The 288,358-nt window shown below is 37.9% G+C and overlaps 7 protein-coding genes and 1 pseudogene across 8 annotated transcripts; 5 read left to right on the plus strand and 3 right to left on the minus strand.

The window, feature by feature from the left end:
* Nucleotides 1-12,374: 12,374 nt before the first annotated feature.
* LOC129765415 (spaetzle-processing enzyme-like) lies at nucleotides 12,375-14,384 on the minus strand. Its single transcript, XM_055765725.1, has 4 exons — nucleotides 14,223-14,384; nucleotides 13,980-14,147; nucleotides 13,060-13,921; nucleotides 12,375-13,006 (listed from the first exon to the last, which is right to left on the minus strand). The coding sequence occupies exons 1-4, from the start codon at nucleotides 14,311-14,313 to the stop codon at nucleotides 12,397-12,399; spliced, it is 1,731 nt and encodes a 576-aa protein (XP_055621700.1). The 5' UTR covers nucleotides 14,314-14,384; the 3' UTR covers nucleotides 12,375-12,396.
* Nucleotides 14,385-26,022: 11,638 nt separating this feature from the next.
* Nucleotides 26,023-47,097, minus strand: LOC129766797 (uncharacterized). The gene is made up of 9 exons (XM_055767392.1): nucleotides 46,916-47,097; nucleotides 45,826-46,852; nucleotides 45,186-45,768; nucleotides 44,721-44,757; nucleotides 39,762-40,465; nucleotides 35,135-35,833; nucleotides 27,845-28,049; nucleotides 26,753-27,779; nucleotides 26,023-26,692 (listed from the first exon to the last, which is right to left on the minus strand). Exons 1-9 carry the CDS (start codon nucleotides 46,983-46,985, stop codon nucleotides 26,086-26,088), a joined length of 4,959 nt encoding a protein of 1,652 aa, XP_055623367.1. The 5' UTR covers nucleotides 46,986-47,097; the 3' UTR covers nucleotides 26,023-26,085.
* A 21,849-nt stretch (nucleotides 47,098-68,946) lies between these two features.
* Nucleotides 68,947-71,109, plus strand: LOC129767840 (serine protease 30-like). The gene is made up of 4 exons (XM_055769077.1): nucleotides 68,947-69,121; nucleotides 69,191-70,202; nucleotides 70,261-70,436; nucleotides 70,505-71,109. The coding sequence occupies exons 1-4, from the start codon at nucleotides 69,049-69,051 to the stop codon at nucleotides 70,975-70,977; spliced, it is 1,734 nt and encodes a 577-aa protein (XP_055625052.1). The 5' UTR covers nucleotides 68,947-69,048; the 3' UTR covers nucleotides 70,978-71,109.
* LOC129767841 (BTB/POZ domain-containing protein Tiwaz) lies at nucleotides 70,995-231,756 on the minus strand. Of its 2 annotated transcripts, none has more exons than XM_055769080.1 (4): nucleotides 80,649-80,941; nucleotides 80,181-80,564; nucleotides 71,912-72,117; nucleotides 70,995-71,828 (listed from the first exon to the last, which is right to left on the minus strand). In XM_055769080.1, the coding sequence occupies exons 2-4, from the start codon at nucleotides 80,543-80,545 to the stop codon at nucleotides 71,398-71,400; spliced, it is 1,002 nt and encodes a 333-aa protein (XP_055625055.1). In that variant the 5' UTR covers nucleotides 80,546-80,564; nucleotides 80,649-80,941; the 3' UTR covers nucleotides 70,995-71,397. The 2 variants fall into 2 exon arrangements, with proteins under 2 accessions (XP_055625055.1, XP_055625053.1); XM_055769078.1 differs by lacking the exon at nucleotides 80,649-80,941 and adding an exon at nucleotides 230,910-231,756 and having other exon boundaries at nucleotides 70,996-71,828.
* Nucleotides 90,394-92,424, plus strand: LOC129767839 (leucine-rich repeat-containing G-protein coupled receptor 4-like). Its single transcript, XM_055769076.1, has 2 exons — nucleotides 90,394-90,543; nucleotides 90,617-92,424. The coding sequence occupies exons 1-2, from the start codon at nucleotides 90,500-90,502 to the stop codon at nucleotides 92,328-92,330; spliced, it is 1,758 nt and encodes a 585-aa protein (XP_055625051.1). The 5' UTR covers nucleotides 90,394-90,499; the 3' UTR covers nucleotides 92,331-92,424.
* On the plus strand, nucleotides 169,612-170,163 carry LOC129766798 (piggyBac transposable element-derived protein 2-like). Its single transcript, XM_055767393.1, has one exon. The coding sequence runs from the start codon at nucleotides 169,612-169,614 to the stop codon at nucleotides 170,161-170,163; it is 552 nt and encodes a 183-aa protein (XP_055623368.1).
* Nucleotides 170,231-198,688, plus strand: LOC129766799 (piggyBac transposable element-derived protein 3-like). The gene is made up of 2 exons (XM_055767394.1): nucleotides 170,231-170,916; nucleotides 198,556-198,688. Exons 1-2 carry the CDS (start codon nucleotides 170,231-170,233, stop codon nucleotides 198,686-198,688), a joined length of 819 nt encoding a protein of 272 aa, XP_055623369.1.
* Nucleotides 231,757-271,213: 39,457 nt separating the features above from the next.
* Nucleotides 271,214-271,400, plus strand: LOC129772372 (U4 spliceosomal RNA; annotated as a pseudogene).
* Nucleotides 271,401-288,358: the final 16,958 nt, after the last annotated feature.

Consider the following 288,358-nt stretch of genomic DNA (forward strand, 5'->3'; position numbering starts at 1 on the left):
CAGCTGCTATTTTGTCCTTCGTTGGCCTTATCTCCGCTTCTTCAATTTCGTATCCCAGATATTCGATCTTCCGTTTCAGGAACTGGCACTTCTGCCATTTGATTCTTAGGCCGTGACATTCCGCTACTACAAGCACCATTTTTAGTTTCTCCAACGCTTCCTTCTCGTTCTTCGCTGGAATCAGTAAATCGTCGATGTAAAATATCACGACCTTCTTCTCGATCAACTCTCGAAAGATGTTGTTTATATACCGTTGGATCACGGTCGGTGATGTACTCAATCCAAACGGCGTTGCCAAAAACTCGTATTGGCCAGAGGGTGTGACGAAAGCTGTATACTTCAGGCTATATTCATCTACTGGCACGTGGAAAAATCCATTCTCTAAATCCAGGGTTGTGAAAACCCTTGCTCCTTGCAGTTCATCTATAACGTCCTCAATCAACGGAAGTGGAAAATGGTCGCGAATGATGACCTTGTTAAGACGCCGATAATCAACGCATAATCTTCTGGTGTCGTCCTTTTTATGTTTTTTGTCGAAACCCCGAGATAGTTTTCCAGCAAACCACACTTGACCGCCCACGATTTCGGATCGCGAATAACTATTCAACCGCCACGTTTAATTCAATAAACTTTATTGAAAGATATGATTAAACGGGACGAAGGACCGGTCCCTCGCACATCCAAATGAGTACTAGTCCAATAATATTTCAGAGGTATTATTGGAATGTGCAAGAGTTGTTCTTCAGCAATTAGGGATGCTCAATTTAAATCTGACATGACATATGATCATATAATATGTTTTATCGGTTTTTGAAATGTATTTCATCACGTTTCATACGTATTACATTAGCTAATTGTATTATATAATATTATTGAATTGTATAATCGTATACTTCATTTAATGAAAGCATAAATTTCCATGCGAATAAGTAAAGTTTACTTTACAGGTCGAACCCGATTATAGACAGACCTCAATTATACGCAGTAAAAAATATTATTTTTTTATACTCCAAATAAGAAAAAAAAATATTCCAACGTTAAAATGAAAGTCAATTGACTACTGAGTAAAAACCTAGTTTTTCGAGGACTCATCACTGTTTAAAATGAAATGAGCTTTCACATGGTAGGTAAAACCATTTAAATTTATCATGCATTTTTGGGGGAAGATATTTAAATACGTTCAAGAAAGCACAATTCTTCACATTGGTAATGAAATTTTAATTATTTCAATGATTTACAACTGTATCCTTTACCAAATTTACTCACCTTCTAATGAAAACAAAAGAATCGTACTAAGCAGTACGACAAACAGAGCCCAGAACAATAAAACTTCAATAACCCTGTCATTGATGATATTCGACCATATGCCTAGAATGATTGTTTTTATCGAGTAGAATAAACAAGTTTTCTAGAAGGGAGCAAAAGTTGGGTTTGTCTTCAAGTCTGATATTTTTGATCAATTTTCAAAGTGCGTCCACATTCCTGGACCGTTGATATAAATTATACGGTTTTTTTGAAACATGATCCATGAATAAATGCGAAACTAAAACGAAGAGAAATGCTAGACTTAGTGATTTCATTATGAGAGACAAACAAAAATTAATAAATCTTAGTAAATCTAGTGATTGTGCCACACATGAAAGCACTAAACGAAGAATGTATTCAAGAACCATGCTGATTGAGTAAACGAAAAAGACGAAGTTCTACGATTTTATCATCAGAAACAGTCGCTGAAAAAATCTGAAGTACTACCGAAAACTTTTGAACATGATGGATATGACACGAATTAAGTTGACGGAATTGGGTTGTTTTTGAAAAAAACCAAGCCTGAAAAAACTGCTTTGAACTGTTCTAAAATCGTTCGAAAACTGCAAAAGATAGAGCAGTATTCTTTTCATGGTAATACACCCAGAGCGCGAATGTTAGAACACCTTATGATAAATGGATCACAGGTAAACATGTTGCTGAGCATCCAATCCATTTCATGGTTACTAAAAAGTATGGTTCACATCAATTTGAACAGCTTGGTTCAATGATCGCTCTAATTCAAAAGTTAAACAATATATGACTGATATGTGGGCTGGCCAAACGTTTCCTTTTGAACTGAACAGTATCGGTATTTTCCAATCATCTTTGTCCCGTCTTTCATTCATTCGTCTCTATTTCGTATAGCTTAGAACGAAAAGTTAACGAATCACCGATAGTTCTTGGGAACTTTTTGCTATTTTGTTTTGAAAAGGTCAGGGTTTGTCTACGACAATATTATTACTGTATGTAAAATACACGACTTTAGGCAGTTTTATACTATCCATGTTTTACACAACTATGTTCAACATGCAATCGATTGTTTGGCATCCGGCATTGGAAGCTTCGCTGTGAAGATTAATAAATATTTTCATATTCACATGGTTCATGTAGAGTAATTGAAGTGTAATTTTCGTAATTTCCTTCGATAAAAAAAATGTCCTGTTGTACTATGCGATTTAGTTGAAAATCTACGTCCTCAACAAAGGTCGCTCCTCACCTGAGATCTTTCAAGCATTTTGTGGCCATGTTGGAAGAAACGATGTGTCTGCCACTGAAGTAGCTGTTGATTTCGAAGATTTTATTAGAGTTCTTCACCATGAAATATTGGAGGCTGTGTGTCTTAGAACTGTGGAAAATTGTACGAGACTGTGTTGGAGTACATGAAAGGCTAGTCTAGAAGAAACACAACAGTATAAATGGATTGTATAAAAGTTCATTCCTGAATGCTCATAGCCTCGATTTTTTGTCACCAGAGAAAACCTATGCAAGACTTCAACTTTTCCATAAATCAGAATGTCATTTTTTTGCAATTGCTGCCGGTTTCAAAAGGATTTTAAAACTCAAAAAGCAACTAAAGTTTTACTATATTTACTACGTTCGGCTACACTACATAGTAACTGATTTTTTTTTGTTTCGAGATAACACCAGATCTCGACGTTTTATGCATTTTCAAGTCATTTGACATCGAAAACATTTTTTCGATTTTCCAAATTTTCTTTACCTTGGAAATTTCACGGAAGATTTCCAAGGATCGAAAAATCAAAACTTTGAGCGCTTTGAGGCACTCCTAAATCATGTCCGATTGAGCAGAAATTTTACACAGGTCATTTTTAGGGGCAATAAACAAAATGTACATGGTTGGTTTTTGAAATTTGACATGACCATTTTCGCTGTCACTCTAGCAGCCATCTGGGATTTACATTTGTCATGATCTACTATGTTCCACCAGCCGTTTGCCATTTTGGATTAGCGTTTTCATAAACAACTGTGTCATTTGATACCCATATTGATAGGGTTTTGAAAAAAATTGTAATCCGCCATCTTGTAGCGGTCGCCATATTGGATTTTCTAGATCATGGAATACGTAGTTTTATAATGAGTGTAGATATAAAAGTGTGTTCCAAACTTCAGATCAATCGGTCAACAGGAAAGGGGTCAAAATCCGAATTAATGTAGGGCAGCCGTTTAATAAAACTGAAAGATTTCGAATCCATATAACTCGGATGCCTTATGGATCGCAAACTTGCTTGTATCAAATATCACAACGAACAAAATTTTATTTTTCTTAAGATAACCATTGAATAATTGTGAAATGTCGAAATTTGTCTGAACACGCTAAATCCCACTTTTGGCACAGCTGACAATCTTCGAACCATCGTTTAGCAAACTCGTCATGAGATTATTTTGAGTTACTTGCTGCTTCCAATTATACGTCCAATGTGTTCCTTCGTGATTTGTTGTTTTTCTGAATGTTTACATGTTTTTTTAGATGTTATATATTCGTATGTGTTTGACAATTGTGTGTTCATGGTTTGTTAATCTATTGTTATTTCGTCTGCAGTATCTTCAGTCACGGGATCCTGTAACGCTAGATAACCCACTGCTAATTTGTGTTCGGTGCTGTTCGGAACATCCACGTTTTGATTGGCCTGATTCGTACTCCTCGAGTTTTACCAACCAAACATAGCAATCAGAGTAACAGCGGAATACGGTTTCCTCAACACTTACAGTGACTCAAACTCGAGTTCGTACCCCACCATGCAGATCTTTTTTCACTCCTTTTGAAAGTTCAAAACAAACTTTCGAAACATTATATTTAGTTTGTGACATACTAGCTGACCCGGCAATCTTCGTCCCGCGTAAAATTATTTTTTTGTTATCAATACCCTCAAATATGCACGTTTTATTACTAAGTGCAAGTTTATGGGTCCAATCGCTGAATTGTTCATTGATCCCCTTTAAAATTGCCTTTTACTATAAAATTCCTACCACTTCTACCAAAACTCGTCATTATAAAATCAGATTATTTCCAGACACAATTCACGTTCAAGATTTCATCCACTTGCAAATAACATGTTTCTCCGTTACATGGAATAAATGTTTGATACAGAAAATATGATAGAATAAAGATAGCCCTAAATCGGACAATTCCTTTCTCGAGTTTTGCTCTTATCAACACATTCGGCGATCCATTTTTATTTATATAAATAGTGTGAGTTTTGTCACATTAAAATCCGTTTCCACTTTCGAACAAAGATCAATTTCGTTAGCGCAAACATCAAATGGACTAACAATGCTTGTCACTATAATATTGTAGATCATATGGGAAATGAATTTTCGCAAATTTTCCCATTTTCCTCAGAGTTTTCCGAAAATTTTCAATTGTCATGCTTGGTTGGAATATGTTTGATTGAAATATGTGTATTATTTTTTATGGGACCCCCTCCATTCCAGAGGAGGAAGGGGTGTCATAGCATCATAGAAACATTTCTCGTACCAAAAACCCTCATATCTCAAATTTGGTTCCATTTACTTGATTTGTTCTCGAGTTATGCAGAAGTTTGTGTTTCATTTGTGTGGCAGTAGAAATGCCATATCACATGCCAAATTTGCTTCCGTTTGCGCGATTGATTCTCGAGTAATGCAGCCACCCCTTAGGGAGGGGGGAGGAGTGTAAAATCACCATAGAAACATTTATTGCCACCTACAACCTCCATATACTGTAATTGGTTTCAATTGCTTGATTAGTTCTTGAGTTATGCAGAAACTTATGCTTCATCAGAGAAAGGGGAGAAGTGTTGATTCACCATAGAACAGTGTTGCCACACGTTCAAAATTCATCTGTGATGGTACAAATTTTTTCGTTATTTTTGGTACGGATTCTGTACGGTACAGAGTACAAATTTTCGTCAAAAAGTACAGATTGATCCAGATTTTCTCTATTTGTGGAATTTCTTACATTTGAACAAAGCAACATTAAGGTACATGACGACTTTTATGCCGCAGTACTTGGTGCTACTGATCATAAAAACATTTACAATGTAATGATTGATCAGTTTCATAAGGACAAAATTCCTTACAAGGATCGTCTGAAAGGATTCACGGCGCGACGTATGTTTTTCCCCAGATCAACAGATTGAATCGTTTTGTTCCAGGCTGAAAAACCTGAATTCACGATGCTACATGAAGAGCTGAAGGATTTTTATCTAACCATTCTCACCAATATCTGCGATAAATCTTACGTTGTTTAGATGACCAATGCTTTTCAATATGAAGATCATTTGAAAAGCGACAAGAATTTTTGGTTGGATATTTGTCGCAGTTTTTTTCGTGGAGCTGATCAAACAAATGAGAAAAAGATTCGATTTTGATGATTCGACGCTCAAGTCTACGGTAATGTTGAATCCCAGAAAGTTTTCCAATTTGATTAGCATTAACATTGTATTAGAAGCGTTTCCAGGACTCTACAATGGGAATGTACAAGATGTGGAAAATTATTTTGTAGCCTAAAGATAAAATTACTTCGTAAGGAAATCACAATCCCAGAAAACGAGCATGGGCAGGGTTGGTGGACAAAATTTGGATGCCTAAAAAAATTGACGGTTCGCTCGCCTTTTTGGCGCTTCGATACCTTGTTTGTAACGTTCTCACTATGCATCACTCCTTGGCAATCGTGGCAATCGAGCGATTTTTTCTGAATATAATCAGAACAAAAATAAGCTTTGAAATCGGCTCAGCAACGGTACGATAAACGCTATTTTGAGATCAAAGGATTTAGTCAAACATCGTGGTGGCAGCTCGAAAATTTAAAAAAATTATAATGTTCAATCTGGATTTAAAAAACTATGAATAAGCATCTTCAAACAAACGAATGACTTGCAACTGTAGTTTTTGTAGTGAATAAATTAGTATTTTTTAATGCTAATAAATTATTTTTTTCTCTAAAACGAACAGATACACAGGTACAGATTTTTGGAAAAAAATAATTGTATTGCAGAGCACCCTTGGAGGGAGGGAGGAGTGTCTAACCACCATAGAAACATTTACTGCACCCCAAAACCTCCACATGCCAAATTTGGCTTAATTTGCTTGATTAGTTTTAGAGTTATTCAGAGATTTGTGTTTCATTTGTATGTTACGGAGTTGGCTTCCTGTACAGGGTGGATAAGAACATGGATCAGTACCTCTACGCCAAAATCTTAAGGGATGTTATGTTGCCACATGTCAAGTGATAGATGCCCCTGAAATGGCAGTTCATGCAGATTAACGATCCGAAGCACACCGCCAAGACCGTCAAAAATTGGTTCCAAGATAACAAAGTAGACGTCATGGAGTGGCCAGCGCAGTTATCGGATCTGAACCCTATTGAGAACATATGGGATTATCGTGAAAAGGTCGGTGTACACGGTGAAGTCGAAGAATAAGCAGCAACTGTGAGATAGGATCCAAGCTTGTTGGTACGCCATCCCGGTCACCACGTGCCAGAAGCTGGTGGAATCCATGAAGACCGGATGCGTGAAGTGAACAGAATATGAAGAAAAAGAATTTAAACGCAATTCTGCATAAAAAAAATGTAACGTTTTTTCCTAAGAACAACCTTCTCGAGATAAAACCAATTTTGTATGATGAAAATCGTATTTGCAATACACTCGACAAAAATATAGAGATTTTCTGAGAAAGGCCCTTTTCGAAAATCAATCGCGGGTAAAATTAATCATATTATAGTGAAAATTGTAATTGTAATTGTGAACTGATTCCTAATATAGTAGGTGAAAAATCGGATTCAGAAAATGTAGAGTTCATAGTTTTAGATTTTTTACTCGTAATTACCCCAACATCATTTTAAAATTATCAATCACGTGTAGAAAAGTGATTAACGAAAAATAATCTATTCAACAGCTCCATCGAAAAGAATTTTTTTTCCTAGTTGTGTATAAAAGAGTAAATTTTCCAAATCATCTGATACTGTTCAATAATTATCACTATCTGGAATGGAAAATAGAACCGTATCTCAAAGAAAAATAATACGCTAAACTACATGATTCGGCGATGACTACATTCAGTGCCATCTAGCGCCATCTCAATCTTCGTTGAGAGGGCGACAATAACGGTAAATACAAACCTAACGAACAGCGCGAAGCAACATGACGAAAGCATTTTCGGAGAGTGAGCTTTGGATGAACATGAACTTTTTCGTGTATCGTATCGCACCCTCACGGATAGAGGGCTTCATAGCACCGTTTCCAGCATAAACTTTTCACCCATCAAAAATACAGTAGAGCATCGATTGTTGGTGAGCAGATGATCCGCGGTGTGGATTATTCTCGGATACGAATTCCATCGTAATTCTACAAGTCTTCCCGAAATCAGTGAGTCAGTGAGTGGCAGACTCTTGCTTTTTTATTTGGGTCATGGTTTTTACCTTATCTGACTATTGCTCTACACGATTTCATAGATGGAAAGTTTGATGATTTCTGTATCAATGAATCAAAGTTGTAATGCGGAAATATACTTTTGTCTGTTTCATTTTCGTTACCCGTGGTCATTTTGCCACACAATTCCGCAGATAAACGTGGTTCCACCAAAATTTACTATTCCTTTCTCCTTATTTTTTTCCGTGGAAAATGAGCAATCTCACTCCATGGATCGGTCAACTTCAAATTGTCCGGATGAAAATGAAACTTTGCACTCACATTTGGCCAAGGAAACCGAGAATTTTTCAAGAGATAAGAGATTTATTTGGTCTAAGAATAATTTTAACGTATGCATTTAAGCATGATCATTATTTAAAAAATGTTCCTGGGAAATCTTTGGCTGACGGAAAAAAAATGTCACAATGTGAACTAATAAGGCTTTTGGAGAAAACTGGACAGCTATTTTTCGGAAATATGTGACTAAATTTAGAATAAATCAAAATCGTTCTTTTCTTCCCTTCATATTTGGTACTAGCTGACCCGGCAAACTTCGTCCCGCCAACAATTTGTTTTTTGTTATCAATACCTTCAAACATTCACGTTTTCTTACTATGAGCAAGTTCATGGGTCCAATCGCAGAACTGTTCGTCGATTGATCTTCTATTCGTCTCCGTTGAATTTACTTTTAACTATAAAATTCCTAGTATTTCTAACAAAACTTATCATTATAATATCAGGTTATTTTCAGACACAATTCTCATTAAAAAAATTTCATCCACTTGTAAATAACATGTTTCTCCGTTACATGGAATCAATCTTTTATACAGAAAATATGATAGAATAAAGACAGCCCTAAATCGGACAATTTCTTCCTCGAGTTCTGCTCTTATCAACACATTCGGGGATACTTTTGACGTAGAACTCTTTCATTAAGGGTGCGAAATCAGAAAACAGGTCACGTTTTCATGAAATAAAGTTCACGTTCACGTTTTCTCAAGGCAATGGGGGTGGAGAAGTAATATGAGGAAAGAGTAGAGCTATCCAAGCTATCCAAGCCTTTTTGAAGGCTAGAGACGAATGAACTGAAGAAGTGACGAAAGAAAGGAAGGAAAGGCAAACTTTTAGTATCGTTATAGATACGAAACAATGAATATCGCTTGTTCTTCCTTGTTTTGCGTCATCACATGTCTTCCCTGTGCCCCCCCCCTTTAGAAATGGGAGTGGAGAGTCTAACCATCATAGAAACATTTATTGCACCCCAAAACCTCAATGTACCTGATTTGCTTCCATCTGCTTGAATAATTCTCGAGTAATGCAGAAATTTGTGATTCATTTGTATGGCAGCCCCCCTTAGAGAGGGGGGTGGAGAGTCTAACCATAGAAATATTTATTACACCCTAAAATCTTAATATGCCTAATTTGGTTTCGTTTGCTTGATTAATTCCCGAGTAATGTAGAAATTTGTGTTTCATTTGTATGGCAGCCCTTCCTTAGAGAGGGGGGAGGGGACTCAAACTATCAGGAAAGCCTTCCCCGGGCCCAAAAACTCCTACATACCAATTTTCATGTTGATCGGTTCAGTAGTTTCCGAGTCCATAAGAATCAGACAGACAGACAGAAATCCATTTTTATATATATATTAGGCTGTCAAAAAAGTCCTGCGGTTTTTTTTTGAATTTTCATTTGTTCATAAAATTAGTTACAATTATCTGTTTTAAGTCAAATATGCTCCGTTTTGTTCGATGACTTGTTCCCAACGAGATGCCAACTTCATAATACCCCTTATATAGAAGCTCGCTTCCTTATTGGCATAAAACTCGGATAGCCAATTTTCACAGGCCTCTTTTGTGGCTAACTTCTGACTACCTAGCTCGTTCGCCATGGACAAAAACAGGTGGTAGTCACTTGGTGCAAGGTCCGGACTATACGGCGGATGCAAAAGAACCTCCCATCCGAGCTCCCGGAGCTTCTGGCGCGTCACCAAAGAAGTGTGTGGCCTGGCCTTATCCTGATGGAAGACAATGCGGCCTCTGTTTATCAAAGATGGCCTCTTCTTCATGAGTGCTACCTTCAAGCGGTCCAGTTGTTGGCAGTACAGGTCCGAATTGAGCGTTTGGCCATAGGGAAGCAGCTCATAATAGATTATTCCTTGACAATCCCACCAAGCAGAACTTTCCTGGCCGTAAATGAGGGCTTGGCCACCGTCTGAGCCGCTTCAGCGGGCTTCGACCATGACCGTTTGCGCTTCACGTTGTCGTAAGCGACCCACTTTTCATCGCCAGTCACCATCCGCTTCAGAAACGGGTCGATTTTGTTGCGATTCAGCAGTGATTCACATGCGTCGATACGGTCAAAGATGTTTTTTTGCGTCAACGTGTGTGGCACCCATACATCGAGCTTCTTTGTGAACCCAAGCTTCTTCAAATGGTTAATAACGGTTTGATGACTTATCCCCAGCTCTTGGCCGATGCTACGGCTGCTACTATGCCGGTCTTTCTCGGCTAATTCAGCGATTTTGTCGCAATTTTCGGCGACAGGCCTTCCGGAGCGTGGCGCATCTTCGACGACCTCTACACCAGAACGAAAACGTTGAAACCATCGTTGTGCGGTGGAAATGGAAACTGTATCGAGTCCATAAACTGCACAAATTTTATTGGTAGCTTGAGATGCATTTTTGCCTTTGTCATAGTAGTACTGTAAAATATGTCGGATTTTCTCTTTATTTTGCTCCATATTTGCGACACTATAACTCACGAACGACTTAACCAAACAAAACACTGTCAAGGACTATATTATAGCGAAATACCTTTCCAACAAGCTATAGTATGACTCGATATAATGAATACAACTAGAACTACGCGCTTACAACGACACCTCGCGGAAATACCGCAGGACTTTTTTGACAGCCTAATATTTTGCGATAAGGAATAAAAGTACCAATTTTAACGAAATCTGAGAACCACTATATCGGTTTGGCATGGAATGGCTGTATGTGCAGTCGAAGTTTATGCTTCGCCTTGGTTCACCCAGGATCTTGAACGCGTAAGATTCCTGAAATACTGGGTTTCTGAGATTCGACAAGAAATCGGTCCGATTCAGCAACAGATTTCTTCAAATGGTGACAAACCATTGAGACTGATAGCCAATTGTATTTTTCAACCAACAGTTCATCTCCCTTCAGAACTATATTGCTTTGTAAAGCTTATTTTGTAGTGAGAAGGAAACACTAGTTCCTTATGTCAAGATAAATTAAAAGGGCAGATGAGGACGTTTGACAGGGACTACATTGATAGTATTGCAATCTAGAAATAAAGAATCTACATTTGATTGATATTAGAAAAAATTGAACACTTGATATTTAGAAAAAATTGAACACTTTTCCTTTGACATATCTGTTGAAAACGCTCAAAAGATTTCAAAACATGAAGAAGACCTAATTTATGAACTTCGACGAAGACTACATTGACAGTTAGAGTGATATTTTGACAATTTCCGGCCTCATATTAAAAATTCTGGTAGTATTGGAAAATGCATATAGCTTGAATAATTCTTGGAAACTAGTAAAAGGTACAATACCTGTTTAGGAAGACCTTTTACCTGTTTAGTGTTCTATAGATACCTGTTTAGGAAGACCTCACTATCTGATAGAATATCCTCGATCGAGGGAATGATAGGTGTCGCATCTTTAGCGGCGAACCTCCAACCCTAGTTACGTTTCTCATGGCTAGGAGATAATTCCTATTGCCCCTCGTCATTCCAGTGGAAAGTGTAACACAGAACACAATTGATAGAAAGTGAATAAAGTAGAATAAAGTACGAATGGTAGATAGCTAAATATAAAACGAAAAAATAAATGGTGAATTGAATAGAATTTATGGAGACAGAAACAATTGAATGTTTTAAAATTAAAGAAAAAAATGAGAAACACTGAACGTGATATTTAGAAAAAATTGAACACTTTTCCTTTGACATATCTGTTGAAAACGCTCAAAAGATTTCAAAACATGAAGAAGACCTAATTTATGAACTTCGACGAAGACTACATTGACAGTTAGAGTGATATTTTGACAATTTCCGGCCTCATATTAAAAATTCTGGTAGTATTGGAAAATGCATATAGCTTGAATAATTCTTGGAAACTAGTAAAAGGTACAATACCTGTTTAGGAAGACCTTTTACCTGTTTAGTGTTCTATAGATACCTGTTTAGGAAGACCTCACTATCTGATAGAATATCCTCGATCGAGGGAATGATAGGTGTCGCATCTTTAGCGGCGAACCTCCAACCCTAGTTACGTTTCTCATGGCTAGGAGATAATTCCTATTGCCCCTCGTCATTCTAGTGGAAAGTGTAACACAGAACACAATTGATAGAAAGTGAATAAAGTAGAATAAAGTACGAATGGTAGATAGCTAAATATAAAACGAAAAAATAAATGGTGAATTGAATAGAATTTATGGAGACAGAAACAATTGAATGTTTTAAAATTAAAGAAAAAAATGAGAAACACTGAACGTGAGTCAGGTTTGTATATCAGTATGTTTAATTTGTTGATTAAAAGCTGTATTCACAGGAATTTTTTAAAGTCGTACTGCGAAAAATGAAGACCGGTTGAAAAATTGGAAAAGTTTCTTGTTATTGAATAACAATAGGTAAAATGATATTTTTAACTTTACTACACATTCTCTGCATCAACAACACTAGCGATCCATTTAGTATAACTATTGACATTGGTAAACACATCCGTATAGTTTAGTTGGCAATTGGGAAAACCCAACGAAAACAATCCCTTCAAGAAATACTGATTCTTCCGATCGGCATTTTTGACATACTGCAGGGGTGCACCACTCATGAAATGGAAACAATCGAGTTCCTGCTTGTGATAATATGTTCCACAGATTTGATTCGCATCATTGACCAAATTGACCTTCATTTTTCCGTAAATCGTCCGACACGTATCTTTGTCTTCCAGCAGGGCAGTGTTCCGCTCGAGTACATGGGACAGTTGGCCAACCCTTTTCCAGCCGCTGATCGTGTAAACTTCGTTAAAGTCTTCCAGTGTGGGCAGACAAATTGGTTTTACGTTGGGCCTTGCAACATCCGCCGGATATTTAAGCTTTAGCAAAGCAATGTTATTGTCGTATCTGGGATTATTGAAGTGAGGATGTTTAAAGACTTTTTCGATGTCTATCGACTGAATAGTGGTGGAAATTTCCTTGCCATCGGTGGTTTTCTGTTTATCCGGATTAGTTTTCAGATTGTATTCTCCCAAGCGAACAGATTTTCTGCAAATATAAAAAATAAGAACAAAATTCTCTTTAAGGTGGATTAAACCTACAATCTCAGCTTCCTAAACGCACTATCGACGCAGTGTCCAACTGTTATCACAAATCTCGGATGAATAAGGGCACCATTGCAGATCGTTTGCACTGATGGCGTTCCTTCCACTCGGAACTCAAGCATGGCAGTCCACGGATATTGGAGAAATACAGGTTTGCTCGGCTCTGGTGTCGTAATGTTGTGTGTGTCCAATCCACAGTCACCCAAATTTAGCAAATTTCGTTTCTTAACCACTTCCTGGTGCTGTACAATCCATTTGAGATAGTACGGAATATCAGTGAAGGTGACAAACTGCTGAGGATCACAATGCCTGCCTTTCTCGGAGCGTGCTCCGGCACTGACGATACCTCGGATGTACCAAGCATTGTCAACTTTAAAGTACATTCCCCCGCCACTATCTCCATCGCAAACGTTAGTCATGTTCTGATTACCCGCACAATAGTTACTCTTATCGTCCGACAGAAGCTTGCTGAAGTGCTCCGGCTTACTTTTCAGACAAGTCGCATAGTCAACAACCGAGAGCGTGGCTTGCTGCAGAATATCTACCAGTTTATAGCCATCTCCAACACCCCATCCAGCAACAGTACCGGATGAGCCTATAACCGAATTCAAATCGGATTTTTCCACAGGCCACAAGCAAATTGGTTGAATGTAATCTGAATAGCTGATATCCTTTTCCGTTCGCAGCAACGCGATGTCATTCTGCAGATTGTTTATATTGAACGCATCGTGACGGATGATCTCAACCACTTCGAAGCTTCTTGTGTGTTCCGACGGGTAGCTCTTGTTATGTAGTCCGAGCTTAACCGTGAAATCCTCAGCCGACAGTGTCATGCGGAATGAAATGGTACAATGAGCAGCTGGAATGAAACAAACTCTTTCTGAACTTCCACTTTACCAAGGGGTTCATTGACTTACCCGTCAGCACGAAGTTCTCACTGATGACCGTTCCGCCGCAAATATAATCCTGCTCACCGGATCGTTGTTTCTGAAAAATTGCCGCATGCCAAGGCCACTCTGCTTCTAACGCCGCCTGTCCCTTGTAAACATAGGCCAAAAATGTCAGCTGTTTTTGCCCACAGGGAACTGAAATAATAAGAGTTATGGGGTCAAACACATGTTTATTGCGATAACAATCAAAACATCATCTCCCAAAATCACCTCCTCTGGAAGCGCAGTGACTTGCTATAATCAACATTAAAAACAACGCCACGGGGAATACCCATCCGATAGCTTTTGAACCCATCGTCATCGCATGAATGATCACTTATGTTCTTTTGCGACTGCTTGATCCCGTTACTCGATGGCAACTGCACAGGATTAACTTCTCGTGATCTCGCGAGTTGTGATTTGGACTTCGAAAAGTAACATATTCCGCGATTCTCTTCATCTGAGCATCAATGAGAGATGCTCTCGGTCGGTCATAGGTGTTCGAGCATAATCGAATTCCCACACTGAAGCTGCTCTGTCGAGGATCAGTCTTTCAGTGGAAGCTGCCGACGTGAGATCGAAGGAATGCTGCGTTTTTGGGGAATCAATGCGCTCGGTGTTGTGGTGGTGTCCTTGCAACTTATCAGTGCTAAAGGTAAAGCAAAATTGTTCCAAATGTTTTTCTTTATTCTACAACATTTATTAGAATGAATATTATACTAGACGAAGATGAAATTTGGAGACCAATGATCCACCATTCAGAGTTTCTGTTTTTTTTTCATAGATATTGATAAGAGTCGTTGAATTACGTACCAGCAGTATTGGTCATAATACCTGATATTACCAATGCTCGTTTGGAGGTATGATTTGTTACTACTGAAAAATTCTTCACCAGGTGAAAGCCATGATTTATTGTCCCCTTACGAATTTTCAAATAACGTTATTACAAAGCAAACGATGTGCTTCGACCGCTTTTATCTTTAAATGAAAAAACATGTTGTAAAAACAACCGTGTTAGAAAAATCTAACACATCAACCTGACAGTTCTAACTCACATACTTTGCAAAAAGCTCAAATCTAGAGGATGTGAATGGTTTATCCTCAACGGATCAATTTTGTCTAAACCCCTCCAGTCACATTTCCTGATGATCTGTTTTTTATTTGTTCAATATGTTCAATTTTAACTTTTTTGAAATAGTTTTAACGTTAATATTTAGTATGTTGCGGATTGATCGGATTTGATCGTACAGCAAATCGAATGGTTTTTTTTTTCATTTTCTATAGTTTCAATTCCGTCATCTTCAGACTGATCGTAAAACGTTGTCAAAGGCTTGCATATACGACCACTGAGGGCGTCGCTATCGCCCAAATGAAGTGCCTATTTCTAAATGATCTGAGCTTTAGGTAGCCATAAAGAGCAAAAAGAGTATGTACCAAAAGAGAACTTGTTATATTTGAAGTACAATCAAGTTCGGTTGCCCAAATTTTTTAGAACAAATTTTCTCGATGTTCACTTTTCATACTTTTTATCAAATATGTGCCGGGAGTTTGTGTTTTTAAAGAAAATACTTTATTAATCATTTGTATTTTTATTATTACCTTCAATATAGACCCCCTCTGAAGCAATATATTTTTTTCCAACGAAAAATCCAGTCAGCGAAACATTTTTCATACCTGTATTCAGGAATTGCCCTCAGGCCACGCAGCGAATTCGTTTTTATGTTTTCGATGCTGTCAAAACGTGCGCCACGAAGCGGTAATTTGAGTTTCGAAAATAGGAAAGAGTCGCACCTATGTTTCGTCGCCTGTAATTATGCTTTGGATGAATGTGGGAATGTGGGAATTTGATCGTTCAAACATGTCTACAGCCACTTGATTGCGATGAAAGTTTTGAATAAAATTGAGCTCTTTTGGTACTAGTCATGCGTCGGGCGTTTAGTCGCTATCTCCCTCTACGACTCGACTATCTCATTTCATTCTTCCCCGTCAAATGGACTTGCATTGCATTTTGGAATGACTCCCCCCAAAATGAATTCGTTTCTCTCTCATGTATCACGTATGTCTCTCATTTATCATGTATGCGAAATGCACGCTATTTACTAACACTAATTTAGAATACATTATAGAATTATAGAATTATTATATAATACCTGATAACTGTCTAAGTTCATTGGTCTGAGTTAACGGTGGGTAGACAATAAACCGTCCGTTAATGGTGTAACTACTTTTTTGCACCAGAAATCAAATTTTCGTTTCATGTTTCATATGGACGTAATAATAAGATTGTGTACGCGGGTTAAGAGATTCGTGTCAGGGGGAAGTAGAAGTGTGGATTGAAGTCAGTTGAATGAAGAGGCAGATTTGTATTCATTAGTCACGTCAATTAGATTAATCATTGACTAGAATAGTTCGTCAGTCATCCTCGCTCTCAACGCTTGTTAATTCATTTTCTAGTTAATTCAAATTATGTTGACGGCGAATGCCGAAGTAGTCCTAGTCGAAGCGAAGCTACTTCATTTTTCATCTTCGAAGATTTCGGAACCTGGTTGAATCATGAAATGTATTCTGTAACATTTTTAACGTTTCGGCTCAAGAAATTTTGTTTGCAACACAAAATTTCACACAATATCTTTAACCAATAGAATTATCCATATAAAAATCGCCGAGAAAACAAGGTAACTTGTTCTTCATGACGCTATAAACAAACTAAAAGATGGATCGGGCTCAATATCATAACATTAATCACTGCACAATGGTCCAGGAGGCATTTAAGTAAAAATTAGAAGTTAGAGCTCGATAGTTATTCTCTAGACAAAAACTGTCTTCGACAAAATTGTTACATATAATAGAGCGCTCATTTTTATGTTATTAAAAATAGGTTGACCAAAATTGTCGATGAATTAAAAAATATAACTTTCTTTTTAGAGGTAAACATAGTTTGACAATATTGTAGCCCCAGTTATTTGAGACATCTTTGTGCAATAAAGTTTTTTTTTCTATCTCTTGAAAAAGCGTATATAGCGCCTTTTTCCTAGGTTGCGTTGGGGTCACCATGAGAAAAACTGTTTTCTTGCTCTGCAAAATATGAAAAAATTCAAACTGTCTTAGAATGAATTTTAAAGCTTCCTAATATAAACATTTTGCGATGCAGAACTTATATATCTCAACTCCACTCAAAGTTATTGATATTTCTTCCCAAAAAATACACTCTCTTCGTTTAATGGTCATTCTTTCTGGGGCAAACATAAACAAAGCTAATTGGCAGCATCTGAAAGAACATATTTCACTCTACATAATGTATGATTTTCAAAACTATGCTATTATTTTGTGTTTGAGTAAATTAAAATTGAGATCATGAGTTTTTTGGTGAAAAACCACCAATAACTTTGAGTAGGATTAGAATATTGACAAGTTCCGCATCGCAAAATGTTGGTCTTGATAAGCTCTAAAAATCGTAGGAAGATAGTTTAGATGTAGAATTTGAACAATGAAAGTTGAAGCAGAAACCACGTTTTTTTTCGTGGTCACCCTAACGCAACTTAGAAAAAAGTGCTAAATCGATTATATTGAAATGTAGAAAAAGTTTTGTTCTACAAAGTTGGTTAAAAAAAACTAGTGCTATAACATTGTCGAACTATGTTTATCTCTATCTACAGAGATAAGAAAGTTATATTTTTTATTTCATCGACAATTTTGGTTACCCTATTTTTGATAACATAAAAATAAGCGTTATTTGGCACCGCTTGGAAACAACAAGAATGGCAACACTTTCAAATATCAAATGTCTTGCTATGTGTTATTTAGTATTCGAGATGGAAAATGAAAGGTGGGAAGATTTTGAAATCTGTGACGTCACATATTTTATTTATGTGTGTTACTTTTCTTATAATAGTCCACTACATAGGAAAAGTGTTGTTATTAAAAGTAAAAATAAGCAGATGAAGTGAACGAACTAGTTTTTTTTCTTAAATCAATGCTAGCGTTCAAAATCATAAGAGCCCAACTTGCATTTTAGCAGAAACTGAAATTTCAGTATTTTTGAGTACCCCTTCTCCTTGAACGGACTTTAACCCCTTCCCGTATTATTTAATACGTCACACATCAAATGATTTCGCTAGCCTACTGAGCGTTCTAGCGCCCTATGTTATTCAAGTACCCACGAGTGAGACTCGATGTTGTACGGGAAAGGGTTAATTTCAATTCAATTTTACTTCTCGTTACGTCGACCAAAAACGTAAATGAATAAAATCAGAGTCACAGAATATTTTGTTCCTTTGACGTATAAACATTTAACAGTGCATGGAAAGAAGGGTTGCATGTTTTATTCATGTAAAATGCACTTGAAAATTAAATTTAATTGACTCCGTTTGACCTAGATTGAGACGAAAAGTTTTCCGCTTGCATCTTAGTTTTAGACGAAGTTTTCAACACCCTAATTGTGAAAAAAGTAATTACAATTGCTGACAAGAGATAAACTTCCATGAAGTTGCTCTAAAATCCGAACATAGTAGATATTAGAATATTACTTCTGATATAAGAAGAAATCAAAGAAAAAATTAAACATTTTAGTTCGGGATATGTTTCTGCATAATGCGAAAAATGTGTTTTGGAAACATGTAATTAGTTTCTGTATATCGTCTTTCAACGTTATTCGTTGACACATTCAATTTTGAACCATTTTAATAACTGACTGGTATGCCTGGTTTGTGAACTTCCTATCTTCCTGGCTACTAATACAATCAAAGTTTGACACAACCAAAACCCGTGAAACTTTCCACTTTCTATTCTTCATCTCGTTTAGTATTGTCTCAGTGGAATCGCACATCTAGACATCCTTCGTACAACGTAAACCAACCAGCGTCACACAAGCGTTCAGCATAGCATTCATACAGAGCCATACATTGATGGCTTGAAGCAACTGAGCGCACAAACACTTCTCATCATTTTGCGCTATTCTCAAAAGATTATGATTCATTATGATCATGTTTAGCGCAGATGTCATCCTTGTTGAAGGCAGTTTTGCGATTGGCAGACGAACCCAAATAACTCACAATATTCCAGCACAATATTCACTATGGTTTAGATTGATATTTCTCAAATAATTATTTGGCCAACAACCTTAACGCCTGCTTCGCCATAGCGTCAGTTCAATGCATTGATGCAATGTCAAAGGCAACAATGAAGTCCTTATGATGACGGAAAACCGATGTTAGCTGCTTCGAAAAAGGAAAAAGTCTGGATATTTCCGCTACCTCCCTCTTTGTTTATATTTATCGTCGCTGCTGCATAGTTTGCACCACCAAACAATCGTTCATCATCAAAATAGATGATTGTTGCTTCGCGATAGGGCCAATGCACACGGGAGCAGATACAAATGAGATTTCAGCGTGCGAAGATGTGCTATTTGTACATACGGGTCACGAAGCACGCAAGTACGCACGTAAACAATTGAAAAATTGTGAAATGTCAAGCATTGTCCAAACACACTATATGCCTCGTTTTGATTGGTGCAATTTGTGTTCCTCAAATGTTTCCAATCAAAAGGAGTCCTACGTCTATTCGGTTATGTCCGGATATTACCCGCCCGTCTTTTTCAATTATAGAAAGAGTTACCTTCTCCATCAAGGCCAATTTTACAAAATGAAATCGTTACATCAACGCCTCTCCTGGCTTCTAACATGCACTAACAACCCTTGTACGTTGTTACGATAGACGACTGGTTAAAAAACCATGACTTCACCATCGTTCTAAGAAAATAGTAACTAAGTGACTTCGTAGAAGTGCTGAAGGGATTGGTTAAGGGCTGTTATCTTGGAAGCCACGTTTGGAGCAATTTCGATATCTAAGCCACTTAGGCGGCTCGCACACCGGAGCAATAAGCAACTAGCAACTATCAACATGCAATAAGCAATATTATCGCCAATGGATTATTCCATTTAATTCTCGCATTGATCTCGCACACCGATGCAATACGATATCGCTATCGCCTTTGTAGAGCAACACATATCGCTTGCAACATGACGTGTAGGTTAAAAAGCAACTTATCGCCCATAATTTGGCAAGTTTCGTTCATTAAGCAGATTGTTTGCATAATGTCAGGCGTTTTTATTGCTCTTGTATGCGAAGCACAACAAAATATATTGCGTATTGCAGCTTGATAGTTGCTTATTGCTTTGGTGTGCGAGCCGCCTTAAGCAGCTGCTTAATTGCAATGTACGCCTGGTACTCAGATGTGTCACACCTATTGTTACATGTATATCTTGAAAAGCGAACCCAAACAATATCCATGAAACATAATTCAAACCAACGAAACTAAGAAACAAAATTGATCTAGACTCGACTATAGAACATATCAAGTTTGATATCATATTATCAAGAGGCACCTTAAGCTTTCGAATGACAGGGATTAGAACGAATTTTGACGTAGGATTACGTCTTTCGGGAACATATTGGGGTACAAATTGAAAAATGAAAATCGATCGCATCGTGAAAAATGTCCAATTTCAAACGCTTGTTACTCATTCATTTCATGATGGATTGATGAGATTTTTGCATCAAACGATTACGGCACTCCATAACAATTTTTCACATTGAATAAAATAGTATATATCATATAACTAACTATCGAACAATTGAAAAAATTCAACCCCTATCCAAACAAAGATACCCAGTCCTGATTGGTCGAAATTCACGTCATTTCTTTTTCGCGCCCGATTCGTTCTCTCACCGACAAGCTGCATGGCAATCGAGTAGGAGGTGCCTACTTCACACATACCAAATGATATAAAAGGAAGGAGCATTCGTGGATCTCATTCATTCTTACAACGGACGTGGAACGGACAACAACAAGTGGAGAGCAGCAGCAGTGAAAGCGGCTAATATATAGGCGAGCATAGAAGTTGAGCGGTCAAAATGCGAGCTGTGTCTCACATCGAGCTTCTATGGCAACATAAGCAGCGGCAAACAGTAGCAACGGTTGTTGAAACCGGTCTACTACTAGTGGCAGCAGCAAGCATCACGAGCGGATCGTTTCAGGCACGCTCTCTCCGTCAGAAGTGCGAGAACGTTTCTTGGCATCGTGAAAGTGCAGCATCGAATCTGAGCGGCCAACAATTTAGCTGTGTCTCACATAAGTGGCAGTAGCAGCAGCAGCGGCGGTAAACATCGAGGCTGAACCTCAACAATCGAGCTGTGTCTCGCATCGGTCCACTACTGTTGGCAACAACAAACATCATGAGTAGAGAGTTTCAGGCATGCTCTCTTTCTCTACTGCTGCTGCTGCTGCTGCTGCTGCTACTCAGTCAGATTTCTCATTCTTGTTGGACGTTCAGATCGATAAATATATGTGTTTGTAGTGTGCATTGCTGGTACTCCTGTTCACATCAACCAATATAATTGGATGCAGTTATGGAGGTAAAGGAGACAAAGGATCCGGTTAAAGAAGAGTGTATCGCAAGGTTCCACATGACAACATCCAGTGTATCAAACCCGCTATCCGTTGTTTACCTCACCGTGATGGTGTCAACGAAACCCTTGCAAACCGACGCACAGAAGCCGAAGATGCCAAAGCCAAGGAAAGCAGCAGCGACTCCGAAAAAACTTCCGCTGCCAAAAAGTTAACAACCCCTACATCCGACTGAAACCTCACATTAACACGGAGCAGATTCCGTACAACCCATTTAACCATTCCAGTCCTTTTCAGGACTTTCGATATAGCTTTGAAACGAAAGAGTTTAATTTATTGTTTTCCACTTATCATAAAAATGATATAAAATTACGAACAAAAAATGCTGTTTACTTTTACATTTTGTTTGATCATGTGCAACTAAAAGAGGAAACTTATCACGTCAGAAACATACTTTCCATCAACCAACCTGACTGGATGCGGAAAGGGAGGCGAATGACATATGTATGCACAACCCAATATATATATATATATATATATATATATATATATATATATATATATATATATATATATATATATATATATATATATATATATATATATATATATATATATATATATATATATATATATATATATATATATATATATATATATATAGAGAGAGAGAGAGAGAGAGAGAGAGAGAGAGAGAAACGGCTCCGGTCATGCCTCAAGGAATTTTCTAAAATAATATTTTGCCGATGCCTTTGCGCGAACTACACGGGCGAGTACGCTATTCGGTTCGGCGTGGCAGTGTGCTCCGCCGAAGTGCTACCCCTGTACGGAGCACTGCGCCGAAAAGTATGCACATCGCGCTGGTGTGATCGAAGAGCAGTATGAATTTCATGTCGTCAACACTCGACACTCGTACACACATCTCGTCGCGCGGATGTCGTCTATAGATGACGTTCGTAACGGAAGGGTTAACCATCAATAACTACGCTTGGCAACATTGACATCTGGCAATTTTCATATAAGATTTTTCCCCCGCATGTTAAAAGTGGTTTTTCATGTACATAAAAGCGCAGCGTAGTATGTCAACTGCTTCCCGGTTAGAAAATAAATGATCGTTAGAAAATAACTGAGCGACCCGTCCAATTTCAAACGCTTATTGCTCATTCATTTCATGATGGATTGATGAGATGTTTGCATCATACGTTGTCGGCACTCCATAATAATTTTTCACATTGAATAAAATAATATATATCATGTAACTAACAATCGAACAATTAAAAAATCTCAACCACTATCCAAACAGAAGATACCTAGGCCTGATTGATCGAAATTGACGTCATTACTTTTTCGCGCCCGATTCGTTCGTTCACCGGCAAGCTGCATGACAATCGAGTAGGAGGCGCCTACTTCACACATACCAAATGATATAAAAGGATGGAGCGTTCGTGGATTTTATTCATTTTTACAACGGACGTGGAACGGACAACAGTGGAGAGCAGCAGCAGTGGAGAGCAGCAACAGTGGACGCGGCTAATATATAGACGAGCATCGAAGCTGTGTGGTCAATAGGCTAGCTGTGCCTCACATCAAGCTTCTATGGCAGTATAAGCAGCGGCAAACTACTACTACTCTACTAGTGGCAGCAGCAAGCATCGAGAGCGGAGCATTTCGGGCACGCTCTCTCCATCAGAAGTGCGAGCACACGCTTCTTGGAATCGTGAAAGTGCAGCAGTGAACTTCAAGACGAGCATCGAATTTGAGCGGCCAACAATTGAGCTGTGTCTCATATCGAACTTAAGTGGCAGTAGCAGCAGCAGCGGCGGTAAACATCGAGGCCTAACATCAACAATTGAGCTGTGTCCCGCATCGGTCCAGTACTGATGGCAACAGCAAACATCATGAGCAGAAAGTTTCAGGCATGATCTCTCTTTCTGCTGATGCTGCTGCTCAGTCAGATTTCTCATTTTGTTCGACGCTCAGATCGGTAAACATATATGTTTTTGGTGTTTTAAGTGTGGTCATATCAGATCAACATTAACCAACATGACTTCATGCGGCAAGGAAGGCAAAGGAGGATCGAAGCGTATTGCAAGGTTCTACATGACAATATCCAGTGTATCAAACTCGCTATTCGCCGTTTAGCTCGACGTGATGGTGTCAACGAAAACCACCAAAATAAAACAGAAATAAGCAGCAGCGGCTTCGAAAAAGCTACCGCTGCCAAAAAAACAACAGAAGTGAATTGTTGTTTTTGTTGCTCCATAAAGTTTTACGCGAGTAAATATGTCGGAATATATGTTCACGCAATATGAGCGCCAATCTCGTAAACGTGCCTCGGAGCTGAAACAACTTTCTATCACTGATACCGGAAGCTCGATTGTAACACTGGTGAAATGAACAAAAAATACCCAACAACCAAACCAAACGGCCCTTTTCAGGGCCATCAGATCATTATCAAAGAGTTTAACAATATATTTTTTCAAACATCCAAAATCAGCATGCGACAGATAGCCTAACGTAATCCTACGTCAACTATGCGGTCGTGTCTCGGACACAACCTTCTGTGACTTATTTTTTTCAAACAATGTTATTCCACCAGAGACACCGTGACTGCTTTGTGTATGTAAAAACCAGAATACAGCATTTCGAAAAATATGACGAGACGACCGGCCGATATATTTTCGGGGAAAAACAACTGAGGATTCCCAGTCTCGCACATTTTACTTATATAGTTTGTAATGGTGGTAGTGCGGGGTTTTTGCTTGTCGCGTTTCGATTATTATAGGTATAACTAGCTGACCCGGCAAACGTTGTTCTGCCATATAAATTACTTCTAGTGAATATTTTGACTGTTGAATGAAAAATTGCAATACATGTGTGTTCAAATGTTTCAACGACCTATTAAATTAATTGATTATGATCGATGAAGGATAGACTCCACGTGGATATCGAGCAGATACGTGAAGATTTGACCGTGTATTGCATTGGACCGTGGGAACTTCCCAAACCTGAGTGTGATGTGGAGATGGAGATGAGATCTATGATGTACAGAGAAATGGACCGGATCGATCGAATCTCAGGATTCGTCTTTTGCATTCAGAAATCTGATCATTCGTGCTATGAAATGTAGCAACCTTGCCTCGGCGCAAAATAAACTTCAAAATAACTAATCCGTATTCGTGGAGCAATTTAATCTGTATCAGATTAGCAGACACGAAAATAATTTTAAATTGCTTAAATTTGGATGAAAATCATTACTCGATATTGTTCAAATACTTACAAAACAGTCCGAACTTAACGATTCTTCTACGAATCTTGTATACATCCAGCAACATGTTGGACGAAATACGTGTACTTTTGTAATAGAGCCCATTAAAGACTGCATTTCTTTTATTTGAACACACGTGCTGTCGTTTGAACAAAGGCTGTGTAGGTGTTACATATGATAGCGTCTCGCTATCATTCGTCGAACCGCTTCTGTTGATTGTCTTATAGGAATCGCAGTCGTTCGCTCTCTACCTTTGCGAATATGTTGACCATGGATTATTGACACAGCTCAAGACATCCTAGAATGACGTTGTCCTGACTGCGCCAATTCATCAAACGACACACATAAGAATCCATCGGGGGCACTCTTTTGTTTGTTTCGTCTCCTCCAACCACATAATATTAAAATATTAATTCAAAATGAGTAATGATGTTCCTAATAATTAAAGTAACTGTGGCGCATTGGATCTACACACGTGCTCTTCAATCGGTTTTTTTTATCAGGATTGACGACAATAGCGTGACTGTTATTTTGCATTCCGAGCATGGGTGTGATTTGAATAATTTCAATAATTCATTGTGCTCATCCAAAAAGGCTTCCAGATCGCCGGCGATATTCCTAGTTTTAGTCGAATTGAGGTTACTTGCGTATGTGTAGGGTGGAATTCGATGAAGAGGACGAAGTGCCATCTGGCATTAAACAACGTAAATAAAAAACGAACGACGAATCAATTATTTGGTATCGTTTATAAAAAAAATACATATATCGTGATAAAAAAGGAGATGTGGGTGAAAATTGGTTATATATGGCTATAATTTTTTTTTCAAGCCAAATTTATGCAAAAAAAAATACGAAAACAAAGTTATTCAGATTTTATTTGCATGGGATCACCCTAATCGGTATCAAATATAAAGTAATAGGTATCCTAGCGGTATCATATATAGTTTACGACCTATTCTCATGCCTACCAAGTTTTTTGAGTATAATATCATTAAAATCGGTCGAGCCGTTTCGGAGGAGTTTCACCACGAACATCGTGACACGAGAATTTAAAAAAAAATAAAATAAAAATTGCCACAAATAAAAATAAATAATAATTATTTGTCGGAATTGTGTGACCGATGTGCAAATGTGTATATCCGATATTGGGCGAAGGTTTTGAATTTGAAGTTTGAGTTGAGTATCATCGCTTGGCTAGAATGATTTGTACTCATTCGGCAGGGAAATCTCAGCTAATTTAAATTTACCCAGGTGATACTACGAAGTACTCCTGAAAACGAGTTAGAATTCGATGAAACTAGGGAATATTTGGGATAGATAATTGAACTTGTTCATTTTCAAAATAAATAACATGTGAATTGTTGTAAAATTGTATATACTAACGGTTTTGAGAAACTAACATTCAAAAATTCAAATGGCCACTATTGGCCCGATTCTGATTTTATCACCCTTTCAATCCAATGGGAGTAGAAATTAACATCCACATACACGTCCGTCAAGGTGTCCCCACAACGGGATGAACCAAACGCGTAGATTCCTTTCAAGAAGTATCTGTTCATTCCGTCGGCATTCTTCACATATTGCAGTGGAGTTCCAGCCAAGAAATTGTAGCAATCGCCGACTGATTTCTCGCCTTCAACACATAGCAAACTATTCGCGGGAGTCAGCTCAACCCCGATTCCACGATATGGTTTGCGACACATGTCAACATCCAGCACTCGGGCACTTTCTCGTTGTAGCGTGGTGAGGGCAGCGTTGGCTCTTTTCCACCCAGAAATGACAAGCTCACTACTGTAGTCTTGTACTAATGGCAAACATATTGGCTTCACGTTGATGGTGTCCAAATCAGCCGGATGAGATAATTTTAGGATCGCGATGTCATTACTATACTTCGGATTGTTGAATTTGGGATGCCGAATAATTTTCTCGACATCAATCGTCTGCGTGAAGGTCTTTGTTGGTTCACCTAGTAATTCTTCCGTGTCAGGATCGACAGCCAAATCGTACTCTCCGAGTCGTACGGATTTCCTACCGAATGAAAAATCAAAATATAATGTTCTTAATACGATTAGATTGAAGATTACTTACAGTGTCGTGTTATTACATGAAGTGCATATGCAATGTCCCGCTGTAAGAATGAATTGAGAGTGGATCAACACACCGCTGCATACTGTCCGAACATCACTGGCGTTTGGAATTATGTATTCCTGGATTGTTACCCACGGATACTGTGTGAACAATGGTTTGTCACGTTCTGGAACGCTCATATCATTATAATCCGTTCCACAGTCGGCAAGATCCAGAAGGTTATTTTTCTTTGCGTTCTGAACGGTGCTGATCCACTCGGAGAAAAACGAAACGTTACTGAACGTGACATACTCGGTGGTATCGCATCTCTTTTTTTCCATAGAGTTTGCTCGAACGCCGGTACTGGCTACTCCCCGTAAGAACCATGATTTCTGTACATTAACGTACATTCCGCCGCCACTATCGCCCTCACAAACATTAGTCTTATTTCGATTACCACCACAGTAATTGCTGCCGTCTTCAGCGAGTAATCGGGAAAAATGTTCAGCATTGCTCCGTAAGCACGTGTAATCATCCACAACGCCGAGCGTTGCCCGTTGAAGTAGCGGTTTCAGAATGTTCCCATCGCCGTAACCCCATCCCACAACCACACCTGACCCGAACTCATGCCTATCATCACCAGCGGGTAAACAAATTGGTTGAACATAGTCCGAAAACATCACATCCACGGACGTTTTCAAAAGGGCTATGTCGTATTTGAAATTTTCCGGATTATACCGGCCATGGCGTATTATTTCTTTCAAGTTGTAGCTACGGGCTAAAGGACCGGGTGAGTTCAGATTGGCCAACCCAAGTTTAACCATAAGTGCTGTCGCAGGCAGCGCTACACGGCGTGAGAACGTGCAATGCGCTGCCGTTACTACGATATTCGAGCCGATCAGAGTGCCTCCACACCAGTAACTGGTGGCACCGGAGGTACCATTGCGGAAGAACACGCCTGCATGCCAGGGCCATTCACCTTCTTCCGAATCGATGCCTCCGTAAATCAACGGCAAATGCGTTACCGGACGTTGGCCACATTTGGGTCCTAAAAATGGATGGTTAAACAACGGTCAGTTTAAACAAACGACATTCAAATATGGGTTATGGAACCGCGAGGAGGTAGCGCGAATGTCAATTGTAGGAACGTGAGCACTATTATTCTGATATACACTGTTTCCATATTTAATCCATCGTAGAACTCGAGTAGTTTGAACGTGTACAACCTGAACTGCTGTTGACTAATCACTGCGTTCAGGAAACGCAACGCTGGCACTCTTAAGTTGCGCGAGTCAGAGATTGCGCGTTGAGAATATATCTGGTGGATTCCAGAAGCTGATTTGATTGAGAGAAGAGTTCTTTCACATAGAGTGAGAGATGATGCTCATAACAAGTCTCAATGATCAATATTATCATGATCCCTGGAGAGTTTTACGTTAAGAGAATGAAGTGAGCGAATTTGGTTTGAGCCGATTTTATTCTTCGATTATACGGAATGAGAAAACAATACAACGGAAGCGTACTCTTAACCCTTTCAATACGGCAGTGTGCTCCGCCGGAGTGCTACCGCTGTACGCAGCACTGCGCCGAAAGTATGTCTATAGACGACGCTCGTACACACAGCTCATCGCGCGGATGTCGTCTACAACGTTCGTAGCGAAAGGGTTAAATAGATGTAGCTATGCAGCGAGACATAGATGTTTTTGAAGGGGGCGATGGGGTTAGACGGACACCCTAAGCCTAGACCAATTAAACACAATGTATACGAAATTGGAGCATTTCAATATGCCATCATCGGTTTTGGTTCCAAATATTGCTCGTAAAGTTATTTGTATCGCTGTTTAGTTAGGAACATCACTTGTTAATCAAACTTCGGATTCCAATGTGTCGGTGTTTCATTATTTTTATAGAACCAGATGTTACTCCTCATTTGCCATTATTACTCCTTTATAAAATTAACAAAAATAGTTACTGTTACTGTTTTTGACGTAGGGTTACGTCTTTCGGGAACATATTGAGGTACAAATTGAAAATCGAACACATCGTGAAAATTGTCCAATTTCAAACGCTTATTGCTCAGTCATTTCACGACGGATTGATGTAATTTTGGGTCAATCGATTTCGGCACTCCATAACAATTTTTTTATATTGAATAAAATAATATATGTCATGAAACTAACCATCGAACAATTGAAAAATCTCAACCCCTATCCTAACGGAAATATCCACTTCCAATTGGTCGAAATTGACGACACATGCGACGGTTCCCTAACAGAGACATCAAAACCAAGCTGCCTGGGGGAATTCGACATTGCAAGTATATGAAAGTAGGGGGAGCTTTTGTTCCCACCGAAATGTGTTCCCAAACAGAGACATCAAAACCAAGGTGCCCGAGGGAAATCGGCATTGCAATTATATGCAAGTCGGGGGCATTTTTATATTGCAAGTAGGGTGAGTGATATGATTAATTCTAGCAAATAAAATTTAAATTTGGAACTTTAATGTTGGTTGCTTCATGAAATTTTATATCAATGACCGATCGTGTTTTGTGAAAAATTTAGCACAAGTGTAATTGTAAAATTATATATGGTAGCAGTTGTGTTAAAAAAGATTTGATTTATGAAACGATTTGTTTCAATTTCCATGAATAAAAACCAAGGCATGTCCCCGCTCGAGAACGGGTCATTCGGTTTAAGCTGTCTGTTTTGATGTGTTCATTTTCACCCAAGGAAAGTTTATGCGGCGATAACAAATTGAAAATGTGAAGAAAAATTCGCAAAAGTGATTTCTCATATGCTCTACATATAGTATTAGGTAGAGCAAGTCCAATTAAAATTCGCATTGGGTTGAATAAACACTCAGAAAGTAAAAATTATAAAACAAAACTACTTTTTTCTTTTCAAATATGTTTTCTCTATATTAAAGTAATATGTTTTCACTGATGAGAGAAATTGATAAATGTGTTCGGTATTGGTAATTATCTTATATTACATTGATGAGTTTTTTTTCCTTATTTCATCCATACATCTAGGATTACAGAGGGCGGTTTTCATCATATCTCATTCCACTTCGGCATCTTCTGATACGCACCACCCAACGACTTGACTGGCCACCATATCATTATCAAAGAGTTTAACGGTGTAATTCTTCAAACATACCCAAAATCAACAGAAAGCCTAACGGAATCCTACGTCAACTATGCGGTTGTGGCTCGGACACAACCCTCCTGTGACTTTTTTTTCAAAAACTTGACTTCTTGAAACGTACCGTGCACCGTGTACATCTTCACAGTTCCACAGAACTGCTATTATTTCGTCAGGAAACTTTGCGATATGCTTTTTATGTCATCCCTTAAGTCAAAATTTTTGCTGTTAATTTTTCTTCCACTGGCCTAAACAAAATCTGAAGATGCAATATCTGATGAGTACGGCCCAAATAAGTACCCCACCGAATAACGCATCCCAACCAAATTTCAAGATTTTTTGCCGGGTTAAGATGGTTTTGGGGATAGTCATGCACGAACGTAAAAAATAATGTGAAAAGTTTAATTTTTCGTTTAATTACTGAACAAAACATGAGAATTTCACCAAAAAAAATATTTTGGAGGATTCATGCCGATTGTGCTGATTAGTCGTAATCACGGTGATTACGGAAAAATTTCTTACTGCGTAATTTGTAGTGTACATCACTTATTTCTTTTGAAAGCTCCTCGTTTTACTTCTATAAGTTCAGAATCAACAAATATGAGTTATTCTGAGCGACTTTCTCTTTAATTCTGTGAAATCAGATGAACGACCTGTGCCATTTTCCAAGTTGGGAAACAGTCAGAATAAAATTTATAATTTGTTAGCTCTACAAAAAAAAGCAAAACATTTTAAAAAAATTGAAACACAATGACTTATCTAAAGCAAAAATCGCTAAACAATACTGATTATATCGAACGACAATCATAAAAATGCCGAAGGAGAAGAACAAAATTATGAACCAGTCTACTGTGAATTCAAGTGTAAGAAAAATCAAAAAATATGCTGCTGAAGGTAGAATTGTTCTTGTATTTGAAAAAATTGATAATAAAGAAATCAATATTTTATGTTGAAGGAAAATACAGTCAGCTAGAATCAGCCGTATACACGTGCTTACACAAATAACGAGAACGTTAAATAATATTATTTCTTCTGAGGATATCCACTTATAGGCTAAAGAGTTTGCACTCAATTGCACTCAATGGATACAGGTATCAACTCTGAAGTAAGCATCTGAAACATCAACATAATGTAATCCACACAGAACGGCAATTAAAAATTTGAGTGATGCGATAGAATCCGTAGATCATAACTACCTAGATTGAGGTTATAAATCATTTAAATCACTGTCTTTGAGAAAAATAAGGGAAATTGCTATGAGAAAAACGCTGCAATCGATATGGGTATTGAATGAAAGGGCTTGACTGGTAGTTATTTATTAAAAATGCTAATCCAAAATGGTCGCCACAACAAAATGGCGCCATATATTTTGTTTCAAAACCTCATCAATATGGGTATCAAATGATAGGGCTTGACTAGTAGAACACAATCATATATGAAAAATCCAAATCCAAAAATGCCACAGTCCCCAAATAACTAAATGTTTTTTAAATAGTTTCATTCAGCTTGACCTGTTGTGTGTATGGTTGAATGTTTGTAGGGTTGTCCCACATTAGTAGAAAATTGACCCCGTTCCTGTTGACTGATTGATCTGAAACTTGGAAGACACCTTTAATTCTACTATAATTATAAAACTGCGTATTCCAGATCTTGAAAAAAATATTTGGCCGCCGCTAAAAAATGACTGAACATATCGTGTCTCCGGATAATGGAGTCCGACCGATTTTTTTTCCTATAAATTTTGCATGTTACACGAAAATTAATGTTGAAATCTAACATATTGGAGAGAAAAATAGATTTTCCACTTAAATAAAATATCTGTTTCGAATAAATCACGTTTCCATTATATCACGCGAATTTTGTTTAGCGTGATTTAATCAAGACGTTACTGTATATGAATCTGCTCATTCATATGTTGTGTACTTAGGATAATTCTTAACCCATTTTAGGCCAAGCGTTCGAAAAATCGAACAGCAACTTTGATAATTTTTCATGTCTTTGGACAGGAACCTTATGGTAATGTTTTTGCACCAAAAGATAGCTTAATTTATTAGCTATCACTTATATCGATTTCATACAATTTTGAGTAACTTTTTTGGATAATAAATTCGATTTAAAGCAAGTATGTTTGGAAGGTGTTTTCAATTTCCATTAAAAACCCCAATAAAATACAAAAATATGTGAAGTTTTCTACAGTACTGCTCTGATAAAAGAACATACATTGTGATATAGAGCGAAAATCATTTGATTGAGCCGCATACAGGAAAATAACAGCCGGGGAAATTTAGTGTTCGAAAAATCGAACGTTGGCCATAACGAACATTTTTTTTTCTGCTGAATCAACACCAACACATCTAACATCCGCTGCGCATTTTGATTTGTTTACTTTAGAAGACGGAAGGTTTTTCATTTCTTTTTGCATTTTCAGTTGTGAATGTTTGCAAATATCGATTAATTTAGCAAATATTATCGAAAATCTGTATGATTTTTTGTCCGTAACAACATTAGGTGATGGCGGCCCGTAGAATTTCTTTTGTGGAGGAGCTGGAGTAAATGATCAATACGTGCAACGAGGATCCTTATGAGATTGTTTGGGTGAATATTCTTCCGCCGGACCGAATAATAACCTCCCAACCCTCTATGCCATTGTTTTTTAGCAGTACTCTGGTACTTTGCAGGTTTTGGAAAATGTTCGATTTTTTCGGGAAATGGATAATTGGAGAGACTAGTTTTTAAGCATTGACATTTCTCCACAGTTAACAATAAAAATAACACAGCATATGCTTTCGTTTGAAAGAAAAAGCCTGTCAGTAATAAGTTAAAATTACATGAAATAAGAAATGCCACATCTCACCTTAGGTGGATTAATTTGGATTTATACTTAGAGACCTCCATTCTCCTGTTCTTGTTCTTCCGGGAATCCAAAATTGATGCATTTATGAATAACGTATATTTGCTAATTGAAGTGACTTTTAGTTTGCAGTATGTTTGTACTTGCAAAAAAAAATGCGGGTTTCGGCCAATGTTCGATTTTTCGAACAGTCATTTCCCGGAAAATGGAAGAAGGGAAAAACATAATTCTTGAACATTGGAGTTCCTTTAGCGTTAATAATCGAAAATACAACAATGGCTTTCGTCAAAAAAATAATTTTTACAGCTTGGTCGTTAATGGGTTAATTGACGTCGTGGTTTGATTATTATCAGTGGCGGCACAAACATTCCGGACAGTCCAGTAGGAGTGTATTCCAAAAAATATATTATTTCAACGAAGAAGAACATCACTGCTAGGAATACTTCTCCAGATATAAGACCCTTGCACCCATGAAAGAATTTGTTGTTTGTGTTCCATTTTATCAAAATTTTGGGAGTTCTCGAAATAGAGAAGCGAAGCGGTTTTTACATCAAGAACGGAAAATGAATCAAAACCAGCATCTAAGAGAACAGTGTCGTGTCTTTTAAATATAAAAACATTTTAACATGCTTTGGTGGCAACTCCATTCTGCTGGAATCATTCATTAAAAATAATAAAAATAATGAAAATGTAAAATTAAATTAGAAAATTAGAATTTAAAAAAAATTAGAAAATTAGAAAATTAAAAAAAAATTAGAAAATTAGAAAATTAGAAAATTAGAAAATAAGAAAATTACAAAATTACAAAATTAGAAAATTACAAAATTAGAAAAGTAGAAAAGTAGAAAATTAGAAAACTAGAAAATTAGAAAATTAGAAAATTAGAAAATTAGAAAATTAGAAAATTAGAAAATTAGAAAATTAGAAAATTAGAAAATTAGAAAATTAGAAAACTAGAAAATCAGAAAATTAAAAAATTAGAAAATTAGAAAATTAGAAAATTAAAAAATTAGAAAATTAGAAAATTAGAAAATTAGAAAATTAGAAAATTAGAAAATTAGAAAATTAGAAAATTAGAAAATTAGAAAATTAGAAAATTAGAAAATTAGAAAATTAGAAAATTAGAAAATTAGAAAATTAGAAAATTAGAAAATTAGAAAATTAGAAAATTAGAAAATTAGAAAATTAGAAAATTAGAAAATTAGAAAATTAGAAAATTAGAAAATTAGAAAATTAGAAAATTAGAAAATTAGAAAATTAGAAAATTAGAAAATTAGAAAATTAGAAAATTAGAAAATTAGAAAATTAGAAAATTTGAAAATTTGAAAATTAGAAAATTAGAAAATTTGAAAATTTGAAAATTTGAAAATTTGAAAATTTGAAAATTTGAAAATTTGAAAATTTGAAAATTTGAAAATTTGAAAATTTGAAAATTTGAAAATTTGAAAATTTGAAAATTTGAAAATTTGAAAATTTGAAAATTTGAAAATTTGGAAATTTGAAAATTTAAAAATTTGAAAATTTGAAAATTTGAAAATTTGAAAATTTGAAAATTTGAAAATTTGAAAATTTGAAAATTTGAAAATTTGAAAATTTGAAAATTTGAAAATTTGAAAATTTGAAAATTTGAAAATTTGAAAATTTGAAAATTTGAAAATTTGAAAATTTGAAAATTTGAAAATTTGAAAATTTGAAAATTTGAAAATTTGAAAATTTGAAAAATTGAAAATTTGAAAATTTGAAAATTTGAAAATTTGAAAATTTGAAAATTTGAAAATTTGAAAATTTGAAAATTTGAAAATTTGAAAAGTTATGTTTGTTCTTTGAACAAACGAGTTTTTAAAAAACACTTTATTATTCACTTTTCTTAAAGTCAAATACTTAAACCTCACTGCACCGATCTACACGCGAAAAAGAGATTGAGCCACATGGCGCTAACTCTTTTATAGCCTAAAAATGCTGATTATTAGTTTTAGCTATCAACTCGTTCATTGGCGCGAAACGTGGCGTGATGCGCCTGTTGCTTTTCCTGACGGCTTCCCCCTGGGATGAAAGTCGTCCTCGGCTTTCTGTTTTCTGGATTTATGCTTGCGGTACCATAGTGATCTTCGGGCGAGTTTGTCTGTTAGGTTCCGATGGTTCTTCCGGGTTCTGATGACTTTGAAGTTCCTCTAGATGCGACATTGATGATCTCGATGGGAGTCTATTCCAGATCCAAAATGATAGAGCTACGATGAAAATAATTGTTATTGTTGAACCGAATCCAAACGATGTCCACCCAAAGAGTTCGAGTTTCCATTGGATGTTATCTGTCCTTAGATTGATGTGTTTGATATGACCACGTTGTTCCAGATGTAACTTCTGTAAGTATTCTATAGGGAATTTGTTTGTAATCGTAGTAAAATTTACCGTCAATCCCGTTGTTGGAACGAATGATGCCAGTTGAACTTCTTTATTAATGTTGGAGTACATTTCGTCGTTGATAAAAAGTGTGCAGTTTGAAAACTGTACGAGGAAAGATCCCTTAAGTTTTCTATGATTCGATGAGCAGTTCGATGTTATTGATATTTCCGCGTCATTGATAATCACGTTTGAGTCATCGACTCGTTTGATAATACCATTGGTGTAGGTTCTTTCCATTGGGCATGTAGCTGATTCACCTCTCATCAATTGTTGAATGCATTTGGTTATTGGTTCAAGCTGCGTACTTGAGCATACATAGACGTTTCTACTCATTTCGCAGAGGGATTTTAGCGCAAAAGATGACGGACCTTGTAGATAATAGTTGGTTGAGATGGATATACGGGAGTTATTGAAGATAACTGGTTCGATGAAGTTGAGATCATATTCAGCATCCTTGATTCGTGGTACCTTCAGTATGTAGGCAATGGATTCCTTGGATGAAACCACGTATGCACTAGCGAAGTCCAAGGCTCCTGCTATAAAATTGTTTCCTTCCAGAAGATGATGAATTCTCGTGATTTCCTCTGCATTGATAATTCTGCTGCTTGGGATGTTGTGTTGAGCCAAAACTATTGCCTCCTCTAAATCTTCTAATTGTTGTGTGAGTTCATCTAAGCAAAAGAGCAAACCTACTGATCTGAAATCCTTATCGTTTTTCAATGCTGTATTATTCAGTATTATTGTTACGTTATTCACTTTTTCTGTTAATTTATTAATTCTGTCTTCGAATATGTGATTAATTTTGATTTGCTTTTCATTCGCATTTATCAGACTATTTGAAGTTGAGTTTATAATCCTTAAATCTTCTGCATCGGGGCTACCTGAAATGTACTTCCAAAGTGAACCTAGTTTTTCCCATCTTCTAACTCTAGTAGAGGGTTTTAATTTCAAAAATGTCTGTTCTAGTTTCGTTACTTTAGTTTGAATTAATACGCTTAGGAAATCAGCTGAATCTATATTTGTTTTTGCATGATATAAAAGTGTTTCAACAGAGTTTTGTAATTTAATGAGATCTACTCGGTGCAGTATCCTAAAATAATTGTTGCTTACATAAGCTTTTCCTAAATGTATGATTGCTACCGGGCTCTTGTCTAAATCGTGTACTAAAATTTTGCCATTCGTCGTTGTCCAAAGCCAGAGCCATAGTCTGTAATAGAAAAGTCTGTGTCTTAGTTATCTGTAAAGTTTTTCTTAATGTGTTTTTTATGTGTTTTAATTCCGGCCTGGTCGGTTACTGTTTTTTCTGTCTCATTTGTAATGTCTATTAGTCTGTATCTATGTCCTCTAGGTGTGGGCTTAGCTTTGCCTTTCACCAATAATCTTTGTTTGTTTAGTTGTTTGAATTCTTCTTTAGTTACTAAAGGTATTTTCGAATTTTGTTTGTGTGCCTGATTCGTTAATGAGTCCTTTGCGTTTTGTAATGTTTTTTGTTTTGATAGGTTGATTTCTATTGGATTGAGAGAACTACAAGTGCCGAAAATAACTTCTCTCGGTTTTAAATTTATTGACGAATGTTTGGTTTCGTTATAAATCGCTGTGATCATGGCAAGACCTTCGTATAAATTTAGATTCTCTACTTTTTTCTGATTGGCCATGTACATTTCTAGCAAAGTACTGTGGAATCGTTCCACGATACCATTACTGTCACTGCAGCTGGCAAAATGCAAGGAGATGCCATAATTTTCCAAAAATTCTTTGAATTTTGAATTTCGAAAGCTTGTGGCTTGATCACAAGTAATTAATTTGGGAATGCCAAACGTTTTGAAGTATTTTATTAGTGTTTCTTGAATTTCATCTGTTGTCTCATGCATGATCTTGTAAATCTGTGCAAATTTTGAGAATGAATCTACAACAGTAAGAAATTTTTCAGTCTCCTTTATAAAGACATCTATGAAAACATTTTCGAATGGTCCATTGTAGATTCGTCTAGAATGAGGTATAACGAATGGTCTTCGTTCATACTTAGCAAATTTACAAGATTCGCAGTTTTTGACGAACTCTTTCACTTTAGCCAACATGCGGGGAAAGAAGACTGACTTCTGTACTTCCTCGTATGTTAGTTTGTATCCACGATGATTGAAGCTGTGACATTTTCTTATAAATTCGTTCTGATCGGTACCTGAAATTAAATCTGGAAGTTTGATATTAGTTAAATGAACTTTAATATTTTTAAAATTTGTATCGATAATGTGTTGGCACATTCGGGCAATATTCAGGTCGGCAAAAATACCATTTAGTTTCGTCGGATCTAAGTGTCTTGTCAGAATGTCTTTTATGTCGTCTTCCGTATAGTCAGGTTTGTGAAATACATGACGAAAATGGTTTGGAAAAACCATACACGCAAGGTATGGACTCTTTGCAGCATCATCTGCTCTGTAAATAAGTAGTTGGTTCGCATATTTATTAATGATCTCTGGTCCATAGATCGGGTCATTATCGAAAAATTGATTAGATAGTTCTTCGTTTAGGTTCAATTCTGTGCGTGGAATCCTTGAAAGGCCATCGGCAACAACGTTTTGCTTGTCCTTCTTATAAATTATTTTAAAATCAAATTGTTCCAAGTAGAGCCTTTGTCTTGTAACTCTTCCCGTGGAATCTGTTAACTTTAATTCCTTTGTAAGAGGTTCGTGATCCGTATAAATCGTGAACTCTCTACCATAAAGGTACGGTCTAAAGGTTTTGGCAGCAAAATAAATGGCCAAAAGCTCTTTCGCCGTGGCTGAATACTTTTCTTCAGCTCTGCTCAATGTCCTGGATAGGTATGCAATAGGCCGTTCCTTTCCGTCATGTAATTGAGCTAGAACTGCCCCAATGGCAACATTTGATGCGTCCGTTGTAAGAATAAACGGATTATCGAAGTTAGGGTAAGCCAAAAGTGTTTCTGTTGTCATGATTGTTTTTAGCTCTTCAAATGCTCTCTCGTAATCATGATCAATATCGATGATTTTATTTTTACCTCTGAGTTTTGAAGTCATGGGTTTTGCAATATGGGCGAATTTAGGAATGAATCGTCTATAATAACTTATAGTTCCGAGGAACGATTTTAATTCTTTGGAGGTTTTTGGTAGAGGCCAAGACTTTATAGCCTCTATCTTATTAGGATTGGGTTTTACCCCGTCTATTGTGACGACATGTCCTAGGAAAGCTACTTCCTTTCGAAGGAAGTCGGATTTGTCACATTGAATTTTCAAGTTCGCATCCCTAAGGGTTTGGAGAACTTTTTTGATGTCCTCTAAATGACTTTGAAGATTAGTACTGTAAATGATGATGTCGTCCATATAGACGAAACATCGGATCCCTAAATGTTTTCTCAACACTGTATCCATAAGACGCTGAAAAGTCGCAGGCGCGTTTTTCAGTCCAAATGGCATACGAAGAAACTCGTACTTGCCATTATCAATATTGAAAGCGGTTTTCGGGATGTCTTTAGGGTCGACTTCAATCTGGTGGAAACCACTAGCTAAGTCGAGCACTGTAAAATACTGAGCTTTTCCTAGTCGGTCTAAGATTTCGCTCACCTCAGGAATCGGATATCGATCCGCCGGGGTTTTTTCATTCAATTTTCTATAATCGACAACAATGCGATATTTTCGTTTCCCAGAGTTGTCGAGTTTTTTCGGTACGACCCAGATGGGGGAGGTCCATTGTGAAGAGGATTCTCTAATTATACCGTTTTCCAACATTTTTGTAATTTGGGTTGAAACTTCCTTACGGAGGTGGTAAGGATATTTATATGTTTTTTGATGGATGGGTTTTTCATCCGTTGTATTAATAGAATGCTTTACCTCGTGTGTAAAGGTTAGCTTTTCATCATCCGCAAAGAATACGTCTTTGAATGATCTGAGTGTTTTGATCAAAGCATTTTTCTCTTCGTTATTCAGGTGTTCTGATGGGAAATTCAAACGAGGATTTACCTTCTGATGATTGATTTCTAGTTCGAAAGCGTCACTAGGGAATGGCTGAAGTGCCGTGTGGCCTTGTTCACCTTTCTTGGTTAGATGCACGAAAGCTTTATAATTATTTGCTTCATAAACGCCTGGTTTTAAAATTACGTTAGGATTCAAACTGATTTCCTTATCAATTAAAAATGAGCCGTTCGTTGTGGTGCAGATTTCGAATAGGTTTTCATCGGTGCCGTGGAAATTGATAGAAGTGGGGAAATATTTTGACACCGTGTATCTACGATTACTAAATGTAACAAATGCTCTGGAGGTGTCGATTACCGCACCCATGGCAGCTAAATTTTCATAGCCTATAAGGCCGTCAAAGAAATCATGAAATCTGAAGACATAGTACGGAAGTTTTTCATCGGATACTTCCGGGAGCAAATTTGTGTTTACCACGCGATCTATAAGAAACTTTCCGTTCTTGTTATTTATAACGGCTGGTCGTTTAATTTTTGTCGATATATTAACGTGCTCAGGGTTGATGTATGATTTATTAGCGCCAGTATCCACTAGGAAATTTAAATATCCCTTCGTGGTGGACAGGCGCAGGTATGGAATAAAGTTCATGTTGGCATGTTTGCTACACGAACGGTTTGAAAATTTATTTCGTCTCCTGTTTCGCTTGCAGTGTCATCGTCATCGTCATTGTCTTTGTCGTTGTCGGTGTCGTCGTTCACTTCGTTATTGTGAACTTCGGCTTTGTTCTTATGAAATGGTTTTGCCGCGGGTTTGAAGCGAGGGGGATTGGATTTCGCTTCGCCGTTGCTGTTCGGTTTGTCTTTGTAGTTGTCTTTTTGTCGTGGGAATTTACTGTATGATGGGCGATTTCGCACCTCAGCGTTTTGGTTGATGCATACCGATTGGTATGCATCTTCTAATGTGGTAGGTTTGGATTGTCTTATTATGGATGCGAGTGGCTCGCCTATGTTGTCTAAATATTTGGTAACTATTAGTATTTCAATCAGATCATTTGTTTGCAGTGGATTAAGCGATAGGTTCATCTTGATTTTTGTGGATAATTCTTTTACATCCGTATAAAATTTATGGTTATTTCTATCACCTCGTTTCATGTGAAATAGGTGAGACAAGTTTGTGGCTAGATCTTTCTGATCGCCATAAATTTCCGACAGAACCCGTTTTATGCCAGGTATGGTATTAGGATTTCCGTTTGCGCATAGAACGGTGCGCGCATCACCTTTTATTTTATTTTTAATAGCCCTCATATAGTGGCTGGGTATCGTGTCGGGAGCGTTGTTGTCTCCCTTCACTAAGTACATTTGGTATATTTCTTCTAGCTCTTCAAGCCAGGCAGGTAATTCCTTTTTGATGCCTGTGAATTCAGACATGTTTCGAATCGGGTCAGGCAGTCTATAATTGTCAAACTGTCTTCCACTGCTAAGCAGCATTTCTTGGAGCTCAGCCACAGTAGCTTGGAGCTGCTCAATTTCACTTGATCGGTTGCTAGGCATTTTCTTGCTTTTGCAATTTTTCCACAGTAAAAGGATAAAAATGACTTACGTTATTATTTTCCACATGTGTTCACAAGATCGAAGCGGGCCTTAGCTGTCGTTCCTCGATGAAGCGTCGTTCCTGGTGATTAATCCCCTGTTGGATGACGTGGCTTTTCTCGGTTCCTGTCGCTGGGTCTCTTTTAGTTCACTTCGATACTTATCCGCACCGCGCTGCGCCAGTTATGTTTGTTCTTTGAACAAACGAGTTTTTAAAAAACACTTTATTATTCACTTTTCTTAAAGTCAAATACTTAAACCTCACTGCACCGATCTACACGCGAAAAAGAGATTGAGCCACATGGCGCTAACTCTTTTATAGCCTAAAAATGCTGATTATTAGTTTTAGCTATCAACTCGTTCATTGGCGCGAAACGTGGCGTGATGCGCCTGTTGCTTTTCCTGACGAAAATTTGAAAATTTGAAAATTTGAAAATTTGAAAATTTGAAAATTTGAAAATTTGAAAATTTGAAAATTTGAAAATTTGAAAATTTGAAAATTTGAAAATTTGAAAATTTGAAAATTTGAAAATTTGAAAATTTGAAAATTTGAAAATTTGGAAATTTGAAAATTTAAAAATTTGAAAATTTGAAAATTTGAAAATTTGAAAATTTGAAAATTTGAAAATTTGAAAATTTGAAAATTTGAAAATTTGAAAATTTGAAAATTTGAAAATTTGAAAATTTGAAAATTTGAAAATTAGAAAATTTGAAAATTAGAAAATTAGAAAATTGGAAAATTAGAAAATTAGAAGATTAGTAAATTGGAAAATTAGAAAATAAGCAAATTAGAAAATTAGCAAATTAGAAAATTAGAAAATTGGAAAATTAGAAAATTAGAAGATTAGTTAATTGGAAAATTAGAAAATTAGCAAATTAGAAAATTAGCAAATTAGAAAATTAAAAAATTAGAAAATTGGAAAAATAAAAAATTAGAAAATTAGAAAATTAGAGAATTAGAAAATTAGAAAATTAGAAAATTAGAAAATTAGAAAATTTGAAAATTAGAAAATTAGAAAATTGGAAAATTAGAAAATTAGAAGATTAGTAAATTGGAAAATTAGAAAATAAGCAAATTAGAAAATTAGCAAATTAGAAAATTAGAAAATTGGAAAATTAGAAAATTAGAAGATTAGTTAATTGGAAAATTAGAAAATTAGCAAATTAGAAAATTAGCAAATTAGAAAATAAGAAAATTAGGAAATTAGAAAATTAGAAAATTAGAAAATTAGAAAATTAGAAAATTTTAAAATTAGAAAATTTGAAAATTTGAAAATTTGAAAATTTGAAAATTTGAAAATTTGAAAATTTGAAAATTTGAAAATTTGAAAATTGGAAAAATAAAAAATTAGAAAATTAGAAAATTAGAGAATTAGAAAATTAGAAAATTAGAAAATTAGAAAATTAGAAAATTTGAAAATTAGAAAATTAGAAAATTGGAAAATTAGAAAATTAGAAGATTAGTAAATTGGAAAATTAGAAAATAAGCAAATTAGAAAATTAGCAAATTAGAAAATTAGAAAATTGGAAAATTAGAAAATTAGAAGATTAGTTAATTGGAAAATTAGAAAATTAGAAAATTAGAAAATAAAAAAATTAGAAAATTAGAGAATTAGAAAATTAGAAAATTAAAAAATTAGAAAATTGGAAAAATAAAAAATTAGAAAATTAGAAAATTAGAGAATTAGAAAATTAGAAAATTAGAAAATTAGAAAATTAGAAAATTTGAAAATTAGAAAATTAGAAAATTGGAAAATTAGAAAATTAGAAGATTAGTAAATTGGAAAATTAGAAAATAAGCAAATTAGAAAATTAGCAAATTAGAAAATTAGAAAATTGGAAAATTAGAAAATTAGAAGATTAGTTAATTGGAAAATTAGAAAATTAGCAAATTAGAAAATTAGCAAATTAGAAAATAAGAAAATTAGGAAATTAGAAAATTAGAAAATTAGAAAATTAGAAAATAAGAAAATTTTAAAATTAGAAAATTTGAAAATTTGAAAATTTGAAAATTTGAAAATTTGAAAATTTGAAAATTTGAAAATTTGAAAATTTGAAAATTTGAAAATTTGAAAATTTGAAAATTTGAAAATTTGAAAATTTGAAAATTTGAAAACTTGAAAATTTGAAAATTTGAAAATTTGAAAATTTGAAAATTTGAAAATTTGAAAATTTGAAAATTTGAAAATTTGAAATTTTGAAAATTTGAAAATTATAAAATTAGAAAATTAGAAAATTAGAAAATTAGAAAATTAGAAAATTAGAAAATTAGAAAATTAGAAAATTAGAAAATTAGAAAATTAGAAAATTAGAAAATTAGAAAATTAGAAAATTAGAAAATTAGAAAATTAGAAAATTAGAAAATTAGAAAATTAGAAAATTAGAAAATTAGAAAATTAGAAAATTAGAAAATTAGAAAATTAGAAAATTAGAAAATTAGAAAATTAGAAAATTAGAAAATTAGAAAATTAGAAAATTAGAAAATTAGAAAATTAGAAAATTAGAAAATTAGAAAATTAGAAAATTAGAAAATTAGAAAATTAGAAAATTAGAAAATTAGAAAATTAGAAAATTAGAAAATTAGAAAATTAGAAAATTAGAAAATTAGAAAATTAGAAAATTAGAAAATTAGAAAATTAGAAAATTAGAAAATTAGAAAATTAGAAAATTAGAAAATTAGAAAATTAGAAAATTAGAAAATTACAAAATTAGAAAATTAGAAAATTAGAAAATTAGAAAATTAGAAAATTAGAAAATTAGAAAATTAGAAAATTAGAAAATTAGAGAATTTGAAAATTAGAAAATTAAAAAATTAGAAAATTGGAAAAATAAAAAATTAGAAAATTAGAAAATTAGAGAATTAGAAAATTAGAAAATTAGAAAATTAGAAAATTAGAAAATTAGAAAATTAGAAAATTAGAAAATTAGAAAATTAGAAAATTAGAAAATTAGAAAATTAGAAAATTAGAAAATTGGAAAATTAGAAAATTAGAAGATTAGTAAATTGGAAAATTAGAAAATTAGAAAATTAGAGAATTTGAAAATTAGAAAATTAAAAAATTAAAAAATTAGAAAATTGGAAAAATAAAAAATTAGAAAATTAGAAAATTAGAGAATTAGAAAATAAGCAAATTAGAAAATTAGCAAATTAGAAAATTAGAAAATTGGAAAATTAGAAAATTAGAAGATTAGTTAATTGGAAAATTAGAAAATTAGCAAATTAGAAAATTAGCAAATTAGAAAATAAGAAAATTAGAAAATTAGAAAATTAGAAAATTAGAAAATTAGAAAATTAGAAAATTGGAAAATTGGAAAATCAGAAAATAAGAAAATTGGAAAATTGGAAAATTAGGAAAATAGCAAATTAAAAAATTAAAAAATTAGAAAATTAAAAAAAAGAGAATTAGAAAATTAGAAAACAAGAAAATATGAAAGTTCTAAAATTATTCAATTAAAAAACGAGAAAATTAGAAAGTTAGAAAATTAGAAAATCAGAAACAGGGAAATCAAAAAACAAGAACATCAGAGAATTTTCAAATTTCCAATTTTTTAAATTCTGCTATTTTTCAATTTTTAATTTTTTTTTAAATTTTTAAATTTTTTGATTTTTCATTTTTATGATTTTCGGATTTTCAGATATTTTTAATTTTAAAATAGTTGTTTCTCAGTTAGAAGCTAATTTGGAAAAAAACTGATGTTGCGTTTTTAAAATTATTGTTGTAATCTGCTTAGCGAAATTTGAACGAAGAGTTTTGCAAGTTCAATTGGTTTACACTCTGGTGGTGAATTGGAGCATAGTCTGTGATGATTCTTTCAGACACGGGAGAAATTCACCGTTTTCTTAATATTGACTGAAGTTTCTGGTTGGTTCTGCTTGGTCGTTGAATTTTGACTAGAGTATCGTGGCCTGACCGGAACGTTTCATACGGAGGTAGTAATACTTGAACTCGCCTCCAAAAGGGAGTCTCAATCGAACAAATTAATTCTGGAGGGCAATCTTCTAAGCTCCAGTCGAACCTAAGCTGCCCATTCTCGGCAGTGACAAATAGTATTTTATACAACTTTTTCTATACATACATCTGGTTGGGGTTTTACTGAAACTGTTAGTGATATCCTAAAAATACGAGAAGGAGTAGAATATTGTGTGTTTTATAGTATTAACCCTTTGCGACCGTTTGTCTGCTCTCAGTTCGCACAGGATGTAATCATACTAAATACTTTATTTTTTATGTCTAGTGACCCTTTTCAAGAATCTATACGGAGTTTCTATGAAAAATTATTGGCGTGAAAAGATAAGAAGATCTCTTTCAAAGGAAATTAATTCCGACCGCAAAGAGTTCAAAGCCATTTTTTTCAAAAATATGTCGAGTTGAAGTTTGACACAAGTAGGGAACATCGAATGAAAAAGTCTTAATTTTTTATTTGTAATTGTTTGTTTTTGAAGTAAATAATTTTACATTTTTTGACAAATTATGTATAATTGATCACCGTCCAATAATGCAACCAACTCTACAACTATTATCAGCTCAATTCAGATTCCACCACGTCTTCAATCCAACGTGAGTAGAAATCAACATCCACATAAACGTCTGCCAAAGTGGGACCACAACGGGATGAACCAAACGCGTAGATTCCTTTCAAGAAGTACCTGTTCGTTCCGTCGACATTCTTCAGGTACTTCAGTGGGGTTCCAGCCAAGAAATTGTAGCAATCGTCGACTGATCTCTCGCTCTCAACACATAGCAAACTATTCGCGAGAGTCAGATTAACCCCGATTCCCCGATACCGTTCGCGACACTTGCCAACATCCAGCACTCGGGCACTTTCTCGTTGTAGCGTGGTGAGGGCAGTGTTGACTCGTTTCCACCCAGAAATGACATGTTCATTGCTGTAATCTCGCAGTAATGGCAAACATATTGTCTTCACGTTGATGGTGTCCAAATCAGCCGGATGAGATAATTTTAGGATCGCGATGTCGTTGCTATACCTTGGGTTGTTGAAGTTGGGATGATGAATGATTTCCTCGACGTCAATCGTCTGCGTAAAGGTCGTTGTTGGTTCACCCAACAATTCCTCAGTGTCTGGATTGACAGCCAAATCGTACTCTCCGAGTCGTACAGATTTGCTATCGAATAAAAAAATCAAAATATAGTGTTGATTAAATTAGATTGAAATTACTTACAGCGTCGTGTTATTGCATGACCTGCATATGCAATGTCCCGCTGTAAGAACGAATTGAGGGTGGATCAACACACCGCTGCATACTGTCCGAACATCACTGGCGTTTGGAACTTTGTATTCCTGGATTGTTACCCACGGATACTGTGCAAACAATGGTTTGTCACTTTCGGGAACGCTGATATCATTATAATCCGTTCCACAGTCGGCAAGATCCAGAAGGTTATTTTTCTTCGCGTTCTGAACGGTGCTGATCCACTCAGAGAAAAACGCAACTTTACTGAACGTCACATACTCGGTTGTATCACATCTCTCACTTTGCATAGAGTTTGCCGGAACGCCGCTACTAGTTACTCCACGCAAGAACCAAGATTTCTCCACATTAACGTACATTCCGCCGCCACTATCCCCCTCACAAACATTAGTTTTATTTCGATTACCACCACAGTAATTGCTGCCGTCTTCAGCGAGTATTCGGGAAATTCGTTCAGCATTGCTCCGCAAGCACACGCGCTCATCCACAACTCCCAGCGTTGCCCGTTGAAGTAGCGGTTTCAGAATGTTCCCATCGCCGTAACCCCATCCCACAACCACACCTGACACGAACTCCTGCCTATCATCACCAGTAGGTAAACAGATTGGTTGAATGTAGTCCGAGAACATCACATCCACGGACGTTTTTAAAAGAGCGATGTCGTATTGATAGTTTTCCGGATTATACCGGCCATGTCGTATTATTTCGATCAAGCTGTAGTTACGGGCTAACGGACCAGGGGAGTTCAGATTGACCAATCCAAGTTTCACTATTAGTGCCGTTGCAGGCAGCGCTATCTGGAGTGAGAATGTGCAGTGCGCTGCCGTTAGCACGTAGTTCGTGGCGATTAGAGTGCCTCCACACCAATAAGTAGTGGCACCGGTGGTACCATTGCGGAAGAACACGCCCGCATGCCAGGGCCACTCGCCTTCTGCCGAATCAGTGCCTCCGTAAACCAACGGCACATGTGTTACCGAACGTTGGCCACATTCGGGTTCTAAAATAATAATCAAACAGTGGCTATGTTAAACAATCGGGCTTCAAATGTAAGTTGAGGTACCCTCTGCAGATAACGCGAACGTCAATTGTAGGGTGGTGAGCACTATGATTTTGATGAACACTGATTCCATATTTTATTTATCGTAAAATTTTAGTAGTAAAACGCGTACAACATGAGCTACTGTCGACTAATCACTGCGTCCAGTGAATGCAACGCTGGATTTCACAAATTGCGTGCCAGAGAGATTGCGCGTTGAGAATAAATCTGGGGGATTCCCCAAGCAGACTTAATTGCGAGCAGAATTCTGTTTCATACAGCGAGAGATGATGCTCATACCATGTTTCAATGGTGAATATTACCATGATCCCTGAAGAGTACATTTTATGTTCATGGATTCATCTCGTGTCAACTTTAACACTCTTCTACGTGAGCGAGTTTTGTTTGAGCCGGTTTTATGCGTTGATTATAAGGAATGTTGAGACAACACAACGATAGCGTACTCTTAACCCATTACTACCCAGGTGTACAAGAACTTGATCCAAATGGCATGAAACTTTCTAGTCCATCTAGGTTTGTCCCCAAAGGGGGGGGGGATGTTAAACGCAATATTTTGGTTTGGAGTCCTTTGGAAGTTTATCTGGCGTATGAAATTTCATATGCAGAGCCGATACAGTATCAAAAATGGATATCATTTGAATATCGAACAAAACGGATTTATTTCATAAAATTCAACTTCAACAATCATTTTCATGGTTTATTAGCACTTTCGTGTACTGCCGTTCTACGCATAATTGTCCCACGGTTCATAGAGATTGCATAGAACATTGTACAGCTATGCGTAGAACGGTAGTGTATCGGATTTAGTATCATTGAGTCTGGTACCGGAAAAATCATTACGAAGGGTGAAAACCCACATCACACATCAAGCAAATATACGTCGTACATCGATTGCAATACGCACACCTTCGTTGGGTACCAGTTGGATTCGTATTAATGAACTGATTTATTCCGTCAAACCTAACTTCCGATGACCTCGAGTGTTTAGGTTTGATCTGCGTGAACTCGATCTTTGCTGGATTTATGTCACTTAGAAGTTCTTCACAGTCCTTCTCTGACGAAATTAATCGAAGGTTCATTTCCATGATTCTTTCTGTAGATATGCCAAAAATGGACAATGAAATCTGCGTCAAATAGGTGATGGAACATTCGAACGGCAGACCATTTATGTTTCGAGAGATCACTAAGATCAGGTAAATGTCCTTCAAGAACAACGGCTGCATCTGCATCCGAATTTAAGGTTATTTTTTCCCAGTGTCTGGCTCTCCGCTTCTTGTTGCAAGTTTCAATACACAACAAAACAACAAAAATGACAGATAAAATGACACTGACACAAAAAACTGAAAAAATATGTTTATAGTGTACTAGCTGTCCCGGCAAACTTCGTCCCGCCCAAAATTTGTTTTTTGTTATCAATAGCAATAAAAAAAATCAATACCTTCAAACATTCACGTTTTCTTACTAAGCGCAAGTTCATTAGTCCAATCGCAGAACTGTTCATTGATTGATTTTCTAATCGACCCCGTTGAATTTTGCTACTGGCAAGCGAAACCTAATCACATGCAAAATTCAAGAACGACATTTACTTTTTTGGTGACTAAACAAGCGAAATAAACTCTTTTTGTTAATAACAACCTCGAAAACAGTAGCAATGCTTCATTATGATCAATATTAGCGCAAATGCAATCCTAGTTGATCCTAATTTTGCGACTGGCACGCGAACCCAAATAACTTATAACATTCCAGTAAAACATTCAAGATGCTTGGTATTCCCCAAATAATTTTTTGGCGCACAACCTCAACGCCTGATTCGCCATAACGTTAGTTTAATGCATTGATGCATTCTCAAAGGCACCAACGGAGACCTTATGATGACGGAAAACAAACAATGTTAACTGGTTGGAAAAAGACTGAATTATGCCACACAGTTTGTTCTGTGCTGTAACACCCATCGAGCCTGTGGAGCACCAGGGCTCCCTCCACAGTATCGTCTGCCCTTGCTGCATTAAGCCGGTCACTGATGCAGTGGACCTTCTTTACCGAGAGACTCGTGGGACTTCTATGAATAATCCACATCCAAATGAACAAAACGAGCGGTCGAAAAAAACGCAGAACACTAAGGTTCTGCAAATAAATCTCCATCACGCTAAAGCAGCATCTAGCGTGCTGTCAAGGAGGTTTATTGAAGACGCTATGGATTTAGCTTTAATTCAAGAGCCTTGGGTCCACAAAGAAAGAATACTTGGTATTCATACTGGTTCATGCAAGTTATTCTACGACGACAAGCATGACTCCCCAAGAACTGCTGTTCTAGTAAAAGCAAATATTAAATGCTTTCCTATAACAGAGTTCATTCAAAGGGACATCGTCGCGATCAGAGTTGAGATACCAACCGCCAAGGGAAGATCCGACATAATAATTGCGTCGGCTTATTTCCCTGGTGACGTACCTGAGGCACCTCCCCAAGAGGTTGCGGCGTTCGTAAATTATTGCAGAGAAATCAAAAAAGACTTCATCATCGGCTGTGATGCCAATGCTCATCACACTTTGTGGGGTAGTACTGACATAAACAGTCGAGGTGACCGTCTTTTAGAATTTCTCTCTTCAAACAACATTGACATTGCCAATATAGGCAATGAACCAACGTTTATAAACGCTATCAGACAAGAAGTCCTGGACCTAACACTGTGCAGTCCGGTAATTTCTTCGAAAATACACAACTGGCACGTTTCGGAAGAGGCGTCTTTGTCTGATCACAGACACATTATCTTCGAATGGGATGGTGGCTTGACAGTACAGAGAGAATATCGTGATCCAAGTAAAACCAACTGGGAACGATATTCACTTGAACTCGAGTCAGAAACTCTTAACACAAGAATAAGGTCGATTCAACAGCTCGAATCAACTTCAAAAGAATTAAATGATACGATAGTTTCTGTCTACAACAGTAATTGTCCACTTAAGAGAGTTTCTTCGACAAGAAACGTTCCATGGTGGAACAAAAGACTCGAGCGGCTACGTAAAACAGCGCGGAAGCTGTTCAACAGAGCTAAAATTAATTCGGATTGGTCTCAATATAGGAGCGCCCTAACCGAATATAATAGAGAACTAAGACGATCTAAACGAAAATCCTGGGTAAATAACTGCGAAAGCATTGAAAGTACCCCAATCGTTGCAAGACTAAGTAAGACTCTTGCAAAAGACCACTCGAACGGGCTAGGTTCCCTCAAAAAGGACGACGGTTCGTTCACAAAATCTCCCTCAGAAGTATTAGACTTACTGATGAAAACTCACTTCCCGGGATCTACATCGGTTCATTCTGATACCAGTCCTAACTACAACCGCGACATGAAATGCTCTCGAAGGAATTCTCAAAGTGCAAAGGATGTCGCAAAGATAGTTGCTGGAATGGTTTTCACGAGGGCCAGAGTAGAAAGCGCGGTGAGATCCTTTCAACCGTACAAATCCGCAGGTGCAGATGGAATTTTTCCAGCCCTGATTCAAAAAGGAGAATCTAAGCTGATTCCATCTCTAATCGAGATTTTTAAGGCAAGTCTGATACTAGAGCACATTCCTTCCACATGGAGACTCGTTAAAGTGGTCTTCATTCCAAAAGCTGGGAAACGTGATAAATCACTCCCAAAATCATTCAGACCAGTTAGTTTAGCATCAATACTGCTGAAAACTATGGAAAAAGTATTATATGAATACATAAAGTCTGTATTCATGTCCAAATGCCCTTTATCTAAATACCAGTTTGCCTATCAATCAGGCAAATCCACAGTCACAGCGTTACACACGCTTGTGACTAAAATTGAAAAATCTCTTTCGTCAAAAGAAACTGCATTATGTGCGTTTCTTGATATCGAAGGGGCTTTCGACAATGCTTCCTATGTATCAATGGCACAGGCTATGAGAAGAAGACATTTCGATGACTGCATAGTCGAATGGATCAAAGGCATGCTCACAAATAGACAAATCACCTCGGAGCTGGGTGGGTCATCGACATCTGTGATTGCAACGAAAGGTTGCCCACAAGGAGGGGTTCTATCACCTCTACTTTGGTCACTGGTGGTTGACGACCTTCTGATTAGTTTGGAGGCGAATGGTTTCGAAACCGTGGGTTTTGCTGATGATTTAGTCATAATGGTACGTGGTAAATTCGACGATGTGATATCGAGTAGGATGCAGATGGCCTTAAACCTTACACAATCATGGTGTATCAAAGAATGTCTGAGCATAAATCCCTCAAAAACAACAATTGTTCCTTTCACCAAAAAGAAGAAACTGCATCTGCAGACTCTAAATCTTGGAGGAGAGGAAATAAAATTCAGCGTTTCAGTGAAATATCTAGGCGTAATCCTAGATGCTAAACTAAACTGGAACGCACACTTAGATGCAATTATCAGTAAGGCCAACATTGCCCTATGGGCATGTTCTAAAATGATAGGTAGAACATGGGGCCTGAAACCAAAAATGGTTATGTGGGTGCGGCCATTGTGCGGCCTAGGATAACCTATGCCTCATTAGTATGGTGGCCAAAGACTAAGGAGACTGTAGCTACAAAAAAGCTAAACAAACTCCAACGACTGGCATGCGTTGCTGTAACAGGAGCAATGCGAAGCACACCCTCAAAGGCATTGGAGGCTATCCTTCACTTGTTACCTTTGGGTCAACATGTTCAGCTGGAGGCTAATAGAAGCGCTCTAAAGCTAAAAAGATATAAAAAAATATTAGACGGGGACAAAACTGGTCATTTGAGCATCCTGAATCTCTTACCCGTTGGACCAACCTCAGAGATGAACAGCGATTGGATGGAGCCAAGGACCAATTATGACATTCCATACACAGTGATCGAACTTTCTCGTTCAGTATGGGATGAGGGTGGTCCCGATGTTCGTAATGGTTCAATCCTGTTCTATACCGATGGGTCGAAAATGGGTAACAGAACAGGTGCTGGAGTGTATGGTCCCAGAATAAAAATTTCTGTAGCTATGGGGAACTGGCCAACAGTTTTCCAGGCAGAAGTAGCTGCAATAATAGAATGTATAAATGTCTGCCTTAAAAGAAATTATAGACATGCTAACATTTGTATCTTCTCAGACAGTCAAGCAGCACTTAAAGCCCTCAATGCTTTCAAGTGCTATTCAAAAATTGTCTGGGAATGCATTTGCCTTTTACGACAACTGTGTCAGAGAAGTTCGGTACAACTGTACTGGATTCCTGGCCATTGCGGTATAGAGGGAAATGAACAAGCAGATGAACTCGCAAGACGCGGCTCAAGCTCACCCTTCACTGGTCCAGAACCATTCTGTGGAATTTCTGAATGTGTGTTGAAGAGTGAGCTGAAGAAATGGAAGACCGGGAAGTAATGGCCAACTGGATGGCTGTACAACTCAACCAGTCAACAAAATTTATCACGCCGAGTATTAAAATTACTCAACAATTGCTGAGTCTTAATAAGAAAGACTTCAGCACATTCACTGGTCTTATAACAGGACACTGTCCGAGTAAATACCATCTCAAAAACATAGGTTTAGTGCAAGATGATATTTGTCGCTTTTGTAATGCCGAAAGCGAAACCTCGGAACATTTGCTCTGCACATGCGGATCACTAACAAGACGCAGACTTCAACACCTTGATAAGGCTATTCTGGAGCCCAAGGAAGTTTGGTCTGTGTGTCGCCGATCAGGACTATAAATTTTATCAAACAGATTATTCCTGATTGGCACCTATTTCGCTATAGCTTTCAGTCTACTTCTTCATCAATAAGCAGTAGATAAGCTTGAAGCGTAGTACAAAAAATGGGGCATACCACAATAGTTGAAACTAATGGACGCAGTCGTTCACACCCAACAAGGGAGAACACCCATCGATGCGAATTCGCTGATGAGTTTGTCAAGAGCGACCGCCTTCACCACCAGCAGGGGGAGCTTGATTTTGATTTTGTTAACGGCGTTTGCATTTTCGACCGACGCGCCGAAATCGTCTACTTCGCTGTTGTTCGATGCGGTTTCACACTCGCGAAGGCTCGGTTCAGTGCGAGCGCTTTTCACTGCACCAACATCGCGTGCATCATTAGATGACGCTTGCCTCGAAATTTTATTGCCCCCGGCAATGCGTTGGTTTTTTGCAGGGCTCGAGCCTGCCTTCCTCTTCTTCTTGCTCATCACACACTACGCGAAGCGTCCAATTTATGACGCGGAAAGAAAAACACACGATACGAATAACGCGAAAAACGAACAGAACAACCAAACAACGATATCCAAGTTGGATTACCACTGGTGGGGTCCACTCTTGGATCGAAGCGCATCGAAAGCAAAGTGAACTGAATTGCTCAACAGTCCGATGCCGAATGAAAGTTTGCCTCAGCGAGATCCACTGTTTATACTCTAGTCAAGTATTCCCCTTCATTCTTCTTCTTTTCCTTTGTTCACGGAGACTTTAAATCCTACGATTTCTCCACCGTTGGTCGTCGATAAGTTGCTCGTTATTGACAGCTCTGTTCGGGTATGCACACAAATGGACAGAGCAAATGTATGGGAAAATGGAAACGCTTAAAGTTTTCATGAATCATGGGGATTCTAATGTATAGCACATTAAACAAATCTTACGAAATTTCCGATTCGTTTAGTATGTAAATCACCAAAATCCGTTCGCGGCAAAAATAGTTATTAACGTTAACTTTATTTCATAAAAACGTGACCTGTTTTCTGATTTGGCACCCTTAATGAAAGACGTAGTTCTACGTCAAAAAAAATGAATAGCCCTTACAATTACCAACAAGTCACCCATGCATCGGAATAAGGAAACTGCTACAGGGAAAGAGTTATCCTATTAACAATTTTTCCATGTTTTCTTCGAAAAATCTAATTCGAAACACTTTAGTGTATAATATTTTTTTTCTTCTTAGAAACACGTCTAGAACAGGTCAAACGAGAGAATTTAAACACAAAAATGTTACGAGTAAAACATAATTTCTTCAGGAATCTCCATACAAAATTGCCATATATTCCAAAAAGTATGAAAGATAGGAAGACGTCTTTGACAAAAGTTCTAAATGTAAAGTCCAAAACTACCTATGTCGAATACACTACATCGCTATCTTAACTTTCAACAAAATTCGTTGTAATTTTTTCAAAGAAGACATGAAAACGTTGTTGTTAGAAAAACTTTTTCCCTGTAAAAGTACCCATTTTCAGATAGATGGGTGACTTACTCGAAAGTGTGAGTGTTTTTTTTAGAATTTGGAAAAAAGGTTTTGAGAAAAATGAATTTCAGTGTTCACAATCTCGGAATCCTTAATTTTTTCCTACATGTTCAGTGTTTACATTTTTATTTTACCCTCCATATATTCAGGTTAGACGTAGTTCTACGTCATCATTTTTTGTTTTGTTTCCCTGAGCTAATCAGTATATCACTCCAAAATAGACAGTAATTTGATTTTTCAAATAAAATTCATACCTTTTCAGTGTTTTCCGACTGGGGTAAATCATCGGCAACGTCAGCATTCATCATTGGCGGTGATTTTGTTACCAAGCCTGATTTGTACCCGTGGCATGTTGCGATATTCATCGATGGAAGATACGAAGCTGGAGGATCCCTTATATCCGAATCGTTCGTACTCACCGGTATATTTCACGTTCAATTCAATATAATTTAAAATTAAAAATTAAAAACAATTTCTCACCAGTGACACACGCAACGATCGACCCGAGGGATTCGCTCGAAATACTACCGCAACGATTCACGATCAAAGCCGGTATAGTCAAGCTGGATGCTGCGAATGCAAAGGAATACAAAGTGGCAGAGATTGTGCGATATCCTGGGTACAATCAAACGACTTTGGTCAACGACATATGCTTGCTCAAGCTGAGCAGCAAAGTTCAATTTGGAGCGGCAGTGCGACCAATTTTCCTGTGGGACAATTTGGAGGTTGATGTCGCAACCATTGTGGCTAAAAGACTAAAGGGGACAGTCGTTGGATGGGGATTAACCGAAGAAGGCCGCACGAATAGCTTGAAGTCGGCAACATTGCAATTCGTGGAGGAAGATGTTTGCGTGGAGAATGTACCGAACTATAAGGGAATTTTGGAGAAGGATCGAAGCTTTTGCGCGATCAATGCGGAGCAAACTGTTTGCAGAGGTGATAGTGGTAGTGGATTGTTTTTGTTCGATGAGGTAAAGCAGGTGTATTATTTGAGAGGTTTCGTGAGCCAGGGAGTACCGTCCGGTCACAGCTGTAGGCAGGCGAAGGAGGCGCTGTTCACTGATGTTGTGTATTACCACAAATGGATTGAGAAGATTGCTCTTCCTAAAAAGTATAACTTGTTGGGTTTCACAAGCTGTCCTGAAATTGTTACGGAGGAAACACCCCGAGTCGCGACTCATGGTATAGCAACTTTGATTTATTTATTCAAACGACAACTACTAGTTGTGGATTGTCACGGAGTATTGATCACCAGGAAACATGTTTTATCACATGTGAATTGCGTCGAATCGAAAGATTATCTGAGGCTGTGAGAGTTTCAGTCTGATTGTATTCCCGAACTGACTGAAACTTACTTCTAGACATTCCGTTTCCGTTGGGAGCTCTGTCATAAACGGTTATTCATCATCAGTCGGGCAGTATTCGATAGGGTCTGTCAACGTGTTACAATCGCTTGCGATCATAACATTGAGTGATGAAGGTAACTCTCAATCTCAGCAAAGCCCTTCAATACAATAAGTTCCATTATTAGTTTCAGAGACGATTCAACCGGTTTGTCTCCCGACTAGGCCGGAAAAGGGAGATTTGGAGGTCTCATTTTGGCAACAATTAGTGCGACATCCGAAACACTTGCAGCGCGTAAACGTTACCGGGCTGGTGAAAGAAAACGTTGGCACCATCCATGAGACTATGCACGTGCGAATGGGTGGCGAAGAGAGCAGCTGTCGATTAGGTGGAGCGCCTCTAACGTATTCTATAGTTGAAGACACCGACGCGCATGTTTTTTTGAGAGCCGTTGAAAAATCCAACAGACATAAATGCTTGAATGATGAAACGGTGGATTTTGTGGATATTTTACCCTACAGAGAATGGATCTGCGAGATCATTTCTCTGTGTAACGATGATGAAGATCTTCTTCCGCCCGGGTTCGAATGAATATGTTCAGTGTTATTAAGAGCAGTGTAGATGTACTACTTTTGAGTTAAATTCTTGGAATAACGATTATTACCACTTCATTTTCTAAACCATTGACTCAGTTGGTGTTATAATAAATACCTATTTATTTCGTATTCATTTAGTTTATTTTAGGAAGGATTTAAAGTGGAAAATTCATTCACTTCTATCAGAATGAAACTAATCTTGATTCTATGGCACTTACATCTCATCTGGTCTCCTTACTACCAGAATGAAGGGTGTCCCCGTAGCCACATTGGATGCGCGTTCGCTTAGTAAGCGATCGATCGTGAGTTCAAAACTCAGGGCCCTCATTGACCATCTTTGTGTTTTTACGGAATAACTACGTTCACGCAACAATCATCAGCGATGTAGATCGATCCACGGTCGAAATAAGTTCGATTGATCCATACAAGTTCTCTGCTCTGCAAGACACATCGGGCTGCTGTTCTATAAATAACTCAACAATGATCGTTGATTGATTTTGCTGTCCGCTCTAACTAGATAATGGAAGATCAGAAGGAAAACTCTTACGCTTAAATGGCTACTGTGTAATGTGCTAACTATATGATATGATATGATAAACATGTGACATGTACACGATTAAAATTTGGCTCTGTTACGGCTAAAATGCTAATAAGCCTGAAATAAATAAAATATGGCCCGAAAATATGCATAAGAAGATTCCAAAACGAGAAATTTGTGGTTCTCTAATTAAATGTTATGGTTACATATGGTTACATTAAATATTTGGTTACATTTGTCACGAAGCTAACACATTTCAAAAATCACTAGAGTTACAAATTTGTTCCTTTTTATATTATTTCTTCTAGTTGAATGTCGAACGAATTTAAGACCATTCATCTGTAGGGGAAGGTGGCTCTGATCCGACTCCCTAAATTGCAACGACAATTCATCACATAAAATTTTCGTTTTCTAGCAACTACGGCATTGAATTGAATACTGAAACTCTTAAACTATGTTTTACACTGGTCGGTGTGGTTTATGAGCACTAAAAAAGTGTAAAACAGAGGCCAAATCGGAAGTCCCATTTTTCGACACCTTCAAAAATGGTGGTCCAAAATCGACCACCCCATAGTCCAGAACCGGCCATATACTATTTGCAGCGAATATACTCCCAATTGGATGGAAATGACATACATTCCCAATTATATAGGTAATGGATGAAAATACTTGACGAGCGGAAAACGAATATAATCTTGTTCTGACTTCTGGTTCGCTGATAATGGCTCTAAATGACCAACAATGATGGATACCCCCTACGATATGGGTATTGAGTGAAAGGGCTATAACAGCGGAAGTCGAATATCGTGATCCGATGGCATTTTGGAAACGAAGATGGTGGCTTTCGGTTCATTGAAAACGACACTAATAGACCGGAAATGAAGTTGGGGGATTGACCGAAGGGTCGGTTTAGGTCCACCCTGACTTTTTTCAATTAACGGCATGCCATGTATTACAGGTAACAGATAAGTTCAATTTATTTAGCTTGTTTCAAAGAGCATCCCATAATCAATCTAAATTGTCTAGTTTTGTAATTTTTAGAAATCTACAAGAATATTTAACTCATTTTCCGTACAGTTCAAAAATCCATCTTTTCACGCTTTTAAGCATTGAAAACAAAAAATGCCACCAAAACGCTAGAATGAAGAGAGGAGGAAAAAAGTCACCATACAACCAAATTGTCAGCGTAGTGACACCTTTCATTTGACACTATCAAAAATTCGTTATGTGTTACCATTTCCGAAATCCAAGGGGTGGCCGGTTCAGGGTCACCGGTCGGATTAGGGCAACCTTCCCCTATGGTTTTTGTTGATACAAAGGAGCACAAAAATAATTCAAGCTCAAGCGCAAATGAACAACAAGATATTTGAGTCGCTGTATGTTGGATGAAAGATAAATAAGGTATAATTTCAAATGTTTCCTTAAATAATTATTAAAATCGTTTTTTTTTACCTTCAAATAATCCTGGAGAACATATATCTATATTAGGGAGGCAATGGATGTATGGATAGAATTTCATTATCGTATTTCAAAAATCCGAACATGCACATTTTGATTGTTGACCAAAAAAAACTTGTACAAAATTTCAACTCAATCAGACGTGATTTAGGGGTACCTCAAAACACTGAAAATTTTTATTTTTGAGCGCCAGATCTCGACGTTTTATGTATTTTTAAGTCATTTGGAATCGAATTTTTTTTTCGATTTTCCAAATTTCCTTATGAGGAAAAACTCAGCTTACAAGAAAAAATATAAAAAAAAATATGGTACTCTTGGTAAACTATGAAAAACCATTACAACCAACAGTAACGGAAACGAAATTCTATTTTTTCCCAAGCGTATTTTTTTAAACAAGAATAGCTCATTGACTTCAATTTGATATGTCGTTCATCTAAAACGGTTCAGTGGTTCAGAAGTTATGAATTTTTGAAAAGCCATTTTTGGGAAAAAGTTTTAAAAAATATAGAGGGTTGTGTTCAAGACACGACCGAACTACGGTGTAGTTTAATTCAAGTCGCTTGTTATGCGGATATTATATTATAATGCTACGAAAATTTTTAAATAACCATTCTACCAGTTTGGTCGCCCTGAAATGTTTTTTTTTTTATTGTAGAACGCACGCGAACCCAAAGAAATTAATAACTTATTGAATAACTTGATATTCCACAAAACAAACTTTTTGGTACACAACCTTAACACCTGCTTCAACATAGCGTCAGTTCAATGCATTGATGCAATGTCAAAGGCACCAACGAAGCTTTATGATGACAAAAAACAAATACTGTCAACTGCTTGGAAAAAGGCTGAATATTTGCCTCAGCAGAGATTCATTACTAATACCCTAGCGCAAATATTTCCCTCCCGCTATCTCCTTTCCTTGTTTATATTTATTTTTACGGCTGCATAATTTGCAACACCAAAATCATATCATAATCATAGCATAACAAAATTAGGCGATTGTTGCATCGTTACAGGATCAATGCACACGGGAGCAGATACAAATGGGGTTTCAGCGTAGCGAAGATGCACTATTTTTACGTACGGGTTATGAAGCACGCACGTACGCACACAAATATCCATATATCGATGGCTTGAAGCAACTAAATATATACACATTTATTTCCGTTTTGCACTCTCCTCAACAGAAGCCTTTCTGTTGATATTGCCAGTCTAGATTAGCTTAGCTGTCATCCTTTGTGGAGAGAATTTGATGATTCCCCACAATTGTGTAGCTCAGAACCTTAATATAATGGCGTCGGTTTGATGCAATGATTGCAATTCCAGAGACATTAGCAAGTGAGTAATTTGATCGCTTCCACAGCTCAATCCGAAACGGAGACATGTGATGACGCAAAACAAGGAAGAACAAGCGATATTCATTGCTTTGAACACAGATACTGATACTGATGCATATGAACGATACTGAAAGTTTGTCTTCTTTTCTTGCTTGTTGAATTAGAGAGACTTTCAACTTATTCAGTTCATTCGTCTCTAAACTTCAAAAAGGCCCTTAGAAAACTTCACTTTATCCATAATATTACTCCTCCACCCCCATTGCCTTGAGAAAGGCATTCGATCCCTCGCCGTCCAGCTCACCCTGCAACTATGTTGTTTAGTCGATTTCCTCAAGAAGCATGAAAGTTTGCCTCAGCGAGATCAACTGTTTAAACTCTAGGCAAATATTCCCCTTATTTCTTCTTCTTTTCCTTTGTTCACGGAGACTTTACATTTAACGATTTCCCCTTCGTTGCTCGTCGATAAGTTGCTCGTTATTGACACCTCTATTCGGGAAAGCACACAAATGGACAGAACAAATGTATGAGGAAATGGGAATACTTCCAATTTTAATCAATTTAAACCATATACATACTATGGGATTGTAATGTATAGCATATCAAACAAATCTTAGAGAATATCCGATTCGTTTGATATGTAAATAGCCAAAATCCGTTCGCGGCAAAAATAGTTATAACGTTAACTTTATTTCATAAAAACGTGACCTGTTTTTTGATTTGGTACCCTTAATGAAAGACGTTCTACGTCAAAAAAGAATTTTTCGGACCACCCTAAAATGGAAATGGTCACCCTAATGAAAAAATTAAAACCAAAATACGGGTCTAATATGTTGCAATAAAAAACAAAACTATCACTTTTCATTTCATCCCTAATGGAGTAAAGGTTATCCTCTATGCGGATGACATACTTCTAATATTATCAGGCTTATGGCAGAAATCCAGGAATCGATTGCAAAGCGCAGTCAAAAGTGTATCGATGTTGACAGACGAAGTTGAGTTCACGATTTCTAGTGAGAAATCTAGTATTTCAGCAATAAGACGACGGGCCAGGGGTGCACAAGGAGTTCCCATTCTTATGAATGGCGAAGCTATCCCCACTCAGGACCCTCATTGACCATCTTTGTGTTGTTCTTACAGAATAGCAATCCACGCAACAATCATCAGCGATGGAGATCGATCCACGGTCGAAATAAGATCGATTCATCCATACAACTGCTCTGCTCTGCAAGACACATCGGGCTGCTGTTCTATTAATAACTCAACAATGATCAATCAACTGTCTCCGCTGTCCGGTGGTCCAACTGGATAATGGAAGAACAGAAAGAATACTCTTACGCCTAAATGGCTACTGTGTGAATGTACCATATGTAATGGTATAGAAGGAATACTGGCGAATGGCAACTGTGTAATGTGCTAATTATAAATATATGATAACCATGTGACATGTACACGATTAAAATTCGGCTCTGTTACAGCTAAAATGCTAATGAGCCTTAAATAAATAAATGGGATAAAAAAAAGCTATCCCCGAGGGATACAGCTCTACACTCCTCGGAGTTATGGGGCCTGATTCTCGAATACACTTCACGGTGGAAACGAAATAAACGGCACGCCATTGAACTACGTTTTGTGAGTTAGTGAAGTATCGAAGATAATAATGAGTTTTCGGGCAGAATGAGCACTTTCCAAATAAAAAATCATTAATGAAAATTAACTTCTTCGTATCAAACTGTTATTCAATGTGAGTTGAAAACTTTGTTTTCTTCATGTGATATAATAATCTCAAACAAAAATTTCATCTGAAGATAATTTGATATTATAATGATAACTTTAGTGGGAAACTAATCTCGTATCCAGATGTTTCCGTTTCCACCGTGAAGTGTATTCGAAGTGTATTCCAGAATCAGGCCCTTCGTTTCCACCGTGAAGTGTATTCGAGAATCAGGCCCGAACTGTTTGCGAACGGACGAGTGCAGCTGAACTGATTTTTGCTGGACGGAATGGGTTAATATAACGAGAACGCTTGTAAGAAAGATAAAATAATATTGTCATTTATGAGCAAAATGCATGTAACGCAGAGTTTATTTTGTTAATGTATACTCAATTTTGGGTTAAAAATTAAATTAGATTTTCGTAGCTTTAAAGGCAAAACTATATATTTTCAATTTCATTTATTCTTTCAATTCCGCATGATATTCATATACTTCCTAATTTTTAGAAAACAATCTGGGGGAAGCTGGGGCGATTCATGAATAAGGTAAACATTAAATCTCATAGTGAGGGCAAGTTGAGAAAAAAGTTTTTTCGTTGCTTTCAATTCATTGTTTGGCCTATTGCGTGCACGTGTTGTGGTGATTGTTTGTATGGTTGATTGTTAGTGGAAATCTCTGCTAATTTTTTTCTCTGAATGAAATATGATCTTACATGGAACCTGCGTGTTGTCCAAACAGAAAATGTGAAGAATTGCACATATTTTGTTCGCATCAAATTATTACATATACTATATATTACATATACCGATAAACATATTTTCACATACAGTTTGCGACTTTTAAAAAAGAAGCACCTTATCTTTCCACACTAAATTTCAAAAATACAAATCCCATACGTACACTATTCAATCCAACGATATCAATGAATAGCTGTCTATTGATGTTGAGTTCCAGCTAACATTCTATGTTGTTCTTAATACCACTGAACGAAAGAGCGAAAAAACTGTTCAAAAGAACTGATTCACTTAGATGAACGGTTAGTGACTGAACCATTCATCAAAGTGAACTGTTTTGCCCATCTCTAATACTGATGCGTCCGTCACCGATGACGCCTCAGCCATTGGGATACTCAACGCTAAGACTAGCATGGGGGGTCTCCGTAGCCACATTGGTTGCGCGTTCGCTAATTAAGTGATCGATCGTGAGTTCAAAACTCAGGATCCTCATTGACCATATTTGTGTTGTTACAGAATAACTACGTCCATGCAACAATCATCAGCGATGGAGATCGATCCCCGGTCGAAATAAGATCGATCATCCATACAACTGCTCTGCTCTGCAAGACACATCGGGCTGCTGTTCTATAAATAACTCAACAATGAACAATTAACTGTCTCCGCTGTCCGGTCTAACTGGACAATGGAAGAACAGAAGGAAAACTCTTACGCCTAAATGGCTACTGTGTAGAAGGCAACACTCTATCGCCGAAAAATGCCAACTGTGTAATGTGATAACTATAAATATGATAAACATGTGACATGTACACGATTAAAATTTGGCTCTGTTACAGATAAAATGCTAATGAGCCTGAAATAAACAAAAGGGATAAAAAGTCACAGGAAGGTTGTGTCCGAGACACGACCGCATAGTTGATGTAGGATTCCGTTAGGCTATCTGTTGATTTTGGATATGATACATCGTTAAACCCCTTGAAGATGATTTGATTTTAACCCTCTACAGCCCAAGCCCGCTTTTAAAGGGTGTGTCACATCAAATTGCATCACGGAAAAAACGCTGTAGAAATTTAATTTTTAGGAATTATATCTTCAGCTTTCGCTTATAATCAGATAAGAGTGTATATATCACGTTGGCCATGCTTCACTGTCAATTTTTCGTAAATTTGGAAAAATGTCGTCGAACGAAAAAGAACGTCGTGAATTAATCCTGTGCACTCATTTCGAGAATCCGGAGTTGTCACATCGGGACATCGGTAAGATGCTGGGAATCGTCCAATCCACGGTCAGCAAAGTACTAAAACGATACTTCGAGAACCTAACCATCGACCGGAAGGTGAAGAACAGCAAAAATGGATGCTCCGTCAGTGAAAAAGATCACAAGCGCGTAGTTAAGCAGTTTAGACGTGATCCGAGAAGTTCGGTCCGGGATGTCGCCAATAAGCTGAATTTGTCAAGTTCATTCGTCCAGCGGACCAAGCAGCGCGAGGGCCTGCGTACATACAAGGTTCAGAAGGCTCCTAACCGTGACGAAAGGCAAAACATGGTGGGGAAGACGCGAGCCCGGAAGCTGTACACCGAAATGCTGACGAAGCCGCATTGCCTGGTAATGGACGACGAAACCTACTTCAAAGCGGACTTTCGTCAGCTGCCGGGCCTGTTGTTATTCTCCGCAGAGGACAAATTCAGCGTTCCGGAGGAGATTCGCAAGCAGAAACTATCCAAGTTTGCCAAAAAGTACATGGTGTGGCAAGCGATCTGCTCTTGCGGAAAGCGGAGCGCCCCCTTCGTGATGACCGGCACGGTAAACGGGCAGGTTTACCTTAAGGAGTGCCTACAGAAGCGCTTACTACCACTATTGAAGCAGCACGAGGGCCTGACCATCTTCTGGCCGAATCTCGCTTCGTGCCACTATTCAAAGGACGTGTTGGAGTGGTACGAAGCCAACGGGGTCACCTTCGTGCCAAAAGAAAATGAACCCGCCCAACGCGCCGGAGCTTCGCCCAATAGAGAAATATTGGGCGATTATGAAGCAGGCCCTCCGGAAGAACCCAAAAGTTGTCAAATCGGAGGCGGACTTCAAGAGAAAATGGATTTACTACAACCTGACGTTGTACAGAACCCTATGGACGGGCTAAAGAGGAAGGTACGAGCATACGGGCTTGTGCTCGAAGTATGAATAAAAAGAAAATGCCAAAAGTTGTTTAATAGTTTTTATTTTACTGTCTAAAATTTTCAAAAGAATCGATCTACTGGGCGAATTTCTACAGCGTTTTTTCCGTGATGCAATTTGATGTGACACACCCTTTAGACGGGCTTCGCGGATTCTCTTTTCAGATTATTCGGACATTATTTTCAATGTTCACCCCCACTAGAACGTCTTTAGAATATTTTCATCTATCACACATACACATTGTTTTTATGCTGGCAGCTTTCTGCTAGGAGTATTTTATGTTGAAAGTCGGAAATTCGAGATAAAGTGGAGTAGTTTTTTTAGATAAATAAAAAACTTGGGCGGTAGAGGGTTAATGCCTCTGTTAACCCCTTTACGAATAACGTCGAACCACACTCGTGGCGATTAGACTGTGCCAGAACGTAGAACATCGAACCTCACTCGTCGTCTATCGATGTGAAATAGATACATGCTTCATGCGTGTAATGATGCGGGACTGCTACGATCGTGAGTAAAATACACACACTCAGCAGAGTATCGAAACGACTCACTGTGCTCGTGTTTGGGCCCTGTTGTTGGAAATTTAATCGTACGGCAAGGGGTTGGAAACACATTTCGGTGGGAACAAAAGCTCTCCCTACTTTCTTGTATTTGCAATGCCGATTTCCCCCAAGCAGCTTGATTTTGATGTCTCTGTTAGGGACCCGTCGCCGCATGTGTCGTCAATTTCGACCAATCAGAAGCGGGTATTCCCGTTAGGATAGGGGTTTAGATTTTTCAATTGTTCAATAGTTAGTTTCAAGACATATATTGTTTTCTTCAATATGAAAAATTGTTGTGGAGTGCCGAAATCGATTGATGAAAAAATTTCATGAATTCATCATGGAATGACTGAGCAATAAGCGTTTGAAATTGAACAATTTTTCACGATGTGCTCGATTTTCGATTTTCAATTTGTACCCCAATATGTTTCCGAAAGATGTAATCCTACGTCAAAATATGGCACTTACTCACACCTAAAAATATGCATAATAAGATTCCAAAACAAGAAATTTGTGGTTCTCTAATTTTGTATATTTTGCTTTTTATATTATTTCTTCCAGTTGAATGTCGAACGAATTTAAAATTTATAATAATTGCGCAATTCATCTCTTCGCAGATGATGCACGAATATATTATAGTTGTTTAGGAAAATCTTAAATTGAAATCTCTCAGGAAATTAATCAAGACATAGCAAGAATTTATGATGAGCACTGAATACAAATGAAACAAATGCATTTATTATTGGTGGTTCTTTTCACGACTTTTCACAAAAACTGGTTGAATGTCGAACGAATTTAAAATTTATAATAATTGCGCAATTCATCTCTTCGCAGATGATGCACGAATATATTATAGTTGTTTAGGAAAATCTTAAATTGAAATCTCTCAGGAAATTAATCAAGACATAGCAAGAATTTATGATGAGCACTGAATACAAATGAAACAAATGCATTTATTATTGGTGGTTCTTTTCACGACTTTTCACAAAAACTGGTTTTTAAATTGAACAATGTAATTGTTCAATTCGTTGAGACCGCAACCAGTTTAGGCATTCGTATCGAATCTAAATTCGAATGGGATGAATATGTAATGTCACAATGTGGAAAAAGTCACAAGAGTGTTGTGTCCGAGACACGACCGCATAGTTGACGTATGATTCCGTTAGGCTATCTGTTGATTTTGGATATGTTTGAAGAATTACATCGTTAAACTCTTTGATAATTATTTTGTGGCTCTGAAAAGGGCCGTTTGGTTTGGTTCTTGGGTATTGTTTGTTCACTCCACCAGTGTTTACCGAGTGATGATGACAGAAGGATGGTAAACAGTCGTTGGATGGTGCGTATCAAATAAAAGATACCGAAGTGGAACGAGATATGATGAAAACCAACCTCTGTGATCCTAGACGAGATTCCTCTTGTATTATGTATGGATGAACTAAAGAAAAAAAATCACCAATGTAATATAAGATAATTACCAATACCGAGCACAATTATCGATTTTTCTCACTAGTAAAAACATGTTACTTTGATATAGAGAAAACATATTTGGAATGGAAAAGGTAATTTTCTTTTATATTTTTTACATTCTGAATGTTTATTCAACCCAATGCGAATTTTATTTGGATTAACAACAACTAATACTATATATAGAGCATATGGGAAATCACTTTTTCTAATATTTCTTCACTTTTCCAATTTCTCTCGCCGTATGAACTTTCCTTGGATGAAAATGAACACAACAAAATAGACAGCTTAAACCTCGAGTACACCTTTGTTTTTATTCATGAAAATTTAAATAAATCGTTTCGTATATCAAGTCATTTTTAACACAACTGCTACCATATACAATTTTACACTTATACTTGTGCTAACTTTTTCACAATACACGATCGGTCATTGATATGAAATTTCACAAGGCAACCAACATTTGAATTCCAAATTTAAATTTTGTTTGCTAGAATTAAAATGCATATATTTGCAACGCCGATTTCCCCCGGGCACCTTGGTTTTGATATCTACAATACATTTCGGTAGGAACAAAAGCTCCCCCTACTTTCATGTATTTGCAATGTCGATTTCCCATGGTTTTGATATCTCTGTTAATGAACACATTTCGGTGGGAGCTACTTTCATGTATATGTAAGTGGAAGTGGGTATTTCCGTTAGGAAAGGGGTTGAGATTTTTTAATTGTTCGATAGTTAGTTTCAAGACATATATTATTTTCTTCAATATAAAAAATTGTTATGGAGTACCGATATCGATTGACGAAAAAATTTCATCAATCCATCATGAAATGACTGAGCAATAAGTGTTTGAAAAATGTCAACATATCCTTATATCCCATCCTTTTCCTGAAAAAAAATGTCACCCTTCTAAACTCGAGCAAATCGCGAGTAATCGGTTCTCTACTTCATTAACATTAGAATTAATATAAAATATTTATATATACTTGTAACTATACAGATAGAAGTTTGGCTCCTTTAAACTAATGTAACTGAGCCTGTAAAATTTGTACTCCAATATGTTCCCGAAAGACGTAATCCTACGTCAAAATTTGTGCCTTTTTGCGAATTCTTTCCAGAACTTCATCATTTTTATCCACAGCAAAAAAAACTGATGTTATTTCAAAGTTTTCATACTTCAATATTTCTTAGCATGAGATTTTTCACTTGATTCTACTTATGTTAAAGCCTTCAATAAATTGAAAGGTGCCTTAAATTCAAGTATATGCTACGTTTTTAACATAAGTAGGTATTCTAGTGTTTCACATCTTCAGTATCTATTTATAGGATGTCGATTATAGAATTTCAGCACACTTCGTTGTGGCTTACTTTTACATAACATTGCGACTACAAAACAAGCCAATTACTTACACAGCAAACTTCAAATTGCGAGGAGCAGTCGTCACAAAAAAAAAATATACTACTGCGGTATCATACAACGAAGTATGGGAACTCTTTTTTTGTTCGAGGTGTCGTACATTGGAATTCATTACCTGCTTTTCTTTCTAACCAAAAATCATTTTTAGCATTCAAGATATACATATATATATATATATATATATATATATATATATATATATATATATATATATATATATATATATATATATATATATATATATATATATATATATATATATATATATATATATATATATATAAATAAATGTTCTGTTCGGTTGTTTACGCGATTGAGCTTAAAGTTGTACACAATATACAATCCATTTCAAGGAGTGTTGTTACGGCATAAAAAATGGAAAATTGGAAGAAAGATGATTTTATATATGACCAGAGTGCGTTTCTGAAATTGAGCTTCTAATGAAAATCTACTATTCAGTAATGAATATGTGTTCTATGTGAAGGAAACATTTTCTTCCACGTGTTTGACAAAATCATGAGCTGGAATTGTGTTTCGAAGTGATTTAAAATTTTCCGATTTCCCTCATCTATCTCATCTATATATAAAAGTTTTCTGTTCGTTTGTGTGCGCGTTAAAAACTCGAAAAGTACGGAACCGACTGAGTCCAAACTATGATACAATATACAAAACAACCAAATACATCTAGGATTGTTGTTACAACATAAAAAAAAAGAAAAATTCAACTCAACCATGCAACCACAATGTGCCACAGCAAAGCGTGGCAGGGTACAGCTAGTGTAACATAAAAAGGCTTGGTCTTACGTCGCAAAATGTGAATAAATATAATAATAATAATAATCTTAGGTTGGAATTTTGGTAAACTGTGTTTGGGAATCCATTGATCGTGTCAAATTACATTGTTACATTGCTATAGTAATATTGAGTTGAAATTGAGTGAAATTTCTGAAGTTTTTTTTCTTACTACAGAAAAAGTAAATGCCCAACAGAAACAAGAAAAAAAAAGTTGCGAAGTCTAAGGCACGGATGCTGTGAATCATTCCGGAAAATTTTATATCAGAGATCGAACTCGATTCGGTCGGTCACTTTGAGGCGTAATTTTGATAGTTCAGGGAGAATTTTATCAAAAGAGGACTGGTTCAGAGAGCTTTCAAATCAACACGAATAAATATCTCAATCAATTCATGGGAAATTGCAAATATTCATAAATAATCAAATCATATAGGACTCTGTTTTACCCGACTATTTAGACGTGTTTTTACAGCACGATTTTTGAAGCATTTTTTCTTGAAATTACGTGTTTTGCACAAGCACTTCGATTTGGCGTCTCGTTGGAAACAGAAATCCTGAGTGTGGCTGTAACGGGCGCGCGATTTTTTTTTCACGCGATTCTCTACGATTTTCTTTGTGCTTTCGCATCAATTGCGTAAAAAAGAATCCAGTGTAAATTGAAATATTTCTGGAAAGTGAAACAGCTTCAATGTAGTCCATAATCACACAGTAAAGTGCTTATCGCAGATTGTGTACTCTACTAGAATGTAAATATATCAATATTGTGCATACTTCAATTCATCCCAGCGACCACACTCGCTATCAACACAATTTGGAAGATGGCTGCGGTCCATTTTGCTTTGTTTTTCGTTTTTATTACGCTTCTTCGTGACTCAATGTCCCACGTCGATGGTAAGTATTGGCGCATTGAATACTACTCAGCACCCAGTGAATAATGCCCGGAACAATACCCATCCGTAGCATTCCAGTGCGGCAAAGTCGATCGTCTAGCCGGTTACGTAATCAACGCCGAAGAGACGGAAAACGTTTGGCCGTGGCATGTGGCGGTGTATAATGCCACCAACAATTACATCGCCGGCGGTACGATCATTAGCGAATCGTTCGTGCTAACCGCGGCCCATGTCACCTTCCGGAAGCAACACATCGCCCTCATACCGGCGGATTTGTACGTCGTGATGGGGATCAAGGATCTGTCGAACCCGCAGAATTACACCCGCTACGGAAATGTTTCGAAGATCATCCGATATCCGAACTATGATACCGAGCGGATGGTGAACGATTTGGCTCTGCTAAGGCTGACGGAGAAAATTCAATTCAGCATGCACATTTCGCCGATTTGTCTGTGGCCAGTGGGTGGACCGGATTTGGAGAAGCTTGCGTTGGAACAGCGAGGTACGGTGGTCGGCTGGGGCTTTACGGAGAACAGTACCATATCGCAGGTCCTGCGGGAGGCCAGTATGTCAATTATAGATTTCCAGAGCTGTGCTGAGAATACGAAATCGTTTCAACCGCTGCTGGCGAAGGGAAGAAACTATTGCGCGGGAAATCGAGGGGAAACAACCGTCTGCAGAGGCGATAGTGGTGGTGGAATGTACTTCTTGATCGACTACACGTGGTACATAAGGGGTATTGTTAACCAGGGAACCCCTACCCAGGACACCCGCTATCCGTGTGATCCCAAAAAGGAGGTCATCTTTATGGACGTGACCTTCTACCAGAAATGGGTTGAGAGATATGCTCTCCCGAAGAAGCATAATCGGATGGGATTGCACGAGTGTGGCCTAGGCGATTATATGGAATCATCGCAAAGACTCGACAAGGTGCTGGCCCCGGTGAGTAATCCTTGGATAGTACACCTGCACTATCTTTTCTGGGATCGATTCTATGTGAGCGATTGCCACGGGCTGTTGATACATGTGGAATTTGTGCTCACGCTGGCGAGGTGTCTGGTGGATCGACCAAATCGGAAATTGTATGTTGATTTGAATAAGAAGATAAAATTGAGATTAATTGATGTTCATTATTTCTAGAATTAACGTTATCTTAGGTGAGGATTTGATTGGATCAGATCCTTACGATGAGAGTCAATCATATCTTCAAGTGCTGGGAATATCAGATGTTTTTATACATGAAAAATTCCAAAACGAAGGATATGGCTATGACGTCGGCTTGGTGCGATTAATAAGTAAGGCTGATTTTAGTAGAGGTATTTTTAAAAAAATTTTGTCAATTTTGAAAAAAAAACTTGTAAACACCGTCAAATGTTACCTTCAGATAACATAAAACCCATATGTCTTCCATCATCGTTGGAGCCGGTTCCGTACTACATCCTCACAGCGTGGTATCGCCGCGATGATCACCCGAAACAGCTGAAGAATTCGCTCATGCGGGAGATTCGATTCAGTGCCTGCAGTGCGATGTATCGCCGCACAGGAGTTGAGACCAAACAGGAAGATTGTCTGATTTGTTTCCAGCACTGCAAGCTTTCCGATAAGATATTGGCCAACGGAACACATAGCTGTGAATTGATTAGTGAGGAGGGATGCAGCGTTCCCATTTCCGGCGGACCAGTCTACTACACAGCACACGATGGGTTCAATACCTATACCTATCTGGTCGGTCTCAGGTCCTTCGGGTCAGCGAAATGTGAGGATAAATTTAACGATATGTACAGTGATATGGTTACGCTTGGACCTTGGATCAAGAGGATTGTGGAGGAGAACGCACTGTTTATTGACAATGTCTGAGCAGTTTTTTTGAAGATTTGAAGATTTTTATTAATTCGTTCCAATGTCACTTACTTAAAGGAGGTAACATAAATTGTGATTAGAGTTAATTTTTCATGTTTTGAATTTTCTAATTACACTAATTTTCAATTAGATTTTTTGTTATCTTGTTTTATTCACGTATAGTTGTAGGTGTACCTTATGCAAACATTCGTTTCACTGTTATGCTCGTTAGCGTTTTGTTTTCTCTTCTATGTGATGCTACATTAAAATGGACATAGTTCATTTCCGTCACATTCTCCGCGCTCCGACTGTTACGAGTAGAATAAATAAAAATAAGCGCTGTTCGCTCTAAAGTTAGCTAAAACATTATTCAAACATATAGTCTTTCCCGATAGGTCTGTTGAGCGCAAAACCCCTCTCTCGGTTGCGTACAGATTATCACATTGAACTTTTACGGATTAGTAGATACTCGGAGAATTGCTGTGTCTCGACTCCGCCGCCGGTGCTGGCTTCCACGCTGAATCCGGCGTTCAGCAGTCGCGTCAGCACCTGGATGGAGTTTAGCTTGCAGTAGCCGTTGAGCGGGAACCGGATTACCTGCCTTCCGTCGAACTGATTCCATGCGGCACCGGTTCGAGCGTCTAGGATGGCTTGATTCGTCTCGGGGAAAACTTCGTCCAGGATCGCACGCTCGGCAGAGATCAGAATCCGCTCGCCAAGATCGGGCGAGATGTGCAGCGCTACCACATCGTGGTTGCTATCCTGCGGGACTGCGGATCTGCTTCGCTGGCGACTGCTACCGAACGGGGGCAGTCCGTTCCCGCTACGGGTTCGATCTTTTTTCATCTGCTCGATCTGTTTGATCATAGCTGAAACGGAGAAATACGATCGTTAGCTATCAGTATCATAATTTTTGGACTTACAGGGGGAAACGAGCGATGATAGTACTCACGAACAATATCGAAATATTTGGCTTCCTCCAGCAGGAGATCGAGATCGGGAAAGTCTTCGGCCACAAGTAGCTTCGAGTTGCGCATGAAGTTGAGGATGTGTCGGAACATGCCACCGTCGCGGTCGATAAAGTAGTGTTGTTTGAGTGAGTCCAGTACGATAGGAATGTAGCCGTTGAAAAGTTTAGCCAGTCTCGACTCTGGGTATCTGCAATGAATGAGAATTCGGTTAGAAAAGTTATGAAATTATAATCTACTAGCTGACCCGGCAAACTAAGTCCTGCCCAAAAATTGTGTTTCGTTATTAATACCTTCAAACATTCACGTTTTCTCACTATGAGCAAGTTCATGGGTCCAATCGCAGAACTGTTCATTGATTGATCTTCTATTCGACCCCGTTGAATTTAGCTTTTACTATAAAATTCCTAGTATTTCTAACAAAACTCATCATTAGAATATCAGATTATTTTCAGACACAATTCTCGTTTAAGATTTTTCAACCACTTGCAAATAACATGTTTCTCCGTTACATGGAATTAATGTTTTATACAGAAAAATATGATAGAATAAAGACAGCTCTAATTCGGACAATTCCTTCCTCGAGTTCTGCTCTTATCAACACATCCGGCGATCCTTTTTTTGATATAGATAGAAAAAGATATAGGAGTGCGTTTCATCACATTAAAATCCACTTCCAGTTTCGAACAAAGATCAATTTCGATAGCGCAAACATCAAAGGGACTAACAGCACTTGTCACTATGAAATTGTAGAAAATATGGGAATTTAATTTTTCGAATTTTCCCTTTTTACTTCAGAGTTTTCCGAAAATTTTCATTTGTCATGTTTGATTGGAATATTTTTGGTTGAAATATGTGTAATATTTTTATGGGACCCCCTCCCCATTCCAGAGGAGGGAGGGGTGTCATACCATTATAGAAACATTTTTCATACACAAAAACCCTCACATCCCAAATTGTGCTTGATTAGTTCTAGAGTTATACAGAAGTTTGTGTCTCGTTTGTATGGCAGCCCCCCTTAGAGAGGGGGGAGGAGTGTAATCACGTTTCGAAACGTTTCGTGCCCCGCAAAACCTTCACATGCCAAATTTTGCAATTTTATGTTTCATTTGTATGACAGCCCACCCTAAAAGAGCGAGGGAGTGCCTAACCACCATAGAAACATTTATTGCACACTAAAACCTCAATATGCCCAATTTGGTCTCATTTGCTTGATTAGTTCTCAAGTTATGCAGGAATTTGTGTTTCATTTCTATTGCAGAACTCCCCCCTCCCCTCAGAAAGGTGGGAGGAGTGTTGAACCACCTCAGAAACGTTTCTTGCCCACTGAAACCTCCACATGCCAAATTTGGTTCAGTTCGCTTGATTAGTTCTTGAATTATGCAGAAATGTACGCTTCATTTGCATGGCAGTCAACCAGCCCCCCTCCCCCCCTCAGAGAGAGAGAGAGAGAGGAGTGTCTATTCACCATTGAAACGTTTCGTGTCCCCTAAAACATTCGCATGACAAATTTGGCTCCATTTGCTAGTTTTCGAATTATGCAGAAATTGGAGAGTCTAACCACCATAGAAACTTTTATTTCACCCTAAAACCTCAATATGCCTAATTTTATTCCATTTTCTTGCTTAATTTCCGAGTAATGTAGAAATTTGTGATAAATTTGTATGGTAGCTCCCACTTAGAGAGGGGAAAGGAGTTTCAAACTATCACGAAAACCTTCTCCGGCCCCAAAAACCCCTACATACCAATTTTCATGTTGATCGGTTCAGTAGTTTCCGAGTCCATAAGAATCAGACAGACAGACAGACAGACAGAAATCCATTTATATATATATATATATATATATATATATATATATATATATATATATATATATATATATATATATATAGATATTTATTTTATAAAATGTAAATGTAAATGAAAAAAGTCACAGGAGGGTTGTGTTCGAGACACGACCGCATAGTTGACGTAGGATTCCGTTAGGATATCTGTTGATGTTGGATATGTTTGAAGAATTACATCGTTAAACTCTTTGATAGTGATCCGGTGGCCCTGAAAAGAGCCGTTTTGTTTGGTTGTTGGGTATTGTTGGTTCACTCCACCAGTGTTTACCGAGTGATGATGACAGAAGGATGGTAAACAGTCGTTGGATAGTGCGTATCAGATAAAAGATACTATCAGATGTGATACTAGACGAGATGCCTCCTGTGTTATGTATGGATGAAATAAAGAGAAAAAAAACTCACCAATGTAATATAAAATAATTACCAATACCGAACACAATTATCAATTTTTCTCATCAGTAAAAACATGTTACTTTAATATAGAGAAAACATATTTGAAATGGAAAGGTAATTTTCTTTTATAATTTTTACTTTCTGAGTGTTTATTCAGCCCAATGCGAATTTTAACTGGACTAACAACACCTAATTCTATGTGTAGAGCATATGGGAAATCACTTTTTCTAATATTCCATCACTTTTCCAATCTTTCTCGATGTATAAACTGTCCTTGGGTGAAAACGAACACAACAAAACAGACAGCTTCAACCAAACGATCCGTTCTCGAGCGGGAGCACACCTTGGTTTGTTTTTATGAAAATTGAAATAAATCGTTTTTAATATCAAGTCATTTCACAACTGCTACCATAAAGAATTTTACACTTATACTTGTGCTAATTTTTTCACAATACACGATCGGTCATTAATATGAAATTCCACGAAGCAACCAACTTTAAAGCTTCAAATTTAAATTTTATTTGCTAGAATTAATCGTATCACTCACCTTACTTGCAATATAAAAATGCCCCCGACTTGCATATATTTGCAATGCCAATTTCCCTCGGGCACCTTGGTTGGTCTCTGTTAGGCGGCTCGCACACCGGAGCAATAAGCAACTAACAACTATCAACATGCAATAAGCAATTTTATCGCCAATGGGTTTTTCCATTTATTTTTTGTTGATCTCGCACACCAACGCAATACGATATCGCTATCGCCTTTGTAGAGCTAGCAACACAACGTGTCGGTTGAAAAGCAACTTATCGCCCATAATTTGGCAAATTTCGTTCATTAGGTAGGTTGTTTGCATAATGTCAGGCGTTTTTATTGCTTTGGTAAACGAAGCAAAACAAAATATGTTGCCTGTTGCATATTGCGTATTGCAGCTTGCTAGTTGCCTAAGGCGGCTCGCACACCGGAGCAATAAGCAATTAGCAACTATCAACATGCAATAAGCAATATTATCGCCAATGGATTTTTCCATTTGATTTTTGGTGATCTCGCGCACCGACACAATACGATATCGCTATCGCCTTTACAAAGCAACACACATCGCTAGCAATACGACGTGTCGGTTGAAGAGCAACTTATCGCTCATAATTTGACAAGTTTCATACATTAAGTAGATTGTTTGCATAATGTCAGGCGTTATTATTGCTCTGGTATGCGAAGAACAACAAAATATGTTGCCTGTAGCATATTGCGTATTGCAGCTTGCTAGTTGCTTGTTGCTCCGTTGTGCGGTGTGCGGTGTGCCGCCTTAAGGAACACTTTTCGGTGAGAACAAAAGCACCCCTACTTTCATGTATTTGCAATGTCGATTTCCAGGCAACTTGGTTTTAATGTCTCTGTTAGGGAACACATTTCGGTAGGAACAAAAGTTCCCTCTACTTTTATGTATTTTCAATGTCGATTTCCCCCAGGCAGCTTGGTTTTGATGTCTCTGTTAGGGACCCGCGCATGTCGTCAATTTCGACCAATCAGAAGTAGGTATTTCCGTCAGGAAAGGGGTTGAGATTTTTCAATTATTCTATAGTTAGTTACATGATATATATTATTTTATTCAAGGTGAAAAATTGTTATAGAGTACCGAAATCGTTTGATGCAAAAATCTCCTCAATCCATCATGAAATGACTGAGCAATAAGCGTTTGAAATTGGACATTTTTTCACGATGCGGTTGATTTTCGTTTTTCAATTTGTACCCCCATATGTTCTCGAAAGACGTAATCCTACGTCAAAAGAAAGTATAAGATTCCACCTTCTAGATTGGGAGGTGTACAATTGGAGCTTTCAAAACGAACCAAATATTTAGGTGTCATGCTTGACCAAAAACTAAATTGGAACGACCAACTGGAGTATGCAATATCTAAAGCCCAGACTGCTCTCTGGAGTTGTAGTAGTATATTCGGGAAAAAGTGGGGACTAAAACCGAGAATGATTCACTGGATTTACTCGGCAATTGTGAGACCCATATATCATATGCTTTGCTAGTGTGGTGGCCTATAACTACACAAATATCAGCTCAGAAAAAGCTCGATAAACTACAACGTCTGGTATGCTTATCAATAACTGGAGCAATGCCTAGCGCACCTTCCAAAGCCCTAGATGCTCTTTTATACCTTCTACCCTTGAACCAATATGTGCAACTTGAGCGGAGCGAGAGCAGGTATTACTGGAATCGACATGTCAATTCCAACGGGACAGTGGCCTACAGTTTTTGAAGCAGAAATACAGGGTGGGCCATTTAAAGTGGAAGGATTTGTTTTTGCAATAGCAAAGTAAAGAAGTGGAATTTAAAAAAATTTTTTTTTTTGAAATTCATTTATTTTGGTCCAAGGAGATTTGTTCTAACTACTTTTTGATTATGATATCTCGTAAATGACCGCCTCTGGCCTTGACCGCAAAATGTGCCCTTTTTTCGGCATTTTCCATCACTTTGCCCAATGTTTCGGCCGATATGGCAGCAATTTCTTGTCGGATATTGTCTTTCAGCGCAGCCAGGGTCCTTGGTTTACCAGTGTATACCTTGGATTTTAAATATCCCCATAAAAAAAAAGTCAGGAGGCGTCAAATCAGGTGATCTCGGTGGCCAGTCATAATCGCCGTTTTTCGATATTAATCTTCCGGGGAACATTTCGCGCAATAATTTGGTCGTGACAGCCGCTGTATGGCATGTAGCGCCGTCCTGTTGGAACCAGTAATTGTCCAATTCATTATGCGTCGGAGAGTGGTTCGAGCGATGCCTAACTCTTGCGAACGATGGCGACCTGATGTCGATGGAGTCTCTGCAACACTGGCTCGAACGGCATCAATATTCTCGTCGAAACGTCTTGGTCGTTGTCTGGACAGATGACTGACATTACCAACACTACCAGACGATATAAATTTGGCATATAATCGACGTAAGCGATGTTTTAACTTTATTTTTATTTTTCCACGCACGTTTAGTTAACACAATTGAGAAGTTATTTTGAATGTACAGGTGAATAATTTCAGCGCGTTGTTTAGGTGTGTATTGTTCCTTGGTTAAAATTGTACTGAAATGACGCTTCCAACACGGTATGACATTTGTTAATCTGACATCTCTGTCAATAGTTATGGGGTTGCCAGATGCTTCCACTTTAAATGGCCCACCCTGTACAAGCTATTCTAACATGTACAAATATAAGGCTGTCAAAAAAAGTCCTGCGGTATTTTATTTGAATTTTCATTTGTTCATAAAATTAGTTACAATCATCTGTTTTGAGCCAAATATGCGCCGTTTTGTACGATGACTTGTTCCCAACGAGATGCCAACTTCATAATACCCCTGTTATAGAAGCTCGCTTCCTTATTGGCAAAAAACTCGGATAGCCAATTTTCACAGGCCTCTTTTGTGGCTAACTTCTGACTACCTAGCTCGTTCGCTATGGACAAAAACAGGTGGTAGTCACTTGGTGCAAGGTCCGGACTATACGGCGGATGCAAAAGAACCTCCCATCCGAGCTCCCGGAGCTTCTGGCGCGTCACCAAAGAAGTGTGTGGCCTGTTGTTGTCCTGATGGAAAACAACGCGGCCTCTGTTTATCAAAGATGGCCTCTTCTTCATGAGTGCTACCTTCAAGCGGTCCAGTTGTTGGCAGTACAGGTCCGAATTGAGCGTTTGGCCATAGGGAAGCAGCTCATAATAGAATATTCCTTGACAATCCCACCAAACACACAGCAGAACCTTCCTGGCTTCCTGGCTTCCGTTAATGAGGGCTTGGCCACCGTCTGAGCCGCTTCAGCGGGCTTCGATCACGACCGTTTGCGCTTCACGTTGTCGTAAGTGACCCACTTTTCATCGCCAGTCACCATCCGCTTCAGAAACGGGTCGATTTTGTTGCGATTCAGCAGCGATTCACATGCGTCGATACGATCAAAGATGTTTTTTTGCGTCAACGTGTGGCACCCATTCATCGAGCTTCTTTGTGAATCCAAGCTTCTTCAAATGGTTAATAACGGTTTGATGACTTATCCCCAGCTCTTGGCCGATGCTACGGCTGCTACTATGCCGGTCTTTCTCGGCTAATTCAGCGATTTTGTCGCAATTTTCGACGACAGGCCTCCCGGAGCGTGGCGCATCTTCGACGACCTCTACACCAGAACGAAAACGTTGAAACCATCGTTGTGCGGTAGAAATGGAAACTGTATCGGGTCTGCACAAATTTTATTATTAAAAAAAACTGCACAAATTTTATTGGCAGCTTGAGATGCATTTTCGCCTTTGTCATAGTAGTACTGTAAAATATGTCGGATTTTCTTTTTATTTTGCTCCATATTTGCGACACTATAACTCACGAACGACTTAACCAAAAAAAACACTTATAGCGCGCAAAAATACCTTTCGAACAAGCTATAGTATGACTCGATACAATGAATACAACTAGTACTACGCGCTTACATCGACACCTCGCGGAAATGCCGCAGGCCTTTTTTGACAGCCTAATATTTGTTTGACTAGAAAATACAGGTATGCCAATATCTGTATCTTCTCAGATAGCCAAGCAGCTCTTAATGCAGTAAAAGCATACACATGTCAGTCAAAGCTAGTTTGGGAATGTATTCTGTCCTTAAAACAACTAGCTGCTACTAACGAAGTTAACCTATACTGGTCACTGCGGTATAGAAGGTCATGAAAAAGCCGATCTCTTAGCAAGATTAGGATCTTCATCCAAACTCGTCGGGCCTGAGCCATTTTGTGGATTATCTACATCATGCATGAAATCGGAGCTCAAAACCTGGGAAATATCAATGATTGAAGCCAACTGGAGGGCTCTATCATCACCAAGACAATCCAAATTCAAATTCATTACACCTTGTAACAGAATAACACGCAACCTACTCAGCTTGAATAAGACAGATTTGAGTACATTAACCGGTCTATTGACCGGACACTGTCCGAGCAGGTAAAAAATCTTTAAAAAATCGGAAAACTGGCAGATGATAACTGTCGTTTCTGCAATTTCGAAGCTGAGACTTCGGAACATTTAAAGGGCATTCCTATGCCTGCTGAACCAAAACAGGTAAAGAACTTCATAAAGGAAGTCATACCTTCGTGGGGGGATATGTTAAGTCCTGGTGCGACTATCACTTATTCCCTGAGTGATGGAACGAACTGACACTGCATACATAGTAAACTGGAGTGCACTACAATAGATCAAACTAATGGTCGCAGTGGTACAATGCTCCTACAGAAGAAGAACTTAACATGAAAACGGTAAAAACATTCACGATGCTTGTTTTTTACGGAATTTGCATTTGCATGCATTTGCAAAGCATGTCAGGGTTTTCATTATTTAATTATTCATAACATTAAAGTTTAGTAAATTTTCATTTAAAAATGATGTGTTCTGTCAAAATACATTCCTTTGCTCCTTTCTGTAAGCTCTTATATTTACAAATTAAACCAAATAAAGCTAAACATGATACTAGTAATTGCATGACGCAATACTTGTGTATAGAAATTAAATTCATATCGAGGATCGAAAAAACTAATTCGCCGATAACTTAGTGAAATGTTTTTCTTTTTTATATACAGCATAAAAAAATCCCAAAATTTTGACATGTTATGGCGTATTGAAGTTGATGCAATAAAACTATCGGGACTTGCATTCAACCTACAATAATACTTAGTTTTTTGCATTTTTGTATTTTTTGTATTTGTATGTTTATCACATGTACTTCGAAGAATAGTATTCAGATGTCATTTTTCTTTGACAAAATTATAATTTGATAAAAGTTGTGAGTATTTACCATAAGTAAATTCTAGGAAGCAAATATTCCATAGTCTTAGCATATTACAGCGTCATTTAATGAAACATAAAAAAAACAAAATATAAATAATTTCAATGAAGCACCATCGCACGGTACTATAATCCTTCTTTGAAAACTGCACTAATCCCATATGAGAAAACCAAATAACTTGAAACTAATCATCGCAACACTTACTTTGTCAACGTTTCCAGCGAGCTGGTGTAGATCGTCCCGCCAACGTCGATATGCACCGGGGCGGTATATTTGGAGGCGGCGGCCACGCATGGGATACCAGTGATCTGCTTGTGGTTCGAGTGGTGATACCCACTGCCAACGCCCGAGACAACGGGCGAGACGGCGGGGATGGGAGGCGTCGGCGTCGGCGACGAGGAGTTCGAGATGGTCGGTGACGTGGTGGGTGAAGTGCTTATTTTGATCTGCGTCGCGGAAAACAGCCTCGTTGCGGACAAATCCCGCGGCTCGAGCGAAGGTTTTACATCTTGGTCGCCCCGGATTCCACTGCCCCGTTCGGCCCGCTCGCGGTCACGATCTCGCTCCATGTCACTGTTACATTTTCGCCTACGTAAAGTCAAGAGAGAATGATGGAAGATCACATTAGTTAACAAGTATAGGGTTTTTGTTTTGGTCGTATGTTGCATTTACTTTTCGAATCGTGGTCACTTGCTAATGGGTTGCTTATTACAAATGTGGTATTCAGACCGAAACAATTCCTGGAAAAGATCACCATCAGCTCGCCAATGGAATATCGAACACCGTAATTGTGCCTCCAGCTTTGAAAGCGTTGTTGTCAGGTTATCAAAATCCAAAATTAACTCATTTTTTCTCTCTCAGTCGGTATGCATCACATTTTCCGTTACTTCTGCTTCAACTTCTTCTGACGGTTCCGAAGAAAGATGCCAGCATCATTTTTTGAGCAGCCCAATTTTGAGAAGAAAAAAAAAATCTGTCGCGCATACACAGGAAAGTACTCATTGAGAGCATATTTCTCATCATATTGTGCAGGGCGGCGCGCTGTGAGTTTCCGTGTGGCAACGGCCGACGGCGGCTCAGAAATCCGCACTGAATATTTCGACAACACACACAAATCTTGATTTATAAATTTTGTTGCGTTGAGCTGTTTTCTTCTCTGGGGTAGCGTTTTTTTTCTGCGACTTCGTACTAAGTGACTGTTGGTGCAGAACCCTCGCGATATCCTCGAGCGCTTGCAACCTCCATCTTTATGAGGACGAAGGGGACGAATGGTGCGGAAAGGGACCGAAAGCAGCGGGCAAAACATGACACTGCTGCTGCTGCTGCCGCCTCAAGCTTCGAGCGGTTGCTGCGCTGGGATTCCTACCCGTAAGTGGTGGTGGGTGGGGAACCGGAAGGATGAGGGGAGGAAGGTTGTGTTGGTGTCATGATTTTCCTCTTTTCGGTTTTATTTTTAAGATTAATTGTACCCCCGGAGGGAATCCGTACCAGATAGATAGCCGAGGGGTACTCTGCTCAAAACTCGTGACGCGAAAAATGTGTTTAATGAGAATTTGTTTCGGGAGGGCTGTACGAAGCGAGTGAGACTGACGCCGTCCATATGCATGTAGGTTCGGGGTTGAATGTTACCGGTCCTTTCGCGAAGGAAACCCACTTTCATGGTAAGGTAACGTGACCCCACGCATATGCTCTCGTGTTGTTTCCAAGTGTTAAACGTTGCAGGGAAAACCGACCGACACCGAACATCTAAAGAGAACTACGGCAAATACCCAAAGCTAACAATTCGATTACTGAATTTAAACTGTTTGTCTTCAGAAGTTGGTTTATAGTCCTCCTACACGATCTCGAGACATCATTCGATTGCTGGCAGCAACATACATTGGCGCCACTTTGACACCAATATTTTGCTTTCGCACTTCGTGCAATCAGAACCGTCGGGCCGGGTAGTGGATGGCTGCAAAGCTCTTATCAGTTGCAAGTGTATTATGCAGTGCATAAACTTGAACTTGTCAGCGATGCAGTTGTTGCAATATTTCAATTGTATGTTTTTCTAGCGTCTGCTGCGCTAATAGCGTTCATTAACCGGTCAAAGGTTAACGGTTAGGATCAACCCAAAGGAAGAGGTTTCAAAAACAACCACAGCCGACCATATGCGTAACATTCATGTCGGTTTGCAAAAAAAAAAATAATATTCCATAGATGAAACATTTCCAATATACAAAACCTTTTTGGTGAATGACCTCGAAATTATGAAATCATTATTAAAAATCATTAACATTAAACATTAAACATTAAAAGTTTCACCTGTGGACATAATTATAGCATTTAACAGTCTGAAAATAGGATACTATCATCATTACTATAGAGTTGGTTAATATTTCCTAAAAGATCCGCGATTTGATTTACAACTGTAGAGCCATAAATCAAAATTCTAAAATTAAAGTTCCATTTCCTTTCCTAAATTCAACACGATAAAGAAAGAACACACACACGAAAAATTCGGTAGCAGTGTTACGAAACCTGTCTTAAATGAATTAAGTCATTTGATGAGATATAAGAATAATGGAAAGTTTGTTTCGATTGCGTGTCTCGTTCGACATTGCCTAAACCCGTATTGTTTGAACGCGCGTCAAAGATGAGCGCTTCAATAAATGCCACAAAACGAACAGGCGACTAAAAATGTGAATAGTGTTTGTGGTTATGTGGTTACACAAAAAATGCGCCACGCTTTGGTCAGAAAATTGTCGGAAATGTTTTGCCATTTCGATTGCCAAAGAGATGAACGTTTCACAAAATAACCTTTTGGAACCACTTGAATTATCAAATTACGAGCAGCTCTCCTACGGAAAACCTATTATCCTGATCTGCCAACAACGGAACCGTCTGAAAAAAAACGTGATTGCTTGTAAGCGGTCAAATATGACTAATTAACAGGATATTTTGGAGACAAGGAAGCAGGGAAAGGAAACGCCATTTCATTTGATTTTTGTTCTAAGCAAAGTGTCTACAAGTTAAGTGGACGGCCTATGCGTTTCATCTTAATTGTAGATAAAAAATTGCATTATGAAATGCACGTTTTATATGATATGATGGACATGTTTTAATAATTATTATACTAATCTATCTACTTAACCTAACATTAACCTAAACCTATGAATTTACTGTAAATTCCGGACAAATAAATGCACTGACTAGAAGCACCATTCTCCAACCTGACCTCTCTCCACGCACCTAAAATCAGATAGCTGTCTAGAGTGAGTCCTAAGTATACCACCTTTTATGGAAGGCCTTTGCAATGTCCAAGAGCGCCATTGCTGTCGTCTTCTGCTGTATAATAATACTGGTAACTCTAGTGGATCGATGGATGGTGGACCCTCTTTTATAGAAACCAAACTGTTTCTCCGGAAAGACACCATACTCATCCACAACAGCAAGAATTCGGCATCGAACGCATTTCTCGAACAACTTGGAGATCGCACAAAGGAAGCTGATGGACGGATATCTCTAAGGGAGGGAATGATCTTCCCCCGGTTTTGGAACTGGTATAACTTTAGCTAACTTATATACTGAAGGAACGTAGCAAAGCTCTTAGCATCCATTCAAAATTTGTTCGATTGATCTACCATGGCACCATTTTCAGCGACAGCATGCTTATAAGAGCTAACGACGTTTCGCCCAAGATTGTGAGACAACACAAACTCTTTCGCTTTTTCAGTGGAAGTCAGTAGAAGATGATCTTCACGTGAGCCCCCTGAATAGAACAAGGGAGGAATTGGTTTAGATTTCTTTTGACGTAGGATTACGTCTTTCGGGAACATATTGGGGTACAAATTGCAAAATCGAAAATTGAGAACATCGTGAAAATTGTCCAATTTCAAACGCTTATCGCTCAGTCATTCCATGATGGATTGATGAAATTTTTGCGTCAATCGATTTCGGCACTCTATAACAATTTTTTATATTGAATAAAATAAAATATGTCATGAAACTAACTATCGAACAATTGAAAAATCTCAACTCCTATTCTAACGGAAATTGACGACACATGCGGCGGTTCCCTAACGGAGACATCTAACCAATCTGCCTGGAGGAAATCGACATTGCAAATAAATGAAAGTAGGGGAAATTTTGGGTCCTGCCGAAATGTGTTCCCTAACAGAGACATCAAAACCAAGATGCCCGAAAGAAATCGGCATTGCAAATATATGCAAGTCGGGGGCATTTTTATATCGCAAGTAGACCACCAAATCCCAAATCATTATCAAAGAGTTTAACGATGTAATTCTTCAAACATATCCATAATCAACAGCTAGCCTAACGGAATCCTACGTCAACAATGCGGTCGTGTCTCGGACACAACCCTCCTGTGATTTTTTTTGATATTTTCGTTAAAGACCAAAAGGTCAGTAGTGATTCTCCAGTAGCTTCAAAAGAATTGAGAGATCCGAACTTACAGTGCTTTTCATAATTATACGACCACCCTCGAATATTCGTTTTCCACGCGTTTCAGGTAAAGCCCCCCTAAACGAATAGTGACAATCGATGTATTGTGACAGAAATACCAACAAAAGAGAGAAATTTCAAATGAAATCGACAAATGACAAAACATGAGTAGTTTTGATTCGAATGAAAGTTTGTTTTCCGTTTGGGTTGGAGGAAATATGATTTTTCCACAGCAATTGGGAATTTTTTGACTCAAGTGTAACTTTTAAAATGGGCGTACCGATTTTAGTTAGAAAAATCTTTGATTTAGCCTAAAAAAATGAATCCTGATGTAATTTAAAACGAAAAAGCTCTTGATCAATCTCCTTCTAAATGCAGCTATGGAGATGTGATGGGCTCAGAAATAAGAGTGTGTATGTGCTAGTCTTTTCTCTCTCTCTCTTTCTCTCTCTCTCTCTCTCTCTCTCTCTCTCTCTCTCCTTTTTCTGTTATTTTTTTTTTATTTGTGTATGCTTGCTTAGTTTTGCTCAAAATGCCGTCGAAACAAAAAGCTTTTCGTGAGCGAGTTGTACAGTTCTGCGAATTGTACAGCAATATCGCGAAAAGTATACGGTACAGCATTTTAAAAGCGAAAATGTTGCGACATCGACTGTCTACCATATCCTAAGATCCCCAACAACTACTCGCCTTACAATCGCAACGCACCTGGTCGGGACAACCTTGCGGAGGGTACGAAACTGGTTGAAACTGTTTTTCAGAGTTGCACGCGAAGTGTGAGGACGAGCTGCGTGATTTTTTTCAAAAACAAGCTTTTCCAGGTTGCCAATCACGAAATTTTATTACCCGTTACCCAAGATTCCGGATATGAGAGAATGAGAAAAAAGAAAAAAAAGATATCCCCTTTAAACGAGAGGTCCAAATAATTCAATTCCGCAATTGCACTCTATTTGATATCGAGCTATAAGTCAACCGATATTTCAAAGAAGTTCAAAATGAAATATATTCAAAAAATATTAGTTAGACCATTTCTTATATGGAAACCAGAATAGACACAGCTAAATTGAAAATTCTACTAAAATAACATTATTAGTCATACCATTCTTGAGGATGCTCTCCATTGCACATTGGTCTAGGAGATGTATTTAAGTGGAAATTAGCATTTAACGCTCGACAGTTATTCCCTAGACAAAAACTGTCTCCAACGAAGTTGTTACATACGATAGAGCATTCATTTTTATGTTATCAAAAATAGGGTGCCCAAATTTGTCGATGAAATCAAAAATCTAACTTTCTTATCTGTATAGATAGAGGTAAACATAATTCGACAATGTTGTAGTCTTAGTTATTTGAGACATCTTTGTAGAACAAAGTTTTTTTTCTATCTCTTGAAATAACCGATATAGCGCCTTTTTTCTATGTTACGTTAGGGTCACCATGAAAAAATGTATTTTGCTCTTACTTTTTTGGGAAGAAATATCAATAACTTTGAGTGAAGTTGGGACATTGACAAGTTCTGCATCGAAAAATATTTGTATTAAGTAACTCTAAAAGTCTTCCGAAGAGAATTTGTATGTAGAATTTAAAATATAAAAGTTAGAGCAAAAAACAGTTTTTTTCATGGTGACCATAACGTAACATAGTAAAAAGATAGTGCCTTTTTACTATGTTACGTTATGGTCACCATGAAAAAAACTGTTTTTTGCTCTAACTTTTATATTATTATCGGTTATTTCAAGAGATAGAAAAAAAACTTTGTTCTACAAAGATGTCTCAAATTACTAGGACTACGATATTGTCGAACAATTTTTTTTTTATCTGTATTATAGTGATTTTCAACTCATTTGGCTGGTTCGTCACTTTTTACTTCCATTTTTGGAAGAATGTCGGGAGTGAGAATTGAACTCGTGACCTTTAGCGTGAGAGGCATGGATGTTACCACTACGCCAGATCGCCCCCACGTTTTGTCGAACAATGTTTACCTCTATCTATAACTATATGAAAGTTAGATATTTTATTTCATCGACAATTTTGGTCACCCTATTTTTGATAGCATAAAAATGAACGCTCTATCATATGTAACAACTTTGTCGAAGACAGCTTTTGTCTAGAGAATAACAGTTGAGCTCTAAATGCTAATTTTCCCTTAAATACATCTCATAGACCATTGTGCATTGGCATACTGGTCGGATATGTAGTTTTTGTGACTATCCGAGTTGGCGCGAATCGTTTCAAATCCTTCTTAGGCATCCTTGGAGCGCTTGCTTAGAAAGTTGTCCAGAACAAATACCAAATGAAGAAATAAGATGACTGTAGAAAATATGACGGCTGTTAGAAAAAACAAAACTAGATACTTTAAATGCTCAAGTAGAGAAAAATGATATGGAAGAAATAAATGACGGATTTCGGGCCAACTCGACCAGATATTGGCATGACCCTCTCAGAACTTAATGAAACTTTCTGGGCGTGAAGACTTTACCGAATTAAGCAACATGGCATACTTTGTTTTCCGAAAATTTATCTAGACTAACATATGGAGAGGGCTAAATATTTTTGATCATATTTTAAATAAATTTTTCTACTCGAAAATGGTAAGTCCTACAAAAAGGTGATCTATGGAAGAGTTTTAGGAAAATAATAGAATTTTCAGAAAAAATACTGGAATTTTTTTTTAAATCTCACATTGGAAAAAATCGACTTCAAATACTAAAACTCGATTTTCTAAAAGTGGTCATCTCAAATTTTGATGAAAAGGTAAATAAATATGTGAACAAGGGAGGAATTGGTTTAGATTTCTTTTGACGTAGGATTACGTCTTTCGGGAACATATTGGGGTACAAATTGCAAAATCGAAAATTGAGAACATCGTGAAAATTGTCCAATTTCAAACGCTTATCGCTCAGTCATTCCATGATGGATTGATGAAATTTTTGCGTCAATCGATTTCGGCACTCTATAACAATTTTTTATATTGAATAAAATAAAATATGTCATGAAACTAACTATCGAACAATTGAAAAATCTCAACTCCTATTCTAACGGAAATTGACGACACATGCGGCGGTTCCCTAACAGAGACATCTAACCAATCTGCCTGGAGGAAATCGACATTGCAAATAAATGAAAGTAGGGGAAATTTTGGGTCCTGCCGAAATGTGTTCCCTAACAGAGACATCAAAACCAAGATGCCCGAAAGAAATCGGCATTGCAAATATATGCAAGTCGGGGGCATTTTTATATCGCAAGTAGACCACCAAATCCCAAACCATTATCAAAGAGTTTAACGATGTAATTCTTCAAACATATCCATAATCAACAGCTAGCCTAACGGAATCCTACGTCAACAATGCGGTCGTGTCTCGGACACAACCCTCCTGTGATTTTTTTGATATTTTCGTTAAAGACCAAAAGGTCAGTAGTGATTCTCCAGTAGCTTCAAAAGAATTGAGAGATCCGAACTTACAGTGCTTTTCATAATTTCATAATTCATAATTCAAATACTAAAACTCGATTTTCTAAAAGTGGTCATCTCAAATTTTGATGAAAAGGTAAATAAATATGTGCCGTACAACTCTTCTATGCATCGCAAATTGTGTATATTTAAAGCAAAAAAGTTTTTCAAACAAAAACTTTTTCAAGATTTTTTCTCAGAAATTTTCTGTTTTTTTTGGGTGTACAGTAGGGTGCCAATGAAAATGGTCATCTCGAATTTCAAAAAGTTACCCCAGAAGATATGTTCACCACCTCGAAAAACCACCCTATGCATAATATTAGCTCAATAGGACTTAACACGTTGAGCCCAGTGTCGGTCCCTTGGAGTCGACGTTGAGCTTTTTGGCGCTGACAGTTATAAAATAAGAAAATAAAAATATATATGATTTGTTTGTTGTTGCTTTTGATGCGCGCTGAATGGAAAGCGGAGCAAGAAAAAATCGGGGCTTAACGTGTTAAGGGAGAGTGGTGCAAAGCGGTCAAAGTATGAGTTTTTTGAAAATCGAGAAATCACCCAAGGAGGGAGTAAAGGAAATCGGGGTTTTAGATTTTTTTTTTATGCCAAATGTCTTAAAATTGTATAAAATGTCGAGATTTAGTGTCATCTCGAAAAAAATTTTTTGTCAAAAATCGACACTCTGGGACTTGTTTTTTTTCGGAATACAAGACGAAACATATGGTTTTGGGTACAAATAAAAATAGTTATCTCGATTTTTCATTTGGAACTTGCTGTGAAATGTTGATTTGCACGATAATATACCCTATGCAAAATATTAGCTCATTCGAACTTCATTTATTAATGTCGCAGACGTTAAAATTTGAGTTTTTTTTAAAACGAAAGAACACCGAAAATGGGGGTTTAAAAAAATTTGAAAACCCCGACTTCCGGTGATTTTTTGGTTTTCAATAAACTCAAATTTTAACATCTGCGACACTAATCATTTCAAAGTCCCAAAGTGTCGATTTTTGACAAAAATTTTTTTCGAAATGACACAAAATCTCGACGTGTCATGCAATTTTAAGACATTTTGCAACAAATTTTTTTTTTCGAAAAGTCAGATTTCCTTGGGTGATTTTTCGATTTTCGAAAAACTCAAACATCAACCGCTTTGCGCCACTCGCCCTTAAGTCTGATTGAGCTGATATTTTGCAAAGGGGGTTTTTTCGAGGTGGTGAACATTTTGTATAGGGTCACTTTTTTTCCATACATTCATTGGCACCCTAGTGTACAGTTATAGAAAAAATCAATAACAGGTTAAATTGATTTATGGTTACCCTTGGATGCTAAAGTACAGTTTTCAGCTTGTTTTTGTAGTCGAATACAATATGTTTCAATGGTTCAACGACAGCTCTCAAAAAATAGCCATCTGCCAAGAATTTCTTGATCGGTCGGTTAGGTATCGAATAGTTGTTGTAGATTCAAGTATCTATTAAGAGTCACTGTAGATATGATAATAATAAATGGAATGTATAGATACCTAAAGAATGAATAAAATGGCTCTGCAATTGTTTGAAAATTACCAGTCGTGATCGGCAGCAAATGTAAAGTGGCGGTAAAGAAATAGCATTATTTGTTTCTGCGTAATCATCAGAATTTAACAAAGAAAAGTATAACATTGTTTAGCAACACCACTTTATCAACATGTAAAAATGAATTTTATAAAGCGTTACATAGTCGTATTTCGATATCTCAATTTTTCGATCTTTTGTGAGTTTCTGAACAGCTATTTTTCATGAAAAATGTTCCATTTTTAACAAAAATGCCCACCATTTTGGCAATTTTTCGAATTTTCAAAAACATTACATAGGATGCTTCGGGCATTGTCCTAAATTCTCAAAATATTCATTGGAATTCATTTTACTATACCCCGCTGCTTCAGAACCAGTACCACCAGCAGGGTACCAATTTTCAGACACCATCTACGCATCCATATTCCTAAAAAAAAAAATCAACCTTCCAGACAGGGTTCCCCCCTTAAATCAATACTGAAGATTACATCAGTAGTTTGAAGAACCAGATGCTTCCATGGGATAGGACCAACTACTCTCCTGAGCAACACGTTGTTCTACAGTAGGATGGTGCGGCTGGTCAAATTGGATAACCTGGATATAAATAAATCAAACAGATGAAATCGACTTTTGAAAAAAACAAAACAAAAATTCGCCAAATTTTTTGGGACACCCTGTGTAAGAGAAATAATACGATTGTTATATACTTTCCATCAGAAAAATAATAAACTAAAGCTCACTTGTTTTAGAAATAGAGAAAAACATGGCATTTCACGTTAATTTTCATCCCAAAATCTAATTATCAATTCATCAAAATACAAAAAAATATCAATACATTCCCTGATTGTAATTGTAATACTTGTCAGTAATTGCATAGAACAAACATTAATCAGAACGTTTCCGAGTTACACAATATATTTACATCGGCTGGCGTGCTGAATGTGCGAAAAAAAAGAGTCATATCATTTACAACAAAGGCTGTCACGCTGATAAGCCAAGAAGGAAGAAAGCGAATGATGCAAATCATACTCCTTGTGATTTTGCACTTCCTAGTTTAGTTCCTACTCGACCGTGCAAGTAGAATGTCACTCCCTCAGGACAAATCTGCTGGGATGTTTGGGCTCAGGTGAGGAAAAAAACAATCGCAACAAGTTACAAGTTCACATACGCATCATTCTTGTCTTTGTGGTCCGTTACAGGATTCTGTTGCTACTGTTTCTACTCCCGATTTACCACGCCATCATCCACGACTGCAACCACTTCCTGAACAGTGTGTACACGATTCGATATTGTGCCCTCACGAACATTAGTGTAACTCACGATGCCGAAGAGGTCGTTTTCCGGTCCGAGTATCCGAGACCGTATAACTTCGAGTTCTACGATTCGCGGCTAACGGAAATTCCGCGCATCATGTTCACCTCATTTCCGGAAATGCAAAACTTGGACGTCTCTCGGAGCCAAATCGAGAACATCAACAAGTACACCTTCGAGCATGCCAAGGAGTTGCGCTATCTGAACCTGTCCAGCAACCAGCTGACGGTTTTGAACGACTTTGTGTTCAAAGGATGTGACAAGTTGATGAGGCTGGATATTTCCAACAATCGTATCGTCGAGGTGAAGGAAAAGGCGCTTTATGATGCTACCAAAATCGATCATCTGGATTTGTCGAAGAACGAGCTGCACGATTTGGATAGGGATTTGTTTTCGAAACTGAACCTGCTGACGTATCTGTCGCTTGCAAATAACAAATTGAGCATGTTGCATGATAATCTGTTCGACAATTGCAGCATGATTGCATATCTAGATCTGAAGGGCAATCGTATTCATAGTTTGAGTGACAGTTTTCTAAGAAGTTTAATTTATCTGAGGACTTTGGTCATCGATAATAACAGTTTAACAACGCTGAAAATTCCACCTCAACTGACGAAGCTGTTCGCGGCGGAAAATAACCTCACCTCGGTGTATACGGAAGACTCCTCGAAGTCCCAACTTTATCTGCTGATGTTGTCCGGAAATAATTTGGCGGATATCAAAAACATTACGACACTAGAAAGTATAGTCATCTTGGATTTGTCCTTCAATCCGATCGGTCCGTTGAATCTTACAACGTTCCTCAGGCTGAAAAAGTTAACCGATTTGAATTTGGAAGCCACTAAGCTAGGAACACTGGAACACGGTATTTTTGCTCAGCAATCGAAACTTCGACGGTTGGATATATCGTACAATGCTCTCCGCGTCATCGACATCACAGTGCTAACTTCCACGCCCAGCCTGGAAAAGTTATTCGTCGACGGAAACGAAATCCGAGCGATCAATTACGAGCACATTCCTGAATTGTTCCCGAATCTCACCTACCTTGGACTGTTTGCTAACGCTTGGAATTGCTCCTATTTGACCACTCTTGTTCGAAACTGCAACCGAAGAGGAATATCGGTGAGTCCAACGAAAGCCTACGGCGAGGTATCACACCTGACCAACGTGCAAGGAATTTACTGTGCCAGCTCGGATAAAGAGCGAATTTTGTTCCAACCTGTTTATCACGACGATGACAATTTGGATCGTGAAAAAGATGTGCGCTTGAAGCTGATGGCAGAGAAACTTAGTGCGACAGGGTTCGACCAGGACTCGGTGGTGGAGCTGCTAGAAATGATAAGGCTGGTTAATACGACCAGCAACAGTCAGCTGGAGGAGGTGCGAAGGATTGCACTGCACACTGATAGGAACTGTGAGGTGCCTTTCGCCTCGGGATACCAAGTGTTCATTATGCTGATATTGACCACCATCTTGGTGTTGAACGTTGCATTTTTGCTGTATGTTCACTACAATGCGAATGCCCGCAGGGCGATAGATCGGATGATCATCTTCAGACGTGGGGAGACCGCTTCCGTTCAGACGCATTTGGAGGATTTTTAAAGAATAAACATAATGTATTGTCTATGGGTAATTATAAATAAGTATTGTGGATCAACATGGTGTTCGGGTGTATCAAGTAACGCGATGAACGTGAGTTGGTGAAGTGTTTAGATATAAATAGTCATATCACTGCCAAGTGTGAATTTGAAGTTGTTCTCAACCAATCTGTATATGTCTATTATGGAATGCTTTGAGGGAGGACCATATTCTGGAAGGTCGAGAAACAACGGGTTTTCGTGATTTTTTTTTCGGATGTTAGAATTAAAGTTTGGTGTTTTTAGTGACATTTTAGTGATTGGATGAGGTATATTTGTATTTATAATTTTTTTTATGCATATAGTGATTGTTGGCAGTTGGGTACGTGGATGGTCTCTCTTAAACAGTTCCTTGCAGGTGATACATTTTTATTATAATCTAGTGGACTGATCTGGCATAATTTTTTTTCCGCATGTAAAATAATATTGGTAGTTTTTTATTGCCACGCCCTGAGCGAATATTTTTTGTGTGTTTTCTTGATTTTTGGCAGTTATATGTTTAGAGAAACATGATGTATGTAACGTTTAATTTCGTATTTCTATTTCATGTCTATTTGAAATAGGATGTGCTGTTGTGTAGTATTGAACAGGAAGTCTATGGCTGGGATCACAGTATCTTAAAATCCTCAAATGTAGGCGAAATCAGGGTAAAACTGACACCCTCTGACTTTTACAGTTAAAAGCTATTTTCTTCGAAAATTTTCCGATGTACCTTGTACATATTTGCAATTTCTTACGTTTCGAATCACCATACCAATTGTTGAAGACGTGTTTTTGTCAAAACAAACAGCACAAAAGAACCGATCAGCAAACTGGATACAGTCCGTGTGAAACTTCTTTAATGGAATTTAGGGGAAGTGGGGGCATAGTAGTCACCCTAAAGAATATGCCCATTTCCAGCGTCCACATACCGATTCAATTCCCGTTTCTTGAAGAATATTAAAGTTCAACTCATTGTTCTTGAAGATAGCAAATGGTTTTTACTATAAAAATTCAAAATAGTACACTTTTCATCATTAGGAAAAAAGGTGAAAATTCGAACTTTTTTTTGCTTGGAGGTAAAGTGGTCACCTAGTGGGGGCAAAATCGTCAATCACATATATCATGGGATAGATTTATGCTTTTTTTTCGTCTAAATTTGTTCCAATGATGTTTAATATAGTAGGTACATGTATGAAATAAGCTTGACCTATTCACCTATAGTCTCAATTTCAATTTTCTCATGCATACAAAAACGTAGTAAGAAACACATAACTTTCCGCATAATGAGGCTTGGTTTAGTTGATATTCATCCAGGGTCAAAGTCACAAAAGGATCTTCTTCAAGAGCAGAATGTGATGCGGTATATCAGCTTTAGTAAACAGAACATTGTAAGTCATTATTCACCTATGACCACTTTGCCCCCAAACATCAAAGCATTTCTATGCTAATTAATCGCTGAGATTAAACAAAATATCTGTTCACCTCTCCTAGAATATGTGAAAAGTCGTCCAAACTGACGATTTGTCCAATATATCAGATTGAATAAACTAAATTTCATGAGAAATTCCTTAGATACCATGCGCACAGAACTACGGCCGAATGGCTATCGAGAGAGCAATTTCTGTTTTTATTTGTATTTCGACATGTGATAGCTCTAGTGAAGTACAGGGTGACTCAAAAGTCATTAAATTCTTCAAACATAAGGTGACTATCAATACGGGATCTATAGTCAATAGTTATACTACCAAACAAGCAGACCAATTTCCCCCCACTACCCCTAAGTGTTTAGTCGAAACACGTTGTAAAATTCGAGACTTTTTGTGAGCCTAGTTCATGTCCGATCATTATTCTATGTATTCTGTGAAACAGGGGGTGATTTTATTACTTATACATGCTCGAAAATTTTGCATCGTGCTTATGTTTTGAAATTTCAAGTCCATTCGGAGTAAAACCGACACCACCAGCCAGGGTAGAATCGACACCTGGTTTGTGTCACACTGACAGTCCTTATTTTTTTTGTAGATGCATCGTGTTTATGTTTTGAAGACAAAAAGAATTGATATTCAGCTGAAAACCCCCAAAGCCAACGTTAAGTAATGCATGTCAATAGAAAAAGACTGTCAGGCCTTTTGTTATCCCTTGTCCAAGCCCATCGGCTACATCTCCGGTGGATGCTTACCCAAGCTGGGATCAAAACTCCCGTGTTTACACCTGACCAGGATCGGAAGTTTGTTCTTCGGTTGTTTGATCTTGAGAATCGTTTTTATGAGCTCCTTATTACCGATATCCGTCGTCTTGCCTTTGAATTTTGCAAAAAATTATAACTTGAAATACGCTTTCAATACTGAAAAAAAGTTGCTTGATGAGATTTCCAGACCCAAATCCGAAACATCCGTTCCGCAAACCTACATCAACAGGGAAAGCTATAGGATTTAATAAGCCAACCATGAAAAGCTTTTGTTTGTATTCGAAATATATTATTTTCTTTGGTTTTTTATCATTCAAATTACATATCATCTGCAACTATCCCCCCTCGCCCCTTTTCAAGTGCCCACATAGTATATGGATAGTAGGGTGCCAATGAAAATGGTCATCTCGAACTTCAAAAGGTTACCCCATAAAAAAATTCACCACCTCGAAAAAACACCCTATGCAAAATATCAGCTCAATCGTACTTAAGGGAGAGTGGCGCTAAGTGGTCAAGTTTGAGTTTTTTGAAAATCGAAAAATCACCCAAGGGATCAAATCAAAGGAAATTGGGGTTTTCGAAGAAAAATTTTGATGTCAAATGTCTTGAAAGTGCATGAAACGTCAAGACCTAGTGTCATCTCGAATTTTTTTACGAAACGAAAAGTATGATTTTTTGGGTGCCAATAAAAATAGTTATCTCGATTTTTCATTCGAAACTTGCTACGAAATGTTGATTTACTTGATAACATACCCTATACAAAATATTAGCTCATTCGAACTTCATTTACTGGCTTTTTACTTCATTTACTGGGGTCTTTACGGACCAAATTTCTGTCAGTAGCTCATTGGCTGATTTCGATAAATTTTGTAAATAAAGTCGATTTTTTCAGTGATGCCAATAGAAATAAAGATAAGTGTCACTCATTTTTTAGAATTGACCTTCCACCTATTGGAGGGATCGAAGCTGTTGCTTGTCATGCAAACATCAGAGGCAAAGACCTCTGTATAGTCAGCTTGTATTGGCCTCCGAGAGCTGCGGTTAGCCGCAAGCAACTTGTTGACAAGTGCTCACTCCTTCCTGAGCCACGATTAATCTTGGGAGACTTCAACTCTCACGGAACTGCCTGGGGGGAACCGTACGACGATAATCGTTCATCGTTGATATATGACCTTTGTAACAGCTTCAATATGACCGTTTTGAACACTGGGGAAACAACACGTGTACCTAAACCTCCTGCTAACCCAAGTGCTCTTGACCTCTCGCTTTGCTCGAATTCACTATCGTTAGATTGCAAGTGGAATGTAATCCAGGTTCCCAACGGTAGTGACCACTTGCCAATCAAAATTTCTATCACCAATGGGTTGAATTCTTCTGAATCAATAAACATGGCATACGACCTCACAAGACACATTGACTGGAAAAAATATGCGGACGCGATTGCTCTAGCCATCAATTCCAGAGATGGTTTGCCTCCATTGGAGGAGTATAACTTCATTTCTCGTTTGATCTATGACAGCGCGGTTCGCGCTCAAACGAAACCCATCCCAGGTTCCACTATTCGTCGAAGGCCTCCCAAACCATGGTGGGATGGCCAGTGTTCCAAGCTTTATGGAGATAAATCGAATGCATTTAAAGCTTTTCGGAAACGTGGAACCATTGAGAATTTTCAAACGTATTTGGACCTTGAAAATCAATTTAAAAACTTGATCAAAGGGAAAAAACGTGCTTATTGGTGAAATTTCGTGGGAGGTTTATCACGAGAAACGTCAATGAAAAATTTATGGAAAGTGGCTCGAAACATGAGAAATCGCTCTTCATCCAATGAAAGCGAGGAATATTCACATCGATGGATTTTTAATTTTGCACGAAAGGTTTGTCCCGATTCCGTTCCAGTGCAAAGAATTATTCGAGATATACCACAAGATAGGTGCGATCTTGATTCCGAGTTTTCGATGGTAGAATTCTCTCTTGCTCTCCTTTCATGTAACAATTCTGCTCCGGGATCGGATAGAATTAAGTTCAACTTGCTGAAAAATCTCCCTGATGTGGCGAAACATCGCTTGTTGAACTTATTCAATCGGTTTCTGGAGCATAATATTGTTCCAGATGATTGGAGACAAGTACGAGTTATAGCTATTCAAAAACCCGGAAAACCCGCGTCCGACTTCAATTCGTACCGCCCAATAGCAATGCTGTCTTGTATACGGAAATTGTTGGAGAAAATGATCTTGTTTCGCCTTGATCGTTGGGTTGAAACGAATGGCCTACTCTCAGATACACAATATGGGTTCCGCAGGGGCAAGGGGACGAATGATTGTCTTGCGTTGCTTTCTTCAGAAATTCAAATGGCTTATGCCGAAAAAAAAACAAATGGCTTCAGTATTCTTGGACATAAAGGGGGCCTTTGATTCTGTTTTAATAGAGGTTTTGTCAAACAAATTACAATCTCGGGGTCTGCCGCCTCTATTGAATAATATGTTATATAACTTGCTTTGTGAGAAACATTTGAACTTTTCTCACGGAGATAAGTCGGAGTAAGTCGGGTCTCTTACATGGGCCTCCCTCAGGGCTCATGTTTAAGCCCCCTTTTGTACAACTTCTATGTAAGCGACATTGACAATTGTCTTACACAAAATTGCAGCTTAAGACAACTTGCAGATGATGCAGTAGTGTCTGTCGTAGGATCAAAAGAATCCGACCTGCAAGAACCCTTACAAGATACTTTGAACAATTTTTCAACCTGGGCCATTGGGCTAGGGATCGAATTCTCCACGGAGAAAACAGAGATGGTGGTTTTTTCTAGGAAGCATAGACCAGCAAAACCAAAGCTTCAACTTTTGGGTAAACCGATCACTCATGCTATGTCATTCAAGTATCTTGGGGTCTGGTTCGACTCTAAATGTACTTGGGGGGGCCCATATTAGGTATCTGAGTAAAAATGTCAACAAAGAATAAACTTTCTCCGTACAATTACCGGCACCTGGTGGGGAGCCCATCCCGAAGATCTTATAATGTTGTATCGAACAACTATTCTCTCAGTGATGGAGTATGGCAGTTTCTGTTTTCAATCAGCTGCCAAAACACACCTCATTAAACTCGAGCGAATTCAGTATCTTTGTCTCCGTATCGCGTTGGGATGTATGCCCTCAACGCATACCATGAGTCTCGAGGTTTTGGCAGGCCTACTCCCACTAAAAGATCGCTTCAATTTATTATCTCTTCGGTTCCTCATCCGGTGTAAAGTTATGAACCCATTGGTGATCGGAAATTTTGAGCAGCTGATCGAGCTAAATTTTCATTCTGGATTCATGAGCTCATATCATGAATTCGTCTCCATGCAGGTTAATCCTTCTTCGTATATTCCCAACCGTGTTTGTTTTCCTGACTACATCAATTCCTCTGTGCATTTTGATCTGTCCATGAAGCAGGATATCCATGGAACATCAGATTATCTTCGATCGAGGATCGTTCCAACGATCTTCGATGCAAAGTATGGGGATATCAATTGTGATAATATGTACTTTACTGATGGGTCCTCTATGAATGAGTCCACAGGATTTGGAGTGTTCAACGAATTTTTTAGCACCTCACACAGTCTTCAGAATCCTTGCTCAGTGTATATTGCTGAATTGGCAGCGATACACTGGGCGCTGGACAGCGTCGCCTCACGACCTGTTGAACACTATTACATTGTAACGGATAGTCTTAGCTCTGTCGAAGCTATCCGTTCAGTGAGGCCGGAAAAGCACTCGCCGTACTTCCTTGAGAGAATACGAGAAATTTTGAGTGCTTTATCCAGACGCTGTTATGTCATTACCTTTGTCTGGGTCCCTTCACATTGCTCAATTCTGGGTAATGAGAGGGCTGACTCATTAGCAAAGGTAGGTGCAATTGAAGGCGATATTTATCAGCGTCAAATCGCCTTCAATGAATTTTATTCTTTAGTCCGCAAAAATACCATAGTTAACTGGCAACGCAAATGGAACGAAGATGAATTGGGCCGGTGGCTCCACTCGATTATCCCTAAGGTTAGCCTCAAACCATGGTTCAAAAGTCTGGACTTGAGTCGAGACTTTATTCGCACCTTCTCCCGACTCATGTCCAATCACTGTTCGTTAGATGCGCTACTCTTTCGTATTAATCTTGCCGACAACATCTTTGTGTTTGTGGCCAAGGTTACCACGACATCGAGCACGTTGTTTGGTCGTGCGAGCTGTATCTTGTCGCCAGATCGAATTTAGTAGTCACCCTTCGGGCCCGAGGAAGGCAGCCAATGATGCCGGTGAGAGACGTGTTGGCTCGGTTAGACCTTGATTACATGTCCCAAATATATGTATTCCTTAAAGCTATCGATCTTCGTGTGTGATTGTCCTTATACTCTTAGTTTTTCCTTTTCCTTTTCCTTTGTGAGAGATCGGATCCCTTCTTAAGAATAAGATGAAATGTAAATACATATTAGATATAAGATAGGTTTAAGAATTGAGTGTGATGAGTGTGAGTGTGATCATTGTCAACATATCCTCATATCCCCTCCTTTTCCTGAAGAAAATATGTCACCCTTCTAAACTCGAGTTGACCGCGAGTAATCGGTTTCCTATATTATTAACATTAGAATTAAGGAAAATGTATATATACTAGTAACAATACAGTAAGGAGTTCGGCTCCTTTAAACCTATGTAACTGAGCCTGTAAAAATAAACGATTTAAATAAAAAAAAAATTTAAATAAATAGCGTTGGATTTGTATTCAATTTGGAAATAGTGAATAAATAGTACGATATTTATTTTAAAGGAAATGTAAAGGAATTATATACAAGTTAATGTATGTGTTTTTCCACAATGGAATGAAGTGAACGGCAAACACACATTTGTCAATTTAGATTCGTTACGTCCCAAATACGATTTCATATTTCGGAATATATTTTCCATTGCTAAGAAGAAATTGAAAGTCTCATCACTCACTATGCAGATGGGAGAGTTGTTAGCTTTAGCTCGTAAATATGAAACAAATATGGTCGATACAATCCAGGTTGTGTTTTACTGACTACCAATCTCTTGTTACACTGCTGACATGTTCTTTCCCGCTGACATATTTTGATGATGTAACCAGCTATATAGAAAAAAGAATTTTGTTCTGTTCTGTCGAGGAAAGTTTTCGCTTCATCGACGGTGTACTCATAGTCGAATTCAATATTCATGTCATCCACATTCTCACTAAAATTCGACATGATGTCGATACTGCTTCACTGTCCATTTGCCGCTTTGATAGCAAGTCCATCAATCCAACAAGTGTATCTTGTGTATCGGCTGTATACGAAGCATGCGATACTACGGTCATGTATTGCGAAAGAGTCACAATTTTCAAGTTGTTCTTGAATTGTAATGGAGTTGAGCGCCGTTGTTTTGCACGAATCAAGGAGAAAAGACTCTCCAGACAATCTTGGACGAGTTGTTATGGATATCATTATTATATAATAGATATGGGTATTTAAAAGATTTATTTTATTCTCTTAAAACATATTTTTGAGATTGCCTAATTGAAAATATGCAAAATCATTAAATTCGCACCAACCAAATGATACGATTCATAAAAACAGAAATTTTAAAAAATCCAAAATTTTATAACAATTTTTATAACTAACTCTCACGTACCAGAAGCTGCAGCAGCGACGGTTTTCTGGTGATGATCGGGAATGTAGTTCAGCATGATGTAATGTTATGATTTAGATTAGCGGTACTCAACGTTTTTTCATGGGGCCACAAACATGTGTTAGTCATAGTGTTGTGGGCCGCAAAAAAATTAAGAGAGGTGATGTCCAAGACACGACCGCGTTGTTCACATAGATCTACAAAATTATTGCCAACGAGAACAAACATTAAAGAAATTCAATGATTCAATGAACTCTTTGATACAAATATTTGATAGCAATGCACGAACGTCTCGCAAAGCAATTTGTATAGATTGCCAAATTAATTCTAAGCATTAAGTACAGTACATGTCCTGTTGATTGCTCGCTGTCTAGAGCACTGAAACTGAAATACTGATCTCATATATGAGTAGTTTTCTAGTATCTCTTAGTAAAATTACATCTCCAATACAGAGAGAAACATCTGAGAAGAAACAGAACGGCAACAAAAAATCTGAACCGAATCTATTTTGTGGTTGCGGCAGAATCGAAAGCAATATCATCGAAACATATTTTCACCTTCAGTTTTTCACCAAAGAACACAACTCTCATCGCTGGAAAATACCTGTTAATCCGCAATACCCATTGAAATCACGAAAATTGAATTATCGATTAAAAAAATACAAATAAGTCATTCGCGATTTTTAAGTCAGCGAACGAACGGCAACACGGTTTTCCGAATGGTATCTCTCAAGATACCAATGAATCATAATACACTCCTGAATTTACAAAAACTCCCTTCAGTCAAAAATAAATATAAAATAGATCGAAATCGAAATTTCTGAAATAGCATTTTACTCGAAAGTTTTAGTGGCTCTGAAAAGGACCTATTTTTTGCCTATTCCAAAAAATGAAGCAAAGAATCTGTATCAAACTTTGTGTGAAAAACAAAATTAAATTCGCGGACGCATTCCGAAGCTATGGCGAAGCTATCTCGGAACGAAGCAACGTTGGACAAAATGTTCTCAGAGGGCCGAGGAGAACGTTCCGGACGCCCGAGCACGTTAAAACTGACAGTGAAAATGAATTGTTACTACCACGCGCCATTCAGTGTGTTCCTTGAGCAATTCTGCTGGTTCAGCTCAAGCTCAATCTGAGGCATTTTGAAAATAATTGAATTCATGACTGAATGTACTGTCCATCGGCCACTACTTTCGGTCATCTTTCTAGCTGCGGAAGTATCGTTTGTTGTGCTGACACGGTAAATCAAGCACGAATGCTGTAAGACTTCGAATTACAACGATTCAAAATACACCTCGCCCATTTTCGCAACATTTCAGAAGCGTTTTCCACTCAAGCCATGTTGTATCGACCTGACCAAGTGGTAATCAGAAGGCGCTATGCATGCGAGTTTCCCAATCGTGACAGAATGTTGTAATTTCGCATCAGTTGTTTGTTATAGATGATCTTCGACTACAGGTTTTTCAACGAAGGACCACTTTTAAAGTTTGTTTTAAATTGAATAATTTGCGACTTATGGCAAGTCTGTGTATTTTCTTGCAAGAACAAGAATGTATCATGAATCAATCATAATTAGCTACTTCTACTAAACCACGGGAATGACCACCAAAACATTCTACTAAACAGGTACTTCCAGCTGTATGGCACCCGCCATGTTTTTGGCGCCAACATCTCAAACGTTAAAAGTATTTGTTTTCTTCAAAACAGCGATCCGCGTTGACGCCATTGGGCCTCGTTCACTAGTTTAGGGGAGCGTCAAAGAATAGCTGATTTTCAGTCGGAATGAACGTTTTCAAAATTATGAATGAAAATCAGCTTTTCCATATCAAATTAGTATTCTATTTAAAACAAAAAAGTTTTTAATTTGTTTGCAGGTGGGGAAAAAATCTCATTCAAAAATTGTTTATGAAGACAACTTTATATTGAAATGAAAAAAAAAATCAGTAACAATGTTGGAATTGTATAGCCATATAGTTGAATGCAAGTCAGAAATACGTGTCTCAAGTAATTAGATAACATGATGTGAAAATTTTCATTCAAATTTTAAAATTTAAAAACCGGCTTCGTGTCTTCTAATCTGATAGTAACGAGTTTGAGACCCAAATTATGGCCCTAATTAGAAGATGAATGAACTTTTACAGCAGAGGGAAAGTGAGATAGGCGGTGACGGTAGGTAGAGAGAGATAGCGATAATACACCTGTGTACTTCTAAATTTCTCTGTATTCCGAAATGATATTTTTTCAATTAAAAGTAGTCAAAAGCACATGTTGAAAAAAAAATTTAACGCATTCTATTTGTCAGGAAGAAAAATAGGATATTTACAAAATTAAATGGGTTTACTGACTGAATGTTATCAGGAAATTCCAAATCTCAGAGAAGCGTATCAGATGCGTTAGTAATGATTGCTGAAATTGTTTTCATATCTTGATCCAAAAAAGTACAAGCGGAAAACTTTGTCTATTATTGGGTGTACAACGATGTTTCAAAGGGTTTCTAACAGACGGCGTTAGGGTTACGATGAAACGTATCGAGCAAGTGTTTAGCTTATTACTTGTTCAAGCATCAGTGTTGTTTTTCTGACATTGTTACGTATCATTTTTTGGAAGTGTAAACAACGTTTCTTATTTTGTTCCGAACATGTCATCTTCAGTGTCAACAAAATGCACTTAAGTTCGTTAGATGCGCTACTCTTTCGTATTAATCTTGCCGACAACAATCTTTGTGTTTGTGGCCAAGGTTACCACGACATCGAGCACGTTGTTTGGTCGTGCGAGCTGTATCTTGTTGCCAGATCGAATTTAGTAGTCACCCTTCGGGCCCGAGGAAGGCAGCCCATGATGCCGGTGAGAGACGTGTTGGCTCGGTTAGACCTTGATTACATGTCCCAAATATATGTATTCCTTAAAGCTATCGATCTTCGTGTGTGATTGTCCTTACACCCTTAGTTTTTCCTTTTCCTTTTCCTTTGTGAGAGATCGGATCCCTTCTTAAGAATAAGATGAAATGTAAATACATATTAGATATAAGATAGGTTTAAGAATTGAGTGTGATGAGTGTGATTGAGAGTGTGATTGAGAGTGTGAGTGTGATCATTGTCAATATATCCTCATATCCCCTCCTTTTCCTGAAGAAAATATGTCACCCTTCTAAACTCGAGTCGACCGCGAGTAATCGGTTTCCTATATTATTACCATTAGAATTAAGGAAAAATGTTTATATACTAGTAACAATACAGTAAGGAGTTCGGCTCCTTTAAACCTATGTAACTGAGCCTGTAAAAATAAACGATTTAAATAAAAAAAAAATGCACTTACTTCCCTTACTCCCCAGACCTCGCCCCTAGCGACTATCACTGATTCCCGGTGATGAAACAGGCGTTCGGCGGTCAACGATTCGATAACACTGAAGAAATTCGTGACGCAGTTGCATCGTACTTCAAAAAGATGGACGCTACGCACTTCGCGCTCGGAATAGAAAAACTCGTGCCACGCTATGAAAAACGCCTCGAACGTTACGGCGATTATGTAGAAAAATATAAAATAAAACGTAGATTACGAAAATAACCTTGTTTTTTGTCCTAACTTTATTTTTCCGCGATTTCTGAGGCACTGAAACTAATTTTTTGAACGACCCTCGTATACAGTGGTAGACATTCGTTTAGCCGCACCCTACTTTCCTCAATATTTTCAAAAATAAGTTAATTCTTTGTGCAGTTTTGCTCTTAAAAGACGATTGTTGTTTATTTTCATCAAATTCATTCTAAAAAAAGTATAAATTCACTTTTTGTTTTCTAAGTAATTCAAATATGTGGAATCAGGGTGGACATTCGTTTAGCCGCATCTTAAAATTTCAATAAAAGAAAATTTGAGCGGCGAATGTCGAGTCCAATCTAGCTACCGATTGGACTCGAAATTCGCCGCACAAATTTTTAGTATGTCCACCACATTTTTTCAATGTGTCCACCACATTTCAGATCTCTTTGAAAACTCGATTTGGCATCGAGTCAGACAGCTTTTAAAGTGTTGCCATATTGATTATAGCCCAACATTCTTGTTGGAGAAACTTTATAATTTTCTGATGGTTCCCTAAGCGAAACTCGTGGAATGTGATGGAGTTTGCTTGAAGCTTTGAAGCTACAAATTTATTTGAATTAATTATAATTCACAAAAAAATATATATAATGATTCTTACATTAAGTCCACCTCCAATTACAATTTCTTCAACAAATAGTTTAAACAACTCTTGACAATATAATTTTGTGAACAGGCCTGTAGTGAACAACACTTAACAAGGAACGTTACTTTTCATAATGGCTAGAAACAATCGTTTTTCTTCCGTAACTCTACGTTACATGTTTGAAGATGATTTAGGGTTACCAGCAATTCAACAATTCCTGAATTACTGCCTTGAGACTGGAAATGTTGTCATATTGTCATCCGATTGCATAGACCATCTCGGCCAAGATTCTCCATAGGTTCTCTATGGGATTGCAATCGACTGCCAGCAGGTCATTCAGGAAGCGGAATGTCCTTCTCGGCAAACCATGCCTTCTATTGGTTGGAATCGTGGATCTATACATAATCCTGCTGAAAAAACGACATCCTCGGTAGCGTTATTCTCAATATGGCCAATCAAAACGTCCTCCAGTAATTGAAGATACTTTTCGGAGTTCATTCGGGTGAAAATGAAACAAATGAAAAGCTTGCTGTTATAGGAAACGGCGAAAATGAGATGGTTCTGCTTATGGGTGGCGGTTAATTTCGGCTTCCCTTGAGGTTTCTTCCACATGATGTTTGGTGACTCATTCAAGATGCGCGCAATATGCCTCTTCGTTACTGGAACAACCGATTCTGCCTTAATGTGTCTTATTCGACCTTTCGACCTTTCGTGTCTTATTCGACCTTTAAGACGCAAAGTAACTTTGGTGTTCCCATTTGTTGGTCGATATATCCCATATTTCTAGCACTATTTAAAAAAATTCCGTACCACTTTCTCAGATAGACCAATTTTTGTTACGATCGAGCGATTAGAAACTTTTGTTCACTGAGTATCTTTATTATTTTCCGCCCCTTTTCCGTCAATAGAATACCTTTCGCCATTCCTTTAAATTCTACGTAAATTACTAATCTGATTAACTTCTTACGTTGCACATCTAATATTTATCTTGTAAATTGAACATTCCCAAGTATTTTTTTCAAAAAACACGGATAAAGGCTTGGTGATAATGCGAAAACTCGTTTTTTTATGCCCTGCGGCTAAACGTATGTCTCGGGAAAAAACGACGTTTGAATGTTTATATCCACCGATGCCGCCTTGTGTGTGTGTGTGTGTGATTGTGACGCGCGTCCTTTCAATAAAATTGACTTAAATATACTACCACTGCAGCAAATAAGTATCCCGATAAAAAGAACATTCCTAGTTGTTTTGTAAGTGTTCCAAGTTTTTTTTTCAAGTGCGGCTAAACGAATGTCTATCACTGTATAGCTGATATAGAACATCTCAAGAAGAAATTGTCAATTGTTTGGGAAAGACTCAACAAGCCTTAACATCGCGTCTGGAGGAAATGGACTGGATTCAGAAAAAAAAACACTCTTTAAAACTTGTACACACAATATTTTTTGTGTTTTTCAAATAATAAAATAGTGTAGTTTTCAAATAATAAATTATTTTCTTATTATTTTTAATTGCGATGATTTATCTTTGATTCCCCAACCAAGATCGTCACATCGTAAATCGTACATATCTCGGTGGGAGCATCAAACTCCATTTCTATCCAGACAGATGAAATCGCTTCGTTAAAAATCTTCCGTTTTACACATATGTATTCAATCTTCAGAAACAATTACTCTCTAATGTTACCTCAACATAAATACAGAATAAATTTCTCTTCCCCAAAAGTGGTTGGTTATAAAAATGGCGACGCGAACAATTGTGTTGCATCCTGATAGCAATCGACTCGCAGTGAGAGGTAATTAGCAATTAATCGCCTGAGAAAATTCTGTTTGACTCCGTGGTGGACATCGAAACCGGATATGGCACACCAAACTCGGGAACGCTGGTTTGAATCACAGAACCGATATCAATCGAGCGGCAAAACTTCAAATGGAAATGTCGCTTTTTTCTCCTAAAATGGTTTTCATACCTCCTTTCAGCTCTATTTCATCATTTCATAATTTAAATAGTTTTAGAGATTCATCTATTCTGTGCTCTGCCCCACTGAACCGAACGCATCTCCCCGTTACGCCGCTGTTGACCAATCGATTTCCGCTTTTGATTTGACGATTTGTGAAGCACAGATCAGTGGGCGCACTGTTAAAAAGGCTCCACCAGTTTCCAGCGAATAGGTTTTCGTGGGTCAATTTAGGCGGAATGCGCGCGCCCGGATTTAATAGATTCCGGTGAGTGGCCAAAGCCGGAATTCCAAACAGCGTTTTGCGACCCGCACATGGCGGACGCTATTCGAGGGTGTAAACATGCATTTGTTCACTCATGCACACCAATAAATAGTGCATGATAAATTTGTACATTTTAGATTATTTATTCAAAATATATTACCTCCGGGGGCGGAATCGATGGTGAATTATGACTGAAAAATATTTTCTACGCTGATTCTTCCCTCCTTCGCCCGCTGTAATCCGCTGCCCCGCCGTTCGATGTCGATCGTGGTGCTTCAAAAAGTTCAGCGTGACGTCGCGAAACACCAACCGCTTCCGCTCCCGCTGGGGCCCAAATCCACTGAACCGAAATGAAAATCTCGCCTGCTGCCACCCACTCACCACCCACTAGTGCTAGTGCACACAGGATACAGACACACACAAAAACATTCCCAGCCGACTTCAAAATGCACAAAATCACACAACCAAGATAGGTACGCTTACTTTCCGATCTCTCCCTCCACTGGCGGAGGGAGTGCATTAATTTCATATTTTTATATATGTTGGCCAAGCTAGTTTTTCTGCTCGTCCCGCTTCAGATTTATAATTTATATTTGAACTGGGCTTGTTTCTATAACTGTGCAAATACGTTCCTGCCAGAAAATGGTACCGAGCAAATAAAACATTCAAAATATGAATTCATAAATTTTAGGATTTGATTACGTTCCGACTTCGGCTTCCGTTGGAGTGTTCTCTTCTCGTCCGTTCGGTGGAATGAGGGCTCGATAGTCACTGTCCACTGATTGATGGTGGGCAATGGATACAAAAAAAAACAAGGGAAAATTTCAAAAGAGCTGCACATTTCTCTTATTATTAGAAATTCGAATGCCGATTTTGTCCTCTTCGTGAATCGTTCCTTAGATGTTGCAACCTCTTGAGGGGTTTTCTATGAACATTTACAAAGTCGAATGAGTTTGAATAGTTGCGTTTTGCCCTGAAATTACACAAACACACCCACGCACACTCACACACACACACACACCGTTCGAACATCTGTGATTCCTTCTAGATGAACAATTTGGACCTCAATCCGGGGCTTCCCGCTAACGATGAGTCTTGTTTCAGTCGTCCAGCAGCAACGGTAGCAAGCACTAGCCTGCGGTCGCAAAATTCATAAAACATGTAATGTTTGTTAAATTCAGCAACTACCGAAATACGAACGAACATTGGGAGAGGACCGGATGTGCTCTCTTTCTTGGACCAAGCCCAGGATCAGGCCACAGTGAAAAGGGACGATGAATAGACTGCCTAATTGAAAGTGGAAAGCTTCGAATTTTCTTCAGGACGACTAAGCAAATGTAGTGCTGTGTATAATCAGCCTCTTTGTTTCTGCAGGTCCAGCATATTGCCCGTAACCGGTGGCAAACTGGCATGCATTGAATGTGGGACCGTTTCACCTGGACTTCGAATTTATTTGTGGCAGGAGATTCAGTTTGTGGAGAGGGGGTTAACCATCAAGTGAGTTCGGTCCACCAGAAGAATGAACGGTCGTGGTTTATTTTGAATTATCTTAACTTAAACTCCAACTAGAAGGGTATGATGATGCTCACTAGGCTGGACCACATGATTTGTGGGAAAGAGCAACTATAATAGCACACCTACACACACATCCATATAGAACATGTGTTTTGCTACCAGCAAAAACAATATTTATTAGAGAAATTTCCATTACGGTTTTATTTCCCGTTGCACGATAAACCAGAAGGGTTCCCATCTGGTTGATCGATTGCCTGAAATCCATGCTTTTCGGGAACATTTGGAGTGGCAGGACGACAGTGACTCCGACATGAGCCACTCCGATAAACTTTGGCCATGCTAATATTATTCTAGAAGAAGAGCCGTGCTTCACATGGAACGGCCCGCGTGGTTCATGTTGCGTTGAGATTTCGACCATCAGGTTGGCTCATTGTTTTTCCAGTGGAATGAGTTCCAAATTGTTAGGGAATAAGATTGTGGTAAAAATAAACCGAATTGAAGATAAAAATGTTGATTGAAACTTGGATTTTAGAAATTGCAATAAGTTGAATGATAGATGTTTTTGGGTCTCGAGCTTCTTCTCAACCTGGTCTACCTAATCCCATCATTTAGGACTTTCCACGTTTTCACGCCGTTCTGTTGAGATCTCAATCAAGCATGGTTTGTTTTCTACACTGCATTATCCCGTATTAGCATATTCGTACAGCTTCCAATTGCTTCCTAGAACGTTTCAGTAAATCCTTTTACTTAAAATATATAGGGGTAGTGGGGGCAAATTGGTCTTGGGGGACAAAGTGGTCACCTGTTTGTTTGGTTGTATAACTATTGACTGTAGATGCCGTATTGATAGTCACCTTATGTTTGAAGAATTCAATGACTTTTGAGTCACCCTGTACTTCAGTAGAGCTGTCGCAAATACAAATCAAAATACTGTCAAAATACAAATGAAAACAGAAATTACTCTCTCGATAGCCATTCGGCCGTAGTTCTGTGCGTATGGTATTTAAGAAATTTCACGTGAAATTTAGTTTATTCAATCTGATATGTTGAACAAATCATCAGTTTGGACGACTGTTCACACATTCTAACGGGTGTTAAATAAAAAATGAGAATTTTTTCAATACCTTTCAGTAACTCAAATAAAGAGCGTAAAATTTTCTTTCTCCAATAAAATTGCTCTTTGGACTCCCTAGAAACAGTAGGCGTGTTTGGTTTTGCTAGTTCGAATTTAGCCAAAGCAAAGATGGCGTCGAAACAGCATGTGCTCCGCGAACGCATCGTACGGTTCTACGAAACGCATTTCCAAACGCAAGGAAAAAAGTTCACGGTGGCACATTATAAAGAAGAAAATGTACCTGTCAGTACGGTATATCGTATCCTGGGTTCCCTGAACGTAGAGCGGAAGGTCGGAAGTGGTCGTCCGGTGACGATAATGACGAAGCAGAGGAAGACATCGTTAAAGAAACTGTTTGACAACAAGGACGCAACCAGCCTGCGTGACGCCGGTCGGATATATGGCTGCTCCCACGTATTGATCCATCGGGCCTTCAAGATGGAAGGAATCGTCTGCAGGAAGAAGACGAGGTCGCCGGAGTACACGGAGGAGCAGATTGAGACGGTTAAATCACAGTGTCGGTGGATGACCAAAAAATATCGCGGGACGTCTTTCGTTCTGGACGACGAAAGCTATTTTCCGCTGTCCAAAACGCATATTCCAGGAAATGATAATTACTACTCCAGCGACAAGTCATCCACACCGCCAGAAGTGAAATACAAGTTCAAGCACAAGTTTGAAAAAAATGTTATGTTGTACATCGCCATTTCCGACCGGGGCATTTCAAAGCCTTTGTTTAAGCCGAGCGGTCTGGCAATCAACCAACAAATCTATCGAGAAGAGTGCCTCGATAAAATCCTGCTGCCGTTCCTGAACGAGCAACACGCGGATGGGAAGTACGTCTTCTGGCCAGACAAGGCGTCTTCCCATTACGTCAAGAAGACGCTGGCGTATCTTGGGGAGAAAAAAATACCGTTCGTGCCGAAAGATCGTAACCCAAAAACTTGCCCCAGTGCCGCCCAATAGAGGCTCAGTGCCCTAGTGTATAAAAACAATTGAAGGGCCAAGGACACGAAGCAACTGACTACAAGAATCCGGAATTGTATACGGAAAATGGACGTAAGTGCCGTACAACGTTCTTGTGAGAGCATCGCGACAAAGTTGCGTCAAACAGCAGACCACGGCCCTTACTCAAACATTCACTGACATTTTTTTGAAGAAAATACATTATGTTATTAATAAAAAAAATACTGAAATCGATGAAAAAAAATATTTTTTTTATGTGTGATTGAAAAAAAATCTCATTTTTTATTTAACACCCGTTAGAATAGCGATTGCCATATATTTAATACCGAATAGGATGTCATACGGAGATTGTTTCTTCTGAATATTTTGTTGCGCTTTTTTAATTCGGCTTCTAAAATACGCATAGGTCACGCAACGCGGAAAAAAAATATAACGATTGCGCTGCAACTATCGAGCGCGATGGTTCCTAAGCAGTTCAGTTGTCGACTTTGTATTGTTTATTTTTTCGAGAATAAAGATTTTGTATTGTGAGACATTTTTTCATGCGAAATTTTTGTTTATTCCAATCGGTTGCGTGACTTATGCGCCTAATTTACTTACGTTGTTAAATGACAGAAGGCGCTACGTTCGCTTCATCGAACGTAAGGCGTCGTGCACAATCCACAAATTACGTAACGCTAAAAATGAGGTTTTTGGACCCTCTCCCTCCCTATGTAACAAAAAGTAACGCAAGACGAACCCCCCTCCCCCTCATGTTACGTAACGCTAATCTGTACACAAAGTCAACGTCGTTTGAAAATTTTTTAGCTTTTTTTAAGTAATGAGAATATCAACGTAAAAAAATCAGATATCTGCCCAGGTCGGAATCAAATGTTTAGACGAATGTTCTTTATATGCGAGTAGTGACTTCGGAAGAACTTTCGACAAGTTCATAGAATTTCGAACAAACAGAGATGGAAAATTAATGCTCACATCTGTTGGGATTGGTGCTTTCAAACCATCTTGCGTTTAGCTGAGAAGACCATGAACTGGTAGAAATTGGTGTTGATTTATACAAACATAACTACTCCTTCGTCCAATGCGGCAGTTCCTGCCGTTACATTTCACTACCTGCAACAGGTCTTGGGATGTCTTTACGTGACGAGCAAACAACTCGACTTGATATTGTACTAATTTCGCTTCGTCGATTTGGGAGTTTGCGGACTTAATAGGGGAAAGTCGGGAAAGATGGACACCCCTGTATTATGAATAAATTACATTTTTATATTAAATTTCAACGATATACAAACTTGCAATACAGTGTATCAATACCTGTGACACTAACTGTGTACACTTAGCTGGCTTTCTGTTAAATTTATTAATAAAAACAAAAAATTATCTACAGAGAGCAGCTCGATGTAAATTTTTACTGCAGAAGATAAGGTTTTCATTGTTATCGAGTAATTTTTAGGGTAATTTTCGCTACATGAGTGTTTTACCATCACTTCTCTTCCAATTTATCGAATCAGCGGTGAAGTTTTATTATTTTTAATCCAGAAATATTTATGAAAACAAAATACTAATCAAGTCGTATAAGACGGACACTCCACCGACTAAAGACGAACATTTCGTTTTTGAAACAAATTGATTATCTCCTCCTTCTTTGTTTAACAGATGCCCACTAACTACGTTTGCAAGTGAAACCAGTTATTATGGACGAATAAGCAGAGCGGTTTTTAAAACCTAATCCGAATTTGTCATTCCAAATGCAGGAAGCTATTTTGGACATGGAAAAATGATACAAATTGCAAGCCTTTTAGGTGATTTTATTCTAGCCTTTTCGTTCGATCATTTTTAAGGCCTATTTGAAGACCACCAAAACTTATCAAGTACATAAACTTGAATTTTCAGATAGTGGTCATCTTTCCCACCCAGGTGTCCGTCTTTCCCGACTCAATCTTATTTTTTTTTAAGTCGGACACATTCATTTTGCAAAATTTCTAGGTATCCGGTATCCGTCTTTACCATATTTTCCATTGCATTGCGTGCTGAAGAATTTGTAGCAACTAATATTGCATCAAAATTCAATTGATCAAAATAAAAGATCGAAAATATCTATGACCTTTTTAAAACGAGGGTTCTCGTCTGGTCCTCCATCCTCATTAATTATGGTTAAAGGCTTGATTATTCTTCGGTACCGAATAATCTCGAAATCAGGCAGCTCGCACATACTTTGAAAATCGATCCACGAAGAAATGCGTTCGAAGAACAGTACCTTCCTGAACAAACTGCAACGTATATTGGAACACTGCAATTTTGTTACGTAACGATCATGGCTACCCCCCCCCTCTCCCCTATGTCACATTAAGTAACGAAACCTTGGCAAACGAAAAAGGATGTCTTTAATGAGCACCATTACCACATTACACGTATTCGGTCCCAGACGTTGCTGGATACATGCTATAAAAAGGTAAAAGCGAGGATTACCCCATACGTACATTTTTACTTTGGTTAGTCGGAAAATACGCTCTGAGGAAATCGATAGCGTTGTTTTCTCTGAAATTATTTATCCGTCTACTTATCGCCTAATCTTCTACACTCGACAAAAAAATTAGAGGAACAGAATCGGAAATTTCGTTCTTCGTTCTGCGACTCGCGCAGGATTTTGTACCTCTGATACGACTGCGATTGAATGCCCCTCTAATTTACTCCAAACTTTGAAAAATCGGCTAGAAAAAACCGCTAAACGTATCAATATGAAACGTTCACAGATGTTTAGGGATTGGACTAGGTTAAAAATTTGCCTGCAAACATTAGAACTTACTGCGATATTTGCAGAACTACAGTGGATTTTGTAAAGCACTATGAAAATCCTGTTTTTGACCCTTTTTTGAAATCGATGCAAAAAACTTAAATATTTTTTTTTGTCAAAGTAACAAAATATACATACTTGTGCAGAATTTATTGGAGTTTTCAAAACTGCCTTCCGATTTGCGATGCGATGGTTGTTTAATTAATTATTCAAATTTAATCAAAGACGAAGCGGTAATTTTTCATTCAATCTGAAATATCTCTGTGTGGGAAGGTCCTACAGAAACGTTCTTGGAACCAAAAAAAAAACTGATTGATGAGGTAAATTGGATTTGCTGTCGAGTTGGTTGGCAAAAAATTGTGTTGGTCCAGAATATTTTTTAAAAAAGAAAGAAAAATCGATTTTACATTTCTTTCCGATATTGTTGCCCATCACACCTACACAAACTAATATAAAAATATGTACGCAAAGTATTCTAATACCTGAAAATTGTAGCTTCAAAATGATGTGCATCCTATCGATATGCGTTTATTTTTCACGAAGATACAACATGCCAAAAATCACTCAAAATTTCCGACTTCGCACTCTGTTCCTCTAATTTTTTTGTCGAGTGTATATTCTGAAATTCGATCGAGTCAGAATGATCGCAATATTACATTCTGCAATCTGTTCGGTTCAAATCCAATTGTGTTGTGCAAATGGTGCAAGCTTGCCACACAATTTGACATAGACAACAGCTTCATGTTTCATTTCTGTGAAGGGAAAATGGTGATGAATTTTCGGGAGAAATAAGCACGCTTTCGAAACTAAAATTATAAATGAAAATAGGTCCCAATAAGGACGTATAATGATTTTATATTATGGATATCGTTTTGGTGGAAATGCAAAGAGATTTACAGAAAAATAGTTAGGCCAGGACTATGTCTTCTATGTATTTAAACAACTTCGAGTAATAATTTTCATTCAAATTTTAACAACTTAAAATTGCTTACGGGTCTGATAATCTAACAGATTATTTTTCACCAACGAGACCGCAGTTGAAAGATATTAATATTGATTTTCTTTATTAATTTTATTAAATATTTATTATATTTATTTAATATTTATTATTATATTATTAATTTTATTAATTTTATTGCACGACAAAAATATTGTATTTTTTCATTTTACATTTAACTTTAACGTTAATGCAATACATTGAATTAGAACAACTAATTGTTTGTTTTTTCTTTTTTTTTTTCTGTCGGCGGTCGTCATCTTGGCGCTCCATTCCTCGGTATGTCAAATACCACTATGAACACATAAGTCACGAACATTTCACTCTGGTTATCGAATGACGATGCACATCGTCACTTTCGGCAGCATAAACATCAAACACACTTCCGTTCAAACCGTTTCATGCGTTCTATTCTATCGAGAACATTCGATCGATTTCAAAGATCGTTGAAACATTCAAACACACTATCAGTATGTTGATTATTTTTTAATTTGACAAACAACATATCCACTAGCAATAATTTATATGGCAGAACAACGTTTGACTTCTTTTTTTATAACTTTAGTGCATTTTTATTCACATGTTTTGTTATTTGAATACATACTTTACAGTGCAAGGGACACAGTCTGGGCTTTACATCTTTGGTTCAGCTTTTGGAGATAAAATCACACTGTTGAGCAAAAGTTCCTTATTTCTAATTTGGCAGTTGTTATTGTTTGAATTTAAATTTGAAAGAGACTACTTATAAACTACTAACTAACTAACTAACTAATAACTAACTAACTAACTAATCTTCTTCTTCTTCTTCTTCAATGGCACTAACGTTCCTAGAGGAACTTCGCCGTCTCAACGTAGTATTACTTGCGTCATTTTTATTAGTACTTAGTTAAGATTTCTATGCCAAATAACACGCCTTGAATGCATTCTGAGTGGCAAGCTCTAGAATACGCGTGATCACAGTGCCAGACTAACTAATCTGCTATATACAATTTTTTTATCAGGTCAAATTCAGAGGATCTAGATTTCTCAACAAATTTAGCTAGATTCAATTATGAACGAAATTGAATCTAGTTTTTAGATATTAGCCTCTTGGTGTAGGTCCGAGATCCTTGTGTCAAAAGAACGATCAAGGATCATCCTCAATGTACGATTTTGCGCCACTTGGAGTTTGTTCCTGTGAGTCTGAGCACATGACCCCCACACCACAATTGCATAAAGGATGGCAGGAGCTATAATTTGATTGTAGACGGCCAGTTTGTTCACCATTGAGAGACGGAATCGTCGACAGATCAGAGGGTACAGAAATCGAACCAAAGCGGAACACCTATTCAAATTCTTCACCACGTGCTGACGGAAGAAGAGTTTCTGATCTATCACTAGCCCCAAATATGTTACATCAGCGAACCACTCAACCCTTGTACCATTCATCACCACAACGCAAGATGGAGGAGGTTTGAGTTTGGGAGACTTTGGAGTTTGGGTTTTGGAGGCATTGATTTTGATTTTCCATATGTTAGCATAATCAACAAAGCCGTCAAGGCATCGTTGAAGCCTGTTTGTAATTTCACGAGGCATCCTCCCCTTGACGGCAATTGCGGTGTCATCTGCGAACAGAAACGACGCGCAGCCATCTCCCAGGAGAGGAGTGTCAGAGGTGTAAAGGCTGTGCAGCAAAGGGCCCAGCAGACTTCCCTGCGGGACCCCTGCCTGGATGGAGAATGTGTTTGACAAACAGCCATTCAACGATACCCTGAACGACCTTTGCTAAAGGTAACACCGGATGATTTTCACGAGATAAATTGGAGTGTTAAAGGAACAGAGCTCATATACCAGCCAGTCATGCCAGACACTGTCGAAAGCCTTTTCGACATCCAACAGTGCCATGACTGTGGACTTGGATACAGCCCCGTTCCTTTGGATGGTGTTCATCACTCTTTCTAGTTGGTGGATAGTGGAATGCCCCTGTCTAAACCCAAACTGTTCAGGCAGAAGAATGTTGTTGACCTCATCAATTTTTTGCAATCGGTTTAAAATGATTTTTTCACAAAGTATGCCCAGCGCTGAAAAGAGGCTGATAGGTCTGTAGCCTGAAGGTAGAGTTGGATCCTTCCCGGGTTTGCGGATCGGCGCGATCTTCGCTTCTTCCCAGATGCTTGGGTAATAGAGCAATTCCAAGCATCGATTGAAGATGTTGCTGAGCAGCGAGTAGACTTTGGGAGTGAGCCTTTTCAGGATCAGGTTGAAGATTCCATCAAACCCGGGAGCCTTCATATTCTTAGTGGCCTTCAGCGCTGAGCAAACTTGTTCTGCATTGACCTTATCTTCCCGAGGTACGGCACAAGGGGAGGTATCTAGTTCTTGGACGCACTGCGCAACCTGCTGTTCGAGCGGACTAGCCATATGCGAGCCAAGCAAATGTGACGATGCAATGTGATTGCCCATCGCATTCGCTTTCTCAATATGCGCAACGAGGAGACTATCGCCGACCTTCAGAGGAGGAACTGGTTCCGGATGGTTTTTCAGCACTTTGGCAACCTTCGAAAATGGTCTGGAGCGATCATCCAAGTTTTGTACGGTGCACCCGAAACTGTTGTTTCGGAGAGAGATCATCCTGAAGGAAACTGCCTGTTCAGATCGGCCATCTCTTCCTTTCTGCCGATATCCCCGGTCCTCTGAAACTGGCGTCCACGCACATTTCGCAAGCGGATCAATGAACAACGTTTGCCGGGACAGCTAGTTATTTTATAAGGGTTACCACTTCCAGAAGCCGCAAAACGTGCATAGAATGTAAGAGAATTTAAAAATATTTGTGAAGTGTTTGTTGCACAGCGAACCTTGGATTGAGAGAAAATGATGATATACACGGAAACGAAGCAAGATAAAATAGGAACCTCTCAGCATTGAAAAAAAAATATCGCAAGATATCTGCTCATAAGCATTCCACACTCCAAAATACGTGTATGGGTATGAGGCGGGTCATCATAAAAAATTTCACGGAACACTGTTTGACTGTTAACACTGTAAAATGTAAATGGAGGAGTACCTCAAAAAATGTGTTGTGTTGAAAGTCTATTATTGTAGACAAAAGTCAATACAATTCAGATATTAGCTTTTCTTCGGATACGGCTTGTTTGATTCGTACGTCTTCGAAATGACATTTATTGTGAGTCTGAAGGTTACAGTATTTTGAAAAACATCCACACAAAATACGCCCAGTGCAAGCCTCGCAAATTTACACACATTTCCGACCGTGCAGCCGATAAGAACAATAACTGTATCTTTGCTAACGAGAAATGAGCGCCCCCTGGCGGGAAGCAAAATACGTCAGAGCAAGCTAGGGAACCGTCCGCTGTGAACCGGCCCTGGACGTCTAGAGATGAGCGGAGCCGGGCGGGCGAATTCACTGCTCCAGACCGAGGACCGTGGCCCCGGGGCCGCTTCGATGAGATTGTGCTTCGATGGAACGAGAAGAATATTTCCAATCCTGCCGCGGGCCACGTATTGCCTGCGGTTCGCTTCCCCTGTGAGATATAGGATGTCTGATTGTCTTGTTTTACATAATGTTGTGCGATGCGAGCAGTGGCTGAGATGCTGGCCAACGTCAAACCGTCCGATTCGCATCATGCAGCACCGGCAACAGCGGGAATAGTTTGCCTGGGCACTCGGTTTTAAGCTTCATTGCTCCGGGCACCGGACTGGGATGGAAATTTGTATAGGAACCAGCAGCCATAAACGTCTATAGGTATTGGATCGCGCTGTCAGTGAACCACCACCGAGTGTGCATGTAGTTGTGTATGTGTGTTTGTGTGGCAGCCGAACGAGGTTCTTGCCCGCAGTCACTGGGATGAAGTGAGATAGAAGAACCGAGACACATGGCAGCCGGCGCACAAGGCGATTGCTCGGGAAAGATATCTACGCGTACTTCACACAGATTTGCCGGCGGCGCTGTAACGAGAGCAACGGCTGGCCAAGCAACTCTCCACTCTCCACGCGGCTGCAATTCAACTTTTATGTCCGATGCTATCAGCGCCTTGCGAACGGTTTATATGCGACAGCGACTGATTGGTGATACAGTTGGCCAATGATTAAGATTAGATTTTGATGCTGATGGACTCGCGAGCGGGCGAAAGGAAAATTTATGATTCGAAGGCGGCATTCGCTGAGTGAAATGTTGGCGGAACTATCGACAATTGGCAGCCGGGACACATTATAACAGCCAATCATAAGGAAATAAACTTTTCGTAGAACAAAATTTATACGAACAATTCGCGTTCCACGATATTACACAGATAACTAATCTTAGTGTTCCGCGGTGGGACATATACTCGTCGATGGCTCACACGGTCACCCGGTGCTGCTCGCCTTACCCAGAGCGAAAAGCCTCGACACGACAAAGACGGCGGAAGGTAGCCTACTTCTAATGAGAAAATGGTGATAGCCTGCGGTGGTCCCAACATAAGAAAGTTGGGAGCCCCGGTTTCCCAAGGACCAATCAGGACCGCTAAGTGTACACAAGTATATCGCCGCCAGCTGCCGCGTATAGTACACATGACTTCTTGGCCATGGCGGTGGCCCTTACCGCGTGGAACAGATAACAAAGTCGTGATAAATTTTCGAAAATTTCACATAGTGGCTGCATTCGCTTGCTCCCTTCCTCCTGCCCGGCAGCCACGCAATTTTCGGTGAGAGTGAGGCGGTCAAGAAGGCTTGCTCCCATCCAGATTAAACCTCCTTCGTCGTAGCATCGACTTCAACTTCTATTCGGCCGAAGGCGCTGATCGAAATTGTGAAACAAAATGATAAATTACTCGCTGGCAAGAAGGCCAGCAAAAGTCCGCCAAGTTACAGCAAAGCACACATGCACATGTACAGATACATGTCGGTTTGAACTACGTTCCAGGAAAGGTTGTATCTGACGTTGGGTGCACTGCAACAATCGGAGGACAGGTGAAGCGTGACACAGACGAATGGTTGACCCCGAGGGCTGGCCCGGAACCATATTCGTGATACGTTTCGGGTCTCCGACTTGTTAGCTGCCTGCGAGTGTTCAAGTTGGTGTTCTCCACCAACATGGTACTCACTCATTTGAAGTCGATCTGTCGCTATACTGTGGAATAATTATTTTGTTTTGCTTTGAGATTCGATATCAATGTTTAACTAAAGAATATCTCTTCACAATATCGCGGCAATTTCCATAAATTTTGTTTTTTGATGAGAAAAGTATGAAAAAAATGTTTAGTGAAATTGACGGAATACAACAATTTCGCACTCGAATAAATTGAGACAATAATGTCTTAAAAATTCAAATAGGAGAAGAGGGTGGCTTTAGGCAGATAAGCTCAGACATGCGTTTCAAAGCCTATTGAGCATCTGAAATATTTGTTTTTGACGACATCAATATATAATTGCATAGTAAGACTCCTCCGCTACGTTTCTTACCAGATGGTGGCTCAATATTGTTATAGAGAAAACAGAGACCAAATCAGAAGAACTTTTATTTCAATATGTTCGAAAAGATAGTTCTAAGCTAAACACTGTGTGTAATTGGCATAAAAATCGAATCGAAATCGAATTCTCTAAGATTTGTTCGTTATGCTATACATTACAATTCCCTAATCCCTAAATGGTATAAATTCGCCAACCCATTTTTAACTTATTTGTGTGCTACGACAAAGTGTCTGCAGCATCCGGGAAATTTTTGTGCTAGTGGGGATATGGAAGGGTATCCAGAATTTTGGAATATAGACATACACTACATTCATTCAGATACAACGTATTTTTCATGGAAGTATAACTTCAAATCTCTAGGAAAAATCTCTTAAAAAAATTCGATTCGTTCTAATTAATATCCAATGTAATAAACATAAATGATATAATTCCGTAGTTCTATGTCGAAAATGCGGTCGTGACCTAGATAAAACCTCATACATTTTTTTTTGTAAAAAAATATGTAATGTTTTGCTTGCTAGAACAGGATTTCAGAAATTGGATTTAAGTCTTCCCTGGTCCCCGAATGCGAATCTGTTGACAATCGGGGACCAGGGGGACTGTTCAAAAATCCAGAAAGATGATAAAAACGGCGATATATTATTACTATGTCCCAACCACCAGCTCTGCTATTTCATTAGAATCAGACGCTTTGAGACATTTGAAGAGTGCTTTAGTAGTGTTAAATCTATTGTTCTGTTGAATCGAATAGTTATTTGAACCGTGCATTGTATTGTCGAAGAAACGATTTTCTAAACAATGGAACCGAAAAGAGAAAATATTGTCAAGCTTCGATTTGCATCGTATAGAGGAGATGTGTCTAAAACGCGCCTGCCGGGCAATTCGACCCGCCTGATTTTCTCGTAGACCAGCAAGAATAGAAATGCAATGGATATAAGCAAACGTGCTAGTCAATGATAGAATCCTACCATAAAAGTTTTAAAAAAATAAGAAAAATAATTTTCTTTGGAAGCGATTTTCGATCTAATTTTCTACATCATTTCTATAAGGTTTTTGTTGCTTGAAACCGTTTCAGAGGCGATAACTGTGGGTCATGTCTATTGAGTCGAGTTCCCAGTGAATATCTCAGATGAAAAAAATGGTAAGAAAGGATTCTTTTCTTTCTCAATTTGATATTTTCCGCATCAGCTTACCATCGGGCAGTATGACATCTCGATCGGGGTAATTTGCTCGCTTTCGGCCGTAAACGTTCTCAAGAGAGAAATAGCTTGTATGTGAGGGAAGCCAGATGATTTTTTTCAAATATCTCTGCAGGGCACGAATAAATGTCTTCCAATGTAATCATAATGAACAAAAATGAGAAAACCATCACGATATTTCCAAATCATGTTCGATAAATCACACAAACAATTGTTTTCACATACTTTGGAATGACCTCAGTATGTTTTCACAACGAAAACATGTCTTCACATCTGGCATCTATATTATGTGCTTAGATAATGCAGGAAAACAAGAGCGCAGACTGGAGAATTAATGCACGAATACTGGGAGAGCTCAATAGGCTTTTAAACTCTTCGCTGGTGGGCATGAAGGGAATAGATTGATGGAATCTCTCATTCATACAAGTTGTTTCTCTGAGCTTTATGGGGTAAATGATCTTGGTTTGTCCAATTTGGGGTGTTTTTACGCAACTAGTAAATGCGAATCGATTTTTCTTCATGAAAATCACACATAATCGATACGAGTTTGGGTTTGTTCAAAAGCCCCAAGTCTCTAGTTGCTAATACTAACATAAGGAGTTAAAATTATTCAAATGTTTATGTTTTTTAACGATTTTCCTTAAAGAAGAATTATGATCATGGTTTGACCACCTCTGATCATGGTTTGCCCAAAAAAAAATAATTATGGTTTGTCCGGTTTTAGAAATCTCCATTTTTGAATGAAAACATTCGAATTCACAATTAGATGTTGCATTTATCATTGCTTGAGTTTACTGTCATCATATTGATTCATTCATAATTTAGGCTTTCTTCAGAATATTGCCTTTTCTTGGGCATTTTAGAAGTGTTCACCTCAACACAATCAACACAATAAAACCATACTTCTGCTATGCGCGAAGCACACCATAAACAAATATAAACAAACTGCAGCGCGCCAAGCGGTTGCCATAGAAATCATGTGGACAAAACAACATTATTGAATTGGACAACTCATGATCAGAATTGAGTTCATCAAAATGCGTTAATTTAATGGTTTAGCTATGTAAATCCGATAGAAATGGTGAGCAAGCATGATGTTTACAATATTTATAAGTGTTGTAATCCAGAAAAGGTCTGAATACGTGCCAAATAATCATCTGGTGATCGATTAAAAGTTAGCTCGAATGAGGGGCGCATTGACACAAATAGTGTATTTTATAATCCTTTAAAACATGTGATTCCGTAAAAATATACTATCAAACTACTATAAATCATGTAAAAGGCAATTTCATTTATATGTTTCGAAACATTCGAAGGCCTTATTTGACACAGGAGCGCTGAATTAGAACATTCAAAAAAGTGGACAAACCATGATCATATTTTCGACTGGACAAACCAAGATTATTTACCCTAATCTCTGAGAGAAACAACTCGTGGGCATATTATACTTCTGCTACCATATGATTGGAAATTTAGAATTTGGGCGCCTTACAGAACTAAATTCGTAGCTCTTTTGTTATTCAGTATCTAAAATACAGAACGAGTACAGTTGACTGAGGGTTAACTAATCTACGTACTGACGTAGTTGTTGCTTTATTTTTTAAGAGCACGGTCAAGACAAATCCATTCTCGCTTAGGGGGTGCATATTACACACTTCTCCTGTACATGGAACGCTGCTAATCAGGAGGTTCTTACGTTCTTCACGGAACAGGGATGGGTTAGCGATGATCTGAGTGCAATGTGTCGAGAAGACTACAGCCTATTTGTCCGGTTTCAGTCAAATGAGATTATGCAAAAAGCGCTTGGTGAACTAGCAACTAGCGTGGAATTCCAATATGCGAATGGGAATCGCGTACATCTGTCTGTGGCACCTGCGAATGGTACGTTCCGCTACGTGAGAATCATCGAAACTTCCGGCGCATCTTCTTATCCAGTACATCAGAACAAGGATTTTCCATGTTGGTTGGCAAAGTAAATGCTTTGCTTGTGGAGCTCTGGGCCGTTTCACGGGAAATTGCACGAAGCGGCCCAGTGTTAATACACGTCTGCAGTGGAACCCTCACCTTTTTTTATCTGTTTCATAGTGACTTTCAACGCTTTTGGGTGGTTCGTCACTTTTACTTCCATTTTTGGAAGAATGTCGGGAGTGATAATTAAACTCGTGGCCTCCAGCGTGAGAGGTATGGATGTTACCACTACGTCAGATCGCCTCCAAACCCTCACCTTTAAGTCATAAGGAATATGGAGCTTTTGCAATTTTGTTTGTGGGCGGTTGCACAACTTAACCACTGTTGGAATCTGGAATGGTGGTGTTGGGGAAGTAGAGCGAAGTGGAACAAACCTCGAAGGTCAGTGGAAAAGATGATTCGATTGGCCAAGACAAGGTGGAAAACGTTTCGAATAGTCAAGTAGATGAAGAGAATGCGGTGATGCAGGTCAAAGTCAGTAGGAGAAAGGGAGGCGCAAGTCCCAACAGAAGAATTCTTACTCGTTGGAATCTGATGTAGTATCCAGGATACAAATAATCGTGCCACCTTCCGACAGTAGTCTACTTCTTGCTCAAGTACAATGTCGCACAATGCCCGGTGAGAAAAATGCAAAATAATCAAATATAACACTATCAAAATTAGATTTGTTTGCTCAGTCGCAACTGTTAATCTTAACAGCACTAACAAATTGGTTAAAAGGAATCTTTTGACAGAATTCAATATTGAACACAATGTTGATATCAGCTATCAAGATTTTTCCTCCATAACATCACACAATGCATTAGTGAACATAAGTGTGGACAGAAAAGGAACAGCTGATCAGACAAACGTTTACGTTTTCCAACTTCTAACTAGATGCAACGGGAGGAATTGTGTCAGTTGTGATTAATAAAGTTAATTTTATTGACATTTATGCTCACTCATAGCGAATTCGTTTTTAAAACTGAGTTAGTGCCAAACTGATTCTGTAATAAAAAAAAACGTTTTCAATTTCACGAATGCGGCGGTTTGTTGGTGTGCATTATATAGTCTGATTTGTTTATATTTGCGACGGCAAATGTACAGTGTCGACGTCTGGTGGCGATATTAGTGCTTGGGAGGTAAATTATTCTCTATCAGCCAAACATATGAAGTCCTGACACTCATTTAACCATTCGCCTGTTTGTTCCACAAATAATTACTATTATAATATAAAATCATCATTAGACACAGTTTTCGTTCAATATGTTTCTGCGATATCGATAAAAAAACCTCTTATTTCATCACATAAAATAAATATTCGATACGTTAAGTAAATTTTCATTCATAATTTTGATTTTGAAAGCATGTTTATTCCACCTGAATATCTATCATTATTTTCGCCTCCCAATGAAAGCACACGAAGCTTAATGCCGTCTACGCGAATATAAGGGAAGTGGGGGCATAGTGGTCACCCTAAGGAAGTTGTCCATTTCCAGCAAGAATATTACACTAAGTTCTAAGAATATTATAGTTCAACTCATTGTTGTTCAAGATGGCATACGGCTTTTACTATAAAAAATCAAAATAGTACATTTTTCACCATTAAAAAAAAGGGGAAAAATCGAACTTTGTTTTTGTTTGTGGTAAAGTGGTCACTCGCACATATCTAAATGGGATAGATTTATGCGTTTTTTCGTCCAAATTTGTTCAAATCATGTTTGATATAGTAGGTACATGTATGTAATAAGCTTGGCCTATTCACCTAGTGTCTCAATTTAAATTTTTTCATGCATACAAAAACGTAGTAAGAAACACATAACGTTCCGCATAATGAGGCTTGGTTTAGTTAGAGTGGCATATTTATCCAGGGCCAAAGCCACAAAAGGAACCTCTTCAAGAGCAGAATGTGATGAGGTATATTAGCTTTAGTAAACAGAACATTGTAAGTCGTTATGCACCTATGACCACTTTGACCCCAAACATCAAAGTAATTTCTATGCTAATTAATCGCTGAGATTGAACAAAATATATGTTCACCTCTCCTAGAATATGTGAACAGTCGTCCAAACTGATGATTTATCCAACATATCAAATTGAATAAACTAAATTTCACGAGAAATTCCTTAAATATCATGCGCACAGAACTACGGCCGAATAGCTATCGAGATAGCAATTTCTGTTTGCATTTATATTTCGACATGCGACAGCTCTAATGAAGCACAGGGTGACTCAAAATTCATTAAACTCTTCAAACATAAGGTGCCAATCAATACGGTCAATGTTTGTCAATAGTTATACTACCAAACAAGCAGGTGACCACTTTGCCCTGCATGATCAATTGGCCCCCACTACCCCTACTCATCAAAATCAGAATCCGAATTGGATTACGATTCCAATAATACAAAAGCAAAAGCAGCATGTTTCCATTTTCATAGTCTTTATTTTTAGATTTTACAAAACAATACTCGGAACTTGACAGTTCAGTATAGTTGTATTGGTGAACCCGAGTGCCAACCCGTGAAACATCTCAGTGCGAAACTAACAGCTTTCGAGGCGAACCTAGTGTGAACCAGGTTGAAACTGAGTGAATAAAAAAACGTTTTGACAGCAGTTAGTGTGGCACTGGGGTTAAAACTGAACAAAAACGAATTCACTATCAGGGATGTGGCAAAGGAGCAGGATAGGTTGTAACCTGGAACCACTTTTACGATGCTCGGAGGGAGCTTCAATTGTAGTTTGGAGGAAAACGATTCAAAGGGTTTTAAAAAAGAAATCGATGTTGCAAAAACTATAAAAGTGCAGAATGCATTTTTCATAGAAATTAATCAGATTCAAGATTAGATCGGTTTTATATTATGCTTTTTTTGACGCAGACTACGTCCTTCATTAAGGGTGCCAAATCAGGAAACAGGTCACGTTTTTATGAGATAAAGTTAACGTTAATAACAATTTTTGCCGCGAACGGATTCTAGCGATTTACATACTATACGAATCGGAAATTCCGTAAGATTTGTTCAATATGCTATACATTAGAATCCCCTGGTTTGTAAATGGTTAAAATTCATGAAAACTTTAAGCGTTTCCATTTTCCCACACATTTGTTCTGTCCATTTATTTGCTTTCCCGAACAGAGCTGTCAATAACGAGCAACTTATCGACGACCAACGGAGGGGAAATCGTATGATTTAAAGTCTCCGTGAACAAAGCATAAGTAGGATCTAGCTGAGACAAACTTTCATTCGGCATCGAACTGTTGAGCAATCCAGTTCACTTTAGTTTCGCTGCGCATCGATCTAAGATTGGACCCCACCAGTGGTAATCCAATTTGGATATCGTCGTTTGGTTTTTCTGTTCGTTTTTCGCGTTATTCGTATCGTGTGTTTTTCTTTCCGCGTCATAAATTGGACGCTTCGCGTAGTGTGTGATGAGCAAGAAGAAGAGGAAGGCAGACTCGAGTCCTGAAAAAAACGAACGCATTGCCAGGGGCAATACAATTTCGAGGCAAGCATCATCTAATGGTGCACGCGATGTTAGTGCAGTGAAAAGCGCTCGCACTGAACCGAACCTTCGCGAGTGTGACATAGCATCGAACAACAGTGAAGTAGGCGATTTCGGAGCGTCAGTCAGAAAATGTAAATGTCGTTACCCAAGCAGCAATCAAAATCAAGCTCCCCCCGCTGGTGGTGAAGTCTGTCGCTCTTGGCAAACTGATCAGCGAATTCGCATCGATGGGTGTTACAGCAAAGTACATTGCAGTCAACATTGTTTGTTTTTTGTCAAAATAAGGGCTTCTTTGGTGCCTTTGAGAATGCATTAATGCATTAAACTGACGTTATGCCGAAGCAGGCGTTAAGGTTGTGCTCAAAAAAAAAATATTTGGGGAATACCAAGCATCTTGAATGTCTTACTGGAATGTTATATGTTATTTGGGTTCGCGTCCCAGTCGCAAAACTGCCTTCAACTAGGATTGCATTTGCGCTAAAATGAAAATGAAATGAATTTGCGCTTAAAATGAAGCAATGCTACTGTTTTCGAGGTTGTTATTAACAAAAAGAGTTTATTTCGCTTGTTCAGTCACCAAGAAAGTATATGTCGTTCTGGGATTTTGTATGTGATTAGGTTTCGCTTGCCAGTAGCAAAACCTCCTCCACTAAGGGTGACAGATGCGCTTCTCTCGAGCATGAGAAAGTAATTCAACTTTTTTGAGGCCAGTAATATTAACAGAAGCGTTTCTTTTGAGAATAGCGCAAAATGATGAGAAGTGTTTATATTCCTAGTAGTTTCAAACCACGAATTTGTGGCGACTTATATAAAATAACAGTGTAGTTCTACGTCAACAATGCGGTCGTATCTTGGACACAACCTCCTATAATTTTTTTATGTCACGTATCGTTCTGCAAAACCTTAACATTGAGTTTTTCCAGGTCATCACTGTGTGTTATTAACAATAAATATAAAGAAAAAACACAGATCACGTTAGTAACAGATAGTACACGTTTAGGATCGATAGTACTTGACTGTTTTTCGAAACTTTACCAAGCCTCCCAGAAAATCCTGGTTACGAAATATATGATAACCCATTGAATTCATTAACCAGATCACTAGCAACAGAAGACAGTGTACGTCTCGTGTAGAAAACGAACTTTGGAGAACACTGAAAACGTGTAACATGAAAAAATCGCCGGGCCCTGATGGATCAACCTGTGAATTTTACCTCGAATTTAAAATCTGATTTAAGACGGTTGAGTTATTCCAATTGAAATCGTCCTAAAACGCAAGAGAAATCTTTGATAATTTATATCTCAAAACTATGAGTCGTACTGAAATAGCGTCTTAGAAAGAGTTATAGAGTATTAATTTTCAAATGTGAAAAAAAAGTACACTGAGAAAGAAAAGTTCTTTTTTTTATGTACAAAAAACTTTAATTTGCGATATCTAAAATATGTACTTTTTTAATTTTGTTTCATATAAAATAGAAGTCATGTAGGAAATTGAAAAAAAAGTCCAAGATGGTAAAAAAATAGTTTTTTAAGAACTTTGTGCAATTAACAATCATTTTGTATATTAACAATCATTTTTAACCACAAATTATGAATCCTGATGTGATTTAAAACAAAAAGCTCATTATTAATCTCTTTCTAAATGCAGTTATACTCGATAAATTTAAAAAAATATTTCTCATTTATTGTCCTTTTTACAGTAAATATGCCCTTTTGAAATGTTTGTCGTGTTATACCGTCATGTTCATGAAATTTTATCAATTTGCTTGTATAGAGATATAGATATTAACGGCATGATCTGAATAATTGAGATAAACGGCATGATCCGCAAATTTTCAATGATATATCTAAAAGGATATACATCCCATTAACTTAAGGGGGGACCCCGGTCTGGAAAATCGAAAAAAAAGTTTGTTTTTTTTGCATTTTTGGAAGCTTATGCCCTCAGAAATGTTGTCCTATAAGGATTTTCCGATATTTGATTCCGTTGGAAATTACAGCCAAAAATATGAAATCAGCGCAAGGGATATAGAATTTCAAACGCGTTTTCATCGAAACCATGTTGTTTCAACTGGTGTTATCGATATCTCAGGATCTACCCGACCGATTTGGCTGAATTTTTTTTATCAGCATGTAAAAATGAATTATCTAAGGCGTTTCATAGCCGTTTTTGATATCTCATTTTTTCGACTTTTTAAAAAGCGCTATTTAGAGATTTTTTATGAAAAATATCCAATTTTTAACAAAAAAGGCCGCCCTTTTGGCAATTTTTCGAATTTTCAAAAACCCCTATGTAACGCTTTAGGTATTGTCCCAAAGTTTCAAAATATTCATTGGAATTTGTTCTACGACATCCCGTTGCTTCAGAACCGATACCACCAGGTGACATGACAATACCATCGACTACAAACATCTTGCTACAATTTCACGGAATGAAAAGGAGGGGATTCAAAAATGAATCGATTTTTGAATCCACTTCGTTCCATTGGGTAATGGTGTAGGTTCTGTTAAGCAACTTTATCGTTCATAAATTCATCAGCAAGGGTTTGTACCGCTTTCAAAAAATAATTTTCCCAAAGTAAGTTGGACTGCTCAATGGAAAATTCTGGGCTATTATTATTTATTAGCAGAAGTTGGATCAGCACTGTTTCTGCTGTTTAACGACAATACAAAACAAAGGGTGCAAATACAAATAATATGCAAGATAGCAATGATCATATAATTAATCACTGTATTTCTTCAAAAGAAGTTAGAAAATGTGTTACAAAAATTGTAAAAAAGCAGATTTCAGTTGCAATTCGAAAAATTAGAAGAGTTTTCAACATGGAAAGTTGATTGTATAAGTCCCCCTGCACAGCAGCATCGTGGTTGGTTATCCACTGTATTGCTTTCTGTGTACAGAGGCACCCAAACGCTAGTTTGCTCATTTTTTAAAGAGCAATTCAAGGGGAATAAAAAAGATGTAGTAAAAAGTAATTTTGGAAGTTAATATCTGTTAACTCAAGAAAAAAGGTGAAATGCAAAAAAAGATGCCAATAACAAAAAAAAAATATATATATATAATAATAAATGCGTGGGACGTGATAATTATGTAAAATTGTGTGGGAGAATTGTATGAGTGAAAGAATGAATGGAAGTGTAAATGGGAATGTAAATGGATTGGGTTTAAGCCCCAAATAACCGCGGGTAAACAGTATTAATTTTAAGTTAGTTTTATTTGGGTTAACTCACGGAAAATGGATTTTGTTTTGATTGGGAACGTTCTTCAATTGTTAGGGTAAAAAAAATTGAAGGCTCGTATTACGGACGTAAGTTCGGTATCCGCTATCATACGGACACTCAAAAATGCAATAAAACAACCATGAAGCTTAAAAAATCGTAGTCTTGTACAATTAATGTTAATGATCATTTGGGAAGATATTGGAGAATTTGAAAAAAAAGACAAATCAGGTTGAGATGAGAAAGTTTGTATCACAAATCCGGAAGAAAATGTACCCGCTTTAAACCGACTGATACGGACGAATCATGTGTGTGTTAATATCACGAAAAAAAACAGCCCCCAGCGATCGCACAAAGACGAACGTAAAACGTAACAAAGACGAATTGAACTGAAAACAACATGTGTACACCTTTGCCCAAACTGTCATCACCAGTAACGGCGGCAGCACCCACAATTATTTCCACATTTTCCCGGCCCTGTTTCGCCGCTTTGCTACGGAAGCTTTCCTGGCATAATGTTGGTAGCTTGACTGCATCTGTCGCTATTTGCGCCTGCTGCTAATTAAAAATATAAAAACTTCTCAAACAAGGTCGTCTCGCACTCCGACACCAGGTAGTATCGAGTGGGTGGGTGGGGGCGTTGATGCGATGTTTATGGAAAACGTTTTCCACTGCGGAGCAGGAAAAGAAAACCAATCACTTGCAGTAGAGAGAGTAAGCCCTTCCATTGTTTTCGAAGACTCTGGTATCAAGCTCGGTTGGTTTGGCTAACCATGGTTTGGCGTTGTGCAGCACTCAGTCTCGAACTGATTCCACGACAGGAGAGATAGACAGCGGAAAACAAAACAAGCTGTCTGCTGGAAAATTCTTTCGGATGTACATCTGACATAATCCTCCCCAAAGGCAGCCGGCAACATCACCCATCACCGATGGAACGCAAGTTGGCTGACAGGTGAGGGGCACAAAAATCTAAATAATAAGTTTATGTTGATGAGTTTATGGAAATTTCCCAAATGTAAAACTTATCCCCAACTGTCAGTCCTATGGATTTAATTTCATATTAATTAGTCAAATGTCGGCTCATTTCGGCTCCTGTCAAAACGAAAATCCTTTCCGAAAAGTTTTCTCGTCCTCCATCTACAGTGGCTAATGCATGCTCTAGCAGTTGATGAGTTGTAACCGATAGTGGGAACATGTCGGAAAGTGAGGGGAATCGGTTTGGCCTCCTTTTGATGCCCATACATTCACACATCCAGTCCAAAGGCCCGGATATAATCTTCGGACCAACTCAAGCAATCATTGACGACCGACCGGGCGATCCGAGGGGGAGAGGAAAGCTTGCGACACGTAAACAACGAGCAATTGAGAGCCGCAAACCACCGGAAGACGACGAGTGACGTTTCGAGTCCCACGCATCTTACTCCGCCGATGTATTCTCGGTACACTTACATATCGCTCTGTGCCGCCGGCTATCCAAGAGTCGGTACAGATTTTCATTAAAACAAAAAGTTTTTTTTTCTCCGCTTGAAATTGCCCCAGAGCCCGTTCTCATAAAACACCACACGATTTGCCGCGGAGAACCGATTTCGCTAGAGCCATTGCCGATACACTCGGTTTGCTAGCCGAGTATGCGAGATGCCTACCCCCGCCACAACCCGGTGATTCCGGTTTCGTGTTTGGATGCCAGCAAAACAATTTCGTCGTACCGTGCGGTGGCAAAATCTTGACTAGACGGAATGAAGCTAGGGTTTCCGCGAATGGCGATCATCAGTTGCAAACACATCAAATTATAGGATAATTGATTGGACTGGATTGATTGGATTCACTTTTCCTGCACAAGTTTAATCCGGTATATTTTCAAATAATGCAAACTATTTGTTACAGTTCAAAAGCAGAAGTGTTTTACGTGATTTATTTACTTTCGATTCATTTCTGATATTTTCCTATTTTTCAACTAATCACAAATTGACTACATAATATTACCAATGAGAATGTCTGCAAAACTATTGTTACGTTTCCTTTTAACGGTGGTTTCGTTATATCTAATATTATTGTACTATTGGGTGTGCAACTTAATTCGGTCCGTCTTTTTGCATGAAAAACACATTTATTTGAATAATAAAATGAATGAATACATTATTCAAAACATTTTTTCCCATATTTCTGGCAGTTTTCATCTTTGGAAGCAAAGGATAGATCCAGCCAATTTTTGATACCCTGTTCTGAGGTAAAACGTATTTCAGTCAAATCGTTCTGCATCGATTAAAACAAATGGTAGACGAAAAGGGCAAGGTCTGGACTGAAAGGCGGGTGAACCAGAATTTCCCATTGCTATTTTCCAAATAGTTTTCATCTCGAACAGCAACATGATACCGATCGTTGTTAGAATGGAATATTATTGACTCATGTCTGGTGGCATGATCTTGACGTTTTTCAGCAATAACTTACTTTGAACGAATAAATTTTTGCCTGTAGAAGTCTCCATTGACCGCTTGACCAGGGTTTAGCAGCTCGTAGTGGACCACACCCTTTTGATCCCACCAAATACAAATTTTGCAATGCGAGGAAAAGGTGTTCCAGACTATATAGTGGATGCATTAAAAAATCCTAATCTAGCTTTCAGAATTGTGTGCCCTTGCGTTGTCCTGATGGAACACAACACCTCTTCCGTTGGCCAATTATGGGCGTTTCTGGTCAATCGCTTCAAACGGTCCATTTGTTGACAGATCTTAATTTAGTGTATTGCACAAAATAAAAATTTAAAAAAATTGAATAAAAAAATTAAAAAATTGAAAAATAAATTAAGTTGCACATATTTTACTGTTGCAGTATCGGCACCATAAACACCATTCACAATTTCAGCGGCCTGGCTTGCATTCTTGTATTTATAGAAAAAAAGGTGTAGAATGTACGGAATTTTCTCTTTGTTGACCTCCGTTGTTAACACCCTGCAACTCACAACTGAATGGAACAAACAAAAAACAGCAAAATAAATTTACTTTTACAACAAGCCTATACTTGAAACTGTATGATCGATATTACGCGAGATATTGATCACTAAAGCCAGATATCGAGAAAATAATGGATAACTTTTTTCCCAACCTAATATGAGAGAAGATGAAAAAAAGTGACATGTATTTACGAGTTTATGAATTTCTAGCGATCCTCCATGTTATTTACAAGTGGATGGAAAATCTCGAACGAGAAATCCCCTAATAATAATATTATAATGACGAGTTTTGGTAGAAGTACTAGGAATTTTATAGTAAAAGGTAATTTTAAAGGGTAGATTAGAAGATCAATTAATGAACAGTTCTGCGATTAGACTCATGAACGTGCGCTTGGTAAGAAAACCTGAATGTGATAACGAAAAATAAATTTTGGGCAGGACGAAGTTTGCCGGGTGAGCTAGTATATTATACAAATGCTATACCAGTATGTGAGAGTCATGATATTTTCTGTTATTTTTAGGCTCATTTAATGTAATGAATCGGTATGACAAAACATTTTCTTAAAATAAATTTTAGGTGTAGAGTCGCAGACTAGGATTGGGCGATCTTTCGAAAAAGATCGATCTCGAAGGATCGATTTTCTAATCGACACAGGGTACGATTCACTGATAAAATCGGAAGACTTAAAACATGTTAACTTTGAAAAATCATGACTTAAAAACGAAAAAAAACCCTTCTCTGATTTCTGGATATATTACTAAATATAAAAAATATATAACACCCTTGGTCCCGAGACCATGAAAACCATGGAAACAAAGTTTAGATTTTCCTCGAATAAAGTATTTTTACTAGAAGGACGATGTGATTGGCTTCAATGTGATATATCGATCATTAGAATCGGTCCAGTAGTTCAAATGTTATGAATTTTTTTTAAAAAAGTAATTCAGGAAAAAAGTGATTTTTCGGACAACCCTAAAACGGGAATGATCACTCTAACGAAGAAAAACAGGTCTAATTGTTTGCGATAAAGAACAATTTCTACCACTTTTCACGAAAATCTGAGAATCACTATATCGGTTTGGCATGGAATGTCTGAATATATATTTTTTGAAAGCTGAGGATTTTTAACATAACATATCCAAAAATCAGAGAGGTATTTTGACGTAGGCTTACGTCTTTCGGGAACACATTGGGGTACACATTGAACAAATTGCTCAATCATTTCATAATTGTTTGATGAAATTTTTGCGTCATTCGATTTCGGCACTCCATAACAAGCAGCCTGGGGGAAATCTGCATTGCAAATACATGAAAGTAGGGGTACTTTTGTTCCTACCGAAATGTGTTCCCTAACAGAGACAACAAAACCAAGGTGCCCGGGTAAACTCGACATTGCAAATATATGCAAGTCGGGGGCATTTTTATAATGCAATTAAGGTGAGTGATACGATTAATTCTAGCAAATAAAATTTAAAATTTGGACTTTAATGTTGACTGCTTCGTGAAATATCATATCAATGACCGATCGTGTATTGTGAAAAATTTAGCACACGTTTAGGTGTAAAATTGTATATGGTTGCTGGTGTATTGAAAATGACTTGATATATGAAACGATTTATTTCAATTTTCATAAATAAAAACCAAGGTGTTTTCCCGCTCGAGAACGGGTCGTTCGGTTTAAGCTGTCTGTTTTGTTGTGTTCATTTTCATACGAGGGAAGTTTATACGGCGAGAAAAATTGGAAAAATGAAGAAATATTAGAAAAAGTGATTTCCTATATGCTCTACATGTAATATAGTATAGGTGTTGTTAGTCCAATTAAAACTCGCATTGTGTTGAATAAACACTTAGAAAGTAAAAATTATAAAAGAAAATTACCTCTTCCATGTCAAATATGTTTTCTCTATGTTAAAGTAACAAGTTTTTACTGATGAGAAAAAAATCATAATTGTGTTCAGTATTGGTAATTATCGTATATTACATTGTTGAGTTTTTTTTTTCCTTTATTTCATCCATACATAACACAGGAGGCATCTCGTCTAGGATCACCGAGGGCGGTTTTCATCATATCTCGTTCCACTTCGGTATCTTTTATCTGATACGCACCACCCAACGACTGTTTACCATCTTTTCATCATAATCACTCGGTAAACACTGGTGGAGCGAACAAACAATACCGAACAACCAAACAAAACGGCTCTTTTCAGGACCACCAAATCATTATCAAAGAGTTTACCGATGTAATTTTTCCAACATATTCAACATCATAACCTAACCGAATCCTACGTCAACTATGCGGTCGTGTGTCGGACACCACCTTCCTGTGACTTTTTTTTTCGTTTTGAAGTTATGATTTTTCAAAGTTAACCGATGATCCAAAAAATTTTCCCAGAAATGAAAAATTCATAACTTTTGAAATACTAGACCGATTCAGATGATCGACTTATCAAATTTTTTGAGTTATGATTTTTCAAAGTTTAGTGAAGACCTTACCTAATTAAGCAACTTGGCATACTTAGTTTTCCAAAAGTTTATCTAGACTTACATATGGAAAGGTCCAAATATTTTTGACAATTTGTCATAAATAACTGTGTTCTACTAGTCAAGTCCTTTCATTTGATACCTATATTGATGGGGTTTTGAAAAAAAATACATATTTGGCCATTTTTCGGTGGCGGCCATTTTTGCATATATCATAAATAACTGTGTTCTACAACTCAAGCCCTATCATTTGAAATCCACATATATGAGGTTTCGAGAAAATATGTAATCCGCCAAAATTTACAAACATACAAACAGCTAAATAAAACCGCTTAAAAAGCAACATATATCTCTTCCGCACTGCCGCAGGCCACGGTGCGTCAGAACGAGTGTATGATCCACGGTTCTTTACGATTAAGCCGGCTATTAAAAGAAACACAGTTCTTTTATGAACCGCAGTTCTTTTTTTGGAGCGTTGTTCAAAAATACCGCGGTTTATTCAAGAGCCACAAACCATAAACCGCGATTCATTTAAGAGCCGTTCATTTGAGAGCCGCGGCTCATTTTTAAAGAACCGTGGATCTTACGCTCTTACTGACGAACCGTGGCCTGCGGCTCGTGAGCGCGCGCCCAACTCTAGTTTGCGATAAAGAACATATTTACCATATTTCACGAAAATCTAAGAACCCAAAAAATCTAAGAACACAAAAAAGAAAACATTTTGTGACAATGAAATGGGGGTAATGGGGTTAAGACGGACATGATAAGAAGAACTTCAAATGTATCTTTGAAAACTCATGTTTTCCAAAACTTAAAAGCAGTTTCTTACAGTTCAGTATACAGATTTTCGAAATAATTGGCCAAATGTTTTATAGAAATGTGTTTTTCTATGTTTTTTACTGAAATTAATACAAGCTGAAAAGTAGAACATTTTTATCGATTCCGTTATAATGGACATGTATTGGGGGGAATATGGACAGGTTTATAATATACGAAGCGTAGAAGTTTATCGCTCAAGAGAAAAATAATTCCGTTCTCTCACAGTGTTTGTGCATCCAGTAAATGAAATAGAACAAAAAGTAAAAAGCAATATAACAAAGAGTTCAACATTATTTCCTTCACTTTCCATCAAGCATTGGATGTGATTATAGGTGTGACTGTCCATTTCAACCCCACCAGTGCAGTTATTTCAATAATTTAAATTTACCACTCATGAATAAATTTATTTTCCCGTACATAACTAATGTCGCTTCTCTGTCAACTCACAAACCGAAATATAACCATCTTCTTCTTCTTCTTCTTCAATGGCACTAACGTTCCTAGAGGAACTTCGCCGTCCCAACGTAGTATTACTTGCGTCATTTTTATTAGTACTTAGTTGAGATTTCTATGCCAAATAACACGCCTTGAATGCATTCTGAGTGGCAAGCTCTAGAATACGCGTGATCACAGTGCAAGTCGGAGGAAATTTATTTGACGAAAAATTCCCCCGACCAGAACGGGAATCGAACCCGAACACCCGGCATGTTAGTTATGACGCTAACCACTCGGCCACGGGAGCACAACCATCAGCGAATTCTAATTTGCAATTAAACCACTCAAAATGCTTAATATCGATGTAAAAACTACATCCACACGCGGAATCATGTTTGATTTTCGGTTTTTGTTTCATTATTCCACTTTTGATCAGTAGTCATTGTCATAGGACGGTTTAAACATTATAGAATAGTAGTAGTAGAAGTAATGTGGAAGGGGTTCCCATCAATAGAAATTTGAAATTCGTAATGCAACTATACAATTCAACCACCTGTCCATTAAACCCCCACTGTCCGTCTTACCGGCGGTTCCCCTATCAACCCGGTAGGATAAACCCTAGTTACCATCATAAAATGAGGAATTCGGCTCGCCAATCAGTTTGCGTATAGTTTTCTTGAGCGCGGGATGCTTGGTAGTATGGGTGAAGTTTCAGCAATTGGCGATCTAACGCAAAACGTAAACGATCGGTGAGACATCTGGATTTTGTTTTTGAACTAAGAAAATGATGCTAATGTAACCTAAAACTCAAAAACAAATCACGTATATTTTACTTCCGGGCTTTCCAAGGTAGTTCTCACATGCAGGAATTGTGCATTTTTCTACTTGTGTTTGATTGTGCTCTCGAATTTCCTTCTTTAATTCAACCATTGTCAACATTTTTATAGTTTTCACTACTGAAAGAGGTAAATAAATAACATGTTATATATAAAATTGCGCAGAATTAAATTTCTTACAAACTCATCGCAATCAAATAATCTTTTATGATTATAACATTGTAATTTATGGAAAGAACTACAAACCTTCCAGCTCACATGGCAAAATTTAAAACTTTCATCGCGTCATCGATAATCCTGCGTGGCGTACGGTGGAACAAGTTTGGGTTGAAATACGTTTGAACAACCGTACGCTCTTCATTTGTGCTGTCTATTTTCCTCCGGACCGCACAAGCGACTTCGATTTAATAGCCGATCATATCAAATCTGTCGAGTTCATCAGTGAATTGGCTTCCCCAGTTGACGATTTGGTTATTCTCGGTGACTTCAACCTGCCGGCTTATGTTGGCGGAATGTATCACTTGGGTTCTTGCTCGTCGACGCTTCATGCTCCCGCATCTCTTCTACCACTGCTGCTCTTTTAGACTGCTATAGTACTGCTACATTACGGCAAATTAATGGCGTCCTCAACGAGAATAATCGATTGCTGGATTTGTGTTTCGTTAGCTCGATGAACCCAGCTCCCTACGTACTGCCAGCCGCTGACCCTCTGGTGAATCACGCTCGTCACCACCCTCCTTTGATGATGACATTTGGTAAGACCGAAATAATGCTGCAGAACGTTCCTGCAAGTGTCAGATACAATTTTAGCAAAGCTGACTATGCTATTATCACTGCCGCTCTGGACGAAATAAGTTGGAGTGATATTTTAGCCAAGGACGACGTTGACAGTGCAGTACAGACGCTTTCTCATGTTTTGGCCTATGTAATCGATCGACACGTTCCAAAGAGGTTGGACAGAGCGACAAACAAGAAGCCTTGGATCACACCAGAGTTGCGCCGAATGAAAACTCAGAAACGAGCAGTGTTGAGGTGGTACTCCAAGTATCGCACACCCTTTCTGCGAATCCATTTCAATCACATTAATCATGTTTATCAAAAAACGATTCAACGTAGCTTCAGGAGTTACCAACAAAACCTACAAAGAAACTTCAAGCGGAACCCGAAGTCGTTCTGGAAGTATATAAGAAGTCAACGCAAAGAAGACGGACTACCGACTACGATGTCATTCGGCGCCGAAACAAGCTCGGAAAAGGACGATATTTGCAGGATGTTCGCTAATAAATTTTCAAGTGTGTTCGTCGATCGTGCGCTGCCAGCTGAGCAAGTTGCTGCAGCCATCACAAATATTCCTACTCTCGAGTCTTCGTTGAGCCGGTTCGACATTAGCGCTGAACAGATCATGGCAGCTGTTTCGCGAATGAAAACGTCCACTAATCCGGGTCCAGACGGAATACCATCGCTCTTCCTGAAAAAATGCATCTTCAGTTTGTTGACACCGCTGCAACACGTCTTCCAGCTTTCTCTAGCAACTGGTCGTTTTCCAAAGCTATGGAAGTCCGCTACGATATTCCCGATCCACAAAAAAGGCGATAAGCGGAATATTGATAACTACAGAGGGATTTCAAGCCTTTGCGCTATGTCAAAACTGTTTGAATTGATTGTTATGGATCCAGTGTTCACGTTTTTCAAGCACTATATTAGTTGGGATCAACATGGATTTATACCCGGACGATCAACGACCACAAACTTGCTGTCTTTTTGTACTTACGTCGTCGACAGCATGGTCGAAAGGTCCCAAACCGACGCTATATATACCAATCTAACAGCCGCCTTCGACAAAATTCATCACGACATCGCTATAGCCAAGTTGGCAAAGCTAGGCGTCACTGGAATTTTGCTAAGTTGGTTCGAATCCTACCTCAAAGGACGCCGATTAACTGTTTCAGTTGGAGACAACAGCTCGGAGCCGTTCGGAGCAACTTCTGGGATACCACAAGGAAGCCACTTGGGTCCTCTAGTTTTCCTGGTTTACTTTAGCGACATTTTTTTGGTGCTAGAGGGATCCCGAGCTTCATTCGCCGACGATTTGAAGATATTTTTTCGGATCCGTTCAACCACCGATGCTATCTTTCACCAACGGCAGTAGGATACATTCGCTTCTTGGTGTTCTATCAATTGTATGTCAATCAACCATTCCAAGTGTACGACGGTTACCTTCGGTAGGAAGAAGGAGCTAATTATGCACAATTATACCATATCTGATGTCAAAATTGAACGGAGAACGGAGATTAAAGATCTTGGAGTGGTTCTAGATTCAAAATTGGAATTTAAGCAACACGTTTCACACATCGTTGGGAAGGCATCAAGAAATTTGGGTTTCATCTTTAGAGTCTCCAAAAGTTTCACCGATGTCTTCTGTCTCAAAACGTTGTATTGCGCTCTGGTTCGTCCAACCCTGGAGTATGGAAGCGTCATATGGAATCCGTGCTTTCAGAACGGGGCGACGCGAATCGAATCAGTGCAACGACGGTTTGTTAGATACGCTCTCCGACTGTTGCCTTGGCGTGATCCGCTTCGGCTTCCAAGCTACGAGAGTCGCAGCTTGCTGATCCATCTGGACTCTCTACATACCAGACGAAATCTAGCGAGGTCATTGTTTGTTGCTGATCTCATAACCAACCACATCGATTGCCCGCAACTCCTGGAAAAACTGAACTTCAATGTTCCTCCACGACGTCTGAGAAATGCACCGTTCATGCGAATGTTACCTCAGCGATCGAACTACGGCATGCATTCCGGAATAACGGGACTACAGCGCACCTTCAATACGATTGCTCCCGTATTTGATCTCAATTCCTCCAGAAGCATGTTGAAGCAGCGATTCTTAAGTTTAATTAGGTTAAGTTGAAATCATTGGGACCTTGGAGGTCTGTTGATATAAACAATAAACAACAATAAACAACAATAAACAACAATAAACAACAATAAACAACAATAAACAACAATAAACAACAATAAACAACAATAAACAACAATAAACAACAATAAACAACAATAAACAACAATACGTGTCAAATTTGGTGATTGATTAAAAGTTAGCTCAAATGAGGGGCGCATTGACACCAATAGAAGGTGTATTTTAAAACATGTGAATCCGTAAAATATACTATAAAACTACTGTAAATCAAAATCCTCCGAAGACTAAAACCAACAATAAAATGATATTAAAATTGAACCGCCCGCATCGCGGATAGCCGATTTGAAGTCGTACTTGAGGACAGCTTCGATTTTCCGGTGCTCAGCTCAAATTTCACTATACTCTGGGTCGAAATGGATATCTTCGAGGTTTCTTTTTTCTTTCCACCACCGTCGACATCGCTGATACCACCGAGGAAACGTATCGCGCCGTCCCACTGAAAAGGCCGTGCGATTGGAAGATCGCTCCCAGGTCTGATTGGTGTGTTGTGGGAGGGGCGAAAGCAATCGACACCGTTTATTGGCCCAGCGAGCGAATTCCATCCAGCGTTCCGGCACGAAAAGCGCAGAAAGCTCTACGGGCAACGGAGAAATAAATTGTCTGGGAAAAAATGAGGTTTCACAAAATAAAAGAATAACAACGACGCACGCCTGTCATGGAACAAGACAGCAAATTATTTCTTTACAAGGGCCAATAATCGAACGAGGGCGGGAATCCGGTGCCATCGTTGCGTCATTTCCGCAGGAATTCGGTCATGCTCGGATAATTTTAGAATCGAGACGTTGGATTTCAATTAATCTTTTTGGTTGTAAGTGAAAACCTTCCTTCCGTGTATTCCATTTTTCATATCCCAAAAGTGAACGAAACTATTTACTCTCAATAAATTATCATTAAGTTTCAATGCATATTTTAAAACTTTCCGTGTAGGTACACAGCTATAAATGTATATATCCCTCGTGGGGCTTGGAAAAAAAGTACATCCAGTGGCGTTGTTTGGTTCAAACCCCATAAGAGGAGCTGTTCGTCAATTATGTTGATATCATATCGCTATCACTGAAATTACTCATCTCTTGCTCTGCGTCGCCTTATCTTATGTGACAGGAAAGAAGCGAGTTGGAAGCGCATACATGCAGCTATGTGTATGCTGATGTGCGGACAAGACTTCCGATGAATGTCTAGCGAGAGCATTTTGCGGAGCTACTTAGAGGGGTAAATAAAACTTAATATCACATTTTGATATTACCTCCGTAAATTGAGGTAAACATGGGATGGGATACAGTTGCAGCGAAAAGCTAACTTGTTACAGGAGCACAGTCATATTCTACATTAATTTCATTTTAGAGAGAGTCTTGGAGAAGCTATCAGGAGATTCTGATACACTCACTTTTCTTTCTAAAAGGTTCCTCTTGGAAAAAATAATTCAACATTTCCGCATTTTACTGCCGGGCAGAAAGTAATATAAATAGTTTTCTGCAAGCCAAATAAAACAAAAAGCGCCCGGAATTAACCTCAAATACAACTCCCATGAGAATTAAAAGCAAACACATAATTTCCATTTTAAATTCCTACGCCGTGCTCGCTTCAGGAGGACCCTTCAGTCAGTCACACAGCGTGAAGTCTCACGGAGCGGCTCCGAAAATGGCCCCACAACCGCTCGTTCGGCACCAGCAGACCCCACCGAACCAGCGAGTTGCCAACAGCAATTAACCTCGCACAGAGCGACAGCGTCCTTATTCCGCATTTTCGCGATTTTTCCCCACCGCGAACTGTTACTCCAGATCCTTGAGCCGGTTCCATCCATTTCCGCTGCTCCAACTTTCGACCACTTCACCAAGCAACAAGGCGAGAGCCCAAGAGCGAAGGGTGTTTGAGGTGAACCCAAACGCGAAAATAAAATATTTATCATCGTACCCGTAGTGGCACGAGAGTAAGAGAGTTTTTTTTAACGAGAAATTTTTTTTCTAAAATAAATGTAACTAAAAAGAGACCATGAGAAGGTCTTGTAAATGTTGTGTTACCCAACTTTTTCCAAAAATCGACAATCATCGTATTTGTAGACTGACAACCAAGGTGAGACGGAAGTATCGCTCAATCGAAACAACAAAGGGAAAGCATAAAGTAAAAAAAAACGGTTGAAACGTCATTTGTAGACTTATAACAGGTATAGTTTTATTATCCGATCCACAGTAGATCTAAGCCAGCCGAAAAGTTCAACAACGTGGACCGAACCTACTGAAATTATCTGAAATTAAATCCCGCCAGAAGAGCTCCCCGATGTCTGCGAATGCTGTGGTAGGTTCCGAACGTGTGCAAGAGAAAGAGCGGTAAGAGGTTACGACCTTGTTTGCGCTGCGCGAAAGCCTCCGGGGCATGTTTCACTAAGAGCGGAATAGGAATAAGCAAGCGAAATGGAAAAGGGCTCCGGGCCAAGATCGGAACGGCAAGAGAGCGCGAAGGAGAACTCAGTCAACAAGACACCATGAGTGAGGCCTCGTCGTCGTCATCGTGACCCAAACGAAACTAAAATTAAAAATGCCATCGGCGGTAATATCATCATCATGGCGAAACGTTCTCAGCCCCATCCGTCCAGGAATGGCTAGAAGAGCCCCCGACTGATGACTTCTACATCCACATAGATTTACGACGTTTTCGCACACAGCGCACCGGTTGGCCGCGCTATCGTCATCGCCGTCTTGTTCGTCATCCGCTTCTCAAGCAAACGCCGCGCGGCCATCATCGGCAGCAACGACGGCGCGGCGTTATCGTCATCGCTCATGTTTAGATTACCGCCGGCGATGGCAGTTCTCTGGCAATGCCTTTTCCCAGCGGGCATTTTCTGCTGCAACTTTTTTTTTCGTTGTTTTAGTTGGAGCTGTGGTGAGAAAAAAGCGATGAACTAATTCACGTCCACGTGGAGGGGGAGGAAATTGTTTCCCGCTAATAGGATTTGTTCGGCGAAAAGCGTTGTGTCGCAGAATGATTGAATTGATAGATCGAGCTTTAGCTTTAGCTCTTGTAAAGTATAATAAAAATAATTCCCCATCATAAGGTTTACAACAATCATAGGTGTATGTATGATTATGTGACTTTACCCCATTTCGAAGGAAACCTCATCTAATGTAAGTACAGTAACGTCTCGATTATGTCACGTTAATTTTTTGTTTATTTTATTGTTATATTGGTCATTATTTGGGCCGATAAACAAAATGCAAATGATCGGTTTATGAAGTTTGAAATGACCATTTTCGCGGCCACCCTAATGGTCAGCAGTGATGTCCGTATCCTATGTGTAGCGAAGAGAAACATAAATTCACTCACCTAGTCCGTCATCATCAACTCTATAATCTACCGTTTTGTCTCAAATTCCGAACACTTAAGCTTAACACTTAACCATGACCATCAACAAACAGTGTCTCATTGCTAAAAAATGTACTTTTTCGGGAAATTAATTTGATTTTTGGATTCAATGAGCCTTCATTTTCATTTGGCTTCAATAAAATTGATTTTCAAATACATATTCATCGTGAAAAACTACAAAAAATTTCAATCACATTTGTCTCATATTCCGAACGCCATTTTTGTCTCTGACTCATATTCCGAACACTTTTGTCTCAAATTCCGAACAGCGAAAATGCAATTTGAAAAAAAAAACATAACTTTTGAACTACTGCCCCGATTCATATGATCGATATATCAAATTAAAGCCATTGTCTTTTTTGGAAAAATATCGTTCTAGCAAAACATTTGGATTTTGTTTTCGTAATTTTGATTGTATTTGTTTTTTATAGTTTACATGGTTTAGGGACCAAGGGCGCAGTATTTTTTTATGTTTTTTCTTGAAAGCCGAGTTTTTTTTAAATTACGTACAAAAATCAGAGATCTGATTATTTTTTCGTTTTTGATTTATGATTTATGATTATGAGTTATGATTTTCCAAGTTTATTAAAATTAAATATAAATTATTTATATTATAAAAAAAATATTTATAAAATAAAATTAATTTTATCTATTAAAACAAAATGAAGTGCTCGGAATTTGAATCTTTCGTAGCAACTTGATTCATATTCCGAACACTTTTTCAATACCAATTTTAAAGAAGATTTCTGCATAAAATATCATTTTTTCCAACTATTTATTGTAGGTTCATACCTTTTCTCGCACTTAACATGAGAACAGTAAACAAAATAGTTGAAAAAACTACAAAAACTGAAAGTTTAACAATGCTTGTTTTTTTACAGAGTTTGCTAACGCTAACATTTTATAATTAGTTTTGACTGTCACTTTTTTGAAAATGCTTTTTATTATAAATTATAGGCCGTATCGATACCTGTAAATGATATTAAAATGAAGCCTGTACCCCAAAGATTGTCAGGGTTTTCATTATTCAATTATTTATAACATAAAAGTTCAATAAATTTACATTCAGAAATGAAGTGTTCGGAATTTGAGACTGTTCAAAATATGAGACAAAACGGTATAATCTTTGGTCTATAATCACCATAGTTCTAGTTTTTTTTCACTCAACACTCGGTCGCGCTAGAATGTGGAGAGAGCGTACAGTGCAGCGAATAAATTCACTTAAAGGTATACTTTGGTGAGCTCTTACCTGTGCGCTCTGGAGGATGCGCCATTGTCCATGCATCGGCCGGTATTTCTCTCAACATATTCTGAACCTCTATTAAAATTGAATATTAAACTTTAAATTCAAACGTAGAATTTCTAATATCAATTATTTCTGTGTCAGAACATGTTTATATCAGGAAGCATATTCATTTTGTCTTTAAGTACTCGTTGATTTTATAACATACTAGCTGATCCGGAAAACTTCGTCCCGCCCAAAATTTATTTTTCGTTATCACATTCACATTTTCTTACTAAGCGCACGTTCATGGGTTCAATCGCAGAGCAGTTCATTGATTGATCTTCTAATCTACCCTTTAACATTATTTTTTACTATAAAATTTCAGTACTTCTACCAAAACTCGACATTATAATATCAAAGTATTTTCAAACACAATTTTTTTTTACAAAATATATTACGCAATTAACGTTCGTCAATATGTTATTGTAGAAAACATGCGAATTGAATTTTTCGAATTTTCTCATTTTCCTTCAGAGTTTTCCGAAATTTTTTCAATTGTCATGTTTGGTTGGAATATATTTGGTTGAAATATGTTTGGTTGAAGTATGTGCATTATTCTTGTGAGACTCCCTCTCCTTTCCAGAGGAGGAAGGGGTGTCATACCACCATAAAAACATTTCTCGTACCCAAAAACCCTCACATCCCCAATTTGGTTGAAGTTTGTGTTTCATTTGTATGGCAGCCTCCATGCCTTCAGAGAAGGGGTAGGTATCTCGAACCACCATAGAAACGTTTCGTGCCCCCTAAAATCTCCACATGCCAAATATGGCTCAATTTGATTGACTAGTTCTCGAGTTATGCAGAAATTTGTGTTTCATTTGTATGGTAGGAGTGTCGAACTACCATAGAAACGTTTATCGATTCTTAAAACCTCTATATGCTAAGTTTGATTCCATTTGTTTGATTAGTTCTCGAGTTGTTACGCTACCTTCCCCCCCCCCTCTTTAGAGAGGCGAAATGAGTGTCTAACCACCGTAGAAACATTTATTGTACCCTATAACCTACATATGCCTAATTTGGTTTCATTTGCTTGCTAAATTCTCGAGTAATGCAGAAATTTGTGTTTCATTGGTATGGCTTTTGAGTAATGAGACACCTTTAGTGGCCAACAGAGCTAAAGTGTTCGGTATTTGAGACAAAACGGTATGCATTTCTCTACAACGAATATTTTCGATGGTACAGATTTTTGGAAGAAAAAGTACAGATGAGAAAGATTTTTAACCCTTCTGGTACAGATGAAAATGTGGCAACACTATTTGAACCTTGTTTTGCAGATACTTTAACTTACTTTAATTAAAGGTGTATACTGTTCCTTTGTCTTCACGACATTAATTTGACTACATATTTTTTCTATATAGACTATATTTATAGTAGCATTTTAATTTACGATTGAGTGTTAGAAATTAAACTGTCGACCATAAATTGCAAACGAACGATAAAAGAACATTTTTTTATTGATCATTCAGATTCAAAGCATCGATTCATCTGCTTTGCTCATTTCTGCTGTCTTATACTTCAATTCAGAAAGCAGAAACTGTTATTGCGATCAAAACAGCTCGAATGGGCCTAATTCATAATCAACGTCAGAATTTGAAGATCACATGCGGATCAGAAGTGCGCAGCTCACTCGAAAGCTTGATCCATTTTATTACGCCAAAATGGGTTGTTCCGGGCCGTCTTTCCAAAACGTGATATTGAAAGAGGCACAAAGAGGACATAACAGTCACGCTTACCATCAAATCACCGGTGCCGGCAATTGATTACTCATGCTGGCCAACAAGTGAGGACGTTTCGAATACAACAACGAAACTTTCATTTAAATATAAGCTGCTCGAATAAAATAAGGGGGTGTTCTAGTGTAGAGACACGAATTTCGGCCGATTGTTCAAGCTCCGTAAAAATAAAACAAAGAGTATTTTTACGATCCATTATATAATTGTTTGTTCATCTATTTTTTAACAATAAAACGAAACTTAACAGAGAAAAAATATTCACAACTAGAACAATTACAAGCTGATGAAGTGAGGCGGTTCAAAAAAAGTTGTGCCATGGCGTACACGATTCCAGCCCTTTTGGATATCTGAAACAAAAAATCGAACAGATTCTAAATCAGTTATGATGCCGCTATCGCATGAACCTCGGACAAGTCAAAAACATATTTTTTGACAAAATGGGTCGTTTGAAAAACAAAATGCGGTTTAAAACGTTTTTTCTTACGTTTTCCGATTTTTAAAAAGTAGTAAAATTTAAAAAAATATAATTTTTTAGAGGTTCATGCGATAGAGTGATGCATACAGATTGCATTCATATAATGAATCATGAACATGAATCGGTTCAGTAGAACTTAAGATATCGTGTACACGCGTGTGAAGTTCATTGTTATGGCCGTACCAGGTTAGATACCGCATCGCTAAAATGGCTCCAACTCGATAAATAATGGGCTTTCTAGGGTATATTTTTGAATGCATAAACTACAGAAATATGAGGAAAAAAAATTTGTTTTTTTTTCAAATTTCTAGACTAGAATACTGCCAAAATGTGTAGGTTTGCTCTGAATATACGATTGGAAAATTCTCTGCAGTGAGAAGAATGAAACGAAGGAATGTGAAGCGAACTGAATGTGCACGAAGAAGAAGATATATTATTCCAGCGTGACAAGACAATATGTTAAGCTAGCGTGAATACATTGCATTCTGAAATGTGGTAGGTTTATTATTGTGTAATGAGAATGAATGATTTCGCACCGAACTAACGTTCAACATGTACTACAGAGCCTTATACCGGTGTAATGAAACAACGTTTAACCCTTTCTCTACGAGCGATGTGCATACTTTTCGGCGCAGTGCTCCGTTCAGTGGTAGCACTTCGACGGAGCACACTGCCGTATTGAAAGGGTTAACCCTTTGTAAGGCCGTGGCAACTATATTTCCACCCACGAAAAACATTTTTTGCGCTGTACTTAGAATATTATTTCATTTTTTTACTTAACCGAAAACTTCCAACATTCCAATATTCCATTTTTTGGGCTCTTTAAAATGTATGATATTAATTTGAGAGTCTTTTTTATGTAACAAAACTAAGATTTTAGAACATCGGAAGAAAATTCTGCTTAAATTCGTTGAAAATGCAACAAGTTGATAAGTTGATAATACGAGTATTTTGGATCTACTGTGTGAGATCATTCAGTTTTTTCAATAAAATAAATGGTTTTTTTGATGAAAAATTCAAATTTATTTAGAAAAACTGTTTTTTTCCGCTGCGCTAAAAATATTGTATTGATTTTTGCACAACAGAAGGCGCAATAAAGCGAATTTACAAGCGGTAAACAGTGTTTTTGGGGTTAACGGGCAGTGGCAACTATATTGCCATCAATTTTTTCAGCTGTTTCAATAATTAATTTTGCCGTAAGACTACGTCTTTGTTTTCTATATTGGGGGGTTACTCTACGAAAAATGTAACTAAAAATTATGAGATTTCAAATGCATATTACGCATGATTGATCTAACGATATATGTTATAATATTTACCATTAGACGGCAAATTTATTCATCAATTATTGACCTGAGATATCAACAGTGATCCAGTGACCGAGTGGTTAGCGTCACACCTAACATGCCGGGTGTTCGGGTTTGATTCCCGTTTTAGTCGGGGGAATTTATCGTCAAAGAGATTTCCTCTAATTTGCACTATGGTCATGCGTATTCTAGAGCTTGCCATTCAGAATGCATTCAAGGCGTGTTATTTGGCATATGAATCTCAATGGTACTTATACCAATAAAAATGACGCAAGTAATACTACTAGAATACTAGCAATACTATTTTTTCTCTCAGCTTGGTTCTCGCGAATGTTGTATGCAAAACAAATTCGTGTTCAATAATTCGTTCTATTAAAAAAAATTAGACATCCAGCCAATGATGGTTGCAATTCCATAAAAATTCATTATTTCAGCGATATTGTTATGGACCAAAGTGTCAGTTCGTGTGACGTGAAATATTGTCTGCAAACGAACATTATTTCACCAAAAAAGCTAGAGAAAGCGGTCGTGATTATTTTTATTAATTTCAATTTAGTTTCATTTTAACCATTAAATGTCGTCAGTGAATGGTAAGAAAGATATATTTTTGTATATTTATAATGGTTTCAATACGCGATTGGACCAATTTCATTGATAATCTTCAAAATTTTAAAGTAACACATATAGGTTATCATTACTAACTTCCGGACACTCGAAAGAAGCTCATGCCTTCTCGATGCAATCAATATCATATTAAGTTGGTTGATATAACTGATTATGCAGAGGATTTCGTTCGGCCGATACGAGAAAAATCTGCAATATTTGAAGCGCAACATATGCCACCATCCATTTGCTTAGTAAAAACATGTAAATCACAACATTTATACACCCAAAATTAATTTTTAACACATGTTTTGTCATCCTTATTTATTACATTGAATGAGCCTTACAATAACAGAAAATGTCATGACTCTCAAATACTGGTAAGCATTTGTTTGATATATATGGTATAGCAATATAAGAAAAATATGAGCGAGCGAAACAAGAGACACGTTGGAAACAAGCAAGCATTTAAACTTTTCGCATACATTGTCACATACACGGCCCAGACAAAGATGGATATAGATCTCCTTTGCGCTCCCCTCTTCACTCTTAGAAAACACTTTCCAACTTCATTTTATAATGAGTTGTAATATTATCACGCATTTATGCAACAGCACCAGTAACTATATGGATAGCGTGGTCGTGTAAAACAACCTTGCATTCCTGCCGACCTTGGTTCGATCCCCGATGACACCGTTTGGACTTTTTTTTGGGGGTACAATCCCGAAAGAGATTGAAAATGAAAAAAGAAAGAGTTGTCTGATCCCATACATACAAACATTTTAAAGCTTTTGAGACAGATGATTTTATTGGTTCATTTGACGCTTCAAGACACGAAAAAGCATTTTTCTGCCAAAGATAAAATGTTTTCTGGCAACGCTAGTTTGGGTGTACCAAGCCATTCTTCATATACTATGAAACAATGTAAAATGAAGATTTTCTAACCAGTTCAGCATAGAAGGAATACTTTAAACCGGAAAATTTGGCCAAAAAATATGATTTGTCTGAAAAATTCAAACGAATATCAAATCAAAAAATTTACTCGCAGCCATCTGGTTATAAATTCAACGTAGATTCGTCAATTTCACTTCAATTTTTCTTATGTGTCACACTAATATTCATTGATCATTTTCAGTTAGACAGTTAAACCTCCTGCCAAAAGCTAAGTTTTGTTTCTGTTCGTTACAACCCGTTTGATGGTTATGAATACATACAACAAATGTGATTTTTCATGGTCACCATTTGGAGGTTTAAAAGAGCTGAAACAACAATGAAAAGAATTACATTTAAATAAACAATTGTTCTAAACAATCACAATCCTACTTCAAACATCGGTACGTGCCCTTAGGCTCAGACTTCTTTTCCATCAATGTTATTCCTCATGTAAGGATTATGTTCTCTGATGTTGGAGTAGATTCGTTGCTCAGTTTTCATGGCCTTATAAAGGGTTAGTGACTGAGAGCGGTGCTTTCGTGGCCGAGTGGTTCGATTCCCGTTCTGGCCGGGAGATTTTCCGTTCGTTTCGTTTTTTCGTTTTTTCATACGATTTTCATTGGTCATTCTTGAGCTTGCCATTCCAGAATACATTCAATGCGTGTTATCCGGCATAAAAATCTCAACTACTAATAATAATGACGCAAGTAATACATACATTGCGAAGGCAAAAGTTCCACTGGAAACGTTTGTGCCGTCCAAGAAAGACTGAGTGGATTAAAAATCTGATTATCATGTTAGTCGCTCCGTCACCCCGACCTGGGTGATACTTCCTCGTTTAAATTGAATATGACTTTAAAAAGGAATTTGATAAAATAGGCACCTAAATATAAATAGATTACTGAATAATAGAATAGAATATAATAGAATAGAATAGAATAGAATAGAATAATCATAAATCAAAACTATAAAAAAAACAATGTTTGTAATTTATTTTTTATTAATTTACTTTACGAATGGTTTGTTTTACTGTTTCATACGACACCCATATTTGATGACCTGACGCATGACGTTCGTCTTAAAATAAAAAAAAATATTGCTAGATGAAATTAAATATTTGTCTGGTAATTTACAAACAAAGCTAGACCTTTATTTAACACGTTGAGTGCCACGGGTTTAAAGCGACCCTATGGAGATTTTTAAACGTATTAGGATCATCGTTTCTTATCGTAGTGGAAATAATTTTTGATCTAAAGGGAATGCTTATAAGCTTATATGCTTATATTAGTTACCTTTATTATCATATGTTATACCAGCAGTCACCGGTGACTGACGCAGTCTAAGCGAAAACTATGTGTCAGTCACCGGTGACTGACGTGGCAGTGTTAAGAATTTATTCTCAAGTTGGGCCTCGCGAGAAACTCAGTCGAATTGCGTTGGGGGACGAGCGTGTTGTGAGAAAATTATTTTTTCGAATTTTCGGTCGGCTCCATTCATGGCTCTACAATACTCTAATTTGTTGAATCGCAATGCAACCGATCCGCACGTGGGCAAAGCAACGGGGAGAGAGCGGGAGAAGAAACAATCAAAATTGTTTGATGATGTTTTGAATTATAGAGGCATTAAAGTTTCTCAGTTCATACGCCTAAATCTGTGAGAAAGACCATTTGGAAGCCTCGCTGCTGCTGCCGTCCGATCGCTAGCTGGATGACTGATGAATCGTGAAATTATTTGATTGATTGATTTTTTTTCTATTATAAAGGCTTTTAACTATAGAATTGATTCACATTAAAGGAATTTTTCTAGTACCGATACTGCAACAGTAAATTACATGCAAAATATTTTATTTATTGTTTCTTTTTAATTTATTTTATTTTATTGTTTCTAATTAATTTTTTCAAATTTTCATTTTCAATATTTTGTTTTTTTAGCGCAATACACTAAATCAAGATCTCTACTGTCAACAAATAAACCGTTTGAAGCGATTGTCCAGAAAAGTCCAGAATTGTCCAACAGAAGAGGTGATGTGTTCCATCAGGATAACGCAAGGCCACACAATTCCGAGAGCTTGATTGGGATGTTTTAATGCATCCACTGTATAGTCCGGACCTGGCACCAAGCGATTTCCACATTTTCCTCGCATTGCAAACATTCCAGAGAGAGATATTTGACCCAAATCGGACAATCCGAAGCATATTAAAAATAATTTTGAATTTCACCCAAAAATAATGAGCTTTTTTCCCAACCAAGTATAATTTTCATAATTTCTATTTCTATTTTCTATTTAAAAATGTGTTTATTTCTTTCTAAAATTTAACGCATTATTCACTTCATGTATGCATGTTGTTTATAGCCGGATATCCGGCTATCCGGCCTGGAAGCTGAACGGATATCTGTTATCCGGCATCCGGCCAAACCACTATTGGTTTCACCCCTAATAAAGATATAGTTTGTGTTTGGGTGTTTTTTTTTTATTGAATCGTAATTTACCATGTCTTGATGTTTCTAACACAAATTTCCTTGCTATCTTTTGTCAGGTTCTCTCGTGTACATGCCGTTCTTTCGCGTTAAAAGTCGACATGTACCATCGGAGGCAGGGTTGCCAATGAGATGGAATATTGCTCTTAAAAAAACTGGAAGAAAATTGGATCCCGTGAAATCGTTCTACTTTAAGAGTTCGGCTTTGATTTATCTAAAATCATTTTTTATGCTTATTCCAATGTCCAAGAAATAGAATTCCTTTCAAAGCGTATAGTAGATCATAAAATAGCGAAATAAACCATGAATTAACCATTCGAGTCGATCAAAATAACCTTTTCCACCACTCAAACATTACTGTGAAAAAACATTTGATGATCCTTTTCTTCTAAAACCCCTAAAAAATATGGTTTTATTTGGATAAAACATAAAAAATCTCGTATTTTTTTGCTCGACAATGAGATTAATTGACGTACACGGTTTCTGGTTATAGCTTATTGCATCAAACCTTACCTTAATTTTCTGTTCTTTTCCTTCTCGAATTTTGACTTTTCTGTAGTGTTTTTTGACCATCTTCGTAGCTATTTTTTCGCACTCACGAAGAATATGAAATAAAAAACTTCTCCTGCGAATGACGGATCTCTATAGTAGCAAGTCCAAAAAAGAACATCCTAAAGCCCATAAGGAGAACGTTTGTAAGTTGCTATTCGTGGCTACTCCCTAGAGAAACTCTCCACCGTTGCGATTGAAGTTCGATGCAGAGTACGCACGATCGATAACGGAACATATCGCCGAGAATATTGGATTTAGAGGAGCTTTCGGTACCTGCTCGGGTTATCAAAAAAAAACTCTCCTCCGACCCGATGAGATTCCCATAAAACGTACGCGCGATGCATAATATCTTCAGGATTCTAGAGGAGTTCTCTCGGATTCTCAGATTTCCAAAAAAAAAATTTCCCCTGTCAGATTAGAGTTCGATATATCGCCGGTCCGATTAGTTTTAGAGTTTTTCTGGTTATCTTTCCAGGTTTCCTATTAATAACTCTCCGCCGTCGCGAATGGAGTTCTAAAAAGTGTATACACTATGAATAACACCGGGATGATTAATTTTCGAGAAGTTCTCTCAGTTACCTTCTCAGGTTTCCCACAGTTAATTTTCCATCGTTGCGATTGGACTTCGATGGGAAAAGAGGCGATAAATAATAGAATGTATAGCTAAGATCTTCTGAGCTTTAGAATGATTTAGAAGACCTATCACGTCTGATGCTAAGACGTTATATAAACTCAAAGCCAGCATAGCACGCGGGCTCTATGAATTTTGGGTATTTGTTTTTTTTTTTGTTATGGACATTGTAGATCAATTGGTCTGAACTTCAGAATGTTTTAGAGGACCTAGAACATATAATATTTATATAAACTCAAAAACATTGTAGCACATTGCTGCTTGGTAAGACACGCACTGCGCGCTAACCGTATCGATTTTCGGATGTGTAAGCAGGAGAAAAATAACACTGAGAGTGCGTAAGAAAAAAAAAAGATACACTTTGGACCGATCGAACGAAAAATGTCAAAAAAAACAAAATTGGCCAAGGAATAGGAAGGGTGAGGGAGAATGTTTATGCATAATGAATATATTTTACAAAAACTTGGTAAAACGAAGCAACCACATAAAAAAAAATGGATAAAACTGGACAATATTTAAAAAAAACTGGAAGATTTCAGGGTTTAACTGTTTAACTGGATCGAGTAAAAAAGACTGGAAGAATCCAGTTTATACTGGAACATTGGCAACGCTGATCGGAGGTGGTGGAAAAATTAGAAGAGTTATGTCTAATATACAAACGTATGGTTAACGTAGGACTACAAATATATTTTATTCAATTTGCCTGTTTATCACATTTAATGTGACCTTAGAACAAATGAAATTGAAAAATGATTTTTTTTTGTAAAATTATTTGTTGCCCCTAAAGATACGCAAACGCAAACCATTGCGTACTTTTGTCACAACTCTCTCGTAGCCTTCCAAAAACTATTCATTTCGATCTCTGCAGAATTTTTTGAATGGAAAAACATTTGCCGCCATGAGAGCTGGCGACGAGCACTCGAAAAAGTTTTCGTTAAGAATCTACATAACTCGGTCAGTATCTCCTACATGCGCTGTATATTTTTTTCTGCTTAATTGATTAGATCAAAAAAAAGTGTTGTTTTGCAATATTGAAATATTCAAAAACACATCTTTTTCATTGATGATGAATCTGGAATACAATGAGCGATTTGTTCCATCTACTGGAACTATTGGATGAATTGGATTTCGGCGTTACTCTAATCGTAGGGTGAATTGGTGCATGGAAGGAATCCTTGTGTTGTGTCTTCTTGGAATGGGTTTGAGTAGCGCAGTTGTAATGCATGCAGTGTTGCCACCCGTACAGATTTATCTGGAAAGTTACAGATTTTTTGAATTTTATCGGTACAGATTCTGTACGGTAAAGATTATAGATTTTTGTCCTAAAGTACAGATATGAACAGATTATTTTGATTGTTAAATTTAAAACACGTGGGACTAGCCCATCAGATGAGCAAGAGATTCGATTTCAATGATTTGCTTCTCAAGGTTACTGCACCGTTAATCCTAGAAACATTCTAACAAGCATCATTGTAGTAAAGGAATCGTTTTTTGGATTCTTACAATGGGGATTTACAACAGCAGGAGATAGCAGGGAAAGTAAAATTGCTCCGTGATGAAATCACTGTTGCAGGAAACACACATGTTTATGATTAGTAGACAAAAATTGGACATGCGAAAAGAATTGAATTTTGCTTGAATTTTCGCATTTCAGATGCCTCATTTTTAATATTCTTACTATTTGTCATGCCTCGGTAACTGTTGAGCGAATATTTCAGATTATAAAATCAACAAAACTAAACCTCTAAATCGTCTCAGCAACGACACAATTAGTGCAATATTAGCATTCGTTGGGAAGCTCGAGACTTTCGACAACTGATAATAAGTTTAGCAAGAGTATGTAGGGAAGCGGCGGCGTAGTAATCACCCTAAGAAAAATGCCCATTTCCTGCGTACACGTACCTCTTCAATCCCAGTTTTTCGAAGAATATTGTAGTTCAACTTATTGTTGATAAAGATAGCAAACAACTTTTACTAAAAAATTTAAAATAGTACATTTTTCATCATTAGAATTAAGATGAAAACCCGAATCTTTTGTTTTTGGTTTGGAGGTATAATAGTAACTCGCACATATCATACTAAAGGGTGTGTCACATCAAATTGCATCACGGAAAAAACACTGTAGAAATTTAATTTTTAGGAATTATATCTTCAGCTTATAATCAGATAATCAGATAAGAGTGTATAGATCACGTTGGCCATGCTGCACTGTCAATTTTTCGTAAATTTGGAAAAATGTCGTCGAACGAAAAAGAGCGTCGTGAATTAATCCTGTGCACTCATTTCGAGAATCCGGAGTTGTCACATCGGGACATCGGTAAAATGCTGGGAATCGTCCAATCCACGGTCAGCAGAGTACTAAAACGATACTTCGAGAACCTAACCATCGACCGGAAGGTGAAGAACGGCAAAAATGGATGCTCCGTCAGTGAAAAAGATCACAAGCGCGTAGTTAAGCAGTTTAGACGTGATCCGAGAAGTTCGGTCCGGGATGTCGCCAATAAGCTGAATTTGTCAAGTTCATTCGTCCAGCGGACCAAGCAGCGGGAGGGCCTGCGTACATTTAAGGTTCAGAAGGCTCCTAACCGCGACGAAAGGCAAAACATGGTGAGGAAGACGCGAGCCCGGAAGCTGTACACCGAAATGCTGACGAAGCCGCATTGCCTGGTAATTGACGACGAAACCTACGTCAAAGCGGACTTTCGTCAACTGCCGGGCCTGTTGTTCTTCTCCGCAGAGGACAAATTCAGCGTTCCGGAGGAGATTCGCAAGCAGAAACTATCCAAGTTTGTCAAAAAGTACATGGTGTGGCAAGAGATCTGCTCTTGCGGAAAGCGGAGCGCCCCCTTCGTGATGACCGGCACGGTAAACGGGCAGGTTTACCTTAAGGAGTGCCTACAGAAGCGCTTACTACCTCTATTGAAGCAGCACGAGGGCCCGACCATCTTCTGGCCGGATCTCGCTTCGTGCCACTATTCAAAGGACGTGTTGGAGTGGTACGAAGCCAACGGGGTCACCTTCGTGCCAAAGGAAATGAACCCGCCCAACGCGAAAGGAGCTTCGCCCAATAGAGAAATATTGGGCGATTATGAAGCAGGCCCTCCGGAAGAACCCAAAAGTTGTCAAATCGGAGGCGGACTTCAAGAGAAAATGGATTTCTGTTCAAAAAAAACTACAACCTGATGTTGTACAGAACCTTATGGACGGGGTAAAGAGAAAGGTGCGAGCATACGGGCTTGGGCTCGAAGTATGAATAAAAAGAAAATGCCAAAAGTTGTTTAATAGTTTTTATTTTACTGTCTAAAATTTTCAAAAGGATCGGTCTACTGGGCGAATTTCTACAGCGTTTTTTCCGTGATGCAATTTGATGCGACACACCCTTTAAATGGGATAGATTAATACATAGTTTCTCGTCCAAATTTGTTTAAATCATTATTGAAATAGTAGGCATGAAATTAGCTTGGCCTATTCGCCTAGAGTCGTTATTAAAATGGTTGGTTTAATTATAAATACACTTTCATTTACTCGATACACTGAATCTTTTCTATGTACATTAATTTACAATGATGGGAGGATGGAGGTTATCTGTTTGAAATAGCGAACCTAAATCTTATTTTTGTTAATAAATTTGAAAGAATTCATTAGATTTAGAGACATTTACATAGTTTCTAATATTCACAACATTATTGACCTTGAAAAGATCAAACATTCTCATGGTCAAGAAAAACATCATTTCTCCATTTGTGAAAAAAAATGAGGAACATTCTTCCGTATGTATAGGAGTGCAACTTCTGCAACAACCAGAAGCAGCCCAACAAAAGCAACCGGTCCATCTTCCGCATCGGAACAATATTCCTCGTCGACGTAACAACATAATGGAAATCATTTTCGCCTCCCAGTCAGACATGGCTGCGTCGAAAGTTGAAAAGCCACCGTCACGAAAAACCCACTGAAACTTCTTCGATGTGTACCACCCCATCACCACTTGTTGTACCAACTGCCCCAATCAATCTCTTATCGGTGCAGAACGCCGTTGGAGAGAATGGGTCCCGTTCCAGTTATCTTTGCGAACATGTCCAGGAAATGAGCCTACATACCGAAACACACATACACATCTCGTTGGTAGTCACCTCACGGCCATTGCATTGCGCTTCTCTTTCCACCGAGTAAGCAAGGGACCAGAGAGCAATTGGAAGGATCACCGTGTAGGGTTAACAATAGCCCCACATATTCAGGTCATATCGATGCTGATGCTGATGCCGCTGCCGTTGCTGCTTTGTCTTAAACATTTGCCCACAACCAAATGACTCTCTTCGCAGCGTTTCTAATCCACAGCGAGCGCGAGGATCAAGCGGGAATCCAAATCCTAAAAGCGGGTTTCAGCCGGATGCTCTGTACACAGTGGGGGCCTGGGATTCGGTTGTAGCTCAATGAAAAGCCCCGCGGTTATCCAGCTAGGATAGATCCGGTAAGACAGTAACAGAGAGCCAGTAAACCTCGAGTTCAGCTTTGTGCCCTCGTGCGCGTCGTGCGAGAGCAAGTGGAGCAGAGAGAAAGAGAGCGAATCGCTTAGAAATTGTTTAATGTAAAATGCCTCCAGGACATTCGAAACATTGCGAGCTCAGCGAAATGAGTTTGCCTCTGAGTGTGTAACATCAAACTGTGACGAGGGGAAAGAGAAGAACAAAAACTCCGCTTCAAGGAAGTAATAGCAAGGATCCCTCCAGACTCTGGGAGTGTATGAGTCGGCGTGTGGGTGGTAATGTTGACGGGGCACCACGGGACTCAGGTAGATTGGAAAGTAGAGATAGAGAACGAGAAGGGGCAAGATTATATCATTGTTTGAACGAACCGAGCGAAATACAGCAGGGTTTAACGCCAGAGGACATTGAGATATAAATTAATCGGTAAACCATCCTTTATGAAGACGCCATTTTTAACCTGTATTTCATCCTTGTTTTTGCTGCTCTTGCTGCTCATCATCTGCACACTCTTCTTTGCCGTGTTGCTCCTGGCCGATCTCCTGCGTCAAGCTTTTCCTCGTTGATGCTTTTCGATGTTTTCGAACAGCGACCGGGAGGATATATATATATATCGAAAGTAGAATGTCCCCCGGCTGCAGGGAGGAAGCAACTACAGACGCACACACAACCATACTCACACAAATACACACACACACATACATGCACACCAGGGATGCACGGATAGAGTCAGAATCATGTGTGGAGCAGGGTAAAAAGTTAAATTATCCCCAAGCTATTTTTCATGAACTTCAATATATTTATAAACTCTCTGTGTGTGTTTAGTTCCCGCTGTAGCGAACTCATATGCCACCTCTCCCTTCCCGCGCCACGGGGTTGACCACTTCTTCATGTCAGGTTCCCCTATATCCACCACCCCATTTCACTCCACATGTAGCCCCCATGGTAACTCCAATGCCTGCCGGTGGAGCCTTTCTGCTGTACTTGTGCTGTTGTTGCCGGAGCTGCTCAATTCCCTCCGGATCTGTTCAAATATTCACTCATTTCATATATATGTACACATCAAGTTTTCAGGCGATTTTCGGGCGTACATATTCAAAGATATGTACAGATATAGAGTCTGCAATGTGGATTCAAACGCTGATCTTTCGGGATGCTCCGAAAATACTTCATCCGTTGGTTATTAATGTGAATATTTGACAAATAGAGGCAATCGGAGGTTTCTATTTCAATTATATGCTTCAGCAGCTTTCCTCCACAATTATAGAAATTAGAAATATGCGCAATTTTGTCATTTCGGTGAAATTGACATTCATTTATAATGTATCAATGTTGGAAAGATTGCGGATAGAAAAATTGAATATGAGTAAAGGTTTTATATGCATTCGGCGGTCATGAATCTGGATTTCCTACAATGCTACTGATGGAAACGAAAAACCGTAACAGAGTGCATATCAAAGATGACATGAGGTGTGCTTTTCGACAACGTTCTCAAGAATTACGATTTTGGCAGAAACCAATCAGGCGCAGATGCCAAACTGACTTAACGAACTTTATATACCTTTTTTGTAAGCAGATACAAGTATAATTCAAATTTGTTGCGAATATAACTTGAAAACCGTTTGTATTCATTCATTATTTTACTGATAGGCTTTCTTACATAATACTGATAGGGGGGAGCACTAGTATTAATTTTCGTAAAGGGGGAATAAAGCAAAAAAGGTTGAGAACCACTGCTATAGAGCATTTTAAACGGTCCTGAATAAACGATAATCTGAAGATGCAATATCTGTTGAGATTAGGAGGCTGAAAAATACACCAAAGCCCATAATTTATCGACATAAAAGGTATAAAGAAAAAAAATATAATCTCATTAAATACGGAGCATTGGTTACTTTGAACGAAAATCGGATCTCGATGTAGCTGATGGTGGTTCATTTCACTTATCCCAAGATTTTTTTTCGCACAATCGCCAAGAACTTCTGAGAAAAACTTTAAACATCCGATGTGGTTGCCAAGTAAACATCGATTAAATTTTTGTACGCACAGTAATCGCTAATTTGGACCATTTTTGCATTAGCACTCAACACTTATTCTCGCATGATTATTTCCAATATCGTAAATCTTATTGGACTAAGAGACTATCTTATTGGACTAAGGAAATCGTCATCTAAAAACTTTTTTGACAATCATGATGACAGTAAACATGTTCACGTTTTTTCATTATTGCTTTCCTTCTATTCATGTTTCACTTCTTGTTCCATTCCGTTTGATTAAGTGGCTCGTTGTATAACGTTCAGCAGATGAAAACACAAAAAAAATTTAAAAAATCTAAATTATTTGTTCATTTTCGTGAAACTATTATAAACTACATACTTATATATTAATGTCACAATCAGAGATGCCAACCTTCCTGATTTTTCTGTATTTCCCAGACTTTCTGGCACGTTCGTTTCCTGCCAAAAATTGAATTTACCCTGATTTTTCAGAAATGATCCTGATTTACCCTGATTATTGTACTTTTTACTTCATCAGAATGAAAATTATAAGTAAAAAATATACTGGGATCCTTGTCAAAGTTTTCTGGTTGGGAATGAAAACTCCAATAATAGCTGTCCAATCCGAATAATAATAACATTAAAAGATTTGTTCTGATACAAAGCTGTAATTTTTTTATCAATATGTATGATCGTTGCAAATCGACTGAATAAGCTTCTCCAGAGCGAGAATCCCGAATTATTTTCACTGCGTATTTGTGCGTAGTTACGAGGTTTTTCAAAACAGTGCTAGATAACTTCAAGAAACCAGAATATTTCACGAATTTGCGAAATAATAACGAGAACAACATTACCTTGTATGATATGAATGTACGAGTAGCCGCAGAGTTATTGATGTAGGAATACAATACACTCAGGTCAAGCTTTTTGATTTCAATGTCAATATAACAAGATTTTCTATAACATTTGCTCGTCAGATTGAAAGTAGAACCAACTTCAGCTGTGAAACTATAGTAAATTTATCTATAACCGATTCGATGTTAAATAACATCAAAAATAAAAAAAATAAACAATACATCCACTGCTGATAAGCTTTCTTCAATTAATGAGTATAGATTCATTGTGGACGAGGGATTCAAAGAAATTTTGAATATTCTCTGCAATTCGATGTAGTGATGCTGTAGGTTTTTATGGAAATATATAAACGATCGAGACAAGGCCTTCAACTTTATGACCAGCATAATAAATACGAGAAAAAAAAACATGTTCTAGGATGATAGATTTTTTTAATTGCGTGGAAGACGACAGAAGATTGTAGAACAAAATAATAAGAATGTAGAATAAAATAGAATGTTTGTAAGTCTGCCTATAAACATGAGGTTTTTGTTTTCCGAAATCGACACGAACTTCTTCCTGATTTTTATCTTTATTCTTCCTGATTTTAGAAAATTTTAGTTGGCAACCCTGGTCACAATGTTTTCTTAGGTTAGATATTATTCCTATTTATTTTTAGCTGTTTTTTTTATAAATTCATTGTTGTGTCAATTATTTCGCAGTGCTGATTGTATGTACGCATAATGTGATTGAGAGGAGCGTACTTTGCATAATTTTTTCTGGATGTTTTGGTTAAAAACAAATTGCGTGTTCTTAGTTGACGCCCAGGTACATAGAAATTTCGTATTTCTAGTAATTCAGCTGATTGTACTCAGTGCTAAATTAAGTCATTAACAAAAGAAATTGCAAATTTACGGCGTTCTTTTAGTGATTGGATGTTTATGAGCATGCAGCGTGCAGTCGGAAGGAAAGAATTCGAAATGAGGTCCAGTTTAGCTTACGGAGTGCAAATAAGAGAAACTGTTTCTGGACTGACTCAATGCGTTCTTCATGTACGACCATATTAAAAGTCATTTGAATATCTCCTGATCAACTTAAGGGGGGAACCCGGTCTGGAAGGTCGAAAAAATCAGATTTTTGTTTGTAGCATTTTTTGGGCAGCTCCCAGAATTATTTGTTTTAACCCTTTCGCGTACTACATCGAACCTCACTCGTGGTGTGTCATGCTGATGAAATCAAATTGTAAAATAACTACATAGTTTCAGGTGTATAAGTTCGTCTGCAACTAGTTCACTGCTAGTTCACAACATGTATACGAACGATTCGATGTGCTCGTGTTTGTACCGTGCTGTTGAAAATCAAATCGTACGGCAAGGGGTTAAAAAGATGTTTCGATATTTGATTTCGCAGATTTGGCTGAACTTTTTTCGATTTTTAAGGGCTTCTAAACAGCGATTTTCAAGGAAAACAGTTCATCTTTAACAAAAATGGCCATTTTGACAATTTTTCGAATTTTCGAAAACCCCTATGTAACGTCTCAGGCATTATCCTAAAGTTCCCAAATTTACAATTGGAATCCGTTCTGCGACACCCCGTTGCTTCAGAACCGATACCACCAGCATGGTACCTATTGGACTCACGATCATTCGCTCTGTACGCGGACGCGAAACTATTTCACCTATCATGTTGAATAATCAACGGAAACCAATCAGATTATTCAGTCAGAGTGAAATACACGTTTAATTATTGCACTGGTAAAATGTCACATTATTGTAAGTACTCGACGGTAATTTGTCAGAAATTTCTTATTTTGGGGACTCTTTCTTCCACCCTCAGAATGATCCTGACAGGATTCTAATTTGTAATTTGTATAGTCAACATAAATATTTCTCACTATAGGACCGCGTCTTTCATTTCTGTACCAGGGTGTAAGTTCAATGTTTCGAAAATGAAAGCGTTTGGTTTTGAACGCGATTACCACTTTGCCGGCTGAACAGAGTGATATAATAGTCACTTCAATCGAAAAATAAAATTTCAAAGAGTTGTATGCTTGTTAACTACTGACCCGTAAACTTGTATCAGTAGCTTCGAAATTGCTTTGAAAAAAGGCTATTGAAATCACACACATATGTATATAAGCTGACGCCCGCTCGGTCACAAGAGGATGGTCATGCTGAAACGCCTATGTATTATGCTCTTCTTTCTCAATCCCATTTCTTTTCCGCATCCGTACAGAACAACGAAAAACGGAGTATCGATGATATTTCGATACAGATTGCGTAAAAATGTTACCATTGACTATGGATTTGATAGCGGAGAATACGAAATGTTTGATTTGGTGTATAGGATAGTTGAAAACAGGTGTTATATCTACTGTTTACGAATGCCGCAATCGATCGTCGTTTCAAATTGGTGAGAAGGGGGGTATTATTTGTGCAGAATATTCCCTTTTTTGAGCGATAATTATTCTTTTCTGGTTCAACAAAATTGTATGGTAATCATTCTATACAAAAGATAAAATATCTAAGCGTTATATCCTTGCTACTTATTGACCCGAAAAATGGTCTCAAAAGCATAAAAATAGATTTGAAAATAAGTTGTTGAAATCACACAAATCTGTGTATAAGCCGGTGTCCATTCGGAAATCTATTTAGTTGCGATTATGAAGCGGGAGGATGTTCTCGCTCGCTCATGTATGCTCTTCTCTCCCAATCCCTTTTTTTTTTGCCGCCGGACTGAACGGAGGCTTTAGCGAAAAACGAACATCCATCAGGGATATGCTTTATGAGCGTTGTTCGAGAGACTTGCGGAGAACCATGGTATCTCTCGAACAATGCTCATAAATCACATCCCTGATGGATGAACATCCATCTATCATGCTATGATAGAAATATCCCGTGTTCACTTCGAACCAGGAGCAGGTATAACGGGTGTTCAAAGAAAAAATTATAGGAGATTGTGTCCAAGATACGACCGCATTGTTGACGTAGAACTACGCTGTTATTTTATATAAGTCGCTCGTTTATACATTCGGATATTATTCTATAATGCTGTGAAATTTTAAAAACAACTGCATAGCTGAATAATCTCTGAAATGGTTTTTTCATTGTAGAATCAGTTGATGATAATTGGTTGATGATTCATTCTTGCCCTCGCAAAACAATACACTAGCTGATCGTATGTCGCAATTTATTTCATGTCAATGCATTGAAAATTTACCTCGAACGTTATTCCGGTGGCCTTTTTCACAATTGACATAGACTCGGCTACAGTCGCTTATATACATATTGCACCAGCACCATTATTTCACATCTCATAACTACATCAATATATCTTTGGCACCGCATGGAAACAACAACAATGACAACACTTGCAAGTATCAAATATCCTGCTACATGTTATTTAGTATTGTCTCAAAAGAATCGGAATAGGCATCGTTCGTACAACAAAAACCAAGCGCCAAAGAAGCGTTCGCCATAGCATGCATATAGAGCCATACATTGGTGGCTTGAAACCACTAGGAATATAAACACTTCTCATCATTTTGCGCTATTCTCAAAGGTAACGCTTCTGTTAATATTACTGGCCTCGAAAAAATTTGCATTACTTTCTCATCCTCGAGAGAAGCGCAGTTGTCACCCTTAGTGGAGGAAGTTTTGCTACTGGCAAGCGAAACCTAATCACATACAAAATTCCAGAACGACATTTACTTTCTTGGTTACTAAACAAGCGAAATAAACTCTGTTTGTTGATAACAACCTCGAAAACAGTAGCAATGCTTCATTATGATCAATATTAGCGCAAATGCAATCCTAGTTGAAGGCAGTCGTGACTGGCACGCGAAACCAAATAACTTATAACATTCCAGTAAGACATTCAAGATGCTTGGTTTTCCCTAAATATTTTTTGGCGCACAACCTTAGCGCCTGCTTCGCCATAACGTCAGTTAAATGCATTGATGCATTCTCAAAGGCACCAATGAAGCCCTTATGATGACGGAAAACAAACAATGCTAACTGCTTGGAAAAAGACTGAATTAGAGCGACCGCCTTCACCACCAGCGGGCGGATCTTGATTTTGTTGCTGCCTGGGTAACGGCGTTTACATTTTCGACCGACGCGCCGAAATCGCCTACTTCGCTGTTGTTCGATGCGGTGTCACATTCGCGAAGTCTCGGTTCAGTGCAAGCGCTTTTCACTGCACCAACATCACGTGCATCATTAGATGACGCTTGCCTCGAAATTTTATTGCCCCTGGCAATGCGTTCGTTTTTTGCAGGGCTCGAGCCTGCCTTCCTCTTCTTCTTGCTCATCACAAACTACGCGAAGCGTCCAATTTATTACGCGGAAAGAAAAACACACGATACGAATAACGCGAAAAACGAACAGAAAAACCAAACGACGATATCCAAGTTGGATTACCACTGGTGGGGTCCAATCTTAGATCGAAGCACAGTGAAAGCAAAGTAAACTGGATTGCTCAACAGTCCGATGCCGAATGAAAGTTTGCCTCAGCGAGATCCACTGTTTATACTCTAGTCAAGTATTCCCCTTCATTCTTCTACTTTTCCTTTGTTCACGGAGACTTTAAATCCTACGATTTCCCCTCCGTTGGTCGTCAGCTCTGTTCAGGAAAGCACACAAATGAACAGAACAAATGTATGGGAAAATGGAAATGCTTAAAGTTTTCATGAATTTTAACCATTTACCATTTCCGATTCGTTTAATATGTAAGTCGCCAAAATCCGTTCGCGGCAAAACTAGTTATTTATTTCATAAAAACGTGACCTGTTTTCTGATTTGGCACCCTTAATGAAAGACGTAGTTCTACGTCAAAAAGAGAATTTCTGTGATACGATTGTATCGCCGTAACCGAATGTTCAAATCTTCCTTTGCTCGAGCTCATGTACAAGCGAACATTTCCTCATGGCCATTCCATGCGAAAGCGAAACAGGAACTGATGCTTTTGGATACGATTGCGTCGCGGGAACCGAATACGCAAATCTTCCTTTGCTCGAGCACATTTGCATGCGAGTAAAAGAAATCACAACCTGCATGATTTCGCGATGACGGTTTCTCTAAGTGCTTTGATTTTGCGTCCGTGTTGGGGAACACATTCCGATCACCACAAAGGCAGCCATCATCGATAAACTAGATTGTTATGATTTCAATAGACTGTTTTCGAAGCAATTTTTAAGTTATTGATACAATTTTTTTGACCAATAAGTGCCAATCATATAACTCTTTGATATTCTATCATTCGAATGAAGTGATTATTATACCACTCCATTCATCCGGTAAAGAGGTATTAACGTTGAAAACCTTGCACTCTAGGGTCACTCTCTCGTTTTCAAAACATTGAACTTACACTCCGGTACAGAAATGAAAGACGTAGTCCTACGTCAAAACTATGGGTGGGTTATACCTAAGATATAACCGCAAGGTTGAGGTAGCACTAGCGTTGACTTAGTAATCATTTCAGTGTATTGATTAAATTATTGAGTAACCAGTGATTGAATGAAACAATTTCCGAATTCAATTGCGAACAAGTCCCAATTTTGGTCAATTTATGTATTGTGATAGATTACGTTCTTATTGGAAATCTAACGTATGCCATGATTCGTTGTTCATTTCATTCATTTATGGTGGTCTTTCAAAATATGTGAACGGAAGAATCGCCAAACTATCGATGTATTTTACATTTCCCTCTGGGTACAAAATGCATGCGAATACAAAAGTACCCGCACTAGGGCAAAAAAGAAGAACGTAGAACTCTGTGTATTTAGATTTTCAAAAGAAATTATAAGAGATTGTGTCCAAGACACAACCATTTTGTTGACGTAGATGATTCCCCACACAATTGTGTAGTTCAGAACCTTAATGGAATAGCGTCAGGTATAATGATTGCAATGCGAGTAAGTTATTTGGTCGCGTCCACAGCTCGATCCGAAATGAAGACATGTGATGACGCAAAACATAGAAGAACAAGCGATGTTCATTGCTTCGTATCTAGAACGATATCGAAAGTCGCCTCAGCGAGAACCAATATTTATGCTCTCATCAAAAATTCTCCTTCGTTCTTCTTCTTTTCTTTGTTCACCGTGACTTTAAATCATTCCCTTTAGTTGATCGCCGATGGGTTGCTCGTTATTGACGGCATGAGCAAATGAGCAAAACAAATGTATGGGAAAATGGAAATGTTTCTAGTTTTGATCAATTAAAACCGTTCACATATCGAGGAATTGTAATATTGGCATAAAAAACAAATCTTAGGGAATTTCCGATTCGTTTGGTATGTAAATTGTATAAATCCGTTGGCGGCAAAAATAGTTATTAACGTAGCCTTTATTTCATAACGTGGCCTGTTTTATGATTTGGTACCCTTAATGAAAGACGTAGTTCTACGTCAAAAACTCTAACTTTGACTGCTTTGCGCCACTCTCCCTTAAGTCCGATTGAGCTGGTATTTTGCATAGGGTGTTTTTTTGAGGTGGTGAACATTTTTTCATTAATCATAACTGAGTGGATTTCCGAGCGGCACTCACTTATATACCGATTGGTGTGATTTCAATAGCCTGTTTTGAAAGCAATTTTAAGGCTATTGAAACAAGTTTTTGGATCAAAAAATAACAAGCATATAACGCGTGGACATTTTATCTTTCGAATGAAGTGTTTATTATACCATTTCGTTCATTATATGGTTCTATATGGTTCTCCGGCGTAACATTTTCGCTTTCGAAACTTTGAACTTACACCCCAGGATAGAAATGAAAGACGTTGTCCTACGTCAAAAAAGTTAGTGAATGTTATCAAAGGAGCCGTGCTCATCCACACGGCGTAACTTGGTGGAGATGAGCTCACAAGAACGCTGGACGACACTGACATCCCTCTTCCGGTTGAAATTCCGAATCATCGTGGTCAGCTACTTGGTGTCCGTGGCTCGCCTATTATTCTTGTACACCAGGGCACTGAGGGTGCCGAAAAAATCCTCGATCGGACGGCACTGGGACAAGTTGGTCGGGTTCCTTTCCTTGGGTACACACGGTATCTGTTTTTCCTCGAGGTACGCCAACGTCTTTTTGGCGTAATGGGAAGAATTTTCTTCGGGCACTCCTCCTGGTACACCTTCTGGTTCATGGCAAGTACGCTCGGCTTGTTAAACCAGGGCTCTGAAATCCCTTTGTCGGAGATTGCAATATACAGCATAACTTTCTTCTCGAACTTATACCTGTATTTGTACTTCATCCCGGGGGGTGTGGACGCCTTGTTGCTGGTATAGTACCGATCATTGCCGGGAATGTGGGACTTTGACAGGGGAAAATACGTTTCGTCGTTCAGTACGAACGACGTCCCGCGATAATTCTTCGTCATCCACCGGCACTGAGATTTCACAGTGGCTATCTGCTCGTCCGTGTACTCTGGGGACCCAGTCTTCTTCCGACAGACGATGCCCTCCTGCTTGAGAGTTCTGTGGATGTAGGAATGGAGCAGCGAAATATTTGGCCGACGTCACGAAAACTCGTACCGAACCGTTGTCGAACAGCTTTTCCAGAAATCTTCTTTTTCGTCATGTCATGTTCCGGACAGCCACTACCGGTCTTCCGCTCGACGTTCCTGGATGCAAGGATCCGATAAACAGTGCTCATCGGCATATTTTCGTCTCCTGTAAACCTTTTTCCTTGTCTTTCACGTGTTGACTTGTCACCTACTCGATCTTTAAGAACCATGTTTATGGGATCGCTATGATTGATGACCCTCGTTTTGCTTTTGAATTGGCCGAAAAAACAACGTCAAAACCCTACCAATAAGAAACAGAAAATTGCTGGCTGGAGTGGGTTGAATGGATTTCTAGACCGGAAGACAAACCTCTCGCTCCGCAAACCTGAGATTGAGACTCTGCATATGACTCGAAAACACAGGGACTCATAATGTATGTATGAACAATACACGAAACTGTTAACTCAATCCACAGAAATAGAAATGTTTTGGTGTCCGTATGTCACGATTTAACTCGAGAACGGAATAACGGATTTAATTATTTTTAAATAACAATTTGGCATCAGGTTTATGTACCTAAAAAGTTGAAAAAACATATAAAATTAAAACAAAAATCAGCAAACTAGTTTTGTTCATCTATTTGAATAAAAATGATTTGGAGTCCGTATGTTACGATCTAACTCGAGAACAGATCGATAGATTTGAATGTTTATTTGCAGGATTATTTTATTTTGGTGTGTGCTAGGTTTATATGCGAACAAAATTATGAAAATAACACCACAAAGCATTGAATTGATCCATCACTTTACATGTAAATACAAAACTTTATATTTATTTATATTGAATATATACCATTTTTGGTGGCAGTATGTATAGAAGTCGCGTTTAAATGTTTACGCATGTTTACACTGAATTTCAACATCCATATTTATATCGTTAACATTTGTACCAGTAGCAGAAAATAATGCTACCGCTTTAACCCATTAGTGTCCAGCGTATGAAATTTAATACGCAAAAATGCCCGTTTTTGGAAAAACTGTTTTTGATGAAACTAAAGTGTGAAGCGCATTTTAAATGATACCACATGACAATTTAAGAGTGTTTTGTGTCAGTGTCGTTTTATCTGTCATTTTTGTTGTTTTGTTGTGTATTGAAGCTTGCAAAGTTCGAGTTTAATGGAGTCGCAAAAGTAAAGATAACTTAATCAAAGTCTTAAAAGATCCTACATTGCTCAAATCTGAGACACAACACTACTAGACGAGTGTAAAAAATGATATCTAGCAAAAAATCGGAAGAAATTATGAAACCGCAAAAAAATCTATGTTTATTTTTGAGCGTATGAAATTTCATACGCTGTGTAACTACGGTATATTTTTTTTCTCAATAGGATATATCAGCTTGCCGATAATCCGGAGGAGCTGTACAATTATCTGATTGATTTGGACGAAGATGCTTTCGAAAATCTAGTGTCAACAAATGATATTGACTTTGTCATCGTGCCCCTAAGCGGTCGAGACAGCGATGTGGATGCTGCAGATAGTGACTCGGAGAACGGCCCTTCCGGTTTTGGCAAACACGTAAATGTCGAGAGCAACATTGAACGAGGTCAATCATAAGAATGCTCCTAGGGCAGCAGCAAGAAGCGGAGAGCCAGACACTGGGAAAAAATGGCCTTAAATTCGGATGCAGATGCAGCCGTTGTTCTTGAAGGACATTCACCTGATCTTAGTGATCTCTGCTCGAAACATAAATGGTCTGCCGTTCAAATGTTCCATTACCTATTTGACGCAGATTTCGTCGGACTAATCACCACAGAGACAAATAAGTACGCACTGCTGAAAGGAGATACAAGATTCCGTGTGACCGTACCGGAAATGTATAATTTTCTAGGAATTGTGCTCGTTTCTGGATACGTAAAAGTACCAAGTAAGCGGTTCTACTGGGAAGCAAAAGAAGATACGTACAATATGCTGATTGCCAACGCTATGCCAAGGAATAAATTTGAGCAAACTATGAAATATCTGCAGTTCAACAACAATTTACTTAATCATGGGTCCGACAAATTGTTCAAGGTTCGTCCTTTGATTGAACATGCGAATGACAAGTTTCTGAAAGTGGGACAGCCTTTGGGAAAACATTTCTCTATCGACGAAGCTATGGAGCCTTACTACGGCAGGAACTCTATGAAACAATTCAGTTTGGTGCCTTTGTACTCATGACGGATATCTCATCAAGTTAATCCCGTATGAAGGTAAAACACATGTTTAGATTTATATGCATTTTATAATGTTTTATGATCGTGACCCTGGAAAACCACTGGGATCGAAGGTTGTGTCCAATTTGAGCAAAGATATTGTTGCTGAAGAAAGTTACATGTACATAGATAATTTTTTTACCAGTTTGGCCCTTCTTGAAGATTTAGGCAAGAGGGACATAAGTATCATTGGAAGCATCCGTAACAACCGCATTGAAAAGGCGCCGTTGGAATCCATGAAAAAGCAAGCTCGTGGACCATATGACGTTGTGTGTGATACTGAAACAACCATCGTCATTGTTCGTTGGAATGACAATAATGTTGTCAATATGGCTACAAATGTCAAAAACAACAACATTGTCCTACGTGGAGGTACGTGTAAGAGATACATTAAGGCAGAGAAAAAAAGAGGATCAGTATTCCAACCACATCTTTGCAAAATGTACAACAAAGGAATGGATGGAGTTGATCTCTTCGACGCTCAACAAGGGCTATACCGCTGCACCATCCGTAATAAGAAGTGGTATTGGCCCTTTTTCCGATTTGTGCTGAACGGTGGGGTTGTCAATCTTTGGCATATCTACAGAAAGAATCATGGAAATGGACCTTTGATTAACTTCGTCAGAGCTATCTGTGAAGGACTTCTAGGTGACATAAATCCAGCAAGGATCAAGTTCATGCAGATCAAGCCTAAACACTCGAAGTCATCGGAAGTTAGGTTTGACGGAATAAATCATTCCATTAATACGAATCCAAATGGTACCCAACGAAGGTGTGCGTATTGCGACCGATGTACGACGTATATTTGCTTGAAGTGTGGTGTGGGTTTGCACCGTACTCAGTGATACTAAATCCGAACACTGCCGTTCTACGCATAACTGTTCTATGTAATCCCTATGAACCATGAGACAATTATGCGTAGAACGGCAGTACACGAAACTGCTAATAAAACATGAAAATGATTGTTAAAGTTGAATCTTATGAAATAAATTTGTGTTTGATATGTTCGATATTCAAATGATTTCCATTTTTGATACTGTATTGGCTCAGCGTATGAAATTTCATACGTCAGGTATCTCAACTTCCAAAGAACTCTAAACCAAAATATTGCTCCCCCCCCCTTTTCGGGACAAACCTAGATGGACTAGAAAGTTTCATGCCATTTGGATCAAGTTCTTGTACACCTGGGCAGTAATGGGTTAAGGTTACATGCAGTGTTGCCATATGTTCATCCGTACCAGAGGGGTTAAAAAATCTTTCTCATCTGTGCTTGCTCTTCCAAAAATCTGTACCATCCGAAATATTCGTTGTAGAGAAAAATATTTTTTATTAGCATGAAAAAATACTAATTTATTTACTACAGATACTACATTTACATTTGCACATTCGTGTATTTGATAATGCTTATACTTATATTTTTTAATGTAGATTGCAAATCATCATTCATTGAAATATTCGAGCTGCCACCACGATGTTTAATCAAATCGTTGAGGCGTGAAAGTCGTCTTGTACCTTAATGTTGCTTCGTTCGAATGAAATAAATTTCACACGTTGAAAAATCTGTACCAATCTGTACTTTTTGACAAGACTCTGTACCAAAAATAATGGAAAAATCTGTACCTTTCCAGATAAATCTGCACCTGTGGCATGTTGTAATGACGTAAATTTATTTCAGCCGTTGCTCGCGCCAAGTTCGTAACAACGCTGTAGAAACGTTGTTGTGTCATCCCTATTGGCTCTAATCACTAATACACAACCGAAACGGTAACACCACCACGGACAACAACCAACCCCCGCCGGAGACGTCATCCGAAAAAGGCGGAAGGGGCAAGCGCAGGCAGGGACACTAAATAAGGCCAAACCATCCGTCCGGCCTGGGCGGGCGGGGAGCTTTGTCCCTCACGCATAGGAGGGCGGCGGTGGTGGGCTGGTGAGCTCAGGGGAAAAAACCTTCTAACCATAAAATAATAATATACGAAATGAAAAGAGATGCAATTAAACTGGTCCCAAACGCCCACGGCGAGCAACTGGCCGCGGGCCGATAAAATGTGAATATACCATACATTATCAGGTTCTGGCATCGACGTGGATTTATATTTACGTATAATTTAACTCGCTATTTTTTCGTACGTCCATCCGTGGCCCGAGCGCTCAGAGCCTGCTCAAACCGAAACATTCCCTCGGGGGAGGAGGTGTACAGTCCGCAGCTTGAAAGACAGATGTGGCCAAAAATCGTAACTTCCACACCGGGCGCAGTCAGTCGGTCAGCCATGCGGTGCTCTGAGCATTACTCTAATTCCGGGCGTTCTTGTTTTAGCCGTTTCCGTCTCACTCGGCCCATAGTTTCCATTGTCGTATTTTCCCCGGCATTCGCATACCCAGAGTGCAACATCAGCAGCAGCAGCAACAGCCGCTGTCCGTTCGATTTCCCGCCGCTGTCCGCTCAAATCATTTGACATTTTATGGTTCCGCGCCCAGCCCTCGAATGGCAGGCTCCCGTTGAATTGAGCCTGCAAGTTTAGCGATTTTCGCTGAGAGGCGTCCGACAGAGTCGAGCTGATAAAAGTGATGATAAAATTTATAACACCAATGTGATGCTGTAGCGCGCGCCCGCGCTGCCCTGTATATGTTCCGCGCCGGGGTTATATGCTGGACGGATCCCATATAATGTGGACGCCGCGTCCGTTAGGGTATTTTGTTATAATATTACCTGGCGATGATCGCGAACGAATTTCGCAGTGTATTTGATCAATTTTGGATTACCTGGAAAGAAAAATAGAAAATTGTTATGAAATTGTTTTCATAGCAGTTACATAGAACGTTTGTTGGAGAGGAAAAATGCTTGTCTGTCAATCTTGTGAAGAGATCGTATGTATTTAATCATTTTTCACGAATTCGGTTCAAATATGGAAGACAAGAAAAAGGGAATAATGATTTCCATTAAAAATATGGATTTCAAATCGCCGAGTAATCGTTACGATTGCCTGGATCAAATACGTTGAATGAGGTTTGTGTACGATAAAAACTGTTTTATTGTTCAATCATTGAATGGAATTTTTGTTTGATGAGAGTTAATTTTAATCAAGTATATGTTGGTCATTATTGACACAACATCTATAACTGAAATTTTCCAGAGATTTTGGAAAAAAATATATTGGAGAGGTTGGTATTTAACCGACTCACTCGAATATTAGGAATGACGCCACCTACCGAATTTTCAGTAGTGCCAACGGAAAAGTGTCACAATGCAGTCAGTGTCACATGTGGTCAAGATATTGTTTCCTTCATTTTGGCATCATTTTGCATTACTATTACTATTACTGTTACTCAGTGGCGTCTCGTGAGTAAATTGACTAGTTGTGCACCTACACGGTGAACCAGCGAAACCCAAAATTTGATAAATTTCTGCTCAACATTGCAAAAGAAAGGGGCCAATTAGTGCTCGAATATTGTTTTTTTATCTAAGAATTTTAGTGGATTGACTGAACTAACTCGTGTTTCCTCATATTTCAAACATTTCTGAGTCTAACTCTTATTTTGAGCTATTTTTCATAATCGTGAACTAAAAAAATTTGTTTGAGGAAGCGTTAGTATTAGCTTTGCGAATGAAACAATTTCCGGAAAAATATCGTCAAGATTGCTACCGATCAGTGTTTTTATAATCTCCGGTATTTTCTTCTCGGCAAATTCTGGCTCCGTATAGAACACTCGCAGTTCATTTCCTAATTTCACTTTGTCAAAATTAGAGTTCTCGTTGTTGTAGGGTATGGTACAGAATGTTGGCAAATTAGAAATTTGAAGCGATTGAAGAAAATTGTATCAAAATCCAGCATGTATCCTTGCAGCCCTGGTGCGAGTGAAATCGTATCACCATCCCACTTTGTGTCACCTCGATACATTTCTTCCAGACAAGTAGAAATTTCGTTATTATATGTTTCAACTATGTTGATCATCCTAGAGCTGACTTGACTCTGCACAAGTTCGGGATCTTCTGCTGCATAAATTTCTTCAACTCGTAATCGCACTTTGGGCTTTGGATAAAGAATGGTGCCAACGAAGAGAGTGAAGGAAAACATTTCCTTGTTTTTGAATTTTTCATGCAAGAGTGCAGAAAAACAATATTGAGAACATGCGTCTTACAATGAATATGATTAGCGTTTGGAAACGACTTCTTTGCGATCGCCTGGATTTCTCCTTTATCTTCTGACATCACTCGAGCTCCATCATATGTTTGCGCAACCAGCTTAGCAGGTGATACGCCAAATTGATGCAGTAAACTAAACTCATTCTGAATTTATTCTAATGTTCCAGAAAACACTACCGTGGTATTTATGAAGACGGAAGCCGACATTTCTTTCGTAGCCAAAAAGTTACACATGTCCTTATAGGTTTCTGTATTTACAGACGTTATGCTTTCGTCGTGACCTCGGAAGCTCAGCCCATGTGAACTGGAGGACAAACTAATTCAATGAGAATGTGCCTTCTCTGTTTTTCTTCACAATTGAATTATACTTGTTTCTTACGATTTCATTAGGATGAGCTACTAACGCATCTTCAATGCAAGTTTTCTCAAACGTGCGGCATATCATGCTGTTGTTGGTGTGCTCTTTGGTAGCTGAATGAGTATTTATAGCGAAAGATGGATGATTCAAATCTGCAATCAATCCTACTCTGTATAGTTCATTAAGACTTATGTCAGATGAATGTATCTTTCAATAAAAATAAAAAAAAATTAAAAGTATCTCTACACTGTTTTCTGCTGGGCTCTGTAACAGCAAACAAGGCCAACAAAATAGCTTTACTCTTGTCCCTGAACCACAAAGCTACTTCGCGTCGTGAGCTGTAGCATCAAAGTCCCGTGTAACTATTTTACCGTTTCTAGCACAAGTCGTTTTTAACTTATCCAGTTTTGGCCGCGGAAAATCCATTTTCGCAAAAAGTTATTTCTCTTTCACAGTTCTTTTCGCAAACGGCCTTTTCAAAAACTCATCGACAATATACTGGCCAACAGTGTGATTTGTGATGATTTATCACGAATCTCAATTGGCACACCGAAAAAAAACTGGATGAAATTTTGTCATCTGGAGTGCGCCAATCCGACTGCGAATCTAAAGCGTGGATCTCCTCACGTGCAAAGCAAAATATGCACGATACATACGCTAATACATTGGCAATTTACTAGAGCGTGTGAGCGCCGCTCTATCTGTTCACCGAAAAAGTGCACAGAGACTGATGTCGATGACGTAATAAATCATCTGCGTCAAGCAAGCTTTCAGAGAACCGCTATATAAAAGCATCTTACGCGAAGCGCGCCGATTGTGGATCTGGATCTGGTTGTCTGAACTCGGGTTGCGAGAGAATCGTGAGAGACTATCGATGAGGAGATCTGAATCAACCCACCACCATTCTCTTCTCTTGTGCACAGAGTCCACTGCACGAAATCGTTGCCAACACATTGGCAGTTTAGTCACCCGAAGCTTCAACACAATTTTATTAACCAGTGTGTAGATATACGTAATTTTTGTGCACTAATCGATGTGCACTGTATGGGGAGAGCATAAAGGGTGTGTCACATCAAATTGCATCACGGAAAAAACGCTGTAGAAATTTAATTTTTAGGAATTATATCTTCAGCTTTCGCTTTAAAATCAGATAAGATAGATCACGTTGGCCATGCTTCACTGTCAATTTTTCGTAAATTTGGAAAAATGTCGTCGAACGAAAAAGAGCGTCGTGAATTAATCCTGTGCACTAATTTCGAGAATCCGGAGTTGTCACATCGGGACATCGGTAAGATGCTGGGAATCGTCCAATCCACGGTCAGCAGAGTACTAAAACGATACTTCGAGAACCTAACCATCGACCGGAAGGTGAAGAATGGCAAAAATGGATGCTCCGTCAGTGAAAAAGATCACAAGCGCGTAGTTAAGCAGTTTAGACGTGATCCGAGAAGTTCGGTCCGGGATGTCGCCAATAAGCTGAATTTGTCAAGTTCATTCGTCCAGCGGACCAAGCAGCGGGAGGGCCTGCGTACATACAAGGTTCAGAAGGCTCCTATCCGCGACGAAAGGCAAAACATGGTGGGGAAGACGCGAGCCCGGAAGCTGTACACCGAAATGCTGACGAAGCCGCATTGCCTGGTAATGGACGACGAAACCTACGTCAAAGCGGACTTTCGTCAGCTGCCGGGCCTGTTGTTCTTCTCCGCAGAGGACAAATTCAGCGTTCCGGAGGAGATTCGCATACAGAAACTATCCAAGTTTGCCAAAAAGTACATGGTGTGGCAAGCGATCTGCTCTTGCGGAAAGCGGAGCGCCCCCTTCGTGATGACCGGCACGGTAAACGGGCAGGTTTACCTTAAGGAGTGCCTACAGAAGCGCTTACTACCACTATTGAAGCAACACGAGGGCCCGACCATCTTCTGGTCGGATCTCGCTTCGTGCCACTATTCAAAGGACGTGTTGGAGTGGTACGAAGCCAACGGGGTCACCTTCGTGCCAAAGGAAATGAACCCGCCCAACGCGCCGGAGCTTCGCCCAAAAGAGAAATATTGAGCGATTATGAAGCAGGCCCTCCGGAAGAACCCAAAAGTTGTCAAATCGGAGGCGGACTTCAAGAGAAAATGGATTTCTGTTAAAAAAAAACTACAACCTGACGTTGTACAGAACCCTATGGACGGGGTAAAGAGGAAGGTACGAGCATACGGGCTTGGGCTCGAAGTATGAAAAATGGAAAATGACAAAAGTTGTTTAATAGTTTTTATTTTACTGTCTAAAATTTTCAAAAGGATCGGTCTACTGGGCGAATTTCTACAGCGTTTTTTCCGTGATGCAATTTGATGTGACACACCCTTTAGAATAAATGGTACAAAATAGAAACCAATATACGTAATTCTGCACAAAGGAGAGCCGTATGTTTTTCATACTTTCCAGACGTTTCTTTTTTGAGCTCTAGTCTGTGTATTTTTTTCTTTTTAAATATTAGGTTGTGCAGTGCACCAGGTGCACATATGGACGAGACGCCACTGCTGTTACTATTACTATTACTATTACTATTACTATTACTATTACTATTACTATTACTATTACTATTACTATTACTATTATTATTACTATTACTATTACTATTACTATTACTATTACTATTACTATTACTATTACTATTACTATTACTATTACTATTACTATTACTATTACTATTACTATTACTATTACTATTACTATTACTTTTACTATTACTATTACTATTACTATTACTATTACTATTACTATTACTATTACTATTACTATTACTATTACTATTACTATTACTATTACTATTACTATTACTATTACTATTACTATTACTATTACTATTACTATTACTATTACTATTACTATTACTATTACTATTACTATTACTATTACTATTACTATTACTATTACTATTACTATTACTATTACTATTACTATTACTATTACTATTACTATTACTATTACTATTACTATTACTATTACTATTGGAATACGATATTCGACTTCTGCTACCAAAAGCATTTATTAGCAAATCAGAGGTCAAAACATGATTACAACCGACTTCCGCTAGTGAATTGCTTTCACTTTGTACATTTATAATGGAGGTGTATTTTCTTTCTTTCATCCTTCCGAACTACACCGATAGCTAGAAATAATTGTAAAAGAGTCCAAACATACATTTCTAAATTGTAGCTGCCAAATTCAGCATGTTAATTGATTAATTGCCGTTACAATTTAGAGGGCGGACTACAAAGAAAAACAATGTTATTAAAAAAAAGTTCAATACGCATATAATTTTCAACATCAGGGAATCTTGCAATCAAACCACAATATTGTCTTCCATTTTCGGCATGACATTCACCGAAACACTAATGATAGCGTTTACACGAAGTTGTCTTTTATCTCTGTACATAAAACCTTTCCTACCGTCGAATGAGGTGACTCCGCTGGCCCCGTTAAGAAGTATGATGTGAATTGAAAGTTTACGACTGATAAATACCTCTCGATAGCAAGCAACGAACAGGCCAGTAAAAAAGCATCAGATTATCATGACCATCGTAAATCCCGCGCAAATAAAAAAAATATCCCGTTGATGGCCCGGTAGATAGAAGCTGCACCAGAAACAGGCACGATGGCACGATGTAAAATGCGCTCCTACGAAAGGACGTGTGTAGCAGGGGAAATAAACAAAAATAGTATAAAAGTCACACCTGTTGCTTGCTTTGACGGCACTTCATAAGAGAAAAGGAGATGAATCCTCCTTCCAAATTCTGTATAACAATATCTCTCACTGAATATCAAACATAAGTCCGTATTTCCACTTCATGAACTACAGCTACCATCACTGCTATTAACGCAATCTGACCACAAGATGCAAAACAGGTCTGTGTACGATTCATTGGGCGAGATGAAAGTATCGGGCAGATAAAATCATCCAATCAGCTCATTCCCATCAGCTTAGCAGCTAATTCAGCAGAAAATTGTAAGACTTACCACTCGCATCCGTGCCTACAGACAAGCCTAGTTCACGTCACTCTGCTGCTGTGCATACGGTTCGCCTGATATTTACGATTAAGTCGTAATCATAACCATAAGCAGCATCGTAACGATATCATCATCTCGAGATCAATTGAATACCGTGAACAGTTTTTTGATAATCATTATCGTTTGCGGCACTGTGGCAGCAACTACTGTCCCTTCTGTTGGTTTGTGTGCTCTGGTCCATGGGTCCAGTTTTACTCCCCATAGACGAGAGGGTTCGATTCGTTGTAGCGTTGCGCGAAACCTGCACAGCTCACCGACTCACGGTAAACCGATCCCTACGTGAACGATGCCTTTAACAGGTCGTTCGAAACGATACTTTCAGAAAAGATTCCTCCTAGCTCTGGCTACTAACGATTCGAACATATGCATACACACACACATCCCATCAGACCATTGCCAGATTGTAACGTGAACGGTGGACTTCGAGATAGGATACCTTCGTCATTGCCCTCGACGGTATGATGCTATCAGCGGAGCGAGTTCTATGCACCGTTTTACGGTGCTGATTCTCTCTACTGTTGGTGTTTGTTCACAGAGGAACGCGCCTTTTTCGGCATTTCGTAACTACGACGGATGCTGCTTGAGTGCCCGGGCGCGGCGCCAACAGTGCATTGGTAGGATCAGCTAGTGTTAAAATCATACAACAAACAATGACGTTATGCGTCGAGTTAACGATGTCATTGATAATCATTTTTCAGGCAAATCTGAAAAAAATACATTCACATAGAAAACTCTAGTTTAGGTTGATTATTTATCTTGTTTTCTAGGTACTAACTAGGTACTAACGTTCCTAGGGGAATTACGTCATCGCAACGTAGTATTACTTTCATCATATTAAATCAGTACTTTGTTCTGGGTCAAGTAGCACGTCTTGATTGTATTCTAAGTTACAAATTAGAGAACACGTTCAAAAGAACCATTAACTAACAACATCAACAATATGATGGATTCTAGAGACGAAACTATACTTCACTTCTTGGGAATTACAATGTTTGTGTACACCCACCAAACTAGCGTTGTCAGAAAGCATTTCATTTTCGACAGAAAACATGCCATTTCGTGCCTTGAAGCGTCAAATAGGCAAATAATGTTATCTGTCCCCAACGCTTTAAAACGTTTGCATGTATGGAAGCAGACATCTCTTTCTTTTTTCATCTTTTTTGGGATTGCACGCAAAAAATGTTCCGAACGACGACAACGGGGATCGAACCAAGACCGGCTAGAACGCAAGGCTGTTTTACACGACCACACTATCCACATGGCTAATGAAGCTGTCCAGCAAATGCGTGATTGATATTGCACCTGATTATAACATGAAGTTGGAAAGTGTTTTCTAAGAATAAAAAAGGAGCGTATGAAGGAGAGAAATATCTATCTTGATCTGGGCCGTGCATGTGGCAAAGTATGCGGAAAGCTTATTTGTCTTTTGTTTCGCTCGCTCGTATTAATCTTATATTGCTGTACTATGTATATTATACAAATGTTTACCAGTATTTGAGAGTCATGACATTTTCTGTTATGTTATGTCTCATTTAATGTAATGAATCGACAATAACAAAATGACAAAACATGAGATAAAAATCTATTTTGGGTGTAGAAATTGATGATATGAAATCCAATTTTTAGTTTATTGTTATGATTTTGGAAAAAAAATACTTCTATAAAAAAAAATCGAGGGGTTGTATCCGAGACACGACCGCTTAGAACGTAGGACTACGCAATCTTTTTTTTTAATTTGTTGGCTTATCATTTCGGATATTATTTGATAATACGTCGGAATTTCATAAATAACTCTTTAGTAAAAGGTTCCTGGGACCCTGAAATGGCTTGCGTGGTTTTGTAGAATCATTTTGAGAAGAAACGATTCTTTCTTGCCTTTGCGAGAACAATACACTAATTGGTCATATGTCGCATTTTGTTTCTTTACATCAATGCACGCATTGCACTGGGTATTTAACGATAATTAAGTAAATTAGTAATTTAACAAGCATCAAACATGCATCTAACAGATGCACACAGTTGCAGCGATGAAAATGAACCGTTCGCGAGAATGACCGTTTATTAAAAATCGTTTCTCCATTCTCGGTCAAAACCGTCAACAAAGCTAGCTTCCACTCTTCTCTTGTTTCTCCTGCTTTGCCATGGCTCGGATGGTTGGTATTAATTACAATGCCAGATGTACTTGAAGTGAGATATTCGCTAGCGTTCACAGCACATAAAACACAACACGAGCAGAATAAGCGACCTTTGTTGTTTTGAGCACAGAAAGATTCTGAGAATTTTCCTCAGAGAAGATGCAATACTTATACGCTAGCGACATCTCACTTAGTATGCAAGTTTCTTACCCTTCGTTGTTTCTATTCTAGCGGCTGCATAAGTTGCCCGTTATTGACAGCTCTGTTCGAGAAAGCACACAAATGGACAGAACAAATGTATGAGGAAATAGGAATGCTTCCAATTTTCATCAATTTAAAATTAAATATACAGACTATGGGATTCCAATGTATAGCATATCAAACAAATCTTAGAAAAATTCCGATTCGATTGATATGCAAATCGTTAAAATCCGTTCGCAGCAAAAATAGTTATTAACGTTAACATTATTTCATAAAAACGTGACCTGTTTTCTGATTTGGCACCCTTAATGTAAGACGTAGTCCTACGTCAAAAACTATGCAGGCATACGACATGCTGCTTCTGAAAAACGATAAAAAGGCTTCTACAGAAAATGTAAACGATCGAAATCTACGAAAACATTAAAAATTGGGCTCTTTAACTTTGTGGGTTTATTATCAAATATATTTGGGGAGTTCAACTAGAGTTCGAGAATTAAAAACTTACACACTTCTTGTTTACATTATAAATTCTTACCAGGATCCGAAAAACACAAAATTCCATCTCCCAAAAAATCAATTTTCTTCAAAAATCGGTCGAAACAACACTCGAAACAGCCGAAACGAGGAAATATTCCTAAATTTTGTCGCGTCATATTAGCTGTGAAGTACAGTGAAAGCTCTCTAAAACGACATCGCAAAGGACCGTCGTTATAGAGAATTGTCACTATATAGAACTGTCGCTATAGTGAATTCGAATGTCGTTATAAAGAGAGAAACGTCCAAGTTCACACGAAACAATTAATTTATATTATTAACATTGATTTCTAACAATCTTGAAACAACACATTGAACACCATATACAAAATTCAGCTCATTTGTTCCCTAACACATTTTTTTATTTTAAATAAACAGAAATTGAAAAACTGTCCTTTGGTAAATTTGTTTCAATTGATAAACCAGCATAAATAGTTTGGAAAGCATTTTCTAGTTGGTTTTGAGGAAATTTTTGACAATTTTTTTAATGATATCCATCTTATTTTGAACGTCAAAAATTTTCCTACATTTGACTTCATTTCGGACTGTAAAATTCGGACGAATTTGAAAGCATTCCATGTATCAGTGGCGCGGAAAATATATATTTTTTAAGTTCAATGCAAATATTTCATTTTCTCGAGGACGGGTTTTTTGTACAACAATGCTTCAAATGATTTGTTTCAATAAGCTCTCCATGTCGATCACAGGTTTCCTATGTATGTGTTATGAAAGCTGGGCTTAGTTTGTGTAGAACAACAACTGGCAACTGAACAGAAAGTGAAGAAACTGACGGCCTTCTTTTTTTGCCTTTCTCTAGCACTGTTTTCGCGAAATGAACTCTCGCGTAACTTTTGAAAAGGTCCTATGTAACATACACATCAACTCAAGAAAAACGAAGCTGAAGACCGAAACATTCTTGCGCGAATTGTTTCAAAAGGAATCGATCTTTATCACTACTTTTACTACTAGCAGTCAATAATAACTCTGAAAAACCAATCGTAACTGTTGTTATGTGATTTTAGTTTGAAATTGAAGCCTCCGAGCGAAAAATGTTACATTGGATGTTTTGAATGACCGCTTTGTACATTGGACCAGATGATGATTAATGTTCACAAAACATAACATAGACTTTCTTCGTTCATAGTCATATCATAAGTTCAATTCAGGTGATTATTATAGCACAGTGAATGGAGTACATTTGAACCGTGGTAACCATGCCATTTGCTCCTTTTACATAACTTAATTGATTTCATCCGTCCAAAAAAATAATTGAGGGGAAACGCATTTTTGAATCGTCCTAAAACAGGCCCAGTTTCGTTAGTTTCGCTTGATCGACGCAAAGTTGCGTTTTAACGTAGTTACACATTTTTTGAGTTACCATAAAATATTGATACGATTCAGTAATTCCAAATTGGTAAACGAGTTCAATTTTTGATAGGGTTTCAACATAACACCATAATGTTCTAAAAACCGATATTCTATATGAATTTTCGCTACCTTCTTAATTCCTGAAATTGCAACTAATGCTCTAACAATCCTGTGCTAATTATGTGGTTTATGTGGTTAATGCTAAACAAAAGCGAACTTAAAATCGAAAATTTACCTAAATCACTATTTTATTCAAAATTTTTTTCAATGTTCACAGCAATAAAAACTTTGTACGCTGCTGTTATATCAAATAATCTCAAAAAATACTTCCTTGTTTCGACGAAAACCATTCGCCGACTCATCTTGCGCTATATTTATGTTCGACGAAGTTCTCCTCTGCAAATACATGTCCCATTGAAGCAAAAAGCTGACTTACGATTTTTTGCGTTCTCGAAATACATCCATTTTTTGTCGGCATTTACAATCCAATGTAAAACAGACTTCCTTCGGTGCCGTTAAAAAGCATTCCACAAATGGTTTTGTGACGCTCCTTTTGCTTTTCGCTTTATTTGTGTAGCACTCATTTTCCGAGCTTCAAATTTTATAAAAATTAAAATAATTTTTGTAAAACAATAGATGTGCATACTGCTGCTGTCCACACGACTAAGGCTACGGCATCGTATAGAAATATCACATGAATTTAGTTTATTGTGCAAAATTTCAGCTCAAAAAATTGGTTATATTTCGAGCACGGTTTTGGACGTTATTACCCTTATCACAGACTGAACGGAAATCACGCTCAGAAATTCACTCAGTTGTGATTGTGCAGCGATTGGTGTACGATCGCTGGAATGTGTTTTCCTAACACAGGCATCATAATCGAAGAAGCCTAGGGAAAGTGACATTGCGGATACATACAAGCTGGAGGTAATTATGTACCCGCATGTATTCTTGCGGACCGGAAGCAATGGAATTTAATATATTTTTGAAAATTCATATCTTCATTTCGGTAATTCCGACACAGCATCACCATACGTCAAATTTTGTTATATTAAAAGTCTCATATATGTACAGTAGGGTGGCAGCGAAAATGGTCGTGTCAAGTTTCAAAAACCGACCATGTACATTTTGTTTATTGGCCCAAAAAAATGACCTCATAAATTTGTTATTAAGGCACATGTGGCGTTAGCCTGACGGGGCCGGGAGTCCAATATTTTGACAATTTTTGTCTTACAACTATGTTAGTAATATGTAACCGATTACTCGCGGTTGGCTCGAGGTTAGTATTACAAGTGTTCTCATAATTGGTATGTTGCAGTCTTCGATGCTCTGTACGTGTGCCCGACACGGGATACTTCCTATTGGGATGTAGCCGACCATTAATCAGCAACGCCCCCCTAGTTTGTACCCCATATCTAGCGTGGTGCGTCTTTCTCGACTCGAGGAATCCAGGATAGAATGGTCACTAGCCGGCGCAATCATCAGCCCGTGTAGAGTTGTCATGAGCGGTACAACCTTTGGCTCTGGTTGAATGATCAGTGGACTGCACAACCTTCGGCCCGTGCATCTGTAAATAGTGTGTGTATGTATTGCCGCGACTAAGTAAAAGTTTATCGATCGGATAGGAGGGATATGAAACGGGGACACAACGAAGGAAACATCATTAAACGTTGACATCGGCGTTTCTGAGGAACAGGTATAGATGAAGCAGAAGATCAGGATCACGGCTACCTAAGATATCCCGGAACGGGGATATCCGATTGTCTGCCTCAGTGCTCTAGAGAGCTGCTCTCAGTGCTCTAGAGAGCTGAGAGCGAGCAGTATGGAACCGGATACACGACCAGACAACATGCTCGATGTCGTGGTAGCCATCACAAAGATTGTTTGCTGCGAGCCCAATGCGATAGAGATGCGCGTTTAGGTTGTAGTGATTGGACATGAGCCGAGATATCACGCGAATGAAATCACGACCTACATTCAATCCCTTAAACCAAGCACTCGTCGAAACCTTAGGGATAATCGTTTGTAACCAACGACCGAACTCATCTTCACTCCACATGCGCTGCCAACTAACGAGTGTGTCCTGACGAGGAATGTGAAAAAATTCATTATAGGCAATTTGTCTTTCAAAAAGTGTACCTTCTGAAGCGCCCACCTTAGCTAGCGAGTCCGCTTTCTCATTCCCCGGAATCGAGCAATGAGAGGGAACCCATGCTAAGGTAATCTTGAATAATTTTTCGACCAAAACACTCAATAGATGTCTTATTCTTGTTAGGAAATAAGATGAGCGTTTATCAACTTTCATAGAGCGGATTGCCTCTATTGAGCTGAGACTGTCTGAAAAAATAAAATAATGGTCGATGGGCAGTGTTTCAATGATCCCTAGAGCATAGTATATCGCACCCATTTCTGCGACATACACGGAACAAGGATCTTTGAGTTTGAAAGAGGCACTGGAATTTTCATTGAAGATGCCGAAGCCAGTGGACCCGTTTATGTATGAACCGTCAGTAAAGAACATTTTATCAGATCCAGCTTTCCCATATTTTTCCGAAAATATCGACGGAATAACATTGGAGCGTAGGTGATCTGGTATTCCATGGATTTTTTGTCGCATGGACAGATCAAAAATGACAGAGGAATTGCAAAAGTATGGGAAGCAAACTTGGTTGGAGATGCCTGGTGAAGGGTGCACGTCGTGGGTAAGGTACTCATGGTATAAAGACATAAAACTTGACTGAGGAGTCAGTTGTAGTAGATTTTCGAAGTTATCAATCACCAATGGATTCATGATCTTGCAACGGATGAGAAATCTGTAGGATAATTCTGTGAACTGAAGAGTAAGCGGGGGTACTCCTGCCAAAACTTCGAGACTCATCGTATGTGTCGAATGCAAACACCCCATGGCTATACGCAAGCAACGATATTGTATCCTCTTAAGCTTGAGAATATGAATCCTGGCAGCTGATCGGAAGCAAAAACTGCCATATTCTAACACTGACAATATCGTTGTTTTGTACAACTGAATGAGGTCTCCTGGATGGGCACCCCACCATGTTCCGGTTATTGTTTGGAGAAAATTGATTCTTTGCTGGCATTTCTGTTTCAAATACGCAATGTGTCTCCCCCAGGTACATTTAGAATCAAAATATACACCCAGGTATTTGAAAAACATAGAGTGTTGGATCGTTTTGCCGGATAGGTAAAGCTGGAATTGGGCGGGTTCGTGCTTCCTAGAAAAAACGACCATTTCAGTTTTCTCCGTAGAGAATTCGATACCCAGCTTGAGGGCCCACGTGAACAGATTGTTCATGGTATCTTGCAACGACTTTTGCAGAGCGACGGGATTAGTACCCGTGATGGAAATAACTCCATCGTCTGCAAGTTGTCTCAGCGTGCAGTCTCTAGTTAGACAATCATCCATATCATTGACGTAAAAACTGTACAAGAGGGGGCTTAGGCAGGAGCCTTGCGGTAGGCCCATAAAACTGTAACGAGAAGATTTTGAGTTGCCATGAGAGAAATTCATGTGCTTTTCTGACAGTAAATTGTACAGGAAATTATTCAGAATTGGTGAAAGTCCACGATTATGAAGCTTCTCTGAGAGAATTTCCATGGAAACTGAATCAAATGCCCCTTTGATATCGAGGAAAACGGAAGCCATTTGTTCTTTGCGAGCAAATGCGATTTGGATTTCAGAAGATAGCAGCGCGAGACAATCATTCGTCCCTTTACCACGGCGGAAGCCAAACTGCGTATTTGACAGCAAATTGTTCGTTTCGACCCACTTGTCCAAACGAAGTAGAATCATTTTCTCTAACAATTTGCGAATACAGGATAACATTGCAATCGGCCTATACGAGTTGTGATCGCAAGCCGGCTTGTTGGGTTTCCGTATGGCTATCACTCTCACTTGTCTCCAGTCATGCGGGACAATATTCAGCTCCAGAAACTTGTTGAACAAGTTCAGCAAACGCTGTTTTGCCAAGTCGGGAAGATTCTTCAACAAGTTGAATTTAATCTTGTCCGACCCCGGAGCTGAATTGTTACATGAGAGGAGGACAATTGAGAATTCTACCATCGAAAAATTCTCATAATCGCATTGGAGCGGAATATCGCGTACGACGCTTTGTGCAGGAACGGAATCGGGACAAACCTTCCTTGCAAATTTGAAAATCCAACGGTCAGAGTATTCCTCACTTTCATTGGTATGGTTCCAGCCACGCATTCTCCTAGCCGTATTCCAAAGAGTACTCATAGCGGTCTCCCTTGACAAACCATTGACGAATATCCGCCAATATCCACGCTTTTTTGCTTTAATCAGACCTTTTAGTTTGGCTTCTAGAGCTTGGTACTTTCGATACCATTCCACTAATCCAGTTTTCCTGAATTTTTTGAAAGCGGATGATTTTTCAAGGTAGACCTTTGAACACTCCCTGTCCCACCAAAGTGATGGAGGACGACGTCGGAAAGTGGTAGCCGGTACACGTTTCTTTTGAGCTTGAAGTGCGCTATCGTAAAACTTGATATAAAATTATACTCTTCAAGGGGAGGAAGTTCATGCATCGAAATGATTGCTTCAGATATTAATTCTGCAAATTTTCTCCAGTCAATATTCTTGGTGAGGTCATACGCAATATCGACTGACTCACTAGATTTTGATTCATTGGCGATCGATAAAATTATTGGTAGGTGATCGCTACCGTGGGGATCTTGGATTACCTTCCATGTGCAATCCAGGGATAATGAAGAAGAGCAGAGAGATATGTCTAGCATGCTTGCCCGTGCAGGAGGGTTGGCTATCCTAGTTGCTTCCCCAGTATTTAAAACTGTCATGTTGAAATTGTCGCACAGATCATAAATCAACGTGGCACGGTTGTCATCGTAGAGTGACCCCCATGCTGTTCCATGGGAGTTGAAGTCACCTAAGATTAACCGCGGCTCCGGCAATGCCTCGATAATATCAAAGAACTGATGGCGGCCTACCGTAGTCCTGGGAGGAATATATATCGAAGCAATGCAGAGTTCTTTGCCATTGATTTGTGTCTGGCAAGCGACAACTTCAATGCCTGTAATCGATGGGATAGTGACTCTATAGAAGGAGTGACGTTTTTTGATCCCCAATAGTACGCCACCAAACGAGTCGTTACGATCTAGGCGAATAATGTTGAAATCGTGAAAATTCAGCTCGTCGGCTGAACAAAGCCATGTTTCACAGAGAGAAAATACATCACAGTTAGAACTGTGAACTAAAAATTTAAATTGGTCTAGTTTAGGGGTGATGCTTCTGCAATTCCACTGTATGACAGTGGTCAAATCCTTGACCTCTTGCGCTGAATTGGGCATCGAGGGAAATGAACGCTGCTAAAAAGCCACATTTTTCTTTCAAAAATGTTCTCACAACCGGAAGCAAACATAATACTATGCTTTTAAGAGGATCATTTATATTTAAAGCATTTAAAATGTTATCCACAAGGTCTGAAAGCGCAAGCAGGCCAGGTAGTGGCTGTTGCTTCGACCGCGAAAATGGAACAGACGTGTTCGTTGTTGTTCCGGGAAGTGCTGAGGACCCCTGGTTGGTAGCATGACCACGTAAACCGGGAGGTACTTGCTTCGGCCTATTCTCAGCACGTTCAGTTCGAGGCTTCATTCCAACTTGGGAAGTTTCGGTATTCTTTCTGGGGAGTGATGGAAAAGAAGTAATTTTTCTTTTCCTGATGGCACCCTGCGATATACCGGAACATCCGGTATTGGGAGCGTCAGCAACAGGCTCGTCGTTCTGCAGAATGGAGTAGGGATTGTCCTGTGTCGTTGGCACGGAACTCTTAAGCATTTCTGCAAAAGTCCGCTTGGAACGTTCCTTTAAGGAACGCTTGAGTTTTTCCCCTCGTTGTTTGTACACCGAGCATTGAATAAGATCATGAGGAGTCCCGCCGCAATGAAGACACTTGTGCTCTTTCGCGCAAGGATTCTCATCATGGCTCTCTCCACAATCTGCGCAACGTTTTTTATTGCAACAATAGGCGGCCGTGTGACCGAGTTGCATACATTTGTTGCATTTCATTACCCGGGGTACAAACAATCGAACAGGTAAACGAAGTGCCCCTATTGCAACGTAATTTGGAAGGGCGGAAGCCTCAAAAGTCACACGAAAAGAGTTTGTCCGATTGAGAATTGTTTTGTCATTTTTATGTGACACAGATTTCAGTCGATCGCATGCAAGAATCTTCACAGTTTTTAGTGTGGAGTTCTTGAAGCGACCGACACCATCAATTATCTCTTTTCGGGTTCATAGATATATAGATTTATTTAATATCTTTAGTTAAGAATTCGGCTCCTATAAACTTATGTAACTGAGCCTGTAAAAATAAACTAATTAATAAAGAATAAAAAAACTCAAACGAAAAAACACCTCTCTGATTGTTGGATATGTTTTGTAAAAAAATCAGCTTTTAATAATAAAAAAAAAACTATAGCACCCTCTTTCTTTAACCGAGTAAACTATAAAAAAGAAACACGATCAATAATTACGAAAACAAAATACAATTTTTCTCAAGTGTAATATTTTTAGAAACAAAAACTTGCTCATAGGCTTTAATTTGTATAAATATAGGAAAAAATATAGGAAAGGAAAAATAATGATTTTTCGGTTAATCGAATAACTTTGAAAGATCATAACGAAAAACGAAAAAACGCCTCTCTGATTGGTGGACATGTTATGTAAAATAACCTCAGCCTTCAAGAAAAGATATAAAGAAAATATAGCGTTATTGGTCAGGCACATACTCCACATTACCAAAACTACTAAAACTACTAAACCCAGCATACTCCGTGAGTCACCATTGCATCCCGTAAAAATTACGGTTTGGTGCGGTTTATGGTCCGGCGGCGTCATTGGGCCGTACTTCTTCCGTGATGATCAAGACCGGCACGTTACTGTGAATGGGAATCTCCTACCGCTCAATGACAACTGAATATTTTTGGCCCGAATTAGATTATATGGACTTGGACAATACAGGTCGGACCCGATTATATACAATTTTGGACTCGATTATACACAGTTTTAAAAAAATATTTTTTTTATGTTTCAAATATGACTTATTTCAAGAAGAAATGTAACCTTTCAACGTTAAGGTGTAATTTATAAACAATATTGCAGCTAATTAAGATAGATAGAAGTTGGGTGTCAGAGAACAAACTGTAGAGCGGTTAGAGAGCTTCAATTTGATTGATAGAAACAATCCAGTTTAATAAAAAAATGAGGATGACATTAATAATAATACATTAACAATTACTAACTTTTAAGTTTTTCACTTCCAAAATGTTATTAAAATTCATTAATTTAGATGTTCCACTACTATATCCTGTATCAAATTTTCTCATCTTTCAAATGAAAGCAACAGAATCGTCTTCAGTAGCGTACTTTGTAATGTAGAGCCAGTTCGAGGCAACAGAATCCGAAACAAAAAAAAAGTTCTATAACTCTATCATTGTTGAAATTCGAACATATGCGTAGAAGGATTTTTTCCATCAAATATGATCGTCTATCACCCTCTGAGAGAATCTGGATATTTTTTTTTTTCATGTGAGAATGGTATTTTCTGACTTTAATGGGATGAATCAAAAATCACATTCCACTTTTATATTAAAAAAAGACTTAGACTATTACCTGTGGGGCTACGTCAAGTATATGGTCTATGCCAACAAGCCAGCGACGATTGATGAACTTTGTACGAATATCGAACGTGAAATCGCAGTAGTATCTATCGATTTATGCTTGAAAACCGTCGAAAATTGGGTTCAGCGTCTGGACTTCTGCAAGTGTGCCCGTGGTGGCCATGCAAAAGAAATCGAGTTCCATGCATAATAGCATCAAATGTACTTTCACATGAATGAAAAATTTAATTGCTATCCAAAACGGTTTTTTGTTTTATTTAAAAAAAACTTTTGTAGCACTCTTATTGAAAAACCCGATATTATACAAATAATATATTTTCTGTTATTTTTCGGTTCATTTAGTGTAATAAATCGGGATGTCATAACATGTATTAAAAATTACCCTTGAGTGTGGTATCCACGATTTTACAGATGAATAGTTTAATGATTTATATATTGATAAAACATAGTGTTCATGCTGAAATATCTCTTTTCGCTTTTTTTCTAAATTTGTATTTCTTTATTGCGTTATCCGCGATTTTTGCAAAGTGATCTTACCAGACTATTTCGCGGATAATCAGGGATCTACTGTATCATCATTTTTCACATTGCTTATAGCAAAGCGCTCCGAATATTCGATTTTTTGACGGTTCACAGCTCTGGCGCCCGACACGGGTGTACGGACCCGCAGAAGCAGGAAACATTTGCGCAAAAAGAGGCAACACATAGTCCTAGGAGCTACTAATCAGCACTGTCCAGAAATATGCCTACACTTACTCTGTGTTTCAATAATTCGATTTGAGCTCACCTATATGGCGATGCGAACAAGTGTTTATCCGAAAACTAATATCTTTATCCTCACCCCTCGGAGGTACGCTAGGCATGAATACCAATTATGTGTCTATTCCAGCAGCATTCGTCACAGTGGTGGGAGCATTTTGGGAATGCAACGCAAGATGCACTCTTCTGTTCAGATCCAACAGAGCGTGTGAATCGCTAAACACTGGCTTCGTCCGGTATCGGTGTTCATTGTAAATTTGATCCAAATTTTACGAGCAATTAATTAATTGAATTACCTGGTATTGAATACCTACAATACAATCGAACGAATGCATGCCGCAGCTTCAATTGGCAGGAAAAAGGGGAGGGTTAATCGGCAAGCCAACGGGTAACCGTTTTGCAGTCGAGCGAGATAAAGGGAAGGGAAGGTATACCGTCTCCCGATTACTGTTCGTCTGTGGTTTGCCCACTGGAGTGAAGATGAAACGTGTGAAATGCAAATGATTTATGGCGAGAGCAAGCCGGGAGGATGGGTAGCCAGGATCAATCGAGCCTTTCCGTGCCCGAATAGCGAGTGCGTGAAATCAACCTCCTTTTAATCGTATCCAACGATGCGTGAATTTCCATTTGTGTTCCGTTCGAAAGGAACCGCTCCAAAGTATCAAAATTTCATGCGATTTATGGTTTTGATTCGTTCATTTGAGTAGAAATAATTATTTGTTGGAAAATTTTATTTATAAATGAACGATTATCGACGCCGTTCGAAACAGGCTCTGACCTGGACCTGGCATGTGTGTAGTTTATGCAATGCACTCGGAACCGCGGTGACGTGTATGCTATCGTAGAGGAGTGTAGTTTTGAGCCGGAACCTGGAGCACCGGTATCGGTCGGTTGTTTTATTGGCCCGTAAATTGAAATCGCATTTCGAGGGAAATTTTGCAGCCTTTTGTTAATTGAAAATCACAGGAAAGCCTCGAGCCAATATTTGGGAGGCGAGTGAAATTAGATGTGATGCCAACTCATATCTGAACTATTTTCGCGGGTGTGGCGTAAACTTATTTTTATGGGTGGGTACGTCACGTTCGATTTTGCGTTTCAATCAAATTTTGCATCCGTTATCAAATAGTGCATGCAAATGCGGTGAATTATTCCGTTCGCTGCATGGCGTTTTACGAACAGCATGCGGGCCTAAACGATACATGGAGCAAGGTTGTATCACTGTGTTTGATCGCTACACATTATGACATGAGAAACAATTCAAACAGCATCTTCCATTACTAATTGGTCAAATTAACTTCCCATGCATGTTGATTCACAGCATTGTAAAAAAATGTGATGATCAATTTCGAACCCGAAGTGTCACATAAAACTACCGGCGCCAGAGCTTGCATAAATATTTACCCAGCCAAAAGGGTAATTAAGCACGATCATGCTCATATGCGTGCGTGACTGCTTTCCACACGGAGATTTCCATTTAAATGCAAGCATGCTCATAAATTCATGACAAATAAATATAATATTCATTTGGCACGTTCATTGATTCCCACAACCACAGTTAATGGTGGTGGTGGTGGTTGTTGAGGGAAAAGGTGAAACGCAACAGCGAAAGATTACATGTTTTACACCTCCCCTCGAGGAAAAACTACTAAACCCAGCCTTGTGTGACTCTATTCACAAGGGTATATACCTAGGAATAAATGGAAACCGACTGCACATTACGCTCGGCACGAGCCGTCTCCGGATCTCAAGTTTGTCTCAGCTCTACTTATGTGCACTCCCGGCATCTGGCGAGGAAACGGAATAAAGGGGTGGCCCGAGCATGGGTTAAATGCAATTTGTAGTTGCCTCCCTTGGTACAAGACCTATTAGCAACAGCGACGAGTGCCCAAGGGTGAGCTTTCGAATGGTAGTCGTTAATTGTACTGAGATATCAATTGTTTGCAGATGACGAGTAATTTACAATATGCCTAATTAATGGAATATGAAATGAATATGCATTTTTTTAGCGCCATAAATACACTCGCACAGCGTTCTTACGAAAAGAGAATTGAAAACAAAACGAGAAGATTCTGGAAAATGAAGTAAAACCTCTCAGTAAGATTATACACCAATGCATAATAAATCTAACTAACGTGAGATGAATAATAACAATCTAACAAACATTTCAGAGTGTGTTCCACAACTTGACAGCCATATTGTAGGAATAGAGTACTCGACAACAAGGTTTTCAAAACTACAGATTAATCTGTATGTCTACATGACTTTCAGACTTTTGTCAAAAATTTGTAGTTACACACTACAAATTGTTTGGACTTCATACAGACTTTACAGATTGTTTCTATAAAATAACGTTATCATATTATTTGTTGATTTATGTTGACAATATCATTAATATTTTTTTTCTAGTGTTATGTCTGTATTCACTCACATTTTATTCGTCTGTTTTATCATCTATCTATTTTATTCATTTATCACAGCATTTACACTTAAACAAGAAAAAATATTAATCCAAGAAACCGTCCTTTTAGCAATTTTGTGTTCGTACCAAGAATATACCACATGAAGGCTACGTAAATCCCTCGTACAGTATAACTTTGGTAGTTGTGTATACTTTCATTACACCTCAATGAATCAGAATATTCTTACTAAAGTCCATATGATCATTAGCGCTATATGATGACCATCAACATCGCTACGTCATTTTAGTAAGAAATAAACTCAAAATCAGACAATGAAGTTGTAGTTTATAATAGAAGAATTTTATTCTAAAATAGAAATCTCATCAATGGCGTTCATTTGATTTGATAATAATAAAAAAAAACTTTTTTTTTTCAAACAAATATTTATAATAAAACAGGTTGGAATCGATTGTCCGGAGAATCGATTATCCGGGATTTGATTATCCGGAATTTTAGACTCGATTATCCGGAGTATTTTATTTTTGATTTTCGGAAATTTTGAATAATTTGTATAATAATTCCATATTGAGTAGCTAATATGGGTATCAAATGAAAGGGCATAACTAGTAGAATGCAGGTAATTATGAAAAATGCAAATCCAAAATGGCGGCCACTACGAAATGACGGTTTACATATTTTCTCAGAACACCATCAATATAGGTATCAAATGAAAGGGCTTGACTAGTAGAACACAGTTATTTATCAAAAATGCAAATCCAAAATGGTCGCCATCACAAAATGGCGCCATTATTTTTTTCAAAGCTCCATCAATATGGGTATCGAATGAAAGTACTCGACTGGTAGAACAAAGTAAATCATGAAAAATCCAGATCCAAGATGACCGCAGTTCCCAAATTAACAATTACTTTTTAATGGTTCCATTCAGCTTGCCCTGTTTGTATGTACGAGGTATGGCTATTAAAAAACGAGAGGTTACGAAAAAGGGTTATATTTCAAAAATTACGGTACAACTATATGTTCCTTTTCAATATACTCCCCTTGGCTCCTCACACACCTTTCCATACGTTTTTTCCATTGTTCGAAGCAGTGCTGAAACTCTTCTTTTGTGATGGCGTTCAAAAGACGCGTCGCTTTTTCCTTCGCCTCTTCTACGGACTGAAATCGGGTACCTTTCAACACGTATTTGATCTTGGGGAACAGAAAAAAGTCGCATGGGGCTAGATCTGGCGAGTACAGGGCATGTTCGAGCACTGGAATGCCTTTATCGGCTAAAAATTGCTCCTATGCTTCTTTTCATATACCGCACAAAAAAAAACCGCATAAGAACAGGAAACCGCACAAAAACAGGTTTATAGCAGACACTTCAAGCTACCGAACGCACTATTCGTTTTCCCCCCACCCCTCTAGGGCGCCTTCCAGGCTTGCAGTCTCGTTAATTAATAGGCATACCTCGTATTGGAATAATTGTTTCATTTGTTTTTTTGTTGTCGTAGGACTACGTTCTTCAGTACGAGTACCAAATTAGAGGACTGACTACGATTATTAACGTTAATAATTATTTTCGCTACGAACGAACTTTGATGAATAAAATGGTTTTAGTCTCCCCTGGCTGTCAATAAGTTGCAATTCATGCAACTACAGGTCGGACTCGAGTATCCGGAGTATTTATTTTCGGATAATCGAGTCAAAACAATTTTTTTTCTTTATTTGTTTTTTTTTGTTTTTTTTTCGGTTTTTTAAAATAAAAGAGGAATTTGATTTTTTATTCATTCCCTTAAAGTCAAAAAACACCTTTCTCACATGAAAAAAAAATAATTTATCCAGATTCTCTCAGGAGGTGATAGACGATCATATTTGATGAAAAAAATCCTCCTACGCATATGTTCGAATTTCAACAATGACAGAGTTATAGATCTTCTTTGTTGCTTCAAACTGGCTCTACATTAAAAAGTACGCTACGGAATTAGTGAATTAGTGAATTAGTGAATTTTAATAACATTTTGGAAGTGAAACACTTAAAAGTTAATAATTTTTAATGTGTTATTATTAATTTTTTCCTAAAAATTTATTTTAAACTAGATTGTTTCTATCAATTAAAATGAAGTTCTTTAACCGCTCCACAATATGTTCTTTGACGCACAACTTCTATCTTTTTTAATTTAGTTGCAATATCGATATAAATAATTACTGGTGAAAATTCAAGCAAAATCTTCAAAAATCACGATTTTTACCCCACTGTACATGAAATAGCCACTTAAACTTCACCTTAACGTTGAAAGGTTACATTTCTTCATGAAACTGAATATAATCGAGTCCAAAATTGTATATAATCGAATCACATATAATCGAGTCTGTATATAATCGAATCCGACCTGTACTGTATTTTATCAGTCAAAACATTTCATTTGATACAAATAGTGATTGCAAAAAATACATAGTCGACCATTTTGTGGCAGCGACCTTTTTGTGGCGGCGACCTTTTCGAATTTATGTTGTTCATAGTGTAGTGTATTCTCCAAATCAAGCCATTCAGCCGTTTTTTTGCGGCGGCCAAATTGAATTTTTCAGGATCATGGAATACGCAGTTTTATAATGACAGTAGAATTAAATGTATGTTTCAAATTTCAGATCAATCATTCAACAGGAACGGGGTCAATTTTCTATTAATGTGGGACAACCCAATAAACATTCAAACATACATAGAAACAGGTCAAGCTGAATGAAACCATTCAAAAAGTAATTAGTTGTTTGGAGACTGCGGCCATCTTAAAATAAAATTTTGGGCATTTTTCATAAATAACTGTGTTATACTAGTCAAGCCCTTTCGTTTGATACCCATATTGATGGGATTCTGAGAAAATATGTAATCCGCCATTTTGTAGTGGCCGCCATCTTGGATTTGCATTTTTCATAAATAACTGCACTCTACTAATCAAGCCCTTTGTTTTGATATCCATATTAGCTATTCAATATAGAATTATTATACAAAATTATTCAAAATTTCCGAAAATCAAAAATAAATACTCCGGATAATCGAGTCTAAAATTCCGGGTAACCGAATCCCGGATAATCGAGTCTCCGGATAATCGAGTCCGACCTGTATTAGGTACAATATCACATTTAAGCTGCAGATACTTTTCTACTTACTAGCATTTGTGCAGACCGAAATGTGTATCCCTAAGACGGACATCAAAACCGAGGAACCTCTTGTTTTGCATGCTTATTTCGATAATGATCAAAACTTCTTTTTCATTATTATGAACACTTCACTTCGTTCTTTTCCATGCAAATTCAATTACTTTCATTGCAATATTAAAAAGTCTCACGAATGCGAATGTGCGAATGAAAATAAAAAAATACACTCGAAGTATAGAATGCATTTTCAAATATCTTATAGCTAGTATTGGTTCAGAACTGTATATCAACCTGAAAAAATAGTATAATCTTAGCAGAACCAGCTAAAAACCCATGTCAAGAAAATTTCATCTATGCGTTTCCAAAATACGTGAGAGACATCTCCACGCAAGTATTTTGATGTGTTCCCCACTATGAATTAGAAGTAAGCACATTCGCATTTTCACCCGATAAATGCGCCCATAAAACCACACGCTCAATTAAAAACTAATTAAGACATCTGCCAGACCCAATTACAAAGTTGTAATAATCTAGTGGATGCAAATTTTATGAGCTTATTTGGCATCACCACCGTTTTAACCGTTCACATGGTTCGCACCTTAATTACTACTGATACGAAAGTTTTCCCCCCATCGAACACAGCCACCGAGTGGAAGAAAAGTTCTCCCCATTGAGCATTTCTTTTGCGCTACCGGTTATAAACTACAGCAACAAAAGCGTCCCGATTGTGGCCTGAGATTGCAAAACAATTTACCTAACTCTTGACTTACACACTACTGTCTGTGTTGTTGTGGGGCTGGCGGGAGCTACCGGAGCAGGAAACATAAAGCGTCGCCATCCCGAAGATCTCTGTCTCTGGAAAGGGTGCTGCTGGATGGCTCCTGGATGCCGCCTGCTGTGCCGGTAAAGCGACCAAGAGGTGCGCTCCGGTGTCGGTTTAATGGCTGTAATTAATGCTTTATGGCTTGTTTGGATTCGCATCTTCCTGCTGCTATGACTGCCCAGTTCATATCCCGAAGCGGCCGGTGGTAATGATGTTAGCTAGGAATGAATGATTTTCTTGCACTAGTTTTTTTTCTTCACTCCCAACTAGCGTTTTTACCTAGGAGGCAGTTTTTATCGCTTGTTTACTCTATATACCGAAGTCATCATTTGTCCGTAAACATTGCGAAAATATACGTTCTCATATTTGATATGTGCTGCCGTGTGGCGTCACGCTCTATGGGTGGTTCCAGCTCAGAACTTTTGATGGCATATGAAAGTATATAAACAAATTATACTCAGATATCTTCAGATGATGATTGGAAATTCAGAAACCCGACCTGTTGGCATGCTTGCATTCTAGGCAGCAGCAGCTACACCGTAATTGAAGTTAACTCAATGAACCTCTCCTAAATAATTGCTGCTGAATCACAACCAAGGTGAATGATAACCGGATGGATCGAGAGCGTAAAACAAACGCTAAGTAACAACCTCGGAATGCCCTGCGGTCGCTGCGGCTTACCAGTACACTTTCATGAAAATTAATATGCTTCGGGAAGTTTTTCAAAATTTATATTTCATATTCCAGCGTACCATTTTTAAACAAGAAATTTAAGCTCATTCCGCCTGAACTAATGATTTCGAAGGAAACGAGCAAGTACAACACGATGGACGAGGAGCACGAGCGGAAGGTCGAGGCCTGCATGGCTGGCGGTTGGTAGGTTACGCGAAGAAGCGAACCGAAAAAAATCACCCAACTTCGTCAACGTCAACTCTCTATACGCCCGGGCTCGCTAGAAAACCCTGCAGGCTCTCAATCCCAAACCATTCGACGACAATGACTACAACGACACCCAGCAGCAGCATAAGCGCGGCGGGGGTGGCAGCGATGGTGGCCCTGCAGAGCCTGCAGAGAGCGAGAAAGAGAATTCCGAAAGCTCTCCTTGGCGGGAAAGGCAACGGATAACGGTTGATGAATTTTCGACTTTTTTCAGAAACGTAATCATGACACGTGGACGTGAACATGCGTTAGACGGGAAGCAGTTTTGGGGACAATAATGACACGCACTTATTACTTTTGTTTTTGGGAAACTACAGGATTGTACGGAAAGTAAGTTCATTATGACTTCTTTCCAGGATTATATCAACAAGTTTCAATCAACAAGCCTTTTATTGAAACGATAAACAAGATGCAAATAAGAAATTATGGAAGTTTAATCTCAATAAAGTGCACCCGTGGCCGAGTGGTTAACGTCTCACATTATCATGCCGGGTGTTCGGGTTCCATTCCCGTTCTGGCCGGGGGATTTTTCGTCAGAGAAATTTCCATCGACTTGCACTGTGGTCACTCGTATTCTAGAGCTTGTCCCTCGGAATACATTCAAGGCGTGTTATTTGGCTTAAGAAATCTCAATTAAGTATTAATAAATGACGCTAGTTAATGCATACATTGAGACAGCAAAAGTCCCACAGGGAACGTCAATGCCATTCAAGAAGAGAAAATTCAATCTCATAGAATTAAGCAATTTAGAATATAAATTACAGCTCTTTGACCTATTTTAGGCTAAGCGTTCGAAAAATCGAACAGCAACTTTGATAGTTTTTCATGTTTTTGGGAAGCATCAAAGCATTTATTAGCTACCACTTACTGTCAAGTTCATTCAATGTTGTATAACTTTATTGGACAATAAATTCGATTTAAAGCAAGTATGTTTGGAAGGTGTTTTCAATTTGAATTAAAAAACCGAATAAAATACAAAAATATGTGAACTTTTCTTTCCTGTTCTACTTTGATTAATGAACATATTTTGTGATATAGGGCAAAAATCATTCGATTCGGCCTTCTACAGGAAAACAACAGCCGGGAAAATTGAGTGTTCGAAAAATCGAACGTTGGCCATAACGAACTTTTTTTTCTGCTGAATCAATACCAACACAGCTGCCCTCCGCAGCGCATTTTAGTTTTGTTTACTTTGGAAGACGGAAGGCTTTTCATTTGTTTTTGCATTTTCAATTGTGAATGTTTGCAAATATCGATTACTTTTGCAAATATTATTGAAAATCTGTATGATTTTCTGTTTGTAATAACTTCAGGTGATAGCGGCATGTAGAGTTTCGTGTGGAGGAACTGAAGGAAATGATCAGTGCATGTAACGAGGATACTAATGAGATTGCCGGTGTGAATATTCTTCCGCTGGATTGAATACTAACTTTTCAACCCTCTATGCCATTGTTTTTTCGCATCATTTTGCTACTTTGCAGCTTTTGGAAAATGTTCGATTTTTCGGAAAATGAATAATTGGGAAGAAATAATTCTTAAACATAGACATTTCTTAACGATCAACAATGAAAATAACAGCATATGCTTTCATTTGAAAAAAAAGTCTGCCGGTAATTAGTTAAAATTACATGAAATAAGAAATGTCATATCTCACCTTAGGTGGATTAATATAGGTTTATACTTAGAGACCTCCATCCGGTATTTATGAATACCGTATATTTGCTAATTAAACTGGCTTTTAGTTCGCAGTATGTTTGTACTTGCAAAAAAAAAAGTGCGGGTTTAAATTATGATCAAAATGAGGCTTTTTATGATCTCACCCATAGTTATTTTCGTTTATTTCTAAGCTCGTAATATATTACCCATTCCATGAGGTTATGCAACAGAGAACCAAATTTCAAATCTAGTTTTAGGAGAAAATTGAAAACGTTATTTGAGTAAGCACTAGTTGACGAATTTCATGCCAACTCGTCTTAGGAGTTAAGGATAGTAGGATAGTAGTGAAGCGATGTGGGTCATTCAAGCAACTTTGCATACTTGACAAGTTCGAAAAAGAATTAGACAACTTTTTTAAAAAAGACAATTTTTTTTTCTTAATGTTTTACAAAAATTTATAATTTAAAAACTATGATACCTAAAAAATTTTTGTCAAAGGATGAAATGTAGGAAATTGTTAAAATTTTTACAAAAAAATACCAAAAAATTTTTGGAAAAAAACTTTTGCTGACAAAAAAGTTATTTAAAAAATTAAAATTCATTTTTCTCAAAAACGTTTTTTTTTAAATTCCCAAAAATGTATATATGAATAGCCCTTACAATTTTCAATAAGTCATCCATACATCGGAAGATGGACACTTTTACAGGGAAAAAGTTTTTCTAACAACCACTTTTTCTTGTTTTCTTTGAAAAAAATACAACTAACCCTAATTTTGTTTAAAGTCAAGATGGCGATATAGTGTATTCGACAAAGTTTTATATCTTGTTAAAATATAAATTTTTGTCGAAGACATAAATTTTTTTCCTTTATAGTTTTTGGAATATAAATTATTTTTGTATGAAGACACCTGAAAAAAATAATGTTTCGCTCGGTACAATTTTGTGTGTTAATTCTCACGTTTGACATGTTCTTGACATGTTTCTAAATAGAAAAAAGTTAGCAGAGCATTTAAATTGCAATAATTTATACATAAAAATGTTACGAATTGAACATTAATAATATTTTTACAAAGAAAAAGAATTAAAAAGTTGTTGTTCGAAAAATTTTTTGTATGGAAAACTTGTTGGAAATTTTAAAGGCCATTTATATTTATTCTTTCAGAATTTTAAAAGCATGTTTTCAAGAAAAATGAATTTAAATTTTCGAAATATTTTTTTTTCAATGATTTTTTTTCCAAAAAATTCTTTGATAATTTTGAAAGAAAACCAAAATAATTTCCTACATTTCATTCTTTGACTAAAACTTTGTAGGTCTGATAGAATCATCAGTTGAAGAATATTTTGTAGTTAGATTGGCTTGTTGTCAATCAAATACTTTTGTGACGTGGCAACACCTGACTTTTTGCTGTTTCGGACTGTTAAACATTAATGATTAATTTAATTTCATTAGTTACAGTTCCGTTTCAAAACATACAAATGATTTTCCTCCTATGTTTTATCAACAATATATGAATGTAGATTCCATAATATAAGATATAATCTTATTTCAACTTCCGGTTTGCTGATGGTAGAATGCTAAAAAAAATGGAAAACCCATATGATATGGGTTTACCAGAGGAAGTCGAATATCGTATTCCGATGCCATTTTGGAATCGGTTAGTTAAACACGGATATAAAAGGCCGGAAATGCCATGAAATCCCACAATACGATCGTGAATGGTAATGTGGCATATATCCATGGGTGCGCGAAGAGGAATAAAAAAATAATAATGTTTGATAGTTAGAGATAGGATTTAAGTGAGAGGGAGATAATGTTTGAGTGGAAAGAACTTAGCCTTAAAGCGACGTGTGTGGAGTTATACAAAGGAAGTGCACATACAAATGCACACGCAAACATCAATGATCAACGATCAACGATCAAAGGCAACGTCAAAGTCATCTCCAACACGAAAACATAAACGCCCTTGTGCGCGGAAGCATACAGAGAGTTTATTAAAAGTTTCTGATAGCAAAATTAAATACGTTCCCCCTGTATTTAGGGCCACTCGATGAGCCAGGATTGTGCTAGCCATTGATGGAAAGCGCCAGAGTGATCGTGTTAAACAATCACGATATAAAAACTGGAGGTTGGTTTAGGACTACCCGGACTTTGCCCAAATAAAGACATACCGTGTATTACAGGTAACAGTTAGATTCAGTATATATATATATATATATATATATATATATATATATATATATATATATATATATATATATATATATATATATATATATATATATATATATATATATATATATATATATATATATATATATATATATATATATATATATATATAAAATTACCTTGTATCGCAATGTTTCACAATATAGAAGAACATAGAACTCATTTTGCATACAGGTCGAATATATTTCTTCTCTGTTTTTGAAGGAATGAAAACGAAAAATGGGCTAAAACGCTAGAATGAAAAGAGCCAGAAAAAAGTCACCTTATTATCAAATTGTCAGCGTTATGACACCTTTCATTTGACACTATTGAAAATTCAGTAGGAAGCACCGATCCTGAGAAACAAACGAGGGTAGGTTCAGGACCACCGGTTGCGTTAGGAGCACCTTCTCCTACAGGATGGACTTTTGGAAGGGGAAGTATTCAGAGTAATAAAAAAACATAAAAAATAGTATATCGCTTGTTTTTTTCCAATTCATTTATTTGTAAGGCTCAATCGCATGAGCTTTGCGGAGCCACTAATTCATGATTTGTTTATACAGAATTTCAACTTAAATCTATGTTTAGTAGGTTTCGACCGATTACTCGCGGTTTACTCGAGGTTAGAGGGGCAACAAGTATATCGCTTGTTACAATACGGTTGAATTCTCATTTAATACAACATATTGATTGTGTGACGTGACAACGCTTCGTGGAGACTGTTTATTCGCACAGAGCGCATTGTCACGTCATAAAATGAATACCGAATGTTCTTCCGAGTTTTTTTAAACTGAATATACAGGAATCACCGTTCATCTTTTGTTGACAAATCATATATATTTTTTTTTACAACATTAATGTTGAAAAGTTGGAACCCTACATTTTTCCCTACAAAATTACGAAAAAAAACTTTTTTAATGCAGTGGTTAGGGATTGCATAAAAATGTTTCCTTAAGTAAATCACCCAAATTCTAATCATTCCATTGGTGATTACCGTTCGAGTTCGTTTTGTTTCCTTCTATACGTTTCTTGGTTTCGCAAATAAAAAAGCGCACAAAAACAGATTTTACTCATTTCATTTTTTCTTTGTTTGTAAAAACACAAACATGTATGGAGCAATCGGCTGCTGTTCAGATATTTGAAAAGCTTATTTCCAAAATAGTTCTCAACATACAGTCGACAAAAAATTGGAGGAACAGAGTGTGAAGTCGAAATTTTTCAGCTATTTTTGTGATTTTATTTTTCGGGAAGAAATAAAAAATCGATTTCTTTCTGTTTTTATAAATATTTTGTGGAATTCGTTGTATTGTAGTAAGTTCTAATGTTAGTAGGAACAAATTTAGTCTAGTGTATCCCCAGAACCCCTGTGAACGTTTCATATTGACACGTTCAGCCATTGTTTTAGCCGAACGATCAAAGTTTGTAGTAAATTAGAGGAGCACTTCATCGTATAATGCAGCAGAAGCACAAAATGCTACGCGTACCCTCGGAATGAACGATTCGTAACTTTCGTTTTGATGAGTTTGTGGGTTAGAAAAGAGTATATGTGTGGAAATGCGTATGTAGATGTGACTGATTATCTGAATGTAAAGCATGGGGGTGAAATTGACCGCGTCACCGCAATGCACTAACAGCTAGGAGATTGACGTCTTCTGCAAAGCTGTAACTTGTGATGTAACAAATCATATTTCTGAAGACACATATTTCCTGTCTTTCGAGTGATCAGTTTCATTCCCATAGTCAACTTTTCGGAGTTACAGCAAATGCAGGAGGTTCATAGTTCAGGTTCATAGAATCAAACACGTATACAAATAGGCCAATTTGGTTGTTGAATTAACTCTCAATATCAACATGTACCGTTGATTGCAGCCCTACAGCGACACTGAAACCCTGAACTTGTTGAATATCCAAATACTATTTAAGAATCTCAATATGTTAGAAAAATTACATCTCCAACACTCCCAAAAACACCATTTTCCGAAGAAATAATCCACAAATTATCCTCTGCAACTCCTTCCGTAGAACGGTATCAGATAATTCGCACCGAACCTGATCGTTTGTGGGGTGGCAGCGAGAGAAAATGCAAAGAAACAAATTTTCATCATCAGTTTTGAACCGAACAGAATAGCTCTAACCACTGGAAAACACCTTCTTCACATCCACTTTGAAATTCGCTACATTTTGACGGCACTTTTAGTCCGAAAACAATGCACGATTTCCCGAAAAATTAATGATCGATGGCAAAAAAACACCAATAGGCCATAAACACTCCGAAATTCGGTTCTAAACGGTTCAAATCCATGAAAACTGGAAGAACTTTCTTTTTTCTCATACATTTGTTCTGCCGATTTGTGAGCAAACCCTACCCGTATTTCGAATGCTTATAACCCCGGCAAAAAAATTTTAAAAATTATATTTATTATTTTTGATATTGCTTTAAAAAACCTCAAACTTTTGAAATAACGGTTTAGTGAGAATTTTAGTGGCCGTGGGAAGTTTCATTCTGCTGCTGCTGTAATCCGGTCTCTACTGAATAATTTCGTCCCACCTGCTTTATTTCATATTTAGATTTGGTGCTCCAGCCGAACAATATTGCATCACTGAGTTTGTTGGATCGATAACACGATTGCGGAGGCTCAAGGCTGCTGCTACTGCTGCTGATGATGTTGTTGTTTGTGCTGCTGTTGTTGATGTTAACAGGTTTTAACTTTCGGTTAGAGAATAACAAACTGCAGCGAAGCGACGACTTGAAAGCTCATTGGATGGGAAATAACACAGAGGTGGGGCTTACAACGCAATGTTTCTTTTGATTATTTTTCTTCCCATTCCCCTCGGATAGAATTATATGCACAGTGCATAGCTACGTTTGTTTTCACAGTAGTAATGCTTATGGAAATCCTAAGTTCTAGAAACCATTCCTTCTATAGAACACTTTATTTGGAAATGAGTTATATTTTAAAATGGTATTCTCGAAAGTATCAATAATTATTCCTTAAAATAAAATAATTAAATTTCTCTAAAATCCCAAGGTTGTGTAACTCTTTTGCGATACAAAAGCAAGTCATGACCTATTCTTCTATTCTCTACAAAGTCCAAACGATTCGGGTTAAACTTGAACCTTTACTAACTGAGATATGCGACTCTCATGCTAACTGTTCACATATGAATGGAGTTCTGTTCGGTTTTAAAGAGAATGTGAAAAACCAGCGATTCCAGGTAATTAAAAGAATGCATACTAGAAAAAAAAAAAAGGTTTTGAACAGTGGCCGTTTCTGAATCACTGACTGTCAGTGATTCTGTTCCTTGAATTTGATTTCACTTCTTTTATAACTAAAACAATTCCTCACAAATATTTGTGGATTGGAACAAGAAGTAATAAAATTAGCATTTTTATTAGTTCTGGAAATCGCACTTCTAGAACAAATCTGGAGTAGAAATCCAAGACATCATGGTTTAGGGAGCGTTGCTGATTAATGGTCAGCTGCATCCCAATAGGAAGTAGCCCGTGTCGGGCACACGCATAGAGCATCGAAGACTGCAACATACCAATTATGAGAACACTTGTAATACTAACCTCGAGCCAACCGCGAGTAATCGGTTACATATTACTAACATAGTTGTAAGACAAAAATTGTCAAAATATTGGACTCCCGGCCCCGTCAGGCTAACGCCACATGTGCCTTAATAAAAAATATATATTGGGGAAAAAAAAAAAAATCATGGTTTTTAAATTTGTCACGCAGCTCTGAATCATACTGCGTTTCAATGAGTTTCGTCTAGAGACGTGCAAATCAACTCATCATGATGAACAACTCAGTTCAGCTCAGCTCATCTAAAAAAGCTGTTCTTTATGAATACTATTTTGATACACAGAAGCTAATTTTCATTCATAATCTTTATTTTAAAAACGTGTTCATTCAATGCCGTCAGCGCGAATATAAGGGTACTCATACATTGTTTGACCAAAGCCAAATATTTTACTCCTTTTGACAGATAAAACTTGGTCAACGTGTACTGATCAAATATATTCTACACAAAACACGACAAGCAAATATTCAATTGTTGGATGCCTAAAATATTTTTTTTCAGTCTGTTCTTCGAACCTGTCGCTACATGGTTAGGTTACCTTGAATATTTCAGTCGATTTTTTCCATGTTCGATGTTTGACATTGTTTACCACTGTTGAAAATTGAAGAGTGGCAAACAAAATAGTGTTTGTACAAATATCAAACCATACTTTATCTGTCAATAAATATCAAATATTTGACCTCCGGGCAAACAGTGTACGGCCACCTTAACAGTTGAAAAGACGGGGAACAAGTATAACAGAACTGATGTCATAACACGAAGAGCGGGAGGCGCTCAGTTTATTTGAGTGTTACAGCTCACACACTCTCTGCAATTCTACAGCTCTTTTTCCTCCTGCATCACTATCCCGGTGAGCTGAAGAGCTGTTTATTGTTTTTTTTTTGCGAGCTGTTCCGTGTCAACTCACTTTAAAGAGTCGATTCTTCGGAACAGCTCATGAGCGGATGGCACATTTCTAGTTTTGACTGCATGTTTTCACCGGCATGTACATCATCGAAACTGAATCGGGTTAAGAAAATTGGAGAATTCTTTCATGTGCTTTGAAGTACCTAAATCAGCGAGAAAAATCAACATTTTTCACTTGAGAAAATCTCAATGTAAGAAAATGAGTAAAATGAAAATTTCTCATTTGTTGTTTGAACTTGAGTTTGTTTTAGAGTGAAAAAAATGGATAAAGAAAAAAACAAAAGAAGCTTGGAACTCACCATGATCCAATGCGTGCGAGTTGATTAATGATTTGGACGATATCCTCCAACATCCTCGAAACCTACATCCATAGGAAAAAGGCAAGCCAATTCCTCGGTAACTTTTAAATCCTTCTCTCATCTATTACCACTGAATAAAATACATAGTCGGCAGCTCGCTCTTTCAAACTTTCAAACAAATAATTTTCGCACCTAACTCAGCCAATTTTCCAGCACAGTATGTGGCAACAAACTTGAGCTTGGATGGACTGTACAATTCGTAGTTGCTCTCCGTGATTGAACCAACCAAATTGCACAAAGAACACACAGAATGACGCTTGGGACTAGCAAATCATTCTCGTTGTCTAATTCTCAGTGATTCGAACGTTAAATGGTCAATAACGACGCAGGCCACGTCCTTACAGTCACCAGGGGAAGGGAAGGAATGTTAGTATGATATTCGTCGCCCGAATGCCAGAAGGGTCGCCTTTATAGCGTGGTTCCCTAGCGTTTACCATGGAAGGGATAGTTGTTAGTGGGAATGGTTAACAAAAATCAGGATTCACTGTGGTAAGTTATGTGATTCTAAAAACGTGGACTCTCAGCTATTCGGCGAAATGAGATTTGAAGAAAATATACATTCTAACCGGTCATGCATTTCGTAATTCATCGTGCGTAGTACATAGATATTTTTCCTGACCTGAGAAGGTAATAAAAACTCCTTTAGAAACTCTCGATCTATATATTTTTATTCAATCGTGGAGACCAAGGGTAAATTTTCAAGGTCGCTAAGAAACCCTTTTAGTATTTCTCTAATCGACGATATATTCTCAACCGAAAAAGATCACCGAGGAAATTCTTTTAAACTCGCTAAAACTGAGTATGTATTTTGATGTTCGTCACTAGTATTATTTTTCAAAATATTATTAAATCTCAACGACCGAGGTTATTTTTAAATCTTCTTCTTGAATGGCGTTAACGTTCCCTGTGGAACTTTTGCCGTCTCAACGTATGCATTAACTAGCGTCATTTATTAATACTTATTTGAGATTTCTTAAGTCAAATAACACGCCTTGAATGCATTCCTAGGGGCAAGCTCTAGAATACGCGTGCAAGCACAGTGCAAGTCGAAGGAAATTTCTCTGACGAAAAATCCTCTGGCCAGGACGGGAATCGAACCCGAACACCCGGCATGATAATGTGAGACGTTAACCACTCGGCCACGGGTGCACACAATATTATTAAACCTATATTTTGTGATTCATTTCTTCTCTTATGTTTTGAAAACTATTTAAACGCAGTGGCTGATGTTATCTCTGGTCAACCTGAAAAGGTGACCGATGAAACCTAATCATAACGGCGGAAGGTTATCTTTTGAAAAACCGAGAAACTGAGAAGATAACCTAACAATAGGCTACATTTAAGTTTCTAAAATTTCATAACTCAAATGCTCATAATAATCTTATTTCGATAAGAAATGGTTAATTATTTAGCATTTAGCATTTAGCATTTAGCAAAATACGAAAGGAATACAACATTCGTCAAACTGGCAACAAGGATACATGATGTATTACAGTACACATTCACAAAGCACTGTAGTTTCACAGTTGTAGATGATATGCTCACTGCAGATATATGGTCATAAAATAGCATCGTACACGTACTGGCGTGCGTCGAAACACAGGCGAGAAGCCCCATCATCACTCACAATAACCGTTGTAGAGAATGTAGAAAGAGAAAACCATTTTTCACGTTTGTCATTTCAGCACACTCGTAGGATAACACCACGATAGCAGAACTGCAATGAAACAATACGAAAAGAATCGCGTTTTTCCACTCTGCTTCTTAACTAACGTGTACATATGTAACCCGTATGTCGCTTGGGAGAGAAAGATAGAATACACAGAGTGACACCAATACACCGAAAACAGGATGAAAAAACGAAATTGATTCTCAAATATTGCTCGAAACATCTATTCAATTTAGCACTTTTATAATGAAATTTCACAGAATTTCAACCAGATTTCACTCAAAAACAACAGGCAGTCCGTTAAATTTACAATCCTATCTATTCTCGTGCACAAAAATTTACATTAACCGCCGTAATACGTGACAAGAAGACAAGTATAAGAGAAGCGTCTATCCCGAACCAATGCACAATCCGAACTCCACAAACAATTTTCGCACCTGACTCAGCCAATTTTCTGGCACAGGATGTGCCAACAAACTTGTTCATTTATGACGCATGTTTCAACTCATGTTTTCGTTTCAGAATGATCCTTCAAAACAGCTGCAGCTTCATTACAAATCAAAAAAAACAATAATTTATGCACGTAAAAAGTATATTTCAGACAATTTTCCCTGGAATATACGTCCTTCGTCATCCATTTTTCTTTTTTTTTTACAAGTGCAGGCTTCTATTTTGCTCCAATTTACACAACACACACAGCGATAAAAAAGCGGTGAATAACTTCGACTGCCCTCTAATGGTGAGTGCACAGCAAAATCGAATGAATTTTCTCCCAAACTTTCTCTCTCTCTCTCTCTCTCTCTCTTATGTACTCACGCGTACATACATCCCGTTCTCTCTCATAAGACTCTTGGAAAAGTGTCCAGCAGTTAAGTCTAGTCTATACGTTGTCAGTTACTCGGTTGCGAATAAATGACGAACGATCCGAAGAATGACGAACGTAGCCATATCACGAAATTCGACATTTGCATTTCTTAGGATCGTTTGACGTTTACTCGCAACCGAGTAACTGAAAACGGATAAACCCGGTTTTACTGCCGTTACTTGCACGACTTAATGCGTGAAAACGTGGAAAAGTCCTTTGAGTACTAACGAGTACACTTTTTTTTTATCCCTTTTGTTTATTTTAGGCTCATAAGCATTTTAGCTGTAACAGAGCCGAATTTTAATCGTGTACATGTCACATATTTATCATATCTATAATTAGCACATTACACAGTTGCCATTTTTCGGCGTTAGAATATTCCCTTCTATACCATTGCACATTGCAAATGGTACATATTTACACAGTAGCCATTTAGGCGAAAGAGTTTTCTATCTGTTCTTCCATTATCCACAGTTAAGACTGGACAGCGGAGATAGTCGTTGATCCATTGTTGAGTTATTTATAGAACAGCAGCCCGATATTTCTGCAGTGCAGAGCAGTTGTATGGATGAATCGATCTTATTTCGACCGTGGATCGATCTCCATCGCTGATGATTGTTGCGTGGACGTAGTTATTCTGTAACAATACAAAGATGGTCAATGGGGGCCCTGAGTTTTGAACTCACGATCGATCGCTTACTAAGCGAACGCGCAACCAATGTGGCTACGGAGACCCCCAACGAGTACACTTGTCAGAAGGTTAAATTAGCATGGGAAAAACGGAAAAGAAAAGCTGAATATGATCAGCTTGGATACACATGATTATTCAAACAACTATATTCCTAATTTCGCTCACATGATTTTTTTTTCTAATCAGGCTGCGGGCCGCAGGTAGGCCACCACTGCTCTAGAATATAGCATCTATTCATAACTAGCTGACCCGGCGAACTTCGTTCCACCCATAACAGATATTTTTATTTAAAGAACTTCGAACAATCAAGTTCCCGCAGAAATTATTTTTCTCTACGTGATCTATATTCGTAGTATATATTTTCTTTTTTGGCATATAAACCTGATGTAGGCTAAGACGCATCAAACCTTTGACTGTTCAAATCCTTTGCTCCTTTCTCAAGTTAAATCGTGAGGAGCGGGCACCAATTCGTTTTTATTTATATAGATTTAGTTTTTGGCATATGGGTATGTTGAGAGTAGATCATTTGTAAGATTTTCATAATTCACCCAAAATCATAGAATTGAATTGACAGAACACCAAGCCGCTTTCTCCGCCGAAATCTGTGCATTGCCCAGCCGCGCGCCTTGGCGACATTCGCAGCGACAACGTCGACGACAATGATTGTAGGAAAGTTTTTCTCCACTTTTCCTTGCCAGGAAGGCTGTTTGGTTGGTTCGGTTGGTTGGTTGGTCGGTCGAGTATCTGCGTGTGTGTGTGTGTGTGTGTATTTGTGATTGCTGGAAACCAAAAGCGACACAGAACCGAATCCGAGACATGTACACGCCGAGCTGTGGAACTCACTCTGCACCAAAGCAAAACGAGAGCGAGCATCCCCGCGGGCCGGTTGGCAAAGAATGTTTTATACCAAGCTGGAACGTAGGTAGGCTTGTGCAAAATTTAACCGCGGGGTATTTAATGAAAAAAAAAGAACGACAGAAAAAATACCGAGTACCGAACACAGCGAGACAGCACCGACCGGGAGGGGTAACACTGAAAGAGGAAAAAAATCCTACGCCAATGTCTTTAACCGCCCCCGGGCTCGATCCGAAATGAGAAACAAAAATCCATGATAAAATATTTTCTCCTTCTCATTCGCCGTCATCGCCGCCGCGCGGCTCCCCCTGAAGCCCACCGCTGCAGCTGCAGATATCCTTCCGCGCAGCCCGACATTCCAAGCTTCCATCGTTCGGAGGAGTCCCAAAGTGGATCCTTCCCTCCGGTTCCATTCGCATCGCGATTTCGCTCGAGCCTCGGTACACACAGCAAACGAGCCCGAGAGCCTCCTCGGTTCCGAAAGCGGATGTCTTGCCAGGCCGCCACGAATGTACAGTTTTTGATAGGTGGGATAAAGGTGGCCGTTGCCCCCTCCAGACGCCGTGGGGATGCTCAAGAACAGCGCACATGCATCGTTCCCCGAAGGATCAGATTGAGCGAGTGCGATTGCGGGACACTCGGAGCCACGCACGGCGACTTGGGTGAGATGGAACGACAACAAATGATAAACGTTCTCGGATGCGTGTCTCTTTGCGATCTACAGTGATGTTTGTAACTTCAAATTGCACGGATACTTAAGCTATCACGATGAACAATTAAGCATACTCAAAGTGTCAGATATCGAAGTTGAAAATGCCATCAATCCTATTTAGAACAATATTAATTGAGAAAAAAAACATACCATCTGTTTAAGTTTAAAAAAAATAGCCTAGAGTTAGTATTTATATCCAATTTGACATTGATCAACTGACATAATACTTCGAGCTCGTATTTGAACTGTTGGATACAGTTAGGAGTGTACAACATAGCTTTCGATGTTCCAATTTTCGTTACTACAGCGAATGTTAATTTAATAAAAATTGGGTGTTATTAATCCGTTTGTATATTATCGAGTTAACATCTTTCCAAAAATAAAAATGTCCAAAAAATATATATTATATATTGAACATTTGATTTTGATTCCTCTAAATCCGTCGGAAAAGGAAAATTTCGGAAAATTTGTCACCAAATAGTAGACATTTGAAGTGCAGGTTGATGTTTTATGTGGAAAATTAATCTAAATACTTTTCATTTACTGGTCAAAGAATGAAAATCAATTTGGTTGTTAAAAAATTAACGTAACACTTTAAAGAAGTCGGATTGTGCCCAGGGGCGAAATAAAAAAATAAGGGTCTATGTTTTTTCGACAAGGAATGAGAGTACAAGGTTTGAACAAAATTGGAACAAATTTTATTTCGATACCGTTCTGAATCATATTTCGGACAGCTTCATATTTCGGACACTTTGTAATACTATCTTGAAATGCTTAATGTTCTGAAGATATAACTATAAAGTTTATATCACCATTAATTCTTTAGAGTAATCCCTTGGTTTCACTATCATTTTATATGAGAGTTACCTTTGAATTAAAACATAAAAGGCAAAAATCTAACAACAATAGGGGAAATCAGGGAAAAACCGACACTGTGGGTAAAACCGACACCCGAAGTCCCCTGTACACAATTGTCATTTCCTACATTTCGAGTCACCCCACAGCTGCGGAAGTCGCTCTGCTATCAAAACAAACAACAAAACAGAACCGGCTATCGAACAGGAGACAGTCCATTTAAAATTTCGATCGTGGAATTTAAATGTTTAAGTCGGAAAATTTTGGAATATTCGATACTTTTATGAGTTTAATTCATCGTAGATCATTGTTCAGTGTAGTTTGTGAGACGGTAGGTGGTGTTGTTACTTATCAATACTCGAAAACATTGTTTTGAAATTTCGAATTCATTCGGGGTAACACCGACACCTTCAGTCAGGGTAAAACCGACACCTAGTTTGCGTTTCACAGACAAGAAAAATGCGTTCTTACTTTTTGTAGATGCCTCGTATTTATATTCGAAGACAAAACGGCTGAGGTGAACTGATAAAACAACCGAAACCAACGTTGATTCGGACATGTCAACAAAAAAGCCTGGCAAAGCTCATTGTATCCCTTCGTTCAACGTTCATCGGCACATTTCACGTGAATGTTCACCTAATTTGGGATCATAAAGTGTCCACAAAAAATATAGATAACCTCTTAATAATTTGAAATTATTGTAACAAGTTTTCATTCTTTTTTTCAAAGGTGTCGGTTTTACCCGACAGGGTGTCAATCTCACCCGCACTCCCATTTATTTCACCTGAAAACATCGATTTTTGTATTCTATCAAAATTCGAGCTCTACTCAAAAAACGATCAACAGATACTGTAGAATCAGGGTTTCCAACTATAATTTTCATAAATCAGGAAGAATACAAATAAAAATCAGGATAAATCAGGATAGCTCATATTTCATTGTGTGGAATATTTCACATCGAAACGTTGTACGTAACTAAGCTTTATTGTATGTTCACGCACGATGGTTTCAGATAACTGTAGTGAACCTGCTAACTCATTTGCCATGTACCGAAGTTTATCTGTGACTATTGATTATTTGTGACTATTGTGATTTGATTGATTTGTGAGTTATTGATTTAGTCATATTCAGTGCCCGCACGCACATTCCCAACAACTTAATTTTCTTCAATAAATATATGTTTTTATTTCTAAGTCTTTTAAATCAATTTGCTGCATTTCGACATTATTAGCTGTGAAAATAAAATGGAACTTGTTTTTTTTTATTATTTAGTTCTACATAAATCCTAGCGGTTAATATTCCTTCCATTCTATCCCTTCCTAGACTATTTCTAATTATTGCTTTATCAAGATTGATTCAATAAAGCTGTTCTACTAATACTGAGGAATGTAAAAGAATTAATAAGCATGGTATAAACCCTCGCATAAGTGGAAAAGCTACTTTTTTAAGTCGTTTATTTTTACAGCCTAAGTTACATAAATTTAAAGGAGCCAAGCTTCTCACTGTATTGTTACAAGTATATATAAACATTTTTCCTTAATTCTAATGTTAATGATGTAGAAAACTGATTACTCGTGATCTACTCGAGTTTAGAAGGGTGACATATTTTCTTCAGGAAAAGGAAGGGATATAAGGATATGTTGACAATGTTCACACTCACATTCATCACACTCAATTCTTAAGCCTATCTTATATCTAATATGTATTTACATGTCACCTTATTCTATTGTTAGTGAGAAAAGATTTGATTTCTCGCGAAGGGAAAAGAAAAGGAGAATATAAGGATATAAGGACAATCAGACATGGAAAAGCTATTGTTTTACATGGTTTTTTGATCGTTTATATTTTTTTCCAAAAACCTACATCATCGCTACAGTGTATTGCGAGTAATAAATATTCAAACTTTCTCTGAATTAATCGTCTATGTTTTGGAATGAATCTTTATTGAGCAAATGAGGAAAGCATATCAGCACTGGATTGACCGTGAATTCAAAAAAATTCTTTTGAGTAATTTTACAAGCTGAAACGTAATCCTTCAACAATAACGAGATACATTACCCTCAATAAAGCAATGTTGCTCCTGAAACTTAATCTCGTTATAATTTCATAAATTCGTCACACAATCTGGTTTCATGAAATTTTGTAGAGATGAAAAAAGCTATGATTGAAGGCTTTGCATCAAGAGAATATAATTCTATGTATGCTTTGTACAAGTGTCGACCGGAGAGCTATAATAGCACATTCAATAGCTCAGTTCTTATTTCCAACTAAGATAACTTTGGCATGAAAACCAGTATATTTATTACGGGTAATGTTCATTCTGATAAGGTAAAAAGTACAAGAATTAGGAAAAATCATGATCATTTCAGAAAAATCTGAGTGTTTGTCAGGATATCAGGGAACGTGCTTAAAAGTCTTGAAAATCCTGAAAAATCAGGGAGGTTGACATCTCTGTGTAGAATGATTAATAAACAGTTGAAGAAAGGTTCTGTAACGATTACAAGTCGAAGACACATGGTAGATCTTGGGAATATGTGGAAATCCTTAGGGTGTCGGTTTTACCCTGATTTCCCATACTCATTATCGTTTGTGTTTGACTTTCGCTTAGCGTGAGCATGTAGAATTTAACCGTTCATCAAGATTTAAATTTATCTCGTGTTTCATCAGTTCTCATCTTCGTTATCAGTTTACTGGTATTGCATGGTAAGTGTATCGCAATCGACTATAAAATTAAATCAAGTATAATGTAATTTTTCTTCAACAAATTCCTTAATAAAATGTCCGAAATTTGAATCGAACTTCTTCCCTACGATTCATGTTTCGAACAGTTGAAATTGTTGATACTACAAGCGAAGAAGTTGATTGAATTGACGAAGCGTCAAAAAACTTGAGAAAAGGATAAGGAAAACCGAGTTGAAACTGGAAGAAAAAGAAATCCAAACATTAGCTAAGTTAAGGAAGCAGGAAGAGAAACTTGAAGAACTGAAAAATATCGAAATCAACAATTAAGAAAGCGATATTGGTACAATAGGATTTATGGCATTTGTGTGTGCATGGGAGGTTGCAGTACACTTGTAGACAAGCCAAATCGTTGTTATATTCAGATGTTTGACCTCTTATTGCATTAGTAATTGTACAGAAATATAAATTGAGCTTAAAATCGCAAGAAACCGTTATGCACACAGAGTGTCCGAAATTCGAATTCACTCTGTCCGAAATTTGTTTTTTTTTTCATAAATAGTGTCCGAAGTTTGATTCTTATTCGCATCAATTGAAAAACATTGTGATTCGATGTTTTTCTACGTTTTCAGTCAAATAGATACCAAAGTAGAAAGCCCAAATGCATATTGAACTAATAGGAGTACCGGTAAGTTTCATCTTTTTTTTTTCAAAAATTAATGCTTTATTCTGCAAAAATGGTTGCAAATTTAATAGTCAAAATATTGCCCATCCTAGTCACAACTTTTTCCCATCTTTTGGCAATTTACGGATCCCTTTACGGAAATAATCGGCAGGTTTGTCGGCTGACCATGAATCGATCCAATTTTTTATTTCATCAAAATTGGAGAAGTGCCACTTCTCAAATTGGAGAAGTGCCATTGGAGAAGTGGTCAACCAGACCATCAGAAGGAGCAATGTCTGGAGAATACAGCGGGTGGGATAGGACCTCCTATTTCAGCGTTTCCAAGTATGTTTTGACCGGTTTCGCGACATGCGGCCGAGCATTGTCGTGCTGCAAAATAACTTTATCGTGTCTTTGCTCGTATTGTGGCCGTTTTTCCTTTAGTGCACGGCTCAAACGCATCAATTATCATCGGTAGAGGTACCCCTATTGGTTTCATTCGGTTTTAGCAGCCCATAGTACACTACACCCAGCTCGTCGATGTTGATGCATGGTCGGGGTATCCATACGTTCCTCGACGTTTAGGATTATCAGTGTTTGCCAAATGATCCACTCATTGAAAAAATCGCTTTCGTTCGTTCAAATATGATCTTTCAGGAACCATTTCCCCCAGCGGTATTCTATTGTTGTTATGTGCTGCAAATCACGACACAAAAGAGAACGAGACAACTCTGCATCGGCTCGCACTTTATTGCACACCAGCATGCAAGCAAAGCTATCATATACGCTTTCGGTGCAGAAAGCTTATTTTCTTCTTTGCCTCTAACATATGCATATCGACCTCTCCATGTATCATGAAACAGCAGGATCGTACGGACAACGCATAGCGAAAGATTCATATTCAGCTAATGGAGCAGATCCTGATTTTTAAGTCTCAGAGAGTGCAAACTATATGATTATTTAGCTCGATAGAGGCTAAGGGAAAGGTTGTCAGATTATATTTTCCATTTTTAACGCCGCTACCCCTTGAAATGTGTATATTCATATAGACCGCATAGTTTTACTAGCAACACCGCTCCAGTGAGAAGCAAAAACTCTCGCGTTTTATCTCTTTTCCCATTCGCTGCTCTCCGCAAATGGTGACGTAATGATGACGTAATTTTTCTTGTATCATTTATTGCTTTACACTTGTCTGTGCAGTGGGTTTCGCTATAGTAAAATGAGACGATATATGCGGTTCAAACTTGTATGTAGGCTTCGAAAATGGTATGCGATGTTTGATACAGATCGGATATGCAATCAAAAGTCTTCGTTCCTCTCTTAGTTTAATCACTAAATGTTACACAAGTGATTACTGACATTCATACAAGTATCTGAATGATCCTCTCATATTTGGTTATATGTTCGTGAGAGTTTACTTGCATGACACATTGTGTATCATTCGATTTTGATCGAAATCCAAACACTGAGGATTATCGTAATGGACCCACTTTTCATCGCCAGTAACGATTCGATGCAAAAAACCCTTCCATTTATGCCGTCGGAGCAATTGTTCGCACGTGAAAAACGGCTCGACGTCTCGTGGCTTCGATTCATACGACACCCAATGTCTTTCGGATCATTTCCATTGCTTTTAAACGATCGGATATGGTTTGCTGAGCTACTCCAAGTGTATCTGCAAATTCTTGTTGGGTTTGTGATGGATCTTGATCGAGTAAAGCATCCAATTCTCCATCCTCAAACTTTTTGGCGGTCCGGAACGTTCTTCGTCTTCCATGCCAAAATTACCATTTTTAAACCGTGCAAACTACGTCTGACACGTTCGCTCAGTTGGAGCATGGTCACCATAAACTTCCACCAAAATGCGATGACTTTCCGCAGATTTTTTCTTAATATTGAAGTAATGAAGTAACACTCCCCGCAAACACACTCTCGTTGGTACGGAATTTGACATACTCGATGTGGCAAAAAACTATGTTGTTTACGTTTCAACAAATGACATATACTGAAAAAGACGCGCAATGACAGTAGCTTTCCAACCAATGTCTGGGAATTTAATTCACTGGAATAATAATCAAGTTACGCCATCTGTTGTAAAACCGAAAGAACTTACCGGTACACCTAATTATTTATGAGAAATATCAACCAAATAATACCTGTGCATTAAGTTTAGATCTGTTTTCTGCATCAAATGCTTAAGCGTCCGAAATATTATTCAGAACGGTATTGAACTCAATTAAGAACGTTTCTTGATATTTTGACATGTCTGTTTTGATATTTCTGTTGAATGCTGATATTTTGGTTGGGCGTAATATTCTTACATCTTACGCTGTTTAGCATTCTAAACACAGTGTTGGAATAATCGATATTGTTGTATTGAATGATGTTCATGAGACATAGAATCGATAAGTTTTTATCTCCGGGAAAAGTCAATATATGTCTAAATGTCATTAATTTAATGTTCAACTCTTATATTTCATTTTTAGAGTGAGCTCAATTGTGAGTACACTCACTCGATTAATGACTGGAAGGTTTCATTGTTTTCCAAACGATATGTTCCAAATCGTTCTGAATACACCAAAGTACATATCAAGTGGTCCAGCATCAACTGTCAGAACGTTTTATGAACTGAAGGACCGTTTTGGGGAAATTATTGAATGTTCATGCGTCTGAATTCAAAATTGCATTTTTTTCAAATCTATATTTCTCGGATTGATGTGATCAATAACTTAAAATGTATTTAATAAACCGGACTGAAAATTTGTACACATCTTCCCAATAATTACTTTCTAAACAAACCTTTTTTTTTGAAAAAAAAAGAGAAAAATTTGAAAAAAATTTAAAAATTTAACGTTCACGTTCACGTTTTGTTACTTTGTTGATTGATTTCAGAGGATAAAGGGGTGTCATACCATCATAGAAACATTTCTCGTATCCAAAAACCCTCACATCCCAAATTTGGCTGCATTTGATTGATCAATTCTCGAGTAATGCAGAAATTTGCGTTTCATTTGTATGGTAGCCTCCCATAAGAGAGGGACAAGGAGTGTCGAAACACCATAGACACGTTCATCGATCCCTAAAACTTTTATGTGCCAAGTTTAATTCCATTTGCTTGATTAGTTCTGGAATTATTCAGTCCCCCCTCCTTATTTACAGAGGTGGAGGAATGTCAAACCACCATAAAAACATTTATTGCTCCCTAAAACCTCCATATGCTAAATTTGGTTCCATTTGCTTGATTAATTCTCGAGTAATGCAGAAATTTGTGTTTCATTTGTATGACAGGTCTCAAACTATCTTAAGAACCTTCCCCGCCCCCAAAAACCCGTACATACCAATTTTCATGTCGATCGGTTCAGTAGTTTCTGAGTCCATAAGAATCAGACAGACAGACAGACAGGCAGAAATCCATTTTTATATATATATATATATATATATATATATATATATATATATATATATATATATATATATATATATATATAGAAAATAGATTTGAACCCAAGATTATTTTTTTTAATATCTTTTATTATAGGCTTATCTACAACAATAATAACAATAAACACTTAGAAATTTGATATGCTTCTCAAGAAAAGGAGTTTTATGATACAGAGTGGTCGGCATAGTTGTCGTCTTATCTATATTGAGAATCTGTGGAAAGACATCGAATTTCCTGATTCTGATGCGAAGGATTGTGGTTTGTAAAGCGCGACTCAAAAACAGCAATACGGTAGAACCCCGGTAATCTTCCAGTGTATTCTAAAAACTTAAGTTTTCCTATATTATCCTTGTAATCATTATATCGTTAGGAAATTAAATATCTTAAATATGATCGTGTGTGCTCCTTTGTGAGGTTTTTGTGGAATCTGTGATGAACTAACGGGTGCTGCTTATTTATAGATAAGGAAAAGGGGGATGGTTAAGTGAATTTGGGGAAAGGTAACTGGCTAAATAAAACCATTAGTACTTCTCGTCGAAATAATAGGGATAATGAAGAGTGGACATTGCATAGATTTGTTTTAATTAGTGGGAAAGAAAAGTGCTTATTCTTTAAAAGTCGCAAATTGAAGTAAAAATATGACAATTATAAATGTAATAATTTGATTCGCACAATTTTTCATTTTTTCTTTTGGGACTGAACCTAGGTTCCATCGAAGATCATATTTAATTTTATATTTTCACAAACATTCCGGTAATGGTTATTACGATAACACGCAATAGGCCAAACAATGGATTGAAAGCGGCGAAAAAAATACTCTCTTCCACTAGAAGCTTAACCAATCCATGAATTGTCTCAATTTCCTTCAGTTTTTTTTCCTGATAAACACAAAATATATGAATATTACATATGAATTGAAAAAAAAATGTATTAAATTTATAGCTTCACCGAGAATCAAATTTAATTGCAATGATGAAACCAACTCTGATCTTAGATTCTAATTTTTGCATACATTGAAAAAACAAGCCACGCGTCACATGTTTTTGCTTGTGAATTTTAAAATAGTTATCTTTTTCAGTTATTTTCTAAGCGAAACGAAAACGTTACATTCATCCGTTCCGTCCAACTGCTCATCATTCGTTCCCAAACAGTTCGTTCGAGATCATTTCATATGGCAAATTACCCTTTTTTTATAAAAGAACGTCCGTTCTTTAATTTTTTTTAGCGAACTTGTTCTTCCGTACCGTTCATGAACGGTTTTCCCATCTCTATCATGGAGACTACAGCACGAATTGTATGCAAACATGGTGTTTGTTGCTCTTTCACCACAGCACAAACAGCAAGTAATATCTAAAAAAACGTACCTACTCTACTAGCTGAATTGTTCACTTGTTTTACTATCTTCAATGTTTGTGTTATAATAAAAAAAATGGCTGAATAAATTTACTATCGAATGATATATAACATAATAAATATAGCGATAATGGAAGTGACAATGGTTTATCGTTACATTTTTCACAGGGTAACCACCCTATATAAAAATCAAAGACGTAGTCCTACGCCAAAAGAAGCTATAATGTATTAATACAAAACCAACCAAAACAAACTGTAAATACAAAAGTACAAATACAAATATAGTAAGTACAAAAACAATCAGTAAACTTTCTTATTTTGAACTTTTTTGGAAATGAAATTTGAATATTAAAAACTGTTGAATGAATTGCTAAAAATCAATCGGATTTTGCTTTAAAATTGCAAATAGTCCATTCCTCATTATAACAAAAAAATCGATTCTGTGTGGGGTGTGGGGTTGAAATGGTTAACTAAAGGAGGTAAAATGGACACTTTCACACATACACCCAAACTAGCGTTGGCAATAAAGATATCATCCTTGGCAGAAAAAAATCTTTTTATTGTGTTACAGCGGCAAATACACAATCAAAAGTATGTTGATGCCGCACCGGGTGGTGCTTTTTAGAGTGTAAAAAGTTTGTATGTATGGAGCAGACTTCTCACTCCCTCAGACTGGATGTCAGCATGAAATAATATGTCATGCTGACATTCCTTTTTTTTTAAGACGGCCCGAGAAAATCACTTCGGAGGAGTAAAATCGAATAAAACATTCAGCTGAAAGCAGTGATCGTCCTTTTCCATGAGAAACTGAAAGTTTCATCTAGCCCATTGGAATGATAATGAATAGGGTAGATTCAATCGTCAAGTCAAAGCTTTTGCTCTCAATTTGAATGGAAACGAAAGCTGAACGAATGAGAAATTGAAGAATCAACGTATCAGTATGCGTAGTGAATATTTTTACCCAATCGAAATTGAAATTGGCATAAGTGAAAGGAAGAAATAAAAAAGTCATTTTCATCTTTTAGTTTGGAGATTGTCAAGCCCTGCTTTTGATAATACTTCTAAGGTCATTTAAAGTAATGTATGAGGATTTTAAACAATGGACTAAATATTTATTTTGAGTGCTTTAAGTGGAACAGATTTATGCGTTGCTGTGTCGTTTCATGTTCAAATTTTTTTCAAATTATTATTGAAAAAAGGAACATGTATGAAATAAGCAGGACCTATTCTCATAGATTCGTCTAAAAAATTGTAGGCTCACCGTTGAAAAGAAACACACGTGCACAGATATCTGAGGTAACTGCAACAACGGACAACGCGACGGTGACGGAAAGGATACAAACATGAGCATGAGAATTTCCGCGTGTTTCAACTAATCATACATCCTCCCAATGTACACATTCGCGGATTCTTGCTTCACGGCTGCGATAGCGATAGAGCAAGAGTCAGAGAGAACGTTTCACAACCGGAGAGTAGAAACTTATTCCCGTTACAGTAACAGAGCAAGCAAGCAGAAAAGCAAATTTCCCGCGCCGTTTTTTCCTCTCATTCGCTCTCCTTACTTTCGTCGGGTTTTTCTTTTAGCAACGGTTCCTGCCTCGAGGGGGTGGCATGTTCGATACGTATCTTCGCAGAGGGAATATTATACCGTTTGCTGTTGATGACACGAAGCTTGATGTGCAGCGCTGAAAACAGTAAATATTTCTTTCGTTCGGAGGATTTAACGGAAAGTACAGCATCACGACGGAAGGATTGCTGATGTCAGTATTTTCAAGTAGTGAACTTAAAAAAAATGTTTCAATTCCAGTTACTTCGAACAGTGCTAAACCGAATCGAGATTGGCTGTTTCACATGTAATCAATTACTATTAATAGGATCGATTCTACTTGTTTCCGTTGTAAATCAATTATACATTCTGTCGAATATATGTGGGGAATTCAAAATAGATCCCTTCTGAAGCAATACACTTTTTCCAACAAACAATCCAGTCATCGAAACACTTTAGCTGTATTCAGGAATTGCCTTCAGTTCACCCAGCAAATTTGTTCACAATGCATCGTTCGATCAAAAGCTGCAAAGCTGCAAAATCCAAGTGTTATCCTTTCACAAATTCGGTCATTTGCGTCGATTTTTCTCTTTCAAACGCCTCATAACACCGTTCGGTCCTCCGGAAGGAATTCCGAAAGGACAACATCATATAAAAAATCTCTGAGTAAAAAAAAGTTAACTTATTCTTAATGACTCTGTAAACAAACTACATAAATGACAAATCGCGTTCAAAATTGACACTGACAGTAGTACCAATTTGAAAAAAACTTAAAAATTTTAAAAATGTTCAGGAAGGAAGGAAGATCTAAAATTACAAATTCCCGGAATATATTTGACAGAATATATAGGGTATATAGGGTCAGGATATAGGGTCAGGGTCTTTCAGATTAAACGCTCACGCAACAAATTTTCATAACTACTACAAAAGTGAACAGATTTTTATCTAAAAAAAACCAAAATAAAGCTTATTTTAGGACATTTTCGATGTGACCACCCCTTTTTTCGATAATGCGTTTTAAAACGGCGAACAAAATTCTTCATGCTCAACTCTAACATTACGACTTCGATGCTTTTGAAACTCACAGTTTTTTCTTCTTTAAATTCCTCGAAAATTTGTGGCTTATTAACATAGCAACGGTCCCTCACGTACCCCCAGAGAAAGTAATCGACGACGGGAAATGTTGAAATTCTTACCATAAGAGGACAAAATTTCATTAAGGCTTCAGTTGCTCGAGTAATACGATTTCACTGAAAATACACGCTTTTGTAAATTGTACATCCTGACACTAAAAACCATCCGATAGGACTGAACGAGTAGCCGAATATTATCGTCCTGAAGTGGGGAATGCAGTGTTACCATCGACGAAGCGAAAATAAAATTTATAAGGAGCTATTCGATATTTTTGCGTGAGCGTTTAATCTGAAAGACCCTGTACTACGTATTTTTTTAGCAATTTTCTATCATTGATATCATTGTCACCGTAGAACAAAATCAAAACTGCACAACCTTCTTGTATCTAGCACGTTTTTCTTCATTTACGTTACCAAAAGAACTCAAAAACAATTATAGTAAAAATATTCAGTGTACCTATTAGTGTATTAGGTATCAAAAATACTTGCTCATGAACGATGACATGAAGATGGATTTTACGCAGATGCTCGACATATTTTTCTGCCCACAGCATGAAATAATGTCTCTACCAAATTTGAGTTTGTTGATAAATTTTCACGGAAACTGATGATCTGGCCAGGGCTTTGCAATGCGAACGGAAACTCAAAATCAAAATCAAGACAAGGCAAAGGAGTCGAAGTTGTACAAGCAAGAGTGGCGCACACAAAAGTCCTGAGAAGTTTTGAACAAAATCGACATGATGCCACTACCGCCGGGGTTTATCTTAGTGGTATCATGACAACGGGTAGAAAATTATTAATCCACCAAATTGTTCACAATAACGTGCAATAAAAAAAAATTAGCTCTTATCCATAGGAAGTTGAAGAAGTCAGCAAAGGTGATTCAATATGCTGCACAGATAGCTAGATGGTGAAGGAAGCTGGCCGCCGAGGTTTACTCGCTATGTTTGAAACTGATGATGGAGGGAATACACAAGAGAAGTTGGCGATTTTTTCCGAAGCCCGCTTTATAGTTCGTGGAAGGGCATACAATAGCACTAATAAGCAGGGCTCGGCATAGTCATAGTCAACTGAGGATAGTCGACTGACAAACCGACTGACTATATCCGTAGTCAGTTAGTAATGGCTTTTGGCTTCTTCACGCAGCTTCTCCGCCAAAACGACTGAACAGTCATTTGGGCGTTTAGTCGCTATCTCCCTCTACCGACTCGACTATATAATTTCATTCGTCCCAGTCAAATTGTCCTCATTGCATTTTGAAGTGACTTCCCCCAAAACGTATTCGTTCCTCTCTTTCTTTCCCATGTATCTTTATGCATACATCGATATTTGAGTTCAACGTGGTTTGACAAACGCTACAGGTGAGCTAGATTTTTTTTGTATCGTACACGAAAATTACTCACACGTATAAAATAGCGTGCTGTGTGTGAGCTATTTTGCACGCCTAATACTAATACTAACGCGAGGACCTTTTTAGCATACTTGATAAATGTCTAAGTTCGTTGGTTTGAGTTCACGATGGGTAGAAAATAAACCGTCCATTGATGGGGTAACTACTTTTTTGCATCAGGAATCAAGTTTTCGTTCCTCTTTATATGGACGTGCAATAAGATACGGTGGTACAAAATTAGTGTCAGGGGGAAATGGAAATGTGGATTGAAGTCAGTTGAATGAAGAGGCAGATTTATATTCATTAGTCGAGTCAGTTGAAATAACCACTGACTGGACTAGTTCACGAGTCATCCTCGCTAGTCAACGCTAGTCAATTCATTTTCTAGTCAAGTCATTTTTTTGTTGGCGGTGACTGCCGAAGCAGCTCTTTATCAAGAGCTCTTTATCAAGAATTCTATTATCAAAGAATTTTTTGGAAAAAAATTTCATAGAAAAAAATTTTTTTTTTGTAGAAACAATTTCCTACATTCCATCCTTTGACATGAATTCAGTAGGTATCAAAGTTTTTAAGCTATAATTTTTTTGTAAAAAATTAAGAAGAAAAAGGCTTTTTTCAATAGGTAGTCTAATTATTTTTCGAATATTTCAAGTATGCAAAGTGGCTTAAAAACGGATAGCGCTCCCATAGGAATCATCTTTTAAAAAACGTTTTCGTCTTTCGGGAATATATTGGGAATACAAATTGAAAAAAATCTAGATACTATCGCTGAATGCTCATCCTATCGCTGAATGCGCCCCCTTTTAGCTGACGCGTTTTTAAATATACTCAAACGCATCCACATTTTCGGCATTTTCTCACAAAATTTCAACAACACATTCTAACACATTCTAACGATTAATCTCATCAAAAACCACCTGACAAGCAGTAGTTTGTAAGCAGTTTTGTATGTTTGGTCATTACAAAACAAGTTGATATAATTTATATTTACACCATCCCATTCACTTGGGTGATAGTGGAAATTTTGACGAAATTGGATGGTGACATCAAGTCCAGCTGAAGCGTTGTTTTCTATAACTGAGACTTCTACCAAGATTTCGACTAAATCCCGGACGTATAGCACGGTTGGATTTTATGGGATTATTGTCAGTGGAGTTATAGATGAATATCAGTTGTTGGATTCTAATAATAATTTTCAATGCATTTATTTTATTAATAGATTCCATAACGGTATACAGTAAATGCACTGGAAAATTTGTGTCACAGACTGTGCGTGTCTCTGTAATGTTGCTATTGTTTTATCAACAAACACAACACAATGTGAAAAATTAGTTAAAACAGGAAAATCTCACAAATAATCACAAAAAAAGTGTACAAAACACATAAACTAGTAAAATTGTTAAAAACACTCCTAAAAAATCATCTTGTTGTTGAAACTTGCACAAAGGAGGTTTTCAAAAACGTCCAATTAGAGAATCGTATCAAAATATCCAATTATTCGTGTCGCATTACATGTCTATCCAATTAGCTAGATGTACAATTAGAGGCGGATCACTTTTTGTAATTAAGTAAAAATTATTGATTCTTTGTCTGTGAGACCAATTAACCAATTAACTAGAAGTATAAGAACTATCAATCGGAGCCCCTATTATGTAAATTGAATCGAACTATCAATTCGATCCCTATAACTATCACTATCATTTTGTAAAGTGATAGAATCTTAACGAATCGAGTTCTTTCCCATTTTTTCTTGAAACCTCTCCGAAATGTTTCTTAACGCAAAGCAGTAAAATAAAGCTAACAAGTAAATTTCTGTTCAACTAGAATCACATAATAGGGCCCAATATTTAATTTTAGAAATTTATAATTTCTCATTCTTCACTGTTGTTCTATTCATGACTATGTTTCTTGAGAAAAATAATCTGCACAATTAATTCACATTATTCAAAATTTACTTTTAAAACCAAAATAACAATACTACATCGAAACTCGCATACGCAGTCTTCAAAAGCGAAGTATTGTTTGAAAATTTAGTTTTTATTGATTTTCGAAACCTTATGTCGGATGTTTCAAACATTTTCAATTGGTCATCTAACAAATCATTAAAGTTATTCCTTGTGACAATTCTTTACTTAATTACAAGTGGTCGAACAACTGGAACAACAACTAACAATCTGAAAGAAAATATAAAATCGAAACTTGAATGAAGAAATATCTACCCTTACAGGTAATTTGTTTTTTTTTTTGAGGTTAGCATAAACACCTTACAAAATGATCACGGCAAAAGGTGGAGGGATATTTATTCCATTGCATTTGGAGGTGACACTATCCTAGACCAGCTGGCGGGCGCCTAGGAATACCTACATGGGCGACCCGTAGACCGCGGACTACCGTTTGGCTATCGCTGTTATATATTATATGTTTCTTCTAGCTAAATTGGTGTTAATAAGAAATTGGAACTAATCAGTTTTAGTACATTATTGAGTGCTTGGAAAAATGATAGGAGATATTGAATATGACAAAGGGTACATTTGCTAGTAGATATTTACCATAAATATTAAATCATGTTTTTAGAAATTACATATGCGACGCTATTGTCCGAACAAAATAGGAAATAGTATGTTGAACAAACTGCGAGTAGTTCGAGTGTTCTTATATTTGTGAAAATTGAAAGTGATATTGCGTAGTTCAGAAAGTTCGTACCGATACTAACCAAGACCAAATCGAGCCGCTGATCAAGAATAATCCTCAGTACATGACACGCGAATTCATTACTCAGACTCATGATCTGTGCAAAATTGAACCAAATTTGACATATGGAGGTTTTAGGGTTTTTCGGGTACGAGAAATGTTTCTATGATAAAATAGCGTCAAAAGATATATTTTGACTCCTTTCATAAAAAAAGTATTCAGGGTAGGAACTTCGACTCTTCGGATAATTGAAAAGTATATTGGCTAGTTTTCGATATAAGTCCTAAGAGGATGGAGTTTTCAAGCATATACAATTGAATATTTCTACCTATGGAAATGTTGTTTCTGCTTGTTGTTCCTTTAATCAGACAACTCAACATATTATGTCAATTCTGATACATACAATAACCAAGGGTGTGCTTAATGTGCATTTCTAGTTTAAAGTGAAGTTCGACTTCGACTTCGCGATCCGGGTGATCAGTTGCAATATAGAATGTTTTGGCACATATTAGGCTGTCAAAAAAGTCCTGCGGTATTTCCGCGAGGTGTCGTTGTAAGCGCGTAGTTCTAGTTGTATTCATTGTATCGAGTCATACTATAGCTTGTTGGAAAAGTATTTTTGCGCGCTATAATATAGCCCTTGACAGTGTTTTGTTTGGTTAAGTCGTTCGTGAGTTTTAGTGTCGCAAATATGGAGCAAAATAAAGAGAAAATCCGACATATTTCACAGTACTACTATGACAAAGGCAAAAATGCATCTCAAGCTGCCAATAAAATTTGTGCAGTTTATGGACCCGATACAGTTTCCATTTCCACCGCACAACGATGGTTTCAACGTTTTCGTTCTGGTGTAGAGGTCGTCGAAGATGCGCCACGCTCCGGAAGGCCTGTCGTCGAAAATTGCGACAAAATCGCTGAATTAGCCGAGAAAGACCGGCATAGTAGCAGCCGCAGCATCGGCCAAGAGCTTGGGATAAGTCATCAAACCGTAATTAACCATTTGAAGAAGCTTGGATTCACAAAGAAGCTCGATGTATGGGTGCCACACACGTTGACGCAAAAAAACATCTATCGACGCATGTGAATCGCTGCTGAATCGCAACAAATCGACCCGTTTCTGGAGCGGATGGTGACTGGCGATGAAAAGTGGGTCACTTACGACAACGTGAAGCGCAAACGGTCGTGGTCGAAGCCCGCTGAAGCGGCTCAGACGGTGGCCAAGCCCTCATTAACGGCCAGGATGGTTCTGCTGTGTGTTTGGTGGGATTGTCAAGGAATAATCTATTATGAGCTGCTTCCCTATGGCCAAACGCTCAATTCGGACCTGTACTGCAAACAACTGGACCGCTTGAAGGTAGCACTCATGAAGAAGAGGTCATCTTTGATAAACAGAGGCCGCATTGTCTTCCATCAGGACAACGCCAGGCCACACACTTCTTTGGTGACGCGCCAGAAGCTCCGGGAGCTCGGATGGGAGGTTCTTTTGCATCCGCCGTATAGTCCGGACCTTGCACCAAGTGACTACCACCTGTTTTTGTCCATGGCGAACGAGCTAGGTAGTCAGAAGTTAGCCACAAAAGAGGCCTGTGAAAAAAGAGGCTTCTATAACAGGGGTATTATGAAGTTGACATCTCGTTGAGAACAAGTCATCGAACAAAACGGCGCATATTTGACTTAAAACAGATGATTGTAACTAATTTTATGAACAAATGAAAATTCAAAAAAATACCGCAGGACTTTTTTGACAGCCTAATATATTATAGAGACTTCATAGCATCATACTAGTAAGTCAATTTTAGCAATTTTGTGTTCTCGAAAAACTTGTTGATTATAATTACAAAGTCGTTTTAAATTATCTGGCCCTGAAGACAGGAAGGTGTTGAATATAGCTTAGAACAGCTTTGTTGCTAGGATGCATTTCTCTAAAATTTGAAGTCCTAACAACATAACAAATACTCGAGCTGAGTGCAGCTTTCCTCCCACCGAGATTCAGATAAAACTGTCAATGTTTTCAGTGGGTGCAAATCCAAACCGGGAGCGAAACATGTACTCGCTGCAACAAGCTTGGGCCATAAAAGTTTGCCGAGTGTTTTCGTTATTTCAATTTCTGATCGTTCATATTGCCTCCACATATATGTGCATTATGCTTACCGCGGCCGCTGCTGCTGCTGGCAATATTTATTATGATAACTTTTCATAGTATGACTCGCTCGGATCTCGAATTGCCGCAGCAGTAAAAGCATCGGGTCCGATCCCTTCCAATATTTTCCGTGTTTGCTTGTGCAGCGATGCCTTTTTCCAACCAAGCGTATGTGTTATGTGTGTATACGTTCAGCGTTGTTTTGCTCCACGTTCAACAGTTTGGGGTGGTTTTTGGGAGGGAATTCCAAGTTTGGCGGAGAGGAAATAGGATACGCTGCCGAAAGCCGCCGGAAGCGCATGAAGTGCATTCGACATGAAACTCTGCTTGGAACAGTGCACTTTTTAATAACATTGTTGTATAAATAATACATTGGAACGAAATTAATCTACTGGTACTCATCATTATAATAAAATTATAATTATGCCAATTATAGGTTTTTTTTTCTTTCTCATTGATACAGTGGTATATTATACAGCGATGACAGACTGCATTTTTCGCTGACGACATGTACACGTTAACACGGAGCCGAAACGGAATGGTGCTTGAGGCTGGTGCTTTCGAATTGCTGCTATGATACAGGTAAGTACCATGGCCGAAGAATGAGGTGCACCTTTGCGCCGAACTGATAACCACAATTAACCGTCGCACAGTGCGGCGTTTTTTGTTGTTGTTTTCGGGCTATGGATATTTGAACGAAACCCAACCCAGAGTAACTGCTGTCACCTGGCTGAGAGTCAACTCAAAAGTGGCACTTACCTTTTAAGGCAGTTTGCCTCCAGGCTTAACGAGCTGCTCCGTTGCTCCAGATCGGCGGAGTACAAGTGGAAGATATCGAAGGGAAAAATGGTGGCAATTTTTTATAAACAGTCTTGAACAGTCACTGGTATTTTTCACTTCTCATAAGCAACAGTTTTTTTTCTGCAACTGCCTGGCGCTTGTTATAACGAAACACCCTCCCCCCAAAACATCAGATCACTTTCGACACTAACCGCCTCTTAGTTTCAAAACGCCACCTGTAAAGTCTAGTCTAATCTATGCCATGAACACTGCATGCATTGAGGAGTGCGCGACACGAACGGAGCCACAGAACAGACTGAACGAATTGCTATGCAAGCAGACAGGATTATGCTGCCGCCACTGGGTTTTCGATTTCAAACAACAATTTGCTTTCTTTGCACCTTGTTATATCGTGTTACTCTCGGTCTCTATGCTTTCTTCCTCTCTCTTTCTTTCTCTCACATTTACACACCTCGGCAATAAAGCAAACTGTGGCACCTCTTATGCATTCACACTTCGGCTCTCCCGTAATTGAAACTGACGAATCACCTTAAAAACATTTTGCTTTTATGATTTATTTAAGTTCACACGGTTCTCTCTCTGTCTCCCGCTGCGTATCGGTCGCATAAAACATAACACGCCGCCGACCAGACCAAGAGAGTAAGCAACTGTTGCTCTCGCGCTCTCGTGGAAATCGCGGGAAATGGCGCGCACAAATGACTCTCTCTCTCTCTTTATCTTCTTGTTTACAACGGGCGATCTCGTGGCTCACTCCAAACGGAACCGAACAAAATTCTGCTAACCAGCGGAAACGTAACGAACCCAACAGCTGACGGACAGCGAATAAGGGAATCCTGGAGGTGGTTGTTATGTTTTATACTTCCTGTGTTTTCCGTCGCACGGAAAGCGGATTCTGCTCACGCCTGTTGGGGTTGTTCGGGTTTTCTCTCTCTCTCTGAGATGAATTTATGCTTTGGGCGGTTTTTGTGGTGTACGAAGCAGGGGAGGTTGGAACATTTTGTAACCATAATATGTTATAAAATTGTGAAGAGAACAAAAATCGAAATTTTATTTAAACTATTTCAGATAATGTCTGCGTATTCCGTTGAATAAATATTAAGTTGGGGAAAAAGTAATTCATTATTTTCTCGTTAGCTGGTTTTAGTCATCAATATCTCGCGTAATATCGATCATATAATGTCAAGTTTAGGCTCGTTGAATAGGTGACATTTCACACTAAAAAAAATTCAAACGCATCAAACGGTTACCATCTCGTATTGAGTGATAAGTAATTGGGATCAATAGAAGATTGTGAAAATCTATTGCTAGAATTTTTCGCCAATAAGGACCAAGACCTCTATGATTTTTTTTTTGACGTAGAACTACGTATTTTATTAAGGGTGCCAAATCAGAAAACAGGTCACGTTTTTATGAAATAAAGTTAACGTTAATAACTATTTCTGCCACGAACGGATTATGGCGATTCACATACCAAACGAATCGGAAATTCCCTAAGATTTGTTTAGAGCATACATTACAATCCCATAGTCTTTATATGATTTAAATTGATGAAAATTGGAAGCATTCCAATTTCCTAATACATTCGTTCTGTCCATTTGTGTGTTTTCCCGAACAGAGCTGTCAATAACGAGCAACTTATCGACGAACAACGAAGAGGAAATCGTAAGATATAAAGTCTCCATGAATAAAGGAAAAGAAGAAGAATGAAGGGGAATATTTGCCTAGAGTATAAACAGTGGATCTTGCTGAAGCAAACTTTCATTCTTCGTGAGGAAATAGACTGAACAACATCATTGCTGGGTGAGGCAATGGGGTGGAGGAATAATACGAAGGATAATGTAAAGTTTTCCAAGGGTCTTTTTGAAGGTTGGAGACGAATGAACAGAAGAAGTTTAAAGTCTCAAACAAGGAAGGAAGGCAAACTTTCAGTATCGTTCTGTTTTCAAAGCAATGAATCTCATTTGTTCTTCCTTGTTTTGTGTAATCACATGTCTTCGTTCCGGATTAAGCTGTGGAGGCGACCAAATTATTCACTCGCTGATGTCTCTGGCATTGCAATCATTGCATCAAACTGACGCCATTGCATTAATGTTTTGAGCTATACAATTGTGAGGGGAATCATCAAGCTAGGCTCTCGTCGGCTCATCAAAAAATAATTGTTCTGGAATTCTGCCTGAGATTTGGTTTCGCATGGCGGTAGTAAAGCTCTCTTCATAAAGGATGACAGCTAAGCTGATCTAGACCGGCAATATTAATAGAAAGGGCTTCTGTTGAGAAGAGCGCAAAACGGAGATAAGTGTGTGTATATTTAGTTGCTTTAAGCCATCGATATATGGATTTTGTGTGCGTACGTGCGTGCTTCATAACCCGTACGTAAAAATAATCTCTGCTGAGGCAAATATTCAGTCTTTTTCCAAGTAGTTAACATTGTTTGTTTTCTGTCATCAATGCATGGAACTGACGCTGTGGTGAAGCAGGTGTTAAGGTTGTGCACCAAAAAATTACTTGGGGAATACCAGGTTATACAATAAGTTATATTAAGTTATTAATTTATTTGGGCTTGCGTGCCAGTCGCAAAACTGCTTTCAACTAGGGTTGCATTTGCGCTAATCTTGATCATAATGAAGCAGTGTTACTTTTTTCGAGGTTGTTGAAATCAACAGATTTTTTAGTCACCAACAAAGTAAATGTCGTTCTGAAATTTTGTATGTGATTTGGTTTCACTTGCCAATAGCAATACTTTCTCCACTGAGGATGACAGCTGCGCTTATCTCGAGCATGTATCGTTCTGCGAACACAAGAATGAATCATCAAACAACTATCGTCAAATGATTCTACAATCAAAAAAAAACATTTCAGGGCGACCAAACTGGTAGAACTGTTATTTCAAATTTTTCGCAGCATTATAAAATAATATCCGCAGTTATAAACAAGCGACTTGAATTAAACTACAGCGTAGTTCTACGTCAACAATGCGATCATGTTTTGAACACAACCTCCTATAACTTGTTTGTGATAGAGACATTATGAAGCTACCTTTAGATTGGCAACAAATTTTACAACAAAACGGTGCATATATGACCCAAATTGGACAATCCGAAGCATATTAAAAATAGTTTTGAATTTCACCCAAAAATAATGGATCACTTTCCCTTAACCTAAAATTATTAGAAAAATAGGCAGGGGAGAACTTGCGAAACGCACCGGTGACATAAAATGGTCCAAGCCATTGATTTTGGAAAATCTTTGAATTGGTCATGTAAAATGATATATTACTTTACTCTTTTCAGTTCGCAGTAATCTCTTCCACATATCCACAGTACACAAACATGCCCATCACAATAAAATAAGTTGCAAATTGAGAAAAACAAAAGTATCTGCCATATTTGTAAATATTCTCGGTTGCTTCGTAAGGTTTTACGGTTAGTTAATGCTTAGATTTCAGGATACTCTACCACCATACCGATTGAACTTTATGATCACGCCTAAAAATTGGACCATCTTGTCATATTTTACAAAAATGTTGCCAAAATTTGTAAAAACAATAATTGGGACCGAATGCACAGAAAAAAATAGTCGTTACATAGGTTACAAACACAAACGTTTGTTCCGACCAATGCCCTTGCATGTCGCCATATTTTTGTAGCACGTATAGAAAATCATAAGCATAGGAATTACTCCAAGCCGCACTCACATTGCGGAACAAACAAAAGGAAGTTGACAGCATGACTAAATTGACCACAATCACATTGCGAAAAGGACAAAATAAACTTGACCGCTTGAGTCCTTTCTATGCAGCCTACGCTCAATTTGTGTTGGTCGGAATATGGTTGCAAGCCCTTCGGTTCTGATTTTCTCTTTTTGCTTCGATGATAATAGTTGGGTTTAATTGGTTGCATAATATGATGAAATAACAACAAGCTCATTGGTGTTACACTATTTATTTAAATTCTATTCAAACAATGATTTTCCAATAAATGAAGATGTTCTTTATGTATTATAACAAATGAAAGTACTCTTATTTTATGATTTCGATAATCTTATCGATAAAAAAAACAGATTACTATTACGGGCATTCTGCAAGTCCATTGTGATCGTTTTTGACATATACGGTAAATAATTAAATGCGTCTCATATTCATCGTGAAATCGATCCATTTTACTCTCATGTAGTGAAAAGAAAAAAATTGAAGTGTTCCTATTTCTATTTCTATCAGACACAAACAAAAAATCTCCAACTAAGACGTGAAAAAAACAATGATGTACAGTTCAAATTTTTCTTAAAAAGAAAATTGATATCAGAAATGTTGACAGAGAACAAAAATTAATTCCCTAGTATTTGGTATGGCCCCTCTTTGGCGTCCAACACTTCCTGCAAGCGCCGAGGCGAGATTTCTGGTCACTGTAGACGGAAGTGCTTCCTACGTCTCTCCGTAATAGTCGTTTTGAGTTCCGCTCTGTTCCCTGGATTTTTATTCCTCATGTGTTTCTTGATTTTCCACCATAGAAACTCAATAATGTTCAAGTCCGGTGATTGCGGAGGTGTTTTGAGTTGATATGGACATTATGGAGCAGGAATTCACTCACGATGAGGACAATTTGCTTCGAGTCATTATTCTGTTGAAGGTATGAATCATGAGGGAGACATAACTTCTGAACGGGAGACGGCAGGTTACGTTTCAGAAAGATCCATTAACCCATCTTATCCATCGCCGAATCGATAAACACTATGGTTCCAGTTCCAAAAGCCACCAATGTACCATACATCAACTGTTTGTCATCAGCCTCCACACCATCTGTTTTCCAACCGATTCAAGGAGATTAGTTTCTGGCTCATCCGTATAAAAGATCTTGTTCCAGAATTCCTTAGGTATGTTTACATATGCCTTAGTAAACTCTAGTGGTTTTTTTTAATATTCACCTTTGAGATGAAATACTTTTCACGGCCAACACGATCTCTCAGATTGTTCCTGTATGCTGTTCTCCGGACAGTGTCTGCGCTAACAGTTCTTCCAATGATGCCGGCTACTTCAGTAGTCAATTTAAGAATGTTTGTTTTAGGGTACTTCCACAATGTTCGCACAATTACTCGGTCATCATTAGAAGATAGGATCCGTTTGCGTCCTCTACTTGGGATATTTTCAATGGTTATCTTGTATCTCCACTTGTTTATGATTTCTTCACTGTAGAGTGCGTTCTTCCGACAGCAGCTGCTTTTTCCCGCAATGTCTTTCCTCAACAAGTTTTACTTATTATCATCGTACGTGTAACAATATCTATTTTTTTCCTCTTACCTGTCATTTTGATAAAAACTTTTTCAAACATCTACAAAAAACAAAAATCAACACTGGCCAAGCAGTCTTACTGAAAAGGTTAATTTGTTTGAAGTAATTTAGGGTGTACACTCAATTTTGCGATACTTAGAACAGATATTGTTTTCAATTTTTTTTTAATAAATGATTAGCAAAAAACATTCCGCGAAATTTTCTTGCACGCATAGTTAGTTAAATGTGTGTGTTATTAACCCTTAGCGAACGAATGCCGCCATACTCGCGACATCGCAAATATTCTAAAAAAAATCGAAGGGGGATTCCGTTATATTGTAGGAATTCTGTTAGGTTATGCCTTTTTAATGCCTTTATTTCGACACACCTGTTCATATACTACCTATTAAAGGGTGTGTCACATCAAATTGCATCACGGAAAAAACGCTGTAGAAATTCGCCCAGTAGACCGATCCTTTTGAAAATTTTAGACAGTAAAATAAAAACTATTAAACAACTTTTGGCATTTTCTTTTTATTCATACTTCGAGCCCAAGCCCGTATGCTCGCACCTTCCTCTTTACCCCGTCCATAAGGTTCTGTACAACGTCAGGTTGTAGTTTTTTTTGAACAGAAATCCATTTTTACTTGAAGTCCGCCTCCTATTTGACAACTTTTGGGTTCTACCGGAGGGCCTGCTTCATAATCGCCCAATATTTCTCTATTGGGCGAAGCTCCGGCGCGTTGGGCGGGTTCATTTCCTTTGGCACGAAGGTGACCCCGTTGGCTTCGTACCACTCCAACACGTCCTTTGAATAGTGGCACGAAGCGAGATCCGGCCAGAAGATGGTCGGGCCCTCGTGCTGCTTCAATAGTGGTAGTAAGCGCTTCTGTAGGCACTCCTTAAGGTAAACCTGCCCGTTTACCGAGCCGGTCATCACGAAGGGGGCGCTCCGCTTTCCGCAAGAGCAGATCGCTTGCCACACCATGTACTTTTTGGCAAACTTGGATAGTTTCTGCTTGCGAATCTCTACCGGAACGCTGAATTTGTCCTCTGCGGAGAAGAACAACAGGCCCGGCAGCTGACGAAAGTCCGCTTTGACGTAGGTTTCGTCGTCCATTACCAGGCAATGCGGCTTCGTCAGCATTTCGGTGTACAGCTTCCGGGCTCGCGTCTTCCCCACCATGTTTTGCCTTTCGTCGCGGTTAGGAGCCTTCTGAACCTTGTATGTACGCAGGCCCTCCCGCTGCTTGGTCCGCTGGACGAATGAACTTGACAAATTCAGCTTATTGGCGACATCCCGAACCGAACATCTCGGATCACGTCTAAACTGCTTAACTACGCGCTTGTGATCTTTTTCACTGACGGAGCATCCATTTTTGCCGTTCTTCACCTTCCGGTCGATGGTGAGGTTCTCGAAGTATCGTTTTAGTACTCTGCTGACCGTGGATTGGACGATTCCCAGCATCTTACCGATGTCCCGATGTGACAACTCCGGATTCTCGAAATGAGTGCACAGGATTAATTCACGACGCTCTTTTTCGTTCGACGACATTTTTTCACATTTACGAAAAATTGACAGTGAAGCTGGGCCAACGTGATCTATACACTCTTATCTGATTATAAGCGAAAGCTGAAGATATAATTCCTAAAAATTAAATTTCTACAGCGTTTTTTCCGTGATGCAATTTGATGTGACACACCCTTTATTACTGAAAGTTTCCATTAAATCCAATAAAGCGAAATTAATTATGCACCTTTTCTTTCTCTGGAAATAAAAATGAAAACCTAAACACAGAACATGTAGGGGAGATGGGGGTAAGACGGACATGTTAAGGTAAACTTCAATTGTGTCTTTGGAAACTCATGTTTTCAAAAATTTAAAAGCAGTTTCTTACAGTTCAATATACTGGTTTTCGAAATAATTGGCCAAATGTTTTATGAAAATATGTTTTTCCATGTTTTTACTGAAATTAAAACAAGCCGAAAAGTACAACATTTTAATCGGTGCGGGTATAATGGACATGTAGTGGGGGGGATATGGACAGGTTCATAATATACGAATCGTAGAGATTTATCGCTCGCGAGAGAAATAATTTCACTCTCTCCCAGTGTTTGTGCATCCAGTAACTGAAATGGGACAAAAAGAGAAAGCAATATAAAAAAGAGCTCAATCCCTTCTTCCCTTCACTTTCCAGCATGCATTGGATGTGATTACGGATATGACTGTCCATTTCACCCCGCAGTGCAATTATTTCAATAATTTAAATTTACCACTTACGAATGAATTTACTTTTCCGCACATACCTAATATCGTTTCTCTGTCAACTCACAAACCGAAATATAACCATCAGCGAATTCAACTTTGCAATTAAACCACTCAAAATTCTTAATATCGAAGCCGCAAAAGTTACATCCACACGCGGAATCCTGTTCGATTTTCGGTTTTTGTTTCTCTATTCCACTTTTGATCAGTATTCATTGTCATAGGATGGTTTAAATGTTATATAATAGCATGTAGAAGGGTTTCCCATCAACAGAAATTTGAAATTCATAATGCAACTATACAAATCAACCACCTGTCCATCATACCCCACTGTCCGTCTTACCCGCGGCTTCCCTAGGAAAAATGCAAGATTTAGAATGCTTATAACTCGAACATTTCTTACTGGATCGGAGAGATGTTTGCAGCAATTGATAGGGAATGTTTCTACGCGTCTATCGCAATTAATAAAATGTTATTTTTCATTAGATAAACAAATGAATAACTGTAAAATGTTGAACTTTATCTAAACGCCCTAACTGCCTCGTTTTGATTGGCCCGATTTACGGTTTCCCCAACACGACCATCAAAACCAAGCAGCGTTGGAGTGGAGGCGATCTGGCGTAGTGGTAACATTCATGCCTCTCACGCTAAAGGTCACGAGTTCAATTCTCACTCCCGACATTCTTCCAAAAATGGAAGTAAAAAGTGACGAACCAGCCAAATGAGTTGAAAATCACTATAATACAGATAAAAAAAAAAATGGGTGGGTTATATCTATGATATAACCGTAAGGTTGACGTGGGACTACCTCAGCTTAGCAATCATTTGTTTTAATTGATTAAATTTTTGATTGGATGAAACAATTTCCGAATTCAATTGAATTCAATATATTTGCTTTGCGAGTAAGAAGATTGTATAATGCCATGTAAGGTCAATTCATGCGTTGTGTTAGATTATGATCTTCGTCACAAGTATATTTAACCCTTTCGTCGCCCCGTCACCCAGATATGGGTGCCACTTTCATCGTTCAAATTGAATAGTATTTTTAGAAGAAATTTGATAGAATAGGTACCTAAATGTAACTACAGGATGTGTAGAAAAATAATAAAATCATAATCATATTATTATAATGTTTATACTATACTTTTTATTAATTTATAGTACGGATGTTTTTGCAGTTTTTTGCGAAACCCATATAATATGACTTTGGCATATGTTATTGTTGTCAATTCGTCTTCAAATTAAGAAAAATATTGCTAGATCATGTAAAAGTTATCTACGTCGCGTTGGACGACAAACATGTTAATAACAGTTCTTGTACGTTTGGTATGACGAAATTTTGGTTTTGAAGTCTGTGTTAGGCAAACACATTTCAGTCGGAACAAAAATGCCCCCGACTTTCGTGTATTTGCAATACAAATTTCCCTAGACACCTTGGTTTTGAAGTCTGTGTTAGGGAACATATTTCGATGAGAACAAAAGTCCCCATTAGGATTGGGCGATCTTTAGAAAAGGATCGATCTTGATGGATCGATTTTCTAAACGGCACAGAGATCGATTAACTGATTAAATTGGTACCAAAGAATCGATCTTTGAAAAATCGAATGCCTTTTTTCCAATTTATTGGCTTGTTCTGTATAAGTATTGTCTTTTGTTTAAACATGAAATTAACATTTTATATTTCTATTCAAACATAAAATGCATTTCAGTTTGATTCTCAGAATGAAGGTCACAAAAAACAGGAAATCCCAGAAAAAAATATTTTGCAGGGCATTGAACTTGAACCGTCAAGGAATTATTTAATTAAATAAATTAATAGAAAATATATAGAACTCTGCTGAAGAAAATCCCGTTGAATCCAATCGTTTAATACGCCTAGTATTCAGTCATAATATTGGTAATAGTCCCAGTTCTAGTAAATAACGCTTTAGTTGGATCTGATGTCAACATCCCAGCTCGTCACAATTTTTACTGTCAGCCTAGTGAATATTATGGTGAAACTTGTGACCACTTGTTTTGTAATGACCAAACTTACAAAACTGCTTCTCCTAAATTTACGACCACTAATTCGATAACCTCGAAAGGGATCCAATGTTTATGAAATTTGTCAAGTGGTTTTTGGTAAGAATCAATGTTCACTGAAAAACAAATTTACAATATTTTTGTTTCTACGATCAAAAAGATCGGGAAAATAGCAAAGAAAAAATAGATTTTCACGATTTTTTTTTCTTTGAGTAGGAAGAATCGACCGAAAAATCGGAAATCGGAGAGTCAAAGATCGATCTTCTAAATATCGATCCAGGATCGCCCAATCCTATTTACTATCCCTAATTTGACAACCTCGAAAGTTATTCAAATGTTTATAAAATTTGTCAGGTGATGAGATTAAAATCGATGTACATTAAAAAAAAACTCTAGGATCGAAAAAATCGAAAGCAAAAGATCGATCTTTGCGATTTTTTCGGGTACAATGAATCGATTCAAAAAATCGGAAATCGAAATGGAAAAGATCGATCTTCTGAAAATCGATCCAAGATCGCCCAATCCTAGTCCCCATACTTTCATGTATTTGAAATGTCGATTTCCCCAAGGCTGCTTGGTTTTGATGGCTGTGTTGGGGAAACCGTAAATCGGGCCAATCAAAACGAGGCAGTTAGGGCGTTTTGATAACGCTTAACATTTTGCAGTTATTCAATTGTTTATCTAATGAAAAATAACATTTTATTAATTGCGATAGAAGCGTAGAAATCTTCCCTATCAATTGATGCAAACATCTTTTCGATACTGTAAGAAATGTTCGAGTTATAAGCATTCACAATCTTTCATTTTTTCCTGCATGTTCTGTGGTTAGGTTTTCATTTTACCCCCCATATACTCCGGTTAGACGTAGTCCCACGTCAAAAAAGCAGCGTTGGAGAAATCGGCATTGCCAATACATGAAAGTAGGGGGAGCTTTTGTTCCCACCGAAATGTGTTCCCTAACAGAGATTTCAAAACTAAGGAGCCTAGGGAAATTGACATTGCAAATACATGTAAGTCGGGGACATTTTTGTTCCAACGAAAAAATGTTTCCTCAATACAGACTTCAAATCCATGTAGCGTGCGGAAATTGGCATTGCAAATACATGCAGGTCGGGGGTATTTTTGATCTATAGAAGTTGAAGTTGGTGATTCATGCAAGCCGGGGGGAACTTCTGCCTCCGCATTTTTGTTTTGCACTCCGAAAAGCGTTTTCCTAACACTGATTACAAAAGCGGGTACGAACACAACGTTTTGGCTCGATTATTCAAGATTGCATTGAATGATATACCTATGTTCTGCTCACAGAATTTCCACGCATACCATTTGATGATTAGGTAAAATGTTGATAACCATTTGCTGCGATAACGCCTATTGATTAAACAATATGCGTTTAAGGTACGTGTTCAAAACTGAGTGCCTGAAGTTCATCAAATCCAGCAAATTCGCAGTTCGAGAAGTACATACACTTGAAAGATGCAAACTTCAGGGGTAAAAGTATAATAAATAATCGTTTGATAATTTCCGATTCCCAGTTCACATATTTTGTCCTACGCATCATATCAAACGTGTCCTTTACGTCATTGAATCTACTTGTAACGAAGAACATAATCTATCACAATGCATGAATCGACCTTACATAGCATTTGTTCAATCTTTTTACTCACAAAGTAAATATATTGAATTCAATTGATTTAGGAAATTGTTTCGTTCAATCAAAAATTCAATCAATACAAACAAATGGTTGCTAAGCTAAGATAGTCCCACGTCAATCTTGCGGATATATCATAGATATAACCCACTCATTTTTTTAATGCTACGAAAATGAGCATTTGGGTTTTGGGGTATTTAAGTATGAACGCCACCGGAGCGCAATTTTCAATATGTTTTTTTTTCGTTTTTTCGTAAATTCATTCTGAGGGCAATGTAATAAGGCAATAGTCCCCATCTAACGAGGATAAGGAACCGAGACGGTCCCAGGCCGCCGAGGTGACGCAATCCGAGTGGGCCGCCGACCCGCCGTCGGAAGCGGCGGTCTTTCGCAAACAAACCTGTGTTCCACCGATTGTCCGTTAGTTTGAAACATAGGAGACGATTCGTTAGTTAGGCATACAAAATCTTTTTCGTTTGTATTTTTTCTTCCAAAAATCAATACCATCGAAAATATTCGTTGCAGAAACAAAAATGTTTATTAGCATACAAAATACTCATTCATTTGCTTCAAACTATTAAATTTACTTACTAACTTCATATTTATATCCACTCACTACAAATACTACATTTGCTGTAAATGTACATTAACATTTGCAACCTTAAATCACTCGTGCGTTTTTGTTCGCCAATCCTGCAAATGTTTTCTGAAATGGCGATTTCCTTTCCGAGAAATTTTACTTTGAAGCTGTATTCTTGTTTAGAAATTGGAAAAATTTTTTTTTTTCTTCATATTTCTAAAGTTTAGACATTCTAGAATAAACTCTAGAAAGGACTTTTAAATAATCGTATTATTTACCGAATTATAGACATTTTAGTGATGCGTTATGTCTAATCTAGTATGGAAATAATCCATAACTTGAAACGCGTTTTTCACGAAACTAGTTTTGTTTTCCAAACTGGCGTACACGACATCTCAAGTTCTACTTGAACAATTTATTCCAAATTTGCGTTGCATTATTCCTTGTATGTATCTCTATTGCATGAGCCAATAAAAAAATATAATAAGTATTCTGACGGCAGTCTGATTTTTATCAGTACTGAAATCATTTTCATCTTTACTATTTCTTTCAAAAATCTCTATCGCAATCTGTACCATTCAAAATATTTGGTGCATAGAAAAATCTGTTGAAAAAATAGTACTCAAACCTCAAACAACTCATTTGTTTTATGATTGTTATACACACTCTTGTTAAACTTTGACTGCATCAGTTATTAAATGAATTCAAGATTGTGATTATCGTACCATCGCTTTGTCGATTTTGATGTTTAGTTTTCTTGTTGTTTTGACGTAGGACTACGTCTTTCATTTCTATACCGGGGTGTAAAATCAATGTTTCGAAAACGAAAGCGTTACGCCGGAGACCGAGTTTTTGAGTGTTAATAGCTCCTAAACAACTGAACGAAATGGTATGATAAACACTTCATTCGAAAGATAAAATGTCTACGCGTTCTATACTTGTTACTTTCTGATCCAAAAACTTGTTTCATTAGTCTTAAATTTGCTTTCAAAATAGGCTATTGAAATCACCAATCGGTATATAAGCGAGCTCGGCTCGGAAATCCACTCAGTTCTAATTGAACAGCGATTGGAGCATGTTGTCGCTGTTGTGGTGAAGCTCTTCATTTATCATGAAAGCGCGGATGAATGGTGTCACCAAGAGCCTGTTTGTGCACCTTAGGCCAGAAGGGAATCCATCAGGAGGAGAGTGATGCTACAAACGGTTCCCCGGGAAGATCTCGAAGCAGCCGCTACACACACACACACACATACACGCACGGAATTCTTTCCGTTTGGATCGAGAAAGATCCGGAAAATAATCTGCCAGTTCCTCTAGGAATTTAAAAATACATTCATGTGAATGAGTTTATTTGAATGTTTTCTATACATGTAACACTGTGACCAAATATGTTTCAATCAAGTGCTATTAACAGATGGTTATCGAGTTAGCATTAACCACTGGTGGGCTTCCAGTATCGAGGAAAATGTGGAAATATCTAATTGTTACTGAAAATAGTCTGCCAGTTCCTCTGGGAATTTAAAATTACATTCATATGAAAGAGTTTATTTTAATGTTTTCTATCCATGTAACACTGTGACCAAATACATTAGGTTTTGTGATTTTTCAATCAATTGCAATCAACAGGATAGCTTCTGAAGATTATTCTTCCCCATCAGTAGGATATTTCCGTATCCAATATTGGATGCATAAAACCTTGTACCTCCAACGTAACGCTCTCGTTTTCGAAGTTCTCCAAATATTCATTCATTCAGAATGAATTCAGATTCAACTTCATACAAATGATCTCTAAATCAACGATAGTCCTACGTCACCCTTGCGGTTATACCATAGATATAACCCACTTCCTGTTTTTATCAAAAAAAAAAAATCATTTGACAGTTGTCGAGGACTGAGGCGTAGTAAGAATATATGAAAATCCGAACAAACTGACATTTGTCTTCAGGAAACTGATTATTATGCAGCAGATATTTTTTACGGAGCCGCTTCTTATACTTCTTTGATGCTTGTTAGACTGGGAATGTTTTTGGGATTTCTTCTGTGTTGAGATTTTAATTTTACCCTACATTTATTCCTGTTAGACGTCAAAAGAGTCTATATGTATATCTCCATCTTTCCTTGGAACTATCGTAACCAATAAAACGATTGTGATTGTATGAGCAATCACCATACTCGTCTTTCAATAATCCAAACGTTTCAGTAACATTTTAATAATTTTAAAACGAAATTCAACTCCTTGTTCCTTATCCATCGGTCGAAAGACAGATACACAATAATTACTGTCAATGAGATTCTACTGAACGTAATGTCATTAAACTCTGACAGTTTGTTAAGTATGATTGATTTAAATAAGTATGAATGAAAAAAAGACGGGTGGGTAATGTCGGGGACATAACCGGAGTGACGTAGGACTATACAAAGGGGACAGCTTTTGTTAAATATATATTTTAAATATATTGTTTTATTTTCTTCTCCTACGTGAATACCTACCTATCTACCTGAAAAATGGATTAGTTTACTGTTTACTCTTTATGAATATGTTGATGGTTCTGAAAAGAACCTTTGGTGTTGTGTTTTTGTTATCACTCGATATTCCCATCTTGTTCGGTTAAACCTTCCTGTTTAGCTATTGCGTTTGTCACTCGCCACAGCTTTCACAGTTGGAAAATTTCTTCCCATCCAGCTTGTGACATGTTGTTCAGTAAATTACATTTAATGCGACGTGCCGGAGAAACACTTTGCCACTCACTGAAACTAATTGTTGCCTTGATGAGCGCCGAACCGAAGCTGCTCTGTTCTTGATGCGGGTTTTATGATTGTCGTGAGCAGCTTTGCAAACCAACTCGAGCACTCCGACGGCCGGACCTCTATAATCGCTGTTAGGTATACTGGTGCTCCGGCACCAATCCGTTCGGCCTAGTTACCCTTGCGGAGCAATCAGTGAATGCGACCAACAGGGAACTGGAGACCTGCACGGTTCGAGTGAGACTTTGCCTTTCCCTTAACTTGTCCTCCTTTGTTACGTCCACGATGCCGATGCCGTCCACGGGTTTACGGTTTGAAAGAAAATGAGATATTTTTTTGGGGTCCGCGTGTTTTATACTGTAGCGGTACACACTCACAGGATAGAGACAAATCGGCAGACTCAGCCAGAGGGGCGAGTCCAACGAGACGAACGAATGAGCGTTAAAAGGGAGCGATGGCAAAAAAATACATTCATTACGATTTGTTCGCTCGTTGGATTCACATGCAGGCTAAAAAGGGTCCTTTTCAGGATCACAACATTATCTTCAATCTAAAGAGTTTATTGTTTTGTTATCACTCGATATCCCCATCTTGTTCGGCTAAACCTTTCTGTTTAGCGATTGCATTTGCCACTCGCCACAGCTTTCACAGTTGGAAAATTTCTTCCCATCCAGCTTGTGACATATTTTACAGTAAATTACATTCAATGCGACGTGCCGAAGCGCCACTCAGTGTCGCATTGGAGGCGATTTTAACCTGTAATTGAACATTTGCGATGACAGTGGTACAGTGTCGACTTTCAATGTGGGGTCATAATTTGGATCTCTATGTTTACAAAAATGTCCAACTAAATAAGTCACATTACATGTCCGTCCAATTAGCTAAATGTCGAACTAATTGTAAATTACTGTACTTTCAATCTGGAAACAATTTAAGAATTGGTGAAAATTGAATAATCTGGAAAGTCCCCAACTATCAATAAGCTCAGAACAACTGCCAAATTCACATACTCATCAGATCCTGGCAAACAAATTATGAAAAAATCAATTTGTGTTTTATTATTATTTTGGATAATGTTTTAGAAAGCATTGAACTGTATCTCCTAAACTCTTTTTTGGAAGGTTTAATGGCCCTGAAAAGCGCCTTGTTTTATGGAATGGTTCCAATTTAGAAAACTTAGTACTCGTGGTTTTGAAAAAAACATTTCGAACGCCCTCGATGCCGCCTTGTTCTGGATTTGCCACCAAAGCAGTTTGCCACTCGCCACTCGCTGCAACTGCCTGTTGTCTTGATGTCCACCGAACCGAATGTGTTCTTTTCCGAATGCGGATTTTCTTATCGTCGCGAGCAGCATTGCCAGCTAACTCGATCACTTCGGCGGCCGAAACTATATAACGCCGGCTAGGTGGACTGGTGCACTGATACTAACGCGCTCGGCCTAGCTACCCTTGCGGGGAACTCCAGATCAACACGGTTCGAGCGGGATTTTGCCTTTCCCTTCACTTTTCCTCCTTTGCCATGTCCAGGCATGGCTGCTTGGGTTGGTTTGTTAATGTGTTGTGATGCGAACCGATGTGGTGTACGGTTTGAATGAGAATGATCGTTACGGAAGGAAGGAAGGAAGGTATTGTATTATAGAGACTTTAAACTTTTGCAGTTCATTCGTCTCTAGCCTTGAGAAAGGCCCTTTGAAAACTCTACTCTACTCTACTTCAGCGCTACCACCACCCTCTTGCCTTGAGAAAGGCACTCGATCCCTCGCCGTCCAGCTCGTCCAGCAACGATGTTGTCCAGTCGGTGTCCACACAAAGAATGATCGTTACGGCAGCGGAGCGGGGATTTTTAAGCTGACTGGCTGGCTCGAGAATTACGCATGTGTGAGACTGCGACCAATGTTTCGTTCATTTTTTTTCTTTTTCCTTTCCAATCGTGCTTCATTCTATTTCGCTGCTGCTCTGGTTGCCCGCTTTGGTCGGTACGATTTGAGGAGCACAAAATGGACCAATCAAAAATGGGCACATAGTGCATTTTGACAATGCTTGATATTTCATAATTATTCAATTATTTATCTTAAGAAAAATGAAATGTTATTTGTTATGATAGATGCGTAGATATATTTCCTATCAATTGATGCAAAAACCTTTGCGATCTATTGAGAAATGCTCGAGTTATAAGCGTTCCAAATCTTGCATTTTTTCCTACTTGTTCAGTGCCTAGATTTCCATTTCACCCCCTATATCTTCCGGTTAGACGTAGTTCTACGTCAAAAAACTAGAAAACTGAATGGATGAAAAATGTGTCGATTGTCCGAATAAAATTAGAATTCCCTGTAGGTATCATTCAGGAAAACTTTATGAGTATAAACCATGTGGCGAAGATCAGGAGAGATTGCATTCCTCTCTTCCTCTCTCTTGCTCTGTCAGCGCGATTGTGTTCGTTTTTGAAACAAGACAGCAAAGAGCCAGGCACTAGCAAGAGATAGATTATGTTGGAGCACACGAGCAAATCTAACGAATAGCAGCAGATTAGATTATCTCCGACGGGTGGGTAACTCCGTCGCCTTCGTGTACCGATGAGTGAAGATGTAAACAAACATTGACCGGGAACGCAAGACTAATGGAAGGTAATAATTAAAGATCCATTTCAGTGCAGCCTTCCAGCCTCCGAGGGTTATTGATGATAAGTACATCCGCGTGTGTTTGTATTGCTCGGATGCTGAGCAGCGCCGGTCATTCGCGCAAGGCGCGCGTCAAATGGTATTTAACGGTAATTGATTAGGGTGAATCATGTTTGCTCTTGATTTGCCAACGATTATAGTTATCGCGCGGATGTTTGCCGGCGAATTGTAGAAATCAGGGTCAAATTAGACCTACGATAAACGGACGAGAAGTAAAGCCTAACTGGAAATGGAATTATTGTGTATGTATAACACCTTTTTAGTAGTGTAATAATCTCACGTAATTCATGTAACATAATACAATGTGAGACGGTATGATTTTTCTGTATAATTGAAGATACGCAGCACAGATGTAACGAAACACCTCAATCGCAGATTTATGGCAGAAACCCAAAGTGTTTCGTTACATCATTAGCATCAGATGAACCGTGGCATTTCGAGTGGGTTAATCAACAAGTGAAACTCCTAAAACTCATGAAAATATAATGCTTCGCGAGCACACTGAAATAACATATATTTATACAACCCAACTGTTAAGCTTTGACTTTTCCCAGCCTTTTTCCAGAAACGAAATATTCAGTCCAGGATGATCATCACCAAATGTGTGTGTACACATTGATGCTGGGGATGCTCCACAGTTGCGTGTGCATATATGGGGAAGTTTTGATAAAACTCTGTTAGCACTGCTGAGCGGGAAATGAGAAAACGAAGTGTGTTTGTGTTCCAAGGTAAATGTTTGTAGGGGGATTTTATTTATGAATTTTAATATGAATTTTTGTTGAACTTTCCGGTGTTATTAGTTAGATTTTCCCGATGCGTGATCATGCTGCCTGCAAGCAACAGACGACGCGATTGGATTGGATGAAATACTTTATCATATTGGATATCTCGAAGCGAATCGTTTTAAAAACATAGCTAATTTTGCTTTAGTGCTAATGCAATAAGAAAAAATCGTACATTACTTTGGAAATTCAATTTTTCAATTTTACAATGAAAATTTTATCAATATATTTGAATATCACAACTTTTCGAAATATACACTGTGTTTTTTTTTCTGAGTTTCCAGAGATATGTAAGAAGTCGGTTGAATTGAAGTATATAGTGTTGAATACAATAATTGTCTTCATTTATAAGACTGGCCATTTCAACTTTATTGTTGTGTTCAGGCGCGAAACATTCAAAAAACAAAAATTCCAGTGTTTTATAACTATAGAACTAGATGGAAAACTCTCACTCCTTTACAAATTAACCTCAATTTAACATGAATTACGATAAGTTTGTAATTTGTAGGTTATCTTTAGTTTTAAATCAGTTCAAATAACCCAATCGAGGTGGTTACGACCATGCTGCGCAATGTTTTAGTGTGTATCTCGTTCTACGCAGATGATACCGCTCTTCAAATCACTCATACTGCTTGTAAGCTGCGACTACTATGCGTCCGATCACTCCTCATAAGTTCTTGATAGGGTTTTCATCTGGTAAATAAGCTGACCCGTCCAGAATCTGAAGCCCCTATTCATGAAACCATGCCCTGACCTTTTGGATTTTATGAATTGATGCCAAATTACCCAATTATCACATTGTTTTTGATGTAAAAACAAAAGTAAATGATTCTGCAGTACTTCATTACACTTCTGACTGTTCATTCGTGTTGATGATAAGCTATCTGAACCAGGAATTTTTGAAAATATTTCCCTCAAACCAACCGACTGCCGCCTGTAAAGTTACGAGTTGAAAAATTAAATGACACGCTCCGTAAATCCTTCCAGTACGAAGAAATTCTATTCAAGTTGAATTTCTTTTTATCAAAGATGTTCTCCTAAAATAGTATAACCCTTGGGATTAGCTTCCACATTAGTTTTTGGACTCGCAGCTTTGAAAATGGGGTTTGAGGATAATTGTCTCAAAAAGGTCTGGTTTAGATGGTTTAGATACCATCAACAAGAATGAGCAGTCAGAAGGGCAACGAAGTACTCTAGAATCATTTACTGCTGGTTTTGCATCAAAAACAATATGATAATTGGGTAATTTGGCATCAATTAATAATATCTGGAAGGTCATGTCATGGTTTAATGAGTAGGGACTTCAGATTCTGGACTAGTCAGCTTGTTTACCAAATCAAAACCCTGTCAGGAACTAATGAGAAGTGATTTGACGAATAGTAGATGCAGCTTACAAGCAGTATGAGTGATTTAAAGAGCTTAAACGAGCAGTACTCTCTGCGTAGAACGAGATACACACTACAACATGTCGCAACTTGGTCAAAACCATCCCGAATGGGTTATTTGAACTGATTGAGAACTAAAGATGATCTACGAGTTAGAAACTTATTGTAATTCATGTAAAATTGACGTTAATTTTGTAAAGGAGTGTGAGTTTTTCCATCTGTTTCTATAGTTATGAAACACTGTTTTTTTTTGTTTTTTGAATGTTTCGCGCCTGAACACAACAATAAAGTTGAAATGGCCAGTCTTATAAATGAAGACAATTATTGTATTCACTGTACTGTATATTTCAATTAAACCGACTTCTTTCATATCTCTGAAAACTCAGAAAAAATGAGGGGTTCTATAGCTGTGAAACGCAGTGCAGTATTATACAGATGCCACTATACGAGTCTGACGGGTAAATTTATCTTGTTTTATTAACCTATTTCTGACTCTGGGAAGGCTAGCGGACACGGGAGATATTTCAAATTTTCAGGAGGTTTTAAGCAAAATTTATCATCGCTTTTATTTTTCTCCACTGTTGTGTTCTAGAAATTATAATATTTCGATTGTGTTTTATTCGAACGTTGATTGTTTTATTGTTCGTCAAAAGTTGGGTAGAGCGATCAAATTAACATTAAAACTACCGACCGGTCAAAATGACCGGTTGCGTTATTTGATCACAAGATTTTGTCCTAAAATTTTATTTAATATTTTCTAATGATGTTATGCTTTTTTCCAAATATATCTTATTTCTTTTGAAATTTTCATATTTTGACGACTAAATATCACACTGGTCAAAATGATCGGTTTGACAGAAAAAGGTACATAAAAACTGTCGATAGTTCTAGTGTTAAGGGGGTAGTACACCATAAACACCATAAAAAGTATATGATTTTCGGCATTTTTTCAACAAGAAAATAAATTACTATGATTAATCTTATATCACAGTTTTATTAGGTATATATTACCTAACAAAAAAGACGGGTGGGTAATGTCGGTGACATAACCGGAGTGACGTAGGACTATACAAAGGGGACAGCTTTTGCTAAATATATATTTTAAATATATTGTTTTATTTTCTTCTCCTATGTGAATTCCTACCTATCTACCTGAAAAAATGGATTAGTTTACTGTTTACTCTTTATGAACATGTTGGGGGTTCTGAAAAGAACCTTTGGTGTTGTGTTTTTGCGTTTTTTTACAAACTTGATTCTTGATTTTTTTCTGAAGGCTTTGTACTTATTAAATGTTCAACGTCGGGCATCTTTCGGCGTATACACATATCGTACAATCAAAATGATGGCTGTGATAGGGAATGCACAGGTGGTCATCAGCTCGTTCACTATCATATATTTCACTATTGAGCACATTACCGTACCTTAAGCTGTGGTTTCGGAGACGAATGAATTGTAAGATTTGTAGTCTCCGCAAACAAAGTAAATAAAAAAGAAAAAGAACTGAGGTTGAACTGACGAACTCTACGATCTGTCGAGAAATAAACGAGCTATAAGCGTTCTGAAAAACCAACAGTAAATACAGGGACGGAAGACATTCGGATTGAAGTCCTTTAAAATAAGAACAGAGCAGCAGGAAATACATAGCTCATCGTGCTGCTCCTTAGTTATTTCTCTATGCAATGCAGATGTAACGTCAGTCAATTTTCAACATCAGTTATCAACTAAAGAAAGCAGTTCTTGCTACCGAGAAAATTCGTTAATGCCATCCTGCATACAATGTGTTGTAATTTGAAGCCACTTTTAATTCGGAAACCATACATGGGTTTGTGAAAACTGAATGATCAATTTAAAAAACCCCAACCACCAATAAGTTCAATAACAAGCATAAACAAAAAAACAGTTTATATTATATGTCATATTATGTCACTTTAGAATGCATTGGTATTGTGAAAAACTTTTAATAACTCTTCTTTGAATGGTTTAATGGCCCTGAAAAGCGCCGTGTTTTACGGTGGCTGGTTTTGCCACCAAAGCAGTCTGTATAAACAAACTTTTTCTTTCTTCTACCTGTTGCCGTTTTGCGATTGCGTTTGCCACTCGCTGAAACTAGTTAATGCCACAGAACCAAATGGTCTCTGTTCTGCAGGCGGGTTTTCTTATTGTCGTGAGCAGCTTTGCAAGCCAACTCGAACACTCCGGCGGCCAAAATTCCGCTATTCCGCTATAACCGCTATTAGGTATACTTGTGCTCCTGCACCAATCCGTTGATGCGATGCGATGTTAAACGATGCCGTACAACCACACTGGTTTACGGATTGAAAGAAAATGAGATATTTTTTGGGATCCGCGCGTTTTATACACTAGCAGTACACGCTCACAGGATAGAGACAAATCAGCAGACTCAGCCAAAGAGGCGAGTTCAACGAGACGAACTAATGAGCGTTAAAAGGCAGCGATGGCAAAAAATACATCCCCTGTTAGAGGCGAATGAACTGCAAAGTTTAAAGCCTCTTAAAAACAAAGAAAGAAGAAAAATACATTCATTATGATTTGTTCGCTCGTTGGATTCACATGCAGGCTAAAAAGGGTCCTTTTCAGGATCACAAAATTATCTTCAATCTAAAGAGTTTATTGTTTTGTTATCACTCGATATCCCCATCTTGTTCGGCTAAACCTTTCTGTTTAGCGATTGCGTTTGCCACTCGCCACAGCTTTCACAGTTGGAAAATTTCTTCCCATCCAGCTTTGTGACATGTTGTACAGTAAATTACATTCAATGCGACGTGCCGAAGCACCAGTCAGTATCGCATTGGAGGCGATTTTAACCTGTAATTGAACATTTGCGATGACAGTGGTACAGTGTCGACTTTCAATGTGGGGTCATAATTTGGATCTCTATGTTTACAAAAATGTCCAACTAAATATGTCGCATTACATATCCGTCCAATTAGCTAAATGTCGAACTAATTGTAAATTACTGTACTTTCAATCTGGAAACAATTTAAGAATTGGTGAAAATTGAATAATCAGGAAAGTCCCCAACTATCAATAAGCTCAAAACAACTGCCAAATTCACATACTCATCAGATCCTGACAAACAAATTATGAAAAAATCAATTTGTGTTTTATTATTATTTTGGATATTATTTTAGAAAGCATTGAACTGTATTTCGTAAACTCTTTTATGAAAGGTTTATTGTCCCTGATAAGCGCCTTGTTTTATGGAATGGTTCCAATTTAGAAAACTTTGTACTCGTGGTTTTGAAAAAAACCATTTCGAACGCCCTCGATGCCGCCTTGTTCTGGATTTTCCACCAAAGCAGTTTGTATAAAGAACAATTTTTTTTCTTCTGCTACCTGATGCCGTTTTGCGATTACGTTTGCCACTCGCCACTCGCTGCAACTGCCTGTTGTTGTCTTGATGTCCACCGAACCGAATGTGTTCTGTTCCGAATGCGGGTTTTCTTATCGTCGCGAGCAGCTTTGCCAGCTAACTCGATCACTTCGGCGGCCGAAACTATATAACGCCGGCTAGGTGGACTGGTGCACTGGTACTAACGCGCTCGGCCTAGCTACCCTTGCGGGGAACTCCAGATCAACACGGTTCGAGCGGGATTTTGCCTTTCCCTTCACTTTTCCTCCTTTACCATGTCCAGACATGGCTGCTTGGGTTGGTTTGTTGATGTGTTGTGGTGCGAACCGATGTGGTATACGGTTTGGATGAGAATGATCGTTACGGCAGCGGAGCGCTGATTTTTAAGCTGACTGGCTGGCTCGAGAATTACGCATGTGTGAGACTGCGACCAATGTTTCGTTCATTTTTTTTCTTTTTCCTTTCCAATCGTGCCTCATTCTATTTCACTGCTGCTCTGGTTTCCCGTTTTGGTTGGTACGATTTGAGGAGCACAAAATGGACCAATCAAAAATGGGCACATAGTGCATTTGGACAATGCTTGATATTTCACAATTATTCAATTATTTATCTCAAGAAAAATGAAATGTTATTCGTTATGATAGATGCGTAGATATATTTCCTATCAATTGATGCAAAAACCTTTGCGATCTATTGAGAAATGCTCGAGTTATAAGCGTTCCAAATCTTGTATTTTTTCCTACTTGTTCAGTGCCTAGATTTCCATTTCACCCCCTATATCTTCCGGTTAGACGTAGTCCTACGTCAAAAAATATTTGTGTCAATTGGACTGTCCCCTGAATAGTCGTAACAAGTTTGTTGAACCCAAACCCAACCAAAACCATGTAAACTGGTGGGAGTTCTACAAGTTTTTTTAGTGGACCGATTTCAACCACTCTTTTTTTTTACGTAATCTTAAATATATTTCCTGTCATCGTACGTAGGATTTTTCAAAATATAGATTTTTAACGAAATGGCGACATTTTTTTTATTGCGTCGAGACCAAAATATTCACCAAAATTTTATTTTTCAAAATATCAAAAAGATTTTACGTACCATGACAGGAAATTTAGTGGAAAGTCTGGGAAAAATTATTTCATCAAAATCGGATGGACCGTTCCGGAGGTAGAACTTCCACCAGTTTGCAAAACATGGTTTCGAGAAAAATGCGTTCTAAATTTTGGATACATTCGTTTCGTTTATTTTACATAGTATCTTCAGTATGCAATTCCTGGACCATAAAACTGTCCTTCAACGCTTAAAAGGTAATCTTCCTGTCGCTTTTTTGTTGCCAAATTGGGCTTCTCTAGCTACTTCTGAATTCCGCATCTCTGCTCGTTCGATTCGTTTCTTATCCGATTTTCCGCAGAAATTGTTGCACTCCGCTCCACTAATTGGCTTGTAACTTCGGAACGGAGCATCGGGCAAACCTGGGGAAAAAAACTACAGTAAAGTAGACATCCCAGAGAAGATTTTGAGCAATAAATTTATTTTGTTTTATTTTTTCAAGTTTCCATAGTGTACTACCCCCTTAAGATGACTCAAAAGGTAAAAGATCCCAACGTTACACCTTTCCACACAGAAAAAGGATTGAGATTAGTAGTTGCATATAGAACCTTATCTGATATTGTGATTCTAAGTCTTTTATTCTCTAATAGGCAATAATAGTTTCAAAAAGTACAGTGATAGGCATAAAAAGCCCACCTTGGATTAGAAACATTTCTCAATTTCTGGACTGTTTTATCAAAAACTACTACCGTAATTTTATAGAATTATTTGTTAACAATTACTCTTTCAAGTAATTAACAGGTTTTGTCATTCTTGATACATTTTGTTTGCTCCCTTACATGACTTCTTTAATGTGTCCAAATATGCGTTGACGGAAATAAAAGCTCACCCCCAAAAAATAACACTAAAATCACTCAAAACCTCTGAGTAACCCCTCGTCGTGCTCCCGTGGCCGAGTGGTTAGCGTCATAACTAACATGCCGGGTGTTCGGGTTCGATTCCCGTTCTGGTCGGGGGAATTTTTCGTCAAAGAAATTTCCTCCGACTTGCACTGTGATCACGCGTATTCTAGAGCTTGCCACTCAGAATGCATTCAAGGCGTGTTATTTGGCATAGAAATCTCAACTAAGTACTAATAAAAATGACGCAAGTAATACTACGTTGAGACGGCGAAGTTCCTCTAGGAACGTTAGTGCCATTGAAGAAGAAGAAGAACCCCTCGTTTCTTCATGTTATGACAATTAGAGCTGTGTGGTATTGAAGCGATATAAACAAAGTATTGTTCACGTTGTATTAAAAATAGTATTTTGAAAAAAAAACAAATTTGTTGAGTAAAAATAGCAATTTCATGAATATTTATTAGAAAACCAACATTTTTCATTGCATTTCCATCATATTGACCCACATGTTCTCAATCGGGTTAAGATCAGGGGTGGTATTGCGCATTTCGAAACGAGTAACTCGTTTCGAGAAAATTCGAACTCAAATCGAATTGGTTTTAGCATTATGTATCTTTTTCAAGTTAATATTTTCAGTGTGCTAGATTTAGAAATGCGCAATGTCACCCCAGGTCTTTGTGGTGGCCATTCAAAGGGTTTTATTTGGATGAACCCAAAAAGGTTTAGGTCTTCCTATTAGTGTGCTTCGGGTCGTTGTCCTGTTGGAAAACGAAGCTGTTTCGTAGGTCAGTTCGAAGGTCGAAGCGATTCCTTTAGGTTGTCTTTAAAGATGTCAATGTAGACATCTGCTGTCATGATTCCGTGAATTCACATCAAATTTCCAACACTAGCCAAGGAAAATCATCCCCACACCATTACATTACCTCATCCGTGCTTGACTGTAGCCTGCAAATGACGTCCCTGCAGTCCTTCACTTTGCTTCCGCCACATTGGTACTCGCCGCTTCTTGTTGAAAAGCTTAAATTTGGATTCGTCAGTCAAAAGTTTTTTTTTTTCAAAAGTCTTTGGGTTTGTTAACATGATTCTGGGAAATTTCCAACGTTTCAGTTTATTTTTCTTGCTGATAAACGGATGTTTTTTTTAGTGAATCAGCTCTTGAGTCCATGCTCAGCAAGTCTGCGGCGCACGGATCTGACCGATACCGTCAACGAGAGGTTTTTCTGAATGACTTTCACCGATACTTTTGGAGATTTCTACTCTTCCCTGGTGATTCGTTGACCGGTCCGGCTATCGGTCTTACGTTCCATCCATTTTGATTCTGTTGAAAACTTTTTGTGTAGACAACAACAATCGTCTTTTATATACCAACGTAAACACCTTGTTTATATCACGTCAACTGAGTCACTGAAAGGTTGTAAATAATATCGCACAGCCCTAGCTGTCACAACATGTGGAAACATGGATTACTCAAAGGTTTTGGATCATTTTAAAGTTATTTTTTTGGGGGTGGGCTTTTATGTTTGTCATTGCATATTTGCATACTTTAAAGAAGGCATGTAAGGAAGTAAACAAAATCTAATGAATATGCCAAAACTTGTTAATTACTTGAAAGAGTAATAGTTAATATTCAATTCTATGAAATTACTGTAGCAGTTTCTGATGAAATAGTCCATAAATTGAGAAAAGTTTTTGAATATGCAAGGTGGATTTTTTTTTGCCTATCACTGTTCTTTATCATCCAAATCAAAATCATTACTTCTGAATCGTTTAAAACACTTTTACCATTTGCAATCCTTCCCGTAATCTTCCCAGCTTACAGGTACATTAAATATTAAATAAATACTTTTTTTTATTGATGAGCTTTGATAATAATAATATTACACGGAGAGTTAGAAAACATATTTATCTGATTTCTGATTTATCTGATTTATCTGATTTAGATTGAACTATTTTTCTGAAATCAGACAATATTTGAAAAGAACAAGTGATTAACCATATGGTGATAAAACGATTGTTCCATCCTTCGCCTCGAAGATCCTTTGCCCAACTCCAGTGAACCACACGACCACAAAACACATTTTTCGACGGTGATGACGGTGCTTTGATCGGCTATGTGAGCCAAGCGCATCGCTTCCACCGACGACATCATACACAAAAACAGTACGAGTGCCCAAACAGAAAGGTACAAATCCGGTGCAATAACAGGCAAAGAGTGAACTGCGCGTGTATATGTATGTATAATATAAGTTGAAATGTCCTGAGGCGATTGAGCCGCTCGGGGCGCTCATTTATTATATTTCCAGACTTTTCCCCCGCCCGGCAAATAGAAACACAGCAACATCACCACCAGCGGGGAGAGACAGAGAAATCCATCGCTGTTTAACCCGGAGCAGTTATAAAATAAATATATAAGTATAAAATATATTCCCATTTCGTTCGCGTTTTTGATATAACACACTCTGGTAAACTCCGAGCTTGATCTGAGCTGAGCCGAGCTCCATGATGATGAACATCGGGGCTAAGGCGAGTCAAGTATAACAGTGTGCGCACAGCGGCGAGCATAGCGGCGGTTACTCCTGTTTCTGCTGTAGAGCGGCTTCAGGCCCTGGAAACTTATTCTTCCTTCGGTGTGCAGTTTTTCCTTTGACTTGCTCCAATTTGCTGGAAAACGGGCCCCGGTGCTGTTATCCCCGAGGCTCCCGGCAAGAGGGATACGGTGATGTACCCGTAACTTAGTACACAACTGTATAGCGAGCATAGGGATGCCCAGGGCTATCTTCGACTGGGGCAACACATTTCCAAGTAGGAAATTATCGAAGTTGGTTATAGGGTGATCCGTCAGAGGAGGTTGCATCAAATAACGCGGAATATGATGAATATCCTAAAAAAATGAACAGTTACCCAAAGCTACTTTATCGAATGATTAAATGTATTCAACTAGTGGAAAAACAACCGATCAAAGCGTGTCAAAACGGAGATAGAAATGGATGTGTCACATTCACTCGAATAACATTCACCCGAAACACGTTTACCCGAAGCACATCTACCCGGATGTAACAGATACTCGAATGCAACATTTACCCGAATGTAACGTCTACCCGAATGAAGAAGGAAAAAATCCGACAAATCTGATTATGAGTTTTGTCCAATCTCCTGTTGATAAACAAGATTGAATCAAAACAACATGGGAGAGCCACATAAATCCGAAGTAAAATGAAACAAATTAATGGGGAAATTTTAAAATGATGCTAAAGACTACACTGTGTCTTTTTTAGAAAATAGTTTAGGCACAATTAACATGCATTTAAATAGGGCAGCATTTTGACAAAATAGGGAAAAAAATCGCCTTACAGACCATACGCTCCTGATCTCATCGAACACAGTCGATGTTGATGGTTTAACCATTATCTGTCAAAGGGGCTGTCCACATACCACGTGGACAACTTTAGAGGGGGTAGGGGCTACGAAAATGTCCACGCTTGTCCATGGTGAGGGGGGAGGGGGTTTCGATATTGTCCACGTGGAAACCTTAAGTATTTTTTAAAGTAGAACATTCAAGTTAGAAGTCAAAATTGAATGAGATCTGTTTTGTATTTACATGATTTTTTGAACTTCACGCCCGCCCTAAGTACTCAGTATTCATCAATAAAAATACTGAACTGCCTGAGAGTGCTACTCGGTCAAACATCCATATTTTTTCATATGACTGAACCTCTTTCCTGAAATGTATATTCTGAAGGTAACGCACATGAACTAGGATCCAATTTATTCCAATCGGTAATAAAGGGCCATTAAATCCGCCAGGATATAGACACCCAATAACACAAAGAATGTTGGATTTTGTGTAGTATTAAAAATCACGACTTAAGTGCGGGTTGAATTCAGCTTTTGCTCTTGATGACAAAACTGTTTGGTTTGTTTTCGAGAACTCCCAAGGATGAAACCACAGTTGACATGTGGAATCACTGTATTACAGATCGGATTTGACAATTCGCAATCCGAACGAAATAAACTTTTGCATTCTGCATTTCAAGGTTGCAATATTTGTACAATCCGATAGGATTTGACTCGATCAGATTAAGGGGGATAGAGACACGAATTTCGGACGTTTGTTCGAGCTCCGAAAAAGTAAAACAAAGAATATTTTTACCATCCATTATATCACTATTTGTTATATCAATAAAACAAAAATTGAACGGAAAAGTATATATACATAATTAGAAGCTGATCGAGTGGAGGCGATCTGGCGTAGTGGTAACATCCATGCCTCTCACGCTAAAGGTCACGAGTTCAATTCTCACTCCCGACATTCTTCCAAAAATGGAAGTAAAAGTGACGAACCAGCCAAATGAGTTGAAAGTCACTATAATACAGATAAAAAAAAAAAGCTGATCGAGTGAGGGGGTTCAAAAAAAAGTTTTGCCATGGCGTACAAGATTCCAGCACTTCTGGTTCTCTGAAACAAACAAATCGAACAGATTCTGAATCAGTAAAGATGTCACTATCGTATGAACCTCGGACAAGTCAAAAATATGTTTTTGGATAAAATGGCGGAAATTTGAAGTAAAAAAATGCTGTAAAAACTTTTTTTTAAGTTTCTTGATTTTTTTAAAATAGTAAAGTTACGAAATTATGATTTTTTATAGATTCATGCGATAGAAAGATACATACAGATTGTATTCATATAAACATAGATCGGATAAGTAGAACTTGAGATATCGTGTAAACCAGTTTGAAAAACATATTTCGAGAAAAACGCGTTTGAAGTTAATTGTTATGGCCGTACTAGATAAGATATCGCATCACTAAAATGGCTATAACTTGGTAAATAATGAGATTTCCTAAAAGTCTGTTCTATGGTATATTCTCAAATGTCTAAATTAGAGAAATATGAAGAAAAAAAATTGTTTTTTTCTCCAATTTTTAGACTAGAATACCCTCTCAAAGAACGCAACATTGTGCTAATTTCAAATCCGACCGGATTCAGGAATAAGGCTTTATTTTACCGAAAACACTTGAAGGGACTTATCTCATTCTGCGATTCGTTCCATAAACGCGACGAAAATATATCATTTACAAGAATATTGAGTTAAAAAAAAATCTTAGCAAGTGAATGGAACCCCGAAGCAGGTTTTTGCTTGAAGAAAGTTATGGCTGAGTCTGGTAGGACTGGAAGAAAATCTGTATCATGAGCTTCTACCAAGCAACTAGTTTCGATGAATTCCAACAAGTACTGCTAGCAGCTCAACGTATGAAAATCAACGATCCAGAACGCTTCTAGGGCACTTCTAAAACTCCACCCGCCTTACACACCAGATATTGCATCTTCAGATTATAAACTGTTAAGATTCTTGTAAGAACTTCAACTTAAGTTGCATGAAGGATGTTGAAATATTCAGGAAAAAACGGTGCATTTATGATCGAAAAGATGTATGCCTACAAAAATATGCTTTTGGTTTTTTCCTTAGAATCGGCATGAATTTTTCAGGACAATATTCAGCATGATTTAACAATTAAGGGTTGTAGGTCAACGGAATCATCGATCACGATGATACTGCAGATGTTTTGTTTTTGCTAGGTTCATTATAGCCATCAGGTACTACCGAACCTGTAAAAACGAAAATCATTGATGTTTAGACGAGAATATTCTGTTTTCAAACAAAGTGGTTGATTTCATTGTCTGATTTTTTGAAAACTCAAACAGCCAGCCAGCTTTAATAAAAATACTCGAGAATAAGCTCACAAAGGGTATTTTAAAATAGATATGGAGATAACGTGAATGGATTTCGGAAGAAAATAATGAGTTCCCGGACAATGTTGAAAAACATCGAAGATTTCAAGACAAATCGTTACCATTGGTAAGGCTATAATTTTTATCAATAAACATATGGAATAGAAAATAGAAACAAACTTGAAATGAAATTTAAGCGAAAAAATAGAATTTCTTGATTTTTGCCTCAAAACCGGAGGAATGTCCACGTGGACAACAGGGGGAGGGGTATAAGAAATGTCCACGCTTGTCCACGGAGGGGAGGGGGGTGTCTAAAATCATGCTTTTTCTGTCCACGTGGTATGTGGACAGCCCCAAACACCGAAACGAACTAAATATGCCTATTCGTAATGTGACGGGGACTACACTCACAATAGAAAAAATCTGTAGGAAATTTCCGTTGTCATATTTATACATATAATCGTATTTTTTTTATTGATAAATCAAAACTAATCGCAAATTATGTTCATGTTCTTGCTCATATTGTCAATATCAAACCGACTGAATAAGCCTTTTCTGAGTGAAAATCCAAAATAATTATCACTACCGTGGCTTTTCAAAACAGTGGTAGTCAATTTCATGAACCCAGAATAACTGACGAATTTGAGAATTTATAACGAGATCAGGAACAACATTAGTTCATTGAGTTATTCTATTCTATTCTTTGTTTTTAAGAGGCTTTAAACTTTGCAGTTCATTCGCCTCTAAAAGCAGAGTTATTGATGAAAGAAAACGGTCCATGGTGTAAAATTACTCAAGAGAAAATTTTTAAGTTCAATGTCAGTGTAATATTAGGTTGGGGAAAAAGTAATCCATTATTTTGGGGTGAAATTCAAAATATTTTTTGATATGGTTTAGTTTGTCTGATTTGGGTCAAATATGCACCGTTTTGTTTCGAAATTTGTTTCCATTCTAAAGGTAGCTACATAATGCATCTCTCATAGAAGTCTTGGTCCTTATTGGAGAAAAACTCTAGCAATAGATTTTAAAAATCTTCTCTTGATCCCAATTTCTTATCACTCTGGAAGATTTACAATGCGAGAAAAAGGTGGTAATCTCTTGGTGTCAGATATGGCGAATGCATTAACACGTTCGTCGCCCAAAGCGACGGTTTTAAGATTCTTGCGGGGAAGATCAAACATAGTTTGTAGACAACTTTTACATTATCTAGCAATATTTGTTATAATTCGAAGACGATTTGACAACAATAACACATGCCAAAGTCATTATATATGGGTTTCGCAATAAACTGCAGTACAAACCATCCGTACTGTAAATTAATGAAAACTATACTATAAACATTATAATAAAATCATAACCATGATTTTATTATTTTTCTTCATATCCTACAGTTACATTTAGGTACCTTTTCTATCAAATTCCTTTTAAAAATCCTATTCAATTTGAATGAGGAAAGTGTCAGCCATGTCTGGGTGACGGGGCAACGAAAGAGTTAAAACATCCCAATCAAGCTTCCGGGGTTGTGTAGCCTTGCCTTATGAATTTAAAAAAATATAAATATTAACAAAAAAAAAAAAAAAAATTGCACGTATTTTACTGTTACAGTATCAGTACCATGAACACCATTGACAATTTTAGCGGCCTAGCTTGCATTTTCACCATCATAAAAAAAAAGTGTAAAATGTACCGAATTTTCCCTTTCTTGACTTCCATTGTCGACAACCTGTTAATCACAACTGAATGGAACAAACATAAAACAACAAAGGAATGAATTTTTAGTGTGAAATGTCACCTTTAAAACTAACTAACTTGAAAAACTTGACTAAACTTGAAATTGTATGATCGATATTACGCGAGATGTTGATCACTAGAGCCAGCTATCCAGAAAATAATGGATTACTTTTTCCCCAACCTAATATAAGAAAAAAAGATTTCATATAACATTTGCTCATTAGATTCAAAGTAGAACCTGTTTTAATTATGAAGCAATGGTAAATATATCTATAGTCAAATAAAAAAAATCACAATTAGAAAGCAATTCTTTCTCTGCTGATATACTTTCCTCATTTGGTGAGTAGAGATTCATTCCAAAGCATGAACGGTGAATTCAGAGAAATTCTGAATGTTGATTTCTCAGCAATTGACTGTAGTGAAGCAGTGGGTTTTTGGGGGAAAAAATATTAACGATCAAAAGATTCGGCGGAACACTGGCATTTCCACTTCTGCGAGAATGCCATGTTTATTATTCTGGTAGAACTTCTTTCCTCTCAATTAAATCTCAATAAAACAAAGATTAGACATAGACTAGGAACGGAAACAATGAAAGGAATATTAGCCACTAAGAATATTGTAGAACTAAATAAAGAAGATGCAGGTTCCGTTGTATTGTCGCAGAAAATAAAATCGAAATGCAACAAACCGATTCGAAAGACTTTTGGAAACAATAGTATACAACCATTCGTTCTAAATAATATGTATTCGTCATTAGAAAATGTTTTATTTATTGAACACTTTTTTATTAGTTATGAGCAACTCCAAATGGAAACGACAAATGACAAAACATTAGTATTTTTAATTCGAGCGAAAGTATCCTATTTGGGGTGATGGAAATATGAGTATTCCACAGCAATTGTAATTTTTTAACTCAAGTATTATTTTTCAATAGGGAGTATCGAGTTCAGTAAGAAAAATCTTTGATAATTTATGTCTCAAAAACTATAATTCGTACCGAAATGGCTTCATAAGAGTTATAGAGTATTGATGTTTAAACGTGAAAAAACAGGAAGTGGGTTATATCTATGGTATAACCGCAAGGGTGACGTAGGACTATCGTTGATTTAGAGATCATTTGTTTGAAGTTGAATCTAAATCCATCCTGAATGAATGAATAAATAAATATTTGGGTGACTTCAAAAACGAGAGTGTTTCTTTGAACACATCCAATATTGGATACAAAAAACCTTGTTCTGAAGAATAATCTTCAGAAGCTTTCCTGTTAACTGCACTTGATTGACAAATCACAAAACTAAATGTATGTGGTCGCAGTATTATATGGATAGAAAACATTAAAATAAACTCGCTTGAATGTAATTTTCAATTCCAAGGGGAACTGGCAGATTATTTTTCAGCAACGATCATTTCTTTCCAGGTTTCCTCTCGATAACCAGCAAACGAAAAGAGTTGCGCGCGTGTATGTGTGTGTGTGGCGGCTGCTTCTATGTATTCCCGAGGAACCGTATTTCGATGCTGATACTCTCTTGGTCACCTTCTCTTCTCCTTCTGATCGATCGGCTTTTCTGCGCTCCCTCACAGTTAAAACAAACTGATTGCATTTCAGGTCATTTCAGGCCAGGTAATGAATACCTCGATCCCTCGCCGTTCAGCTCGTTCAGTAACGATGTTGTCTTGTCGATGTCCTCAGGCGTCGTGCACAAATTACGTAACGCAAAAATCCGGATTTTGAACCTCCCCCCCCCTTTCGTAACGCAATTTCCTATCTCTAATAAACAGAAAGTAACGCAACATCTAACCCCTCCCCCCTTATCGCGTTACGTAATTTGTGCACGACGCCTCACGAAAAATGAATGGGTTTCACCACCAGAATATCATTTCAGTATGCTTTTCGTGCGTGATTGAATCGAGAGAAGGTGTGGATTACGATGGCAATTTGGAAGGCAAACTAGAGGAGAATGAACTCTCTGAGTATGAAAATTTCGGCGACTGAGCAATAATCGATTGAAAATTATATAAATTTGGCGATACGAAACATTTTCCGTTTTTCATGTTATGCATCCATTATTGGATACGAAAATATCCTACTGATGGGAAAGAATAATCTTCAGAAGCTTTCCAGCTAATTACACTTGATTGAAAAATTACGAAATCAAATGTATTTGGTCGTTGTGTTCGCCATATAATTAGAAAACATTAAAATAAACTCTTTCGCAATGATGTATTCTTCAATACATCCATGCGAAAGGGAACTGGGAACTGGCAGATTATTTTTCAGCAACGATTAGATCTTTCCGGAATTTTCTCGATGCTGTATGGCATCCAAACGAAAATTCTCGTTTCAGTTTGGCCTGCAAAAAACTTTTCTGAACTCTAATCCATCAAATTTGGAGCCCTGAAAAGGGCCGTTGATTATATGCTAAGCTAATATAGCACCCTCTCCTTGGATTCGACGGGCCAGCTGAATGTCCTTGGGCATGATGTGACGCGTTTTACGTGGATAGTACACAAATTTGTATCTTCGAATAAGCCTCCTGCAGCGTCATAACCGCGGAACTTTGGAAGCGCAAGTCGGTTTTGAAGTCCTGAGCAATTCCACGATCCAAAAGCTGCAAAGGTAGCTTGCGGATCAGCAATTCGGTCGACTTCCGATAGCGATGAATTTCACGCAAAGTTCCCGGTCGATAGCGATGTGGCTTCTTCACCTATCCTGCGGCTGGTGCGCTTATCCGAGCTGCTTTCGTGTGCCTTACCACTGAAAGACTAACCTGCTATCTGTTTGGTCCCAAACAAACGAGTCGTCACGGTGCGAGAGTAGAGTAAGAAATGAACGAAAGCAAAGGAAGCGTCATTTTATAACCTGTTTTCGAAGCTATCATTAAGCTATTGAAACAATTTTCCGACTCAATAAATAGCAATCATATAACTCTTGGACATTTTATCTTTTGTATGAAATGATTATCACTGTTCCGTTGATCCGAAGCAGAATGAATCACGCTTAAAGAAGGAATGGATTTTTTCTTGGATTTTACTCAGCAAAAATAATGCCCTTTCCCAACACTTAAAAACGACAAACGGTAAACAATTTCATCAAAGTGATTTCTTCGATATGGGGATATATTCACTACATCATGTCATGTATTTCATATTCTTCATTATGAAATCCATATCCATGGCACCTATCGGTATCGAATTATCATCGACACCACGATTTTCGCTAAATGCTCCTTTCAGTTCGGCCTGTAAAAAACTTTTCTGAACTCTAATCCATCAAATTTGGAGCCCTGAAAAGGGCTGTTGATTATATGCTAAGCTAATATAGCACGCTCTCCTCGGATACGATGGGCCAGCTGGATGTCCTTGGGCATGATGTGACGCGTTTTGCATGGATAGCACACAAATTGGTATCTTCGAATAAGCCTCCTGCAGCGTCATAGCCGCGGAACTTTGGAAGCGCAAGTCGGTTTTGAAGTCCTGTGCAATTCCACGAACCAAATGCTGCAAAGGTAGCTTGCGGATCAGCAATTCGGTCGACTTCTGATAGCGACGAATTTCATGCGAAGTTCCCGGTCGATAGCGATGTGGCTTCTTCACGCTTCCTGCGGCTGGTGCGCTTATCCGAGCTGCTTTCGTGGTGCCTTACCACCGAAGGACTAACGAGCTGTCTGCTTAGTCCCGATGAAACGATTCCTCACGGTGCGAGAGTAGAGTAAGAAATGAACGAAAGCAAGGGAAGTGTCATTTTATAAAACATAAAAGAATCGAATGTAAACCCCACCCTCTTTATTATATAAGCTTACTGTATACTCACGAATATAATAAGGGTGGGATTTAGATTCTATACTTTTATGGTTTATAAAATGACGCTTCCTTTGCTTTCGTTCATTTCTTACTCTACTCTCGCACCGTGAGGACTCGAGCTCGTTAGTCTTTCGCAGACAGCTCGTTAGTCATTCGGTGGTAAGGCACACGAAGTCAGCTCGGATTAGCGCACCAGTAGCAGGATAGGTGGAGAAGCCACATCGCTATCGACCGGGAACTTTGCGTTAAATTCGTCGCTATCAGAAGTCGACCGAATTGCTGATCCGCAAGCTACCTTTGCAGCATTTGGATCGTGGAATTGCTCAGGACTTCAAAACCGACTTGCGCTTCCAAAGTTCCGCGGTTATGACGCTGCAGGAGGCTTATTCGAAGATACAAATTTGTGTACTATCCACGTAAAACGCGTCACATCATGCCCAAGGACATTCAGCTGGCCCGTCGAATCCAAGGAGAGGGTGCTATATTAGCTTAGCATATAATCAACGGCCCTTTTCAGGGCTCCAAATTTGATGGATTAGAGTACAGAAAAGTTTTTTACAGGCCGAACTGAAAGGAGCATTTAGCGAAAATCGTGGTGTCGATAATAATTCGTTGCCGATAGGTGCCATGGATATGGATTTCTTAATGAAGAATATGAAATACATGACATGATGTAGTGAATATATCCGAAGAAATCACTTTGGTGAAACTGCATTATAAAATTATTTGTGTACGAATGCCGCAATCGATAGTCGACTCTAATTTGCGCTGGGTAATTTCCTCGGAGGACTCGATTCCTCCTTTGAACATTAATAATCTCTTTCTGGCAAAACGATGTGGTATGAATCACATTATTTGAATGATAGAATGAAGAAGTTTTCTGCCAATTTCCTTCAACCTCCAAACGTATCTTTCTCCCGTTTGTCGTTTTCGCGTTCGCTAATCCTTTCTCACAACACCCATTTCTCGTTTGAGAAATTGTTGAGTAAACATTGTTTGCCAGTGCGCGTAGAGCGGGAATTCCTAAAGATTCATTGCACCTCTAATAAATTGCCGAAAGACGTGGTCTTACGTTGATCGCACTTGATTGAAAAAATCCAAAACGAAATGTATTTGGTCGCAGCATTATATGAGTAGAAAGCAAATAATCGCTCGAAAATGACTTGATTTTCGCGATGTGAAACATTTTCCGTTTTTCATGTTATGCATCCAATATTGGATACGAAAATTTCCACTGATGGGGAAAAAAAATATTCAGAAGCTTTCCTGTTAATTGCGATTGATTGAAAAATAACAAAACCAAATGTATTTGGTTGCAGTGTTATATGGATAGAAAACATTAAAATAAACTCTTTCGCATGGATGTATTTTTCAATTCCCAGGGGAACTGGCAGATTATTTTTCAGCAACGATGATAGCAACGAGAATTCCGCGCGTGTATGTGTGTGTGTGTGTGTGTGTGGCGGCTGCTCCGATGTTTCAAGCGGAACCGTGGCATCACTCTCCTCCTGATGGATTCCCTTTTGGCCTTAGGTGCACAAACAGGCTCTTGGTGACCGTTCATCAGCGTTTTCATGATAAATGAAATTAGCTTCACAACAACAGCGACAACTTGCTCCAATCGCTGTTCAATCATAACTGAGTGGGTTTACGAGCGGCGCTCGCTTATATACCGATTGGTGATTTCAATAGCCTGTTTTGAAAGAAATTTTAAGACTATTGAAACAAGTTTTTGGATGAAAAAGTAACAAGTATATGACGCGTAGACATTTTATCTTTCAAATGAAGTGTTTATCATACCATTTCGTTCAGTTGTTTAAGAGCTATAAACGCTCAAAATCTCGGTCTCCAGCGTAACGCTTTCGTTCTCGAAACTTTGGTTTTACACCCCGGTATAGAAATGAAAGACGTAGTCCTACGTCAAAAATATACACTGGGAAAAAAATGGTACTCTTTTTATTTACGAGAAAAAATACTTTAATTTGCAATATATAAAATATAATTTTTTAATTTTTGTTTATTTTTTCTCAAATTAAATAAAATAGATAGATGTTGAAAATTCGAAAAATGAGTCCAAGATGGTAAAACAATTTTTGGCAAACTTCAAAGAACATCGATTTTTTTTTAATTTTGTGATTGTGTGATGTGATTTAAATAAAAAAAAAACAATTTCATCAATTTCCTTCTAAATTATCGAGATATTTAAAAAAATATTTCTAATTTATTGTCTTTTTCATAGTAAACCAGCTGACCCGGCAAACTTCGTCTCGCCCTAAATGTATTTTTCGCAGAACTGTTCTTCCAATTGACCCTTTACAATTTCTTTTTACTATAAATTTCCTTGTACTTCTACTTCTACCAAAACCCGTCATTATAATATGAAATTATTTACATACACAATCTTTCAAGATTTTTCAGCCACTTGGAAATAACATGTTTCTCCGTTACAAATGGACTAACAACGCTTGTCACGATGTATTTTTAAAACACATGGGAATTCAATTTTCCTTCATAGTTTTCCGAATATTTTCAATCGTCATGTTTGGTTGAAATATGTGTAATATTTTTAGGGGACCCCTATCCCCCTTCCATAGGAGAAAGGGATGTCAAACCATCATAGAAACTTTTCTCGTACCCAAAAACCCCCACATGCCAAATTCGGTTCCATTTAGGTGATTAGTTCTCGAGTTATGCAGTAATTTGTGTTTCAGTTTTATGGCAGCCCTTCCTTTTGAGATGAAGGAGGAGTGTCGAACCACCATAGGAACATTTATTACCCCCTGAAACCTTCACATGCCAAATTTGGTTCCATTTGCTTAATTAGTTCTTGAGTTATGCAGGAATTTGTGTTTCATTTGTATGGGAGCTTCCCTTAGAGAGGAGCGCTCCCACATATCAAACATATTAAAAGGGCCTATTTACTATAAAAAACCATAAATTAAAAACATGTTTTTAAATATCTCGAGAATGGCTATATTTAGAAGGAGATTGATAATGTGCTTTTTTGTTTTAAACCACAACAGGATTCATAATTTGTGGCTAAAATTGATTGTTAACATACAAAAATTCATAAAAAATTGATGTTCTACAAAGTTTGTCAAAAATATTTTTATCACTGAGGTGTAAGTTCAAAGTTTCGAAAACGAAAGCGTTACGCCGAAGAACGAGATTTTGAGCGTTAATAGCTTCTAAACAAATGAACGAAGTGGTATGATAAACACTTCATTCGAAACATAAAATGTCTACGCGTTCTATGCTTGTTACTTTTCGATCAAAAAACTTGTTTAATAGCCTTAAATTTGTTTTCAAAACAGGCAATTGAAATCACACCAATCGGTATAAAAGCGAGTGTCACTCGGAAATCCACTCAGTTATGATTGCGCAACGATTGAGATACCATCGCTGGAAGAAATGGATGTTTCCCTAACACAGACTTCAAAACCATGGAGCCTGGGGAAACGGTTATTGCAAATTAGATGCAATCAGCGGGTTGGCGCTTTTGGAAAGCGGAATGTTTCCCTAACGCAGACTTTGAAACCATGGAGCATGGGGAAATAGGCATTGCAAAATAGACGCAAGCTGCTGGTATTTTTGTACTCGTGTGTGCTTTTGCAAATTGGAATGTTTCTCTAACACAAACTTCAAAACCATGGACCCTGAGGAAACTGGTATTGCAAATTAGATGCAAGCAGCGGGTCCTTTTGTACTCGTTTGCGTTTTTGCAAATTGGAATGTTTCCCTAACACAGATTTCAAAACCATGAAGCCTGGGGAAATCGACATTGCAAAATAGATGCATGTTGTGGGTACTCGCTTGCGTTTCTGCAAATCTGAATGTATCCCTAACACAGTTTTTAAAACGATAGAGCGTGGGTAAATTGGTATTGCAAATAAGATGCAAACTGCCAGTGCTTTTGTACTCGCTTGCATATTTGCAAACCGGAATGTGTTTTCCACAGATTCCGAAACCAATAAGTTGGAAAATCAGCATTGCAGACCTTGACAGTACTTTTATACTCTCTTGGTTTTCACACTCCGGAATCCGTTTTGCTAACACGGTCTACAAAAGCGGTTACAAATGCAACGCTTTGGCTCGGTTTTTCTAGACCGCATATCCCTTGATGTCGCCAGTTCACTGAACTTCTACGCATATCGCTTAATGATTTGGCAAAATGTTGATAACTATTTGCTGCGAGAACCACTACCATAATGCATGCATTGACCTGAATTGGGATTTGTTTGCAATTGAATTCGTAAATTGTTTCATTCATTCACTAGTTTAATCAATAACTTAATCAATACATTCAAAAGATAGTTCTGCGCAGCGACGATATCGTAGCCAATGAGGAGCATTCGAGGTGCGATTATTGCTTATTGAAAAAACACAAATGATTACTAAGCCAACGGCAGTCCTACGTCAACCTTGCGGTTATATCATAAGTATAACCCATCCATAGTTTTTTTTATTTATTATATAACTTATCATAATTTTATATGAAATAATTAAAAAAAAATCAAAAAAATACATATTTTAGATATAGTAAATTAAAGTTTTTTTTTCTCGTAAATAAAAAATAGTACTAACTTTTTATCTCAGTACATATATTTAAACGTTTAAACATCAATACTCTATAACTCTTTCTAAGACACTATTTCGGTACGACTCATAGTTTTTGAGATATAAATTATCAAAGATTTCTCTTACTAAAATCGATACGCCCTTTTCAAAAGTCACTCTTAAGTCAAAAAAATCCCAAATGCTGTGGAAAACTCATATTTCCTCCAACCCAAACGGAATACAAACTTTCATTCGAATCAAACTTATATGTTTTTAAAATCTGCATTTTTAGCACGATTTCAATTGGAATTGCTCTTATTGGGAATCCTGTATTAGCTAGTATTAGGAATCCTGTATTAGCTAGTATTAGGAATCCTGTATTAGCTAGTATTAGGAGCTTCCACCCAACAACCAGTCGATAAATTCCTACAAGTATTGCTCGCTACTGGATAAATCAAACGATTCAGGACAAACTTCCAAAATTAGTAATCGTGTTCCACCAGGATAAAGTCATCCATGTCTTCCATGTCTCTTACAATACGACTAATTATTTTGGGGTCTAACTAGGAGGTGCTATCGTACCAGCTAAACTATTGCAACTCACAGGCGAAACGCAAGGAAATATTTCAGAGAAAAATGAAGATGAGATGAAGGAGGATAAACTAGAGCTTCTCCTTCAAGCTTTTTGTTTTTTCTTTTTGCACTTTTGGAAATAAAAATCAGGTACCACTATTACTGAAATTTTGCCACTATTACTGGAACATAAGATTGGCCTGCAATGCATAAATTGTGTTAACATTATTTCAAACCGTCATTATACTTATACATTATACTCATAGGCCGATGATATAGTAAACGCGAAGCGAAGCGTTGCGGAAAAGCGAATTGAACAAACGCGAATTACAACGCGAACTATGACATAGTGAAAGCGTTTGCACGCGCGTTCTTGATGTCAACATTGATCGTAGGGGCTTGTTTGTGTTGTTGTTGTTTTTTATTCGCAGTGTTCGAAATGGATTCGTCGGACGAGGAATATTTTGCCTCTCCGGGCACTATTGATTTTATTTTTAATAAGGAACGGAAATTCGCTGTGCATCCCATCAACCGGAATAGACGAACTCCTTTCCGAAGGTATCCCGGAGACTTTTCCACTTTTATTAGCAGCATCCGCTGAAAAGTAAATACACTGTTTGGATGAGCCATAAAATATTTTTATTTACAACTTACAAGTAACATCTTCTCCCAGCTCAGTGGAAACTTCTCTCCACAGCTTTTCCACAACCGATAAAGTTTCGTTGTTTTATCCCACAAGGGCTTCTTCGCAAACACGGAATAAATTAAATTTTCCGCATCGATTTCCATTTCCGAACACTGTCAGCAAAACAAAACAAACAAAACACTGCCCAGTCGAAGCACCTCTAGCGTTTACACGCGTCAAAACACAACTCGAACTGCTTCGCCGCGTCTGACGGCCCGTTCGCAACGCTTCGCGTCGCGTTCGTTATATCAGGTAGACGCGATTCGCATATATTTTCATCAAAAGTGCTTTGACGCAAGCAGACGCAAGCAGACGCAAACGCGTTCGCTCTCGCAAACGCATTCACTGTGTCATCAGCCATATTCTCGTTTTCAAACAACACTTGTGCTTAGATCCACTGGAAACCCTAACCTACACCCAAACTGGCGTTGGCAGAAAACATGTCATCTTTGGCAGAAATGATGCCATTTAGTGTGCTGTTGAGTCAAATGCGCAAATATTGAGCGATTTTGAAAGCTTAAAAATGGTTTGTATGAATGCGTGCAGACGTCTTTTTCTGTTTTCTTTTCTCAATTTCATTTGGGATTGTGCCAAAAAAAACTTCATACGACGTCAATGGGGATAGAACCTAGGCCGGCTGGAATGCAATAGCTAATTTACACGACCACGCTATCCACATGGCTAATGATGCTTAAGAAGTTGTTCAGCAAATACGTGATAATAGTGCACCTGATTTTAAAATGAAGTTGGGAAGTGTTTTCTAAGAGTAAAAAAGAGCGCATGAAGGAGAACAATATCTATCCCGGTCTGAGCCGTGTATGTGGCAAAGCATGCGGAAAGTTTATTTGTCTTTTGTTTTGCTCGCTCGTATTAATCTTATATTGCTGTACCATGTATATTATATAAATGCTTACCAGTATTTGTGTGTCATGACATTTTCTGTTAAGTTATGTCTCATTTAATGTAATAAATTGGGATGACAAAACATGAGCTAAAAATCAACTTTGGGTGTATCTATTTGTAACATGCAATAGTTAAACTCGAAACCATATTTCCTGATTATTAATTTGAATATTATTACACATTGAAGTTTGACTTTTCACATTCACTGTTTTATTATAACACAAGTATCATATTTATCACTCACCTGATTTTGAGATCGGAGCATCGCAAGTTTGTAATTGGTGGCAAAACGACGATGGTAACTTTACCGCTTATGATTAAAACTTGATTCTCGTAGCTTGTAACTAAAGATTTGCATCTATGTTCTATGATCTTAACCAGAACAGTAATCGAGACGTGATGAAGAATGTATGTTTATTCAAGTTGGTTTATTTGGTTTATGACAGTGAAAGTTTGTTCATAATTTGTCACAAGTAAATCAGATTGAAAATTGAAAAAAAAAACAAGTTAAAAATTTGAATTCGTTACGCACACATACAAATATAAAGTTCAACTTTTTAAAAAGAATTTCTACCGTTTTGTCTCATAATCCGAATAGTCTCAAATTCCGAACACTTCATTTTTAAATATAAATTTACTAAACTTTTATGTTACAAATAATTGAATAATGAAAATACAGACATTCTTTGAGGTATAGGCTACATTTTGACATCAATTACAGGTATCAATACAACCTATAGTTCAAACTCAGGGCCCTCAATGGACCATCTTTGTGTTGTTATAGAATAACTACGTCCACGCAACCATCATCAGCGATGGAAATCGATCCACGGTGGAACAAAGATCGATTCATGCATACAACTGCTCTGCTCTGCAAGAAACATCGAGCTGCTGTTCTATAAATAACCCAACAATGATCAATATCAACTGTCTCCGCTGTCCGGTCTGCTGAACAATGGATGAACAGAAAGAATACCCTTACGCCTAAATGGCTACTACTGTGTAATTGTTACTACTAATTACTGTGTAATTCACAATTTATAGAAACATTAACATATGTACATGTACACGATTAAACCCGGCTCTGTGACAGCTAAATGCTAATGAGCCTAATAAATAAATGGGATAAAAAAAAATGCAACCTATAATTTATAATATTAGACTTTTGCAGAAAAGTGATAGTCAAAACCAATGATAAAATGTTTGCGTTGGCAAACTCCGTAAAAAACAAACATCGTTCATTTTTCAGTTTTTGTAGTTGTTTCAATTATTTTGATTGCTGTTTTCATGTTAAGTGCTAGAGAATGTAAGAATCCACAATATCTAAGTGGAAAAAAAAGATATTTTATGCAGAAATCTTGAAGTGTTGTTCGGAATATGAATCAAATTTCTACGCATGATTCAAATTCCGATCACTTCATGTTCAAATGTAAATTTACTAAACTTTAATGTTATAAATAATTGACTAATCAAAACCCTGAAATTCTTTGGGTTATGACCTTCGTTTTAACATTATTTACCGGTATCGATACAGCCTACAATATATAATATTGAGCACTTGCAAAAAAGTGACAGTCAAAACCAATGATGAAATTTTTACGTTAGCAAGTTCTGTAAAAACAAGCAACGTAAATTTTTCAGTTTTTGTAGCTTTTTTTCAAATATTATGTTTGTTGTTTTCATGGTTAGTGATAGAATTTGTTCTAATCTACAATAAATGGATGAAAAAAACGATATTTTATGCAAAAATCTTCATTAAAATAAGTGTTCGGAATATGAATCATGTTTCTACGCACGATTCAAATTGCGAACACATTTTTCAATGTGAATTTACTGAACTTTAATGTTATAAATAATTTAATAATCAAAACCATGACATTCTTTTGGTTATAGACTTCATTTTAACATCATTTATAGGTATCGATACCGATATAGCGCCCTTGGTCCCAAAACCATGTGAACTATAAAAAACAAATACAATCAATAATTACGAAAGCAAAATCAATTTTTTTTTGAGTATAACATTTTACCAAAAAAGACTAGCTAATTGATCTTAATTTGATATATCAATCATGTGAATCGGTTCAAGTTCAAAAGTAATGATTTCATAAAAATGCATCTTTGCTGTTCGGAATTTGAGACAAAAGTGTTCGGAATATGAGTCAGTGACAAAAATGGTGTTCCGAATTTGAGACACAAGTGATTAAACATATTTTGAGTTTTTCACCATGAATATGTATTTGTAAATCAATTTTATTGTAGCCAAATTAAAAAGAAGGCTCTATTGTATCCAAAAATCAATTTGATTTCGCGAAAGAGTACCATTTTGAGTAATGAGACATTGTTTAATGGCCATCAAAGCTTAAGTGTTCGGAATTTGAGACAAAACGGTATTTCAGTTCAACGTAAGCGAAAAAAAACTTCGCAAAGATGCGAGTTTCAAAGGTGTATTCCGTTCGATTGCTAGCGGCTCAATGGCAGTGCAACGTTTCCTCCGCAGATAAGGTAATGCGTGCCAAGGGGCTTTGATACCGGTTCCAGCGACAACAGGGCAACAGGGAAGACACTAGAATTTTGTGGCTGCGTTCAATGTTGCCATATTTGTTGCAATCATTTGTTTTCTTTTCATTAGTGCCTACAATCAACCCAAATGAAGTGTGATAATGGTTCAAAAAAACCTACGTGTTAAATTTTCTGAAATGGTCCTTAAATTTAGAATATATTCCAGTATCCCGGCGGGCTGCTTTGAGTTAAAGTCTTATTCAATTTCATTGACACGATAAACAAAACTCCATCCCCTGCTTCCACACAGCCGAGTGGAAGAGGAACTCATATAGATAAACAAAATCGGGAGCGCACGAAAATCTAAATGAAATTAAAAAAAGAATTATAAAATAAACAACCCATTTTCATATACTGCTGATCTCGGAAGTTCACACGGATCCGAAAAGCGCCGACCCACTCACTCGTATATGAATATGAATTGTTAAGTCGATGTAAGCTTTGCACTTCCATGATGTCGGAAACTGGAGCGTTTTATTAGCCGGCATTTCGGTTGCTCTAGTTGTTAGGTTTTGGCGGATGGAGCGATCGGTTGTGCGTGGGTGGGGGATGGGGCGGATGGGATCCCGAGGGCAGAAAGGGTGTGGGAACGGCAAATGTGAAAAAACAAGAAAAATATAAGCGAATGAAATTGGAATCCCAAAAGTGAGAGCATTGGATGCAAAAATGAGGATGAAAGCTGAATGTTTCGGATGAAAACACTCGCTAGCAATTCACCTAGCAGAAAAAGTTAGAATCCTCGTTCTGTATGAAATTAGAAGACATGTGTGTTTATTATATGTTTTAGTTTTTATTCGACTCGGTATTCTTACTTAATTTTATTTAAAATTTACAAAATTTGTTCCTTTAATCGATCTGCAGTTGAAAAAATCAAATGCTTCAGCAAAATACGTACTATTTTGGCGTGTCATTGCGCTTAGTTTCTCCGGACTTTTAGTTTCAGGGATTGTAGCTTCTGTACGACGTTTCTTTGGTTCAGGCAATGATGTAGGGTCGACTTCCATGTTCCTCTTTTCCTTCCTTTGTGTAGCCTTCATGCCGTTTCGGTGTATCAGCATAATGAGTTTGAAACAATTCTCACAAAACGCATAATATTGGGAAGGGGGCACTTGCATCCCAAAACATCCCAAAAATTCTGCAACAATCCTTTCGGCACAAGCCGCCTGAACGGGTTGTTTTTGTTCCAAACACATGGTACATGTAATTGGTACACTACCATAATTCTGACTGTTGTTAGCCATATCAGTGTTCGATAAGTGATTGATAAGATTGTACCAATGACGGTCGACGGATACTGAATAAGTCCTGACTCGTTACGTTATTTTATACTAACCAGGTAGCTACATACCTGAAAAACGTGATAGCATACATACGTATGGCAAATACTACCTAAAGACGGGTATTTATATCACACAATAATATTTACTAATCGAAGAAAAGTCTTTGAATTATTTTTCAGTTCCACTGATTTTATGTATACAATATACAAACTGTGAAATATTTCGCAGGAAACAAACAACAGATGTGCGCCATCATTCATCGGCAGTCCGTAAGAACGGTGGAAATTGGCATCGCAAATGTACTTAAACCGTGATCCCGTGTCCTTTTCAGTTTCTCTCTCTCACTTACTCACTTGTCCTGATTCGTTCGTCATGTGAACTTCACTTACCGGTGTAAATATGCAATCTCGCATTGCTGGCGAGAAGCGGCACGGCATGCGTGTACATTTTGACTCGTATTGAATTAGCGTCAAATATTTAATTTTACATATCCCGGGGGCATTTTCATCATGATGTTATATCGTACCACACAATTTTATGTGATTTCCAAAATGAATTTCTAGATATGTGGATAAACGCTTCCTTTCCGCTACATCCGATCCGAGTGGCGGCGCTGAATTGGGAGATTGTGAAAACGACTCTCGTTGGTATAAATATTGACAATGTGAGAACAAAACGGAAAAAGAGCTAAGACGGTTATTATCTGCTGTATTACTACAAGCTGACTGTTTTTTTTTATTTTCATCTTTGAATATTTGACGTGATTACGTTGCTGAAGGTGAAATTTTGATTCGATTATGGACTTTTTTTTCTAGTATACCAGCGGAAACTTATTCGTCATTAGACATTCAATTCAAAATGTTTGATAGGGCAACTTAGTTGCTTCTCAACTTAAATGTAGTTAACCGGTACATTCTATTTGATGTATTACAAATAAATAACACATAAACACATAGAAAATCGTACAAAACTTAACGAGTAGCTATGGTTAGTTATCACAACACAATTAAAAATAATTTTTGGGTGAAGTATAGAGACCGTATAAAAGTTCCACCAAAAAAAATTACCAAAAACCTTATGATTCGGATCTAGAAGTTACACATGAAAATATTTTTAAATATTTTATTTCAGGGGGCATTCTAGTCTAGAAAATTGAAAAATCATAATTTATTCTATTTCTGAAGTTTAAACATTGACGGATTTCATGCCAACTCGTCTTAGAAGTTGGCAGCACCATCTCAGATAACGGTAAAACGTTGTGGGTGTAAAGACATTGGTCATTTAAGCAACTTTCAAGTTTAGTCTTTTTGGCGGAGAAATTACGTAAAGAGCCAAAAGTCCTGACTATGGATATAGTCAGTCGGTTAATCAGCCGACTATCCTCAGTTGACTATGACTATGCCGAGCCCTGTCAAGGAGCATCAAACTTGCACGACGATTGCAACAATCAAAGGTGTCAACGTCCAGCCCAATCTCATCGTCTATAAATGGGTTGATGAAAACCCTCGGACAAGAGTTTTCGTACAGAGGGTATCAGAGGAAAATACATTACTATGGTATTCGATACTCTTCTACCCAACTGGACTCTGAACGGGCGTTTTTCTTTTCTTCTGGAAACTTCGTTCATGAGATCCGATCTACGACAAAATTAACATTCTCTGTGTCCTTAAGTATTACTTTAGCCAGCAAAAACTTGCAAAATGTTTTTTGTGAACAAATCATTATAAAAAAATCCGTTTCTACAAGTAAATGGTTCATTTGAAAGTATGTTTTTACCGGTTTTACCGGTGATGAAATTTTCATTACCGAATAACCGGTTATTGAAATTTTGGCACGGTAATGCAATCCCTAATTGTACAGTGTGTTTTCGTGTTTTCAGTCACACAATTTCCGAAAAATAAACGATGCCAAAGTAAAAATTTTTCATTCTTCGGCATAAGCTTCGAGTAACCGGTCATGTGCTGTGAGCGTCTCCGTTAAAGCATTGTTTTCGGTTACCGTTGGCTGTTATTTTTTTTTTATCGCCCGGGTGTGCTTTTTTCGCACGTTTTCGAACTGTTCGAGATATCGTAAAACGTAGTGTGAACTCGGAATTAGTGAGAAAAGCAGAATCATCAAATCCTGGCAAGGCTAGCCGGCTTTCAGTTTTCGCCGATTTGTCGCCATCGCAATCGAAGTCGGACATCGGTGCTCAGTTGCACGCACACAATACCAACGCGATTCGCTGCTCACTTACAGCAGCGTGAAGGAGAGCATCACTTCTTAGTGGTGTGTGATAGTGCCGAGCGCTCAAGCGCTCCGATTGAGAAGCAAGCAGCGGTTGCCAGTTCATCAGCACTGGGGTGCATTGTGGTGAATAGAAATAAATAAGAAATAAGATTTATTTTTTTTATTTTATTTTTTTATTTTTTAATTATTATTATTATTAAAACAAAATATTAGATTATAAGTACCAATTACAGAATGGCAAAAGGAAAGGGAGGATCTCCAGATATGGAGATCTCTGATGATGACTCCCCTCTGGTTGAAAAAACTAATAAAGGAACAGCGAAGACACTTAAACGCGTTCCTACATCAGAGGATGTTTCGTCCGGGGACGAGTCTACTAACTCTAGCAAGCCCCCCTCTAAAAAACCTGCAAATATCTCCTCTCCAACCCCCCAACCGTTGTCGTGGCTGATCGGAAAGACGCAAACGGTATTGTCGTCGACCAGAGGTTTACCCTGGAATATCGTGTCTACGTGCCTTCCCATGACGTAGAAATCTCGGGGGTGATAACCGAAACGGGTCTGACGTGCAAATCAATTATGGAAGGAGATGGCAGATTTAAAAAGCTGCCTTTGATTAAGGTTAAAATCTTAGAATGCCGACAACTCGGCAAAGTCTCCCAGGAAGGGAAAGAATCGAAATTTACGCCGTCCGACTCGTTTAGAGTCACTTTTGCTGGCTCCGCCCTTCCTGACTACGTTATGGTGGACAAATTGAGGCTACCGCTGCGACTCTTCGTGCCAAAGCCCATGACTTGCCTGAAATGCAAGTCAGTTGGTCACACAGCAGCTTACTGCGCCAACAAGGAGCGCTGTGCCACTTGCGGAGAGCAACATGTGGACAAATCCTGCAGTGCGATTGAGCAAAAGTGTCCATATTGCAGAGGAACTCCGCACGTGCTCTCGGCTTGTGAAACTTACAAGAGTCGCTGGGAGAAGCAGAAGCGCTCTGTAAAGGAACGCTCGAAGCACACTTTTGCGGAAATTTTAAAGGGCGCTTCTCCATTGGCCCAACAACAACAACCTTTAACCGCAAACAATGTCTTCGCTTCGCTGCCAGTTGACGAAATGGAAGCGGATACAGCTAACGAGGGCACACCGTACATCTTCCAAGGGAATCCCCGGCGCAAAAATGTGACCACTCCCAAAGTTCAAGGACAAGCCCCTCCGGTTATACCCTCTGTTAGCATGCCTAAAAATCGAGTGCAGCGGACAAGCAAAATCAGGTTCCTCCTGGCTTCCGTGGGAATAATTCACCTTCGAACGACCCAGCACTCGAAGGGACATCAAAAACCCCAACTGTCCCTATTTTACCGTCAAGTTCAACTTCCCAATCGGGATTTATAAAGTTGACTGACCTTGTGGCTCAAATCTTCACATGCTTTAATGTTTCCGACTCCATCAGAACCATTGTCATATCAATGCTTCCAGTATTAAAGACAATTTTGCAACAATTGATGCAAACATGGCCCCTCCTTGCAATGATTATCTCTCTCGATGTCTAATTCAAATAGAGAGGTCGGAGATATCACTGTTTTACAGTGGAATTGTCGTAGTCTTATCCCTAAATTGGATACATTCAAATTTTTAATTCATAAGTTCAATTGTGATGTTTTTGCTCTGTCCGAAACTTGGCTTTCTTCGCGAGATGATCTCCCTTTCCACGATTTTAATATTATACGCTTGGACCGTGATCACAGATACGGAGGGGTGCTATTGGGGATCAATAAGTGCCACTCATTTTTTCGAATTGACCTTCCACCTATTGGAGGGATCGAAGCTGTTGCATGTCATGCAAACATTAGAGGCAAAGACCTCTGTATTGTCAGCTTGTATTGGTCTCCGAGAGCTGCGGTTAGCCGCAAGCAACTTGTTGACATGTGCTCACTCCTTCCTGAGCCACGATTGATCTTGGGAGACTTCAACTCTCACGGAACTGCCTGGGGGGAACAGTACGACGACAATCGTTCACTGTTGATATATGATCTTTGTAACAGCTTCAATATGACACTTTTGAACACTGGGGAAACAACACGTGTACCTAAACCTCCTGCTAACCCAAGTGCTCTTGACCTCTCGCTTTGCTCGAATTCACTATCGTTATATTTCAAGTGGAATGTAATCCAGGACCCCAACGGTATTGATCACTTGCCAATCAAAATTTCCATCACCATTGGGTCGAATTCTTCTGAATCTATAAACATGGCATATGACCTCACAAGACACATTGACTGGAAAAAATATGCGGACGCGATTGCTCTAGCCATCAATTCCAGAGATGGTTTACCTCCATTGGAGGAGTATAACTTCCTTTCTCGTTTGATCTATGACAGCGCGGTTCGCGCTCAAACGAAACCCATCCCAGGCTCCACTATTCGTCGAAGGCCTCCCAATCCATGGTGGGATAGCCAATGTTCCAAGCTTTATCAGGATAAATCGAACGCATTCAAAGCTTTTCGGAAACGTGGAACCATTGAAAATTTTCAATCGTATTTGGACCTTGAAAATCAATTTAAAAACTTGATCAAAGGGAAAAAACGTGCTTATTGGCGAAATTTTGTGGGAGGTTTGTCACGAGAAACGTCAATGAAAACATTATGGAAAGTGGCTCGAAACATGAGAAATCGCTCTTCAACAAATGAAAGCGAGGAATATTCACATCGATGGATTTTTAATTTTGCACGGAAGGTTTGTCCTGATTCCGCTCCTGTGCAAAAAATTGTTCGAGATATACCACAAGGTAGGTGCGATCTTGATTCCGAGTTTTCGATGGTAGTTCTCTCTTGCTCTCCTTTCATGTAACAATTCTGCTCCGGGATCGGATAGAATTAAGTTCAACTTGCTGAAAAACCTCCCTGATGTGGCGAAACATCGCTTGTTGAATTTATTCAATCGGTTTCTGGAGAATAATATTGTTCCAGATAATTGGAGACAAGTACGAGTTATAGCTATTCAAAAACCCGGAAAACCCGCGTCCGACTTCAATTCGTACCGCCCAATAGCAATGCTGTCTTGTATACGGAAATTGTTGGAGAAAATGATCTTGTTTCGCCTTGATCGTTGGGTTGAAACGAATGGCCTACTCTCAGATACACAATATGGGTTCCGCAGGGGCAAGGGGACGAATGATTGTCTTGCGTTGCTTTCTTCAGAAATTCAAATGGCTTACGCCGGAAAAAAACAAATGGCTTCAGTATTCTTGGACATAAAGGAGGCCTTTGATTATGTTTCAATAGAGGTTTTGACAGACAAATTACACTCTCGGGGTCTGCCGCCTCTATTGAATAATATGTTATATAACTTGCTTTGTGAGAAACATTTGAACTTTTCTCACGGAGATTCGGCAGTAAGTCGGGTCTCTTACATGGGACTCCCCCAGGGCTCATGTTTAAGCCCCCTTTTGTACAACTTCTACGTAAGCGACATTGACAATTGCCTTACACAAAATTGCAGCATAAGACAACTTGCAGATGATGGAGTGGTGTCTGTCGTAGGATCAAACGAATCCGACCTGCAAGGACCCTTACAAGATACTTTGAACAATTTTTCAACCTGGGTCATTGGGCTAGGGATCGAATTCTCCACGGAGAAAACAGAGATGGTGGTTTTTTCTAGGAAGCATAGACCAGCAAAACCAAAGCTTCAACTTTTGGGTAAACCGATCACTCATGCTATGTCATTCAAGTATCTTGGGGTATGGTTCGACTCCAAATGTACTTGGGAGGCCCATATTAGGTATCTGAGTAAAAAATGCCAACAAAGAATAAACTTTCTCCGTACAATTACCGGCACCTGGTGGGGAGCCCATCCCGAAGATCTTATAATGTTGTATCGAACAACTATTCTCTCAGTGATGGAGTATGGCAGTTTCTGTTTTCAATCAGCTGCCAAAACACACTTAATTAAACTGGAGCGAATTCAGTATCTTTGTCTCCGTATTGCGTTGGGATGTATGCCCTCAACGCATACCATGAGTCTCGAGGTTTTGGCAGGCCTACTCCCACTAAAAGATCGCTTCAATTTATTATCTCTTCGGTTCTTCATCCGGTGTAAGGTCATGAACCTATTGGTGATCGGAAATTTTGAGCGGCTGATCGAGCTAAATTTTCACTCCGGATTTATGAGTTCATATCATGAATTCATCTCCATGCAGGTTGATCCTTCTTCGTATATTCCCAACCGTGTTTGTTTCCCTGACTACATCAATTCCTCTGTGCATTTTGATCTGTCCATGAAGCAAGATATCCATGGATATTCAGATTACCAACGATCGAGGATTGCTCCAACGATCTTCGATGAAAAGTATGGGGGTATCAATTGTGATAATATGTACTTTACTGATGGGTCCACTATAAATGAGTCCACAGGATTTGGAGTGTTCAACGAATTATTTAGCACCTCACACAGTCTTCAGAATCCTTGCTCAGTGTATATTGCTGAATTGGCAGCAATTCATTGGGCGCTGGACAGCGTCGCCTCACGACCTGTTGAACACTATTACATTGTAACCGATAGTCTTAGCTCTGTCGAAGCTATCCGTTCAGTGAGGCCGGAAAAGCACTCGCCGTACTTCCTTGAGAGAATACGAGAAATTTTGAGTGCTTTATCCAGACGCTGTTATGTCATTACCTTTGTGTGGGTCCCTTCTCATTGCTCAATTCCGGGTAATGAGAGGGCTGACTCATTAGCAAAGGTAGGTGCGATTGAAGGCGATATTTATCAGCGTCAAATCGCCTTCAATGAATTTTACTCTTTAGTCCGTAAAAATACCATAGTTAACTGGCAACGCAAATGGAACGAAGATGAATTGGGCCGGTGGCTTCGCTCGATTATCCCTAAGGTTAGCCTCAAACCATGGTTCAAAAGTCAGGACTTGAGTCGGGACTTTATTCGCACCTTCTCCCGACTCATGTCCAATCACTGTTCGTCAGACGCGCTACTCTTTCGTTTCAATCTGGCCGGCAGCAATATCTGCGTTTGTGGCCGAGGTTACCACGACATCGAACACGTTGTTTGGTCGTGTGAGGTGTATCTTGTTGCCAGATCGAATTTAGAAAACTCTCTTTGGGCTAGAGGAAGGCAGCCTAATGTGCCGGTGAGAGATGTGTTGGCTCGGTTAGACCTTGATTACATGTCCCAAATATATGTTTTCCTTAAATCTATCGATGTTCGTGTGTGATTATCCTTATATCCTTATACCCTCCATTTCTTCCTTTGTGAGTAATTGGTCCGCTTGCTATAAACAGGAGAATGAAATGTAAATTCACAACAGATGTACGAATAGATTTAAGAATTGAGTGTGTGTGATTATCAACATTGTAATAATTTCCTTATACCCCATCCTTTTCCTGAGAAAAATATGTCACCCTTTTAATCTCGAGTCCACCGCGAGTAATCGGTTTCCCACATTACTAACCATAGATTTAAGAAAATTGTTCATATATATATATATAGTTTTAAATATATATTTAAGATTTCGGCTCCTTTAAACTTATGTAACTGAGCCTGTAAAAATAAACGAATTTATAAAAAAAAGTAAAATTTTGAAAAATTCCTACAAGAATTACCGTTTTTGCTCATATTCTGAACCGACTCAAATTCCCAACACTTCATTCTGAAAACTAAATTTACTGCAATGTTATAAATAATTCAGTAATGAAAACCCCGATATTCTTTAGCAGCCATTCCATGCCAAACCGATGGAATGGTGCTCAGATTTTTGTTACAATTGACAGTTTTGTTTCCTATCACAAAATACTAGACCCGTATTTTTTGATATTTTATTAGGGTGCCCATTTCCATTTTGGGGTGGTTCGAAAAATTATTTGTTTCTTATTTTTCCAAAAATGTCTTTTTTTAAAAACTCATATTTTTTGAACTGCTGGACCGATTTAGACGATCAATATATCAATACCGTCTGAATACTTGAAATCTTTGAAAAAAAATTAGACTATTAGGCCATACAAATTTTCTTTTGTTTTTTACAAAAAATTATGAGGTACACCGGGACAAGTTGAAACGATTTTTTCGAAGTTCAACGTTAAAATTATCTTAAAAAATCAGTAAATCACTGAATTGAAATCTGTTTGTAGCTTATACAAGGTATAACTGATTACTTTCGATAAAAAATAGGGATTCACACTGGATGTCTCGAAAAATATCAATTTTGAAAATGGTTAGTTTTCATATGCATTTTTTCAACTTGTCCGTAGAGCGGGTAAGTTGAAACGTGGATCTATTATGAGTTTAATGTGCGGTTTTGCTTCTCGAACTTTCTGCAACTGATTTATGAAACACTAAATTGAAGGAATTACATATAAACATTTGGAAAAAAAAGGTTGTGGTACACGTGAGATGTGGGGGAGTAGTCTAAAACACACAAAATGGACACTACATACTAGGAAATCATAGACGAAACAATAACATCAAGAATAGTGTTTTTGACGCTTTCGTGAAATGTCCACCGATGAGGTTTATGGGATCATTCTAATATTCAAAAATTACGTAACGCACTCAAAAAGGGAGGGGGAGATGGCTTGTGGAAACTTGTTTGAAAATTAATTCAATTAATTCTAAACATTTTTATGAAAAATACCATTTCTTACATGTTAGGTAGAGAAGAGGAAGTCTGAAATAGTAAAAACAATTGCGTTATGTAATAATCGAACGACCCTTATTTGCAAAATAAACAAATTTTACTTGTATTATGTTTGTATTATGTAAATTATGTAGAATATACCGAAGAACTAAATATGAGTGATTCTTATTTTTTTTAATTTATCATCATTCATTGATACAGCAATCACCGTCAAACAACGTCCGGCATCTGCCGCAATATGTCGATTTTACTGGTTTCAACTTACCCCCGGGTTGAAAAAAACATGTGGTGAGTTCAAATGCTCAGAGCTATACGGAAAGATTTTTCAGTTTAGTTTTCAAAACCACTACACTTGATCATCCCTATTTGATGACTTGACGTTCTAGCGATATTTTTGAAAAAATCAATGTTTTCGGACCGATTGAGTCAGCGCGCAAAAATGTTTGTTTTGATTTCACGGAACAAGGAAATATAAACAAAGGCGCGGATTGCGTTAAAGCATTCAAATATTCCCGAAATGGCTGTCATAAGGTGGGTTGAAAAATAATGATTACTATATATATTTTTATCACGTCAATCCATCATTCCTAGTAAAAGTTATGATTTCTGTATTAACTTACCCCGAATTTCAACCTGCCCCGGTGTACCTTAACTCAAAAACTATAGTGTCTCAAAAATTAAGGTCAAAGGGTGAAATGTAGGAAATTGTTTAAATTTTCTTCAAAGGAAAATTACGTTGAAAAAAATGTTTTAAAAACTGAAATTATTTTACTCAAAAACATATTTTTTTTAAATTCTCAGAAAAAATATGTGAATAGCCCTTATAATTTCCAACAATTCACCTATACATCGAAAGATGGGCACTTTTACAGGGAAAAAGTTTTCCTAACAACAACTTTTTCATGTTTTCTTTGAAAAAATTACATCTAATTTTGTTTAAAGTTAGCACATTCGACAAAGTGTTTGGTCTTATTAACATACGAACTTTTGTCGAAAACATCAACTTATCATCTTTTATAGTTTCTGGTATACATGGCATTTGATTGTTGTTAGAAAACCTTTTCCCTTGTTAATGTGCCCATTTGACTTTAGACTTGTTGGAAATTCACATAACCTACGGAAACCGTAGAAAGTGTCACGTCACAAAAGTATTTGATTGGTAACAAGCGAACTTGACTATATAGTATTCTCCAATTTATACCATTTTGATTCTAATTCCAAACACTTAATTTTTGACTCAAATTCCGTATACTTCATTTTAAACACTAAATTTACTGAACATTAATGTTGTTTTATACTTTTAAATGTTATCATACAGTAAGATTTACCCTAATAGCAATTTCATGTCTAATCGATATAGTGGTTCACAGAATTCCGTGAAAAGTGGTGGTTTTGTTCCTTATCACAAAATACTAGACCCGTTTTTGTTTATGTATTTATTAGGGTGCCCATTTCCATTTTAGGATGGGCCAAAAAATCAATTTTTCCTCTTTTTTCCGAAAATGATTTTTATCAAAAATTCATAACTTTCGAACTACTGGACCTTTTTTGAAAAAAATATTACACAGACCTGCAAAAAAATACATTTTGTTTTCGTAATTATTGGCTGTATTTGTTTTTCATTGTTTACATGGTCTCGGGACCAAGGGCGCTGTATTTTTTTCTTGGAAGCTGAGACCAAAATTCAGAGTGGCGTTATGTTTTGTTCTTGCGTTATGATTTTTCAAAATAACCTAATGGTACAAAAAATCTTCATTTCTTCCCTTTTTTCAAAAATTCATAACTTTTGAACTACAGGCTTGATTTAGATGATCGTTATATCAATTTGAAGCCGATGAGTGTTGTTCGAAAAATGCCACACTTGGGTTCAAGTCTTATAGATGTGGTCTAGTCGCATAGAAATATTGAGCGAAAACTGAAAACATGTTAACTTTAGAACATCATAACTCAAAAACGATAAAAAACACCTCTCTGATATTTAAATATGTTATGTGAGAAACTCAGTCTTCAAGAGAAAAATTAAAATAATATG

The sequence above is a fragment of the Toxorhynchites rutilus genome, chromosome 2, assembly GCF_029784135.1.
Source record: "Toxorhynchites rutilus septentrionalis strain SRP chromosome 2, ASM2978413v1, whole genome shotgun sequence".
NCBI lineage: Eukaryota > Metazoa > Arthropoda > Insecta > Diptera > Culicidae > Toxorhynchites > Toxorhynchites rutilus.

Coding starts and splice junctions, on each gene's coding strand:
- LOC129765415 (XM_055765725.1), bottom strand. CDS start 14,313: ATGACGATGGGTTCAAAAGCTATCGGATGGGTATTCCCCGTGGCGTTG. Junction 13,922..13,979: donor TGAGAACTTCGTGCTGACGG/GTAAGTCAATGA, acceptor GTTTCATTCCAG/CTGCTCATTGTACCATTTCA. Junction 13,007..13,059: donor GCGTTTAGGAAGCTGAGATT/GTAGGTTTAATC, acceptor TTATATTTGCAG/AAAATCTGTTCGCTTGGGAG.
- LOC129767840 (XM_055769077.1), top strand. CDS start 69,049: ATGGCTGCGGTCCATTTTGCTTTGTTTTTCGTTTTTATTACGCTTCTT. Junction 70,203..70,260: donor GATCGACCAAATCGGAAATT/GTATGTTGATTT, acceptor CATTATTTCTAG/AATTAACGTTATCTTAGGTG. Junction 70,437..70,504: donor TAAGGCTGATTTTAGTAGAG/GTATTTTTAAAA, acceptor TGTTACCTTCAG/ATAACATAAAACCCATATGT.
- LOC129766797 (XM_055767392.1), bottom strand. CDS start 46,985: ATGGAATCAGTGTTCATCAAAATCATAGTGCTCACCACCCTACAATTG. Junction 45,769..45,825: donor TCATGCAATAACACGACGCT/GTAAGTAATTTC, acceptor TTTATTCGATAG/CAAATCTGTACGACTCGGAG. Junction 35,834..39,761: donor ATGACGATGACGATGACACT/GCAAGCGAAACA, acceptor AAAAACGATAAG/GATTTCAGATCAGTAGGTTT.
- LOC129767839 (XM_055769076.1), top strand. CDS start 90,500: ATGTCACTCCCTCAGGACAAATCTGCTGGGATGTTTGGGCTCAG. Junction 90,544..90,616: donor GCTGGGATGTTTGGGCTCAG/GTGAGGAAAAAA, acceptor GGTCCGTTACAG/GATTCTGTTGCTACTGTTTC.
- LOC129766798 (XM_055767393.1), top strand. CDS start 169,612: ATGGCCTTAAATTCGGATGCAGATGCAGCCGTTGTTCTTGAAGGACAT.
- LOC129767841 (XM_055769080.1), bottom strand. CDS start 80,545: ATGGAGCGAGATCGTGACCGCGAGCGGGCCGAACGGGGCAGTGGAATC. Junction 72,118..80,180: donor TCGCTGGAAACGTTGACAAA/GTAAGTGTTGCG, acceptor CATTCATTGCAG/ATACCCAGAGTCGAGACTGG. Junction 71,829..71,911: donor CAAATATTTCGATATTGTTC/GTGAGTACTATC, acceptor TCTCCGTTTCAG/CTATGATCAAACAGATCGAG.
- LOC129766799 (XM_055767394.1), top strand. CDS start 170,231: ATGTTTTATGATCGTGACCCTGGAAAACCACTGGGATCGAAGGTTGTG. Junction 170,917..198,555: donor TCGAAGTCATCGGAAGTTAG/GTTTGACGGAAT, acceptor TTCATATTCCAG/CGTACCATTTTTAAACAAGA.